This window comes from Mytilus edulis, chromosome 14, assembly GCF_963676685.1.
Source record: "Mytilus edulis chromosome 14, xbMytEdul2.2, whole genome shotgun sequence".
Taxonomy (NCBI): domain Eukaryota; kingdom Metazoa; phylum Mollusca; class Bivalvia; order Mytilida; family Mytilidae; genus Mytilus; species Mytilus edulis.
The window spans coordinates 41,404,489-41,692,846 of NC_092357.1; the positions used below are offsets into that span (position 1 = coordinate 41,404,489).

A 288,358-nucleotide genomic window follows, 5' to 3' on the forward strand; every position below is an offset into this window, starting at 1 on the left:
CCATATCTCAAAAACGATTTATGATTATTGCTTAAAACTTTACACACTTCTTTGTTATATAAATATTAAGATCTGTATACTTTTTGGTGAGGATTCAAAATTTCATTTTTGAGTTATTGAGTATTTTGTAAAAAAGGGGTAGGGGGTTTTTACATGTCGTGCCGTATCTCAAAAACGATTTATGATTATTGCTTAAAACGTTACACACTTCTTAGTTATATTAATCTAAAGATCTGTATACTTTTTGGTGATGATTCAAAATTTAATTTTTGAGGTTTTGAGTATTTTGTAAAAAAGGGGGAGGGGTTTTTTACATGTCGCGCCGTATCTCAAAAACAATTTATGATTATTGCTTGAAACTGTACACACTTCTTTGTTATATTAATCTTAAGATCTGTATACTTTTTGGTTTGATTCAAAATTTTATTTTAGTGATATTTGAAAGAAGAAAAAACAGGGTTGGGGGGGGGGGGGGGTTTCACATGTCCCGCCGTGTCTCAAAAACAATAAATGGTTATTGCTTAAAACTTTCTCAGAAACTATTTATGATTATTGCATACAACTTCCATACAAGACGTCGGGCGTATCATGCGCTCATGGCGCAGCTGTTTATTTTTAAATGATCTCGCATTTTTATAGACATCTACAGAACTATCATGGTAATTTGCCATATGCGGTCCTAAAGCTTTTTGCCACTTAATTTGTTCAAAGTTTACACAGCTTATTGTGCTTCTTTTGCATTTTGCATATCATTATAGTATTGTTCTCAAGTTAAAATACAAAAAATGTAAAATGAGTTATCTAGATTTTGGAATATAGAATGTCAAATTCCAGATCGATAACACGAGCTCATCACTTTATATCTCAATCTAGAATTTCTACAAACTCGACTACTGCAGTACTGAATTGTGTATCAAACGGTTCAGACACACATAATATCATAAACTATAAATTAAAAACTGATTTTTTTCCCCCATGTTAGGATTATGATATTTCTTACTTTTTTGTTATTTTTAAGTGCAATAAAAGTCTATTTGGTGTTTAATTGAAATATATATCACATTTCATTTTAATGATATGGAATGGTTGAATTTTTCAGGTGTGTTTGTATATTAGACGAGTACATGGTCCGAGACCAGAATTATTTCGTAGTGCATTTCTTTCAGACAATAAATGAAAATGAAAAAAATCCACATGCGCTTTCTCAATAATTTTTTTACAGTGTGTTGTACTACTTTTAGGACAAGTTCTATCAAAATTATAGAAAACTTCATCGGCTCTAACTCAAAATATGGATAATTGTAAGTTAAGGGGGTCTTGAAATCTTTTGACAGTTCTGAAGTGCTAATTTTCAACTTTTTTCAACTGGACCAAATCACTACTTTACTTTAAAATTCTTGACCCAACTGTTTGACAGTGTCATTTCATTCCCCGACTTGCTTTAATATGGAGAAATTTCATTTGGAAGGGATATTACAAAAATTGTCGACACTAGGGACTATATTTTTGGACAACGAAAATCAAGGGACGACAATTATGGTATCGGACCTAATAGGATAGACAAAAATTACCAATCTTAATAAATCTTGGTATGACCAAAGCTTAATAAATTATTAGACTGCTTCCAAAGTTTCATGGCAATAAATAAAGGCAACAGTAGTATACCGCTGTTCAAAACTCGATCGTAAATCAATGGAAAAAAACAAAATCGGGGTACCAAACTAAAACTGAGGAAAACACATTAAGTGTAAGGGGAGAACAACGGCACAACATTAAAATGTAACAAACACAGAAACGACCTAATAAAATAATTTAGGGTCAATACATGATAAGATATGTATTACAGACAATATGAGTAATTTTATATTCAACTTTGCGTGTTACATTTTGACGTTAAAATTGAAACATTTCAACTATCAACATTTGGGGCTTTAAAAATTAAAATATTGCAAAAAAAAACCTTTTTAAATGCCTTAATATATAATATATCATATCATGTATTAAAAGTAGTAGAGTACACATTTGATTTATCAGATTCGGCATAATTATTCAAAAGTCAAATTTATATGACCCTGTGCCTACAAATTGTTGTTTTCCAATGAAGGGGTGCCTTACATGAAGATATAATATTTTCAAGCAATTTTAAATTTGTGAAGCTTTTTGGTTATAAATAATCCTTACATATGTATTTAATGTACTTAAAATGGAAAGAAAAGAGACAAATAACATATCATATTAGTTTAAAAGGGTAAAAGACCAAGTTAGAGTGAAAATAATTTAGGGTCGATTTAGTCCGTACCACATATTTACATTTAAAAATGCATATTAAAGCTATAGGAAATAAACATTTGTCTTTTTTATCATTTCTATACTCAAGTGACATGATACAATAAATCTGAGCATAAAAAGACTCTTGCATGCAACATTTTTTGCAGACAGTATGGTCTGATACAAAGATTTTTCACAGAATAGACATAATTGCTAGTTTATCAAGCACAATGACGATCACTAAGAGTGTCATTTCATCCCCGACTTGCTATTTGAGGCATTAAACATTGAGAAATAAATTTGGCAAGGGAATAAAAAAAAATTGGCAAGTAACAAACTATCAACACTTAGGACTATATTCTTGGACAACAAACATCAAGGGACGACAATTATGTCTAGTACCACATGTTTATAGTCAAACTTTGACAATGACGGAAATGTGCGATTGGTTTTGTAGCGTGTTTTCATATAAAACTCATTTTAAATCTGTACATAATTTGCTGAATTATTGGAAACACTAAGGTGTTACTACCCTCATAGATAGATTATTATAGCTGTATTTGACATAACATTTAGGAAATTTCCAGTTTTAAGGATCTACACCTTATTTGATTTGGACTTCACACTGTATTACTTCGAGAGCAACTGATGTGTATATTGTACCTTATTTACCTATCGTACAAAATGTTCAGCCCTGTATCTATGTTGAATTTGACATATATACAAATGATCATGTTAAAGGGGCACTAGCTGTCAAATTCATTGTAACCGATTTGACTCAAATTCTCATAATTGGTTTATAACAAGGTAAAACATTTATCCAAACTATCAAAAGTCTAAAATAAACAGTTTACAGAGCATGGGGTAGATAATATATAGGTTCGTTTCGTGTGTATTGTAGTCCAGACGCCATCTAATTAACTATCGATTTGACCTCAGATGACCATATAAGCGATGTAAACAAAAATAGAGATACCAATAGATTAAACCAACACGTGCAAGTGGATTTTTATAGGTCTGTTTGATTTTATTTTATGATTAAAAATAGATGTTTCTCATTGTTTTTAACCATATACGAACGATTTTATGTCATCGAATTAGTAATCAAATGATGAACCGTAGTTTCACTTTCATTGTTGACATTCTTTTCCTTTAAATAACCAGTACACGTACAATGCATGCGTTGTCAATCTCTAGCTAGGGGTTAACTTGAAGTTCACATGAATACTGGTTAGAATGATGATGACGTTTTCACTTGCAAGTGAATCAGTCAAAAATTATGTTTAATCGCTTATTTTAACAAAATTAAAGGAAATTGATTGCTAAAAGCAAATTATTATTTGATTATTCCAATTTGATTAATGATTGATCTAAAAAAAATCATACTTTATTTTTTTACATATTTCGTAGCTAGTGCTCCTTTAAGGCCTGAGATGTTCGGCGTTGTGTTATACATACATTTAAACAATCGTATACGTGAGGGGGGATTTAAATATCATATAAATTCAAGTCATTTCCCGCAGTTTTGTTTAGTCTAAATATCTGATTTTTATCAAAAATGAAGAGTTCTAAATTAAAATGAAGCACTATTAAATTCTTCAATTCTATAAATCTTTTGAAATGAAAGTAAATTATTCATTGAACTGTATTGAGAATGGAAAACAAATATTTTATTTTATAATAGGAAATTATTTACCTTTCGATGTCAGCACTTGGGAAAACCTCATTTATCTTTTAAGCATGTGCTTATATACCTATGTAATTGCATCATACTTCTGAAATTTACCTTTAAATAATAATTATATATAGATTTTCGTCATATTTCTATCATAGATAAATAGAGTTTGTACATTTTCTTGATAATTCATTTTTCATTTTTATTATCAGCTATATAAGTTTGTTGAACTCGTGAACAATCAAATAGCAAACATATCCTTATTTGGAATCAAAATCATTAATCCATTTTTTTTTATGAATGAACTACACATCCCTTTAACAAATCGCACGTGGTAAATGATCACTCGACCAGAAATTTAATGTAATTGAAATTAACATAACAAAAGACTTGAAGTTGATGTACGATAAAATTGAAACTGCTTAATAAATACAGGTAGCCTTTGTGAGAAATAAATAAAGATAAAAAAACATACTTTATTCAAATAATTATATATGGTGAGAGGTATAGATATATAGATCGATAATGATTGCAGGTACATGTACATTTGTACAAGGAAAGATAATATTTATAAAGATTGATGTTAATAATTTATAGTGGGAGTTTTTTTCTCATTTGCTTTTTCCCCGACAAATGAGACTGTAAAAATTGGGGCCCCCTTAGTTGCTTCCCTGGGCAACTGAGGGTTGATGTAACAGGTGATTGTTAATAAAATATGTTTAATATTAAAAAAAAAAAAAAATAGCAAATATATAAAACAAACATTTGAATAATGTGTGTCCTGATTGGAGTTTTGCACTTTGTTTATCTGAGTCTCCGTGGCAATAGCTAATTAACATAAATGGGCGGAGCATAACCCAATATGGGCGATAGGTAAATTACAGTTGAAATAAAGCAAATAATCAAACTTTCACTGGTGATAAACTGATCATGGTAACTGCAGTTACAACGATCCAAATAAAGCGGAGGTCGAAAAAGGTAAAATCGTTTTCTGCCAGTTTCTTCGTATCAACATGTATTTTCGAGGAATACTGAGCTGCAAAGTTGATTTGTATGGTTCTGTAGTGTGTATGTTCTAAGTCACATTTATGGGCTCTTTACCAAATTGTATATGATAGCCATAAAGAATTGTTAGAAGATAATCGTAACACCGAGAGAAGATAATCGTAACATGGGAACAAAAATGGGAAAGTCATTCGTAACTGTAGAATATTTCACTGATACTAGTATGCTAATGAGTTTTACTGTGTAACATCTGCTAACGGAATATTTGATAAAATAAATTTTGTTTGACTTTCACTCGAAATTGTGGATATGTTGTCATAATTCATGCATTTCTCCCTGGATTTTGCACTTCAATTTTTTAAAGTAGCATCTTATGTATCACCAGCTTTTTTTTTTATTCTATATTATCCATTGATTCTCCTTCTTATTTCTACCGCCCGTCCTACCCATGGTGAATGGGAATTAAAATATGTCACTCTTGCTTGATTTAATATAAATGCATTCTTTGGTTCAACAATTTCGATAACATTAAAATTTCAAAAAAAAGATCGTTTCATATATGAAATTTAAAACTATAATTGCAATCCATGTTTAATATTTTTATTTTTATTTTCGAATAGTTTCACACAATTATTCTCTTAAAAAATCAGCACTGTTTACCACAAATTATCTGTATTAGGTAACAACCAAAACTGTTATTCTTGATAATACAACAATGTAATCGATATTATTTATTTGTAGTTTTCATTGTTGAGTACCTACATGAACTGCACAACTGACATATAAAGATTAAGCTGTACATAAACTATATGTCATTATCAAAATATACCGTTTTGTCAGTTTTATCTTTTTCACAAATGGAGTACAATCTTTAAATTCTTAGATCTTTAATACTATCATGTCAACTATTTGAAGTTTTATCTGTTGAAAGCTTTGATAAGTACAATTACAGTACGCCTGGGATATTATCATTGGGTGTCCGGGATCATGGCCGTTTAAAACATAGATTAAAAATCCAATATTAGTCAAGCATTATAAAGAAAATATAAATGATTGAAATACAATGTGTATTCGAATGATCGAAATTTTCAATACCGCAATACATGTCTTTACATACACACATGATACAGGAGAAAAACTGAGCACTTTTCTTTAAACAGTGTCTGAAAGCATTGACTAACATCTTTGTGTTCACGAATTCTAGGACTATATATTGGTCACCTCTATGTATCAAACTACCTTAGATAACTTTTTACAAAATGAAACATACCATAATTATTGAATATCAAATAAAATTTCAAAATCAAAAATAATATCATAGATCGATCTTATTCGGCGTGTTTGCAAAAGTGTTATGATTATATGGTTACACCTTGTGTTAATACTGTTTATTAATGGTATTATTGAAATTAACATTGCATTATTTGTCACTAACTGGTTAAAACAAAGATATAAAACTATCAACACAAATAACACAAGCAATTAATCCAACACCTTCGAGCAAACCAATCTATTATTATACCAGTAACGCAAAAAGGTACTTCTTATTGCTCTCTAAAACTAAAAAAGTATTATAAATGGAACAGATGTACACCCTATGTGTTCTTGTCATAAAATCTATGCAATTCAATTATAAAAATACATAATCATGTAAAACGTACTGATATGCCTTCCAAAATAAATAAACAAAATATTGTAAAGCATACGTGACAATTACAGTTCAGGGTTCATATATGAATCGCGAAACATGTTTTCATCCTGGTATAAATGTTACATATGACATGAGACGTTAAAACGAGGCGATCTAACCATCCACCAATATTTAAAACAAAGTTCAAACAATTATTATTTTTTCACCATTTTTGGCGTCATCGATTCGTTGACTTTGTTTGCCTCAGTGGTACCTGAATACTGTATAAATATTTATTTTCGTGGGGTTAAAATTTCCTGGTTTTGTATCCAAAAGTAAGTTCGTGGGGATAAATTTTTGTGGTTTTTAAGTATAGAAAACAATTATATAGATCTCACTCTATATTTGACGATACCCAATAAAACTGATCTTAATTTTCACCGTTTGGACAAATAAATAATTGCATGTCATGGTAAAGTGAGCACTAATCAAGTGTTCTGACCTACACACGCTAACTGGCTTTTACACGCTACGACTTGTGGGCTATAACATACGCATTATACTCTTAAATGACACTGATTGACAGTTCTTGATCATTATTCATTACTGTACAAACAAAATATTAGTATTTTTAGCTAACTACAAGAAAACCTTTAAATATCGTTTTCTAATCAATTAGCCTAATAATTTCATTGTATGCATTTGTGTTCATCATTGATATAATGTCAACTATAATAAGAATTTGTCAAATCATAAAATAATGTAAATCTACAGTTATATTTTCGTTGAGGCTTTTATTTTGTGGATAATTCTTATCCACGAAATGAACGAAATAAAATCCCCAACGAAAATTTCTGCTTTACAGTAATTGCCGTTTAAATTGGAGAAGTTTGTTCCTTATTGATTCTTTGCACTCAGAATTGCTTTCCCTGTGACTATTGCCAGCATATTCTCCTCGCCTAAACACTGACTTAGTGTTTTAAAGCCTTGTATGTATTTAGAATAAAACCGTTTTTAAACGTTTCAGTTATTTTTGTCGAGAATAAATTGATATCTGTCTAAGGAATGTCTGTATACTAAAATCGGAGCCTCTTATTCATTATTTTAGAATGATTAGTCATAATCATTTGTCCATTTTTCATGTAGCAATCTGTAATAATTTGTATAAAGGTCATTCATTGTGATAGAGGTCTTGGGTTATCTATGGTGGTAGGAAGATACACCAAATATCACTAGAATAGACTTTATGTTAAATTGTACATTCCTTTAGTGTTCTTTTTTATTTGGGTCAGTTGAAATTATCTCATCAAAAATTGTTTGTGTTTTGAACATGTTGAACCGATCAAATTTCAATAGATTCAACTTCAAACTACTCTTTCACATTTCTGAGATTATTTATTGCAAGTGTTAAATTTAACGTTCTTCACTTAACCCATGTAAATTTGTTATGCAAATACAATGACCACTTGTTAATACTCTGTTTTTGTGTGTATGGCGACCATTTAAATAGTTTAAGGAGACTGTTTAGAATCATACAAAATCAGCTTTAGCATGGACTTTTACTTAATAAGACCCATCTCTGTCGTATCTTATGTTTCCATGTTAGTAACTACTCGTTTTTCGACTGTATTTCAAATTCGGTTGGTGGTTTAGAGCAAATATCGGCGATCACTATGGAAGATAACGTGAATGCATTTTATTGAATTAGAAATTTATTGATATGACAGACATTTAAATTTAAAATCGAATTTAAGAGGCGTATAAGCTTTTTCTTTGCTTGTTTAATCTGCTTTCAGAACGATTTAAACAACCTTTTTGTCTACTACAGTATCAAAATCTTCACCAACCGCAGCCAACATTCTTCTGATTTTTGTCACACTGGCATGTGTCATTGAACGAATTCGATAATCATTCAATACAAGTGTTTTTAATTTGTGAATGATTCGAGCATTTTTTCAACTTGAATTAACAGTTTTAAACTGTTGTTGTGGTACACCATTTACAAACAAAAAAACATAAGCAAGTTATTTGCTAGCTTAATACGACCTCACTTTGAGTAAAAAGTAGAATAATGCAGAATTATTATAGTTTAAACGTCATTAATTGAAGTAAACTCACTTATCAAACATTGTATTTATGCACAAACACAGTCGGAATATATTTAAATTAAATCATAGTACGTATTACCATATAATCTACCGGTAATTCGGAGTTGATTTAAACTTTCTTAGGACTTGTTGTGTATCTCTGAATTACGTCTTGGCCAAAGAGGAAAGTCAGATTGAATGAACAAAAAAACATTTTTTTCAAATATGGTGCGTCAGAAAAGTTTTTCAGAATTCAGTGCATTTAAAATACTTTAACAAAAAGCCATATCGTCTTTGTTCGCTATTTGAATCATTGTAAGATGTTCGTGTCTGTTTGACAGTGTTCAGTTAACCTTGATCTTATTTGTATAGTTATAGACAATAATAAGTTTTTGTGATTACACATGTATGTTTGTTTCTCACTTACTATAATGAAAAGGTATATTCAGTGTCAATAAATGAAATATGTATTTGTTTATCCGACAAGGTTAGTCATTGATTATCGATAATGATATGTTACAGTATTTACAAACATATAAATATAAACATATATAATATAAAATGCACTCATAATCAGTAAAGTTGGCGAGTTTTATCTCTGCACACCTGTTCACTTAAAATAGTAAATCAAGTTAAACATTGTCGTCTTGCTTCAAATGTGATTGTTGGTATCTTAACGTCAAGTGGCATCTTTTTCATGCATGTTCAGGACGTGCATCTTCAGTCTGAACCTAGCTTTAATGATGTTCGATAATCTTGTTATTGATTTTTCGTCAGATATTCAGAATCCTCTGTTTTCATCCTGGTAGAGCGATAAAACATTTTGCTCGTAATGCCCACTTTTGTTTCAAGTGAGACAAACAGAGAGAGAATCATTTCCCACCATATTAGCCAAAGATTATATCTGAAAAACAAAGACAAGGACCTTAAGCTTCATGTTTGTTTTTCTTATTCAAGTTTCGTTATTCATATACTATCACTTTAGAACAGTTTTTAAAAGCTGTTTTTTCGAAACAGAGCAGCGAACATCCTTACACGGTGGTTCTTTAAGAAATTTCCTATTAAAAGTAGATCTTTGATTGTTTTCGATAAATCAAACTGCTCTAGATTTGGGACGGTTAGAAAAGAAATAACCTATGGCATATGCACTATGTAGTTAATAGTGGAATTATTTATGACTGTCATACAAGTGAGACTTTATGCTAATTATAAAATCAGGTTTGACCTTAATTTCCTAAATAAGGAAATGCCTTTACCAAGTCAGGGGTATGACACATGTTTTCCATTCGAGATTTTGATTTTGCCATTTGATAAAGGACATTCCATTTTAGATTTTCTTGGAATTCGGTAATTGTCCTTGTTGTTTATCGTCAACAACTTTAATAAATGATTTGGTTTTATGTGTCGTAGGTTGTTTTTAATTGACATATACCCAATATCTTCTTTCATTCATATTTTCATAGCTGTCTCCACCACAAACAATAAATCGAAAGGAAATCGAAAGATAGAAAATACTTTCAGAACTAATTATGACCTAAAAGTAAATTGCGCCATAACTTGTAAGGGGCGGCTATAACCGAGGGAGTTGCGTCAAATTGATTATTGCTGTTGATGATTAATTGTTGATTCCGTAACGTACAATGACAAATATTTCTTGCATGTATAGGGCGAGAAAAAAATTTATCACTTTCTTCTTCAGAATTAGTTTTTAGTAATTTCAAGGCATTTTCGGTTGCAAGTGAGTTTCCCTGTTTACGACAATATAGAAATGTAAGAAAATAGAATAAATTATGCGATTGAAGTCCTCCAACAAATCCTATAATAGGAATTTCTTCAGAAAGAAATGGGTAATTCTCCCGTTTGAGACCTTTATAGTCCATATAAAAATCTCTCGAACTTTCATATCTCATCCTTTTTATAAATGAACCACTATATATCATTTTCTTTAATTTCGATATGTCTCTGAACGTTTGAATATTTCCATCTTTTTGTGCGCAGCCTTTTTTAAAAGAACAGATACTCGAAGATAACTGTAATACACACAGCATTTGATGATACTTTTGTGTGGAGTAAAGAAATGCTGCAAGTAGTAGCCATCCAGATTCGGCATCGAAAAAAGTATTTATCAAAATGCGAGATAAACATCGTTTGTAACAAATATATGCTCGTTTGTTTTCACGATTTGCAATATAAAGAGTCGCTAATTCATTCCTATTCGATTTCAGAAACATTCAAGTAAATATTTTTCTTGCAGAATTTGGTAGTTGCTTATGTATCATTCTATAAATAATACATGCCGATTTACTGTCGTCTTTGTTTTCAGTCATTGCATCCAACATACTACCGGAAGTTTGAAGTGACAACACTTCTTCGTCAAATTCACTCAGACAATAGGGTTTTCTTTCAATTCCGCTAAGGAGGTTACGAAAATTGCGTAATGACGGAACTGAAAACATTATATTCCAATTTTCACGCATATTCATTTTGTCTAAGGTTGACGAAAGATGTTTGAGATCGTCTTTAGAGAGTTTCCCATCAATCATGTTAGGTTCAGGTATAAAATAGTTTGGAAAGTATCCACACACAATCCAATAATGGAGACGATCAATGCATAAAAGAAAACAATGCAAGAGATTTTGTGGGATCCAGTACAAGTTTTCTAATATTAAAGTGGTATATCCTTTTCTCAATTAAAAGGATACAATTATGACCTTTGTAAAAGAGGGACGAAAGATACCAAAGGGACAGTCAAACTCATCAATCTAAAACAATCTGACAAGGCTAAAAATGAAAAAGACAAACAGACAAACAATAGCACACACGACACATCATAGAAAACTAAAGATTAAACAACACAAACCCCACCAAAAACTCAGGTGCACCGAAAGGGTACGCAGATCCTGCTCCACATGTGACACCCGTCGTGTTGCTTATGTCATAAAAAAATCCGGTAAATAGTATAATTTGGTAGGTCACATTCATGAAATATATGGAATGCTCCCGATGACATTATAATTACATTGACTGGTCCCAAGTGCTCTCCCTAGTATTTGTATTAATATACTTATGAATCGTACTTTAATAATTAAATATTCAATAAAAAAAAGCGTCGAAAATATACCAGAAGGACAGTCAAACTCAGATTAAAAACAAACCAACAACGCCATGGCTGAAAACAAAAAAAGACAAACAGACAAACAAAAGAAGACACACCACAGAAAAATAAAGACTAAGATACATGAACCGCACCATAAACTGGGGGCGATTTCAAGTGCTCTGGAATGGTAATCAGATCCTGCTCCATATGTTGCAACGGCACCCGTCGTGTTGCTTATGTTATTACAAATTCGGTAAATATACCAAATCGGTAGGTAACATTCGTGAAATATGCTCATTTCAGTTCATTGATTATCTTTTTTTACATGGTATATGTTTTTTATCTATGGCCTATTGAATATTAACACATACATATTTTTGTATATAAAGTGATTGCCCTTATTGTAACTAATCATGTTGGTATGTTGTTTTCATATGCATTTTACTCTGAATTTGATTTTTGTAAACACCAGTTATCCAGTGATTTTTAAAATAGTAGTCATAATTCCTTATTTAATAATTAAATGTAACGAGGCTTCTTTTTGATTGTTTAGTGTTTGTAAAATAATCAAAGTGTCTGTTTTCACTCATACAAATATAGTTTAAAAAAAACAGCTCACATGAAACCATCCGTTATCGATTTGAAATATTTCAATTTGTAATACATATGAACACAATATAAGATTAATTTCAATGTAATTGATTAAAAATGTGTTGTATCCGTCAGCATCACCCTGCGTGACAAATGTGGAGAAATTATAGACTTTATAAACTGAGTTGATGTGCAGAAATCAAGTATTTTCATAGATTTGTTTCTGTGGTAAAAAATAAACAGTTAGTTTCGTTCTAAATGAGTTGATTAGACATTCACAGTTAACAAATGACTTGTTTGTGTCGTATTTGTACTACCACGGCTGGTAATCTACACACACAGAACAATTGGTTCTTCAATTTTCTAATTCAATTGATCAAAATATTGAAAGTCCGACATGATTGCACGTCCCCTCACGCATTCACGATGTCCTCAATCAGAACTGGTCTCCTCACGCATGAAAGAATGACAATTTGTAGATTTTAGATTTATTAAGACGTCTATCAACTTTGGAAAGCGTACTCGCTGCCCAAAAACGATTGTCATACCCATTGACCTAAACAAAAACTATATTTGAAAAAGTAGGTCTGTTAATAGAACCATTACAAAATTTAAATGTCACTTTTTGGGTCAATTTCTCGTGGGGCAACTGATTTTGTAGAAGTTTAACTCCATGTGCAATAGAACATGAAACATGTATCTCTTCGTTAAAGTATTCACCGCAGCATAGCATTCTCCGATTGTCAATATTCTGATCTGTTGAATTAGAAAACTGCGATTTAGAAATGTACATACCTTTTGAAGCAGTGAAGCACCACCAAAAAATCCTTTCACGGTTTTCATTGCAGAAAAAAGTAAAATCACAAAAATACTGAACTTAGAGGAAGATCAATTGGGAAAGTCCATAATCACATGGCAAAATCAAATAACAAAACGCATAAAAAACGAATGGACAAAAACTGTCATATTCCTGACTTGGTACAGGCATTTTCAAATGTAGAAAATGGTGGATTAAACCTGGTTTTATAGCGCTAACCCTCTCACTTTAATGACAGTCTCATCAATTTCCGATATTTTTACATTGATGCGTTAAATAAACAGACACAATAAATATAATAGTCAAAATATGGGTACATCAGTCATCATCGTTTAACAATTTTAAAAGGAACAATTTAACAGAACACAAAAACATCTACTATCTACGAAACTATTGTTCAGCGCTAGCGTGTGTAGTTTACCAGACGTGACTTACGCATTTAAAAAGGAACTGTGTTTTGTTCGCATCTTGTTGATTGAGATAAAAGACTATGAACCGTTTATCATTAGCACATGTCTCTATCCTACCTGCTGTATGCTGTATGTATAAAAGTATGCCCTAGGGTTCTCATCGAGAGGTATCATTATCATTTTAAAAAAACAAATGAAAGGTGTCATCTCCGCAGTATCCGAAATTCAGGTTTTTTAGAATAAAAAAAAAGACAGACGGCCTGTAGTTGTGTAGTAAGAAATTATGGGAAGTTTATGAAGATATGCCTAAAGACAAAGAAGACGTTTTATTGCTTGACACAGATCATGCTTTACCAGGTTTTGCATTATTGAAGAAATCAGATAGTTTATCTTTACCAAATTCTGCAATAATAACCGCTGACGGGAATCTTATTTAAAATAATGATTTCTTGCTGCTTACTCTAAGCGATTTAGCCCAAGTTGATGGTTTTCGGGAAAATCATGGTCCAAGTATTTCTAGTTGGATTCCGGTCGATATAGATTATATGCAATGTTTAAAGTGTCACACATGGCCAACGACAGCAAAGCGATGGTTATCAAGGTTAAGATTTTTTGGATGGCCGTCACCGGCTATCATTTTATAAATAGTTTCTCAAGATTGTTTATTAGTACCCGTTGGAAGCAAGTCATCATGCACTGAAGGCAATCCTTTTGAATGGCGATTTGCTTTTCTCTTTCAGAAAAATTGTTGGTTCATTCATGTCATCATACTCAATTACTCTGTTATGCATTGATGAAAATTTGGCTAAAGGAAATATTGAATAATGAAAACATGCAAAACAATAAATTATGCTCCTATTTCATGAAAACCGTGCTGTTTTGGATATTAGAAGAAGGTGAAAATTTGAACTGGAATCCTCGAAATCTTTTGCACTGTTTTCTGTTATGCATTGATCGTCTTCATTATTGGATTGTATGTTGTTATTTTCCAACTTCATACCTGAGCATAACATGATTGATGGGGACCTCTCTCATGCCGATCTTGCATATCTTTCGTCAATTTTAGACAAAATGAACATGCGTAAAAATTGGAAAATGATGTTTTCAGTTCCGTCATTACGAAATTTTCGTAACTTTCCAATAAGCATTAAAAGAAAGCCCTATCGTTTAAGTGAATTTGACGAAGTATTGTTGTCGCTTAAAACAGCGAGCCGTGTGGTATCGGCTTCATTTGAACGTGAGAAAAACAGCAGCATAATCTGCATGTATAGTTTATAGGATGATACACAATCATCTATTAAATTCTGCAAGGAAAATTCTTGTTTTAATGTTTTTGATTGAGAATAAGATTATGTTAGCTTCTCTTCAAATTGAAAATTGTAAAAACAAACGAGGCTATCTTAGTTACAAAGGATGTCTATCTTGCACTTTAATGAATACATTTAACGATGCCGAGTGTGGGGTTACTTCTGGCAGAATTGTTTCATTCCACACAGAAGTATCGGGAAATGACCAGTATATTACGATTGTCATCGATAATCTTTACTTTGAAGAATCGCATCGTTCAAAATGATGTTAAAATTCAATCATTCAGAGACGTATCGAAATTAAAGAGAATTGTATATACATTGTAGTAGGTCATTTATAAAAAGGATGAGATACGAAATGTTAAGAGTATTTCATATAGATTGTAGCGATTTCAAGACTGAAAATTATCCATTTCTAACTGAAGAAATTCCTAAATATGGAATTGCTGGAGGACTACATTTGCAAAGTTTGCTTTTTTTCCTTAGATTTTTATATAGTCGGTGTCAAGGAAACTGAAATGAAGCCCAATCTGCCTTAAATATACTAAAAACCATCGTTACTGATGAAAGCGATAAATCAACAAATATACTATATTGTTTCGTCTTATGTACTTATATTAAAAGCGTTTTAACTTTCGAATGATATAGTAGGATATGTAACTTGTGGTTTTAGAATTTTAAAAAGAAATTAAAAAGTCTGACATATTTGAAGCAATTATGAAAGATAATGGGAATAAAGAAATAGCAAATATTTTATTTGAACTTGTGTAAAAATAAAATGACTTTCAGTACTAGTATATCAAATAGACTAAAATGTTAAACAGGCAAATGGTTTCAGTATGTTTTCATCCTAAAGTCTTCTCCAAAAAGCGTTTGAACTTTCTAATGATGAAGAAGGGTATATAACTTGCGTTCTTAGATTGTTGAAAGAATTAAAAAGTCGGAAGTATTTGATCAGCTGATGGAATGTACACAAGAAGACGATGAAATGAAAAGAATGTTTGAACTAATATTGAACATATTTTCTCCTTCAGGACGTGATAAAATATGTTCATATTTATGTTTCCTTAACTATTGGCATTAAAAAATAGACAGATCTGTATTCTGTTTTGGATGATTAATTGAAAATGTTCAATTGATTAAAAAATGTTTACAATTTTTTTAACGTTTTTTTATTAAGGTGCAGTATACATGGTATACGTAATAAGTAAATATTTTTGATTTTTTTTTTAATTTGTCCGCATTTAGAACTGCAACATATAAATCTGAGTCTTGAAAAAAATAATACAGAAACCCCTAATGGCATATGTAACATGCATATCAGGACAGGAACATGTTGATGAGATATAAAACCTAAAACAGACCGACATGAAGAGACGAAATCTTTCACAAAGTAATAGCCTACAAGAAGACATTTCATCATATCCAGACACATTATACGTGCACTGACCTCTATCCGACCACGATTTGCTCTTTATTCTTAATGACTTATGCTCAACAGAGAAGCATAGATACCTAAGTATCTAGGTGATAGAACCTAAGGCAGCCTGCATTAAATTTTGGCGCGTTATCCTGAATTTTGAATTTTTAAATTATGAGGACTGACCAAAACTTACTTTTAACCATCCAAAAGAAAAAAGAGCACACATTTCGAATGATAACCGAATTATATATTACATTTAATATATTCAAGTGAACTTGAAATTAAAGATGCTACCGACACATGCGACACAGATAAATCTGCTTCATATTTAGACCTTTTTCTCGAAATGACTACTGATGGTAGGTTGAATACCAAAATTTATGACAAACGCGATGAATTTAATTTCCCTATAGTCAACTTTCTATTTCTGTGTAGCGTCATCCCAGCGGCCGTATTAATTAATACCTGCGTGTACATGTATAGAAGTTTAACTCGTTTTTTTAAGAATGTTGGTTTTTTTCGTTCAAAGAAAGAAATATTCATCACGCTCATCATGCTCATTATGTTGATCATGAATGTGCAGGAATAGTTCCAACTACATGTCAAGCAGCCAACAAACAATCATTGTCTCATAATGAAATGAAATATCACTAAAACTTTATGGGCCATTTGTTTGAATACAAACAAATGTTTTAATCTGATTCAATTATGTCGTTTACCTAACTAATAGTTATCGTAGGTACTAGGCTTATAATTTTATATGCCAGACGCGCGTTTCGTCTACGTACGACTCATCAGTGACGCACGGAACAAAATAGTTAGAAATTCAGATTAAACTAACATAATTTCACTTGTTAAACCCTTGAAACTTTTTCATTCAACCTTGACCTTAAAGGAGAGTATCAAATACAGATAAGAATGATAAGCATGTTTTATTTAAGGAATGACTGTTAATGTTATTTCGAATAAACTATAAAAATATTACTGTCATTCCTCACAATTTAGTTCTAAATTCAATTTGAATCCGGCGTAAATCATGACAAAGTTATGTCTATGAGATTGTAAACAAAACACGGTCAGCCAATCAGAAGACGCGTTACATCCAAAATTGAATTATCAGATGATAAATGAAGAGTGGAATGGTCGTTATGATACGTAGATATATAAATAGATTTAAATGAAAATTCACACAGAGAAAGTTTACTCGAAGATAACAACAAAAATTAATTAAACAACAATGAAACAATACAGTCTAATATGTAACAGGATCAAATATATCAAACTATATGTATTAATGTATCTATTGTTTTCCTCGTTTTTCTATGAAGAAATCTGTACATGAATTCATTACTACTTAAATCGCACAATTTAAAAAAAAATCATACAACTCGCTTCACTTGTAAAACCTGAAAAACTCTTATTCAAGAAGTATATGAAAACAAAACTTTTTGCTCGCTCTTCCAGTATTTTCTTGGTAGTTTTCCGGAAACTAGACATCCAATTGGTGGTATGTAATGATTTGAAGGGGTTAAACAAAAAGAAGTGTGAAACAGTTAGGGACAATCGTCAAAAAATCATACAATATATCTGTCATTTTTCATGAGAATACATGACATCATACAAATGAAACTCTCAAGCTGAAGATTATTGCGTTATGTGACCGCTCGGATAATATCGCATTGAAATAAAAAAAAAGAAGTATGGTAGATGTTGTTTCATTTTATACTACTGGTATATAACAACATTCGCACATGCATGGATTTCAGCAAGTCAACATGGTGGCTCACATATAAATATAAATTGGACAATAAATAGTAGCCAACGAAAAAAATTATAGGGTTAAAAATTATAAGGATTGGACACATCTTTGTCAAATTCAAAGTTATTCTAAAAAGGATTTATGCAAGCATAAGTTTATATGAAATTTGCAGCTTTTATATTACAGGAGGTAAAATAGAACTTCAGTCATACAAACGGCTGAGAAATATATCCCCAAACATTTCACCAGCCAAGAAGTCCACACTTTTATGTTGAAATGAAACATGCAAATTAGAATTAAAATGTACATTTATTGTAAATTTACTGTATATGAAATGTAAATTTAACCGAAAACTGATTATTTCTACCTCAAGTTATAAATTACCATAGTCGTATTTGGCACAACGTTTAGGAATTTGCAGTATAAAAGACCTCTAAAGTTTCCTGCTTGGTTTGGCTTATCAATTATTTTAATTCGAGCGGCACTTAAGAGTCTTTTGAAGACAAAACGATTGTCTGTAGTACTTGATAATAAAGCTCACAAATTTGATTTTTTAACTGTCAAATCATTTCAAGGAGTGTTTATTAGATTTTTGCACATACTAAAGAATGGCGATGACCTTGTTCTTGATGAACTATTTTCATTGTGATGTTTTGCGTTCGTTTAATCAGTTAATGACAAATAAATCTTGATTCAATTATGCCAATCATGAAACAGTATTGACACATTGTGAAAAAAAAAATGTAATCATTACTCTCGACTTTTTTGGTGGGGTTCGTGTTGCTTAGTCTTTAGTTTTCTATTTTTTGTCTTGTGTACTATTATTTGTCTGTTTGTCTTTTTATTTTTTAGCCATGGCGATGTCAGTTTAATTTCAATCCATGAGTTTGACTGTCCCTTTGGTATCTTTCGTCTCTCTTTCATTATTAAATATCAAACACCCTTGATTTTCATAATTATTAAGATTGTCATACTATACTCTTTTTGAAACATTCATATGGGACCAAAGTATAGTTTCGGTATTTATGAACTATTTTTACTCACAAACTACACGCTCGGTTTAAAGCAATAAGTTCTTGGTGTTTTCCTGTCTTAAGGATGTTTGCTCCTCTTGTTTTTGAATTTTTGCCAGATATTTGGAATTATCTGATTTTATTCACGTATTGCCTTTTAAAATAAATTGCCGATGCCATATTGTTCTTTCCGTTATTTTATTAGATATAGTTTTAAAAGCCATATTTTAAAATCTTATACAATCCTTGTTATTTTGTCATAATTTAAAAAAAACGAAAAGTCTAGTGTTATAAGTATAAAAAATCTAGGGAGATCGAATCATTTTCCGGAAAATTTTTGATGGCTTATATCTTGACAACAAGCGCAATAATCCATAATGTTGTTTTGTGGTTCCTTTGTTTATATACTTTCATTTTATAATACTCTTTTAAAAGCTTCATATTTTAAAACAGAGTAACAAACATCCTTAAGAATGATGCGTTGCAGTTATACCTTCGGTTATTGAAAAAAAAACTTTACAGTTTCGATCATTTATATTTGATTTTAATTGTTCTATAAAGTATTATAGAAACGGTGATAATTTAGGACACATTATAATGATATCATACGCGTTATGTAAACTTTAATCTTACTGAACCAAAGGTTGCAACAGATAATATTTTAAATAGATGATAAAACCATACAAAATATGTGACGTTTTAAAATTTGGTCAGCCATTTAAGAAAAATACAAAATTAAAAATACGGAATGGTTGTGCAGATCAGGTTGGTAATTCACTATATAACATGAATTTTTGTACAGTTTATTTTTCTAATACCAATGATTTTTAGTGAAAATGATCGATTCTTTATGATAATAATATTGAAATGAGTTAGACATAAAATTATACTAATATTTGCATACAACAAATCTGTTGAAATGTGTATGCATAGCAAACAAGATTCTTTAAGCACTTCAAGAACTCTTAAATATAGGCGAAAGATCCTAAAGGAACATTCTATCTTATAATTCGAACATTCTGACAACGCCATGGCTAAAAAGAAAAATTCACATATTTCAGTTTCCAAAACACAACATAGAAAACTAAAATAATAATATCTTCATCGGGACCAACTTGACTTAATTTCTCCTTTCCTCATTTACGTGTTATACGATACGTCGATACGGACACGCCAACAAATACGTGAATAGTGCAAATGCTCTAGTAGAAGTTAGACATTTAAAGACGTATCGTATCCGTATCTGATACGTTGACGTATCTGAACTTATCTATGCCTATGGATTATATTGTTTAATTGATAATTTACGTGTTTAAATAGAAATCGAGAAAAAGGGAAAAGAGAAGAAAAAAATAAGGAAATGGAGATGAACATTTTGGTCTCGTTTTTTTAAATTATGATATCTTTAATTTAATTGTTTTTATAATGTCGGATCATTGTTTTATTGATGTATTCTGTATGTTTACATTCTTGCTTCTTTTATGTCAAAATCCTGACTTAATTACATTTATTGCCCTGAAAGTGATGTCTCTACGATATATATTTACAGTAATTTTAATGCAATTATGAAAACATTATCATGGACGACAACAGAAGCTTATATTTACACACACTTATCAATCACGTGGTTTTCATGTCAATCTATACACTTGTATATTTGAACACTCGAAATTTGAATCATTAGAACTACCCAGGTGTGAAGTTGAATTATAAAACAAATAAAGTTATCCGTTAACAATATTTATACATGTACTTTAAATTTGTTGATAAACATGATAAAAGGGGATTAAATTATTCACACCAAATGAGTCGGATTGATTATTTGATATTAATAAAAATAAATTTATAGATTAGCAGGCACTTTTTTCGAATGTTAAAAAAGAAAGAGGCCAAATATTTTCTTCACCATCCCCCTATTTGTCCCCCTCTTTTCCCTTTTTTCGATTGTTTTCCCTCGATTTTTTACTCAATCATTACCTATGTCTGTATTATTATTTAAGAATTATGTACCCTTTTATATTTCAGTGCTAAACATAAGGGAATCTAATAGAAAATTCGAAGCCTTTTCCATTGTACCCTTATATTTGACAATTCGGTGCGTGAAAGATGGATGTGTATTGCATGCACTGCTATCAATGATTTTCTTAAAACAATTTTATCAATTCAGATATTGATTAAAACAAATAAAAATATGGACCAATTCAATTATGTCGTCTAGGGTGCGCTTGATTTAAAGGACTCAACATGAGATTGTAAAATGTAAGGATTGTTAAGGACATTTGGTAATCATTAAAAACGCTAACACATCACGGACAAAGAAGTGAGTAATCCATGTTTAAATTTTCATAAGAAAAATCTCTGTTTTAAAGTCTATGGATTTTCTGCAAAAACTTTGGCTTTATTTGCCACAAAGTCCCGATTTGCTATTAAATACAATAAATCAATAAAACAATGCATAATATTGCTTTTCCCTTGGTATATGTACAAAATGACATATCTCTAATATTCAAAACCTTTGCTGTTTTGATGTTATTGAACTTCGAAAATTTCGTAATACGCATGGCGACAGAAGTGGTCATCAACCTTTAAATTCACACATGAGGAGTGATGATGGTTTAGATATCGAATGTTTAGATATAAACAAGTTTACATAAATTGAAAACTAGCATGTAAAACAAGGAATGTATCAAAGGCCTAACGATATCAAACATAGAAAAACATATGTGTCGGTTAGTGTATAGAATGGTATATACTATGAAATTTGAAGCGAGGGGCTTGCCCCGATCTCTTAATTTCATAGTATATACCTTTCCATACACTATCCAATTTAGCACATATTTACAACTCGAGTAATCCTGTAATTAGTCTATTGATGTTTTTTTGCTGACTACTTGTATCACAGGTGTTTGTAAAACGGAGCTCATTAACGTAGTTTTGTTAATCTACTCACTAGTATCATTGTAAAATATGTGATTTCAAAGGCCCTTGACTCTAGAATGAAAAGATGGTAGCTGCTTGTGTAAGTATGGTTATTGATATAAAGCGGTGTTTTACTATACATAAGCTTTACATTCTTGGAAACATTTTTCAATTTCTCAATAAAACTAAACCTATAATAAATTTGAAACATATAGATAGTTTACAGTGGTGAACCCAAAAGGGGGAGGGGGGGGGGAGGTTGTTTTTGTGACGATTTATCTTTTGAATGGGGACATATATTGGGTTTGAACCCCTTTCAAAAAGGGGTTGCTCTGTCCCTGATGTTTACCCATAGATAGCGGATATTTATTAAAAAGCCAATACCAATAGATCAAAGATACTAGGGCTGATGTATTTTTTTTTTTTATAAACACATGTTTTGATAAATCTTTAAGTTTTTACTTTGAATAGCAAACACTAAAAGATTTATCAGAACTTGTGTTTATATATATTTATATATGTGGCACATTCTCTTCAAACATCAGATTTTTTTTTTAATTTCACGTCGTCCTGAACATGCATGCAATATTTGCCACTGGACTTAAAGCAACCAATAATCAATCAATTCATGACGAAATATATCAAATTGCCTCAATTTCCCTTCTCAAGGTTTCATAGAACACACTTTTTTGTGTACAAATAATTGCATGTATGATAAATGATTACAATTTTAAGATGGGGTAGTACTCTACTCAAGATATAAAGAACCATATTTGTAACTCTTTATTTAATTGAAAGAAATTGCAATCATCAAAAACATTTTTAAATCCAAAGATTAAATAGTAGGTTATTTATAAATCAATGTGAAAACTAATTACAAACTATTTTATTTTATTTGGAAAACAGCATTTTTTACAAAATAGCCAGTGGCAATTTGTGTTTAAATAGCTTGATTACGATACAATGAAGTCTTACCCTTGTTGTCATTCATGCGTAGTAACTTAGTACATGGAAAAAAGTATGTACTATGAAAATTACAGGGCAAATTCAAGAAATTTGATTGGACAAGAAGTTGTAAGTATGTGATAAATACATGTATTATCTAAACACGTAAATAATCAATTAAACAATAACACATCTATACGTTCAGATACGCCTTTAAATGTCCCACTTGCATGAATAAAAAAAAAGTTAAAAAGGTCAAATACAGTACGAAGTTGAGAAGCATTGAGGACCCAACTCAACTTCGTATGGTTTTGACAAAGAATCTAAGGTAATATATTCCAATTTTTTAGGCATACATTTTAATTTCTAAACATATGATGCACATACGTTAACCTCAATCAATTTGAGTCGTTTTTACATTTGAAAGGTTTATACAAAGATGCAGAATCAACTCGAAATGGAGGCAGTGTCAGTTAGACTATACAATTACATGTGTGAAGAAATAGTTGGTACAGAAAACATAGTCAGATATAGACGATTGTATTACAAACTCCATGATGACATTTTTAATGACAACCGGTTTGAATTTATAAGCAGCGGAAGCAAGGCTGAAGGTTTAGACTTTCCAGAGAGCGATTTTGATTTTATGTTACTCTTGAAGTCATGGGAAGTTTATGAAGATAAAACTTACGACAAAGATGACATTTTAATACTTGACACAGACAATGCGTCACCAGGTTTTGCACTATTGAAGAAATTAGATAGTTCATCCTTTCCATTTTTTTCAACACTGACTGCTAATGGGAATCTTATTTCCAACAAGGAATTTTTTAACACTGGTTGGAGCTATGATGTAAACGATGTCAACATTTTCGAAATTCATGGACCATGTACTTCAGATCCGGTTCTTTTCAATCATGACGTGGCGAATTGTTTAAAATGTCATTCATGGCCAACGATAGCAAAGCGATGGTTATTAAGGTTTAGACCCTCTGGATGGCCATCACAGAAAATCATTTCCGAAATAATTTCTCAAGGATGTTTATTAGTACCGGTTGGTAGCAAGTCATCTTTCAGCGAAGGTCATCCTTTTGAGTGGCGATTTTCTTTTTCTCTTTCCGAAAAACTTTTGGTTCATTCATTCAATCACACGCAATTGCTCTGCTATGCTTTATTGAAAATTTGGTTGAAGGAAATATTAAATAGTGACAATAGTCTTAACAATAAATTATGCTCCTATTTTATGAAAACTGTGCTTTTTTGGATACTAGAAGAAGATGACAACTTGAACTGGGAACCCCAAAATCTTTTGCACTGTTTTCTTTTATGCATTCACCGTCTCCGTTATTGGATAGCATGTGGTTATTTCCCGAACTACTTCATACCAGAACATAACATGATTGATGGGAAACTCTCTCATGATGTTCTTTAATATCTCTCATTAACTTTAGACACTATGGATTTGGGTAAAAATTGGAACATAATGTTGTCAGTTCCGTCATTACGCAATTTTCGTAATCTGCCAATAAGCGTTCGAAGAAAGCCCCAAAGTTTGAGTGAAGTTGACAAAGCAGTTTTGCCGCTTCACACTTTCGGTGGTTTAATCTTGAATATATATATATATATGGAATGATTTGAAAGAACACAATTTATCTGCATTTATAATTTATCGGATAATACACAAGCATCTACCTAATACAGCAAGAAAAATTCTAACTTTAATGTTTCTGAAAGAGAATAGGCATATTTACCCCGATTTTGTTTTTTGTCCATGGATTTATGAGTTTTGAACAGCGGTATACTACTGTTGCCTTTATTTAGCGTCTTTTGATATTGTAAATTGTTCAAACAAACGAGTCTATCTTGGTTACAAAGAATGTCTAGCTCGAATTTTGATAAATATATTTTACGATGCAGTGTTAGGATGGTTATTTCTTGCAGCTTTTTTTTACTCTTCACGGAAGTATGAAGAAATGTCATGCATATTGGAATTTTCAACAAACATCCGTTTTTTTAAAAATCGCTTCGTACATGACGAGGTAAACATAACAACGTTCAGAGACATATCAAAATTAAAGAAAATGGTTTATAGTAGGTCATTCATTAAAAGACACAAATACGAAATTTCACGAGTTTTGTATACAGAATTTACTGGTAACAATTTTGAAAAATGTCAATTTCTATCTAGCGATATTTCTGAAATTGGAACTGTAGAGGGGCAGAACTCGGAATGCTTGTTCTTTTTTCTTAAATTTTTATATGTATATAAACATGGGAACTCACTTGATACCGAATCTGCCTTGCAACTACTCAAAACTATTGTTGTAGAAAAAAATGAAAAAACAACAAATGTTTTATATTTACTTTCAGACTATTCGTTTATCATTAAAGCCTTTGAACTATTGGAAGATGAAGAAGGATTGCAAACTTTAAAGTTAAGCTTTTTAAAAGCATTTAAAAAGTCGGATCAAATGATGAAACTTGCACAAAAAAGCGAGGAAATGAGAATGGGAATTGAACTTTTGTAAAATCATTTTAGACTTAGGTTACATCCAATAGACAAATAAGCTAAGTGACGCAACGTACACAAATTATTACATTTGATATCGTTAACTGGTAACCGTTTTATTGTTGACGATTTTTATATAACGTCTCACATCAAAAGATAACTATCCATTTTATGTTTGAATATTACTTCAAACTGTTCAATTGATAAAATAAAATAATGAATATGTATTTAAAGATGTAGACGAAACGCGCGTCTGGCGTACTAAATTATGATCCTGGTACCTTTGATAACCATATTCTTACGAAAAAGGACTTATTCTTTATTTTGATCATTTTTGCATGCATTTGGAACTTCTTGGGCTGCCTCTTAGTACTGAAAGAATAATGATATACACACTTTTTATGACATTTAAAATATGCATAGCGGGATGAGAACGTGAACCCTGAACTGAATCGATATACTTAGATGGAATTCTTAACATACGCACAGCAACAACCAACAAGAAATATGTCACCCTTTACAGACACATTCTACTGGCTCTGAGCCAATCAGGTTTTGCTCTTATTTCTAAAGGTCTTATCCTTAGCGGGGAAGCAGTAAATACCATATTTTGTCTTTTGTTTCACATGGCGGAAAAAAAATACCAACGACCTGCCGCACATGAGTCGGGAACTTTATCAGGAGTTTGTGACACTAGAATTCTGATGACAGACCAAAAACGAAAAAAAGTGCACACAACAAAAATATGATCCAACAGGAAACTTTATAATCAGTGATAGAATGTTAATAACTACAAGAATTCGCTCTCCTCCAGATATAGCCTTTTTGCGCTAAGGCGGAGTAAAGCAAATACTAATGAACTATAATCAATCCATCAATAACTACAAAACTATGAATTGAATTATCAGAGTAATTTCTGCTGCAATACATATGGCAGCCATCACCAATTATAAAATAAATAAAATATTGTGCCCTTAGAGGTAACGAAAATTAGTACTAGTGAGCTGAAGATGAAAAGCTAATATTTCAAGTCTTTGTTTAACTCACAGTGTCAAATGGAGTTAAGTGTTGTTGAATCCTACTTGAATGTAAATATTACCAAAGTCAAAGTAATTTACTTAAAACAATGTACAGTTTTACATTTGCAGTTAATAAAAAAAAATGTAGATTTTATGTAATATGTTTTGTCGAAATCAAAATAAATTGTTATTTGAAGGACAATACTTGACATTATCTCTTTCTTTTTTTATATTTTTATAGCAATAATAATAATGCCAACAGAATTGAAAGAGAAATACAAACAAAGCGTTTATTGAAGTTGCAGTTGTCTGTAGAAGGACCATTCCTGTGATTCTACAAATATATCATTTATACCGCCAATAAGAAACTTCAGAATTTAAGAAATAATTTATGCAAGCTAAACTTTATTGTAGTTTTAACATGGGTAGCAATTATTTTCATGATTATTTTTGTCCGAGCGATAGTGAGGGCTAAAGCAACACGAGTATAATGCCTACCCATGTTAAAACTACAATAAAGTAGAGCTTGCATCAATTACTAGTATTTCGATTCTAATTAGGACAATTAAGATAATTTCTATGTCCGATATGTATAAGTTTTAAGTGTTTCTGTAGGCTCTTCGTGAACATCACTTTTTTTGTTTATAAACAAGCAAACGACTGTCAATGTAATTTTCAGAGGGAGCAGTTTTGAATAACCAGCATGAACCGTCGTCGTATCTAGGTCAAATATGTCATTTTCGGAATGCAACACATTACAGTCATAATAAATGAATTAGTAACAATATTTGCTTCATTTAAGAGTTTGGGAAGTGTTTTGAATTAAAGAAATATATTAAATGCATGCCAATTTGATCAAATTCATTATTCTGCAGTAGTCAATATACGCATGTGCTAACAAATTTTATTGGATTTAGAGCATGGGTTTATTCACAAAGCGAGAGAAGCACGTCATATTAAAATTGGTCATTAATAGCTCTGAATGCATTGCATATTTTTTAACTTTCTTTTGACTGAATGTGTTTTTGGACATAAGAAGAAAAGATGATAGGGGGTATGTCAATCAGACAGTACCCGTACGGCAAAATATTCAAAAGTATTGAACTATAAACTGTGTGTATGCCATACGTCATTCATTGAGTCCTTCCAAATCTAGAAAATAATATCAACAGTACCAGTTAAGTGGACCAAATGCCGTTTGAAAATGAATGTCTCTTTGTCTATGCTTGACGTCAAACTATTTGAAAATTCAAATTGTTTTTAAGATGATCTGTTAAATTAACAGGACAAAATGTTAAGCCAAAGCAAGACAAGGAATCAAAGCTTTGAATGAGGAAGATAAATTTCATTATCCATGCAGGTTAATTTGTGAAAAATAATAATCTTGAGCAATCAAATATCTACCATAAACACCTAATCGTATAACGGATACGAATGACGATCAACATTACAATGTTTTCTCTTGATTTGCAACAAGTTAATTGAACAAGAATACACAATCATATGTTGAAATGTAAAAGTATTCTCTACTCTAGATAGCAAATGAACTATTAACAGATAATATATAAAACAAATTTATGACGACATACTACATACAATTAATATATGTCTTTAATGTATATGGAAAAGAGACATTCTAACTACAACTTAAAAATAAACAATTAAATATGGGTCAAGATCGGATGAACTTAGAAAGATGCACAGTTAAACATTTTGATAATTATATACGCTGATTAAAGTTGGTCATATATAAAATTGAGAATAGAAATGGAGAATTTGTCAAAGAGACGTCAACTCGACCAAGAGCAGACAACAGCGAAAGGCCACCAATGGTTCATCGATGCAGCGAGTTAATCCCACACCCGGAGGTAACTCAAAAACCATCCCAATATCTGAAAGCGTTTAGAAAAAAAACTCCGTACAATGGTTTGTTAAGGAATGACGGATTGACAGAATGACGGACAAGGGTAAACTATACTTCTTTGTGGTGCCATAAAAACACACAGTAAACACAAAAGTAAAACTCAGTTTAAATGAAGTCCGCATTATCTGAAAAACACATATATAAACACTAAAACACATTGTTCACCAATGAACCATGGAAATGGGGTAAGTAAGATTCACGCATAGTATCCGACAAACAGACCTATGAACCAAACAATGTAGACGAAATTCAAATGAGCGCTTTTTCAAACGGATAAAAACTATTACACCTGTACATTTGTTATGTCCATGCAATTTCTTATATCACTCTAAATACTGTACTCTGAAAAACGTTCTTAATTGCGATAATCAATGAACAATGGAAGTGAGGTCAAAACAGATGGACAGTGTAAGAAACATGTCCACCAAACAAATATGGTTAGATACATGCAAACAAAGATTATATTTTATTCATTATATCATTATAACAAGCTTTATAAGAAACAGAACCACTGTTAAAGGGTCATTGAACCATAAAATTGAGTTTAAGAAAAACTGCTATAAACCATAGAGACATTCAAGACCAAGTATTTGTATATCATATATGGATTGTCTAGCTTTTCTACGTCTGAAATGTGAAGTTGTTAACATTTTTTTGTGGAACTCAGCGAATGTATTTTCACTGGTTAGTGTGAGTGAATTTCATAGACATATATATGTCAATTACATAGATAATATGGAAGCTAGGATCTTAACCAAATTTCATAATTCCAATTACCGCTCAATGTAAAAACACAAGTGATTTATGACTGAGTTCTGTTGTGTGTATACTATAATGCAAACTGTTATAGGAAACAGTACCAAAACCACTTAAAATTTTGCACTCACAAGCAATGCATTATTATGCAGTGTACTAAATAATTTAAAAGTCTGTTCAAGAGTTAAAAAAAATTTATTCAAAAAGAGGTTGTTTTTTTTTAAGATATATACTTTCCTTTCTAACAGGTATCTATAGAACATCAAAACTTTTATTAGTTTTCGTGGCCCTTTGGGAGGAGAATTGCAGCTGAGTAAAGGACCATATTTTTGAAAATGAAGCACATATAATATTTTAACAGTCAGGTTTATATAAGTTTGGCAAAATGGAACATAGAAATTTTACGAAGAGAAACAACAATTTCTGTGCTCATTGTTTCTTTTGTCAAACAAGTTGTCTATAACAGTATTGAGAGTTGATATTTGTAAAGATAAAGAAGATGTCAATGATACCAAAGGCACACACTCATATGTTGAAGAGAAGCTGACAATGCCATGGCAAAATATGAAAGACAAAAAAATCCACATAAAATAAAAGTACTAAGAAACACTAACCCCATCACAAATTAGGGGTTAATCTCATGTTCTCTGGAAGAGTAAATAAATTCGGCTCCACAAGTGCCACCAATTGTAATGGTCATGGAAAATTTAAATTTGGTGAAACATGTGAAAAGTCTCATTCTGTGTTATCACAACCGAGGGGAATAGGACTATGTGAACAACAGTTGGAACATACATGTTTTCAAAATCACCATCAAACCAACAAAATTATTCTGTAATATCTATGGGCTGATATATAACAAAGTAAATATATTAATAATTTATTTATAAACTAAAATAGTTTTCTGGACATAAACCTCCATAAATTTATCACAACCACAAAATACTGTGTCCAACATCAACAGTATATACATACATGTATATAAAATAAATAAACATAATTTTATATTCTTGTAAAAAAAAAGTTTGTGAAATAATAGAATCTATATTTGTGATATTTTAAATTAATGTACAGACCAACTTTGACATTTTTATCAGTAATGTGCCAGCTCCGACATCAATAAGCATAGCTAACTGAAAAAATGACATCAGTTTAACAGTTAAATCTCAGCTCAACTGAGACCATATGGACAGTCCATGCTAGTTATAAGAAATAATCAGATTGAAAGTAAATTAAAGCTGACTTCAGGGAAAAGAAAATACATATTTTTTAGAATTTTTCATTAGTTCAGATACAAGTTTCTTTTTTCAAATCAATTCTAAATCATGTTCACACAGAAAATTGAATAAAACAAGATAATCTTCAAAAATTAAAATGTTTTCTAAAATGCAAAAAATAAATAAAAGCAGCATATCTTTGAAATCTATGTCATTTTTGGGACTTTGAATTAATCTTGTGAAATGACTTTTCCCATAGCACTGTATTCCTTTCATGAAAATCTTGATTAATAAAAAAAATAAATATTAAACATGCTCTTCCTTATTCTTCCTTCCGGATAGGAAATCAGCCAGAAATAAAAATTCTATAAATACCAGCCTGATGATTTAATAAGCTAGACACGTATATACAATAAATTTGGTTAAGAATAAAATTCTTATGGAAAATTTCTAAAACAACAGCACAAAGTATAGTTGTAAAATGAGTTAACCTATAAGCCATTAAAAATATGACCTTAAATGAAATAAAACAGTTACCTAATACAAACAGATTATCTTCCTTTCAGAAATCAAGAACATTACAACATCAATTTATACTATCATTTAAACTCAAGGCTTTCATTATTTGTTTTTAAATATTAACAGAAATATTTATTCAATGTTGCTAAACTTTGTGCAACTAAATTCTATTGACAAGAATGAATGTGATTTTTCTTATGTCACACATCAATACAAAATTTATATAAATACTGCAAAGCTGTGTCAGAACCGTGTATTTCAAAACAAAGTTACGCTTTTCCTACACTTTTTTCTGGCAGAAACTCCATTTTGAGATTAACTTTGTACAATAAATTTACAATAATTCTTCTCCTTACATAAAACTTTGCAGTCATGTAAAACATTCATACATGTCTACATTTTAAAAATTTGCACATTTTTTTTAACATTTTGACATCTTTTCTCTCTTTTAGCAATGTTGGTGAAATCACTAGAAAGTATACATATAATGATATTTAAAATATGCAAATGATTGTTTTCAGCAGACGACACTATCAGTCAATCATCCAATCAAAAAGTCTGTTACATATTGTTCACTGACTAATTTGTAACATGTTTGGAGGACGATTCCTGATTGATATTGTGGGTGTTCCTGGTGACCGTCTGTAAGATGGTTGTGGCTGCATCATGGCTGCTTCATATGTTTTCTGTAAAAATAAAAGGACATTTAATTTTATTAATTTGGTCAGGTTGAAATTTGAATTATAACAAAAGTTTTTTTAAAACAATCTTTTGTTGAATTCACAAAAATCTATCCGAACAAATTAGCAACACAGAACCCAAAAAACAACCACTTACAGATTTGCTTTAACTGATATCAACATAAACTTTTAAACAAGAATAACTGTTAACAAGACACCATGTCTGTTCTCAATATTACATTTCCAGGGTTCAGTAATATCAAACCTAACTTGACAAGTATTTTAAGCAGTTCACTTCATAATGTGTACTAAGATCCAAGTTGATGTGACTCAAATCTAGATTAAAAAAAAACAACTTTACTTAACTTATCAGAAAACAGATGGATTGATTGATGGATGGACTAATAGACAGCTTCTCTATTTTCTTAGACTGGGTATAAATACCAATCCTTCTGTAGATTTTAACCTGATACAGATTGGATAAATGGATGGACTGACTCACCAACCACAAAAAAAGAAAACATATAGCTCTTCTACTGTGTAAGGCTTGGTATAAAAATTCAAACCATTTTCTGAACTTTTAATCTCATATGGAAAGTATGGAAATACTTACAAACCAGGGGAAAAAATAGCCAATCTACTATCTTAGGGAGATTATAAAAATACCTACCCTTCTCTGTGTTCTGTGTTGAGCATTAAAGAAGGCAGCTGAATCAGGATTGTTCATCAACAGTTCCATCTGTAATCTATCAAACTTTTCTTGTTCATCTTCAGGCTGTAACATAAAAACAAACACAAATTAATACTCAAGCAATGTTTTCCCTATTTTAAGTGGATAAAAGAAATTTCGTGGGTGCCAATTTTCATTAGATAGTTTCGTTTCGATCTAGAGGAAAACTTGCAATTCCGTTGATATTTAGTTTCCTGGTTCTGCTAAAGTCTGCATTCATTCCTATAGAAAATTTGTAATTTGTTAAACATTTTAACTTATGAATCCCCTGTACCAATGAAATCCAAAAAATTAAAGGGAGGTAACAATTGCAACTTACCACTGTATTTGGATTAAAGGGAGGTAACACACCAGGTCTGATACCATGGCCAGCAGCCATACTTGTTGTTGTGGTGCCATCTTCAGTCTGGCTCAAAAAGCTTTCTGAATACCATTTGTCGAATTCTACAGTTGGAGGAAATAAAAAATAACATGTGTTACTATGAAATGCTGCATTAAAAAAAAATGTGATTTTTTTTTGGATTTTTTTCTATTTTAAACACATAACAAAATTTGTTTTATCAACAGATTGTTTTTATGCATTTTCTTGAAATGAAGTTGCTAAATTGTTGACTTGAAGGCAATAAATCTTAAAAGTAGTCAGACAAAGGAGTAGGTTCAGTAAGACCCATTTTTGGCCCCAAAATATAGCAGTTTTGAAAAGTGACGATTTTTGCGGATTTGATAGATTTTTCATATTTAAGCTTGAATCGGAGCGTTTTTAATGACGTAATCAGTTAAAATCTTTCCCATAAACTAATTGAATCAATTGAAATAGACACTTAAGTGTTTAAAAAGCGTCTAAAATTTTTCGTTAGATGAACTTGAAAATTGAGGCCGAAATCAGGCCTTACCGGACCTACTCCTTTAGTCATATTGACCTACTTAAGCTTGTAATAATTTTTTTAAGTAGAAAATGACAAAAATATGAAACTCCCAAATTCTAAATTGTACTTACCTTGTATAAGTTTTTGCCTACAGTTGTCGACCAGTCGTTGGCAGTACTGGACCTTTGCTTTAAGATTTTTCAGGTTGTCGTAATCTGTTTTATATTTAGATTTCAATTCTTTCAATCGCTTTACTTCCATGAATTCCTCTTCACTTATAATTATATCTCCCTCTTCATTATATTGTGTACCTATAAATTGAATTTTAGAAATAATATAACTATTGTGATTATTTTTTCAAAATTTGTATATGCTCCTAAATGACTTCTTACTATCTTAAAAGTAAAATAACAAAAATACTGAATGATTGAATTCAAAACAGAAAGTTCTAAGTCAAATGGCAATACCAAAAGTTCAGAAACATCAAATGACAGGATAACAACTTTCATTTTTCTGACTTGGTGCAGGCATTTTGTTAATATGTAGAAAATCATGGTTGGTTAAACCTGGTTTTATAGCTAGCTTAACCTTTCACTTGTGTGACAGTAACATAAATAATAAAGTATTGAGGACATTTATCAATGTGGTGACTTTTGAAATGTGTCAAATATTTCTACTTTTAGAACAAAAATGAAGTTATTTTTTATACATTAAGAACTTATATTTAGAGTCACCTGGAATTTTGACTCCTAGATATTTAAGTCATTAATGTGGTTGTTTATATAAATAATTGTATTTCCATGTCCAACCATAGAGTTTAACACACTCTGGTGGAAATCTAGTCAACCTAGTTTAAGACAAAGGGCATCAATTCAACTTAATAATATTTTAAGAAAAATAATAAAAATGAAAAGAAAAAACCTACCATTAGATTCTCTCTCCTCTTTTAATTTTTCTAATTTCATCCGGCATTGATCTATCTCTATTTTGTTGTGATTTATTCCTCGTGCTAGGTCTGTATATGTTTTCTTGTTTGATGCTAAAATGTCCTTATTTTCAACTAAGATTCTGTTCAACTCTGTTCCTTTCTCTGACTTGAATATGTCAAAAGCTGTAGTTCTACTTGGTGGTGTGCTGAAATAAAAATATGAAACATGTAAATTCAATCGTGTGACAACTTGGTGGTGTACTGCAAACTAAAATAGTTTCATGTTAGAAATTATCAATAAATGGAAATATTGTCACAGTATTGTTATTCATGCATTTGAATTGTTGTGATTAGCTGCCATCTTTCTATTTATTTACCCCTACTTCAAACTTGACCAATTAAAGGATTGAGTTGGATGTTATCTCACAAAGAAACAGTTTCCAGGAAAACAGATTACCTAGGCGCTATATTTTTTACTTAGACTGAGATGAAGAAAGCTTGAGTTAAAAACCGTATTTGACCTATAATGGTTTACTTGTACAAATTGTGACTTGGGTGGAGAGTTGTCTCATTGGCATTCAAACCACATCTTTTTATATCTATAAATCCTTTCTGCAGTTTTAGTGGAACAGTAGAATTTTTGATACACATAGATTTTGATTTGAAAAGATATCAATGTATATTCAAAATCAGTATTCTAACATTTAAAAATCTGAAGAATTCTGGAAACCTTTCCAAAAAATGTTGAGATTGGCTAGAAGCATATCAATGGTGAGGGAATAATAATCTATCTCATACCTAGCTCTGGCTGTTCTATCTGTTTTGGGACCTCCCAATGAACTGGCTGGTGTGGCAGCATCTTCCTCCCTGGTCCTGTCCACTGATGGGTGTGGTGACTTCACCTCCCTCTCTCCTTTAGCACTGTGTGAAGGACTACTAACACTCTTACCCCCTGTTGGACTGTAAACAAATGTTTTGAAATTGATTAAAGCTCATAGAAATGAAAATATGTATGTAATTTTTTGAATGATCAATTGTTTCAATATTTCCCTAAATTTGTGACTGTTTTTTTATGGTTCTTTTTGTCATTAATTGATTCTGGTATCAAACACACTCAGGATGATATTTGGAATTGAAACAAGAAATGAATGGAATGTGTCAGACAACATCATGACGATAGAGCAGAAAAGAGCCCAAGGCATATATTTGGTTTAAGGTGGTACCTAACACTTTAACTAAATTTAATCTGGCTCGTTTAATTTTCTTAACATTTTGACAAATTATTTACTTTGACCCTTTGACAATAAAGGGCTGCGCTTTAGCGCATGATACGCCTGTTGCTCTTTTAACTTGTCTTTTATGCTTTAAATGAATTTATATGATCAACTATAAATATATATACAAATCAAAAGGGATGTTACATTAATATATTCACCAAAGTTTCATAAAATCCCCCTTTTTTAAGTATAAAAATTCATTACTTAAGAAAACGTAAAATCTAAAATTAATAAAAATGGAAAGGGAGCTTACATCAATAGATATAAACAATTCACCAAAGTTTCATGGACATTGGTGAAAGCCTTTTTGAGTTATTGTCCAAAGTGTTGAAAATCTTCCTTTTATTTATGAATAAAGCCCCATAAATCCAAAACTTAAAATCTGAAATTTATAAAAATTGAAAGGGAGCTTACATCAATAGACATAAACAATTCACCAAAGTTTCATGGACATTGGTGAAAGCCTTTTTGAGTTATTGTCCGAAGTGTTGAAAATCCCCCTTTTTTTATGAATAAAGCCCCATAAATCCAAAACTTAAAATCTGAAATTTATAAAAATTGAAAGGGAGCTTACATCAATAGATATAAACAATTCACCAAAGTTTCATGGACATTGGTGAAAGCCTTTTTGAGTTATTGTCCGAAGTGTTGAAAATCCCCCTTTTTTTATGAATAAAGCCCCATAAATCCAAAACTTAAAATCTGAAATTTATAAAAATTGAAAGGGAGCTTACATCAATAGATATAAACAATTCACCAAAGTTTCATGGACATTGGTGAAAGCCTTTTTGAGTTATTGTCCGAAGTGTTGAAAATCCCCCTTTTTTTATGAATAAAGCCCCATAAATCCAAATCTTAAAATCTGAAATTTAAAAAAATTGAAAGGGAGCTTACATCAATAGATATAAACAATTCACCAAAGTTTCATGGACATTGGTGAAAGCCTTTTTGAGTTATTGTCCGAAGTGTTGAAAATCCCCCCTTTTTTATGAATAAAGCCCCATAAATCCAAAACTTAAAATCTGAAATTAAAAAAAAATGAAAGGGAGCTTACGTCAATAAATATAAACAATTCACCAAAGTTTCATGGAAATTGGTGAAAGCGTTTTTGAGTTATTGTCCGAAGTGTGGACGACGGGCGGACGGACGGTACGACAGACGGACGGACGGACGGACGGACAGACGGACGGACGGACAACGGTATACCATAATACGCCCCGTCTAAAAGACGACGGGCGTATAAAAATATGAAAATTTCAAAAAATTTTAACCAACCGTTTAATCAGAAAAATTACACTGGTTATATAGCAGTTTGACAAACACTTATTTTGATCATTGAGAAGCTTGATATTCCCTTATGAACACAACGTCATTAAAACATTCTGCTGATTTTACAGAGTCATCTCCCTGTAGTATTAGGTACCACCTTAAAGAATGTACAGATTTGTAATACATGCCACTTCTTTTGAGTTTAAATTAATAATTTGTCCTAGATTTTAAACGATCAGCAAAGCATGAAATACTTATGGTTTGAACTATTTCCCTAAATTGCAATAACTCATCTTGCACTTGTTTTTGTAAATAAATCACATCAACAATTGAACACACAAATTGCTAAATTCAAATAACTTTTTTGTATGATAACTATACAAACCTTTTTGTATCTTGTCTTGATAACTTTCCTTTCTTTGTCTCTTTTTCCTTTTCTTTCCTCTTGAGTTGAACGACAGACGATGGGTCTGCTTTAGCTGATTTAGGAGCCATTCCTACTCCAAAGCCTACACCGTCAGTCTCTCCTACCAGAAGACCATCATCTGTGACTGGCAGACCAGACTATAAAAATAAATAAGATATTATAGAGAACAGAATTTCAAATAATAGCTACAAAGTTGAAGGTTATTACCTAATTGCAATATTATTATAAGTTATTTGATAAATTCTTCACAAAATATAGTCTGTATCCACAATAATACAAATATTCCTCAATTCACAAAATTCAATACCTCAGAAAATAAAGAATTCACAGTAAATAGTTTATAAATGCAGGAGTAACAGTATGCTTATGAAGAGAAAAGAGCAAAGCACAATCATGCTGGCATCCTAATAAAATTTTCTTTCATCAAGATCTGATATAATTCATATTAATTTTGCTGTTTCAGATTCTAATGCATCCTGGTTTATACTGTTTTCGAGAATATACCAAAGCACTGTGATTGGCAAAAAACTTCATAAAAAATGGAAATTTGGGTTACGGACAATAAAATTGCCCATAGTTTTTTCGATTCTGAAATGTTAGGGTGTTCAACATCTTTGGAAATAAATTAGAAAACACACCTGTTGTGCTGCTGCAATAGCTGCTGGGTCTGTTCTGTCAATCAATGTAAATTTCTGTCGTAATCGTTCCTCAACATCTTTCTCCATTTGTCTGTAATAATATAAATTACAATGTTTGAGAAAAGCTTATAAACTAGAACTCTGATGTATTGAGAACACCAACGACAAGAACTAAAAGTATGTTATACATGTACATGTATGGAAGAAAAATGAGCTCTTAAACAAACATTTGTTAGAAATCAAAGATCTTATTTCCATATAAGGAAATCTCTTTCTTCCCTTGATTAAATACATAGAATAGCTATAATTCCCGTGCAGATCTCAATTTTCGCATTAAAGATTAATTTAGTTATTGTGAATGTCATCTCTAAAAACATATTTTTCGAAGTTTACAGCAAAATCTCCAAGAGAGTGCTTATGTACAAAGGTGATATGTATTTTTTTAATTTTTTTTTTAGTGTACTACATAACAGTAAAACATTTAATCACATAATGACTGCTTTTACAGTAATGTTTTTGTATCTGCAAAAGGTTGAATTTAAGCTAGGCTGTACCCGGTACATATTTTTCTTGAGACAGATTGAAATTAATTCCGTTTTTTTGTGTTACAACAAAATAAAACTGAAGCCAGTATATGTAATACATTTATTAAATGCAGTATCCATTTATCAAAATTATATTTTTAAAGTTGTAGAGTTGGGTGCTCATTTTCGCCACATCTTTCCATGTTTTCTACAGTTTATGTTCAGGTCTAAATGTTTTTGAAGTATACTGATATTTCTATATGAAGATAACTTCAAATGCAAAATATTCTTAAGCTTGAAAACCGGTTTGTTTTAAGAAAATCATCTGAAAAGTTAGATTAAAGGGTGTTTGAAATTTCCGGATGTTTTGTCAATGGGGGACACATATTCAACGTTTTTACACATCTATTTAAAACCAAATAACCGCAGCTTTTAACAATTTTTGTCAAATCAATTGCATTATAGATGAATAGCAGACATTTAAAAGGTATAAAGAATTCAAAATTAGGGCATTCAGTCAAATATTTACTTAGAAATACTTCTTTGAAAACGTGTTTTTTATTCAGGAAATTGTCCGAAAATCGTTGTCCATTTTTCTGTCATTTTTGGTAGGAGCCGCAATTTTGTCTCAGTTTAAAAAAATATTATATTTGTTATAAAAATATAATTTACGGGTACATTTCTTCCATTTCAGCCATCCTTTGAAGTTTTTACACCTCAAAATCCTTAAACGGCGAAATTGTGTCCCCGGCGAAAATGAGCACCCCACTCTATCAAACTAAGAATCTTTCTTAATTCAAATTCAAAATAACTTACACATAAATATCTTTGAACGAATCAAATACTCCTTGCACTTGTCTTACATTTATTATCTACAAAAGAAAATGAATTGGAAATTAAAATTTATGTATTCAAATTTAGACTTTCGACAATTTCATTATTACAAAAAAAATAATTAAACATTTACACAATAATTTAACAAATTTTCCACTAGAATAAAATAAATGTCACCTTCATAGTGACAGTCTTAACAGATGGTCTATAACTGTCACATATTCAAGAATCCTTATACCGTATACTACTGTAACAATGACAAAAGCCATTACAGTGTTGGATCTAAAATTAGAGGTGGTAAAGAAATGGGGCAAATAAAATTCTATATAAGTGAACACTTTAAATTTCAATTTCTCATTATATTCTTTTTCACTGAAACACATTGCATTCAACTTTTAATGACATTAACAAAATTTGTTTAATGCATCTCTGTCACTCCTATAAGGAATTTTTTGTTCTATTTGATTTTTTTTACTCTTCATTTTCCACACAAAATGTGTCTGCCTACCACAGCAATTTGTAACACGATCATCAAAACACTTATGTCTCTCTTGCCTTTGGCTTTGCTGATGTCTGCTTTATTTATGTTTTATAGAAATGTATTTGATCACAAACTGAACCTAAATGTTAACAAGACTGAACCCAAATATTGATAAGCCTTAACCTAAATATTGACAAACCAAAACAATATAGAAATGCTCTGTATTGTCTTTGTACTAATTTTCCAGTTTAAACATTGAAACTGTGTCACTATCTATTTTTAAAGACAACATAAATCATTTAAAGCATTAAAAGAAACAACTCACGTCTATTTCATCTAAATGTCCTTCCAAATATCTTCTAACTTGTTGTCTGATCTCATACCTTTGTTGTTCTGATAAAGTATCATAAGTAATGTGGCTTCTGTTTGTCTGAAAATAATAAAATAATTATCAGTGTGTACATTTTTCAAACAAGGTTATAAAAAAGATGAGTTTTAGTATAGTTGTAAATTCAGATCTTTTAGCACTGTTTAGATAATGGAATTCAGATCTTTTAGCACTGTTTAGATAGTGGGGAAAATAATCTAGGGAATACGTCTTTCAAAAATAAAAACTTCAATTTTTAATTTTGAAAGCACTATTTGTATGCAGTAAATAAGGAAATCTAAATATTCTTCTCACATATTTATGCATTTTAAAAAATCACAATAATAAAACACACCAAAATTTTTTAATTTACCAAATTCCATTAAATACTTCATTAAATTAAATGTCCATTATGTATAATTTTTTTTTTGTATCTGTCACTCAGATTATGTTCTTCAACTTTACCTTACACACTTAAATGTTTTTTCTGTCTCTAGCATTCAATAGTATTTTTCCAGCAAATATAAATAATAATCAAAATTTATTCTAAAATTTCATCTTGAAATATTATATAATTGGCATATTTTACAAAGTTACTGAAGATAATGCTATTCAATACACATCTTAATAGTAATAAAAGGTACCAGGATTATAATTTTGTACGCCAGTTGAAATAAAAAAAAAATTTTTTTTATCAAAGTTTCTATTTTAATTATAAAAATAACTTATGATTACATACTAAGATTCCCTCATTGCAAATTAAAAAAAATTAAAAAATTAAGTAAAAAAATTGGTAAAACAAAAAACATTAGTAAATCTTTTTTTGTTTTGTATTCAGGAAAATAGCCCAATCAAAATAATTCCGGTGACTGACTGAACAATAATCATGCAAAATGACATTTCAAAACATTTCTAATTCTTAATGTCAAATACAATAATGTGGTCATTATGTATGTCAAACTGGACACAAAACATGCTAATTGCAAATTAAAGGTGCATGACTGTTTTCGAAAACAGAAAATTGGAAAATGTGGCATGATTGTCAATGAGACATAGTTCAACAAATTCTAAAGACATGGATACTGATGATTATAAGCAATTGTAGGTCACACATTGGCCTTCGCCAATGAGAAAAATAATACCATAAGGTCCTAACTATGGAAAATGTGAAACAGTTCAAATGAAACAAGCAATGGCTTATTTTTGACAGAAAAAAATATAATTTTACTGACAACTGAATTAAGGTAGGTCTATTTTTCAACTATTCACAAGTAAAAATGTACCATCACAGAACAATTTTTTTATTATTACTCATTGCCCAATTTGAAAATAAATGGAGAATGTGTCAATGGGACACAGATGATGCTCCTGCTTGCATATAAAATGTCATAAAGGGACATAAGTCTAGAACTGTAAAAGTGGCACCTCTCAAATTCAAAATTGGTCTGAGGTTTGTGACAGCAGGAGCATAAAAATATTAATCAGAATTAGAACGTAGACTCTGAAGCTCATAACTTAAATGATGTTTCCTCTATCAGTAATATTAATACTACCCAATGCCAACTAAAAAATACCATCATGGGAGGTTTATTATCTAATGATGCCATGAATTCTGAACAAGCCAAGTAAGGGGCCGGGGACCAATGTCAAGTCAACAAGTGATCATATAAATTGTGATTCGGTTCAAGCATGGATGTATGAACAGTACAAGATATATATTTGCAGCATTTGCATGCATTGTTGTATTTTATTGACAACAAAAAATATACACATCTAAAAAAACATTTAAGTGATTTTCTTCAATAACATTGACATTTTCATGTGTAACATTTTTTAAATCACAGTGAACTCTTACTCTGTCATCATCTGCAAGTGTATTCTAAAAATCAAATTATCATTTAATATCTTATTTTCATTTATGTACCAAGTGTTTTTCTTATGTGAATATCTTCATATTAATTAATTACAACTTAGTTTTGGTGGCACATTAAAACCATACAGATCAAATAATTCTTAATGTTTTTTAGGTAATTTAACAGAACCTGTTCAAGAAGATCCAGAGGAAATCAAAACAAAATATCCAGAAAAAATCTTTAAAATCATAAGAAAAAAGTCAAGTATTAAAAGCACGGGACTTAATATGTAGTTCTAGCACACAAGAGTCTACTTACCAAAGTATCATGCATGGCTAACTCATGTTTTAAATGCTGGATTTCTTTTTCTAACCTTTTGCATTGTACCTGAAAACATATTTTTTGTAAATGTAAAGTTATTTTACATTGTATTACTACTCGTTGTATTACATGTGTTGAAATAGGGCAATATGATAAATTCTCATAAAAAATGAAACTACTCAATGGTGAGTTCAAATTTACATAAAAAATTCTCAAATTGACTTAAAAAATTAAAAAACAATAAAACATTCTGATAACTAAGTATTTTTATAACTGAGGAAAAGATTGCCTCAGCTGTACATGTATGTGTTTGAAAAAATCCTTTCAGAATTTTGGTTCTTAATGCTCTTCAACCTTATACTTTTTTTGGCCTTTTTAAACTTTTTGATTCTGTAGTAAAGGTCCGGAAAGTTATTGCCATAACAAGATAAGATACCGGAACTTTAGTTAGTATTTACTGCGCAACCTCGCAAAATTTATCCGGAGCTCAGACGACCCAGTTGTGGTGAACTCCAGCCCTGGGATTCCTGCCCTAACAGTGTATTCTACCAAAACGACATCTTATATTAAAAAGGTATATCAAATTATTGCACCTTTACAACAATTCGAGCATCTCTAATGAGTGTTTTGTAGACAATTATGCATACATGTGTCTGGCATAACAAATTTTAATCTTGGTATCAATGATGAGTGTATCTTGTTAGAAGAAAAATGGAGAAGAGCAATATGACAAGAAATATAAGAACATTATTTGGATGGAAAGTTGTCTCATTGGCACTCATACCACATCTTCCTATATCTAATTACCGGTACATTTTAAAGATAAATCTGTTCCTTCTATACAAAAATATTAGTTTATGTGTAAACTCCCTTAAAATGAATATACACCAAAGTCGATGCCAAAATATTTTATCTAAAGTATAAAAAATTCCTTTAAAAATCCACTTACCACAGGATCTATAATTTCATTCATAGATGGTTCACTAGCAACACACATCATTCTGGTTGCAAAACGCAATGTTGATACCTGAAAAATGATTAAATATTAACTTTTGTTTAATTTTCCGTTACTAGATTTAGTGGCCATCCTGTTTGTAGCTGTTCTGTGCGTTTTTTTTATTATGTGATTTAATTTAACTTTAAGTTATGTATGTCTATTATTTTGGTTGTCCTGTCCAGTATTTAGTGTACTCTTAAATCCTTTCAAAGTTTTATTCTTTGAAGAAGACAATTTTAACTATAAATTATATTGTTTTCAAATTGAAAGAATATCTAAACTACACCACCTGACACTTGTTTTTAGCATGTGTAATGTGTAGAAACTTGATAAATTAAAAGAAGTTTTGTATGACCATTTCAAATAAAAATCCATAAATGATGATGCATGATGAAAGTCTTCAGGCCCTCACAATATAAAAAAGTTGATCATGGGAAAGGATGTAATTTTCAGGTTATAATCAAGAGGATTCATAAAAGATAAATGTATTGTTTAGTTTCCTTTAGCAAGCAACTTACTGATTCTTCTAACTGTTGTTTTTCTCCCCATATGTTAGCTATCAGGAGTGTATTACAATTTCCACCAATAGAATCTTTGAGACAATGTGTTAGTTTGGACTGACGGAACGGAATATGCTCTCTACGCCTATCTGCCAATGCTACAATGACTTGTTCCAAAAATGTCAATGATTTATTAATGTACATTGCCTCTTGTTGTGTTTTTCCATCAGACTGAAAAATAACAATTACTTATTAAACATGTAAAAATATAATATTGAAAAAATTGAAGAAAACTTACTCTTTCATTCATTTTATAAATATTTAAAACTTTTCATTTTTTATTCCTTCAAATTCTGTATATACAGGTCCTTCTGTTTGCAACTATTTCAAGAGCAAATATACATTAAACTATTTCAAATGTCACTCCTGGTAAATAAAATTAAACCTATAGTATGAAGCAATTTTATAATAGAATTTAATTTTTCATTTTTCATTTTTTAATTTTATACGTCAGTACTGATTTTATCAGCTGGAATATCAGACTGACTGTTCCAGAATCCTTGCTGATAAAGTATTTAAAAATGGCATTTTCTATATACATGTCTCAGACCACAGTTTTATACAATAAATTTCAAAAAATTATAATTAAATGCTTAGCATACATTTCTAATAAATCACAAAATTAATTTTGATATAATCAATATTAAAGGGAGATAATTCAACAAACCTTAGTTTTACTCAATCTTTCAGATCCAGCCAAATCAACAAAATTCAATTTAGAAACTGTATATCTAGCATTGGACTGCACTCTTGATCTTGTCTGTAAATAAAAGTTAAACATTCATAAAATAAAAACGATTCCAAATTTCTGCTATATAAGCAAACTACAATGATAAGAAAAGTATGTCTGAATGTTGAATATTTATTTCTGTATTCTTAAATTTTATATAGGCATTTTATTTTTACCCATATTCTTTGTTTTAGCATATTATTCTCCATTTTTTATAAACAAATCCAGTCCCTCAAAAAAGCAGCTCATCAAAGACAGTAATGTAATAAAAGGCATCAAGTTCATTCATTTCTTACAGGGGCGGATCCAGTCATTTTAAAAAGGGGGGTTCCTAACCCAGGACAAAGGGGGGTTCCAACTACATGTCCCCTTTCAAAGGCATTGATCGTCGAAAAAAAGGGGGGGTTCCAACCCCCGGAACCCCCCCTCTGGATCCGCGCCTGTGTTATACCTTTATGTTAAAAATAATCAAATTATATCCAATAGAGTCAGTCATATAGATATCATATATAAAGCCTGTATAAAAACAGATATATAGATATTGAATTTTTACACCTTAGTCTAAGACATTAGATCTAGATAGTGTATTAATGCAACATCAACAATGTTCAGCTCAGCTTAGAAAATGGAACAAGACATTTATGTGCACAAAGTTTTTCAGAATTGTTTCACCTAAAGAGTTATTTGTTTCTTTCCTATTGTAAAACTGAAACAAAATGCTAGTAATGTTATGGATATGCAGGCTAAACTATGTGGGCTAGACCATGTGATTAGATTCACAAAATTTTACGACTAAAGTTGATTTTGGCATACTGATACGTTTATAGCTCAACAGTTCTATGATATTTTAATATTTAGGACAGTCTGTAATCATAAAAAGTAGTTAGCTACATAGTAGCCTTCAAAGATTAATATATAGGCGTATCATGCGCTTAGCAGTTGCTATATATTATGGTATACAATTGTCCGTCGTAATGAAGTTCTGGAATAACACAACTATCATACTTCTTATCTAAACACTTTATGAAGTATCAATTTTACAGGACGCTTACAATTTTTTCTTTATCACTTTAATATAATTGATAGTAAAGTTGACAGATTTCTAAGATAATTACTTAATGATGCTTAAAATAGGTTTTTTATGATCATTATTGATGTTTGATTTAATTTAAAATAAAATTTGTAAACCAAGCCAAAAGAAGGGGACATCACTCTAAACACATAATTTTATTTCTTTCAACTGTTTCTGCATAAAAGATAAATCAGAATTTATACTTTTCATGCATTTTTACAAATTTCAAATGATTTACACCAGAAAAACATGAAAAACGAGAAAGATTTCTGAAATAATTTTAACATGATGAGTTCTTAGTAAAGCTGAATGCTACAATATCCCAAATTTAGATTACAAATTATATTATAAAAAGGACCTGAAATAATTTTCTGCTACTAGGATTTCGACAAACAGCTCAGAATGAAGCATATCAAGACTTTGTTCAAACGTAACCTGGAGATCCCCTCCTATCAAAAGTAGCTGCATCATGACATTGAAAAGACAACAACATTTTTTTGGGGATGTAAAAAAAAGGGGGGATTTTGAAACAAATCTAGCTTACCTCAATATACAGAGTAAATATACAGTGAGACCTAGAGGACTGTGCATTCAGTGAATGGGCTGCTATAGCTCTGTTAGTTTCTCCCTGAAAACATAGTAAGTTAAATTATTTCTGCTCCTCTAGCAATACTAAATGTAGATAAATTAACTCATAAAAAATCCAAATATTGAAAAGAACATAACAAGTAAACTACACATTAATTCATGAATGTGCATGAGTTTCAATATTTGGATTCTTTCACTAGTTAATACTTTTTATCACATTGACCATAGAATTTTTAATAGAAATTTATAAAAAAAGTATAAAATATATTGCATTTAGGAACTACATCTTTTTTTAAACTTTATCCTATATTTCGTTCACACACATAGTTATATGACATCTGAGAAGTCAAATTATTAGATTTATTTCACATGAGAAATTATAGTTTTTATTCACACTAGTAAATCATCCTATCCATTAATTTCAACTCAATTTCATATCAAAAATCATTTTTTATAAACTCATGGTAATATACATGCAGTCATACTGAATGTAAATAAAAGATATACTTTTTTCTAAGATGCTCAACAAATAATTAAGTATTAACGTACAAACAAATCATCTACCAAATATGGATAGAAATGAAAGTATATTTTTTAGGATAGATATTAACCTCAAACAAGTAATTGAGAGCCTCTTCTTCATTCTGTGTGAGATGACAAGACAATCCTTTAACATAGACTCCATATTGATTCTCAGCTACTGACATTGACCCACCATTTTCCTGATTAATGGCTTCTGGCAGTGTTGCTAACAAATCTACCATAGACTCATTGTAGATTTCCAAGTAGGAAACTCTGTAAAAACAAAAAGCAAAAATCTTAAAAAGTGAATGTGGTGGTTAAAATATGAGCTGCTATTAAGTTACTAGGTAACATTTACATATCTATGGTTGGTTTACATTTATAGTTTAACAATATTCTTTTTCAGTTCCCCTTATAAACCATTGGACCACTGTAGATATTTTACAAAGCTTTTTTCATCTTGGTGTAGTACAACAAAGAAGCTAGGCAAAAATCATCAACATACTAACAATTTTACGGATGAACATCAAATTTTTATATGTATTCCATTAGAGCATTATCAGTATTCTTATATCAAAATACACATAGGTTTTTTTTCATCTTTGTGTATACAACGAAAAAAGTACGGCAAAAATATTCAAGTTTCAACATACTAGAAATTTTACAGTAGGACATCACATTTTGTGAGTATTCAATATGAAAATGTTGAAAGGAGATCTTCTTATATCAAGATACCCATATACATACATTCAATAACTAATATTACAAACACTTTTATACTGAAACAATATTAACCATATACAGTGAAACCTGTTTAAACCGAACCTCATCGGGACTTAGGATTTTGTTCGGTTTTGGCCGATGTTCATTTTCATCAGGTTCACAACGCACATAATTTGATATGACGTTGCTTACAAACATGTTTGGTTTATCCAGGTTTTTCGGTTTATACAGGATTCGGTTTAGTCAGGTTTCACTGTATATTAATAATATGGCAATGGATGTTCTGTCTTATTGTCATTTACTCTAATCTGAAATAGTTCTTTATGATAGCTATGGTTTTGGTTTGAAACCTCATATTTTTTCTTCCTGGTGATAAAATTTCGAAAAGAATTAACCATCTTGATAAAATTTGGTTAAAGATATAAAGCTCAGCTCTAAATATTATGTTTTTATGAGAGCGTACCTGACAGTGATAGAATATTCAGGTCTTTCCTCTATTTCCCTGAACAGCTGTGATATGGACCTAGGCAGAATTCCTCTCTGTTTATAGCTTTCAGTAGCACCAGTTATTGTGAATGTTTTTCCAGCTCCTGTCTGTCCATAACACATCATTGTTCCTGAAAAATTAAATATATTTTTTCTTTTTAAGTAGGTTGTGTGCACTGGAATATCTTATCTTTTATTTTGCATTACAGTTATAATTGTGCACTCAATGATACTTATATAGTTATTAGAAGAACAGCAATAATAATAATCCTGTTTAGTGTTACTTGTATACATTTTAATTTATGATGTACATTGTACAAAGATTTGTATTTCCCTTAATTTCAGGAAATTAATATTTATCTTCCCCCAAATCACATCTTTTGTTAAATAAGTGCTTTAAAAAAACTCAAATAAATTGACTTAAAGTTTCAGAGTAAAAGTAAAGAATGGTACTAAGGGATGTGGGATCAAATGATTAGGAGTCAATTTCACAAAAATAGCTTTTTTTGTGAAACCTGCTCCACCAGTTAGAATAAGAAAACCTTCAGAATCTAGATTTATGTAAATGTTCTATCAAATTTCTTTCAGTCCAATTAAGCCACTTTTAAACTGTTTCAAATATTCATTCAAATTAGAAGAGCATCAGATTCAATAAAATTTAAAATACTTACCATTGTAACCATCCAGAGCAGAAGTTACAATATCTGCAGCCACTGTGTCAAAGACATGGTCCTGGCTAGCATTATGAAAGATACCATCCAGTCTAAAGGACCAGTCTAGAATCTGGTTATTGACAACTCCCTTCGCAGACTCTTTCTTCTGGTGTACATTTACACTCTGTTAAACAGAAATTTATTTTGAAATCAACAAGAAGATATGAAAATAAATTTTAGTAAAAACAGACATTGATTTACAAAAATCGAACCAGTGTTGATAGTTATATTATGTCGATTAAAATTTTGTAAGGGTTCCATGGAACCCAGTGTCTCGCCTACTTTTGCTGTTAATCACAGGCTCAACAAAAATGAGGAAAAAAATCAATAAAATTATTCCTGTTGATACTATCTTTTGATCGTAAAAAGCTTCTGTCCAAGTTTGGTAAAAATCCAAGATAGTTTATGAATCTAATAAATGTTTTAAAAACCTTAACTGCAGACTGTATGAAATGTTAACTGGAAGAAAAACTAAGTCCATTTATAAACTTGTAAAATACAGATACACAGGTACCAAATTTTAACAAAATTTCCTTCTAGATACTAACTTGTTTTCCTTCTAGATACCAAGTTTGGTACAAATCCAAAATGGTATAGAAAAGTTATTAAATTTTTTTTAAACTTTAACCACAGAGTGAATGTGTTGTTTCCTGGCAGAAAATCTAAATCAAATTTAAAAGTAAAAACACTGATAAAATTGAAATTTATTTTTACAAAATTTACTTCTAGATACTTTCTTATGATCATAAACAAGCTTCTGTCCACGTTTGTTAGAAATCCAGTATAGTTTAAGAAAGTTATTAAAATTTTAAAAACCTTAACCACAGAGTGAATATTTGTGGACGCCGTCGACGGAATGTAGGATCGCTATGTCTCGCTTTTTCTACTAAAGTCGAAGGCTCAACAAAAATGTGGCCAAAATAATGACAGAAAGAATATGCAGTAAATAAGAAAATTTATCATTTATATATTTTGCAGAAAAGCTTTTTTTTGACATTTTTGTAAGAATTGTGTAACTTTATGTTTATTTTTTTTTAAACCTAAGAAAACTGATATATCATTGCCCATGTAAACTTTAACCCAGCTTTTAATAATTCACAAAAAAATTACCATTTAACCAAATTCATGTTGATCTGTACATGTATAGGATTGATTCTAAAGAGTTTTAAGACTAATTTAGACATCAGTTTTTCAAGACTGGTCTATCTTACCTTTCCATCAGGGACTAGTTCTATATGTTCTGTATCAAAATTAGCGGTTGGTCTTACTCTACACCATACTTTAACACGTTGGTTCTTACTCGGTTTCTTTTCCGGTCTGCTGTAGGTGCTCAAACCTGAGGTCCCTCGACTATACATCCTGTCAACTTATCTAGAAAAAGAGTTTATTTGCAATGTATATAAACTTTTAGCCATACATTGTAATTATTTAAAAGACTTTTTAAGCAATACACAACAAAGGTCAAGATCAAATGGATTAATTGTTAAATGCCACTCTCTCCAATATTGACTTTTTCACTGTTTATTGTGACTGTCACTTTTTGGAGGAAGTCAGCTAGAGAGAGTGCTCTCTAAGACTTGATGGAAGACCAGGACCTTCAAAAGTCAGTTCTACAATATTTTCCATATCATGGCTTTTAAAGCCTGTTATGAGGTCACACTTAAAAATATTTTGGTTTGCCCAAACTCAAACCAAACATTGAGACAGTGGGTAGGTAGGAAGGTATATTTTTTTTTTGGCAAAGAGAAATTAAAGTATCAGATGTCTATTAGTCTTCATGCCTATTTGAATGAAAAAAAATATTACCACCAGGTCAATAAAGATTTTGAGTAGGCAGCTACTTTCTGGGTAGGTAGGGTTAGGGCAAACAAACCCATTCTTTTTATGGCCTGAACTTATAGCTTTTTTACAGAACAAACACAAGTTTCATTGCTAGCATCCTCTTTTTACCTAGGCTTTCTTTGTGTCTGATATAGCCAGGGTTTCCGCTGGCTGTCGCCATTTTCGCAATTTGCCAAACGGGCACCTATTTTTCTTTTGAAGAAATTTACCCAAAGAACTGTACATCTTTCTTGTATAATATATGGTCAAAACATGTCCAAGAATTTTGTTATATTATGGGACTGATATCTTCATTATTATCAAAAGTAGGTGGCCCCTCTATTAGAAAAGTTGTTCAAAATACATATATAAAGAATTTTCACCCTTTTAAAAAAAGTTCCGTTTTTTTAATAGTAAATCATACTAAATGTTAGAAAGTTAATTCATTACAATTTAACTGTAAACAATGTAGACTCAAAGATAAGTTTGAGAGAATAATCATAGACAACGATGGGGCAAACTCATCTTTTTTAGGGGGGAATTAAACGAAAAATATAATGTTACTTGGCGAAAAAATTAACAAAGTGGTAAAAAATATATTGGTTTGGCGTCAAAGAGGTGGCGAAAAAAATAATTGACCCAGGGGAAACACTGGATATAGCCAAGATGAGGGCCCTCATGGGGTTTTTGATTAAGTGATTACTTGGCCGTTTTTTTAATGATTATTTGATTATTAAGCCAAATATTTCATGATTATTTGATTACCTAGGACTGTATTTTTAGTTTATGATTATTTGATTACTAAAGATAAGCAAATATTTAATGATTATGTGATTATATTGGCAAAAAAATGGTGATTATGTGATTACTAGAACCCCCCCATGAGGGGCCTCCAAGATCAACCATCACCATGTGTCTTCACAACTTCAAGTTTTTATTGAAGTAATCAAGACATGAATTTTTTATTCAAGTAATCAAGACATGAATGTGTGGCGGACAACCAATTAAGAACTATAACCTAACACATTTATTTCTCATCTCAGTTTCCATTACCCTTCTTATGACAAAAACAAATGAAATGGAAAAGAAACAGAAGTAGTGACTTCTGAGTTTTGCTAATTTTCATAAATTACACACATGAACTTATCAAAATTTCCTCCCCCTTTTTTAACTGGTTACTTATCTTCAAATTCAGGGACATTAGTCCCTGAATTGGGTGATTTTTTTGTGTAATCAAAAGTTTGTTAATATATTCGGCTGAAGAGACTTACCTGTTATTTCATAAATGTAGTTTTAACGGTGATTATAAATTTGCCCCACACTTTGTTGACAGGTTGTTAGGAACTTAGCGCATGCGCAGAAAGGAAGCTCTCGCGGGTCTCACTAATTAGCGACAACAAGCGTCAAGAAGCGACAACAAGCGTCAACAAGCGACAAGAAGCGACAACAAGAATTATTTTAGCGACAACAAGAGACAAGAAGACTATTTAGCGACAAGAAAACATTTTTTTTTTTATTAGATATAAAGAAATTTGTATTTAATGGGTTTTTTTTTTTAAATATACGAGCAGATATGTCTAATTAAAATGTTTTATTATATTGGTAGATGAAGAAATTTAACATTGTGAAGAAGAAAGAGATTGAGCTTCTTTTTTTTATTTTCAAATATGAAGAATATGTATAAGATAATGCACGGGGGGGGGGGGGGGGGGGTAACTTCCTATTATTGGGTATACGGGGATGTGCCAAAAATATGAGTCATAATTTTGCGAGATTTTATATAAAAATGACCCTCCTTTTTAATGACATCCTGCATTTACGTTTGATAATTGTATATTGATTTGGGGTATGATCTACATATCATATATAAATATGCTATTGATATGTGCACCAAACGATGTCAATTCATATATAAAAACTTAAGGGTAGCTGGTATATTTATGAATTATGAGTGATGATGAGTTAGTGCTTATATAAGCATGGGTCATATTTTAAAGATTGTATATATATATAAGTATATGCCATTCTTTCTTAAATATTTATATAACTATAGGTACTGAATTTCAGTGAATGTTATATTAAAATGGGTACGTTTTTTGAGACAAAAATGGCACACCCCTACCAAAAAAATATCGAAGTTACCCCCCCCCCCCGTGAGATAATGTATGTATCTGTTTTCATCAAAGTCAAAGTATGAATAAACGAATGGCGATATATATGGAGCGGGCATAATGGAATATAATATTTTGATTCTAACAGTATAATTCATTATAATATGTAGAGACAACAACATCTAGGTTACCGCAAGGTGATAGTTTTATTGAGTCGACATGTTTCGCCGCTAATGCGGCATCATCAGGACAATATTACAGAGTTTACATGTTCATAAAGTGTATATAATGCGGTTGTATTAATTATGACGTAAAAGAATAAAAGTGAAAGTGAAAATGTAAAACAGTGTTCATGATGTAGCAAGAATAAAAGTTAAAAATAGAAATAAAAACAAATGTTTATCTTGACTGGTATGTTCCGTAGTCACTGTGATTGAGGTTCATATATAAATAGAAAGTGAAAGTGAAATTAAAATAAGAATCTAGTATAGTTAAAAGTGAAAGTTAGTCAATAAAGTTATTAAAAAGTGAAAGTTAGTCAATAAAGTTATTAACGATGTGGTTAGCTGCTATTCTTGCACGTCTGTGTAGAGGTCCTCATAGTGGTTTATAAAATGTCAGTTCATTTCCAAATAGGACAACACCCCATTGGCCATCCCGTACCAATTCAACTGGATCGCTCCGAGGGAGGTACTGCTTCCATTGAGGTAGTAAAGGGTGAAGTGTATGATTGCCGCAATTTTGGGAATTGTAAATCTTGGTAGATATGTTCATAAAAATTAACTTTGATAATAAAATGTCCGTGGATCAGGCTTTTCTTTGTAAATTAGGTTTGTGGTTTATGTGGTTCATCCTGGTTCTGGTTCCTTCCCTTTTTCTTTAAGTAAAATGCCTGGTATTCCGAATTACTTTGACTTTGTGTACTTAGGTATGCTGCGGATGAATTTAATGTTCAATTTCCGTAAGGTTCTAAAGTGGGCTAAGTTTTTCTCTTGGATGGTTATCGTAGTAGGAGCGGGTGCGGTTGCGGGTGCGGTTGTATTATCTTCCATATCTTCGTCGCGGGTTTTTCTTTTCTTCGAGGTATGGGCTGTTTCTTCAGTGAGGTTGGTGGTAGAATGGAACTGGTCGGTAGACATGAGGCTGACGGTTGTAACTACAACGCAGGACGGCTAAGGTGGATCGTGTGCGGATGCAGGGGTTCACAGAAAAATAAATAATTTGTGACGAGTGAACCAACACCTTATAATTCATTGTTTTAAAAAACAAATTATAAGATAAATAATATGTTCTAAACAAAGGAAAAGCAAGGATTTGTATAGTACTATACAAATCCTTGGGAAAAGTAATCTCATAATACAATAATTAAACGTAATACTGGCTGTTATTCATAATAGATGATAAAATATTATGTAAATAATGTCATTTTTTTCTATCAATTTTAATTTTCTTGTCGCTAAAATTATTTTCTTTTGCATATTCTTTTAATATTTATTGCAATAATTTATTTTAATTAAAAAAAATGTTTTGTTGTCGCTAAATAGTTTCTTGTCGCTTGTTGTCGCTAAAATAATTCTTGTTGTCGCTTCTTGTCGCTTGTTGACGCTTGTTGTCGCTAAAATTGTTGTTGTCGCTAATTAGTGAGACCGGCTCTCGCAATTTCTCGCGTGAGTTCAAACCAAAACAACAAATGGTTGATGTCCCTTGAATTTCAGATCCTGAAGGTATTACATGTACAAATTCATCCAAAAGAGATATGTTTATGCTATGACAGTAGAGCAATAGATAGATATGTTTGTTTTCTAAAAAGAATTTCCAATATGAAAATCATGACAGTTATGGAAATTTTCGAAGTTCACGCACTGCTTACTGACTTTATTTATAATTTAGTCTTTGAAACGATTGAACAAGTTCATGTGTTCATGTTGATATTTGTTTTCAGTTTGGGCTTTTCTTATGCGTTAGTTGTAACCAAGATCCTTTCTTTTTTGAGATGTCTGGAAATTTATTATGAGGGTGGTAAAGGGTTATTTTCCTGCAACGATGTTTTGCCTATATGTTATGTGCAGCCGTGAAAAATGTTTGTTTTTCAAGTGTTTCGTGAAATTGGTAAAAAGATCAATGTACAAGAGATTTTGAATTATTCGTTCATTGTGAAATGGCAATTTTCTTTCACGTTTTTCTTTGCAGGTACAACCCTCTATTATCGTCGTGTCATATGTTTTCGTATGTCGTATGTTTTTGTATCATCAATATTTCATCGGTTTTGATTTCACACGCGTATGTTGTGGCGGGTTATTCAGTTTCTATATTTGGAACAACAACAACACTACAATTTGACATCTTTAAAACATATTCAAAGTCGTTTTAAAAGACGCTAGAACAAATTTAATAAAACTGACCAGATTAGCCATTTTTATTCAATGCCAAAAATATGGCACACTAGAATAGTTGTTTAGCAATATTCTGAGGAGCCTCAGGAGTTACATGAAGTATAGCTATATCGTCTGCCTGCCCGACATCGGATCTTCAAGACATGTGACTTTCATGTGTTTTTTTGGTCATTTTTATTACAAACAAGCGCGTTAAAATTATCATGGTTCGAGTTCTTATATAAAATGGCTGTTCAAAATCCATTTATTCAATATTTTATTGACAATTCTTTTTATACATCCTTGATACATGAAGATGAAAACAGTCTTAACTTTTTACATTAAGTAAACCCTAAATTTTAAAAACTGCATTTTGTTTTCAAAAAAAATAATGTCCTTTTTAGAAACCAAGTGTCAATCGGAAATAAATAAAAATGTAACAATTTCAGTATATGAAACACCAACCTAAAACTATTTACTATTTATTACTAGTACTGAAAAGTATTGAATAACCTTTATTATGATTCAAGCGATCACCAGAACCACGACTTTAGAAAATACTAATTTCTGGATTATATAGTCATTTCCTGTCCCTGAACTGATCCAATTTTTAATTCATACGAAAACATATGACGCCGTTATTTTGACAAACGAAAATCGCAAAGTAATCGGAAACGGCTAAAAATCGTAGAAAGCCTTCACAAAAAAAAATAGATACCTCAAATCATTCGATAGGACATGCTTATCAAATTTGAGTAAACACCTGAATAAAAACTCAACAGTGAAAACCGTAAGCAGTGAAAATTGTTATTAGTACGAAAACACATCACATGATAATATCTATTGAATTATGAGCAACACGACAGTCCCAACTATTTGAACAGGATATGTTTACACTTCCAGAAGTTGACACTTGATATCATCATTAGTTATGATGTAAAGATTGAATTAAATGGTGCTGACTAAAGGGGGTTCGCGGGTCTAAATCATTTATATCGGATTTCTCTATATTTTTCAATAAATGAACTTTATCTTATAGTTAATAGAAAAATAAAATTAAAAAATGTGGTCACCCTTCATTTGCGCTCACAATCTGCCTTCCAAAGAAGCATACATCTTTGTAGAAGCGTTTTTTTTTCTGTTGAACTGAGAAATAAAGGTAATATCGAAATAAAAAAAAAGTTTATTACAGAAATCGCTCAAATTTTACAATAATTAGGGTCCCGCCAAAGGCGGTCCCCTATAGTGATCAGTCTGTCCGTCCGTCCGTAACACTTTGTGTCCGCTCCATATCTAGAGAACCATTATGATTTCATACTTTATACTTTACATGTTTATTAACCACCACCAGAGGGCGTGTCATGATGTATGTGCAACTTCCTAGGTCAAAGGTCAAGGTAAAAAAACTTTGGTTTCAGTTGACAACCCTTTGTCCTGTGGTGAAGATCGTGTCCGCTCTATATCTTGAGAACCGTTATGATTTCAAAGTTTATACTTGACATGTACATGAACCAACACCAGAGGGTGTGTCATAATTTATGAACGACTGCCTAGGGCAAAGTTCAAGGTCAAAAACTTTTGTTTCAGTTGACAACCCCATGTCCTATGGTAAAGATTGTGTCCGCTCTATATCTTGAGAACCGTTATCATTTCAAAGTTTATACTTGACATGTATATAAACCAACACCAAAGGGTGTGTCATAATTTATGTGCAACTTCCTAGGTCAAAGGTCCATGTCAAAAACTTTGGTTTCAGTTGACAACCCCATGTCCTATGGTAAAGATCGTGTCCGCTCTATATCTTGAGAACCTTTATCATTTCAAAGTTTATGCTTGACATGTTTATAAACCAACACCAAAGGGTGTGTCATTATTTATTTACAACTTCATAGGTCAAAGGTCAAGGTCAAAAACTTTGATTTCAGTTGACAAACCCATGTCCTATGGTAAAGATACAATTTTTTAATGCACATTATTCACAGCGGCGCCCACAGAGATGGCTCCCATCTCAATGATATCTAGTTTAGTTTAAGTAGAGCATATATCGAAATTATATTAAAAAATAAAGGTCACCGATGAGTTAAAAGAGATATGGACCATAATTTGCTATTGGGCTCCGTTTCCTATAACTATAGAAAAGTGATAAAATGTGAATTACTGTAAGAAAAGTTGCAACTACATCTAAAGATGCTATTATTTTTATCAACATACAAGTGTATGCTACTCTTCCCTAGAAAAAAAATTAAAATATACGAATTTCAAAGATTCTACAACCGTATTTTTGTGTCGTTTCTCGCGTTATTTTTTGCTTCCGAAGAGCATAACGCTGACTGATTTATAGGTAATCGTCACCGGCAAATTCGTAACTTTTGCTTTCAAATAACAAAGAACATCGACCAATAAGAATAGTGAGAAGAAAATGCCGAGAACTATAAGTATTTATGTAGCAGATGTAAGAACAGTGGCGTGATTTTTGTGTCCGATTTCGTAACGCAATTTTTAGATGATGTAATCTGCTTTGTTGTAATAGAATTCTTAAAAACAATATGCAAATATGAACTCTCGCGAGATGTTCAAACAGGTAAATCCGAGATGATTTACATTCTTGTTTTGATCTTCGTAATAATTGAGTAAGAAAATTACGTTATCGTTATGCGTTACATTTCACACGAAACAGAAGTCCAGTTATTTATCAAAATTGTTTTTGTCCTTAAGTTCTAATCATTTCCAGTCATACGTGAAACATGTGACTAACATGTGATAACGCCATTCTGGCCGGATGTACGAAATACTAGGTCTAAACATTGTTTTTGTTTCCAACGGGATGTTAGCAAACTTAATCTGTAGACTTGTTTCGTCTTGTTTAAAAGAGGAAAATACAATTGTCAAAGAGATTGCGCCGATGGTCTGTTATTTTTCCTATGTGCATAATGTTACATACGATCCTGTGTGAAAATAAATGCCCAATGACTTGACAAAATCGATTTCATATTTGACAGACGTTAGAACACACTTCGTTTCCCGATAATGACGTGAAGAGTCCTTGGAAAAATCAATCGAAATTACGTCTCTTATCATTGTACCAATGCTCTTTGGATTGATTTAACTTCAGCAGTAAATATTACTGGATATTTTAGGTGAATAAATATAATTTAATAAAAAATACATGTTAATATACCGTTACACTTGGAATGTACAAAGTTGGAATCTTTGTCACAGTTTTTAATTAATATTTTTTATTCATGTTCTGCAAACACTTATCAGAAACGCAATAAACTTGTCAAAGGAGAAGTAAACTTTTACCATGCATGACTTGAAAGGAAGTACTTTATTGATTTTAGCCCACTAAAGTAGGTTAAAATGTGGAAACCATGTAGATGGTGGACAGGTCACAAGTATCACATTGTGCCTATTTTAAAGATTTTAATTCCAAGTTAAAAGTTTTTTTCTTTACTGGATTTAAAGAATGTTACATTGCCAATGATTTGGAATAAATTGTATATAACTGGAATATCAAAACCAAATATAAATACATTTTTTTGGCTTAAACATCAAGATACAACGATTATGGTATCTTGTATCAATGAAGAAAATATGGAAAATTCTGAATAAATTGTACTAATTGTTTTCAAAACAAGCACATATTTAGGAGTTTTATAATACTGTTACATTTAAGATGGATTTTAAGAAAAAGTATACTGTTCAGATTATTTTAAGCAGATTTTGCAATAAAATAAAACTAAAAAAATGCTTTCGGTTTCTTATGGTTTCCTGTCAGGTTTTAAAAAAACTTTAATATAACATTGAAAATAGATTTTAAATATTAACATGAAGCAAGTAACACTAGTAATGGTGTTTATTTATGCCTTTTGAATTATATTGTGCAAAATAAAGAAAATAAAGATTGGTTTCCTGTTTGGTTTCATGTCACGTAAACGGTGAATCAAAATGTATTAATTTTTTCTCGAAAAACTCAATTGTTCCATTCATACTATTCTAACACCAACACAACCCACAAAATAAAAGTTAAAATTTTAGAACTTATAAAAAAGGATACAAAAAGAAACCAAAGGCCGAATACCAAATTATGGTCCATATTTCAATTTTAAAGCCAAAAAATGGCATTTTTCCACCAAAGGGAGATAATTTGGAACTTTTTCAATGATGGGTCAACACGAATTAATTGTTTTGAATGTTATGTACCATATGATAAAGTAACAACTACAAAACATGCAAAAGGTAATAAATAAAATTTGTAATGAAAAACAAATGTTTAATTTTTTTCTGAAATTTTTATACCCTCGAGCCTCCTTAAGATGACAATACATTTGTAGCTTGTAATGACATAATATCAGTGAAACGAAAGAAATTTGATTAAATTCAACAAAAATAAGACACAATTTACGTTTTCCCAAGCATCTAAATCACCTCCAGTTATGCTCAGAATACAGGATTTTAAGTCTAAAATGCTCCCCCTAGCAAGTTCAGCCGGCTTTGCCGCCTTTAACCAGTGATAGTGAAATAAAGTGGGCTATTAACATGATTAACTTGTTGCCTGGGCTAACTGATTTTCAAGTCCAGTAGCCGAGCTACAAGTTAATTTTGACCCCTGGAGATACATGTAAACAAAATGTAGTGCAATGATCATTGCGAAATATTTATCAATGAAATATATGCTCATATGGTATGGGCTTTGCTCATTGTTGAAGGCCGTACAGTGACCTATAGTATGATAGTTGTTAATGTCTGTGTCATTTTGGTCTCTTGTGGACAGTTGTCTCATTGGCAATCATACCACATCTTCTTTTTTATATCAGACATTCAAGTTTCAAAATGATGTTACATATATATCTGTAACTTCTGTAAGGTGCAGGAATCTACATTTACATGTCATATCTGTTCTAAAAATATCAATGATGTCATTGTTAAGTAATCTTTCAAATTAGAGTTATCTTCCTTTCTCCAGAATTGTAGATGAATCACTTACTACCGATGCTTTACAAAGGGGGGAAAGGACCTTTATCAGGACTCCAGGATCGAGTGTTTTTAAGCTTGGGATATCGGGATTGACCCTTTTGGGATCTGGGAATTCTTTTTATGAATTTTCGGGATGTCAGGATTAAATTTATTTAAATTTGGGATCTCCTGATTTTGTATTTTAAAGCCCAGGATTTCGGGATCAGGACCCCTCCTACACCCCTCTTTATACAATGCATTGTTCAATTTTAATTCCCACTGGTTAATTCAAGCAATCTTTACCATCCAGTGCTTACCAGCACTTTAATGATATAAAAAATAATAATCTTTTGATATTCTTCTGATATAAATTTATTAAAAAAAAAACCAAGATCATCTTTACATTCATGAAATACTTGCCACTGGATGCAAAACAAACTGTAATCAATCAATAAAATAACCAGATGAATTTTTAAATTTCTTTTTAACTGGGAATATTTCAAGAGTTATTAGTTTATTTAAGGTTACTGTATAAATATATGAATCAGGATATAAATACCAATTTTACCTGTAGAAATACATGTAATACATTATCATTTCAATGTGATGAAGAAAATCAACAATCCAGGATAAAAATAATCATAATAAAATTTCAGTAAGATTTTTTTTTAAACTTTTATCATGTTTATCATGTTTATGTTACTATTATAATGTATTTGCAGTTATGAAGATATATTATTATAATTCTTACATGTATGTACAAATGTGTAATCATTTTACTTTGAATAATCATGATAATTTCATGGTTTATATAATTACAATTTAAATTTATTGATAACATCATCATATGGAAACATCTTACTGTTTTTATAAATATTTATATGTTCAGTACGTCAAGCTTAACCGTGTTAACATAAACATGGTATTATTGAGAATGGAAATGAGGAATGAGTCTGACAAATAACACTTTTTTGTTAATTTATATTATTACCATTATATAAACCATGACTCCCGGACCAGGAGGTGTCCTTCCGTTGGCTCCTAAACAAATATGTATACTAGTTCAGTGATAATGGACCTCATACTAAACTCCGAATTATACACAAGAAACTAAAATTAAAAATCTTTCAAGACTAACAAAGGCCACACTCAAATATATAGAATCTAAACCAAGCTTTATGCCACTGACTGGACTCTTAAAACTTAATGTTTCAAAATTTAGGTTATAGAATATGTAGAATAAGAAATTTGAGTTATTAAATTGCACGCCGGTTAATTGTTTAAGAAAATTTCTACAGATAACGTGTACACATCATTTGCACAAAATGTACCACTTGTACACTACACATGTTCCATTTGTTCTATTTATATTTTTTGCCCTTTTCTCATATGCAAGGAATACTTGAATCTGGACATTAAGCTAACAAAAATCAATCAACTATATATTTTGAAAAATAACACTATACGCAGATGCAGAGATGCCTCCCTCTGAAAATAGATGCCTCCCTCTGGAAACCACAAATAGATAAAAGTACAAAACTTATATGAATCACACTCATTCTAAACTGCATTTTAGTTAAGTTAGTTAATGGTTAATTCACATTCATTCAGATGATATTCTCGATTTTAATGGACTCTAGAATAACAAAGTCATGAAAGTGATGTTTAATTTAGTCTCTGTAAAAACATGCATGTATATGTATAAGGAAATGCGTAAAAGATTGATTAATTTACTCAACTGTAAAACATATTAACCTAGAATAAAAGTACAAATTTTACCTGTAAAGTTGCGCAATCATTTGCAGCAAAGAAAATCAATGAACCACAATGCTATTGTAAGTATCTCAATTTTATGTTGTTTACCGTTTTTGCATAAAATACATGTATGACTATTGCATTAAATAACTGGAGGCTATATATATTTAGTAATAAGTAGATATAGGAAAATGTTGTTTGAGTGCCAATGAGACAACTCTCCATCCAAGTAACAATTTATAAAAGTACACCATTAAAGGTCACGGTACGGCCTTCAACACAGGGCCTTGGCTCACACGGAACTCCAAGCTATAAATTTTTTCACATGTTAGAAAAAGTTAAACCCATAAGGGCAAACTGAGATTAGATTTTACATATTCATAATATTATTGCATTAAATCAAACCAAAAACATATTAAGACATGAGTTTTGTATGTGTATTAACAATGATTAATTAAGTGTGTTCTGTGCTGTACCTGTTTGATATGAAAAATAAGAAAATGTGGTTTGATTGTGCATGAGACAATTATCAACCATTCTGACCAGAAACCGAATGGGTGTGTGATGCCTTAATTAAAGTGACAGGGATTTTCATTATTTTTTTTGTCCCCTTTTATTATGTAAATCCAATTTGACCTTTTGGAAGCAGTCTGATTAAAACCAGCCCCTAATACCCGATTGTGTTTGTACAAAAGTACAAGTGGATATTAGGGGCTGGACTTAATCAGACTGCCAGGTTGGGAAGATGCATATACATCTATAGTGCTAGTAATAGTCTACATGCTAGTAATCCTTTGTTAATTTATAATATATCATTGTTATTTTTTTGGTTTTTTTTTTTTGTAACCTATTCGAACATTATACTTTGACTTTTTGAAACTTAGTTTCACTGTGCATAATGCTGTGTGTTTGTTTATAATACATTGGCTAAAGGACTTTTTTTGGGGGGGGGGGGGGGGGGGGGATGGTGTTGAAATTTTGCAAAACATGTTAAACCCCGCAACATTAATGTGCCTATCCTAGTTCAGGTGCCTCTGGCTTTCAATGTCAGTCTTGTACATTTTTTAAATTTTGGTTTAATTATATATTTCTGAGTTTAGTATGACGTCCATCATTTCCATTTTCATTTGATTTTAGCTAAACTTCTACACATTAAGATTGGCTTGATTTCAAATACTATTTGTCAGTATTATATCAATTAATGAACCCAGTGGACCAAAATTGAAACTTTTTAATCCCTAGGTTCTAAAATACTTACACTTCCTTGTATATATTAAACGTTACGTGTTATTTGAGAAAGAAATCGTAAGATCCTGTTGCACTGAATATATACATGATAACCATTATAATCTCATTATAGATGTGAAACTTAACTTTTACATCTTTTATAAATTAATGGCAGCATACATACATGACATATTCAAAAAGGTAAATTATTAATGTTTTTTATATTGAAGATCATGAAGATGTAATATACATACATGTATATTTGTGCTGACATGAATTGTCATTTAATGTGACATTGATATGGTTATATTTATAAATTTACTGTTTACAAAATTTTTGAATTTTTTTGAAATACAAAGGCTTTTCTTCCTCAGGCATAGATTACCTTAGCTGTATTTGGCAAAACTTTTAGGAAATTTGGTCCTCAATGCTCTTCAACTTCGTACTTTATTTAGCCTTTTTGGCTTTATTGGATTCGAGCGTCGCTGGTGAGTCTTTTGTAGATGAGGCGCGTGTCTGGCGTGTATACTAAATTTAGTCCTGGTATCTATGATGAGTTTGTATATAAGAAACGTACAACATTGTACAAGACGGATGTGTATATTAAGACTTTTAGATATTACATATTGAAATATATTTTTGATGACATTGCAAGTTGTAAAATGACATTTTAACTTATTTTATTTCAGATGATTGTAGGTCAGATTAAAGATAAATTGTTTCATCAAATCAGAAGTGATCAACTGCTTTAAACTGACATTCTAAGGAATACAAGGAATCATAAACAGTGATGTAATAAAGAGTGAAAAACCACCCTCATATACCCTACTGTGAATTTATTCAATAATGTTAAATTAACCTGAAAGTTGCATTGTTAATTTGTTATTTCTTCTTTTTCAGGCGGAAAATGATTATTGAAGAATTAAATGTGTAGTAAAGATTGTAAAGTTGTCTGAGGTAATTATAACTTTTTATATAAGAATTAGAAGATGTGGTATGATCATGATGATTGCCAGGGAGACAACACAGAAATTTACAACTATATCAAGTTCACTGTATGGTCGTTTGAGAAGTACCCATACTGCATAGTCAGGTTTATGGGGTCAGTATGATATAATTGATATATATTATTTATTCATTGTTTCTTATCAGTTAAAGTTTACTGTAAAAAATGTATAAACAACCAGACAACAGGTGTCAGATGGGGTATGATTGCCAATGAGACAACCATCAAAACGAATCACAATGTCTTGGATTTAGCAATTATGGGTCATTCTACAGCCTTCAACCATGAGAAAAAACCACACCATTTGATCATCTATAAAAGGACCTGACATGACAAACAGCCCACTCGACACTGTACAGAAAACTCAGAACTGAACAGTCTAAACACTACCACAAACAAGCTGTAAAGTCAGATGTTCTGGAAGTGTTGGCATTTCTGCTGCTTACCTATAGATATATAGTGACTCCATCATGGTACCTCATACTAAAATCCATTTATTTGATATGATTAGGGATAATGCATTATATACAAATTGCCAAATATCATATGAATATATTTTTGGAAATTAGTATGGCGTTCATTATCACTGAACTAGTATATATTTGTTTAGGGGCCAGCTGAAGGACGTCTCCGGGTGTGGGAATTTCTGGCTACATTGAAGACCTTCTGCTGCTGTTTTTTTTCTATGGTCAGGTTGTTGTCTCTTTGGCACATTCCCCATTTCCATTTTCAATTTTAATTATTTTGAAAAATAATTTTTTGCTCAAAAATTATATTTGGTTATCTCCCTTATACCATAATAAAGAATTTGTCATTTGATTTTTAATATTAAATTTTGATAATCCATGTCTAATAATTTAATATTGTTGTAAAATTATAAATAATGTTTTTTTAGTAAATCTCAGAGGTAACATAACGTTGTCAAAATAAATGTATGAAAATGGTAAATAGTTCAAACAGATTCCATGACTGCCTCTTTTCCATGTTTTCCATTAAACATGTTAAATGTATTGTCTATTCTGTTGAAATTTTTAGGAAAGTTAAGCTTTTAATTTTTAACCTGAGCAAACATGACAATTTTTTGACATCTGACTTTTGAATATGTTGAAAATTGGAATACCTTTTGTTAAAATAAATACAAAATTACATGACCACTTGCACATGTTGCATGAATTAAGTGTCCTGAGTAAGTATTATGCATCATATATATTGCTCTAAATTGTTCCATGTAAAATATTTGATATGTTCACTACTATAAAATTGTCATAAGATCCATGAACGAGAATGAATATTATTGTATAGCAATATTATATTTCCCATAGAAAGTAACCAAAAGTTAGCGTGCAATAAATTCCAATATTGCACTGGTGCAATAAATCTTCAAAGTTCATGACATCATCAATGACAAAATCTTAGTTTAAACCAATTTTTACTTTTAAATATTATATTACTATACAATAAAAGGGTTATTGCATGAATATCGGGGAATATTGTCCCTCATAGAACATATATTGCACTTGCAAGCTCGTGCAATATAAAATTCTGCTCGGGACAATATTCCCCAATATTCGTGCAATAACCCTATATTATTAGGTCTTTAAATAGTTAAATTGGCTCTCCTTGATCAAGTTGATAGGAAAACTTCTTGTAAATGAATAAAGCAAAGAAATATTATAGATCTTATATAACACCAATACCAACCAAATGTTCACTATTTTTGTTTTGGTGTTTTTTTTATGTTACAAAATATTGCTGGTATTTTGGTGTTGTATTTTTTTTAGCCATTGCACTGTCAGTTTTTGTCTGTATGAACATTATATATCCCTTTGGAATCTTTCTCTCTCCCTTCTTACATATTAAAATTGAAATGTCTGTGTACATGTTAAACTGGTTTTCCCCATAACATTTTGTTGGTGTGCCAAATGTACCAAGTCACTGGCTATTTGGACCATTTGTTGTTTCATTTTGTCTTTGAGCAGTTTAATTTTGATGGTTGGTTTAGTCTGATGTCTCAGTTCTCTAGCTAGTTTAGTTTGCCAATCAATTACATGTAATAAAACTTATACACAATGCTCATTACCACAGATGAAGTTCCAATGTCAATGAATCAGAATGTGTGAGGTGTCTCATTACTGTTCTTGAGTTATGTCCCTTTTATGATTTTATATGCAAGCAGTGGCATCATTTGCAGGGGCGGATACAGGATTTGACGTTAGGGGGGCGCAGAAAAAAAATCGCTGAGCGTAGCGATGCGAAAAATTTTTGAGGTTAAGTTATTGAAATATTCTTCTAGAGTGGGTGCAATGTAGATAGATATCTTGCCAAGACAAGTGTGGCGAGAAACATTTGTGGTAAAATGAGCGAGAAATTAAAGATTCAATCTAAAACCGCATAATTTAAATGACTACATTAACCATATTAACAAAAAATCTATTAGTTTCTGTTTATTGACTACCTCTATATATTTACCAGAAAACGGGACTGAACAAAAGTAGAATAGAAACAATTCTGAGTACACAAACTGATTCTCCATATAAAAAAGTGAGACGAAGCAAATGATGATAGCTCATCTGACCAATATAAGATATTGAAAACGAAAATTATTACAGGTACAATTTAATTGTCAATTCATAATACGTGTTTTTATTTTTGTTCTATTTTCGGAGGTCGTGCTGGACTTTTTACATACTGTAAAACAAAAACAAAAATGGCCGCTAACCACTAAAATCAAAATGACATCCTTAAAATATTCATTGTGCTTATTTTCGTGGGATCCCATGTAATACGGTAGTACCTACGGGTTTAGGCCTTGACCGTTAATGCATGCTTCGGCAAAATTTACATGTTGCAAGTGAGAATCATATATTGTCACAGAGATATTAAATAATGAGTCAAATTAACAAACTAACCTCTCGCTTGAACCATAATCTTTATCTTTCCTTAAGAAAGAGTCTAACTGAGACTGCTTTCTTGGTCGTGCCATGATGAAATAACCAACCGGTTACCCAAATAGCGGGTAGGGCACTTTCACCTTCTTCGTGGGAAAGTGATGTAGGGATGTTTTTGAACTTCGATTATCAAAGAAATTGTTTAATAAAACTGCAACTACAATGTCACAATTGTTTTATTCTAACTGCTAAAAGTCTATGATATTTGTCATCAAACGCAGTACCGCGTTTGACACCTTCCTTTGAAGTGTAACATGTTTATAGAACTTAAATAAACAAAAGGTCAGTTAATTGATTAGTAATCACGTTAAATGATTCTGTTAAATTACTGTTTTATATAGTAATACTTGTTTGAATGTTAAACAGATTGAATGCGACGACATTTGCTTTCGTCTGATACTTTATTACGTCCGGACAACCCATGCTTTGCAAATTTTAGGGGGGGCGCACGCCCGCCACGCCCCCGCCTAAATCCGCCCCTGATTTGTGTCCCATGGACTCAGTCTCTCTTTATATTTTTTTTCTGAAGTAGAGCACTTTAAATAGCTTTTTGATCCTAAAAGTTCAAAATTTTAGAAGAATATTATAGTATTTTATTTTATGTGGATAATACTGTTGAATAAATTACAGTGTAATGTTATAAATCATAATAATGTAATTCCATTTCTATTTAAAGTTTTCACAGGTTTACCGAATTCCATCATTTCCAAAACAGCAAAGTAATCCAGCACACCCTTCATGCGAAAACTTTGAATGAACATGAGGTCCCTGGTCTCCAGCTATAGATATTTTGCTATCTCCATTTCTGTTGAAATGAGGGAAGCGTACAGGTCGATTGAAATTCGGAACAGAATTGTATTTTTCTAAGTTTGAAGAACTGGTTGCAGGTCCTATACTTATGGGGATTTCCATTGTTAATTTTCCACTGCATAATTTGAATTTAATGCTTAGAAATATAGTGTATGTCACATGTAATGTTCGACATCCTGGAAGAATGCTGGGTAAAAATGACACCTGCGTAGGCATGTTTATGTTGTAACTCATTATTTTTTCTTTACTATGTCGTGACTTAACTCCTTGAGGATTTTTTTCCTTGACCGAGATAACAGTGTATGTTGCTCGATACTTATTGGCAAGAACAGTTACTTTTTGAACCAGTTCACAAGAAATACTTTTGATTTTACGGGCATATTTGTTTTGAGTCTCTAAATGTACAATGATGTTGTCGCCTGCTAAGTAGCATGTGCGATCTAGACTCATATCTATTATTGCAACTCCCGAACACGATAATTGAATGTCTTCTGTATGAATAATTGGCATGAGACCCATGGGTACAGAATGAATATCAAATGGTCTTCTTACTGTGAAATTTAGTCTCCTTGATAGGAGCACCTTTACTAGCGTATTTAAAGAATGATTGCTTCTTGCCGAAGCGGATCCTACTTCGTCACAAATTCGAACTTTCAACATATATGTTATCTCTGCACTAAATCCATTTCTATTGTCATCATATTGAACTGTTGAGGGTATTCCTGACGGAAGCAAAAAGCGAAAGCTTGATACATAATGTCCAGGGGTTATAAGTGAAGTCCATCTTCCATCTGGTGTCCCTACCATATATTTTCTTTTACACAGAAATTTGTCAACTTTTGTTTTTTTAATCTTTGTAATATTATTAATTGTAGTGATAGCACAGTGTCCGATAACTTGAAATTCAATGAATCTTATTTCTAAATTCCTTGTGACATCATAAACAACACGCCCCGAAATCTCCTCCCCGGGGGAATATCTATGATTGATATGTTTATCAACTTCTATTCCAAAATGGTGGACTAAATGTTCCTTACGATCAGTTCCACCACGTCTAAAAGCAAGTGTTCCTGGTCTAGGAGTATGACCATGCGGTAGATGCCCATTTGGAAGTGCACCATTCCAAGATTTATAAGCAGGTTGATTACGTCTTCCAGTCAATGTGCCCATAGAAGATGGCAGCCCCCTTATGGTGCCTTCATGTCCAGGATGGTAACTGGTAGTTGGCACACTTCCAACAAATGATGGTGCTCCTCTAGACCTTGTTGTACCATGCCCAGAAATCATAGATGGGGCACCTCTGAGGGAATTATGTGCTTTTGGTGAGGATTTGTTAGTGTTATCTTCAGGAACTGTAATGTATTTTGCAAACTTCCCTTTGGAGCCTCCATCTCTGTATTTAGCAGCTCTTGGACTTATCTGTTGGCCACCATTTGTGGTATTTTGGCGATAGCGAGTTTTTTCATCACTAGTGTCCAATCCAGTTAGGTCTAATTCTATCTTTTCAATGTCATCCGTCAGGTCCATTGTTTGTCCCACTGGACTTACACTCCCCTGGGTCTCTACAAGACTAGTATCCTTGTATTGGCTAGGTCCCATGTTTCTTTATGCAATTTGAAGTCCATCTGGAAAAAAACAGAAAGAACTTCATTTCTGAACACAAATTCTTAAACTTAAGATATTCTTCAACCAACTAAACCAAAAATGCACTTAAAATACCTAAATATTAAATTTTCTGTTAAATTTCCGTCTGTACTTATTTTGTGGGTGTTTGATTTCATGGTTTTGCCCAAGTCTGCATATTAATCCTATCCAAAATTTCTCTTTAAGTGAACATTTAAATTTGTGGTTGACAGCTAAACATACCCAAAAAAACTTAGAGAATTGGAATTCCTCAAATCATAATGAATTCACAGTACCTGAGTACGTACATTTGTACCCGGTAAACAGTTTATAGAAATTGAGCAAAAGGTCAAGTCTGCTCCTGACTTTTACTGGTTTCAATGTCAAACTGTCCTTCTGTTTATTATTATTTTTTATGCGGATAAAGTTAAAAACTACATTAAGATGACAGAAAAAAGGAATAAAAATCAAACAAACATGCCACCATTTCTCTCCCCTGTTATAATAGCTTATAATCCCCTCAAACTTTAATTTTTAGTGCGGTTTCCAAGTCATTAATTTTTACGGCCTATTTTTCCCAACAATAAGAAAAACATTTTATTTTTTAATTTCACATTCCAAGCCATTGTTAGCTTTGTTGAACTCGCTAATGTTCTTTCAATGGATAAATACGGTTAAATACGGTTGAGGCATTTATTTGTGAGAACCTAATTCCAGTAATTGTTATTTTAGCTCGTCAGAAACTTTATTTTACTATAAACAATATATAACATTTTGTGTTTCAAACTTCGAGTTTATCCATTTTTAATTACATTTTTTTATTAAAACTAAAATAAACATTTTGAGTAGATAGAACTGTTTAGTTTATCCTGTTCATCACTTCCATTCAAAAAATCTAATATATGTAAACAGGATTACTAAGGTAGCACAATTGTAGGTTTAAATTGCATTTTTTAGGCCAGGCAAAATGTGAATTTTGACTGCATTTTGGGTTTATTTTATTTATTATAGAAAAAAGAAAATATGGTATGATTGCCAATGAGACAACTTTCCACAAGAGATGTTAATAATTATAGGTCACTATACAGCCTTCAACAATGAGCAAAGCCCACACAGCATAGTCAGCTATAAAAGGCCATAAAATGACAAATGCACCACAATTCAAATAAGAAAACTTACTAAACTTAGCCTAATTTATGTACAAAATTGGTACACATGTTAAATATATTTTGACTGCAAAATAAATAATGAAATCATAACATTTTACATCCTTGAAGGCCAATAAACAGAATTGTATTATTGATGTATTATGGAAAAAATAAAGATAGCTTTATACGCTCACAGCTTTGAAGATACAAACACTTTAAAAAAACTAGAATTTTGTGGTTGGAAAATAAAACATGTTGGAGTTTTTTTCAGAATGAAAAGTATATATAATGAAATATAAGAAAAGTAACAAAAAATTCAAAATATTTTACCTGAAATTCATTTAACTTTAGAACTTTTTAGAAGTTTTAGAACTATTTTGATTGCTAGCAAAATATTTATAACAGACTTTAAAAAATACCAGCCATGTTACTGAAAATTAAATTTAAGTGTATATGTCCTTAAAATTTAACATGAAAACAGGAAATAAAATATACTTAACCTAAAAAATATAAAATATTTATTTTTCTAAATATCGTTCAACAATGGTATTAAAATATATCAATTTATTTCTACTCAAGTAGAACTAACATTAGTATTAGGTAAAATTAAAAGAAAGTCATGCATACCGTTAGAAGGTTGTATATATAATCTGCTTCAGTTAATTGAAAATATGTAAATATGTGTATGCACCTGTATGCAGGCATAGACTATGATGTCATGCATCACCTATTACAAGTCATTTTGTCCTTGACATAAAATGTTTTTTCTGTGAAAACATGTTTTTGCATTTTTAATGAAGTTTGAACAGCCATAGAGATACATTATTCATCTTTCAATAGCATTTGGCTGTGGGTTTTAACTGCTATGGGAAGAATTAATTTTTCATCTTTCATTGGTACATTTGGCGATGGGAGAATTCTTTATTCATCTTTAAATGGGTACTAGGATGTGGGAGAAATCACATGACAGCTAAGTCTCTGTGACGTTTGTTATTGTATTGATCAAGTAGAAATAAGAGAGAGTTAAAAGTACTCCAATAACTTAGATAATTTAACCCTGCTTCATATTGAGGGGTCTAATTGGGGTTCTTCGTTTCTAAATTCTTTAATTGTAAGGCCATTTGTCTCTTTTCTGTATTTCTTTTAGCCATTATTTCCCATTCTTACTTTTTAGCTCACCTGGCCCAAAGGGCCAAGTGAGCTTTTCTCATCACTTGGCGTCCGGCGTCCGTCGTCGTCCATCGTCGTCGTCGTCCGTCGTCGTCGTCGTCCTGCGTTAACTTTTACAAAAATCTTCTCCTCTGAAACTGCTGGGCCAAATTTAACCAAACTTGGCCACAATCATCATTGGGGTATCTAGTTTAAAAAATGTGTCCGGTGACCCGGCCAACCAACCAAGATGGCCGCCATGGCTAAAAATAGAACATAGGGGTAAAATGCAGTTTTTGGCTTATAACTCAAAAACCAAAGCATTTAGAGCAAATCTGACATGGGGGTAATATTGTTCAACAGGTCAAGATCTATCTGCCCTGAAATTTTCAGTTGAATCTAACATTTCGTTGTTGGGTTGCTGCCCCTGAAATGGTAATTTTAAGGAAATTTTGCTGTTTTTGGTTATTATCTTGAATATTATTATAGATAGAGATAAACTGTAAACAGCAATAATGTTCAGCAAAGTTAGATCTACAAATAAGTCAACATGATCAAAATGGTCAGTTGACCACTTTAGGAGTTATTGCCCTTTATAGTCAATTTTTAACCATTTTTCGTAAATCTTAGTAACCTTTTAGAAAAATCTTCTCCTCTGAAACTACTGGGCCAAATTTAACCAAACTTGGCCATAATCATCATTGGGGTATCTAGTTTAAAAAATGTGTCCGGTGACCCGACCAACCAACCAAGATGGCCGCCATGGCTAAAAATAGAACATAGGGGTAAAATGCAGTTTTTGGCTTATAACTCAAAAACCAAAGCATTTAGAGCAAATCTGACAGGGGTGAAATTGTTCATCAGGTCAACATCTATCTGCCCTGAAATTTTCAGATGAATCAGACATTCCGTTGTTGGGTTGCTACCCCTGAAATGGTAATTTTAAGGAAATTTTGCTGTTTTTGGTTATTATCTTGAATATTATTATAGATAGAGATAAACTGTAAACAGCAATAAATGTTCAGCAAAATAAGATCTACAAAAAAGTCATCATGACCAAAATGGTCAGTTGACCACTTTAGGAGTTATTGCCCTTTATAGTCAATTTTTAACCATTTTTCGTAAATCTTTGTAATCTTTTAGAAAAATCTTCTCCTCTGAAACTACTGAGCCAAATTTAACCAAACTTAGCCATAATCATCATTGGGGTATCTAGTTAAAAAAATGTGTCCGGTAACTCAGCTTACAAACCAAGATGGCAGCCATGGCTAAAAATAGAACATGGGGGTAAAATGCAGTTTTTGGCTTATAATTCAAAAACCAAAGCATTTAGAGCAAATCTGACAGGAAGTAAAATTGTTGATCAGGTCACTATCTATCTGCCCTGGAATTTTCAGATGAATCAGATAATTGGTTGTTAGGTTGCTGCCCCTGAATTGGTAATTTTGAGGAAATTTTGCTGTTTTTTTGTTATCTTGAATATTATAAAGATAGAGATAAACTGTAAACAGCAATAATGTACAGCAAAGTAAGAACTAAAAATAAGTCACTATGACCAAACTAGTCAATTGACCCCCTAAGGAGTTATTGCCCTTCATAGTCAATTTTTAACAATTTTCTTAAAATTTGAAGATTTTCAATAACATTTTCCACAGAAAGTACTGTTATAGATAGAGATAATTGTAAGCAGCAAGAATGTTAAGTAAAGTAAGATCTACAAACACATCACCATCACCAAAACACAATTTTGTCATGAATCCATCTGTGTCCATTGTTCAATATTCACATAGACCAAGGTGAGCGACACAGGCTCTTTAGAGCCTCTAGTTGCTATTTTTTTCTCCATTTCTTTAATATATATCTACTTTTTACAAACCAGACCCTTTATGTAGATTTGTCTTGCCAAAGTCACAACTAGGGTCATCAGTTGTTGTTTTTGTTTAAATCTTTGGTATCAGATATGATATCAATAAGACATCAACTCCACAACCAAATATACAATTTAAGGTTGCCTTATATAATGATACAAGAATATGTGGTATGAGTGTCAATGAGACTGCAACTCTCCATCCAAGTCCAATATGTAAAAATAAACCTTTATATGTCAAAGTAAAGTCTTTAACACGGAGCCTTGGCTCACACCAAACAGCAGGGTTTTTATAAACTGACAAACGCTCAACAATATGAAAATGTCTAAATTAACACAAATGTAGACATGGTAGACAAGTTGTTAACAAATTCATTGAGAAAATATATTCCATTAAAACCAAAAGAATAAAAAATGTAGATACCATTACCATGATTGCAGCAACAAGCGCTGAAGAATTTATGGACCTTTTGAACTGGAACATTCAATTCATAGAAAATCAAGCTTTAAATCCCATTTTGACATTAATTTAATTTTATAGAGGAAAAAGCTGTAAATTTTATCTAAAATTGCACCCATTTTATCTGAAATTTTACTTTTTCTGTTCCATCATCATGTCTTGAAGTTTACAAAGAAATCAAAATCGAGTTTTAAAAAAAAAAAGTTGGACATTTTAATTGTAAGTTTGAACTTGGCATCTACCTACCTACATATATTTTAATTGCTTAGGTAAGCAATTATTCCATGGCAGCATCACGATATGTCATTAATTATGAATGTGACTAAGTAATAATCGACCAATTTCTTTTAAATGATATTGTAACATATATCGTTTTCAATTCTTCCCATCTTTTTAACATGATTAACAGAACTAGTTATTTTCCCACGATAAATAATTTAAAAATTTCGACAGAATTACAGATTGGTTTTATGACAAAACGAAATCTACCTGATAATTATTGGTTTAATCTTGATCTTTGCCTTTTTGCAACATTTTACATTTGCCTTGTGTCATTAAATCCCATACTGTGGATTCATCATTCTTTTTGGGGTACTATAATTATCATATTTTCATGGATTGTGTGGGTATAGGTACATGTGGTACAACAAAATGATTTTCCATACTCAACAAATGACATGTTTTTTGAAGGATTTGGAACAGAATTTGTTAAAATTATAAAACCAAACAACCACCAATATATAATTTTTATCATTCCTTGAAAATAAGTACCCAGGAAAAGAAATGAATACCAAATATATTGAAAGACTAATTGTTGATCAGAAAATAGTGTCAAAGTTCTTTGGATCTTAAAGAATTATTTTCATATAAATGTACTTTTCAATGTATGACCATTGGTGAAAATATGTAAGCCCATGAATCTCTTGGTAATATGGGGACGAAGTCCCCAATTACGGTAGAAAAATCAATGAAAAAAAAAAAAAAAAAAAAATCTGGGAAAATTTCCCGAATTTTTCATTGTACTAATGAACTCAAAATCGTTAACGTTTTTTTTTCAGATCTAGTTCCTGTTCCGGTTTTCCCGCATTTGCGCAGAAATCTGTCTTGTTTGCATGAGACTTTGATTTTTTTTTTTTATATTTATCAGTCTAGTAAAACATAAGATTGGATCTCAATACAAATTCAATTTTAATAATTGTTTGATATGAAAAAAAACCGTTACGTTCCCTGATGAAAGCGTTTCTTTTGTTTACATCGAATATGACGTCATAACTTAAAGAACGTCACAGCTAATTCCCTAACAACAGAACCAAAATCGGGAACGTTACGTACGGTATTTCGGTTTCTTTTATCAACATGATTGAATTAAGAAAATAATACATACAGACTTCGTCCCCATTCACAGGTTATGCCTGCCTCATATTACGCTGGAGATGGGAAAGCCAAATATTCTCTTCTATATCAATTTAAGGGGGTAGACTTTGGTTCAGGGAGATAACTCTGGAAATCAGTTAAGCATTTGTTAAAGACAAGTTCATCAATGTATTTTAAGCATTTACCTGAAACAGATTGAAAATAATCTATGTAACCTGGAAGCTTAGAATATATTTTTGAAAATGGTTGACACAAACGTACTGATGATTTTAAGAGTTATTTCCCTTAAGTTAGGTCTACCTCCTTAAGTTATGGTAAAATCATTCAATTTAAAATCTGATCATTCTAATTATGGAATAAGATATTTCTTTGATTTTGCAGTGTGAAGATATGATTTAAAGAATAAGATGAAGAAATACAGAAAATTGGTGCCATAGTCAAGTTGAACAATTAACAGAAAATGTCTAGGTAAATTTACATGAAGTGAAATCCCCCAAAATTGAAGATTGAAATTATATAATAAACTCATCAGATGTATTTTCTCTGTTGTATTATACCAATTTATACTTTTGTATAGTAAAATGCTGTTTAAATGCATTTGAGAAATGACTATTTCATAGCATTTTGTTTCAACAAAGAATCAGTGTATAAAAAACACATTTCTGTCCCTATCCTTTACCCTCTTTTTCCAGGAGTCGCTGGATTTTCTGCATATCAACCCAATCAACACACAATTGTGGAATGTTACCTTAGTATTTATAGAAATCAAGTTCTCATCCTGAGCATGCATGAAATAGTTGCCACTGGAAGTAGGGCAAACATGAACTTATCAGTTGAGCTAATGAACATATAACTTTTTTTATAGGCCAGTTCACTTTCAAAATCATAGAAAGGTAAACCCTGCTTGCCACCCGAAATGGCCTTTTTTTAAGATCGTAACAACAGAACAGGGGTAAAATACATATTTCATTCTTTTTACTTTTGCATGCTGTAGATTCATTTATTTCAGAGGGTTCCAGTTTTTGTGGATTTAGGAAAATTGTATTTTCAAGGTTATTGATTTTGTGGATTTCAATAGCTTGTATACAAGCATGAAGAAAAATTCATATTTTGTGAAACGTTTAAATTTTGGGTTTCCCTATACTCATGAAAGCAACGAAAATTGGTACCCCATATGCATGAAATAATAAATCTACAATATTTTTCCTTTAATTTTATAAACACTTTTAAAGAAAGAAAGCCTATGAATGCATGCTGAGTTAACCCCAAAAGTTTTCTAAACTGAAATCCTTAAATTTATTAACTGAGTTTCAAAGAATATTTTAATAAGAATAATTCTTAAAGATGCATTTAACATGCTTAACATTGATCTCTCTGAATACAAATACTAGCTTAAAAAGAAGGATAAAAATGCAAAATGTCCGTAACAATCTATATTTTGATTAAAAAATGCAAATGACTGTGGCTTTCTTTTCAAAAATTTGTGAATTACTCAATTTTCAATTCAGTTTTATTCAAATCTTATCAAATATTCTTCCGTCTGCATGAATTTTAAAATCAATAATTCAGTAACCTTTTATCTCCCACTGTTAAAATTCTTTATGCTTCGCATATCATAAAACCAATGCAGTGAAATTTTCAATCGAAAATTTAGGAGAACAATTGAATGAGATAGATGTTTAATCCTTAAAAATTGGAAACTGAATTAAAATCTTTTTTTAAATCTATTTAGCATTAAATTGAATTTATATTTCTTTTTGTTATGAAATATTTATAGTATTAGTTTTCAAAATCAATATGTCTCATTATGTGTTACGGTACATGCACATTCAATAATTTTTTTCATAGAATGTATCATTAATATACAAATCTTTTTCAAATCTATTAAGCATGAAATTGAATTTCTATCTCCGTTTGTAATAAATTAATATTCAAACTCAATATGTGTAATGGTACAGAAAATTATATAGTACACATTCAATATTTTATTACCTGCGAAAGAATAAATATATTTTAATACAAAAATATACTATACATCAAGATTATCTAAAAAAATCAATGTTCATATATATGCATGTACTATAAAATATTTCATTTAATAGGATTGTCAGTTTTCCTATCGAAGGTCATGGTCTCAGGCACTCCAGCTTCCCCCACCAATAAAAACTGGCCACCTTGAAAAAGCCCAAAGGTGGCACAATCAAATGTAAAAAATTTCTCATGAGGTGATTGTCATTAGAACAATTGGTGATTGGCAGTCACTTTACTTTTTGAATTGATTGAATATTTGAACAAACAGTAGCACACTCTACCCCCTCTGTTGTCTTAAATTTGATAATGGTGTCACTGTGATGGATGGTTTAAGATTGTCAAGTCTCTAGAGACAATTGAAATGCATATTCAATTTAAGAACATGTATTTAACATGCATTTTTCCAGCTAGATTTTTATTGTGCTGGTTCACAAGGTTACAGCAAATACCATTTTTCAAGTCTTATAATTGTTTGACGTTGCTGGTGATTGAACTCCAGGACCTCCTGCATTCGAGGCTGAACTTGAAGAAATTAATATATAAATGCAATTATATCTTGTCAGCAATGAAAAGTATGGCAATAAAATAAACATAAAATACCAAAAAAAATATTTAAGAGTTAAGGATTGTTGCTACAACAATACATAAAAATATATAAATGCCTTGATGGTTAAAGAAGATGTGGTATGAGCACCAATGAAACAACTCTCTCATCTAAGTTACAATTTGTAAAACAAAAACCTTTATAGGTCAGAGTACAGTCTTCAACAAGAAGCCTTGGGTCACACCAAACAACAAGCTATGAAAGGCCCAAAAATGACTAGTGTAAAACCATTCAAACAGGAAAACCAACGGTCTAATCTATATAAAAAACGAGAAAAGTCTTTAACAGAAAATTTGATAATTTTAGAAAATCAGTCTTAAAATATATAAAAATTTAAAATAAAAATGTTAAGAATTTACTTACATGTAGACATATATAAATTTCTCATTTTGACACTTATCCAGATTTTTATATTATAGCCAATACCTAATCCAACAAGATCATGTAGTAGTATATATAGCGCTCTTTTGAAATTGTGTTTAAAATCATTCAAGCCAAGTTCTCAAATGAAATGTCGCCACGATTCAGTAGTTTTAAAAGAACAATTAGCATAACAGGTAAAATAAATAAACATCGCTATCTTCAGATCAGAGTTAGAGGGGTACAAATATATTTGTTTGTAAATAGCTATTTGTTTCTTTAATTGAAAAAAAAATTGTAGATAATATGTTAAAGGGGGTATTGGAAAACTTCTTATTTTTATGTGAATTTTTGAATTAATAAACTTGTTTTTTTGTTTCTTTTTTCATCCATTATAAGAAGTTAGTGTTTAACATGACCAATTTCGAAGAAATGGAGGGTGCTACGTTATACTCATAGACTCTGTTCTGAAAAAATTTTCTAACAAAAAAAAGTTTTTTGAGTGAGTTGGTTCTGGGAGGGGGGGGGGGGGTAATTGATTTATAATAAAATGTCTCCGGTTTATTGGTGCTTAAAGTTTAAGGTTTTGAATTACTAGCTGAAATAATTTGTATAATTTATAAGATATATATTAAAAAAATTAAACATTTCTAAAGATGACAATTAAGTGTACGTTCTTTTGTAGTACAATTATTATTTTTTGGTTATAAGACAAAAGCTAGAAAATATAGAAAAACTAGAAAGTGATATTACATTTTACACTTACCTAAACAAATTTATTGCTTTAAATATTCCTTCAAAACAAAGAACAAAAGTTCACCACACCACAGTACACAAATATCTAACAAAGCAGATTGTCTAGTTCCTTCTATTGTTTGTGTGTATTAAGGGGTGTATTTGTTGAAATGTTTTGATAGAACGGTATTTAAAGGTCTTGCATGTCTATTGTTAGATAAACCGATTTGTAGGTCGATGGTCCATTTCTTAAAAAGGTGTTATCGAAAAAAGAAGTTATTGTTTGTTATATGTAGGTCAATGTATTTCTTTTATTCCTAATTAATGTAAATAAATATTGATGAAGTGAATTAGAGGCTATAAGTAGCTGCACATTTCCGAAGATATATTTTTTGTCTATCTGTATAATTTATAAAAACATTATAGTTACAGGTGTATTTAAAGGTTTAAAAGAATTAAGGAGGATAAAGATAATCTTTGAGTTTAAAGTTGGTCCATTATTATGAGTAGTGAACATATCAGTATACTGCTTACAATCAATGGGAACATTTATTGTTGCAAGATTTTCAGATGCATTGAAAATGTCATGTGATGGTACTTTTTCAACCTCCATATTGAAAACAACAGCTATCTCTGAAATCTACTATAAGAGACATGTATCACCTTTTAAATATTCAGTCAGACTTTGATGTAATTAACATAGTTAACAAGCCTTTACCATGTTTACATACCATTTACACCATCTTATCAAGATGGGCCCTCAGGGGCCAGTCTCTGATCAATCTATTGATACCTTTATTATAAAACAATCCAATATAGACCTATGGTATATTTATGACTTGAGGTCTTTTTTATGTAATGGCTCAGATTTTAAACACAGATATTGGTAATAATGTAGGTTCTACGTACACTTCTTTGAACTTATAAGTACACTCATGTAAATTTATCTTTTTTTAAGGGTACCAATGTTTTTGAATTGAGGAAAATTTTTATATTCATGGATATTTTTGGCAAAGTGCAGTCTGATTAAAATCAAATGTCTCAGCGCTTAAGTTTTCTGATATGCAATGTCACATATCTGAAAACATGAGTGCTGAGAGGTTTGATTTTAATCAGATTGCAGGGCGAAGTGTGCATACTTAACTCATTTAAAATGTTTCAGTTTACATTTCCTCATTTATATATGGAGAGAGATTCCATTAACTATTAAACTAACTGTTGAAGTAGAAATTGAATTATGCTCCTCTTTAAAGTACAAATCTCAAAAATATTTACAAAATGTTATTGACTAAGTATTACTGTGAAAGGAAATACATATTAAAAGTTGAATACTATTTGCCATCCTTCACACACGATTTGTATTCAGAACATTTTCTCACAAATGAATAAAGTCAATAGAATCTAGTATTAACCAATTATACTGTCTGTGTCAATACTGTTTACAGTAAAACCTGCATTTAAATGTTGTCATTAATTCTAGAGACAAATATTAAAACAGAGATGTTAGACACACATTAGACCAGAAGCCAGAAGGTCTCTGAGGGGGTCAATTTGGGTCATGACACTCTGACTTTAATAGTTATAAAACTTCCATTTGAATGTCAGATTCTTAACTTTTATTAGTCGTTAATGGGCATGGTTTTCTTGCTGTGTTGAAGACCCATTGGTGGCCATGGACTGTTTTCTGCTCTTTGATTGGGTTGTTGTCTCTTTAACACATTCCCCATTAATTTCCATTTTCAATTTTATTTAATAGATATGTTTGCAAGTTAGGGAGGGTCATCTGAAAGCTCATGGCCAGTGGCGGATCCAGAACTTTTCTAAGGGGGGCCCGCTGACTGACCTAAGGGGGGCCCACTCCAGTCATGCTTCTGTGATTCCCTTTATAATCAACCAAATTTTTCCCACGAAAGTAGGGGCCCGGGCCACTCAGGCCCCCCCTAGATCCGCCTATGATGGCTACTAGTGAGCATATCATCAATAAGAATTGCTCTGGGCAACAAACATAAAGTTCCTGGAAAGATTTCTAAAATTCAACATATGGTCTTCAAAAATATGGTCCTTATGTATAATAGACATAATGTTGGGTATAGAGGTCAATGAAAGAGCACTGGAAAAAAATGATAACAAAAAAATCCCAAAATCCAACAATGATCTTAATCAATAGTCCCATCATGTGACTCACATATCATATAAACATTTATTCGTCAAACAAACAAAAATATTGCAAAATGCTGACTTCAATTCTCTAGACATAAATAAAAAGCAGATGTTGGCTATATGCACTAAAATCAATGATACAATATAGAAAAACACCAAAAAACATCTATATTTATAATAGGCCATTCTTCATTTATATGAGGATGGGTTGACATGCACACAGAGTATATCTGTGTTATTTTAGATTAACCACATATAAGTAGAATATACACATATTTCTAGAAGAAATGAGCAACAAATGATGTGTCAAATGAAATGAAATATTGGAAAATGTTGACTCTGAACCTTTCTTCATATTAATAAAAAAGCAGCCAATTATCAGGAGCTAATAGATCCTTTCAAACCATATATGACTCTATGGGTAGATTTAGTTGATAGAAGACTGCATTTAATGGTTTAGAATAACCATTTTATACAGGACATTAATATATAATTTTCAAAATTAAAGAAACCAAAAAACACACTAAATTGCTTTATATTATAAGATTTATTTAATCTTACACAATAGAAAAGGCTTTATTTGTTACAAAATGTGTCCCCAGGAGAGAAATAAAAACACTGCAAGTACTGTTAAATAAATATTAATATCACGTTTCATTTGCTTCATTTAAATCAAATTTAAATAGAAGTGCCAATCAAATTAGAGTGTAAATAAATATCCAATTTCTTATGTACATCGACATGCTTAAATTTGCATTTATAGAATAAACACAATTTTGTCTGCATTGGCTTCCCATATACTATCAATAAAAATTACTAATGGTATGAATTAACCAATTGACCAACTTTTCATTGTTTAAATTTGTTGATATTGCAAGCTAAGTAGTCTTTCCAAGAAAGATCAAAATTTAGAAATTTATAGATAGCTAGACATATTTTTATAGACATATGTGTTGCATTCTTGATGTCTTATGGTTATTTTTGTTGTTGGGTTGCTGTTACTACAGTCTGAATACCCAATAATTCTTTGTATTTAAAAGTTTTTAAAAATACCTTTCAGGGCCTTAAAATTTGATAGCTGACTATATGCAGTATGGACTTTGCTTTTGTTGAAGGCTATACAGTGACCTATAGCTGTTTATTTTTGTGTCATTGTGGTCTCTTGTGAGGAGTTGTCTCATTGACAATCATACATATCCTTTTTTATATTGGTGTGTACATTTCTTAAACAATTCACAATTTAGGTGTCCTATTGTCAAATGCTATTTTTACACATTATTAAAAATGTTTCCATTTCATTTATTATGAAATGAATGAGTCTAAACAAAAAGAAATATGTGACTTATTGTTTCAAAGAAGATCAATTTAATGAATAAGAAATGTTATACATTGTTTCATGTCTACGTTTTATTGATTTTTAAAACATTTTAAAATCAGATAATGGTAAAATAATGACAGTGCATTATTATATTGACTTTTACTCACTGTAGGCAGTAAACGATTAAAGAAAATTCACCTTGCTGACTATGAAAGCTATCTTGAAAATAATTGTGTAGGCTGTTATAAAAAAAATCATGTAAATTGCAGAAAAACACAATTATTTCACTTCAGATCAACTATCAATTCTTGTCTCGTAGCCTCAAGTTATCAGATGTTAGACCTATTTTACTTATAGGACCAATTTGCTTAGGACCTCTGAAAAAGCAGTGGCGGAACTTTTCATAAAAAGGGGGGCTGATCTGACTGACCTAAAGGTCAAGTCATGGTGGCCTTCAGCTGTTGTCTGCTCTATGGTCGGGTTGTTGTCGCTTTGACACATTCCCCATTTCCTTTCTCAATTTTATTCAGTGATTCCCTATATATATATAATCAACCAAATCCCCCCCCCCCCCCCCCTTCTGGTTCTGCTTATGAAAAGGTTGAACTTTTCTTATGAGGAGGTCAGAGGACTCTATGTCTGTGTTGTCATACACTTTACTCAGTACATTGTATTTATAATTGAACTTCATAAACAAAACTTGTGCCTGAAACACCAAATCCAGAATTTTGAAAGGTAACAGATATTGAGTCTTGAGTATGATAATCATGCTTAAAATCTTTGTGGCTGTGAGGCATGATGATTCTGATCTTTCTCTCAAATTCAACCTTTGCAAGCAAGTAAGGGTTCAAAAAGGCCTTTTGCTCAACTGGTTTGTTATAGTTATAATCAAACATTTATTGAAACCCTTGCTGCTGTACTGAAGATCTTACAAAAAGAATCTGTCTAATTTGAGCTTGAACTCGGACCAGTGTCTGCAGTACCCTTTTGATTATGACACTCTCTGTCTTTCAGGTAATTTTTGTCATATAATTGGTCAAGATAATGCCCCCAACCTATAAGAATGGTTATATAATATCAATAAAAGAAAGGTCTCTTCCAATTTAAAAGCTTTTAAAAATTTTATAAATAAGTTTATATATATATATGTGTGGTATGTTTTTATTTTAAATTGTTTTTTGGTATTCAAATAAGGCCTTCCCAATATTTCAGTTTGAAACTTCTTTATGTAGATAATAGCATACAGACTTACAAAATCTAGCAATTTACTCAAGAAAAGTTATTTAATGGTGATTATTCACGAATAAAAATAAAGACTACAAAATTGCTGGTTTCCAGGAAAATTAACATTTTTAATTTTAGAAAATTACATGCTCTGATGTGAACCACCCCCAATTAAGCAATGAAACTTACATAACTGTATACATTTTATTATAAATAAATCTATAATGTCCCAAGCAGAAAATTATAGTAATTTTCTCGTGATGCAACACTGCTAATTATCTACTTACCGAAATTATTTCACACATTTGAAATTGTTCGCCTATATCTCATGTCTGAAAGCAATAGTGTCAAATATCTACAATTAGATTCTTCTATTAAAATTTCACGTTTATATTATTATCAAGGTTGACTGATTTTAATTCAGGTAATCGTATTAAAGGTCTATCGGATCAGAAGTAGAATATATGAAAACATGTTTATATAGATTATAAATATATTAAAATATTTATTTATGAAGTGCAGAACTATCAGACAATAATCAAATTATCAATTGGAATAAGGCCATGTTATATATACCGGTATGTTGAATGGCTGATCAAAGGTCAGGTAGATATAATCAGGACTGTGTGAGGTATATAAACATGATAATATTATAAGAAGATGTGGTATAATTGCCAATAAGACAACTCTCCACAAGAGACCAAATGACTATAGGTCATTGTACAGCCTTCAACAATGAATACCGCATAGTCATAAAGTTGGGAAAGGAAATGGGGAATGTGTCAAAGCGACAACAACCCAACCATAGAGCAGACAACAGCCAAAGGCCACCAATGGGTCTTCAATATAGCGAGAAACTTGCGCACCTTGTGGCGTCTTTCAGCTGGCCCCTTAAAAAATATGTATACTAGTTCAGTGATAATGGACGTCATACTAAACTCCGAATTATACACAAGAAACTGAAATTAAAAATCATACAAGACTAACAATTCAATTTGGATTCTATTGGCTTGTACCGTACATACCTGAAAGCAATTTTACAAGCGTTGGTTGGAGGTCTTTTGGTCAAGCCTGAAGATTGTGTTTAACACCCTTTCAAGGCGAACAATGCGTTGAGGCATCCCCGTAGCCAGGCCGAACAATGTGTTGAGGCATCCCCGTAGCCAGGCCGAACAATGCTTTTAGGCATTGACAATCATGTGATAATAATATTTTTTGTCTTTTAACTCATTTCACTAAATTTTAGCAGCAGACACCTTACAATGTTGTGTATTTAACATGATTGTTATGCATCATACCAGCAGACACTTATTTTATGTATTGAAACATAAATTAGATACAAATCTTATGAAATTTTTTAAGGTTTAGATTTGGTTTCACCAAGCATTAGGCTCATAACCTTCTGCACTAAGAAACCGGATGACACAATAGCTATTATAAGACCATAAGAACATGCATTGATTGTCATTATAGTGAAAAGTTCTTAGTTTCCTTTACTTTTATTGTCAAAAGTACATCAGCAGGCCCGTAGCCAGGAATTTCCAAAGGGGGGTTCGTTGGACTAACAAACTCGACTTTAACAGTCACAATTCGAACAGAACATCGACTTTAACAGTGCTTATTTGTTTTCAAGAGGGGGTTCGTCCGAACCCCCCGAAACCCCCCCTTGCTACGGGTATGCATCAGTCAGGCATTTATAACTTGTTACAAATTTTTTTTTTACAGCAAGAAAGAAGAAAAAGATGGCTGCTGTTTTCTGTGGCAGGGTTTCTATGGTAGTGTTGATGTTGTGAACTTTCCCATCTTTAAGGAAAAGGAGGTAAAACAGGTAGCGTTAGGTGGGGACCACTGCCTCTTTTTGACCAAGGATGGTGGTGTCTATGCTTGCGGCCAGAACAATTACGGACAGCTGGGAATTGGTAACTTAGAGACTAAAGAAACTCATGATCCAGTGTTGGTTGAGAGTCTTACAGGTAGTTTTAGTGTGCATTTATATGCAGAATTTTTAGATCACAAATTTTTATATATGTTTTTGTTCTCTTTTTGTAAGAAAACTTAAATGCAATAATTATAAAGATAAGAAGATTTAGTGTGGTTGCCACTGAGACAACTTTCCACCAGAGACTAAATGACATAAAAGTTAGCAGCTAATAGGTCATTGTACAGCCTTCAACAATTAGCAAAACTAATCTCATTAAGCAATTATAAAAATGTAATAAAATATCATTAATTAAAACTGTCTTTTGTGTCTTTCAAATACAACAAGTGAAATTTTATCACAATTTGTTGATTTTTGACAGTATTTTTTATTAGCCCACCTTAAATGACCAAAAGGATCAAGTGTGCTTTTCTCACAAAAATGAAAACAGAAAAATTATTAGCGATACAAGATCAACAAAACAGAGATATCAGTCTTGAATTGTATTCTTGTTTTTAATGTTTGAGGGCTGTAATTGTTTAAAATTAACATAGGTTTAAGTTACTGATGTACAATTATATACAAATACAAAGCTATTATTAACCCACTGTAGAACATAAAAATATCAACCTTGTGATTATGCTTAAAATTTATAAAAATTAGGAAATATTTGGTACATTTATGTAGGAATTCCAAGATTGTTTCATAAAATTTTATATTGCAGATAAAGAAATTGATTATATTGCTTGCGGATCCAACCATTCTGCTGCTGTTACCAAATATGGTGATGTCTTCTGCTGGGGAGTATCAAGTGAAGGACAATGTGGGGTACCAGAAGGGAGTGAGAAATTACATGAAGGGACTGTTCCTTTACCTCAACTTATTGAAATTGTTAAAACTTGTAATGAAGTTTGTGAACATGGAAATACGGGTCCACATGAAAAAATTGCAATTCAGAAAATAGCATGTGGGAAAAATCATACGGTAGCTCTGTCTGTTGATAATGAATTGTGGGTATGGGGGAGTGGCATAGCACTAGGAGTAAATACAGTCACAAAATCTGTTACCCCAATACAGATTGAGGCATTTAATGGAAGAAATGTCTTGGATATTGTTTGTGGGGAAATGTATACAATGGCCTTGGTCGAAAGAAGTCTTCTTGATATTTCACCAAGAAAACGGCCATCTAATATTGAAAAAACTACACATAAACTTTTTCCGTCTACTTGTTCTAAATGTAATGAGGAAATCTACAGTTACATGGAAACTTCTGATACCTGTATAATTACAGAGGATCATGTTTGTAAAGATACTGTAAAAACTAGTGTTTCGGACCAATCACAGGCCATAATAAATCTTGAAGAATTGGTAGATACCAGCCAATCACAACAAAGCTTACAAACTGTTATTTCAAAAGAAAATAAAATAACAACAGAAGAGGGCAGTACTGTAACATCAGGTACGTCAATAGAAAATGTAACAGGAGATGATAAACTTTTAAAGGTAGAAAATCCTGGTAGTGAATCAAAATCTAAGGGAGATAACACTGCGACTCAACCAAATATACAGCGCTCTATTTCAGATGAAAATGTGTGGCAAAGACAAAAACCTGAAATAGAAAGGTCATTGTCATCCAAAAGTGATCACAGGGTTTCTAGTTCAAAAAGTTTTCTTGATGGAAAAAATGCAAGACAATTTTTAGCAAAACAGCTTGATGATGAAGACTTAGCTTTAAAGTTTGATTCTAATGGCGCTGTTTCTGATGGTAGTGCTGCAAAGGGAGCTGTAACTGACATTTGGTCAACAGTTCAAACAGGTATGCAGTCTGCTTATGCTATTCCGCAGCAAATGACTGGCATGCTAAGTGGCTTTAAGACATCATTAATGGACAGAATGTCTGCATCTGCACCAGAAGAAAAGGAAAAAGAAGATACAAATTCTAGCATGGATTCTAATATTCATCTCGTAGGGTTTGACACATCAGATGAAGATGTTTTCCACGCAACACAAATTGTGGAAAGCCAATTGGGGAAAGATTTTAGAAAGTCAAGTACGTCAAAATCTCCAGATCCTAAAACACCTAAAAAATCAGACTGTTCTTTTGGCGAAACAACATTTATAGAAGGCATAAAGACAGAGATGCTTTTCTTAGATGATAGTAAAACTGATGAGTTAGACCAAAGCAAAACTGTAGATCCAGGGGAAGTAACTCCTAAACGTGGAAGTCAGTCAGCTGAGACAACAACAAAAAGATCATCCATGAGGACCATTTTAGCCAAGCAAGAAGAATTGGAAAGAAAAGTGTCAACAAGATCATCAAGTAAGATTAACATCAATTTATTGCAATGCATCTTGTTTACTGTGGATTAATTTATTGTCATATGTACCAATTTTTTGTAGATTGAGAAAAGCTCTTTTTTCATGGAATTTCCAAAGTAAAGTCAGTATACAAACTTATAGATTGTGTAGAAACAGTGTTCTTTGTTGAATATTGCCTTCAACAATGATAACTATATATGTTGTATCGATTTCAAAAATGAGCGAAACCTATACTGCATAACACACTATAAAAGGCCTAGCTGACAAACGTAAAACAATTCAAATTAGGAAACTATTGGCCTGATTTATGAAATAAACAAAAAACAAAAACAAATGTTTATATCAACAAATGACAAACACTGAATTGCAGGCTTCTGACTTGAGCCAGCCACTTTACAGCATGTGGTGCTGCATGGTTGTACATGTCAGCTGGCACCAAATCCTCCCCTTAATTTCAGACAAAGCCTAAATGTTGTAGTTATCTGTTCAAAGCAAGAATTACAGTGACTGGTTTTGATCTTTTCTTCAGCGTTCTTTGTTTTCATTTACAAATGTTTTATGATATCAAATCTAATATACATAATCTATATAATGCTTGTTTATTTCAGCCACAGAAGATGAAATGAAGAGGCCCTCTATTATCATAGATACAGAGGTGTGGTCATGGGGTAAAAATAGCAAAGGTCAATTGGGTGTTGGTGATATGGGTGACAGGCCGAATCCAACCATTGTGAAAGCCTTGTCTAACAAGCGTATAACCAAGATATGTTGTGGCACAACTCATGGGATGGCATTAACAGCTAATTCACAGGTATTTACTATAATTCACAGGTATAAACTTTAATTCACAGTATAAATTGTAATTCATAGGTAAATTGGTATAATCTGACATCTGATAAATTCTTATGCAATAATCATGATAATCAATTTAATTGATGTTCTGGATTTCAAAGTCTATTTGAAAATAAATGAAATACTTTAGTTCATGTGTCAAACTATAAATAAGTGAGTTTATATATCAATCCCCAAATTTTTTTAAAAGTTTCTAATCCTGTTTTTTCATCAACTGGTATCTATATTTTGTTTCTATTTACAGGTATACAGTTGGGGCAGCAATGCATCAGGACAGCTAGGGAGAAAGGAGGAGGCAGCATTACCTGGTTTAATAAAGGTATGGCATATCAGAAGAAGTTATTCTTAGAATATACATGTATTTAATTCGTTGTATTTGTAAATATTGTTAATATTGTACCGGGGCCTCTACATTACAAAGAAGGTCTTCGTGGCTGAATGATCTATATAGTCAATCTACAGTGATCGCTAGCCTGTCAACATCATGGTTGTTAATTTGACTCCAATCTTAAATGACTAGGACATTTTACCTGTCAGAGGTTAGTGGTGTCACGGAATAGAAGTTCCTTCATAACATAAGTTCCAAAAAGAAAATATATTCTGGAATATTATTTCCACAGGAATAAATATTACAGTCCATGTTCCTAACGGAATAAATGGTATAGAATATTTGTTCCAACAGGAATAAATATTATGACAATGTTTATAACAAAGTTTCCATTGGAACTTCTGTTAGGCGGAACAAATATACGTTGACAGTGGTTCTCTCTGGGTACTCTGACTTTTCCACTACTATAACTGGATGCAATGATCTAACCAAGTGTGTTGAAAGTTTTAAACTCTAATAAACAATCTAACTATCTACATTAAAAAGTACTTGCAATGATTTTGTCCTTAGAATTTGATTGATAATGACTTTTTCTTTCACTGAATAGATATAGGAAGATGTGGTGTGAGTGCCAATGAGACAACTCTTGATCCAAATAACAATTGAAAAAAAAAATTAAAAAAAATTCATTTATAGACTAAAAGGGTTAACTATAGAATTTAACATATATGTTATTACTAAAATAAATTAAATAGCAGGCTACAGTTTATATACATCCTAACAAATCCAATACAAAGCAATATGACAAATATATGTGTACAAACAGTTTCGATTCTAAGGGAAATAACTCAAATTACATTGCATCAAAAAACTTTTCACAAAACCTATATTCCACAATGGTCCTAACTATACTAATTATTGATAAATAAATATGTTATGTCAAAATTAGACGTTTGCTGAGTAATTCTAGGTGTGACATCATGAATATTCGGAAAATTGATATTGTAAACGACTTATTTCTATTTCTCTACAGATGGTGTCAGGATGTTTCATATGGGATATTGCTGCAGGAAGTTGTTTCTCTATATTCCTAATCGACAGAGCTGGATTCCAACCAGAAGTCTTTTTTGTTGGAAAACATCCAACGTAAGTATAGGATAAAGAGTGATCCAGAAAAGTGACCATCTCTGAGAGTTTGTAGTCATAAAACAGTATAGTGCAACCCTTTCCTCCGTTGAATTTTTTTTTTGCATACTTGATTCGCATAGGATTTTTCAATAAAATCCTGAAAATATGCTTTAAAGTATTAATGCATTGCAAAAAACAAATATTTCATCAAATCAATTTAAGTCAGATATTTCTATGATATTCCTTATCATATTGGATACAAATTTTATTAAGTCTACTGCAGACACTTTGTAGTTAAAGCTTTTCAACAGAGGTACTACACAGCCGTCAAAAGGCGTCATTATGGAGTAAAGGGGGTGGCGTCAAAAGGCGTCACTATGGAGGAAAGGGTTAAAGAGGTGCAAAAGAGAGGAGAAAGATACTAAAAGAATAATCAAACCCATCAGTCTAAAAAAAACAATGCCATGGCAAAAAACGAAAAAATGAACAAAACAATAATATACAAAACAAAACAATAAAAAACTAAAGACTGAATATCACAACCCAACAAAACACCTAGGATTATCTCAGGTTTTCTTAAAGGGTAAACTATTAACTTCTGTTTTTAAAAGAATATACTTGTTCTTAACTTTGGACAGGCACATAAAAAATGTGTCAGGCTTAAGGAGGTAGACCTAGGTTAAGGGAGATAACTCTTTAAATCAGTCAAGCGTTTGTAAAAGTCAAGTTCACCAATGTATTTTAAGCATTTACCTGAAACAGATTGAAAATAATCTATGTAACCTAGAAGCTTAGAATATGTTTTTGAAAATGGTTGACACAAATGTACTGATGATTTTAAGAGTTATTTCCCTTAACCTAGGTCTACCACCTTAAATATGATTGAAGGTGCCAACCATTGCAGTATTTTCAAATTTCATTAGAAAATTTCAATTTATTTTTCAGGAAAGATTTGTATGTTCCTAACCATGAAACGAATAGACTGACTTCATTGAATTTTCTGAAACAGGTAATTTATACTTTCAAATGATATTGGGATACATATATATTTTGCATTGGTAGTCCCAGTATAGAAATAGGGGGATGTGGTATGAATTCCTATGATAAAATTGAGAATGGAAGAAAATTCTCATCCAAATTTCAACTGATCTGAACATAAGCAATTATAGGCAACTGTCCAGCCTTCAACAATGAGGTAAATTGAGTTTACTCATGTAGTAAAGTTGACAATGAACAGTGTAAAAGGCCCCAATATAAAAAATATAAACAATTCAATTGAAAGAAATAACTTACTGTTTTATAAAAAAAATCAAAAATTGCAAAATATTAATAGAACTCATTGGATAAAATAAAAGACCTGAGAATATATATAGATAATGGTATGCAAAAATTTACACTTTTGTTGTGCAATTATTTTTTCTCTTTCCAGGCTGGGTGGATAAGATCTATAGTGGCAGGGGGAGATAATAGCTGTTGTACATCCTGTTATAGTTTCTCTGGGTACTTTATGACTTTGTTTGAAGTTGCCGCTACTGAAAGAAAATTTTACTTCTACCTACACAAAGTGATGAAGCTGTTGCTGGATCCATTACAAAAGTCTGGTAAGTTTGGTCTAATGGTATAACATAAATATGAGGCAGACTGGCATATCATTTTAGCATTGGTCAAATTGCCCCCTTCTCATATCAAGGAGGATATAAAATTGAGAATGGAAATGGGGAATGTGCCAAAGAGACAACAACTCGACCTTAGAAAAAAACAACAGCAGAAGGTCACCATCAGGTCTTCAATGTAGCGAGAAATTCCGACACCCGGAGGCGTCCTTCAGCTGGCCCCTAAACAAATATATACTAGTTCAGTGATATTGAACGCCATACTAATTTCCAAATTGTACACAAGAAACTAAAATAAAAATAAAACAAGACTAACAAAGGCCAGAGGCTCCTGACTTGGGACAGGCGCAAAAATGCGGCGGGTTAAACATGTTTGTGAGATTTAACCCTCCCCCTATACCTATAGCCAATGTAGAAAAGTAAACGCAAAACAATACGCACATTAAAATTCAGTTCAAGAGAAGTCAGAGTCTGATGTCAGAAGATGTAACCAAAGAAAATAAACAAAATGACAATAATACATAAATAACAACAGACTACTAGCAGTTAACTGACATGCCAGCTCCAGACTTCAATTAAACTGACTGAAAGATTATGATTTCATCATATGAACATCAGGCACAATCCTTCCTGTTAGGGGTTAGTATCATACCATCATAGCATATATGAGAAGAACATAACCCGTGTCATGCCAACAACTGGTTTTTGAATAAATGTGTTTAGTTCCGATGCAAAGACCCTATAAGTGAATCAATATTAACGCCAAAATAAGAAATAAAGGATATGTATACTTCATGTTCTTTCTCAGATTGAATCCCAAATTTAAAAAAAAATAGCGATTTATATTTGATGGAACTTTGTTACTGTTTTAATATATATATGAAATTGGTGAGACCTTCTTAACAATTTTTGAAACGGTTAGAATATTTATATTTCATTGAAGCAATATCTAAAAATTTTGTAAATCATGTACATTTTTTGAAACTGTCAGTTATGTTAACTTTGTCAAAGGGAGATAATCCAAACATTTAAATTGAGAACCATATATGAAGTCAAGTATTTATAATTGTGAGTAGATATGAAATTTTGTTTTAAACTTGAAGACAACATATCGGCAATACAGACATAATCACTTATTTTTCATCAAATAATAATATGTAAAATGCAAAGAATGGACTGAAAAATTAATTTTAATGCTCAATTTTTATTTTGGCAGCTTTTTATACCAGTCTTGATGTATATCCCTACAAATCAACACTTCAGAACTTGATGACAGCTTTCCAAAGAATATTTACAAAGGTAAACACAATCTTATGGTTTTATTTGATGTGACATGTTGTTGGGTAATTTGCTTGCTAAAAAAGGGAGATGTGGTATGATTGCCATGGAGACAGTTATTCACCAAAATTCAAGTGAATTGGATGTAAGCAATTATATGCCACTGTAAGTCCCTCAAGTGGGTCTCATTGGGGTCTAAGCGCGCCGTGGGATTGCTGATTTTTTGTAAGCGTGACACGTGAAAGTCAAATTATTTTGCTCTGAAAAAGGCAATTGAAGTCTAATGAGACATGGGAAATTACAAAAAAATTAGCATTGCTTACGTACATAGTGTAAGCGGGATACGGGAATCTGACAAAACAGTAAGCGGGATACGGGAATCTGACAAAACAGTAAGCGGGATACGGGAATCTGACAAAACAGTAAGCGGGATCCGGGATCAGAACCCCCCAATGAGACACACACCCCCCTCAACAATGAGAAAAACCCATACCATATAGTTTCCATAAAAGACATGAAATTTTTTTTAATGTTAGCACAATAAAGACTACAGTTTCTGCTATAATGATACAACATTTTAAATCAACTTACTCTTTTAATTCAGGGTTCCCACCTTACCTTGAAATAAGCTTCGAAGTCAGTTATTCTAAGGCTTGAAACACCTTCGAAATTGGAAGAAACTCTTGAATTTGTTATGTTTGACCCTGTGTTATAAAATTCAAGTTTTCAGCCTTTATAATTATGCACCAGATTCTAAATTACTCATTTAGTGAAAAGTTTGTAAGAGGTGTGATATTTTTGCCGTTGAATAAACCATGAATAATCTTAAGCATAGTTCATTGTATAAGTTCTTGACTTATTGGTCAGTTTAAGGTGAACCAATTGACTATTAGAGTTTCCAATTTTCCTGCAGATCGTTGGTTGTCCTCTGTGCTTCCTCCTTTGCTAAATTTGGTCACCATGATGTAACAAAAAGGGCAGAAAGTTGTGTGAAACACAAAATTAATCAATTAATAATTAATTTCAGATTTGTGAGAGTATGATAGAGATGACAGTTATGATCAGTAAAGGAGAAGATCTCTTACAGGCTTCTTTCTTCACTAATTACAGTGCTTAAAGTGGCATTAAACACCAGAAACTAATTAATCAATTAATAATTAATTTCAGATTTGTGAGAGTATGATAGAGATGACAGTTATGATCAGTAAAGGAGAAGATCTCTTACAGGCATTTTTCTTCATTAATTACAGTGCTGAAAGTGGCATTAAACACCAGAAACTAATTAATCAATTATTAATTTCAGATCTGTGAGAGTATGATAGAGATGACGGGAATGATAAGTAAAGGAGAAGATCTCCTACAGGCATTTTTCTTCATTAATTACAGTGCTTAAAGTGACATTAAACACCAATAATTAATCGATAATTAATTTCAGATTTGTGAGAGTATGATAGAGATGACAGGAATGATCAGTAAAGGAAAAGATCTCTTACAGGCATTTTTCTTCATTAATTACAGTGCTTAAAGTGGCATTAAACACCAATTATTAATCAATTAATAATTAATTTCAGATCTGTGAGAGTATGATAGAAATGACAGGAATGATCAGTAAAGGAGAAGATCTCCTACAGACTTCTTTCTTCACTAACTACAGTAGATATACCGTGGAATATAAACGTTACTATGTGGCCCTCAGTGATATGTTAGCTGTGGCAGGCTTTGAATACATTTGTAAAACAGGCAGGTTTGTAGCATTTCAGATTTTACCATTTGGATGTTGTTAGAAATAAGCTTAATGTTAGCAACTGAGAAAGCAATGATCTGCCAAATTTGTACTTGCCATTAGCAACTTGCTGGATGCCACTAGTGGAGCAGGAACTGTTAACCTTTTATCTTGAGAACACCAGTTTTGGGTGTAGTAGCTGTTGCCAAATCTTTTGTTTAGTATATTGTGTTTTGTTGACTGCTGATTGACTTTTGACCATAACTATTGTTACCTGTTTGATTAAATAATGGTTTTTGATCAATCATTTGCTATTTTATTGTATGTGCCAATAATTGTGTCTCTTGAATCCATTCATAATTTCTCTATAGTCCAATATATCAACATATAAAACCTAATCTGAATTTTCTATATTTCAGCTCATTTTTCGACAGTGATATTGTATCTAAATCTTTAAAGGAGTTACTTCCATCTGACACAAGGATAGAAAGACCAAATTACCATTTCTTACTGATACAGATACTGGAATCTCCTTTAACTCACATGAAGGAGTATTCCATCCTGGCAGAAAAATTATCATCTCATTTTCAACAGGTATTCTTTTTCAGGGTTTTAGCCGCCCTCGTGTAAAAATGCTCCAGGTTTTTAGTAAAAATAAGTTAAACATCAATTTGGTTCCTTCAAAATAACACTTTTCCTTAAGACTAGTGTAACTAAAATTATAAATATAAACAACATCTTTTCTGGCATTCACAGGATTCTAAGTACTGAATCAAAATTTTTTTTTTACCTTGCTGACTTGAAATACAATTGTGCATTAAAAATATATATAATTTTGTCAATTAAAAAAGAATCTTTCAGTTTTTGGTGTGAGGTTGTCTTACAAAGAACATATTAATGTAATGAATATTTCATGTTGAAATTGTAAGTCATGTCTTATCTGTTGGAATTTTTCCTGTTTTGACATGAGATTTAGAGATTTTAAAATGTATGTTTATGTTTTTCTTCCACATAGGACTCTGAAGAGTTTAACATGCTACACAGGGTGTCCCTTAATTGGAGCAGCATACGACATATGTCTACTACAGATATTGATATTGCAGAAACAACAAGGGCGTTCTGGGGAGGCAATAGTCTACAAAAACTTGCTGTAAGTTGTACATATTTAATAGTGTTTTATACCTAAGTTACTAGTAAATGGTAAAAACAGGTGTAGACCGTGAAGTAACCACTCTGTTTGTCAATCTATGAGTCCAAAATACCTTGAAAATGAAGCTTTCTTGGCTTGTATGAAAAGGGAGGTATATTATTGTTTTTGGTTGCAACTTGAAGATGTTGATTTATTGCATGTAGCAAATTTTACCACTGCTGTGCAGCCTGTTCCCATTAGCCAGTAATTTCAATATTTTAAATACTCATTGTATTATGAAAAAAATTGTGAAATTTTCTCAAATTCAATTAAAAGGGATTATCAGTAAAGCTTCCGTATAGATGTTTCCTCAATTAAATGCATGCAGCAAAACGGTTTCAGCCATAGTATTGTTTTTATTTTTGTTCATATTCTGAAAGTCAATTGGAAGCTCTATAGGCACTTACTGGTTACATTTATGTTTATTTCTACCTCTGCTGAACCATAAAACATAGGTTCAGCAGATATAGAAATAAGATCTGCTGAGATTTTTTTTAGTAGAATTCTTTCATAAAAAGAATCACCTTATTGAAGAAAATTGAATAAGTGAGCTCAGGACACCTTCTTAACCTGTCTGATTTTTGCGAACCAAGAAGATGTAAAATGATTTATTAAATGGTTTTTAAGTTTAAAAGAGAGTCGAAATATAACAAAGCAAAATTCAAAATTATTTGTCAAAAACGAATAAACAACGCCATGGGAAAAAACTGAAAAACAACCAAAAGACAAACAAATAAAATTGAGAATTAGGAATGTGTCAAAGCAACAACAACCCTACCAAATAGCAGAAAACAGCAGCAGGCCACCAATGGGTCTTCAAGACAGCAAGAAATCCTGCACCTGGAAGTGGGCTTCATCTTGCCCTCTAAAAAATATATACTATCATCAGCTAAAATGGATGTCACACTAAACTCTGATCCATATTATGTACCAAAATTTTTAAAAATTAAAGACTTTATGTTTTCTTTTCTTTGACGTCTGCTTTTAGGATGCAGTGAAGATTCCAAGTAGACGGTTGGTCAAGGACAGTAAGAAGAGTCCACTTGTGTTACAGGGAGGGGGAAGGTTCTCCTCACATCTTTTCCTCTTGTTTAATGACATGTTTATACATGTACAGGTGAGATTGATTTTCCATTTTGTTTTATAAGGCCACACCATAATATTGTTTGAGTGTTGTTCATTCTACTTCAATCTTTTCTAGATTTTTTAATCAGCAAATTCCAAATGTTATAATAAGAAATAAGGGAAAAATGAGAGAGAGAAAAAATCTATGCACAATTTTTTTTTTTTTTTAACTTTGAGCAGAACGAAGCATTATTCATCATGAGTTCTGCAAATTTATGATACGCTCTTTCAGAATATATGTGTTATTGTAATTTTGTAATAGAAAATTGCAAATTATGATCATGTCCTTTTTCTTTGAAAGAAGTTTCATTTTCCCTGAAATACAGACCCAGTGCTTCCTACTTTTCATTCCATGGAAAATTTAATGTACGATATGTTTTTAGCAGATTTGTTTACATATATTTTACAGGTTTTTAAAATATCCCATGATTTGGTATGATATATTATTTGTAAGCATGAAAATTAAAAATATCTAAATATATTTTGTACAGAATGTACTTTGTAGTATAACTGTACATTTTTTCATTGGTAAATTGCTGTCAATTTTTTTATTTATATATTTTAAAAATGAAAAGAATTTAGCATATTTGATTGTGACTTTTGACAGAGCTACCACCACCTGCTTGAAGATTTGCAGGTAATCAGCATTGAAACACTTGGTGCTTTAGTCTGAGGCTTGGTGCCTGGTTAGTCGAATGGCTTAAAAGAGATAGATAGAAACTTTAATAGGAAAAATGATTAGCAAATCAAACTCTAAGGCTAATAGTCGAAATCATCAGTTGATTCCCTTTTTTCAGTTTTGCTCTTTAATGACAATTTTTACCTTATTTTTAGCATTTTTGCCTATTTTGAAAACTACAATTGATAGATAGACACTTTAAATACCAAAAATGATTAGTAAGACAAGATTTACAAATAAATAAACTTGGCTCAAATCATTAGTCCTTATTGAAGTTCTTGCTTCTCAATGACAATTACAGCATTTTCTTCTGTTATCTTTGTCAACAATAGGTTTCAACGGAGATTTTTTGTTATTAATTCTACTCTCAACAAAGTCGGAGAGTGTCAATTATTTAAGATGCACATGATCTAGGTGAAAGTCTAGTTTTTTATAAGCTTTCATTTATAAAGTTCAGTGATATATAAAATATTCTGTGAAAAATGAGGAGCAAAAGTTAGAAAAAGTTTATAGTCACATTTACAGCATTTTGCATTTGCATTTAAAGAACTGATCCTCATGAAAATATTATTCCAATGTAACATTTTTCCTGATAGAATATATGATTGTTTTATCCTTGACAATTTGATGTGCCTAATTAACTTAATAGCATTTCCAAATGTATATAAATACTGTTATTATTGTAGTGCAAATTCTATGTAACAAAAAATAATTTGTTTTGTTTTACTCACAGTAGATCTGTTTCAAGTAATATTGTCCATGAATTTACTTATAACTCAAGAGTAACTGTTCTTTATAGCATAAACATACAAATATAAACATAAAAATATCATACCTCTAATCACCTTGTCTGTTATGTTCGTTCGTCCGATTAAATATTTTTGTTACACAGTGAAGAAAACAAATTCATATCTCTCCTTGTTTTCAAAATTCCAATAGGGAACATGATTCATATTTGTCATTATCTCAACAGCTGTAATGTGTTAGTGCAGCAGTGATCGGGAAGGACGTGCGCCCTGCGCCTATAGCGCATATTGACAAGAAATGGTGCATACAGTGACAAATGCAAGCGCCAACAAGGCGCACGATATTTTTCACTTCGTTTCGAAACGTTTAGATATCGTCAAATGAATTTCCGATCGTGTTCCATGCCGCCATGTGTGTGTACACAACTGTGTAATGTTCCTCCAATAATAGGAGCACCTATATAATTTTGGGAAGTCTCGGGTGTTTCCCTATGATAATAGAACCATGCGATTTAACGTCTCGGGTGTTTTCCTATTGTAATAATAGAACCATGCGGTCTAACTGATAACCAGAAAAACGTAATTAACCATCATTCATGATATATTTTTTTTATAAACAACTTTAAATTTGTGAAATTTGGCTAGTACAGACGAGATTTAACTCTAATAATAATCTTATTTAGTTTAGCTCGCTATTATTTCGATTGAAGAACCCAAAGACTTTTTAGGAATATAGTTTTTGTCTCCATAAAAGATGCTTAACTGTCCTTGTTATTTTTTGGTCTTTGGCTGGTTTTGACATTTTGTAAACACAACTTCAGCGATTTGTTGTTTTGTTCTTTGAATTAATGATACTCTATACTGTTATTCTTGTCACTGTGATGAAGTAATAATAATACAAGAAGTGCAGAGGAAATGCCTGAAATGTCCTCTGATACGGAACGTCTGGAATAAGTATGGTATCGACGAAGACCCAAATTTAATGTACAAAAAAAAACATGAACATGAACAAGGCAACAGTACCAGTTTTAACATTGTAAATAAAAGTTAACTTAAATATTGTTGGGGTTGGAAGAAGTTATTGTATATTCATTGAAATTGAAATTACAAAATCACAGGAACAATATCCATGATTTTATTTAAAATCATAAAGGTAAGTACCAACACCTCTGATACTTTTTTTTTTACAGAAGTCAATTCAGATGGCCCACTCATTTGACAACATGGCCCATTATTTTTTAAAATGGCCCATTGAATTTATTTTTGAGGGGCCCTGGGCCCATAGTGAAAAAAACCTTCCAGATCACTGTGCACTATCAAATTTTCAAATCTTTTCGACACCAACTTTTGCCATGTACAAAATGTACTTATTATGGGTTTGTTGAAAATGTTAACACATCCAAGTAACAAAATATCCCAAACATATTTTTAATTCTAATTTCTTGTTATTTATCCCTACAGATGCATTACTTTAAGGTGGTACCTAACACTACAGGGATATAACTCTGTAAAATCAGATAAACGTTTTAATTACGTTGTGTTGTAAGGGAATATTAAGCTTCTCAATGATCAAAATCAGTGTTTGTCAAACTGCTATATAACCAGTGTAATTTTTCTGATAAAACAGTTGGTTAAATATTTTTGAAATTTTGATATTTTTGTAAAAGGGTCATAGTAAATACTTTGTCAAAATTTTAAGAAAATTAAACGAGCCAAATTAATTTCAGTTAAAGTGTTGGGTACCACCTTAATTTTCATGTCTTCTTTAAGGTCTTGAAAAAATACTTTCAATGTTACATTTATAGCATTTTAAGTACTTAATAAATACTTTTCAGGGTTATAATTTTCAAGTTTTTCAACTAGAAACTGCCTGGATTGAGGCTCCAACAGGAGGAAAATTAGAGTAAGAATTATAATTATTGCTCTGCTAACTTAAGGCAAAGTTATGTTGTAATGGTACAGACAGTCATATTGTTCAATATACCTCCTGCTTTCAAAGCTGACTGTATACCATATAGCGGGGTTTTTTCTCAAGTGAAAAATTTTGTGATTATCATTGAACACAGTATGCAAAATATTTTGGCGGATTAAAAACTTTTATCAATACCGTTGCATGTGCACTTTTAAATTGGCAGAATTTATTTTGGTGGTTTCTTTCTATCCAAGAAAATAAGCGAAAATTTACACCCCACGCGAAAAATAACCAGCTATACAGTATAATGATAGTTAAGTCCATCCTTTGTTCATTATTTCCAAAATTGCTCGTGTATATGATGAAAGCGAAGTCAAGCATTTGTTCATTAATCCCTCTATTGTTTCCCTTTCTGTTCTTGAAAAAAATCAAGCATAATTTTAGAATAACAGTGATTTTCTAAAACATCAAAGATAAGCACACATAATTGAATAATAGTTTAATATTAGGCCCTTAAAGTTCTAATTTTTAGGAGATCAATTTACATGTGAAATATATAATTAGATGTTGGAATTACAAAACAAATAATAAGATTAAATACAATCCATTTTCTGCATGAAATAATGAATTATTCCATGAAAAATACTATAAATGCAAAAATTAAACATTTATAATATGAAGTTTTTCATCTTTTTTTTTTTATTATTTCAGAAATATGATTGTTTTGACATTCCCAGAAGATAAAATGGTTTTAACAGCATCTAATGCTGGAGAAAGGGTAAAGTAATGACAAATTATTTATAAAGTGTAAACTTCTTTTAGAATCACATTCTCTTGGCAATTCTATCTATACCTTCATTTTGATTTGATCATTTTTAGGTAAAAATTGCATGAAATGCAATCAAAACCTTATGGGACTGACTTAATATCTAAATCTTCCAAGACTTATCACTACCCTTTTTGATACACAAAATATAGTGCATTGATCATAACATTCCTTACATCCTGTCTATGAACATTTCCAAAACATTATTGATGTAATCTATGCTCCAATATTTAAGGCACAAAATGATGTTATACTTGTCAAGCAAATTACATAACTTTTGCAAAGATGCAGGAATCTAATATATGTTCTAAAAGTATAAATGATGTCATTGTTAAATTTCATCTTTAAAATTGGAGTTATCTTTCTTTGTCTAGAATTGCTGTTAATCAACTACAACCAGTGCTTTATACTTTGCAACATTTAATTTTACTTCCCACTAATATAGTGAAGCAATCTTTACCGTTCAGTGCTTACAAGCACTTTGATTACATGAGTTATTATACTTTTGACAATTTTTTAAAGGGTATTTTTACAACAAAACTAAAACAAGTAACATTTGGTCACAGAACAACTTTAACAAGAATAAAACCCAAACTGTACAGTAAGCTATTAAATGCCCCAACATGATGAAAAGTGAAATAGTTCAAATAAAAAAACCATCTGCCTGATTTATGACAAAAATTTAACAAAAACTAAATATGACTGAGTAAATTCTCCTGAATCGGAACATGCACAGAATGATGGTCAAATACATGTTCTAAAATAAGGACCAAAAAACAAAACATGATTTTCATCTTCATGGGTAGGACTGTTACTTGAGAGGGGATAGGACCATTATTGGGACTCCGGGATAGGGTGTTTTTAAGCTCGGGATTTCGGCATTAACCCTTTCTGAATCCAGCAATTCTTTTTTTCGAAATTTCAGGATGTCTGGATTTAGATTTATTTGAATTTGGGACCTCAGAATTTGCTGTTTTTTAAGCCTGGGATTTAGGGATCAGGACCCCTCCTACCCCCCTCTTACTTGAATGCCAAGGGAGACAACCAGACAATAAAATCCATCTTATATTTCTACTCCAGGCAGAATGGCTGATGACGTTGAACTCAGCAGTAAATAAAGTGTTATCATCACAGAAGACTGTTGGTCGTCGTGGGAGTACGGAACGTTTGACACCACCTGATATCAGACAAGCCTCTTTCACGTTTACAAAACATCCAGTGTACAAAGACGCCACCTATGTAGGATATTGGATGAATGGAAAAATACATGGCTTGTATGTAGATCTATGTTTGCTAAATTGATTTCCTTTGATTGGGTGATGCATCAATATCTACCCAAATGTTGCACTTTTTGTCACAAGTCAACAAGTGGCACTGGTGTAAAAAATTTGTTTTAAATAGTTTGTGATACTGTAAACCAATTTATTTTTGGGGAGACTTTATTTCAGGTTTAGTCCTAACTGGCTTATTTTGCCACAATTTAATTTTATGATTTTCAAATTTGTTTGATGTAATCTTATAAGAAAAGATCCAACTTTTACAGATTCATGACGATTTATATTTGGTTATTTTCAGGAAAATCAGGAAAAAATAAATCGATTGTGAAAATTAGTTGGTTTACAGTAGGTTAAAGAGGAACCACTAATTTCAAGTCAGTTATATTTGGTTATGCAGTAGTATTATTGATTACTATTATTAGCATTGACAAATCTCATTTTCTTGGAGACTGTTTGGCACTGCTCCCTTAGTTGTTAAATATTAACTTTGACACTTTTGCATAGTTTTCATAGAAAAACTTTTTATGAATATTTAGATAACATTTTATCCAAGACTACTCCAAAAAAGATTTATTGCTTCAAGATGTATTATACAAAAATATAAATGTGTGTAAAATAACTTTTTGAATTATACCTGAGCATTGGGTCTATTTTTCTCATTTTTATTTGGCAAAAAAAACCCATATACATGTAACTATGTGAAATGGCCATATAGGGTTTGCGACATCACAAGTGACCTTTTTACACTTAAGTGCCAAGGTGTATCAATATGTTAATATAGCATTAAAAGAGCATAATTTTGAATGGCTTGAACATGTTGAAAAGTACTATTTTTTTAAAATTTCAAAACCAAAATAATGGCTTGAATAATACTGTTTTTTATAATTTCAGAACCCAAATAATGGCTCTATGCTAGAACCTGCCTTTCTTTTTAAGACATTTTGATAATAAAAAAAAGTAATTATAATTTCAGAGGAGAAATGAAATGGAGTGATGGCAGAAGATATAATGGAAATTTTAAAGATGGACATTTGCACGGGTATGTTTTACCATGTTGATTTATGTTACTACTGGAAATTTTACTTATACCCCACACAACAAAGAGCTGTGGTGTAGTGGTGAGGGCATTGGATCACCATTCCTGGTAGAATATTTTATTTACTGAATTTTCAGCTCTCCCTTAAACACCATTTGTGAGTATGGTCTTGAGAAATGATGATAGTTTGTCGGAAGGGGACAATAAATGGCTAACCCATATTTAGAGAGAGCCATATCTCTTGTATGAAAGACACCCTTATAGATTTTGAAAAAAATGCAGGCCAATGCCGCTACAAGTCAGCACTCGTACTTGCAAAGTGGAAAGGGATTAATATAACATGCAATAACCTGTTTCCCAATTCACTATAAATGAATATGTTTAAACTTAAACAAAGTTGTTTAGTGACACTTTAGGGTGTGTGTGAAGTTAAGGATTAGCATCCTTCCAAAGTTTTTTTAATTTATTATAAAAATAAATGCTGTTTGTCTTAAGAAATATTTAAATGAAGGAAAAAAAGCTATTGCATGAAGCGTGGAAGGGATTCTTTCTTAAAATGAGAAAGTCGCTTATTTCTTTTTTGTCGAGCCTGCAACTTTTGTTGCAGAAAGCTCGACATAGGGATAGTGATCCGGCGGCGGCGTTAGCTAACTTCTTAAAAGCTTTATATTTTAGAAGGTGGAAGACCTGGATGCTGCATACTTTGTATATAGATGCCTCATGTTACGAAGTTTCCGTCAGTCACATGTCCAATGTCCTTGACCTCATTTTCATGGTTCAGTGACCACTTGAAAAAAAAGTTCAAATTTTTTGTAATGTTGAATTCTCTCTTATTTTAAGTAATAAGATAACTATATTTCATATGTGCGTACCTTGCAAGGTCCTCATGTCTGTCAGACCGTTTTCACTTGACCTCGACCTCATTTCATGGATCAGTGAACAAGGTTAAGTTTTGGTGGTCAAGTCCATATCTCAGATACTATAAGCAATAGGGCTAGTATATTCGGTGTATGGAAGGACTGTAAGGTGTACATGTCCAACTGGCAGGTGTCATCTGACCTTGACCTCATTTTTTGGTTCAGTGGTTATAGTTAAATTTATGTGTTTTGGTCTCTTTTTCTCATACTATATGCAATAGGTTTACTATATTTGTTATATGGAATGATTGTAAGGTGTACACCTCTAGCGGGCAGATGTCATGTGACCTTGACCTCATTTTCATGGTTCAGTGGTCAATGTTAAGTTTTTGAGTTTTGGTCTTTTTATCTAATACTATATGCTATAGGTCAACTATATTTGGTGTATGGAAATTTTTTATGATCTTTATGTCAGTCGCACAGGTTTTATTTGACCGTGACCTGATTTTCACGGTTTTTGTGTTTTGGTCTATTTTTCTTAAACTATAAGTAATAGGTCAACTATATATGTTGTATAGAAGCATTGTTAGCTGTACATGTCTGCCTGGCATGGTTCATCTGACCTTGACCTCATTTTCAAGGTTCATTGGTCTTTGATTAGTTATCTTGGTTAATGTTAAGTTGATGTGACAGTTGTTATGAAGCTTTATACTTAGGACTATCAACATTATTTCAATGATTAGTATAGAAGGCGAGACATTTCAGTGTGTGCACTCTTGTATATAATCAGCATGAAATTTTATATTTACTGATTTTCAAAATATATTGAAAAAAAGATATTTCATTCACATATTTAATCTGAGAGCAAAACTTTCAACAAAAATCTTAGAAATTATCACTTTGAATTTTCTTCTTGTAGAAGTTATTGCCCATTACAAATTTAGGTTTTTGGAAACTAAAGGTAAATAAACAGAACCTGATAAGGCAAAAAAAAAATCCATTACAACAAAACTTAGAAATAAACAATAATTTTGATTGCAGACATGGGAAGCTAACTATAAAACAAGATGATGGTTCAGAAAGGTCACAGGAAGGCTATTGGAAAGAAGGTCAGCTACATGGTATGGGAAAGGTCAAGTAAGTATTAAGATAATACCAATATTTCTGAAAAGCTATATACTGTTAACCAACTGATATTTGTGAGTTATTTATTTTCACAACTCTTGCAATTAGAAAAATAATGCTGATATGGATCGTAGTGAATATCTAAAACTTGGATCTTTCTTTATCTTTATATTTCATTATGCAAATTTGAAAATCGCGACATTGGCTTATAAGGGCTAAACTTTGGCAAAATGCAAAATAAAGAATTCACAATAACATGTTGGTTTACAGTAGTTATTAATTATGCCCCACCTACGATAGTAGAGGGGCATTATGTTTTCTGGTCTGTGCGTCCGTCCGTCTGTCTGTTCGTTCGTTCGTCCGTCCGTCCGTCCCGCTTCAGGTTAAAGTTTTTGGTCAAGGTAGTTTTTGATGAAGCTGAAGTCCAATCAACTTGAAACTTAGTACACATGTTCCTTATGATATGATCTTTCTAATTTTAAAGCCAAATTAAAATTTGACCCCAATTTCACGGTCAACTAAACATAGAAAATGAAAGTGCGAGTTTCAGGTTAAAGTTTTTGGTCAAGGTAGTTTTTGATGAAGTTGAAGTCAAATCAACTTGAAACTTAGTACACATGTTCCCTGTGGTATGATCTTTCTAATTTTAATGCCAAATTAAATTTTTTACCCAATTTCACGGTCCATTGAACATGGAAAATTATAGTGGGAGTGGGGCATCCGTGTACTTTGGACACATTCTTGTTTTATGATGTTTTTAGTTCCCGAAGCCCACAACTTAATCAAGGTGTATTTTGTCAAACTATTTGATGTTTTTTCGACTGACCTGGTTCAATTTGGATTTTTGTCGAGCCTTTGTCTTTAGTCAAAAAGCGAGACTGAGCGATCCTCCATTCCGTTGGTGGCGGCGGCATCAACAAGTATTCACTCTGTGGTTAAAGTTTTTGAAATTTTAATAATTTTCTTAAACTATACTGGATTTCTACCAAACTTGGACAGTACCTTGTTTATGATCATAAAATAGTATCCAGAAGCAAATTTTGTTAAAAAAATAGATCTGTTTTTTGCGTATTTAACTTTTAAATAGACTTAGTTTTTCTGCGATGAAACATTACATTCACTCTGTGGTTAAAGTTTTAAAAATTATAATAGCTTTCTTAAACTATCCTGGGTTTGTACCAAACTTGGACAGAAGCATGTTTATGACCATCAGATAGTATCCAGAAGTAAATTTTGTAAAAAAATAAATCCATTTTTTCCGTATTTTACTTTTTAATGGACTTAGATTTTCTTCCAGTTAACATTACATACGGTCTGCAGTTAAAAGTTTTTAAAACATTTATTAGATTCATAAACTATCCTGGATTTTTACCAAACTTGGACAGAAGCTTCTTACAATAAAAAAATAGTATCAATAGGAATATTTTATTGATTTTTTTCCTCATTTTTGTTGAGCCTAGGATACAGCAAAAGTAGGCGAGACACTGGGTTCCGCGGAACCCTTACAATTTTTTTTTCTTAAAACTCTCCTGATTTGTGGATATCCAAACCAACTCATCATCTTGACAATTAAAATCATTTTAAACAGGATTATTACATTTGTGTATTTATAAGCTTCAATTGATGACATAAAACATAGATTTTAAGATTGTTTAAATAGAAATCTAATTAGAATGTGAAAAATTTATGACCAATAGATAAACTTTTTTGAAAAATTTGCATCCAGTGCATATATTTGACTTATTTAAAAATGAATTATTCCAGTATCTATTCTGTGCATACCTTCTTATATGATTGTTAAAAGGATACCTGAAAAAAGAAATAAAATCACCAAAATTTCCTATTCAAATAGCAAAATCAAAAGATCAAACCAGTAAATAACAACTGTCAAATTCCCCACTTGGTACAGGCATTTTTATATGTAGAAAATGGTGGATTAAACCTGGTTTTATAGCTAACTAAACATCTCTATGACAAATGGTTAAAATTTCATTGTTTTGACAACGAAGTGTGAACAAAACAAACAGATATAATAGGTAAAATTTTTAAAAAAATGATATAATGTTTTTGATATTGTATAGATATTCAAATGGTGATGTATATGATGGTCATTTCAAAGAAGGCCAGAGACATGGACATGGTTTATACCACTATGGAGGTCCAAGTCCAAGGTCCACCAGTATATACATTGGAGAATGGGCTGAGGACAATAGACAAGGCTATGGAGTATTGGAAGACATCATGAAAGGTAAAATCAACACTTTACAGGAGGCAAATTACTTAATATTTTGCTTATTCATGATAAGTTGGAAATTGGATTTCTCTTATTCTGTGACAGAATAACACTTTCTGGACCCATTTTTGTCGAGCCTTCAACTTTAGTCGAAAAAGCGCGACATAGCGATTCTACATTCCGGCGGCGTCCACAAATATTTACTCTGTGGTTAAAGTTTTTGAAATTTTAATAACTTTCTTGAACTATCCTGGATTTCTGCCAAACTCGGACAGAAGCTTGTTTATGTTCATATGATAGTATCCAGAAGTAAATTTTGTGAAAATAAAATTCCATTTTTTCAATATTTTACTTATAAATGGACTTAGTTTTTCTGCCAGGAAACATTGCATTCACTCTGTGGTTAAAGTTTTTTAAATTTTAATAACTTTCTTAAACTATCCTGGATTTGTACCAAACCTGGACAGAAGCTTGTTTATGATCATAAGATAGTATCCAGAAGTAAATTTTGTAAAAAAAAAAATCCCATTTTTCCAATATTTTACTTATAAATGGACTTAGTTTTCCCTCCAGTTAACATTACATAAAGTCTGCAGTTAAAGTTTTTACAACATTTTATTAAGATCCTTAAACTATCCTGGATTTTTATCCAACTTGGACTGAAGCTTCTGACAATAAAAAGATAGTATCGAGAGGAACATTTTTATTGATTTCTTTTATCATTTTTGTTGAGTGTGTGATTAACAGCAAAGGTAGGCGAGACACTGGGTTTCGTGGAACCCTCACAAATTATTTTTTTAAATATTTAATCAACATGTGCTTGCCAATGATATCAGAAGATGATTAAATGAGTTTATGGGTAGTAACCTTTATCAGCTCATGGAATGCAGCATAATGATCTATTAGGTGTTAATGAAATTGTCAACCTTGTGAAATATGGAAGACGCTCGAAGGGATTTTCATTTATGAAAAATGAAAATTTATTTGATTATCATTAGAGAAACAGATTCTTACATTGTTACTGGTGAATTATCAGATTTATTCAATCTCAATAGTTAAATTATAAATTTTAACTATCTTGATTGGATAAAAAAACAAAATTCTATTGGTACCAGTGAAAGAATCTATATTTATTTCAACGTCTGTTGGGTCATTAGTTCAATGGTTGATTAGTCTATTAATTCAATTATATGTTATTTTAAAATAAGTTTTTATTAAGGTTTATTAAAAGTCCATGTCATAGAGCAATGATATTTTATATCAGGATACATCTCTGATAATGGGGGGGCCTCTGTAGCCACATGTAAAGTAGCATCTATGTATCACTAGCCGCCAACACTGAGGTTGTGATTATAAACCCTACACAAACCAGGTGTGTTTGACCTCAATTTCCTAGTATTGCCATTATTTATGCAGAGAATCAGTAGTTTTCTCAAAGATGCCGCGACCTTCAAAAATTGACCAATACAAAAACGCTGCCAGTGCTGAAAGTGACAAACAACACAAAAAAAATAATCAATCTGATCATTTTGAAGGACAAAATATAAAAAAAAAGGTGCCTTTCTGTTTTGCATTAAAAAAAAAATTATGAAGGCACTATTCCATTACAATTTATATGGGAGGGTAGGAAGGGACTTTCACAATACAACCAAGAACCATTTTTTAGATAATTTTCCATAATGGTTATATACCTATTCTGAAAAAAGACCCATGACCCACATTCAATAATTAAACTTCTCTTCCTACCCTCCCACATACATTTAAATAGAATAGTCCTAAATTAGAAAAATGGAAATAAAAATCAGTCTGACATAGTTTTATCAGTGTTTATAGTATCTCCAAATGTCTTTCAATTATACCAATATTTTTATACATACAGGTGAAAAATATATGGGCATGTGGAATGAAGATAAGAAGCATGGTAAAAGTATTGTAGTAACTTTGGATGGAATGTATTTTGAAGGGAATTTTGACAGGGACAGCCTTATGGTAGGTATGTTAGTAGATATAAGAAGATGTGGTATGAGTGCCAATGAGACAACTCTCCATCCAAGTCACAATTTTTAAAAGTAAACCTTTATAGGTCAAATATAACCTTTAACATGGATCCTATCAAAACAAAAATATATGTTTTGAAAAAAAATCTGTTTAATTGGTTTACATGGTTGGCAGTTATTGACAAGGGGAACCAAACATATGATTTTGAAACATTTTAGAGTTATTTTCCCAGTGCATGTAGTTTAACAGTTTGTTTGTATTGTTTGCTTAGTCAAGCATTATACTTAACTTCCAAAAACATATAAGTATAAATTAAAATGTATACGAGCTGAAGCTCAACTTGTTATTGATATCTATATGTCAATTTTAATTACTATTCTCAAAAAAACAAAAAAGACAGTCAATCCTAACAAACCTTTTAACTACATGCATTAGGAAAATAGCTCCAAATCAAACTGTTTCTCACCATCAAACGACAACCACTGAACATCAGGTTCCAGACTTAGGTAGGACAAGTGCAAATAGTTTGATTCTTTTTGTATGCAATCTTTACAAAAAAAAACAAATTACTCTTTCATATATCAGTGCACTCATTATTTTGAAGAATAAGAACAGGCCTTTAAATTTTAAATTTACAAAGTTGATTTTATGCATTACTTTTTATATGAGCTCAAATATTTAGAAATCTTTTACTTGTAACAAGTTCCTCAAGGTGTAATACCACCAAATCATGGTACCTCACATCCGGTTGTATATGAAAGTAGGTCTAAAAAAATATTCCCTTGAATTTGACAGTTGTAGGTAATTAATCCTACATTTTATTGCAGTAAAAAAATTTCTGTGTCATAAACATATGTCTTGGGTATTTCAAAACACCGTTATTTTTTATTTGGGATTTCTATAGAAAATTTTGTAATCTTGAGGTTACATGGTGACCAAACCTTGTATACAGATAAAATAAGGGGAGACATTTGATTGGTTAACTTCCAATGATGGTTATTTTCTTATATGCAATGAAATGTTATGTGATTTTTTTTCTATAGCACTTGACAGGATAAAACTTTACTCATGCCAAGTATTTCTTTATTTGAAACAAAGATAAATTCTGCACATTTTTTTGAAAAGTGCAAATTTAACAAAGACTAATACATTTGTGTAATAGGGAAAAATCAATGGTGATATTACACCTAATAGTAGTAATATTCGTGGAAGGTTAACCTTTCACATACCATGTTCACCGGACTACTTTCAGTAATAATATTAACAACATGGCAGATTTCACATACAAAACATTCAAACATTATTCAAAATTAATGGTTGTAACAAAATAGCTAAAGGTAATTAGTATTTACACATTTTTTTCAGTGTTTATTGATGTGTAAACTTGAAAAATTCACGAACTCCACGTAATTTTGATCCAAAATGTTCTGTTTACAGGGCTTTGGATTGATGTTAACCTATGACAACAGTTGTTATGAAGGAGAATTCTATGGTATAACACAGCTCCAGGGAAAGGTAGATAACTCCAAAATTACCTTTTTTAACTCTTAATGAAATAAAAAAAAATTGACATGGCAACTAAAATTGTATGAAGACAAGTTTCAAAATAGATATCCTACAGTTAGTTCTGACTAACTTTTATTCAAACTGACCTAGCGGTTTTAGTGGTGATTGTTTTTGAAAAGAGTTATTATATCTTGTTCTGATTGAATCAGAGAGAAAATTTTGAATGTGATTTGTTTTTCAAATTCAAGCATATGTAAATAAGATTTTTTGGCAAAATTAGATTTTGTATATAAAAAACCTCGACAGATACATGATGTATATTAATCCCTCTTTTCTCTTAATAATAGTAGTTTTTGAAAAGATTACCAAAAAATGTATTTGAGATCTATGGTTTAAACAAATATAAATATTTTAAAGGGAAAACTGATAATGCCGACAGGAGATTCAATAGAAGGGATTTTCTCTGGCTCTTGGAATGAAGGATTAAAAATAAATGGCATGTTCAAAAAGTCAGATGGACAACAGGAAACAAAGAAGGCAAAACTTAAAGTACAAATTCCATCAAGGTAAATTATATTAGCTAAAGTCATTGTCTCTTAAAATGTGATTTTATTGTAGGTTAATTTTTGTTCAAGAGAAAGTTATTAGCTCACCTGGCCCGAAGGGCCAAGTGAGCTTTTCCCATCACTTTGCGTCCGGCGTCCGGCGTCGTTAACTTTTACAAAAATCTTCTCCTCTGAAACTGCTGGGCCAAATTAAACCAAACTTGGCCACAATCATCATTGGGGTATCTAGTTTAAAAAATGTGTGGCGTGACCCCGCCAACCAACCAAGATGGCCGCCATGGCTAAAAATAGAACATAGGGGTAAAATGCAGTTTTTGGCTTATAAATCAAAAACCAAAGCATTTAGAGCAAATCTGACATCGGGTAAAATTGTTTATCAGGTCAAGATCTATCTGCCCTGAAATTTTCAGATAAATCAGACAACCTGTTGTTGGGTTGCTGCCCCAAAATTGGTCATTTTAAGGAAATTTCACCGTTTTTGGTTATTATCTTGAATATAATTATAGATAGAGATAAACTGTAAATAGCAATAATGTTCAGCAAAGTAAGATCTACAAAAAAGTCAACATTACCAAAATGGTCAGTTGACCCCTTAAGGAGTTATTGCCCTTTATAGTCATTTTTTGTCAATTTTTCGTGAAGTTTTGTTATCTTGTACAAAAATCTTCTCCTCTGAAACTACTGAGACAAATTTAACCAAACTTGTCCACAATCATCATTAGGGTATTTAGTTTAAAAAATGTGTGGCGTGACCCGGCCAACCAACCAAGATGGCCGCCACAGCTAAAAATAGAACATAGGGGTAAAATGCAGTTTTTGGCTTATGACTCAAAAACCAAAGCATTTAGAGCTAATCTGATAGGAATAAAATTGATTATCAGGTCAAGATCTATCTGCCCTGAAATTTTCAGATGAATCGGACAACCTGTTGTTGGGTTGCTGCCCCTGAATTGGTAATTTTAAGGAAATTTTGCTGTTTTTGGTTATTATCTTGAATATTATTATAGATAGAGATAAACTGTAAACAGCAATAATGTTGAGCAAAGTAAGATTTACAAATAAGTCAACATGATTGAAATGGTCAGTTAACCCCTTTAGGAGTTATTGCCCTTTATAGTCAATTTTTAACCATTTTTCGTAAATCTTAGTAATCTTATTACAAAAATCTTTTCCTCTGAAACTACTGGGCCAAATTAAACCAAACTTGGCCACAATCATCATTGGGGTATATAGTTAAAAAATTTGTGGCGTGACCAGGCCAACCAACCAAGATGGCCACCACGGCTAAAAATAGAACATAGGGGTAAAATTCAGTTTTTGGCTTATAACTCAAAAACCAAAGTATTTAAAGTAAATCTGACATGAAGTAAAATTGTAAATCAGGTCAAGATCTATCTGCCCTGAAATTTTCAGATGAATCGGACAACCAGTTGTTGGGTTGCTGCTCCTGAATTGGTAATTTTAAGGAAATTTTGCTGTTTTTGGTTATTATCTTGAATATTATTACAGATAGAGATAAACTGTAAAAAGCAATAAATGTCAGCAAAGTAAGATCTACAAATAAGTCAACATGACCGAAATGGTCAGTTGACCCCTTTAGGAGTTATTGCCCTTTATAGTCAATTTTTAACCATTTTTCGTAAATCTTAGTTATCTTTTACAAAAATCTTCTCCTCTGAAACTACTGGGCCAAGTTCATTATAAATAGAGATAATTGTAAGCAGTAAGAATGTTCAGTAAAGTAAGATGTACAAACACATCACCATCACCAAAACACAATTTTGTCATGAATCCATCTGCGTCCTTTGTTTAATATTCACATAGACCAAGGTGAGCGACACAGGCTCTTTAGAGCCTCTAGTTTGGGTTTTGAACAATTTCTTATAGTCTTGGATGCAGAATTTGTGAGAGTGCAAACTACATTGAATTAATATTAAGGAAAGGAAAGGAGATGTGGTAAGATTGACATGAGACAACTTCCATGAAAGTTCAAATTACCTTCAAGCTATAAAAAATCATTAGATATAGGAAGATGTGGTGTGAGTGCCAATGAGACAACCCTCCATCTAAATAAAAGTTTATAAAAGTAAACCAGTATAGGTCAATGTACGGCCTTCAACACGGAGCATTGGCTCACACCGAACAATAAGCTATAAAGGGCCCCAAAATTACTGGTGTTAAACCATTCAAATGGGAAAACCAACAGTCTAATCTATATAAAAAACAAGAAAAAAGAAACACTTATAAATTACATAAACAAACGACAACTACTGTACATCAGATTCCTGACTTAGGACAGGTGCAGACATTTCCGCAATTAAGATTTGTAAGATAATTTTTGTATAGGTCACTTCCAAAAATGTTTTAACTCTATTTATATCTGTCACTCAAGACTTTCAATGAAACTAGTATTTTGATAGCCATAAGAGACTTATCTTTTACCCAGAAGTATCGATATGAAATGGACAACAGAAAGGCATTTAGTGTTTCAGGAGATTAGTCTTAATGTTTCATGGGTTAAATAAGGGACGACATCAAAAGTTCAACGTAGGATAAAAAAACTTAATTCACATAGTTTTTTCATTGACCCCCCCTCCCCCCTCTTAACTTAATTTGGGAAAAATTGATTGACCAATAGGGATATATGTAAAAATCGATTTTACATATACAAGACTTGCAGAAGTTTAACCCCCCACCCCAAACTATTTGATTTAAGTTTTTTATCCTACATCGATCTTTTGATGTCGTGCCTAACCAGATGTCTATGAAAATTATTGAAGCTAGTAAAATCTGTATGATTGGACACCTTTAAAAATGATTTTTAGAAAAATTACATGTACAAGTAACATTAAAATTAACATAGTTTTCAACATAACTACTTTAGAAAATTTTGAGTTACTTGTTTCAGTAAGACCCCTGACTGTATATGAATTTGCATCTATTTCAGCCATTATGGAAAGATGTCTGTTCCAGCTGACAAAAAATGGGAAGGAATGTTCGTGCAATGTCGCACCGTGTTAGGGGTCAAAGGTCAAGCTAAGCCAAACACTAACAAAGCATGGGAAGGCGTGGCTGTGATGGTGTCAAAAGGTCGACAAGTTTTACATGAGATGAAGACAAGGTATGCCACTTTAGGTTTTAAATTAGTCTTTTATGCCCCTCCTTAAAAAGAAGAAGAACATTATGTGTTTAGTCTGTCTGTCCTTTATCAGGCTTAAGTTTTTGGTTATTGTCTTTTATTATGAAGCTGTAGTCATATCAACTTGAAAATAAGTACTTATGTATATTATGATGAGAAACATTAAAATTGTATGCCAAATTGCAGTTTTGACACCGATAACAGGGTTCACTAAACATAGAAATAAGATTGTTAGATTGTAACACTAGTATATAAGGAGAATCAAACTTTTAATAATAAGGAGGAAATGCAATTGTAGTTTAAAAATATTGAGTTGACATATAAAGGTGATATTAGTCTTTGTACAAAAATGTAGTGTAAGTATGGCTGATATTAGTATTTGTACAAAGATTTAGTGTGTCACAGTTTTGGACAAATTGTATGCTCTTTAAATGAATATTTCTAAACTGTTTCAATTAAAAACTTTCAAATACAACCAAATCTATCTGAATAATAGGACATATTGATGAACAAATATTGTCATGCAACCACTGTTCAATCCTACAAATATGTGTCGGGAATTTCTCGCTACATTGAAGACCCATTGGTGGCCTTCGGCTGTTGTCTGCTCTATGGTCAGGTTGTTGTCGCTTTGACACATTCCCCATTTCCATTTTCAATTTTATTCCTTATATATTATTTCTGTATTAGGCAAGCACCTGCTAAATGCACACAGGGAACAAATACATTATTTTTAAATGACCCTCAGCGCTTTTATAAATGACCACATGTCACTTCAGAGAGGGTGATAAAGGGTTATTTTGTGCAACATGTTTTGCAATTTTTATTTCACGTGCAGTTGTGAAAAAGGTTCGTTAATCATCGTGTTTCTTAAAATCGGTAAGAAGATCAAATTATTAATTATTCGCTCATCGTGTAATAGAAAACTTTATTTCATGTTCTTCCGTGCAGATACCCTCCCTTTACGCCCCTCTTTTGAGAATCACTTTGAAATGTTTCCATTTATAATTTTTTACCAATTTTAAATCTTTGTGTATAATTTGCATATTTACCAATTAATCTTTTCTATTTAGAAATTTGTCCAGTAAATGGAAAAAATTCCAGGGATCGTTTGTTGAAGAAATAGAAAAGATTCCACCACATGATAAAGGGATGTTGACCACAGAATATTATAATGATATTAAGAGATATTTGGACAGGGTAAGGAATTGTACCTTGGTGTATCACAAGGTTTAAATCTGGCCCATGTTGTGCACAACCTCGGTCAGACAAGCACTATTAAGTATATAGTATCAAACATCTTTCATATGCTTTGTTTATATGGTGAACAAATGGTCCTATTTATTTTTTTCAAGGCCTTTTATCAGAAAACATAATACATTTTTGTGGTTATTTGATTTTATTATTTTGTCAATGTCTGATTACAACATAATACAAAATGTATCATTTGTTGAACATTTGATTCTGTGTCTACCTGAAAACTGTTTCCCTGCTGTAAACTTCGAGATGGTCTGATGATACTTTTATTTATTTCCAGGCATTTGAGATTTCATTTCACCCTCTTGGTAAGCTGATGGATGGACTTGTGGATGTCTTTAGGGCAGCTTATGTTGGTGTCGGAGCACATCCACGACTTCTCAATCATGCTGTAGCAGAAGTTAATTCTTATGTGAAGAGGATTTACCTCACCGTTAGGTTGGTTGACAAACCCATACTCCCATGGCCAGGGCAAGGCAAAAAATACTATAAAAGACTTAAAAGTCAAGATTCACAAACCTGTAGCGTGAAAAAAAGCATGGGGACCCATACTTTTCATTATATATTTGAGAAGGTCATGATTTAAACTACCTTTTGAAAAGTTATTAAGAATAATAATAGATTTTAATTTAGACCCCTTTCACTCTTAAGATTATAAAATACCCTTAAAAAAGGCATCATGATTGGTATTTGTATGATTTAATTTCTTTTTCTTGATTATTCTTTCGTTTCTTTTCAGAATATTATTCCCAGATTTACCTCAGAATGGAGGCCCTCTACAAATCCGATCAGAGAAATATGTTGATATTGACAGTGATGACGAGACAGACGGAGTTATTGCCCTTCAGTCTACAAAAAGTGAAAAGTAGGTTAACGTGATTATGGCTGTCATAAACTGATATTTAAAATTAATGTGTATAATTTATGTGACATAGTTCCAAACCAGTTTACCAATATTATGACATTTTTAAAGACTTACCCATTTGTTGTTTTCACATCAAGCAGGACACATTCACATATTAAACATATCCCATTGAATTAAATTAAATGAAATATTTCAAATTTTATACTAAAGAAATCATACTTCAATCCATTATTCAGTTAATGTGTTATTAAATGCTTAAAAAGTATGATAGGCAATTGCTTTAATTTTTAGTCACGAAAACTGATATAATTTGTTTTTTGCTGAATTTGTGTTTTCATGTGTTTTCATTGCCAAAATTTGTATATTAATGATCACAATGTCCTATCATAATTGGTTATTGTTGTACTTGTTGGTCTTATATGACCTTTTGACATTGTTTTAAATTCATTGCACTAATGTGACCTTTTAACCTTTTATTTTACAGACAGGTTGTGTCTGCAGGAGGTTTATTACATCCTATTTTACTGCCAAAGATTTATCCCCCTTTGTTTGACCTTTATGCCCTACACAATGACAAAGTGGATGAGAAATATTGGGAAAGAGTGCAGAAATTAAATAAACAAGGAGATGTGGCTTTGATGGCTTATCTTGGAGTTGATCAGTAAGTTTTTATCTTTTGTAAATTAAAGTGACCATTGAAAAATAATTTCTTATCTGTGTCAATGAATATGTAACATAATTAACCAGGCTCAGAAGATTTTTTTAATCCAAATTAGTGCTGTTTGTTGTGTCAGGTATCAGTTTTTGGGTCGTTTTTTTGGGGGGGAGGAGAGGAGAAAGGACTGTTTCTGATGTAAAGAATTAATTGTTTCAGGTTTCAGGTTAGCATCCATACTGTATGATTGGGAAATGAAAATAAACTGTGGCAAGTAGGATGGATTTAAAATGGAAAAGTATTACTCTTTTGCTTTCACATAGTCTAAGCTGTAAATCGAGTTAAATATGTCAGTTATATTTTGTTAAATTGTAATAGTATCATGACTTACCTCCCTTTAAAAAAATTCATTTTATTTCTTCAGGAAGTTTTGGTTGTTAGATGAAAGTTTTTTCAGCAAGAGAAGTTCCTCATTGTCAAACATAAGGGACCATTGTTATGTTATTGCAATAGAAAGACTTCAACAAATCAGGTCAGTATGTCAGATGTAAGTTGGGTTTGACAGAGTAGAGAATGTTGGGCCAAAGGACAGAAAAAAGGCAGAAAATATGAAGAATACAAAAATTGCCTAAAAAGATAAACAATACAAAAATTAAGAAACCCCATCCAGATACTTGTCTATTTGTTTACAATGGAAATTTCATTGGAAAATAATGTGAACAGGTTTCTTTTCATAGTTCAAGTTTTTATGTCATAATTGAATTAATAACAATAAAGAACAGAGATAAAACATAAAATGATTATGGAGACAATCAAATGGCAAGTAAAACGTTTCTAAGAATAATTTAATGCTACACAATTCTTTTTGATTTGAATGAATATCATGAACTTGTTCAATATCACTTGATCCAGGAATTCTAAATGTTTTATCATATATTTCAGTACTGCATTTAGTCCAAAAGAAAAGTTACAAGTAATAAGAGACTCTTTTACAGAAATAACTGAGGTATGTCGTTCAGTAAACTGAAAATAAAAAAAATATATGAACATTTCTAGGGGGTCTCATTGGGGGGTTCCGATCCTGGATCCCGCTTACTGTTTTGTCAGATTCCCGTATCCCTCTTAAACTATGTACATAAGAAATTCTCATTTTTTTGTCATTTCCCGGGTCCCGCTAGACCTCATTTCCCGTTTTCACGCTACAACAATTTGACTTTCACGTGTCCCGCTTACAACAAATCAGCAATCGCTTACTGTTTTGTCAGATTCCCGTATCCCGCTTACACTATGTACGTAAGAAATTCTCATTTTTTTGTCATTTCTCGGGTCCCACTAGACCTCATTTCCCATTTTCACGCCACAACAATTTGACTTTCACGTGTCCCACTTATAACAAATCGGCAATCCCGCGTCACGCTTAGACCACAATAAGACCCACTTTCTAATCACAATTGTTGGACAAATAACAAAATTAATTGCGATTACAGGAAATGGTATATACAAATAGTGTTTTAAAGATTAAAATGCCAGTTTTACTTTTGGAAAACCTAACTCTTTGCAATTTTCATAAAATGATTTTTTGCGGTCCCGCAAACTGACCTGGTACACTAAAATACAACACATGCTAGAATAGAAAATTTTAAACAGATGTAACTGTAAAAAAGAAGCATTAACTTCTTAAAAATATATTTCAAAGCTAAAATCCAGGAACCATAAGTTGATTAAATGTTTGAATTTGTTTTGATTAAAAAATTTCTATAAGTTGTATATTTATGATAGAGAGCATGTGAACAACACAGTTGTTATCTACCTATCAATCCTTAACAAGCATATATGTGGTATACAGTGTAATTATTAACCATTCAATGTTCCTGGTTTATACATTTATAGTTGTTAGTGAACATGATAAGCTTAAGGGATCTATGAACATGATAAGCTTAAGGGATCTATGAATAGAACATGATAAACTTAAGGGATCTATGAATAGAACATGATAAGCTTAAGGGATCTATGAATAGAACATGATAAGCTTAAGGGATCTATGAATAGAACATGATAAGCTTAAGGGATCTATGAATAGAACATGATAAACTTAAGGGATCTATGAATAGAACATGATAAGCTTAAGGGATCTATGAATAGAACATGATAAGCTTAAGGGATCTATGAATAGAACATGATAAGCTTAAGGGATCTATGAATAGAACATGATAAGCTTAAGGGATCTATGAACATGATAAGCTTAAGGGATCTATGAATAGAACATGATAAACTTAAGGGATCTATGAATAGAACATGATAAGCTTAAGGGATCTATGAATAGAACATGATAAGCTTAAGGGATCTATGAATAGAACATGATAAACTTAAGGGATCTATGAATAGAACATGATAAGCTTAAGGGATCTATGAATAGAACATGATAAGCTTAAGGGATCTATGAATAGAACATGATAAGCTTAAGGGATCTATGAATAGAACATGATAAGCTTAAGGGATCTATGAATAGAACATGATAAGCTTAAGGGATCTATGAATAGAACATGATATCACGTAGGATTTGTGACAAGGAGACAGTAACACAACGGAGCAGGAATCTTATTATGTCACATAAAGTGATCATTTGTCTACAATGATGAACTCATGTCTATACTTTATACAGCTCCTCATGTATATGGTACTTTTTTTCAGACAAAATATGAAAAATTCAATAGAGTTATGTTGGTTTTATGTATGTTTTGTAACCACAAAATTCATAAAGCCAAATATGGACACTAAAATCTATACTTTAATCAGGTTGTTATGTATTTTTAGACTGTTCAGACAACTTTAGGGGAAGAGCACATATGGTGTATGGATGAACTTTTTCCAATCTTCCAGTATGTGGTTGTGAGGTCTAAAATCAGGCATCTTGGAGCTGAAGTACATTTTATTGATGATTTGATGGAAAGATATTTAGAGAATGGAGAACTTGGAATAATGTTCACAACTCTTTATGTAAGTTTGCCTTGTCAGTCAATTGATGTATTGATTTTTTTTTTTAATCTTGGAAATTAACTCCTCATAAATTCCTGGAATGAAATGTTTGGTTTTTGCCAGATGTGCATTTCATCTACAAAAAAACTCGTCAGTGACGCTTGAATAAAAAAAGTTTAAAAGGCCAAATAAAGTATGCAGTTAAGGAGCATTGAGGACCAAAAATTCCTAAAAGTTTTGCCAAAAACAGGTAAGGTAATCTATTCCTGAGGTAGAAAAACCTTAGTATTTTAAATGTTCAAAGTGTGTGTGTTTTTTTTTTATAATTTTATAAGGCCATCAATGAAAGAAGTCTGTTGTGTTTTTTGTGCATGAAAACTGAAGTTGCTTACTCAATATGTTTACATGTTTACATATCGCATAGATGTGTATCTACCAATAGTGAATAATTCTTATACGATCAACATATTTGGGAATATGTTGATATAAAATTGAGAATGGAAATGGGGAATGTGTCAAAGAGACAACAACCCAACCATAAAGCAGACAACAGCAGAAGGTCACCAACAGGTCTTCAATGCAGTGAGAAACACCCGAGTGTGAAAACATGTTTTCCCTATTTCCAATTTTAAAGAATTATAAGGATTAAACGCCTTTTTATAGGAATTTATTGGTGTATAAACTGGACCAAGTCACTCACAAACATATCATAAAAGTCCTTGTTTGTGAGTGAATTGGTCGAGTTTATACACCAATAAATTCCTTTAAAAAAACGTTTAATCCTATAATATTATTCAGAAAGACAAAAATGAGACACAAATAAAATCTGTTATATAACATAAATGACAAGTATTCTGAGGTTAGATACATTCCTTTGGTAAATTTCTTCTCAACTGAAGCGCAGTCTTTTCAGTATCTTCTTTGAACAGTAGTATTAGACAGTCAGGGGAGTTACTTGTACAAGTGATTTTTTAAAATCACTTATTTGAGTGATTTTTTATTTTTGCTTAGAAACATAGCTATAGGTATAAAAACTTGAAAATTTGAACTTCCCCCAATTTGTAGCTCGTTGTAATTTTGAGAGATTGTTCCTAAACTACATGGTTTTCCAAAGATATGGTAGGAAACACTGTAAACATTGACAAAATAAAGGAATTTGCAAAAATTACTTGAAAATGACTAAAAATAGCCTTGAAATATTTATAGTCTGGGGATTTTATAAGATTTTTGCTGGTACTGTGAATATTTTTCCAATAAACTTCAACATTTAAACTACATTTTGACGTTGAAAAAAATATGTACTCTCGATAGAAATATAAGTACTTGCGTGGTTTGAAAATTGGACCTTCTGAAGATTTTAAATCACTTCAATGAGTGATATTTTTATTCAGATACAAAAGATCATTTCAGCAAGTGATTTTTGGGGAAAGAAATTAACTTAAAGGGGAATAACTCCGGACGACTTAAAAAGTTTGAAACAAAATCATGTAAATCAGAATTGTCAGAAATTTTTGGCACAATAATAAAAATATGAAATCATTGTGTGCCTTCTTGATTTATTATAATTTCATAATTTCTTCACACTGCAAACAAAAATATTAAATATTTATTTGATAAATTCAGACTTAATAAAGCAGATCTTTATGAACAAACTCCATAACAACTTACATGCCAAGATAATGTTCTTTTATCAAAGATGGTAAACAAATAATTTACATGTTTTTCTGTGTATACTGTCCACATTCAACTTTCTATATATACTGGCAACTTGGTTCTGTTTGGTTAATACAGGATAAAAACAAATGTTTATTTATATTTTGTGAGATTGTTCATTTGTGTTTTGAATGTCTCAAATGACGATAGGTGGATCCAGGGGAGGGCCTGATTTGCAAATGATTTGTGGGAAAAATTTGGTGATTATATAGGGGATCACTGACGCATGACTGGAGCCCCCCCCCCCCCCTTTTATGAAAGTTCTGGATCCTCCACTGATGACTGTGCTGTGGCAACCTCTGGGGATGGGACCCCCCCTTTTTGGCCAATCAATGCATTTGAATGGGGACATAGTTGGATCCCCAATTTAAAATGGCTAGATCCACCCCTGCTAGATACTCTAGTTGGTCTAATAGGAGGTACACTTCTTTGTTGTTGACGATCTTGTACATCAATGGGAGTCTGCATTTTTGTTTTAATTGATCTAACATCCTGATTTATGCATGTTATATCAAATTATTAAAAATCATTGTGCAGCAAGATCATTTGTACCATCACAGAAATCACTCTGTACAGTGATTTAAAATCATTTGTACAAGTGATTAACACTATTATTTATCCTGGTCTTATGGGTTTTCTTACTATTTTTAATGAATGTATTTTGACATCACAATTTCCATAGCAAAAGCATGCATTGTACGAATTCATAAGTAAGAAAACTGTTAATATATGATCTGACCATAACTATTACTGAAAATCACTGTGCAGTGATTTGAAATCAGCTGTACAAGTGATTTATATTAATTCATGTAAATCACTCAGTGCAATGATTTAAAATCATTTGTACAAGTGATTTATATTTTTTTATGCAATGATTTGAAATAATTTATACAAGTGATTTTCATTATTATTTATACTGGTCTCATGCATGGGTTTTCCTAACTATAAAAAATGCATTGTGATGTCAAACTTTTATTGAAAAAGCATGCATAGCAGTATAAAAACATAGGATTTGACCATAATGAAGGTCTCATACTGTGCAATGATTAAACCATTATGATTACAAGTGATTTTTATTATTCTAAACCCTAGTAGCTATAGCGTTGAATCTTGCTTTAAAAACTTGGAGGGGGGGTAAACTGTTTTACCTCTGTCTGTCCATCCGTCAGTCCGTCTGTTCCTCCATTCGTCTTTGCATCCGTTCATCCCACTTCAGGTTAAAGTTTTTGGTCAAGGTAGTTTTTGATGAAGCTGAAGTCTAATCAACTTAAAACTTAGTACACATGTTCCTTACCATTTATAGCACACAAGGTATTTATAGCCAATTGACCTTGTCAGTGATAATGGTGATATATACCAACAAATCCAAACACTTTTACAGTGATGATAATGACTTCTTCTTTCCCTGAATTCATAATGATGAATTTGGAAAACACATCACTGGGTACAATGTATACAAGTAGCTGACTTCTATAAATCCTAACACCAAATTTTGAAATCCTTGGCAAGTAGTTCCTGACAAAAATGCAATGCATTTATTCATGGTACAGACAGACGGATTAATGCACAGACCAAAAAACATAATGCCCCTCTACTATCGTAAGTGGGGCATAAAAAATATAGATTTGATCCGATTTCCTTCGTAAATGATCTTGTGCTGGACAGCAGGACCCCTTGCTGAACCAGATTACAACAAAAAAGTTATCTGAATTTGAATTTGTTGAAATAGTTATATTCTGACAAAAAGATTGAAATGATCTAGATCTGCAAAATTTGACAACCTGCAATGGAGTTGAATCAATGATTAGTCCTGGTCATTAAATAAAAAGATTAATATTCTGATATTGGATGTCTAACAATGGAGGGGTTTCCAATCAGAAATCACTTCTTAACCAGTGTTCTATTGAAATCACTCTGAAGGAACAGTAAATTAAAGTCACTCGATTCATCCCCCCTTTTTAGGTGACTGAAGTTTTGATCCATCAACAAACATGGCTACCAATTCATTAAAGAACATTTAAATGGTTTAAATGATATTTTTAAGCCACTCATTATAAATATATATAGAAAAGCAAAAATAATCATTGAAGAAAGATTTAAGCAAAAAATAACAAGATTCAGCAGTCAAGAACCTCTTTTTTACCAAGATTCAATTATTGTAATCCACACATTTTGTTTCAGCCCTCTGAAATTATACGATTTACAAACATTTGAAATGATTGATAAATATAAAGTTATTTTTTTTAAATTTGAATTAAAATCTGTTTTTCACCATCTAGAAAGTAATTGAAAATACTGCTGGTATCAGAAATGAACACCAATTTTAATTCACTCTGTGCAGTGATTTTAAATCATTTGCTTAAGTGATTTTAAATCATTTGCACAAGTGATTTTAAATCATTTGCAAAAGTGATTTTAAATCATTTCCACAAGTGATTTACGTTCTAATTGAATGAAAAAACTCTGTGCTGTGATTTAAAATCATGTGTACCAGTGATATACATTATTTCAAAATGTATGTGATGAAAGACACCCTTTGAAGTGTTTTATTTTCAGAGTGATCAATACTATGAATGATTATATTCCATATGATAAATTTACTTCACTAGAAATTATAATTATGACCTGCAAAATCTTATTTATCACTGCTCAGGTCTTTAGTTTTCTACAAACATGACAAATGTATGTTAAAATGTTTGTGTTTGTTTTTGGTCAAAGCATTTGAAGTTTATTAATAATTATTGTTCTTACTGTTCCTTTTTATGCCCATTTGTAGTGTAGGGCCATTAAATTTCACCCTTGTCCATGCTGTCTGTTCGTCCAAAAATTGGTTTCTGTTCTCTGACTTAAATTTGCCTCAACCAAATGTTATCAACATATAGACAATGCTTATATTACCGCCAAACTCAGCAATAATTGTTTTTTTATATTTTAAGTTTTGGTGGTTTGAAACCTCTGCTTTATGAAAAACATGTAATTCATGTACTACTGCTAATGCTATTTTTTGCTCAGAAAATAAATTTTACTCAGGGCTTACAAGTTAGTTTTTTTATTTATTTTTACCTTTTTTATAGTTATTTTAATGTCAAGAAGACCCCTGTTGTGATGTTGTCCTCTGAAAGAGAGGGATAATCCTGGTTTCTTATTAAAGATTTTCCAAACAATAATAATCACTTGAATGAGTGATTTTAAAAAATATTTCTAATCACTGGTAGAAGTGATTTTTAAAAAGTAATGAAAGGGAATTAACTCTTATTATGTTGAAAATATCACTTGAGAAAGTGATTTTAAAAATCACTTGTACAAGTAACTCCCCTGACTGTTAGACATACAAACAAACATGTTACTAACAGTCAATTTTTTTATCTCATTTTCAGGCTTGTTATTACCAAATCCAGAATGAGAAAATACCAACACACTAATAAAAGTCAGTAGAAGTGACATAATAGAAAAATCAAGAAATATGAAAATGGCAACAAATTTTAGATATTCATATATCAAGCTGTATTATTTGTGCTTATTATCTTGCCATTGTGTGAATTATTTATTGTTAAGTGACAAAAGAAAAACAAGATATTATTGATTTGTTTACCTCTGAAGAATGTCCTTTCCATGAGCATCTAATGTTAGAATGTGATTTTTAACTAAAATTTTATGTAAGAATGTTTGCATCTCATGTTTTTATGGCCTATAGACCATGTGAGCTATGAATATAACCATAGTTTAACATAAGCTATTGTTGTTAGATTTGTTTATGTTCAAAACCTTGTCATGTAACACCATTTGAACCATAAAAAATGAAATTTACAGAGATTTAAACTTGGGGCATCTATTATGTGTATTTATTTTTACCAACCAACCAACATGTTTATCATGGTTGAAGGCATGTAATCCTTTAATATTCTGTTTTTGAGCTAAACAGTCTTTTTTTTTCTTACTCCTTATAATATGAGCTTAGCCAAATAACAGAAAATACCAATTTTAAAGTCTTTGGTTTCAACTTGCCCAGAATAGAACAATCTCAGAGAACCTCAGGCAACAGAGGATAGACTAGAAAAGAACCCAGAACCTCAGAAACTATAGGAGAGCAAGCTACTTTTAGAGCATTTAGTATAGATGTTGGCCATGTGACAAATAAACAATACATTTTATACTGGAGTTATTGTCTTGTAATGATAAATATTTCAATTTTCTTTGCTTTTGTCAGGCGCGGATCCAGAAGGGGGGTTCCGGGGGTTGGAACCCCCCCTTTTTTTGGACGATCAATGCATTTGAATGGGGACATGTAGTTGGAACCCCCCTTTGTCCTGGGTTAGGAACACCCCCCCCTTTTTTTAAATGGCTGGATCTGCCCCTGTTTTGTGTTATGTTAAATTTATTGCAAGCAAAGTAATATCATTAATAATTGTATGTTAAAACAGTGAAAACAAAGAAAATAACTTATCAAATGATATTTCAAAAGTCTGATATTATAATAGCTGTATTGTAGCTTCTGTCAGGCTGTAATAATTTGTGGACATTCTTTTGTAATTTATCAAATTTATACACATTAAAAATAGTCGTATGGTGGTAGTAAATAAGAATAATTTTTATCAATTTTTTGTGCATCACTTGACATCAGTCATCACCAAAAGTATATATGGATTAAATCAGAGATAATGTTTATGATAGTGTTAGGACATATATTATACACCAAGTTTAATACTGTTTATATTTTTGTGATTTTATGTGGTTCAAGACATGTAAATGCAATTGCTCTCATTTCTGAAATTCTTGCAAAATAGAAAAGTAGAATAAAGTTTAGTTTAATTAAAATAATATATTTTTCATCAGCAATTTTTACTGAAACAAAAGTTTGAATTTTATTCAACAAAACTTGCTTTATGTTAAAAATGTATGACGTTTAAAAACAATTTTAAGATTTGCCCACAGTAGAAGTTTAAACCAAGTATTATTACTTCGATTATTTTTTAATTTCTTTTCCTAATTTAATGTACATGTAGCATCATATGCAGAAATTGTTAGTGTTTATGCAAATTTTGATAGTTGTTAATAAAAATGAACTCATTTTGTTAGGTATCATAATAGATGCATATTGTATATTTATTTATTTATAAATTGTTTTTTTTTGTCTTAAAGACAATTTTCTGTGATCATTACTTTAGCTGTATAAAGTTATTAATTGTAAAAGCATGTGTATATTAATGTCATATATAAATACATGTACAATATATATTGCTTATGATTATATAATAAATGGCTTATGAAATTTTAACACTTTATAATCTAGTCAATTTAGTGAACAACCTGCAACTAATTGCAACACAAGGTTTTTCTCTGAAAAACAAGTCTGTTACTATCTATGAACAACATACTGAAACAATACAAACATATATTTTGCAGAAAGTGGTTTAATGAGGGGGGGGGGGGGGGGGGGGGGGGCAAGGGGTTTAACTGTTATGCTGTAATGGGGCAATTTAATTCTTTGTTATCTGTTATTTTGAAAATATATTTGCTGTTAGCTGTTATTGTCTGATTCTTTGTTAGCTGTTATTGGGCTTTTAGTTTTTTTGTTATCTGTTATTGTGATAATGTATTTGCTGTTAACTGTTATTGAAAATTGGAATGTTAGCATTTTTTTTGACAGTCAATATTCGGTATAAATTGAAGATCATTGGCCATTGGGGTCTACCACTACTAATATGTTTGTCCCGTATTCAGAGAAGGATTCCATTAACATATACCCATCACAGAAGTGAGGTCCAGGACAATTCAAGTATATCTTATGATTATCCTTTGTAATAAATTCCATTTTTTTATGAATGTGTATTTAGAATTATCTTAATTTTTTGTATGAGAATAATGTTCCTTGTTTTCCGTACGATCATATTAAATTAAAACAATTGTTAATATGACAAAAAGGAAAACATAATGGCCAGGAATATCTAACAAGGATCTCAATTAAGGACTAGGTCCTAACAACCACTTAACCTTTTATATAATATGGTAAATAGACTCAGCTCCGTGATTGTTTTCAAAGCAGAACCAAATGCATTGTACAATGAAAGTTCCAACCATGAACTTTGGTCAGAAGCTGCACATAACTCATTACAAACAAAGATTTATTTCGTTTCAAGCCATTGTTTCCCTACTAAACTATGTATTCTACTTACTAGTACACTTGGTACAATCAAAAACCTCAGCTGATAAAAAATTGTTCAAATAAGGCCTTTGAAAATAGTGGAATAAATTGCTTTTAGAGTGTCAAAATTCGTTCGAAGTACTTGATAAATTTGCATGCTTATAATTGGTGCTTTTGATTTTTCTACCCTATATACCACTTTGCCTCATAGTTTTATTAAGAAAAATTCACTCGCCTCATTAAATGGTCATTTAGAAAAAGTCAGAATATTCAAACTCTTTTAGGTCACTTTTTTTATTAGCAACAAAGGGAGCTTCAGTCAATATATATAAACAATACACCAACGTTTCATGAGAACTGCTGACAACATTTTTGTGTTAATGTCTGAAAACTGGAAAATCACCCCTTTTTAATTAATAAAACCCGTTAACTCGGAAACGTAAAATCTAAAATTTATAAAAATTAAAAGTTACCTCATGTTAATAGATATAAACAATTCATTAAAATTCCTTGCTTTGTGAAAGCATTTTTGAGATATTATCAGAAAACTGAAAAAAACACCAATTTTATTGAATAAAAACCCATTACCCAGAAACTTAAAATCTAAAATTTATAAAAAAAAAAAAACCAAGAAGGGAGCTCACGTCAATAGATATAAACAATTTCCCAAAGTTTAATGCAAATGGTTAAAGAGTTTTTGAGTTAATACCCGACATGTTGACAACAGACGGACAACAGTATACCATAATACGTTCCGTAAACGAGTGTATAAAAAATATTAAAATATATTGAGTAGTAATTTAAACACATTCTAGATACATAAATTAATACTAAAAACATAGTCATTAAAAAATGGAATGCATTACAAAGGATTATATCCGTAATAAGAAATACTGATTTGTCAAAGACCGAATTATTTTAATATTTCATTTACTGTTATCTGTTTTTGTCCATTTTAATTCCTTGTTATCTGTTATGAGCCAAATCAATTTGCTGTTTTGCTGTTATTGGGACCCCCCTTGCCCCCCCTTTAATTCATGAAATATTTTGTAGTAAAAGTAAGGTAATATGAATTGCTTCCCCTTATTTGCCGCAGTTGAAAAAAAAAATTATATACACAAAATGTTCTGTATTTTTTAAAACAGTTTAAGAAATACAATACAATGCATAATTATCTGAATTCAGAAGAATAATATTACAAATGCATCACTTTCCTGTCTCAAAATTTGTAAATTTAAATAAAGATATAGACCGAGATTGTGGTCTGCTATTTTACAATTATTCAAAGATCTAATTCTCTACAATTGTGATCTTATAACAAAAAACTTTTGTGAGTTAGATTAACCAACATAGTCACAATCTAACTAGGTTTTTGAAATCTAACCTTGTGTTCAAGTTAAATTTAGTTAGGGGAGGTGTTCCCGAAGAGACATGTTTTTGGCCATTAAAAAAATAAAATCTTTTGCAAGACTTAAATTTTGAAATTCAGTTTTTAATTTATTTTTTTACCGCAACTTTTAAAAGAAAACATTTTTTTCATTTTTCTTCTTGAACAAACATGTTAAAATTTAGAATCGAACAATGTTTTTCAGGGAAAAAAAAGAATGATGAGTGTTAAATGATTGTATGTTAAATTTTTATTCACAAATGAAAATTCCAGGCTCCTGAAGCAAATAACTACTCATGTAATTAGCGACGATCTCAGTACTTACACACCATATAAATAAAGCTTTGGCTGTAAAACTAAACCCACAAGGGTTCAAGTTCCATACCAGGAAACTGGCCTCCCAAAACATCAATATAATATATAATAATAACACTGAACCCACTTTTCACTGGTTTCTAATCGGATGTGTACTGATTTATATTTTAGTCGGTGCCAAGAGTATTTATTCATCAACTGTAATTAGCTTTGAACTAGCTATTGGAACTCAGTGTCATTTTGTTAATTGGTTCAATATATACTCTGTGCTGACCTTTTTTGAGTTGAGCCTTTTCCAACTGAGTTTTACAATTTGCACTTATGTTGTTTGCTTTTTATACGACCGCAAAAATTGAAAATTGTTTTGTCGTATATTGGTATCACGTTGGTTGTCGTCGTTGTCGGTGTCCGAAGACTTTTGGTTTTGCACTAAAACTTTAGTATAAGCGAATAGAAATGTATGAAATTTAAACAGAAGGTTTATGACCATAAAAGGAAGGTTGGGATTGATTTTGGAAATTTGGGCCCAACAGTTTGGGAATTAGGGGCCAAAAAGGGCCCAAATAAGCATTTTCTTGGTTTTCGCACTATAACTTTAGTTTAAGTAAATAGAAATCTATGAAATTTTGACACAAGGTTTATGACCACTAAAGGAAGGTTGGGATCCATTTTGGGAGTTGTGTTCCCAGTAGTTTAGGAATAAGGGGCCAAAAAGGGCCCAAATAAGCATTATTCTTGGTTTTCGCACAATAACTTTAGTATAAGTATATATAAATCAATTGAATTAAAACACAAGGTTTATGAACACAAAAGAAAGATTGGGATTGATTTTGGGAGTTGATGTCCCAACAGTTTAGGAATTAGGGCCAAAAAGGGGCCCAAATAAGCATTTTTCTTGGTTTTTGCACCATAACTTAAGTATAAGTAAATAGAAATCTATGAAATTTAAACACAAGGTTTATGACCATAAAAGGAAGGTTGGGATTGATTTTGGGAGTTTTGGTCCCAACAATTTAGGGAGAAGGGGCCCAAAGGGTCCAAAATTAAACAAAAATTGAATAATTGGGGTTCTTTGATATGCCGAATCTAACTGTATGTAGATTCTTTATTTTTGGTCCCATTTTCAAATTGGTCTACATTAAGGTCCAAAGGGTCCAAAATTAAACAAAGTTTGATTTTAACCAAAATTGAATTCTTGGGGTTTTTTGATATGCTGAATCTAAACATGTACTTAGATTTTTGTCGAGCCTGCAACTTTTGTTGCAGAAAGCTCGACATAGGGATAGTGATTCGGCGGCAGCTACGTCGGCGGTGTCGGCGTTAGCTAACTTCTTAAAAGATTTATATTTTAAAAGGTGAAAGACCTGGATGCTTCATACTTTGTATATAGATGCCTCATGTTACGAAGTTTCCGTCAGTCACATATCCAATGTCCTTGACCTTATTTTCATGGTTCAGTGACCAGTTGAAAAAAAAGTTGAATTCTTGGGGTTTTTTGATATGCTGAATCTAAACATGTACTTAGATTTTTGTCAAGCCTGCAACTTTTGTTGCAGAAAGCTCGACATAGGGATAGGGATCCGGCGGCAGCGTTAGCTAACTTCTTAAAAGGTTTATATTTTAGAAGGTGAAAGACCTGGATGCTTCATACTTTGTATATAGATGCCTCATGTTAAGAAGTTTCTGTCAGTCACCTTCCTATGTCCTTGACCTCATTTTCATGGATCAGTGACCACTTGAAAAAAAAGTTCAGAATTTTTGTAATGTTGAATTCTCTCTTATTATAAGTAATAGGATAACTGTATTTGGTATGTGCGTACCTTGCAAGGTCCTCATGCCCGTCAGACAGTTTTCACTTGACCTCGACCTCATTTCATGGATCAGTGAACAAGGTTAAGTTTTGGTGGTCAAGTCCATATCTCAGATACTATAAGCAATAGGGCTAGTATATTTGGTGCATGGAAGGACTGGAAGGGGTACATGTCCAACTGGCAGGTGTCATCTGACCTTGACCTCATTTGCATGGTTCAGTGGTTATAGTTAAGTTTTTGTGTTTTGGTCTGTTTTTCTCATACTTTATGCAATAGGTCTACTATATTTGTTGTATGGAATGATTGTAAGGTGTACATGTCTAGCGAGCAGATGTCATCTGACCTTGACCTCATTTTCATGGTTCAGTGGTCAAAGTTAAGTTTTTAAGTTTTGGTCTTTTTATAAAATATTATATGCCAAAGGTCAACTATATTTGGTGTATGGAAATATATTATGATCTATATGTCAGTCCTGCAGGTTTTATTTGACCATGACCTCAATTGCACGGTTCATTGCACAGTGTTAAGTTTTTGTGTTTTGGTCTATTTTTCTTAAACTATAAGTAATAGGTCAACTATATTTGTTGTACGGAAGCTTTGTTAGCTGTACAGTTTTGCCTGGCATGGTTCATCTGACCTTGACCTCATTTTCATGGTTCATTGGTCTTTGTTTAGCTATCTTGGTTAATGTTAAGTTTATGTGATCGTTGTAATAAAGCTTTATACTTAGGACTATCAACATAATATCAATGATTAGTAAAGAAGGCGAGACATTTCAGTGTGTGCACTCTTGTTTATTATGGGCCCAGTTTTCAAGTTGGTCCAAATCGTGGTCCAAAATTAAACTTTGTTTGATTTCAACAAAAGTTGAATCCTTGGGGTTCTTTGATATGCTAAATCTAAACATGTATTTATAATTTTTATTATTGGCCCAGTTTTCAAGTTGGTCCAAATCGTGGTCCAAAATTAAACTTTGTTTGATATCAACAAAAATTGAATCCTTAGGGTTCTTTGATATGCTGAATCTAAACCTGTATTTAGATTTTTGGTTATAGGCCCAGTTTTCAAGTTGGTCCAAATTGCGGTCCAAAATTAAAATTTGTTCGATTTTTCGATGATCAGTGTTAATATTTAAGTCTGCTGATTATATTAAGTTTACGGGATACTTGTATCAAATATTACCGACTTTCCCCATAAATTCAAATCGTCAAACTAAAGAAAAATTTGTGAGAAATTTTAGCTCATGCACTCTTCTTGAAAAAAATCCTGTTTGTTTTTGCTGCATTTTCTTAATTATCATGTTTCACAATTTAAAAAAAACAGAGGTCATCCATTATGAGGTCACATTTGTTGCATAGAAAGAATTGCCCTATAACGAAGGTGTGCTCTCCTGGAAGGGTTAATTCAAGAGGTTTTCATTGACATTATGTCAATTGGATTTTTGTCTTGTGGGTGTTTACCCTATACTTAGCTGCATTTAATACATACTTGTACTGTGTATAGACTATGTGTGCTGATGTGACAAACATGGATAAACACATCAGTTGTTTGTTATGCTTAACCTGAGAAATAAATACATTGAGCCTACACTTCATTTTATAACAGTAAATATATATCAAGCAAAGCTTACACTGATTAAGCAGTTAATTATTCCAAATTTACTTCATTATTCTTGTCAACAATATATGTGGAATCTTTGTGACATCATTTATGTATCATATCGGATATGTTCCTTACAATCCCCTTCCTTTTCATGAATGTGACCTACCGAATTAGGCTATTTACCGGATTTGTTATCACATAAGCAACACGACGGGTGCCACATGTGGAGCAGGATCTGCTTACCCTTCCGGAGCACCTGGGATCACCCCCTAGGTTTGGTGGGGTTCGTGTTGTTTATTCTTTGTTTTCTGTGTTGTGTCATGTGTATTATTGTTTGTCTGTTTATCTTTTTTCATTTTAAGCCATGGTGTTGTCAGTTTGTTTTCAATTTATGAGTTTGACTGTCCCTCTGGTGTCTTTCGTCCCTCTTTTAGACAGCATGCGATACAAGTTACATTCAATCATTGAGAAAATGAAAAATAACAAGGTAGACAGGTTTTCCCTTTTTTAACACCCATATATTTGATTCAAAAAAGTAAGAACACTTGTAATCATCTCTGAAACAAGATTTTCATTCTTGTACACATTTTGTATCAAAAAACGAATTTTACCTATTATGTTTTGCAATTACAAAACTCGTCCAATCTTTGTTGTAATCTGATTACAATCACAGCATATTTTTTTCCATGTAGATAAATAAAGATCTATATGACCATTTGAATTACGAAAATCATTAATACTGCAAAAGCCTTTTCTTCAAGCAGTCTTCATTTAACAAACCCAAACTATAGAATTAAAAAGTAAAATAACAAAAACACTGAAGTCAGAGGAAAATCAAATCGGAAAGTCCCTAATCACATGGCAAAATCAAATGACAAAACACATAAAAAAACGAATTGACAAGAACTGCAATATTCCTGACTTGGTACTGGCATTTTCAAATGTAGAAAATTGTGGAGTAAACCTGGTTTTATAGCGCAAAACCTCTCACTTTGTTGACAGTCTCATCAAATTCTGTTATATTTACAAATATGCGTGAACTAAACAGACATAATAAATAAAATAGTCAAAATATTGGGACAGTTATTCAGTATAACATAAGCAATGTCAACCCATCTTGATTAAGTACTACCTTTGTAATTGTTAACATCAGCAGAACCACTTGTGATGTTTCATAAATATTGAAAAATATGACATTGATACCAGGGGTCTGATATCAACAGAACTTCCAAATGCAGTATTGATTATTTTTAATAGCAAAGTTTTAAACTAGTCAGCTAGAAATTCAAACGTTTAAGCAATTTCTCTTTCACAAATTATCTGATTAGTAAAAGTATAAAAAGGGTATTGCCATAAAAACTGAACTCCATTGTATATGTTAGCGACAATAAGTGAAATGAGGCATTAAGCTTAAATCCTAGGCAATAAGCTAACGCCTAGGCAGTAAGTCTATTGCCTAAATGATTTTAGGCATTAGTCTTAAATCATAGGATTTAAGCTTAAATCCTGAAAAATGTGTGCCGGCATTAAGCTTAATGCCTAAAATATAAATGCTAGTAAATAATAGAAATTTTAATTCTGATAAAAATATAAGTGTTACATAATAACATTATGAGAACTGGGGCCTGTTTATCAAACTGTCCTAAGATCGGTTCTATAAGATATTCCTAGGACAGAAATTATGGCAAAATTAGGACCGACTTACGACATGTCTCAGCTTGCACATCGAAGCTATCTGAGGATAATTTTAGCTAGGATGTCCTAACTGTTGTCCTAAGTATTGGCGTAAAAGAAAATAGCAAATGAATAAAATGAAATATTGTTTATAATAATTTAACCAACAACTTTAATTTTAAAACCGTTTAGTTATTAGAAGATAATTATTAGTTTATTAAATTTAAGGGTAATAAATAATTTTGATATTATAATTGACATGAAAACTCTTTGAAACAAATCATAAGTCAAAAGATATTACTACATTTTATATTAGAATTGAACAAACTAATTGTAAATAGTTAAAATCAAATATATAATCGTGCATCTTTCATATACATACTGAGTACTTGAAAATATTTTATTTTATTACTGCAATTAACATATGTTTGAATATAAACAAATGTAAAACAAATCTGATTTTACCGATGCAAAACCACAGGGCCCAGTTTCATCATAAATATAAAAAAGAAGATGTGGTATGAATGCCAATGAGACAACTGTCAAAAGAGACCGGAAATAAAATCACTAATACAATATGTTATTTATATTAAAACGCATCAAATAATAATTTTAAAATATGAAAACTTGATAGAAATTTGTGTTAAAATCATTTTTTTTTACAAGTTGTGGAACTGTTGACAAAGAAAATTTACTTATTCAATAACAAAAAAATTGGAAAATGGTGTGAGCAAAAAAAAAATATATCTTAATTTTGTCTACTTTTGACCCGTTCAAACCAGCTCGACTAGTTTTAAATGTGTACAAATTTTCAAATAAATATTATAATTATTCTATAGAATCTCCCCCTTTTTTAATTGGATACAATCACTATTTTTAATTTTTTTTAATATTTTGTAATACCAGAAAAACATGAAAAAAGTATGAGTTAATTCTGTTTTTTAACTGTTAAAATTACGAAATAAACTTACTTCAGATATCAGATTTCAGGAAATAAGCTTAATGCCTGAAAATTTCAGGCAATAACTTAATGCCTAGGCGGTCGCTTATTGCCTAGGATTTAAGCTTAATGCCTAATTTCACTTATTGCCGCTAACATATACGAAACTCATAAAACTAGACGAAATCAAATGCTCGACTATGTTAACCAACGGAAACAGAAAAAAAAACTGTCATATTACTGACGTTGTACAGGCATTTTGGGGAACAAATGTATCAATTGATCAAGAAGCAAAATTTGTGTAAACATACATAGCTTTACTACACAACTGAATTTAAACAATCCCAACAAGCTATCATACACATAAATTTTACAAAAAAGTTCTGAAGTTGATAGTAAAATATAGTAAAACAATAATGGCATACATACTTTTCCAAGTACATGTATCTACCACACTGAGTCTACATTATCCAAAGCTAAGAAGCGGTAAAAAAAACCCACATGAAATGTTAATTATTGTTCAAACCTGGCACCTCTATCACAACATTTCTTCAGATAAGATTAATTTTACGAAACATTTTTATTTGTTTATATACATTTTTTTATATTCATTAGTTTGATATTGCAAAGTCTGTTTATAATCTTATTCTTACATAATAATTCATCTTAATTAAAGCATACTCCAGAATAATAATTTCTGTCTACGGATATGTTTGTCATCAACATAAAAATCACTTGTGAAACACTTTTCAAATGAAATGATGATTCAATAACTGATGAATACACATTTAGTGTAAACTGATCAAACATGGAGACATGGACAATACAGAATAATCTGAAAAAGTCATGGAATACTTTGATATTTTGTATCATAGACATTCAATGAATTTCCCCAAATTGGACCGCAGGAAAATACTTATTTACAAAATCATAGAGAACAAGTTATATTTTCAAATTCAATGCACTTGGTACAATTTACTACAGTCCAGACTTTAGTGAAATATGAAAATATCTACAACTTTTTTTTGTTAAGTTCATTAATTTATTATTTCTGAATCCGGTATATTTCCTTCTAAGTCCTAAGAAAGATTAAGAATAAGTTATTTATTGATTATCACAAAAATTATAGATGAACAGATTTATGTCTCGTAGTACTAATGTCACTTTTTCGTCCTTCACATTCTTTTGAAGAAAGCATGGACAATTATAATGCCTACATATTTTGCATTACGATTAATATTCAAATGAATATGTTATCTATACTATATGTAAACGACATAACTTGAAGATGAAATCTTATTTCCATCGTACAAACATTACGGAATATAGAATTATTTTTAAAAACACAAAACCTTGTTACTGGTAAATTGATTTAGTTTCTAGCCTAGTATACATGTCGGTAATAGAAAAAGGAAAAGAATAACTTACCTGTTGAGGTAACATTTGATAAACAAAATAATTTACATACCAAAATACTCAACAGTAAAATACTTGGGATGGCAACGAGTACTCGAGTACTCGGGTACTCGCTCGGAAGGCCGAGTACTCGAGTACAATTAAAGTACTCGGATACTCGTTTGCCTTTTATAAATGTTGAGATATATCTCCCACACATTTCCACTCACTTTAGTTCCGTTGAAATACCCCCTTAGTAATACTATTTAAGGTTCATCATAACAAATGGACAAATATGGCCGTATTTTCACCTCAAAAACCACTCTGTGTACAGACTTACCTGTGCTGTTTGGAAAGTTTTAATACCTAGCATCCACTAGATATATAAAAGTTAAATGCATTTTGTGTTTAAAAAAGATAAAATCTTTCTTGGTTTTTGATGGGCATTTTTTTTTCCTTTCTGCAGAATGTGCAAAAATAAACAAACACCTGAATTACTTTGATACTGTCCACTCACAGCTGACTCAAATAAACTTTTTAACTCACCTATAGTTGTGAAGATACCTCTTGTCCATGTCAATTATGGACAATCAAAACAATACAAACCGGTTTTTTACCTGAGGGTGCATCTCATAGTTGTACCACAACTTAGTTAATTTTCACACTTTCTGCATGAAGGGAAAAAATGCCCATCAAAATCCAAAAGAGATTTTATCTTTCTGAAACACAAAATGAATTTAACTTTATTATATCTAGTGGATGCCAGGCATTAAAACTTTTCCAAGTTCGCAGGTAAGTCTGTACTCAGAGTAATTTTTGGCATGTAAATACAGCCATATTTGTCCGTTTGTTATGATGAACCTTAAGGATTATGTACCCTTGTTTTGATTCAAAGCTAAACATATGGAAATTTTATAGAAAATCCACAGCCTTTATCGTTGTACTCTCATATTTGGCAATTTGATGACTTATAGATATAGGATTATTGCATGCAGTGCTAGCATTGATTTCCCTAAAACAAGTTTATTAATGTAAATATTGGCTTAAACAAATAAAAATATGGACCAAATCAAGTACACCTTTTATGGTGCGCTCGACTTTAGTGACTCAGCACGAGGTATTTTTGAATTTACAGGTTGGTTAGAACTTTTTGTAAAAAATAAACACTAGCACATCATAGAAAAGCAACTGAGAAATCTATGTTTCAAATATTATAACATACTTCTCTGTATTAAAGCTGTGGATTTTCTATAAAATCTTGGTTTATTTGCCACAAAGTACTCTTTTTCTATTAAATGCAATAAAACAGTAAATAATAATGCTTTGCATCAAGTTTTCCCTGGGTATATGTACAGAACGGTCTATCTCTATTTTTCATTATACCTGTAGTTTTGATACAATTGAAGTTTGAAAAGTTTGTACAAAAATGGCTACAGAGGGGGTCATAAACCTTACGATCCATTAAAAACGTAAATACGTGTATCCTGAGACAACTATTTTTTATAACTATACCTGTAACGTACGTTCCTTCCGTAACAAACATAAAAACGCCAGATCATATTTCTGAACAAAAACAAAATCCAAATTCCCTGGCGTATACCCTATAGCTACGCAACTGATTAGAGACTTTTTTAAACGGTGTTTGTACACGGATCAACACTTTCATGGATAATAACTCATCACAAGTCGTCAACTTACATTCGATTGTTAATCAAGACTTATATGTAAACGTGATCGGTATGATATGTACATTTAATAAATACATTGATTCTCATTGTATAGCCTTGTTGTGTTTGACCACCAGACAATACTTTATCTGACCCTAATGAATTATCAACATCTCATAATTTATGACCACCAAGAAATGGTCACCATTTTTTCTTTGTCATTACAGATAGTGGACATGTATAAGAGTATGTCCTGAGTTGTCAATTGACTTCGAAGGCGTAAATCTCGCAGATGTACATGTAAAAGTACTTGTACTCCATTTGTATTATCCTGTGTCCAAAGAAAAACACAAAAATATGTCCACGGAAATTTCATAATTCTTAGAGGACACAAACCTCCGTCACAGTTCACGAAAAAACTTGCAAAAAGTTAAGGTAAGAATAGACTTTTTTTAAATACAAGTAATTTTAATTTTTAAGCAAAACATTTTTGTTACTGAAATACTGTGATTTAATCCAAATTCCCGGTGCACTGTCATTTTCATAATATTCTTGTATTTAAAATCAATTCATGGGCTCCGTTTTATTTTCATGTTTCCAGGTCCATATTCATTCATAAGATAAATTGAATTTTGTAATGAAAATGTCTAGTCCAATTCTACTACAAATAAAACCAGATGAACCATTTAAGCAAATACACTGAGGACACGCCAGTCCATCCTCTGCGCTAATTAGTACTTTACTCTCCTTTCCATCCTTTGAAATAACTATTAGTCTTACAGATTTCTCATCTGCTACAATAATGTTACCATACGTATCTGTACAAAGTCCCTTTGGTCCTGAAAAATCCTGTTGATATTGCCAGATCTGCGTACCAGTTCCGTCAATGCAGCTTACGGCCTTGCCTTGCAGATCACTATATATAGCTCTGTCATTCCAGTTAACAAGATAATACAGGCTTGATTCTGACTGAACTTCAATTGACTTTTGTGTAGTCCCTTCTAAATCTATAGTACGGATTTCATTATTAAACAAAGCTACAACAAGAGCATTATTGGATAAAAATAAACTCCAGCATGATTTGTCTAACTTGATGTCTTTGGTTATAGTTTCATTCTCCATATTGAAAATCGTTATGGAATGCCGACGAGGATAAGTTATAGCAATAGTGTCCTGTTTAATCTGTGTGACACTCCAAGCTCCACGAGATAGTGGCAACTTTTTCAGGAGTTTTCCATCCGAAGTAAGTATATAAACATCACCCCAGGCTTCAACTGCTATAACTCGTCCATCCGTCAGACAAATCATGTCACTAATTCCATCAATACTGTTTAAGTTGATAGGTGTTTCAAGATTCATTGTAATGTTGTTTATGTTTGATTGTTCTACTTGTGCTTCCCTGCTCACACTTACTTCCTTTCTCAATGTAATTTCATTTTCATCGACCTTCACTTCTCCTAAGGAAGTTAAAGATTGCACTTTGCTTTGTATCTGTTCTATTTCATCATTTTGCTTTAGCTTGATGTCAACCTCTGTAACCGTTTCTTTCTGTTCAGCATATAGTTGATGTACTTGTTGTTCAATCTGATGTACTCCTAGAAAGGATTGAAGTTTTGAAGTATGTTCTTGAATTTTACGTAAATCATCTTGCATTTCCTTTAACCTTTTCTTTTGTTCTTCAATTTCCTTGATGAAATCTGTTAATTTTGATTTTTCCTGCCCCCATATGGTATCCGCTTCTTTGCATAATTTCTTTTCAAGGTTGTCCAAATGTTTATTGATCTCCACCCTTATTTCACTGATTGATTCTTTAATGCTTTGGTATTGTTTTTCTCCTTTTTGTATGTTTTCAAATTTGTTATTAGCCAATTTATTCAAGAAATGCAAGATTAAGTTTATTTCTTTTCCTACAGATTCTTTTGACTTTTCAATGTTAGTCTTCTCCACTACACTTAATAAACTTGTTATTCCGATACATTTCGAATGACTCTGAGAAATGCATTCCTCACAGCAAGGCATTAAATGACTTGGGCAGTACTTCCTGAGCTGTTGACCATGTGTGTCACATTTTATTTTATTTGAGCCAAAGGGAGGTTGTTGAGTCGGTCCGCGTGACACATTTTTACTAGTTGCCATGACCTAAACAAGTACATAAATTGAAAATTGGCTTTAGTTGTAGTTTATCCGACAAGGAGTTCATTTGGTGTTTTTTGCAAGATCAAATCGGTCTCAATTTTTATTGACCATGTATCGTTTTGGAGACAAGAGGGACTTTCTTGGATACAATCTTATCGATGAATTTTGATGTGTTTTATCATTTGATTTTGCTAATTGATTAAGGACTTTCCGTTTGGAATTTTCCTCGGAGGTCAGTATTTTTATGATTTTAATCTTTTTTCATTGAAGAGCGATAGCTGAGAATTTTCTCAAAGTTGAAAGACTATTTTCGTGTTTTATAAACATTACTTTTACAGTTTACATGTAATTTTGTCATTTTAGCTGCATTTTTAAATTGCCATTAAGCGAGACGTTTGTTTTTGATGCATTTTAGTGTTTCTGTTGTTCCACTGTTTCCCTCGGTTTTAGTTTGTTACCCGGATTTTTTCTCCCTCAATCGATTTTTGACCTTTGAACCCAAAATACTACTGTTGTCTTAAATAGTCTGTTTTTGACGGTATTTAATTGACGTGGCTTTGTACCTATAATACATCCCCTCATTGTGTTATTTTTCTATTATAATTTTTGTCATTCAGTTTTGCTTATATGTTTTTTCTTTATGCCTTTTGTGTTTCTTTGTTACATATGACGTGGCTCTGTAGTTCCCGTTAATGTGATATTGTGACATGGTAAATGATTGTTTACATATTTGTACAAAGTTAAAAAGAAATTAGGCTATTAGTTTACTCGTTTTAATTGTTTGTCATTTTTGAGTTATTTTAAGCTGACTATGCGGTATTGGTTCTAATTGTTCAAAGCTATACGGTGACCTAAAGTCGTTAATTTCCGTGTTATTCGTGTCTCTGATGGAGAACTGTCCTATAGGAAATCATACCACATCTCCTTATGTTTATTATGATAGTTATTATATCACTATTTTTACCGAACAATGTCAGTGATAATGCATATTATCGCTATTCTCAGTTGGAAAGCAAGTCCTTGGAAACGTCCGTTGTCGTCAAGCTTTATCAGCAACAATAGCAGGGGGAATTAATTAGGTGGCGCTACAGTCGTCCGTAACGTCAAAAAGTCCGCCAATTCAATCGGCTAAAAGATTGACGTTTAAAGTATTTTTTGCAACTTGTCATGCTTTTATTACAATTAAATTTTAAAATTTGTAGGTTTTGTGACCAATATATTTTCCTTACGACATACAAACATTACAAAAAAAAACTTGTTATTGCTATTCCTTTATCCTGTCCGTTCTAAAAAAAAAATAGCCATCTTTTTTGTTCGCCAAAAAAATCGATTTTTCCTAATTTGACGTTTGCGTATCCAAATACAGAAAAGAACAGTTATAATCTTAAATGAAACCGGGAAACCTATTTCAAATCTATACACTGTTTTGAAGCCATCATTTTTTACTTTTATACATCACTTTTAGTGACCACCAGCCATGTCAATTTTTATCTGGTTTTAGCTACGTTTCTACTTCAAAACAGTAAAGTTTAGCTTCTTTTCATTGTATCTGTTTCAAAGTGCTCTAAAATATTGATTTTATTAAAGACATGAATGAAATTTTGATTAAAAGTTGTGGATTTTCACAATTCCATACGATACTTGTATTTTAAAGTAAATAAAACCCCTTTTGATCCCCTACACAAGTTGACGGTGACATTGTTTTCTTTTTTCAACATACGTCATGTAACGTTTATAACAAAATATGTGTCAGGGTCATGTGCATAGTAAAAATTTACACATTGGAAAAGTGAAACAACAAACAAAGATCTTCTTTATTGCGTTTAAAGCTAAACTTCTTGGAAAATTCTGACAGATCTGACAAATTATTGATAGCCTACTCTATGGATGGACAAAAGCACAAAAATAGCAATAGAAAATGCATTGCATAGAAAATTCTGTAGGAAAAAAACATATGAAAAAAGAAAATGAAGGTCAGTTAATAAAATCTTGCTTATATTATTATCTCTTTACTTAGTAAGCTATATTTCCATTCTCAATTTTATAGTAATAAGAGCAAAAACAAGGTTATCAAGCCAAGTCAGCCAAACAAGAAGTTTATTCATAGAGATGTGTTCTTACAAAATTGAATTTATTCAAATGGCAAATTCTTGTCAAATTTAAGCATCTTTGATCATTATTGAAGTAAAATGCACAAAATTTGTCCCACCAGTTTCATTTCATTTCCTTTTACTAGTATTCAGGTAAAGTATATACACAATACTTTGTTTATAAATATGTAATTATTTAAAGAAGCTGATACAGCAACCTGTTTAAGAGAAGAAGCCCCATTTTTTCCAAAAAGTTTACTTTCATAATCTATAAAATACCCTGAGAAATAAGACAAAGGGCTACTGTGCAAGCTAAACTTATAGTTTAATTTTACAATAATAATGATTCTGAAATTCTAAATTGTGTCACTTTCACTTATAATTTAAAGCATATTTTTTTACAGAATTTCTGTCAATATTTTTGGTATAATACTTATAAATCCCTTATTTGTATTTTACTGTTCAACTAAGAAACATAGGCTTGAGTTTAAAGGCTCTCTTAATTTGAAGAAATTTGTTGTGACTCTTAGTCACACTTTATAGAATATAAAATATATATGATCAGTACTATTTATTTAATAATAATATCAATTTTCAGAAAGATTATTGAAATTGTATAAACTATGTTTTAATGCATTGAATATAATCAGAAGTGTTTAAAAAAATTCTGCTAGGAATGATCCCACATATAAAAATTACATGTAGTATATTTCATGCGCCAGATCTTATTTCTTTCAATATAGCTAGGTTTTTAATTTTACATGTAGATGTCATTATCCACATTTCTGAATTGTTTTTTTTTACTGCAGTAATAGTTTGTCTTTTAATATTTACATTTAGTCCTTCTCTGAAAAATAGGGGGAAGTATCTCTTCTTTATATTATCATAACATAGTTATAAATCGAGTTTCGTTTATTTTCTTTCTGATTTTTGTGAAGTAAACTCCTTTTTTAATTTTTATGCATTTTGCTGGGTTTTTATTTTTGACTGGTGATATTAAGGGGAGATAACCACTTGCACAAATCGGAATAAAAACCACCGCTTCGGTTTGAAATCAATTTGACGTTTGCGTATCCAACATTCTATTGCCGAGATATTCATATCGAGTGTTTGTCTTAATGAGATGCTTTATTAAATTTAAATTCAGCCCATCATTTTTAGTTTCCTCGTAAATATTTAGATTTTTCGTTTAGGAGACTTGACAATTTTCACCCAAACTCCAAGTTTGCAGATAAAATAAAGAATAAAGGACTTTGATTTGATGTGTGAGCTTTGACGAGAATAAACTATGGATACTCAAGATTAGTTAGGTCAATAAGTTTTTATTACGACAATAGTATTCAGTGAGTTAAAATGAGGTTTGTCTCATCCGTTTTTTTACTGAATTTTCACGGTCACGTGACTCTATTGTTGCTGATAAACTTGGGGTCAAACCGTGACCTGCTTTCCAACTGTTCTAACAATTTTTTACTTTGATCTTACTGACTGATAATTTCCTTTCTTAAAGAAATCGAGCGATATTAAAAACTATCGCTAGTAAATAATGGGACACGCGGCGTTGCTAATGAAATTGACATAAAATTGACAACGTCGTCATAGGTAAAATTGCGATAAACAGATTATCATTGGTCATCTTCAACTATAATCTATAATTACATCATTGTGTAACCCCCCGCTCGTTTGAGAAGTATCAGTCGAGCATTTTGATAATGATAAAGTTATTATGTGAAGAACCACACTGATTCTACCAGAAAATGAACTGAAGATGAAATTATCAAAATGCTGGACTTTTTGATTGACAATATATTTGTTGAGTTTGTATGATATATATTTCCATAGACAGTCGGTATTCCTATGGATACTAATTGTGCACGACTACCTTTTTATTACGATTTGTTTTTGTTTTCGATTTGTGTTTTACTCGTATGAAGCAGAATTCATTTTAAACCTTCTAAAAGACAAAAAGAAAAAGCACTTTGCGATGTTGTTTAATTTTACTTTCAGATATATTGATGATGTCCTATCGCTGAATAACCCATATTTTAGCCAGAAGTTACATCTCATATATCCCACTGAACTTGAAATTAAGGATACTACTGATACTAGAAGGAATGCTCCATACCTGAATCTCTTTCTCTATATTGACACATATGGATGACTTCTCACAAAAATCTATTACAAACGGGACGATTTCAACTTCCCAATTATCAATTTCCCATTTTTCATCAGTAACATACCCTCTGCCTCGTCGTAAAGTGTTTACATATCTCAATTGATACGTTATGCTCGTGCATGTTCATACTATAGGACTTCATATACAGGAGTGTGCTCCTTACGCAGAAACTGCTCCAACAAAGGTATGAGGAGGACGGATTAAAAATGACACTGCGTAGATTCTATTGACCAACACGAATTGGTTGATTCATACGATGTGTCGGTGTCTAAACTAACTAAGGACATATTTTCTACGTCTTAGAATGTGGTTTAGTATTTACTTCGTCTATCTTTTAAGTACTGGACGTGACCTATCCCCGAATATGACTGTTCTGCTGAGTGTGAATTCGTATTAGTATGATACGTGTCCCGATATTTGTTTATCCATTGTTCATGTATTTAGTTACGAAGTTTTATTAGTAGTTCTGATAGGATTTTGTTTTGTGTCTTATCGCTTGTAGTTGTGATTCTATTTTTTTTGTCTATTCGTATGTAAAAGTAAAGATAATCAATCATCCAGTTCATTAATTGTAGGATTTTAATTTAAAGCAACTATGTGCACAGGATTTATTTGTTTCACTAAGTTTGATTTGGAAGAAAGGTTACCATAGTTAGTTGCACTATTACTAACACAATTATATATTAACATTCTTGTAATCGTTATAAAATACATGAAATAATATAATTAGAAACCTATTCTTGATTTATATAATTTTTTTAGAAATTTACCCGTTACTTTTTGTAGCGTTGACCCTTTCGTGTTAGAGACACACACTTCGTAATTCTATTAAGCTGTTTATCATGTTTATGTGCACTGTCCTGATTAACTTTATTTATTCGTTGTTATTCTGTAGTTAACATGCCGAACAATAAACAGATAACAATTTTTCCATTTCCAGAATAATCAGATAACAATTTCCCCATTTTACCTCGTCAATATAAAATGGAGGAGCCAAATCTATTAACATATATATACCTCAAACAGAAAGACAGATCAGCAGTATGTCTAGGTAAAATTATGTTCCATTACGTATTACTAATATCTTGGTCGACCATTTTGAATAAGATAATGTTTTTACCTTATATAGGTTAACATAAATATCAAAATGACATGTGTGCATTGTAATATGATATTCATAGATAATAAATTTTTATTGTGTACACAGTGATTTAAATTTATGAACAACAGATCTCTACACAATATTCAAAATATTAGTTTAAATGCTCTATTTATATTGATAGAAAAAGAAAGGATATGGGGTAATCTATCCATGACAAAAATAGAGTTAATTTTTGTAAGACCAGCTTCTGACGTGTTGTTTTCAATTTTTTACATCACTGGGTCGAATCCCGAACCGATACCTCTGCTGGTGGACTATCAGTCCCCGAGGGTATCATCAGCTCAGTAGTCAGTACTTTGGCACTGACATGATTTAACAAACTTTATTCAATTTGCCCGTTTAGAAATTTTTAAATTATGAATTAACTAAGGGTTCTACTCCCTCAGGCAAAGTTGGCTTTAGACGAATTTGGCTATTTATTTTAGGTATTTTTGGCACATAGCTCTTCAACAGTTTCGTTACTTTTACATCTTCGGATTTCAAATGTTTGGCTTTGAGCTTTACTGATGAAGGTAAATCCAGAAAAGCGCTTCGGACGCAAGAAATTATTAAACGTGTGGTTTTCAATACTTTACATCACTGGGTCAATACATCTGCTGGTGGATTATCAGTCCCAGAAGGTTTCACCAGCTCAGTAGTCAGTATAATGGTACTGCCATAACAAACTTTACTAAATTTGCCCGTTGATAAATTTTTAAATTATCAAGAAACTAAGGTTTCAACTCCTTCAGGCAAAGTTGGCTTTAGATGAATTTGGCTATTTATTTTAGGTATTTTTGACATATAGCTCTTCAACGGTTTCGGTACTATACATTTTCGGATTTCAAATGTTTGGCTTTGGGCGTTCCTGATAAAGGTAAATCCAGGAAAGCGCTTCGGACGCAAGAAATTATCAAACGTGTTGTTTTCAATTTTTTATATGTAAGAAGTGACAAAAAAGACTAGGTTTATAATACATAAGACAAACAATTAAAGGAGTAGCTAAGGGCCGATTTTGGCCTCAAATTTCAGGTTCATCGAATGAAAGATTTTGGACACTTTTTAAAACACTTAAGTGTCTATCTTAATGGATTCAATTAGTTAATGTAAAAGATTTTAACTGATTTAGACATTAAAAACGCTCCGATTCAAGCTTATAAATGACAAATCTCTCAAATATGCCAAAAATGTCACTTTTCAGATGTTTTTTTGTCAAAAATGAAAGTGGCCGCATCCGTGTTCATCCTCAACCTTTATTTATGTTATGTACTATCATCAAATACAACTTACATTTCAATATTATGAATGAACACGCATGTGGCCATTTTTATTTTAGACGGTAACCTTCTAAAATTTAACTGAAATGCTCAAATTGTGAAGATTTCAGTAATTAAGCATGACTTAATAATGCTAGTACCCGATATATGTGCATTGTATCGTCAAAAACAGCCCATATTTATGTAGCAGAAGCATTCTACTTTCCAGGAAATAGCTAAAAAATTACATACTTTTGTAAAACTGCTTTATTTTGGGGCCAAAAAGGGGTCTTACCGAACCTACTCCTTTTGTTAGCAGTTATTTACCTCTTTGCCATAATTTCCCAGAATATACAGGTAATAATTTCACAATTTATATACTGTAGATCATTCTTCAATAAAAAAAAAGTTTGACATTGACGTCCTGCATTTGTGTACCTCAACTATTGTATTTTAATTTATATTGTATGTTTCTCTGTAAACTTGTATCTATATTTTAGAGAATAAAGTATCTATCATTAGTTTTACATTATCAATCTAAAAGCAGAAGTAAAATCTATTAAAATGTATATACCTCAATCAGAAAGCAACATCAGCTGTATGAATGGCAAAGTATACCTCCAATTGTCCTCACAATTTATTAAAATCTCTGTCGACCATTTTGCATAAGATAATGATTTTACCTGATATATGTTAGCTCAAATATCAAAATTGTATTTGTGAATTGTAATATGATATCCATTGATAATGAATTGTTTTAGGTACAAAGAGATTTAAATTTATCTACATCTACAAAAGTCTACATTTGTGTAACTGTCAACAAATATTTTGTTGAATGCAGTATCTATATTGAATTCATTTCGTCAAACAAGCTCTTGACTTGGAATACAAAGGCATAAAATAGTGGGCTTAACTATCCCCGGGAGCGCAGAGTCCTATCTTACTGCCCTTAACCTGGGACAGTGGTATACTAGCAAAACATAATAAGAGCAAAAAATAAATGCAACAGTAGTATACCGCTGTTCCAAATTCATAAATCGATTTAGCAAAAAACAAACAAATAAAAACATCTCATCACAGTCTCTTGAGGCTGCATTTGGAGAGAAATCTAAAGCTTGGTCGATACATATCTTGTTTTGGTGCGTTAGATTACAGTAACTTGTGTTTACCCCAATACCACCTTGTATTCAAAAATAATGTACATCTCCATCTACTAATTTGTTTGTGTATATCTGTAGAGGACAAATGTGGTCAGTTTAACCCTTGTTCGTCTGTACGTCCGTGCATGTGTACGACCCAGAATTGGTTTCCGTCTTTAGTTTGCCACAACCAAATGTTATGAAACTTACACCCAATGCTGATAAACAGAACACACAGATCAATTTTGAATTTAAAGCGTCACTTGTACCGTTCTATATTTATACCCATTTACAAATGGAAAAATTGCTAATTGTTTCGTTCTATTTTCTTCCTTTAGTTTACCTCAACAAAAATGTTATGAAATTTATACACAATACTTATTTCATAAAATGCAGATCAAGTGTGAATTTTGGGTGCGTTATTTTTACTGTTCTAGAGTTATGCCCTTTAACAAATGGAAAAAAATTGTTAGATGTTTCCTTTCCTATTTTTAACGTAAGTTTGCCTCAACTGAATGTTATGAAACGTATATACAATGCTTATTACCACAAAACTCAGATGAAATACAAATTTGGGTTGTATAACTTATACAGTTCTTGAGTTATGTCCCTTTATAACATTATATGCAAGCGGGGCATCATCTGTGTCCCATATGGACAAATTCCACATTTAATTTTGAATGCTATATATTTGTTGGTGCCTTTATACGCAGGTTTTCCAAATAAATTCAATCTGAACGTTCTCTGTATTTAGAAAGAATCCATTGATCTGTTGTTATCGTTTCTTAATTTTGCAGAAAATATTTTAGACGCCCCCTATCCGAACCTTTGGACACACTCATCATACATCAACCTACCTTTACTTTTTACAAACGTAAATGTAGGAATTGCTAAATCAAAATCACTCCAAAACACCCTTGATTCATAGATTTTAACTTGATAATTATAGTTGACTTTAACAATATCGCTATTTTTCTAGCGTCCTTTGACTTATACTTCATTTGCTTCAAATTACTTAATTTTCAGTTCTTTTTCTTTGTGTCTGGTTATACAGATACAAAGTGAATGACTATGGGTAAATCTTGTATGTATCTGTCTGCATCTGTATATGAGTACGTTGAGGATACCAATAAACTAAAATGGTGAAGTAAAATCTAATAAAATAAATATACCTCAACCAGAAGTACGGATCAGCAGTATGTCTAGGTGAAATTATGTTCCTTTACTTATTACTAATATCTTGGTCGACCATTTTGAATAAGATAATGGTTTTACCTTATGTAGGTTAACATCAATATCAAAATGACATATGTGCATTAGAATATGATATATCCATTGATAATAATCCTTTATTGTGTACACAGTGATTTAAATTTATGAACAACAGATCTCTACACTTGTGTAAATATTCAAAATATTAGTTTAAATGATCTCTATTTATATTGATAGAAAAAAAAACAAAGAATATGGGGTAATCTATCCATGACTAAATTAGAGTTCATTTTTGTAAGACCAGCTTCTGGCTTGCTTAAAATGTAATGGGTTTAAACATGCTTGTGAGAGTACAACCCTTACTCAACCTTGGACAGTGGTGTAAAAGCAAACAAAAAAATAAAAAACACTCATCATAGTGTCTTTAGTCTAAAATTTTAGAGCTTGATCGCTACATATTTTTTCATGTTTAAATGTGTTGGTTTGCAGTAACTTGTGCATACCCCCACACCACCTTTTTTATTTAGAAATAAAGTATATCTTCATCTACAAATCTGTGTGTTTATCTGTAGAGGACCAATCTGTGTTCGTGTCGTTGAGCTGCTTTCTTAGTTATATTATTAAACCCAGATACTTTTAAAACTAAGGATTTTCTTATCCCAGGCATAAATTACCTTAGCCGTATTTGGCCCAACTATTTGGAATTTTGGATCCTCAATGCTCTCCAACTTTGTACTTGTTTGGCTTTATAAATATTTTGATATGAGTGTCACTGATGAGTCTTATGTAGACAAAACGCGCGTCTGGCGTACTAAATTATAATCCTGGTACTTTTGATAATTATTAGAAACATTTATACAATTTCACAATAGTGTATTGATGAAAATAGAGTGTATTGGACAAACGCCTATTGTTTGGTGTATTCGTGTATACATAAGGGAAGTATACTTTTGAAACCGTGTAACGAAAGGGTATGCTCAGAGCCTCAGATTAATCGCATGTAGTCATTGGTAAAGCAAGTGGGCAAATATATATATATATAAATTAACATTAAGTCTGTTTTAAGGCCAAATTGGGACTTTTATTAGAAATGGTGTTGTCAGTTTGATTTCGATCAATGACTTTGAATGTCCCTCTGATATCTTAACGCCAGTTGATGGATGCTATAACATCTCTTCCCCTATAGGCCTACATTTATGTCTTCTGCCTGTCGGACATTACCAGAGAAAACAAATAAACTTTTTGACAATCTTACCTATAAAGACCAAACTGCACTAAACAAATAATCAAGATCCATCAATAATATCTTTATTAAACATGCAGTGCCGTGAACATCGTGTATAAATCTGATTATATTCAAAAGGCTGACGGTGACGACGATGCGAGGTTCTACCGACATATTGACTCTGATCCACAACATCGTGTGGCAGAGAAAAAACTGGTAGTTTTATGTTTGATGAAAAAAGTCTCGAATGTTTGAACCTGAAATTTCAAAACAAGGCAGATTTTGATCTTTAACTTCGTCAATAGGTTGAAGGTCTCACATCAAAGACACAACCGATTGATCACAAAAACAATGCAGGCCTTGAATCCTTTTCTTTCCGACACTACACTAATTTATATGGACGTCCTCTCCTTCTACACGAATATTCCACATGCAGATGGCATTGATACGTGTAAAGAAGATTGGGACTCCCAATCAGGACAATATCCACCTATTTAATGCCTGGTCAAAATGATCAGGCTTGTACCTAAGAACAACACTTTCAACTTTGATTGAGATCAAAATCTACAAATTAATGGAACTGATACGGATAACAAAATGGTTTCATGATATGCCGACATATTTATGGGCAAAGTAGAAAAACAACTCCTTGAATCTTCAATCGTAAAATTGCTTTCCTTTGTTTAGATTTTTAGATGATGTGGATATGAAATGAAATAAAAGTGACAAGGGTTTAGAGACATTCATCACTCATGCCAACAATACTGTCGAGAATACCGCGGGAGTCAAGACGTCGCAATTTACCGTTATGTATCTAGGGTTGACGTCAGTGTGCGACGTCGCCTTAGCAGGGGTTAGAATGAAGTAAACGTCAAACTGTATGGTTGTATTGTTTTCTGTATACGATATTAGAAGTTAGCCTCGACATTTATGGTGCCGTGACCAAAAGGGAAAATGGATACAAAGCTGAAAGCCATTCGTTCCGGACATAAAGGAGCAATTACAAGACTTTGGAAGAATTTTGGAGACATACGAGACACTTCCGAAATAGAAATTGAGGACATCACAGCTATTTTAGATTCCGTGTTACAGAAAAAGGATATTCTTAAAGATCTGAATGATAAAATTGTGGACGCAAGCTCGGATGAAGACGTGGTGGATGAAATTCAACAAACAGATGAGTACATGTTCGATTTAGATTCAAAAATTCGTCAAATTAGAAAACTCATTAATCCCTCCCAGTCGAAAAGTCATAATTTACCCGTCAATACTACCGTTTTTCAAGCTAGTAACGTTACTGCCTCTGATACACCCATGCATACCTTGATTCCACCTCCAGCAAATAGTATACCCGCAAGCGACTCATCTCAATTGAACCCGCACGCCAATTGTTTCACGTCGACATCTCATGTACAATCGAATGCAGCCTCGTTTTATACAAGTAACGAATTGACAACATCATGGGAATGGAAGTATTGCCCTACAAGCGATAACCCAGCTGATCTAGTAACACGAGGGATAACGGCCGAACAATACACAAACAGCAAATTATGGATTAAAGGTCCGCATTGGTTAACAGACAGTTCAACATACCCAAAATCAACATCAATCGATACGTCTTTATCAGTTTTGTTAACAGAAAATGAAAGTACATGTATTAGCCAATCAAAGGACGATTCAGTTTGTCAATTTGGAATTAACTTTATTATTGATATTGAACGTTATTCGTCGTACCAGAAACTGTTACGTATCACGTCATATGTACTACGGTTTATAGAAAACTGTAGAATTGAAAAGAGTTTAAGGACACTAGAACATTTAAAACCAAGTGAATTATCCAAATCTGTTGAGTTGTGGATTCGAAATTGTCAGGAAACGGCTTTTGCTACGGAATATAACGCATTGAAGTATAACAGTAAATCACGGAACAGTTTACCGAGAATCAGACAATTAAGATTATTTCTTGACGACAGGAACATCATCAGATGTGGAGGAAGAATCCAGAATGCGCCCTTATCGGATTCCACTAAATTTCCGTATATCTTACCTAACGATCATACAATTTCTAAACTTATTGTATTAAATGCCCATGAAAGAATTTGTCATTCCGGAGTAAATGCCACAATCGTACATCTGAGACAAAGTTTTTGGATACCCGCTATCCGACAGTTTGTTCGAAAAACACTCAGGAAATGTGTTACTTGTAGGAAGGTTGTTGGACAACCATATGCAGCACCGGATCCGCCGCCATTGCCTAAAATTCGACTACAAGAAGCTGACCCTTTTACAGCTACAGGGATAGATTTCACAGGCGCATTACAAGTAAAAGATAACGAAAATGTCATAAAGAAAGTCTACATATGTTTATTCACTTGTGCCTCTACTAGAGCGATACACCTTGAAGTCGTTACAAATTTGTCAGAAGAAACATTTTTACAAGCTTTTCGGCGCTTTTCAAGCAGAAAATCTTTACCAAAAGTAGTTATGACAGACAATGGTTCTACTTTTGTATCCGCGTCAGAAGACATCAAACAACTTTGTAATTCAAAAAAGTTAAAAGAGACATTATCAGCACAAGGAATCGACTGGTTTTTCATCCCTAAACGTGCTCCATGGTTTGGTGGATGGTGGGAGCGTCTTATTGGAATGACGAAAACGAATCTGAAAAAAGTACTAGGAAAATCACTTGTAAATTTAGAGACTCTTCAGACAATCGTTACAGAGATAGAATCCGTCTTAAATGATCGACCCTTAACATATGTGTCTTCAGACCCGGAGGATCTTCAACCACTTACGCCAGCTCATCTTCTTTATGGACGTAGGATAAATACATTACCGTACATGGATACTCGTGAAATTGACATGTTTAATGAGACATTTATGAACAAAACAAAGTTTATCAAACGTGTTCAAAGACAATCATTACTCTTACAACAATTCTGGAACAGATGGAAAACAGAGTATTTGACGTCATTGCGTGAATTCCACAAGAAAACGGGAAACAATTCCACTATAATCAGAATAGGCGATATTGTTCAGATTCATGATGAAAACAGAAGAATAATGTGGAAAACCGGGATTGTGGAAAACCTAACCAAAGGAAATGATGGACTAGTTCGTTCCGCTATTATTCGAACCAAAAATGGAACCACATCACGTCCGATCGTCAAGTTGTATCCCCTTGAACTTTGTACAGACATCGAAACATCAAAGGACGAAGAAGCTCGACAGAAGAAAGAACCAAGTGCGACCACAAGCCGGATATTGCCAAACCGAGAAGCAGCCACAAGAGCCAGGGAAAATATTAAAAAATGGACTAAATAATGCGTAACCTATTAACTGTTCAGATTTATTATGGACTTTTACGAATATACTTGATTTAATTGGCTAAGTGCAAAACCAATTATTTGACCATGTGAACAGGTGCGCGAAAAATATAGACACTGTTAATTATCGAAATAGACTCATTGTGAACCGAAAGATAACTAGTTTGGAAGCTAGTGACTGTGCTAAAGTTTTAAGTTTAAGTTTGAATTTAATTAAGAGACAGTAATTTTAATTTTGTTTTTCTTGATTGTAATTTAATTTTGATATTTACTTTTCGCCGCCCGGAGAATGTCGAGAATACCGCGGGAGTCAAGACGTCGCAATTTACCGTTATGTATCTAGGGTTGACGTCAGTGTGCGACGTCGCCTTAGCAGGGGTTAGAATGAAGTAAACGTCAAACTGTATGGTTGTATTGTTTTCTGTATACGATATTAGAAGTTAGCCTCGACAAATACATGACAAAGTATCAAATTTACTAATGAAACGTTAAACAAATATCCTTCCTCGATACTTCAATCTCCCTAACACATGGCATTATGTCCAAAGTCCTATATTCTAAACCTACTGATAATCACCAATACCTGTCTTCTAAAAGTTGCCATCGTGCTCATTGTACTAAAAGTTCCTGGTCATGAGCATCCCGTACAGTCAGGCACTCTGAGTAGAGCGAATAAGTTCCAACACAGAAACAATTAAACAAAACTACTGAGTCAACTCAAATCCCACTTGAAGAGACGCGGTTATAAACACAGAATGGTCAAAAATGTTTTCAGAAAACGGAAACTATCACAAGGAGTAAACTTTTCAAATAAGGCCTTTGAAAATAATAGAGAAATAAAATACTTTTTCATGCTTAGATTGGTGATGTTTAATCCGTTCAAAGTTTTGATTTTTCTACCATGTATACCATTTTGCCTCACATTCTGATAAAAACAATCCCACAACTAATTAAAGAGGGTAATTAAACCTTGCAACTGAACTGCGAGAATAAAAAGGTCACAAGGCTATGCTACATTAGTATGCTATACTATACAACAACTTATCAACTAAACTAGAATATATTTTCCAGTACAGCTGTATAAAGTTGTGTGACAATTTGTTTTGAATTCAAAAGATGACGTATATATCCTAGCTCCAACCTATAATTTGAAAACAAGTATATGAGATGCAAAAAAAATAAAGTATATTCTGACATTAAAATTTAATTGACATGTTAAAACAGATGACCACAATCATTCAAATATCAACCTAAGACATTAACTATTGTCCAAATTATCAGTGTCATACTATTAGCCAAGAGTGTCGAACCAATAGGGCTTTAAACTATCATGATGTCGTACCAAACGGGTTTCAGACTAATCGGTGTTGTAATATAGGTGCTACACCAACATTGTATATGAGCATTGAAAAATTAAAAAAAAAGACTAGGTTTATAATACATAACACAAACAATTAAATTTTGTTAGCAGTTATTTACCCCTTTGGCATAATTTTCCAGAATATACAGATAATAATTTCACAATGTATATACTGTAGATCATTCTTCAATAAAAAAAAAGTTTGACATTAACGTCCTGTATTTTTTTACCTCAACTATTGTTTTTTAATTTAAATTGTATGTTTCTCTGTAAAAAGTAAAATCACAGAAATACTGAACTCAGAGGAAAATCAAATCGGAAAGTCCCTTATCACATGGCAAAATCAAATTACAAATCACATCAAAAACGAATGGACAAGTACAAGTACTGTCATTTTCCTGACTTGGTACAGGCATGTAAACTTTTATCTAGATTTTAGTGAATAAAGTATCTATCATTAGTTTTACATTATCAATCTAAAAGAAGGAGTCAAATCTTTTAAAATGTATATACCTTAAACAGAAAGCTACATCAGCTGTATGAATGGCAAAGTCTACCTCCAATTTTCCTCACGTTTTAATAAAATCTGTGTCGACCATTTTGCATAAGATAATGATTTTACCTGATATATGTTAGCACAAATCTCTAAATTGTATTTGTGAATTGTAATATGATATCCATTGATAATAAATTGTTTTACGTACAAGGGGATTTAAATTTATCTACATCTACAAAAGTCTACATTTGTATGACTATCAAAACATATTTTGTTGAATGCAATATCTATATGGAGTTCATTTCGTTAAACAAGCTCTTAACTTGGAAAACGAATGCATAATTGGTGGGTTCAATATCCTAGGGAGAGCACAATCCTGCATTAATGTCCTTAACCTGGGACAGTGGTGTAATAGCAAAAAAAATAATAAAAACAAATAAAATGATCTCATCACAGTCTCTTGAGGTTTCAATTGGGGGCTTTAAAGCTTGGTCGCTACATACCTTGTTTTTGGTGTGTTATAAAAAAAGAAGATGTGGTATGATTGCCAATGAGACAACTTTCCACAAAAGACCAAAATGACACAGACATTAACAACTATAGGTCACCGTACGACCTTCAACAATGAGCAAAGCCCATACCGCATAGTCAGCTATAAAAGGCCCCGATAAGACACTGTAAAACAATTCAAACGAGAAAACCAACGGCCTTATTTATGTAAAAAAAATGAACGAAAAACAAATATGTAGACTGTTACTTGTGTTAACCCCTACGTATATATACACCACCTTTTATTTAAAAATAAACTGCATCCTCCTCTACAAATCTGTGCGTCTATCTGTGGAGGACTAATATGTTTTCGTGTCGTTGTGTTGTTTTCTAAATGATTTATCCCAGATACTTTTATTCATATTTATACCGTTTGATGAAACTTGACGCCTGATGTTTGGTTTATTTATGTATGTATGTACTATGTTTACATCAGGAAAGTATACTCGAAAAATGCATTTATAGGAAACAGTATGGTTTTATAAGTCACTCTTTTGGCATCCTGAATTTGAAAATATCTGTTAAATATATCTGTGGTTTTTTTTTATATACTATAATTTTTTTGAACCCTCTCTGTATTTTTGTAAGAATCCATTGACCTGTTGTTATCGTTTCCAAATTTTTCAGAAATAATTTTAGGCGCCCCCTATCGAATTCTTTGTACACACTCATTATACATTAACCTACCTTCATGTCAACTATTGTTCTTTCTATGGATTTTTATGTACCTCAAGTAATCTGGCTAGTCTTGTTTGTCTTTTTCTTAATTTACGATTTAACCGGACCCTTTTCACCTTCTTGATTGTCTCTTTGCATCTGTGCATGTCACACTATTTGATGTTTTAGAAATATCCATAATTACCCAAATACCATTGCCGAAAAAGTAATATCACAAAAATACTGAACACCGAGGAGAATTCAAACCGAAAAGTCCCAAATCAATTGGCAAAATCCGAAGCTCAAATACATTGAACAAATGATTAACAACTGTCATATTCGTGATTTGGTACAGGCATTTTCTTACGTTGAAAATGGTGGATTAAACCTGGTTTTATAGCTATCTAAACCTCTCACTTGTATGACAGTCGCATAAAATTCCATTATATTGAAAACGATGTGTGAACAAAACAAACAGACATAATAGGTTAAAATGTAAACACTTGGGGTACAGCAGTCAACATTGTGTTATAATCTTTATCACTATAAAAACCAACAAATACGCAGCAAAGTAACACAAAAAGGCATATAGACAGAGCACATTAGTAAAAATGAAAGACGACCTACAATAATTCACCATACCACCATTACACAATGATGGGATGTATAAGTGCAGTGCCACGTTAAATAGATATTACAAAAACAGACTAAACAGTAAAAGAAATATTCAGAAAGACAAATTAAGGAATACTATAACACGTTATTAAGATGATAAACAACGTCAGTACCCAGAATCTATACGTCAAGACCATCGTGTATTAATTGTGAAGATGGCACGGAATATTTATCAACAAGGTCTTGGGACCTTCCGATGAATTTTTTTTTTCAGAAAAAAAGGAAGGGCCATTCTATGACATACCCCTGTTTCTTCAACTTACTACTCAGACATTGGTAAAGTTTTACAAAATCTGAGTAGCAGATACAAGCTCGTGAATACCAAATAAGTTGAGAAGTAGATATCCCATATGCAGGTAAAGTTGGTACATTGCTACTAAGGTAAAGGGAAATTGATCATTTCAAAATTAATTGTCTCGTTTGTCATAGATTCTGATACTGAGATGACCGCTTGTGCCAAATCAATCGAAGTATCAGTCTAGAAAGGTGGCGGAGGAAGCTGTATCTGTTGTTTCTTTCATTTCTAATTCTGGGGGATATATTAATGGAAACCAATAAAATCATATGAAAATAAAAGGAGGTCAGCAAGGAGAGGGACAAAGTTCGATCTCATGGGAATACCGACAATTTGTTGAAAAAGTCTACTTCTTAATTCAACAAATATATTGTCAAAAAGAAATTCCAGCATACTGATTACTTGTTCCTCTAGATCTGTCACGGTAGTATGTTTTGCCTTTTTCTTCACTATTAACCAAATATGCCGTATGGTATCCCAAAGTAAGAAATTTATAGTGCGTGCTACCATTTTTATGCTTAAAAGCATTGTGCCGGGAATATTTCTTTCAGATGATTTTTCAATTTCTCCGGGGGAATGGTAGTATACTGGGTTGAAAGATCAAAAGATTTGACAGAACTTATTTCAGAAATAGATCGACCTCTTCACTTGACAAAGGTAAATAATGTGTGTTATCTTTGTTGATATCGCACAAACTGACAAGATCTGAACACATAGTGCTGCTCTCTGACGTCTGATCAAATGTAAAATTGCATCAGTCCTTCTTGTTTGATCAAACGAACTAGTAGACATGGTGAACGAATATTTCACAACTTGACATGGTGTCAACGGCTCTACTGAACATCGCTACTCTTTATAAAACACCAATACTGTGCGCATAGTCTTTAAGAACGTTAATCGACGAGCATATCCGGTTCTACTGAATTTACGTAAATCGATATGTCCGACCTTGATATGTGGCAAAATCTGTGTACATAGATCGAAACTCTAGGAGCTTTCAAATTCTCGTCTAGATGAGAAATTACGGAATTGATCTGAACCGTCATGTCTGTATTTTTTTCAGATCTAAGCATACATTGTGTGCATATATTCAAAACATAATTATCATTCTCTAGAATTGGCTAACCATTGCATCGTGTGAAATAAAGTTTCAAACTTCTATCAAAATTATCTTGCATATTTTCATCGTGCCATGCTTGTAAAACCATTGATTTAGAAGGTCTTAGTTTGTCTGTACGTACGACCTGACCATTCTGTCTTTTATTAAGTAATGTGATATACATCTGACGTGGATCGGTACCTATACATCCCGTCAACATGGTCAATTGGTTTGTATAATCTTTCAATTTTACTGATGTGTTTTGTATATGCGATTTTTGTGTTCTTTTGTTCTTATAAAGTGACTCTGTACTTTAAAAGATCCTGTCATTATGTTATTGTTCTATTATATGTCATTATGTTATTGTTCTATTATATGTCTGTCATTATGTTATTGTTCTATTATAGGTCATTATGTTATTGTTCTATTATATGTCTGTCATTATGTTATTGTTCTATTATATGTCATTATGTTATTGTTCTATTATATGTCATTATGTTATTGTTCTATTGTATGTCATTATGTTATTGTTCTATTATATGTCATTATGTTATTGTTCTATTATATGTCTGTCATTATGTTATTGTTCTATTCTATGTCATTATGTTATTGTTCTATTATATGTCATTATGTTATTGTTCTATTATATGTCATTTTGTTATTATTCTAATATAAATTTGATAATACTTTGAACAACAAACGACAAAATTATTTTTACAGTTTCTGACACCAACTACGCGAAACAATGAATGTAGTTTTTTTTAATTTGATAGATTTTTTTTTGTGTTGTATGTGTTAATGTTTGTTTGTATTTAGATTGTTACACAGTGATGACTGCTGTAACCATATTTTGACTATTTTACCGATAATGTCTATTTTGTTCACGCATCGTTGTAAATATAACGCTGTGTATGATTTGACGCGACTGTCGTACAAGTGAGAGGTTTAGCGCTATAAAACCAGGTTCAATCCACCATTTTCTACATTAGAAAATGCCTGTACCAGTTCAGGAATATGACAGTTGTCCATTCGTTTGATGTGTTTTATCATTTGATTTGGCCATTTGATTAGGGACTTTCCGTTTTTTTGAATTTTCATCAGAGTTCAGTATTTTTGTGATTTCACTTTTGACTACGTTATAAGTTTCAAATTACGAGCTTAATTACTTAATTTTATTTCTTTTTCTTTGTGTCTGGTAATTAAGATTCAAAGTAAACGACTAGAGATAAATCAGATGGGTATTTTTTTTCACCGAAAAACGAAAAAAAAAAAACAACTTTGTGGGTTTTAGTTTGTTTTTTTTCTTTAATCAACGCTTTACACATATCTTTTATAAGATATCTTATTAATTAATAACATGGTGAAAAATTATCATTGTGGATTTAAGAGTTGATGGGCATGCTTTGATTGTCAATATGATACAATTCATAAAATTGCATAACTCAAACTTCTTAATGATAATAGTTAACATTTTCCTCATTAACTCCTGGAAAAGACAGATGTGAAAAACTTGCAGTTTTCCTAGATAGAATTAATAAATGAATTAAGCTTAAAGAATAATTAAAAAATTTACCAACAAAATGAAATGTCATTGACTAACCGGTTCGGAATAGAAATTGGGATATACTATATGTGTATACATATTACGTATAATAGGGCCATATGCCACCCTTCAATCACCATTGTATTTAAATTAATGAATTCTAATTATATTTTTTATAAATTAAAATCAATGAGAAACTCTTATTAAAACAAAAAGAAATTCGCTATGAAAAAGAGATTTCACTCCACAGTTATCTTTTTTTAATCATTTTTTTTAAAACTTTTTATTTCTTTAAAGGCCTCACATGAGGCATAATAGTATAATAAATTTAACAACAAATATAATTAATGCATGAACAAACATATATACATATGAAGTTGATGTAATTGCAGCTGGAAGTTGAACATTACAAATAAGATTATATATGATTATTTGAATACAGACATAACAATTTTGCAAAATTTTGGCAGGCCTATAAGTGTATATCTATCATGACTATTCATTAACTCATACTGGCTAATAATGTTAATGTTGCTTTAGATATGAAGAGGTACACATTTCTGTCTTTCAGCACTAAAAAAGTTACAATTAAATATGTAATGAAGCTCATCACCTAGTTGTTCCTTATCATATAGATCACAAATTCTTTCAGATCTATCAATAGAAAAAAATCTACCAGCCTCAATTGGCAACTTGTGACTTTCACATCTAAATTTAATAATATTATACATCAAATCAGTTGGGAGAACAGAGAGATATTTCTCAAAACCAAATTCAGTCTTATAAATTCTATAATTGATACACTTAGGTGAGTTAAAAATTTGTGCTATCCAATTTTCAACAAATTTTTCATGAAGAAAATGTTTAACTTGTCAGTATTGACAGAATAACATTTCTTTCTACAGTTTGGTTATATTCCAACAATGATTATAATCACATTCGAGTAAAATTTCTTTGATACGTACATGATAACCATTTAGAAAAATTATTTAGAGTGATACACATCACCTTCGTCGAGTCTATATAACATATATCATATAACGGGCTAGATATTTTCTCTTTTTTACCATTTAAAATACGTTGCCAAAATCCAACCATTCTGGTTTTAATACAAATAGACATAGGTACTCTACCAAGCTCTCCATAAACAATAAAGTTGCAGTACATTTTTTAATCTTCAAAATATACTTGCAAAATTCTGTATGCAAAAATTCAATAATATCATTATCTTCGTAATCACACACTTCGACACCATATAACAATATAGGTGCAACCATTGCATCAAATAATTGTAACAGAATATCAATTGGTAAACAAAGATTTCTCGCTTTACGCAATACATAAACATGGCCTTCCTAGCCTGATGGACAAGTCGAGCTTCTATACTATTAAACGAGAAGACCTCATTTCATGTGTCGCTTCTCTTCCTTCCACGGTCACGAGTTGGTTGACCGTTATGGAATAACGTTTCACAAATGATATCGGATATGTTCCTTACGTCGTAACTACAATCCCCTTCCCTTTCATGAATGTGACCTACCGAATTAGACTATTTACCGGATTTGTAATCACATATTATAAGCAACACGACGGGTGCCACATGTGGAGCAGGATCTGCTTACCCTTCCGGAGCACCTGAGATCACCCCTAGTTTTTGGTGGGGTTCGTGTTGTTTATTCTTTAGTTTTCTATGTTGTGTCATTTGTACTATTGTTTTTCTGTTTGTCTTTTTTATTTTTAGCCATGGCGTTGTCAGTTTGTTTTAGATTTATGAGTTTGACTGTCCCTTTGGTATCTTTCGTCCCTCTTCTCTTCCTTCCACAATAAATTAATCATCCTGTCTCTGTGTCCTATAGGTACCATGTATAGTCGCATTTGTCATCCATTCTTATGATTATTCAGTTTGGGTTATTTTGGGAGAAAAACGAAAAAAATGCGTCCGGATATTTTTCCGTCATTGGACGAAATTTTAAGTCAAACTAGACTTCCGGTTTGCGTTTTTCTGTACTTTGAACATACAAAGACTATGAATAAAGTGTATTTGCTATCTGCTATCATTTTCAAGTTAAGTAAACTATCCACGGCGGTCACGGAGTTTATTAAATAGAGAGGGTCTATATTATAATATGTCAATGACCGCCGTGGATCGATTAGAAAACTGGGAATTGATAGTAAAAAGCAAATACACTTTATTTATAGTAATGAATGATCATTAGATACAGATAAACGCTAACATCATTGAAATTGATAGTAAAAAAATGGGAATTTGGGAGGGAAAAATGAGGAGCCGGGCTGGAAAAAACAATTGCCATGTTCCAAAGTACCTATGACTTTTGATACCTTTTCTGAAATTCTCCAGTCATAAAATCTGTTACAAAAATTCATTGAGTCACTAAGTATATTAAATAGAGAGGGTCTATAGAATACATGTATATCAATGACCGCCGTGGATTCATTAGTAAACTGAGAATTGATAGTAAAAAGCAAACACACTTTATTTATAGTAATGAATGTATATACTAAACGTATACTATGTTCATATTGAAATAAATAAAAACCAAAAAATTGGGAATTTTGGGTAAAAGGATGAGGAATTGAAAGAAAAACAATCGACTGTCTTCAAGTACCTATAACTTTGGATACCTTTCCTGAAATTCTTCAGTCATTAAATCTTTTTAAAAAATATCGTCCAACAACACTTTACATACTTTCAACCACGCTCTGAATGCACGCGATTTCGCGGGTGTGTTCTAGCATTTATCATCCTTGGTCACTGATGTATATATATGTTACAGTAAATAGGTGAAATTAGGAATTACATGTAATTACTAAAATTTAGGAATTACAGGTAATTCCCGATGCACTTAGTTAATACAAGTAATTCCTTAAACGGCCCAGTTATTACCAGTAATTACTAAATTTAAAATGAATATTTACACCTATTTACTGACTGCTAACACAACCATAACTTTTGATCACCTGACCATAATACAACATTGTTTTAGCTGTGTAATACTAACTAGAAGATCAGTTAGTACTCTTAAAATTTTGAATGGTTGATATGTATAAAAAATATCTTGAATAAATATGGACTTTCAAATATTTGGTTAAATCAGAGTAACTTTAGTTTTAATCCAAAATGGTTTAAGTTGAGCATTATAATACAGATAATTTTTTACTAACTTCAGCAGACATGGAAATCAGAAATGGAAAATTCTCCCAAAGCATTATGTCTTAACTTTTTAAAGAACTCTTTGAATTTGAAGAATATTTAGACTTATTACCTTATAAAGATAAGATAACGTTATGTAGGTTAAGAACTGGAATGAACTGTTATGTGCATTAGCTTCGAGATATATAAAAAAAATATCTTTTTTTTGTTGTTAAATCATTTATAAAAATGATATTGTAAAATTATAATTCACTGTTAGCAGCCATTCTGGTTTTATTTTGTTAAATTAGCTGAGAAACAAGGTTGATGAGTTGTGCACTTGCAAGTGAATATTTGGACCTCATTGAATACGTATTCATGTGACCTTCAAATCAACCCCTAGCTGGAGATGGGTTATCGATGTATTAAGCTATTAAAATTGTAAGGGTTTTTGCAGAACAAATAGTCTCGGTTACTTTTGCTGTTAATCGCAGGCTCAACAAAAATGAGGAAAAAATATTAAAATTTTCCTCTAGATACTATCTGTTGACTAGTACTGTAAGAAGCTTCAGTCAAAATTGGGTAAAAATCCAGGATGGTTTATAAAATCTAATGTTTTAAAAACTTTAACTACAGACTGTATGTAATGTTAACTGGGACAAAACTAGTCCATTTATAAGTAATATACAAAAAAAAAAAGGATTTTTTTTTCAAACTTTACTTTTGGATATTATTTTATGATCATAAACATTTAGCTTCTGTCCAAGTTTGGTAGAAATCCAGGATATTTGGAGAAAGTTTTTTTTTAAGTTTTGAACCACAGTGCATGATGGAGATTTTAGTTTGATTTTGGATAGATATCATTGTCTTGCATACATATATTTACGGAGTTTCAAAACCTATAAAACAACCATTTTCCAGTTTCAATTCACAAACACTAAAGAGTATGCACTTTGGATGTGCATTATATTCCTACATCCTTAAGTTAGCGCCGTTAAAATCCCTACCCCTTTACTTTCTTATTTGGTATCTTGAATTATGTTTTTAATTTTAAAACAAAAACATCAAGTTAGTAAATAGCTGTAAAAATGACAAAAAAAATCAGTGATTACCAGTAATCACTGAAACAATTAGTAAATACATGTAATTACTAAATTGGCTAGTAATTACAGGTATTTACTGAAGTGTTTAGTAATTACATGTAATTCCTAATTTCACCTATTTACTGTAACATATATAATATATCAGGGACCGTTCATAGTAATTATAGTGTATATGTATGTTCATAGTATACAGAAAAACAGAAGGAATAAAAATCGGTATTTGGAAAAAAGGGTCTCACTAATTAGCGACAACAAGCTTCAAGAAGCGACAACAAGCGTCAACAAGCGACAATTTGAATTATTTTAGCGACAACAAGCGACAAGAAGACTATTTAGCGACAAGAAAACATTTTTTTTTATTAGATATAAAGAAATTTGTATTTTATGTTTTTTTTTTAAATGTACGAACAGATATGTCTAATTAAAATGTTTTATTATATAGATAGACGAAGAAATGAAACATTTGTGAGGAAGAAAGAGATTGTGAAGTTTATATTAGTATATTGGTAGATGAAGAAATTTAACATTTGTGAAGAAGAAAGAGATTGAGCTTCTTTTTTTTAATTTTTAAATATGAAGAATATGTATAAGATAATGTATGTATCTGTTTTCATCAAAGTCAAAGTATGAATAAACGAATGGAGATATATATGGAGCGGGCATAATGGAATATAATATTTTGATTCATTTGCTTAATACTATGCTCTAAGTGTACTCTTGTTATGTCAATTTGTGTCAATATTTTCAGGACAATGATGCACAAATAATTCATTTTGCGAGCTTAATATATATTGCACGAAAAGAGTTTCAAAAAACAAATAATAAGATAAATAATATGTTCTAAAACACAAGAAAAGTAATCTCATAATACAATAATTAAACGTAATACTGGCTGTTATTCATAATAGATGATAAAATATTATGTAAATAATGTTTCATTTTTTTCTATCAATTTTAACTTTCTTGTCGCTAAAATTATTTTCTTTTGCATATTCTTTTAATATTTATTGCAATAATTAACTTTAATTAAAAAAAAATGTTTTCTTGTCGCTAAATAGTTTCTTGTCGCTTGTTGTCGCTAAAATAATTCTTGTTGACGCTTGTTGTCGCTAAAATTCTTGTTGTCGCTAATTAGTGAGACCGGGAAAAAAAGGCCAGGAGGGCAAAAAAGTGCCAAGTCCACAAGTACCTTTGACATTTGATACAGTCATCTCCTGAAATTCTCCAGATATTTTTTTTAAAGTTTACATACGCTTTATTTCCCCGCGATTTCGCGGGTGTGTTCCAGTTATTTATAAGATAACGTGTGTGGAGATTGGCAAATAGACTGGTTCTCTGTCCTTTATCTGTTTGGCAACAAAGGTATCTGTGATACCCGTATGTTGCAAGGGAGAGGACCAGCCTAATTGGCAAACTACTATAATTATCTCCCTTGTCACAATCAGTGAAGCCGCAAGTGCTTTTGCACTTTGATTTATGTAAAATGTACTTCGGTCATTATTGCGTTTGAAATCTACGTTAAACGTACGAATGTTTCAAACTTTAATTTGATATAAAAAATATTCTTGTCGACAAATGGCTGAGCAGCAACGACCTACGACAACACACGAAATAACTTACTATTTGAACATCGAAAATGCAAAAATTATTGCCCTCTTTATGGTCACAGGGTTTTTGATGTACCATGGAGTAATTCACCTAAAATACAGTAAGTTTACGCTTATACTTAGGATTTAAAACTGTGTGTTTCCAAACTTACTACTCTAGACTAATTTTCCAAATATTTTCGACCTGTACATTGCGGTCCGCGCATGTTTTAAAGAGCTTTCGCTGCACTGTGGCATATTCCTAAGACCAATAAAATACTTGTGGTAGTCTGTCCCGAAACTCGGACCATGAGACTGTTGTTGAAAGACTTCAGATCCAGTTTTTTTTCTGTGACATTATTTCCCACTTCTGTGTGGATGGGAACGTAACAGAATCCTTTGAAGTTCCTTTCTGCTATAAATTTGTATGACTCGTTGGTCTGTGCCCAAATGTTTCAGGCTTGCTGAGGAGTAATCATTTTAAACTTCTCCGTTTTAGTCACACACACTACTGAATCCTCCAAATGGTTCCATGCTTGTATTGCGTATATGAACTTTAAATAAAGCTTTATGTCTAATGTTCCATTCTACTGCAGTACAACAACAAATGGAAGTTTTTAACGACCTTGACTGGCTATACAGCCCTTGCACGGTCAGTAAAGCAATACTTGAACTTGTCTGTCTTACTATTTGGAACTATGACTGCTTGTTTGCACATTTTAGTTAGTGGACTTCTATAATCTTCCTAGTGATAAAGTTATTAAATATTAATTTAATTTGTTGCTCTGATTTGTTGTTTTGGTCTATCATGGGTATGGAGTTTATAAAGGTCAACTGGAGGGAGCACTGGTGTCTTCCCCTCAACCTCTTTGAAAAAGAAAATCAGCAGTTGACGTCTTGATTGTAATGACGGAAGTACATTTTTCATCTTTTGATTTGTAGTCTTAAGAATGTTTAGTGATAAATCTAACCCCTCTCTGTTGTATGGATTTCAATTTATCCATTTTTTATCAACATTGTTGTTGTTGTCATATATCAGTCAGAGCTCTGACATAAACAAGTCAGAATAAAATGACTTCTTCAAGTCAGAAAATGTTTTGAAATTCTGACCTGTACGGGTCAATTTTTGTTTTGCGTAGTTTTCCATCGAGTCCGTCAAACCAGAAGATATTTTGAATTTGCCGCCGATCTAAGACACATACGATCACTTGGTTTTTTGCGAGAGATCACGTGTTTGAGAGTCGTTGTTTTGGGAGTTTCTCGAACGAGAAGTTATTGAAAATATAGTGATTATTTACGTTTTTTTAGTGCAAATCTAGGTCAATGTGGTCATTTTCAGAAGGTAATACATATTACCTCCGTATTTTCTTGGCCATTTTAATATTTTTTGCGTGTGAAGAAGGTCTTTGCAAGTGATTTTGTTGCTGTTTCATGAAGGCGCGTGACCTGTAAATACGGACGCGTGGCCTTTGAGATGACCGGGTGTCTGACAATTCTGACTTGTTCAGGTCAGAAAATGTTGTTATGATAATGAACTGTTATTTTCGGGAGACAACTCGTGTTGTCTTAAACAGTATTAACATTAATAACCAGTCACTGCAATTTTAAAAGTAAAATTATTGCTTCGAGCTGAACATCATCACGTGATTTTTCTATTTTTAAACTCAATCATGAATTGACTTTTTAACCTTTCCGAGTTTGCGGCTTATAAATATATTTGTTTTTTCGTTTCTCCCAATGAGAAAAACGATCTTTTGAATATTGATATTAATGAAAATGAAATGAAATCGGAATAATTTTAATAAAGGTAAAGGGAAGGGAGGGTTTAACTAAAGAACCGAAATATTTTTTTATTTTTATTTTAAAAATGATTTTAACTCGAGAACATTATAAAGAGATTCACAAAACGGGTTTTTCAATTATGAACATGGAATATGATATTAAAAACAAATCAAATGAAATATAGGGTAAGGCTCCAGGGATCACCCTACCCCTGTCATTTGACAATGTTGAACAGTCGATATCCTTGCTCCCTTAACTCAATTTTTTCTCGCTGTAAAGTATAATGAAATATACCAGGCTACAGTGGCGGATCCAGAGGGGGGTTCTGGGGGTTGGAACCCCCCCTTTTTTTTGGCCGATCAATGCATTTGAATGGGGACATATAGTTGGAACCCCCCCTTTATCCTGGGTTGGGAACCCCCCCTTTTTAAAATGGCTGGATCCGCCCCTGGGCTAGTCTCTATGGGTCGCCCCACCCCTTGTTATTTGAGAATGATCTTATATCTTGAAAATGGTCGAGATCCCCACCTGTAAACCATATATATTCCTTTTTATAATGTCAAATTGATTTGAATGAAATATACCGGGCTAGTCTCTGGGTTTACCCCCTCCCCTGCCATTTGCGAATGTTCTTATATTTTGTAAACGGTCGAGATCCCCACCCCTAAACTATATATATTCTTGTATGGGAAAATAAAACAAACCCAATGTAATATAGGGGAAGTCCCTTGGGGGGGGGTTCACCCCTTACTGTGTGAAAACATGTAAATGGTCAAGATCCGCACCCCTGAACCAAATATATATTAGTGTAAGGGACAACAAGACAAATCAAATGAAATAAAGATAAAGTCCCTTGGGGTCACCCCACCCCCTCATGTTTGAAAACTTGTAAACGGTTGAGATCCCCACCCCTTAAGCCTATATATTATTATATGGGACAATACAACGAATCAAATGAAATAAAGGGAAAGTCCATGGGGGTCATCCCCATCCCCCTTCTTGAAATGGTTTGGATCACCACCCCTAAACCATATAATATTCCTGTTCGTCATTTCAAGAAGATTTGAATGACATACAGGGTCAATCCCTAATTATATGGCATATATGTTTTCCTATGAAGTTACACATCTATAATTCTTACCCCAGATGCTTAGCCACATAAAGCATTAACCTTTTATTTGAAATATAGATAGTCTTTGTTTCTACAGAAGTGAGAAGAACATTGGAAGTCAGTATGTTCTGACCTATAAAAGTCTGAATGTTCTGACTTATGAAAGTCTGAATGTTCTGACTTATTATGAAAGTCTGAATGTTCTGACTTTAATTTAATAAGGCCAGAAAGACTCAGAATGATCTGAATAATGACTTGTTTTTAATGTTAGAGTATTTAAGAATATGAATGCTCTTGTCATGCTAGTACCATAAGAAACCCTGACAAGATTTTGTTCCCAAAAAAATATATATTAAGAATAACAAGTGTACAATTGAACATAAATTACAAAGTTATAAATGTTGCTAAAAAAATATATTTAAAAAACACCCAATAGATAGTTGTAGTGAAAATATTATGTATTTATATGTACCACTTCTTGAAGGACAACAAAGTCACCAAACTTAGTCTGATTTTCTAAGTATGTTCTTCTCAAATTTTTTTTACAGAACATGATTTGACCTGTTTAAGTCAGTTTACAGAAAAAAAATCCGATCAAACTAGGTTTCTTCATCTTAGCCCCACCCTTTTTCTCCTTATCTGAATCGACTACTGTTGGGATAATTAATTTTTTTTTAAGAAACAATTCAGTCAAATGGTTTTTAGAATAATGTTTTTTACAACCAAAAGTTCTATATGTTAACTTTACAGAAAAAAAGTCATGAAAATACAGAAATAAAATAAATTTTTAAGATACAAATTTGATGAAATTTGTTAAAAAAAATACATTTGAATATAAAATATACCAAATACATTTTTTTTATAGTCCTCAATATTATGACTTGAGGGGACCATATTTCATCAGTCTTTTATCTGGTTTGTCATACATTTTAAAATCAATATGAAAATCCTAGACTTAAAAGTTGACATAAGTACTCTTTGAAGTCAGAACATGATTTGACCTGTTAAAGTCAGTTTACAGAGAAAATTAAATCCAATCAAAACTAGGTCTTCTTCTTCTAAGCCCCTCCCCCTTTTTCTCCTTATCTGAATCTGCTACTGTTGGGATAATTAATTTTTTTTTAAGAAACAATTCAGTCAAATGGTTTTTAGAATAATGTTTTTTACAACCAAAAGTTTTATATGTTAACTTTACAGAAAAAAAGTCATGAAAATACAGAAATAAAATAAATTTTTAAGATATAAATTTGATGAAATTTGTTAAAAAAATACATTTGAATATAAAATATACCAAATACATTTTTTTTATAGTCCTCAATATTGTGACTTGAGGGGACCATATTTCATCAGTCTTTTATCTGGTTTGTCATACATTTTAAAATCAATATGAAAATCCTAGACTTAAAAGTTGACATAAGTTTAGTTTTGACTGACTCTTTGAAGTCAGAACATGATTTGACCTGTTAAAGTCAGTTTACAGAGAAAATTAAATCCAATCAAAACTAGGTCTTCTTCTTCTAAGCCCCCCCTTTTTTCCCCTTTTATCTGAATCTGCTACTGTTGAGTTAATTAATTGATAAGTTTATTAGAATCAATTCAGTCAAATGGTTTAAAATAATATATTTAACAACCAAAAGTTCCATGTGTTAACTTAACAGAAAAGAAAGGTCATGAAAATACAGAAATATAATAAAATTTAAAGATGATTTGATGAAATTTGTAAACAAAATACATTTGAATATAAAATATTAGTTCTCATCATTGTGACTTTATTATTGGGTGTCTTTTATCTGATTTTCCCATACGTTCTTAAATGCATATATTTATGACAATGCCAGACTTAACAGTTGTAATAATAAGTTAAAGTGAAGTTTTTGACTGACTCTTTGAAGTCAGAACATAATTTGACCAGTTTAAAACAAAATACATTTAAATATTGAATAATCAATATGCAAAATAAACTTTTTTATAGTCCTCATTAATTATTGGGCTGTATGGGGACCTTATTTCCTCTGTCTTTTATCTGGCTTTTCCGTACATTTTTAAATTAATATGAAAAAACTAGACTTAAAAGTTGAAATAAGTTTAGATGGGACTGACTTTTTGAAGTCAGAACACGATTTGACCTGTTAAAGTCAGTTGACAAGAAAAAAATGTCCTATCAAAGCTAGGTGTTCTTCCTCTAATCCCCCTCCCCACTAAATATCAATCTGCTACTGTTGAGTTAATTAATTACTGATTTTTTTTAGAACCAATTCAGTCAAATGGTTATTAAAATATAAAAAAAATTTGCAACCACAAGTTCCATGTGTTAACTTAACAGAAAAGAAAAGTCATGAAAATACAGAAATAATACAATATTTTTTTTTAGATAATTTGATGAAAATCTCAAAAAAACAAAATGCATTTGAATATTCAATATATCAAATAAAAATGTTCCATATAATTTAAATCAATATGAAAATCCTGGACTTAAAAGTTGAAATAAGTTTAGTTTTGACAGACTCTTAAAAGTCAGAACATGATTTGACCTGTTAAAGTCAGTTTACAGAAAAAAAATCCAATCAAACTAGGTTTCTTCATCTTAGCCCCCCCCCCTTTTCCCCTTATTTGAATTTGCTACTGTTGAGTTAAAAAAAAAATTAAGAAACAATTCAGTCAAATGGTTTTTAGAATAATGTTTTTTACAACCAAAAGTTCTATTTGTTAACTTAACAGAAAAAAAGTCATGAAAATACGGAAATAGAATAAATTTTTAAGATATTAATTTGATGAAATTTGTTAACAAAATACATTTGAATATAAAATATACCAAATACATGTTTGTATAGTCCTCATTATTGTGACTTAAGGGGACCTTATTTCATCAGTCTTTTATCTGGTTTCCCATACATTTTAAAATCAATATGAAAATCCTAGACTTAAAAGTTGAAATAAGTTTAGTTTTGACTGACTCTTTGAAGTCAGAACATGATTTGACCTGTTAAAGTCAGTTTACAGAGAAAATTAAATCCAATCAAAACTAGGTCTTCTTCTTCTAAGCCCCCCCCCCCCCCCCCCCCCCCTCTCTTCCCCTTTTTCCCTTATCTGAATCTGCTACTGTTGAGTTACTTAATTGATAGGTTAATTAGAAACAATTCAGTCAAATGGTTTAAAATAATATATTTTAAAACCAAAAGTTCCACGTGTTAACTTAACAGAAAAGAAAGGTCATGAAAATACAAAAATATAATAAAATTTAAAGATGATTTGATGAAATTTATAAACAAAATTTATTTGAATATAAAATATACCAAACACATTTTTTTATAGTCCTCATTATTGTGACTTTATTATTGGGTGTCTTTTATCTGAATTTCCCATACATTCTTAAAGCATATGACAATGCCAGACTAAAAAGTTGTAATGATTAGCTAAAGTGAAGTTTTTGACTGACTCTTTGAAGTCAGAACATAATTTGACCGGTTTAAAACAAAATACATTTAAATATATTGAATATGCAAAATAAACTTTTTTATAGTCCTCATTATTGCGCCGTATGGGGACCTTATTTCCTTTGTCTTTTATCTGGCTTTTCCGTACATTTTTAAATCAATATGAAAAAACTAGACTTAAAAGTTGAAATAAGTTTAGTTGGGACTGACTCTTTGAAGTCAGAACACGATTTGACCTGTTAATAAGTCAGTTGACAGAGAAAAAAAAATGTCCAATCAAAACTAAGTCTTCTTCCTTTAAGCCCCCTCCATATCTGAATCTGCTACTGTTGAGTTAATTAATTCATAATTATTTTTAAGAAACAATTCAGTCAAATGGTTTTTAAAATAATGTTTTTTAAAACCGAAAGTTCCAAATGTTAATTTAACAGAAAAAAAGTCATGAAAATACAGAAATATAATAAAATTTTAAAATAATTTGGAGAAATTTGTTAACAAAATACATTTGAATATGAAATAATAGTATACCAAATACACTTTTTTATAGTCCATGTTTTTGTGACTTTATTATTGGGTGTCTTTTATCTGAGTTTCTTATACATTCTGAAATGCATATGACAATCCCAGACTTAAAGTTGCAATACTTGATTAAAGTATAGTTTTTTACTGACTCCTTGAAGTCAGAACATAATGTGACTTGTTCAAGTCAGTTTGCACAACACGATTTACCTCAATGAAATATTAAGATACAATGTATCAAAAATATACCAAATTATCTTTTATATATATAGTTCTTATAATTGTGACTTAATTTTTTGTGATTTTTTTTCCTACTTGTATCCATACATTCTAAGTTAACAATCACATCACAATCATGATAATGCACGACTTTTACAGAACTTTGCAAGCCATTTAGTTTTTGACAGACTCTTTTAAGTCAGAACATGATTTGACCTGTTTAAGTCAATTTGTCCGAACATGCCCATTTGACCTGTTTAAGTCAATTTGTCTGAACATGATTTGACCTGTTCAAGTCAGATTGCAGAACAAATTTTCCAATCAAAGCTAGGTGTACTTCCTTTAAGCCCTGCTTCTGAATCTGCCATTTGTGAATTTATTTGATAAATGTTTAGAAACAATTAAGTCAAATGGTTATTTATTTTAGGGGATCTTACATATATTTCTTATGTCTGACGTTCCCATACTTTCATTTAATATCATATGTCAGTGCCCCACTCTAAAAATTTCAATAAATTTAGTTTTGGGCTGACTGTTATAAGTCAAAACATGATTTGACCTGTTTAAAAGAAAATGCATTTAAATATTGAATATACCAAATATTTTTTTTTATAGTCCTCATTGTGACTTTAGGGGACCTTTAATATTTTCTCTGTCCTATATCTGTCTTTCCCATACATTTTTAAATCAATATGACAGTACAAGACATAAAGGTTGAAATAAGTTTAGTTTTGACTGACTCTTTCAAGTCAGAACATAGTGTGACTTGTTTGAGTCAGTTTGCTCAACAGTATTTACCTCAATGAAATATTAAAATAATAAATGTTTTGCTCTTGATAAATTTAGCTAAAAGTGGATGAAAATAGATCTCTTATTTTTTCCTTGGAAGATTTGAAGTATTGTCATGGTACTAGTAAATGTATCCAATATTGTATTTTGTAAATCTTTTGATATTGACAGAAAGTTGTATGATCCATTTTTCTGCTTTGGTTTTTGTTTGTATTAATTTTGAAATGATCGAATTTGATGAGATAAATATATTATGTTAAGATTCTGGAAAGAAGAAGGTATGACAAGCCCCACTTTTTAAACTCTTTGATTCGAAACTAGTAATCACTATATTTTATGGAGATTGATAACAAAGTGGTAGTAATGACTGCTTCAAGTCAGAACAAAAATGACCTCTCTAAGTCAAAATGTATTAAAAAGGGACATAAATCTTATTAGAATATGAAGATATTAAGTCACAATATTTTATGCAAAAGCTGACCTGTGGAAGTCATTTTATGATAAATTAAAGTCTGACATAAACTGACCTGTACAAGTCATATTCTGTTGAGTGCAAGAAGGGAGACAACACTTGCATCAAATTATATCTGACCTATGGAAGTCATTTTATTCTGACTTGTTTATGTCAGAGCTCTGACTGTATATGTAACCATTTAATCTTATGTAAAAATCATAGGTACTTGTGCATGTTGTGGGATGGGGGAAACATGACTATCTTTTTTTCACAGTCCACCGAGTGGGGCAACCATGTACTATGTCTATGGACACATTCTTGCATTTTGTTTCCTTATTCTTTTCAGAATGAATGTAACATGAAGATAAATATGTATCTTAGCTGAAACATCTATAAGACATTGTAAGACATATTGTGAGGGTACTAAATTTTTACTTTTATGACTGTTTTGTGAATGTTTTCAACCAGCATTACAAGGTACATGTAGCTTGCAGTTATGGCAAAGACTTTTGACCCTGTTTTCCATATACATTTTGTAACATGTTATTTTCAGTAAGTCTCAAACCTACTAGTCTGTTAGTAGCTGCAGGCGCTACATCATCTACATGTACAGGTGCAGGGTATTAATTTAGTGTTTCAATGATCATTCCACATCATATACATGATATATACAGTGCTCTAGCTAGAATTCAAAAGGGGCAGGGTGCCAGTGGAGGGCAGGGCACTTTTTTATGATAGAAGGCACTGCTCATTTTTTTTTGTCTACGTCCCTGCGTGTATCACGATTTCACATATTTTTTTTTCTGTATATATTGTTAATAAAGATGCATAAGTTGTTGTTTTGATTATTTATTCTATAAAATTTGCATAAGAAAAGTCATTCATACTACATGTTCATAAAACATGGCAATACACATTCATACTATTAACCAAAAGAGGCAAAATAAACTTACTTTTCTCCCCCACCCCCTCTCCTTCCAAAAGAAAGATCATAAACTAAACATCTCATAGTTGACCATACATGTACATGACAGAGTACTTTAAAAATTTCATCTAGAGCTTGACCCTCAACACCTGTTTTCATTGTTCATGTTCAGAAATATATTATTTAGTGTAGCTTCATCAAGTTGATTTGTGATGAGAGTTAAACTGCACACTTTCAGGTTAGAAAGTACATAGCTTGGACACCTGTTCAGAACTTTAAAAATTCTTTTTAAATTTCTATTTTGACAATGTATAAAACATGGATTGCCAAAAGTATGATTATCAAAAATAAATTGCAATATATTTTTTTTTGTATGTTCAAAGACAGTTAATATCCTTAAGGTAACATTCTTATATATAATTTTGTATTCAATTGGTTATTTTTTCCTATTTTTAGTGCTAGATAATATTTTAGGAGCACAATTTTGTAATAAGCTTTTTCAGGGGAAATAACTCCAAAATTAATTTCCATGTTTACGTCTGCTTGTCGCTCACAAGTTGAGATGAGCGATGTTTCTGTAAAGGCATAGTTTTATTTTGATAACTTCAATTCAATTCTAAATTCACGAAAGTCTTCATTCATACACTCTTCCATGGTGACTTGAGGATCGAAAAGAAAATGCCGACACATTCATCATATTTATGACAAAGGTACATTGTCTTAAAATTAAATTACCTAGTAATTAACACCTTTGAAGTCTTATCCACTATAATTGATTGTAATGACATGATTAACCTTGTTACCTGGGGGCAATCACCAGGTGTCAGATATGTAATTGAACTTCTGATAAGAAATCGATGAAACAAAAGGCAATTTTACCAAAACGGCACAAGGGTTTTTCGAAAAACGGCGTCAGGGCAGAAGGGCACGGCTTAGGGCACACAGGGCGCGGCTAAGGGCACCCAGGGCGCGGCGCCCTTCTATTTTGGGCTAACGAGACCACTGATATATGTTACAGGCATTTTGTAAAATGACTGATTTTTCAGGCAATTTATAAAATGCCTAACCTTCACAGGCATTATACAAAATGACTAAAAATACCTAGTCATTTTGTAAAATGACTGAAATTTTGAAGCAAAATTCAACAAATTGCCTGTTCAGTTTCAGGCAATTTGTGGAAGTATGTTATTATTGACAAAAACGGACATAAATTATACAATATCTTGCAAAGGAAATATCTAATGGTTCGGTAGAATAAATTTATTTTCCAAAAAACAGCTGGGAACGTTTTTGTATGTCATATGATGTGTATTTTTTAGTTAAACTACATAAAGTACATACTCACTCTGTATTACAGATACCAGTAGTAAATTTGTGATTATTTTGTGAAAATGGCAAAAGGACAAATTGTTCTGTCAACAGAAGAAAATTTTCAATAGAAGTTTTAGAAATTCTGGATTCCAAAAAGTAAATTAATGAAACATGTGAAGCAGAGAAAAAGATTTTTTTTAAATGACTGATTGTTTATTGTTTGCTTTCAGTCATGCATTTTTTAGACGTGAACAATTTGGTTATAATTTCATATGGGTTATTTCTGTAGGGGATTGATCCAGATAAAGGACAGACATTTCAACTGCCGCTTGTATTAATTGAATAATAATAATAGTCCATTTTTTTGGAATAATTCATTAAAATTTATTCTTGATTATTTATTCTTATTTTTTAATTCAGTAATAATTATCATAAATCAAACTGTTCTGATGTTCAAAGCTTTCAATTGTTTTTATTTTTAATTTTCAGTCATTTTGTAGAATGCCTAAAATTTTTACAAAATGACTAAATTAAGAAAATGCCTGTAACATATACATACATGAAAGGTAACACCTGGCCACCGAAAGCTTTATTATTGTAAAGCCGGTTGAGTGGTCTAGCGTGCTGGATACAGTGCAAGGGATTTGGTGTCACGATATCTCAGTAGCATGAGTTTGAATCCAGGCGAGGGAAGAAAAAATTTTTTTATTTACATCTTTTTACGATGAAAAGAAAAAAAGATAATTATAGTCTAGAGAGTTAAACCAAAACCATAAATTAAAAAAAAAGGAAACAACAAAAGAAAAAGGATTAAAAAAAAATATCAACTGAGATCAAAAGATTAAACATGTTATCATGGTTATACAACTAGATAACCAAACACTTCCAAGACTTATGACATTAAATGAGAGAAAGAAGTTAAAAAAAAAAAGAACTAGACAAATTCAAAAATACTGACAACATGGACAACATCAATGAGGGGCGTAAAGGGGGGTATCTGCACGGAAGAAAGCGAAATAAAATTGCCATTTCACGATGAACGAACAATTAAAAATTTCTTGCACGTTGATCTTTTTTTAACCGATTTCACGAAACACGGTGAATAACGAACCTTTTTCACGGCTGCACGTGAAATAAAAATGGCAAAACACGTTGCACGAAAATAACCCTTTACCACCCTCATCAATCAGAGTAACAACAACTACGTATACCATATTCCTGACTTGGTAAAGGTATTTCCCAAAGAAATTGATGGGTAAAACCTGTGTTTTAAATGCATTCAATTTTAGCCAAGGCTTGGATGGAGAGTTGTCTCATTGGCACTTATACCACATCTTCTTATATCTGTTGAATGATTGTGCATGCAATTTCTAATTATTGAGTAACAAAATGTAGGCAGTATATCATGTACATGTATATCAATCCATATTAATTTTATAAATTTTGTACATTGTTCAAATTGTGCTTTTTATTTTGAAGGTAATGATACTTGTAAATGGTTACTAAGTGATGGACGCTTCCCTGGTTACAACACATGGCAACCCTATGGGTGTATGATGCATAAATATACAAAGAGGTTGGTGTTGAATACAATTGGATATTTTTTTTAGATAGCTACATTATTTCACATACATGTATTTCATTTTATTTTGTATCTTAATTATAAAAATTGTATCTCAATTTCAAAAAGATTGTAAACAAAATTGAGAAAGGGAATGTGTCAAAGCTACAACAACCCAACAATAGAGCAGACAACAGCCAAAGGCCACCAATGGGTCTTCAATGTAGCGAGAGTTCCCGCACCCGTAGGTGTCCTTTAGCTGGCCCCTAAAAATATGTACATTTATACTAGAATAGTGATAATGGACGTCATACTAAACTCCGAATTATACACAAGAAACTAACATTAAAAAATATACAAGACTAACAAAGTCCAGAGGCTCCTGACTTGGGACAGGCGCAAAATTGCGGCGGGGTTAAACATGTTTATGAGATCTCAACCCTCCCCCTATATCTCTAGCCAATGTACAAAGTAAACGTAAAGCATTTTTTTCATTGAAATTTTGTACCTTCTGATTATTTGTACTGTAAACCAATTAGTTTAGGAGAGCAACTTTATTACTTTGATTAACACCAGTGGAAAAATCATGAAAAAAAGTGAACATAATTATCACATCACATCTTCCTATAGCTATACACTGGTAGACCTATTTGGCAAATGACCGCGATTTTTGGCAAATCTCCGCGGAACGGATAATAAATATAGGTTCATCGTAAATTTTCCGTTTTACAGTATATTTTGCGGTTCTCAGGAGATTTTCCGTGTCTCAGGGAATTATCCGCGTGTCTCAGGGAATTATCCGTTTGTCCGATTAAACTGGTGTGTATTGAGTCAGTGATAGAACCAGTGATGCGTGAGCGACGGTTATTAATAGATCGTTGTATAATCCGTTATCTGTGAGCAACGGTTATTAATTTATAATAGATCGTTGTGATTATATACACTGTTTGCAGTCAGATAAAAATAACCGTCTTATTACCCTTTTCAACGAGAAATAAAAAGCGGTGGTTTTGATATTAAAGTTACTTACAATTTAAATATCGAATTTAGTTCAATAAAGAATAATCTATTTAAATGTGACCAATGAACAGGAAAATGCACGTGGTAACTTTGCAATACTACACATATGTTCACCTTACAAAATTCTTCTTTATTGTCATGTTAAGATAAATCAGTTCCTGTAAAAACAGTAAAAACAAAATCTTAATTACTGCAGATGCCGTTATCCGACATAATGTCATACTGATTTGACACTTGTCTAGTGTGAGTAACACCTGCTGTGATATTTTTGCAATACAACATGGACAAGCGGAAGGTCGTAAATCAATCTGTTGATCCGAATTTAACTTTACCTGTACAGATATCTATTTATGGAGGATATCATAGATACATGTAATAAATTGTATTGTATTCAATGGAGATAATTTAAATACACAATATAATTTATTAAGAAATATTTGCAGGTATACATTGAACATGTTTATTCCGACCAAGAAGGTTTGATATTGAATGTGTTTTTTTTGGGTTTTTTTTTTTATCAAACTTCGATCTGATCAGTCTATTAGATTATCAACGAGTAATTCGTTTATAGTTACACATTGTTACTCTTCTAACTCTTCTGACATCTTTTTCTTTGTGCTATTAAAAAAAACTCACAATTTTCGATATCAGATCGACATTTATATATATATATGAATACTGGAAATCTTTTTTCCGTCCGACACCACGCTCCCCACAAGAGCCCCAAGATATAATCATACCTGTCAATCACTAGCCGCAAGTTGAACATTTTGGTCAGCCTTCCTCGTGCTTTCAATTATGACATCGTTGCGAATTATTTTTTTTAAATTGACATGTGAAAAGAATAAAGTGATGGGAAGTTTATTTTACGACCTATCAGAACTTCTTGTGATTCTAATAAGATTTTTCTTATACCGCATTTCTTTCTAACAAGAATTTTGTAAACGTTGTGTCGCGTGTGTTACTGTTTTCTAAACGCTACACGAGTAGAAACAAATACATCGTTTGATAAATCTTTCAATGACCCTGTTTGAATTTTCAATAATGCATGCACATGTTGTTGGTAATCAGACTTTTTTACAAACGTAGAAACAAATACTTCGTTTAATCAGGTGGAAGTTAGAAACAAATGCAGCGTTTGTACTAACAAACGACAAATTGCAGACGCATTTTTAGCGTTTGCATAGTTTGTCAAAGTTTATTTAAACTTTGCAAACGTATGTTTGAAAGAAATGATCAAAACATGTGCGAGCTTAGCCGTTTGCATCGTTTGTGTTATAAAGAAATGCATCCTTAATGAGTCCGAATCCGTAACCGTCAAAATAGCATGCTTTACAAAGAGATCAGCCAATTCAAACGTTTCTTTACACAAAGATGATTTTAAGTACGTCATACATTACATGTAAATTAAACATTTATTTAAGTAAATTTTTTTCGTATCTATCTTTTTCGTATCTATCAATTTGGTTACAGGGTTTATGCAAGTATAAGTTGTACCGTGTGGTGCGTTTTCAGATTCATTTCTCAACAACTTCCTGTGAACCGAAATATTTCGGCGGGGGGTATCAACGGCGGCAAGCTTACAGTTTAACTTGCTTAAATTTTATTTAAGTCAGTTTATTGAAAGAAAATTGAAAATGGAAATGGGGAATGTGTCAAAAAGATAGCAACCCGACCATAGAAAAAAACAGCAGCAGAAGGTCCAACAGGTCTTCAATGTAGCGAGAAACTCCCGCACCCGAAGGCGTCCTTCAGCTGGCCCCTAAACAAATATATACTAGTTCAGTGATAATGAACGCCATACTAATTTCCAAATTGTACACAAGAACTGACTGAAATTAAAATAATACAAGACTAACAAAGGCCAGAGGCTCCTGACTTGGGACAGGCGCAAAAATGCGGCGGGGTTAAACATGTTTATGAGATCTCAACCCCCCCCCCCCCCCCCTATACCTCTAGCCAATGTAGAACAGTAAACGCATATCAATACGCACATTTAAAATTCAGTTCTAAAGAAGTCCGAGTCTGATGTCAGAAGATTTAACCAGATAAAATAAACAAAATGACATTGTTTTTGCAGAAGATTAATCCAGACATTAACGTACTTTTTTGGCTTCCCGTTTGTTCCACTGTGTAGGATAACTTATTTACGCATTACATCATTAATAATTACCAATATTAAAATGCTGAAATGCAAGTTGTATACTTATTATTTTACTAATTTGCGTTTTGGTTCCGTTCAAATTTGCTGTTATAGCATGTATAGATTCCTTGATTTTCATAACTTATCTAGTTTCAGTTGTTAAATACTAGTCAGTAAAGAGCTAAATATTTTGCCTTCCAGCAGAGCCAACAATTAAGAATCAGACGTATACGTGATACATGAATCATATATATATATATATATGTAATATCAGTAATGGACTCCTAGACTTTTTCTCCTTTTATAGCCGACTATGCAGTATGGGCTGTGCTCATTGTTGAAGGCCGTACGGTGACCTACATGTATAGTTGTTAATTTCTGTGGCATATGGTCTCTTATCGAGAGTTTTCTCATTGGCAATCACATCACATTTTTTTTTAAACGGACTCATTTAGCATTTGTTATATTCTCAACTGTTGAGAAAAACTCCATGGATGACAAGTCAACTGGGGTTTTGAGTGGAACATTTTGATTGTGTATGTTTATTAGGGTTTGAATAGGATTTCTATAGAAGAAGAGAGAATATATATGGACAAAACGTGCACAACAAAGGGCCAAAAAAGTAAATAAAATAGACATCAAGAAAACAAAGAATATAGAATAATGGGGAAAAATATGAAGACTACAGAAAAATTACTTACAACTATAAGACAATATTCAAGACCCTCGTATGTGTTCAAATACAATCTGTATACACTATAGTATATATCTTGCTATAAAGTTCCGTTCTCAATGTTATTTGCTCGAGCATGGCTGTCTGATTCTATTTAATTTTTAAATTGATGTCCAGTGGCAAACATTTCTAGAGTCGTGTCATTCAGGAAGTAAATATAAGAAAAAATGAATCTGTTCATGCGCGGGTTGGTTAAAAATAGAGCTCCCTACATATATCTTGTTTAAAAAAATATTTATTTTACTCAGCTATCTCCAAGGCACTATCTTCTGCTGTTACATGAAATTGTGATACTGTGAAATTGACTGATTAGATTTTATTTTAGATTGCAAAAGTTTGAAGTAGTAGAGACCATTTCCGTGACCTGTGTTTGTTGCACTCTGTTGGTAAAATCTAGTAGGTTTTTTTTTTTAGCCTACTGAGATTTTGATAACTTATTTTCGAATGATGGAACCATATCAAAATAATCAATTGAACACGGGTTTGACAGTCAGTAAACTGTCACACAAGAAATAGATTGAATGTTGCATGTACACTAGTCCAATTTGTAATGTTGCCTTTACGTCCTTCCACATTTTTTTTTTCAAAATCCGGGATCCGCTTTCGAATATATTATGGGAGTCTGACAATGGAGCCAGAGATACATTTAACGACCTTGACTGGCTACACAACCCTTGCACGGTAGAGAAATACATCATACACAGATACACTGGCTGGTTAAAGGGACAATAAACCAGAAGTGTAAATTGCCCCAGGTATTTGAAGTATATGGTGTGTAATGTGTCAACAGCCACGTGTTAGTGAATTCAAAGATAATCAAAATGATCTAATTCACGTAGTAATCTACCCGAGAATCTACCATGCAGCTACGCATCATCGCACATCGCAAACAACTAGCTTTGCATTGTAAGATATTTAATTATAGAGGGCCCTCATGGGGTTTTTGATTATGTGATTACTTGGCCGTTTTTTTAATGATTATTTGATTATTAAGTCAAATATTTCATGATTATTTGATTACCTAGGACTGTATTTTTAGTTTATGATTATTTGATTACTAAAGATAAGCAAATATTTAATGATTATGTGATTATATTGGCAAAAAAATGGTGATTATGTGATTACTAGGACCCCCCCCATGAGGGGCCTCATTATACCCCCCGCTATGAAAAAAAGGGGGGTATACTGTTTTACCTCTGTCTGTCCTTCCGTCAGTCCGTCAGTCTGTCTGTCTGTCAGTCAGTCCGTCCGTCCGTCCGTCCGTTCCATGAATATATTTCGTCACATTTTTGTCAGGAACTGCACTACCAGGATTTCTGAAATTTGTTTTCATGCTTGATATAAGTCAGCTATACCGTGTGATGCGTTTTCAGATTCATCACTCAACAACTTCCTGTTTACCGAACACTTGTTTGATTTTACACATGATAGCCAAGTTGAAAATTTTTCGTCACATTTTTCTCAGGAACTACAATACATGGATTTTTGAAATTTGGTTTAAGGGTTAATATAAGTCAGCTTTACCGTGTGATGCGTTTTCAGATTCATCACTCGACAACTTCCTGTTTACCGAACACTTGCATATTTTTACACAATTAATATTATCCACTTGCGGCGGGGGTATCATCAGTGAGCAGTGCCCGTCCCTAGGATTTTCATGGCATTCCATCTATGCCATCGATTTTTCATGGAAAAAGGATGGAAACGATGTAAAATTTGATGAAATTCCATGAAATTTATGGCAAAAATTTTCCATGGCAAACATTGCCATGGTTTTCATATTTTGTATAAAAGAAATTCCATGGAAAGGATGAAAATCTATGGCAATCGATGGCAAAGTTTGGACTTTAACTTTTTGGGGGGATGGAAACGATGGCAAACTTGGACTTTGAAATTTTTAAGGAAGGCAAACGATGGAAAAGCAACACTTAGAAATTTTCTAAGATGAAAACGAAGGCAAATTGGACTTAGAATATTTTGATGATTTGAAACATAAAAAGTTACTGAAACATTATCAATACTCTTGTATGAGAATATTAGGAGGATTCCGCTTAAAAATAGCTGGATCCCCGAGATGGAATCCACCTAAAAATTAAGTTCCTTTAATTTTTTTTTCAAATGAAAAATATATCAATACTGATGAGAGTGTGCATGATAATTATTTGTGTCATAAAGCCAGTATTTGTACCACCCTGAAATCCAACATATATTTGAAGAGTCTTAAAGATTGCATATTCAAAATTCAATTAAATATAAAATGTGATAGCATTGTTAGGTAATTTATAACTTTATGTTATGTGTTGCTATTTATATACATTTAAACAAATAAAAAGTGACCAGAATATTATATATTTATTTCACTAACAGTAATTAAGGAAATAAGTTATTTTTTAATTTTCCAACATAGGAAATGCAGGTTAAATTAATTTATTTTCAAGTACAATTAATGATTAAGTGTATCTCTTTTAAATTAAATAATAATCATGATACAGTGTCGATAATACACAAATATTATTTCCATGCAGTCTCTTTCTTAACAATTAGTGATAGAAATGTTATGTAGGTTCCACATCTGTTTCCATTTGCCTCTGTGAAATGGACAGGAAATGATATGTACACATTCATTGACAAGAGTTGGGGCCCAAAGAAGGAGACCATATGGCTTTGTACATTTCTCTTAAATTTCTACAGTCTAAAATATAAAAATAATAGATAAAAATTGGTGAATATTTTTTATTTATTATTATATATATCTAATATTTAAGATTTAGGTAATTAATAGTATAATTAGGGAAACATTTCAAGGAATCAAACAACTCCCCAAACAACCCCAACACTGGTCAGATTCAAAATTTGAACTTGCAGACATTACAAGAAAAGATGTCTTATTTATCTTGACCAAAATATGAATTTTACCATGGATGTAGAGTTGTAGCCTAAAAAGAGCCAAAGTATTCTATTAACATTAAAAAGTGCAGATGTATTATTCTGATGACATAACTATTGGATTTGTGAAGATTGATGTTTTCATATATTTTGGATTAAATCTTCTGGTAAGTACAAATTATGAATAAGTATTTCAACCTTTTTGAATATTATGAAACTGCTATTTCCTTCAAATAAATTGTGACACATATAAGTACCATGTAGGATCAAGAGAATAACTATAAAAGACCATGCAATTTTTGCATAATTACATCATGTACATAATTACTGTGGTATTATGACAAGACTTATATCTTTAAGACAATCTATTTTATAGAATATTATTCGATAGTAGTTTTGGCAAAATTAGAGATCTGTAGTATGACTGTAATAATTATATACATGATATATATAGACATCTATTCTGAAAAATCAAAAAGTATTATCTTTTAAAATTAGTACAATATGTTCTGAATTATCATGATTATGGATCAAATTTAAGATTTTAAAAATGGCAAGACATACATGTAAATATGGGCCTATGATGTTAAAGTGAAATAAAAGACCAATAGAATAACCTATACGCTTCATACAGAATATGTAATAATTATTTTGTTTAATTGTAATATTTCTTATATTTTAATTGTAATATGTTCTATATTTCAGAACTGCATGGTGAAACAAAAGAAAATTGTTTTCTGATAGGACTGAAGAATGGACACATTCAACATGTTCAATCAGACTTGGAGTAAGTAGTTTTATATGAAAGAAATTCTTATGAATGCTTTTTAAGTAATTTTTGCACATATTGGACTTTCAAAACATTATTGAAAAAAATCAAAAGTTGTAAAACCATCTGTAATATTAATTTTTATATAAACATGATATACATATTTGAAAATTTGGGGCTACAGCCCACAGGTCTTATTTTATTGAAAAAATCCCCAAAACAGGTCATTATAATTATCTGCCCTTGATTTTACAAGGATTCTTTTCTAAAAATACAATTACTCTTTAAAACATGCTTAACATCTTATTTTTCATAGTTTAATTTTATAATTTCGCGTTTTAGATGTTTCTGTTGTATATTGAATGATATACATGATATATGGTAAAAATAGTAAATTCAATATAAAAAAGAAGTTGTGGTTTGATTGCCAATGAGACAACTATCAAACCAAAATGACACAGACATTAACAACTATAGTTCACCATACAGCCTTCAACAATGAGAAAAGCCCATCAAGTCAATATGTCAAAACGAAGGAAAACCCCACCTACTTGTTTTATTTCACTAGTATATATATGATATTTTTCAGAATAGATATTAATATATATGGTAACTTTTTTTTAGGCATCATACAAAAGAAATGGAAAGTTGTCCACTAGGTCATCAACCATCTGCCGAAGCCAAGAAAGGAACACAAGACAAGATAGACGTCAGATAGCAATAATGAGCTTTGAACATTTCCAAAATGTTTAACTTTACATTAAAACATAGTCTAATTTTAATAGTTTTTAATTTTTTTTATCTATTTTGCTAGCAATATATGGCAATGAAATTTTAACGGTGAAGCTTTATTTTGAAAGTAATGAGGTTAATTCAATCTGATGAGAACTCCTGCAGATATTTACTTTCCCAGTGTCCTATTTTGAAAAGGACAAAGGACAAGAATATGTTATTAAACTATACAGAACTATATAAGGTAATATTGCAGGTCTGCATGTCCATTTGTGAGTGAATACCAGGGAAATGCCATGGATGCCATACTTTCCATGGCAATCTGTAATTGTTGCCATCATTTTCATGGCAACCTGCCATAGATGCCATACTTTTCATAGAGGCCATGCCAACCTGCCATTGATGCCATACTTTCCATGGAAATCATGGCAATTTGCCATCGATGCCATGATTTCCATCCTTTTATGATTTAATGGCAACGATGGAAATACTGGGTATACAATCCCTGTCACTCTTTTTTTCGATGCCATGGAATTCATGAAAACCATGAAAAAGCTCGTTTCAATACTCCATCCTTTTCATGGCAACAATTTTGCCATGGAAATTCCATGGAATGCCATGAAAATCCTAGGGACGGGTAGCTCACAGTTTCTCTTGTTTTATATAAACCAACATCAAATGCAAAAGAAATATTAGAGATGGACATTTCTGATTAACTGGTGAATTAAAAATTCCATATATATATATATAGAAATCTCATTTATCTGGGTTTATTTTTTCAAGTTAGTCAGTATAATAGCTTAGTCGAAGTGTTTGGTCCGAGGTTTTGTCTAAAAATGATTAGCCGTGTAATTTTTTTTTTTTAAAACGAACGGCAAATTGTTATTGAAACATAAAAAAAATAAAAAAAAATAAAAGTTATTACCGGACCATTGGTGATCATAGGTTGATGAATAATCATTTAATTTGTAAAATGAAATATATTTATAGATATAGGAAGATGTTTTGACCATTTTGGCACACATGAATATTCAATTTATTAATCGATCGAGGGATACCAGCTATTTCTCCGCGCGTGGCCCTGATGAAGCTCAGAGCATTTCACACAGACGGGCTAAGAATGAAAAGTAGTGAAAATATATAATTTATTAGCTAGCACACCAGTGGCGGATCCAGAAAATTTCATATGCACTAAATGCATAAGAGGGGGCGGGGCGGCCGCTTCAGTTATTCCCTCTATAATCAACCAAATTTTTTTTCCAGCAAAGGAGGTTCTGACCACCTCTTAATCCACTTCTGCCTCACTATTCCATTAACACTTTAAAACTATATAGTATTTACACATTTACTATTCTTGCATTGTAAACTACAATTAAAATTAATTCGTACCCAGTCAATTGTTTTTTCATGCGCATCTTTTCCGTTTGACGATAGGGCCTAAAATGACTTTATAATTTTAGGTTTTATTATTTAGGAATGAAAGAACACTCTCATTTAGAGTCAAAAGTTTGTCTGACACTACGATAATCTTTCATTATTTAATAACAAAAAGAAAGTTCAATCAACATTATCTTATGATTAAAATGGTAATTAATTCTCGCTCATTGATTATCCACGTTTTAATTGACCACTTGACCATACAACAATACCCTAAAATTTCAGTACACAAGGACACCTGTGGTATAGCAAGGATTTGCATATAAACATGTATATAAAATTAAAGGGAAACTCCGCAAAAAAATTCAAAAATAGATATTATTATGTCCTGCATTCTGTATAAAAATGCTCAAATTCATAGGCATTAAAGTTTTATTCTGCTGGACAAGAGATCACCATCGATTTTAAATTTAAAATATCAATTCTCCGCGTGTCGCCATGTCTATGAACCACAAAGGACCAAAACCATAGTAGCCTAATGTAGTCGTAATCGCGTGTCGATATCGTGTCAATCGTACGGTTGTTTTATCCGACTAACTAACTTGATACGGAAAATGTTGTTTTTTTTTAAAGTAACCAAGGTCTGTCGTTAAAGTCCGTGAAAATTGTTTTCGAAAATCTAATTTGTTCATAATTCTTTCATGTAATAAACTTATTTAAATAAATTCGTACCTTCCCTTGTCTGACCACCAGCATGGCTAAAGGTATTACTCCCATATGTATTGTGAGGTGACACGTTCAGGTATTCAAGCGATTTCCTGTCGGACTTGCAAGTTCATGCATCGCTTCACTTCTAAGGGTATTGATAAGTGTATACGACCGATAACTTGAAACTTTCCATTTTGAACTATCAGGTGTATAGTATAAATCTCTGTCTTGCATGTCCGATATACTAGTCATTACTAAACGCATAAGCTTGTTTATAAATTACATTTCTGGTGTAACTTAATATTATTTATAAAAATCTAAATAATTCCAAAAAAAAAAATTTGATAAAATAAAAATCTGTTTTCACATTTTTTCCAAGGGTAAATTTGGGGAAATGTAAGTACTCGTTCTCAAAAGTGAAGGACAGTTTGAAACATACAAGAAATATTGATTTAAAAAAATATACGCACTTATCGACCATTCTTTTATACGCCTTGATAGATAGTTGCAATTCAAAATTATATACATTTTTATATTGAACACAAGAAAGAAACATACATTTTGTTTATTTGGGTTAAAAGTTTTGTAAATAAACTAGTCCTCGTATGACAACAGTATGTTATCATGGGATGTCGATGGACGACGAAGAAGAAGAGAACTTATTTGAATTAAATACAAGTCGATATTTAACTTGCTTTGGGTTCATCGAAGTTATGGACATAGTAAAATCACAGATTTCTATTTCAACAAGATTGTTCTCGAACAAAGGAAGGAGTTCGTCATCACAATTGTTGGCTATAATGTATAATGATGTGAACATGGTTCTGAAAGTACATTATGCCAAATTTCCTGTTCCGACATGCATGTTATATATGCCACTATACAAACACTAATTATCCCCAAGGGATGTGAATATTTTGCTGGAAAACTATTTAGTATCAAAGTTTCAAATTAATTTCGGGATTTATTTTCCTTCTTGGTATTCAATATTCAATAACAGAAAAAAGAATAAACTGCTTGTCCGCTAAATAGGGGTATTCTTGTTATAGTTATATTAAAAAATAGCGATATATGACATTAAATTGGTTCTGTCTTTTTTTTAAAGATCGTTAAAAAGATGTGTGTCTAAGGTGAACGACACAAGAACAGCAAGAACCCTGTAATACTAGTACAAGAGTATAGCATGTAAACATTCCTTCTCAATAATATGGTTGTATTGGAAATCTTTTCATACAGATTGACAACTCATGGTCCGATATGCATGTAATATTTGCCACATGACGCCCATAGTTCTTTCTACCATCATCATCTTATTCTTTGATATTGCTGTAAACATCGATGGTTCACACCCAAACAAAATGAGAGTAATGTACCTTCTGATAGCTTCTCTGTGTTATACACTTGTGAAACTTAATATATAGACGAAATTTCGGTATTGAAATGAATCTACATCTCACAAACAGGATTTTTAAATAACGATTTTGAGCAATCGTTGTAGGTTTATGAATATTCATATGGTGCTTTTCTTTAGCGCCAATTGGAAAAAACGTATCTTTAAATAAAGTTTGCATTATTAAACATATTCCTCAGAAATCAGTTATCATAAAACCATACGAGTTATGATAAACCTTGATAAAACACAGTTCTGTTATCATAAAACATAAAAGAATGCACTATGTAAACTGGAGTAAAATTATGAGACAGTTCTAAGCACTGTACATGTACTATAGTAAAGTTGTAAGTCTGTTCTGTCACAAAACTTGTAAGCGATGGTCCATGCAGTTATATTCATGTCTGGAAATGTCCCTGGCTGTTTATCCAAAAGATATAGTCTGGTTTTTTTTCTGTTTCCCATCGTTTTTTGAGAAATGCATTTAAGAGTGAATCGTTAACTGGGTAAAGACCAGTGGCAAATATCTCTGTGTACGTTCTGTCGATTTGGAAAGATATTTTCTAATTCATTTGAAAATATCTATATGTGTTTGCAATGTTCAATGCTTGGACTTTGAAAAAGCGCTAATAAAGCTAACTAAATATTATTTTGATAAAAGAGGTAATGCAACAAATTTAATTTTTCAAACAAATAATTCTGTAAACATCGTGTGTGAGGGTTTACACGGAGTTAAAAGAAAAGACAACAGGGCAAATCTGATAAAAAAAAATCCCGAAAATTCGTAGTAACAGGAAATTAAACTAAAGAACAGTAATTGAAACCCCCTCCTCAAACAAATGTACCTCATGACCTGTATTATGCTGAGGTACAATTTTTTTGGTGAAAAAAATATAGAATGCTGGAAGTGTTTCGATGTGCTATTGGAAAATCCTTTGAAAAAAATGGGTAGGGTTCACCAGGCCACGGCTTAGGTAGCACTTCACAGAAAATATAGTTACAATTGAGCCACAGAATGTTGAATAACCTTCCAACCCTGGCCTTCTAATACGTTAGGCCAACTGTTAGTGTCATACATGCAAAACTACAGACCTATCTACGGAGTGCTACCATACTCACATGCTCTCGATACTAGTATATGCTGAAGAAGTAATGAAATTAATAGAACCAGAGCCGGATTTAGTAGGGAATGGCGTTGATGGGAGTTTTTAACAGTCTTGATTTGATTGATTGATATACATGGAAGTTTTTAACGACACTGACTCAATGACTGGCTATACAACACATAGACGTTTTTGACGACATTGACTGCCTAAACAGCCCTTTGAGTTTCTCAGTCGGCTATAAAGGGGGAATGACACGGTGTCCGCCCCCTTTTGTTGAAAAATAAATATTGATTATATAGGGAATCACTTGAGAATGACTGGAGCTGGTCCTCTCATGACATTATCAGATAGTCTCCCCTTTCCTTATATATAAAAAAAATCTGGATCTGCCACTGAGAACAAGTTTAATAAATTAAAAAAAAAGAATGTGTCACTAGTATACACGGATGCCCAATCCGCACTATCATTTTCTATGTTTAACAGACCAGGGACTTTCTTTACTTAGTATAGAAAGTCCCTGAGTGGACTGAGGAAATGAGGTAATTCTAATTTGGAATTAAATTTAGAAAGATCATATCATTGTGAACATGTGTACTAAGTTTAAAATTGATTGGATATCAACTTCATCAAACACTACCTCGACCAAAAACTTCAACCTGAAGCGGGACAGACGGACGAACGAACAAACGAACAGACAGACCAGAAACAATGCTGAGAATGGAACATCCTAAGTATATATTTTTAATCTTTATTGCAAAATTACACCCATGGGGTCAAGCAATATAAACAAACATTTGTAAATACAATGTAATATAACGTAATCTTATACACTCCCACTCCTGAAACACAAACAAAATTAAAAGTCATCTGATTGCAATCTTATAACTGTTAATACTGATGAAGTCGCTTTATTATTGATTTATAAGATACAAATTGTGACCTTCGAAATTGTTTTATATTATTTTATTTGTATATTTTCCTATAGACTTTTAAGGTACCTCCGTTGTCCTTAAAAAAAAATCCCTTCCATAATATCCAAAACTTCTTCGTTGATTTGAAAAAAAAATGATTTTAGATTTTCGATTATCAATTGAAATGAACCTACTAGAGCCTCAACTTTCAAGCGCACAATAATGTCAATCATTACACATCACTTTAACCCTGAATTGACATTCCACAATCGGTCAGTAACATCACCTGTGTTTATAGTTACAGGGTATTTCCCGCCGTTGGAAAATCCCGTGCAGTCGACAGTCACACAATTGATTTCTAACATTCTCTATTGTGAGCGAGGTCAAGTTTTAGATCAAGTTATTTACATATATTTTTAACGTTAATTATTTAATTATTAAAAAAAACGTATCATCATTTCTTTTCTTTTCTTTTTTTTTTGCTAGTATAGTAAATAAATCTCAATCCCGGAATGTAGATACACTTAACATTAGACCTGGAAGTGCCTTCTTATAAATGGAGAAACTGTCTTTCCATTAAAATTTAAAAGAATATTATCGCTCAGGCATATTTTAAATTTTGTAATAAGATGATTGATTGTTGGTTGTTTAACTTCCAGTGGCAAATATTCCATAAATGTCAGGACGAACTTAGTTTTAAGATCGAACTTAAAAAAATAATTGAAAAACAGTAATGATGACAGAAGAACTTGTACGTGTGAAATAACCATCCAATCTTTTAAATATAACTTATTTATATTTCAAAAAGTAACAGATTAGTTTACAAGACGTGCATTGACGTACTTTCATATCTTTAAAATGGAACTTCTTTGTCTAAAAGACAACCCACGAGTTGTCGAAATCCAGTTGCATGCATACTATATACATACATATGCATATTATGCATCGACGATCGTTGTATTACTTTACATACTGCTATACCAATTGACCCCTGATATCAACTAAGGTTAGAACTTCCTCCAGGCCGTTCATTTTATTTTTGTTCCAATAAACGGTTCTTGAATCAATTATAATTTCTGAAGTATTTACGATGAAAGCATTATTCTCAAATCGTCTTACACAATGATAAAATTGTATTTATACCACAATTGAAAAGTAATTTAATAAAACAAATGACAGATGAACTGATTAATTATAAAGATGAATGCATGTCCATATGCTCATATACATACACATTCGGACTAAAATTCGCAACTTGTTATCTCATCGTAGCATATTGTTAATTTTGCTAATATATGCCTTCAACCCCAAGAGGTATAAATGTGCATTTCATTCTGAAAGATTAATGGATCAGCAGGTGATCAAGATCGTTTTAAAATTCCTATTTGCCAATGAAGTTTAAATGATCTGCGTCCTCAGACATACACATGTATTTTTCCATCATAAAAGTAAACCTTTAACTCCGAGAAATATATAATCTGTTTCTCTCAGAAACATTATATGATAAATTTTTGAAAATTCCTTATATCTCAATCGATTAATGATAGTTCTGTAAACTTCTACATATATCACAATCTGTACCTCAATACAACCGTCCCTCACACTTAACGGATTATACAACGATCAATTAATGATTGAACGGCGCTCACGCATAACGGATTATACAACCGACCTTTTAATAACCGTCGCTCACGCATCACTGGTTCTATCAATGACTCAATACACACCCGTTTTATCGGACAAACGGATAATTCCCTGAGACACGGAAAATCTCCGGAGAACCGCAAAATATTCTGTAAAACGGAAAATTTACGATGAACCTCTATTAATTATCCGTTCCGCGCAGATTGGCCAAAAAACACCGATTTTTTTACAAAAATCACGGTGATTTTCCAAATAGGTCTGCCAGTGTATACTATATCTATATTAAGTTGTTTGCATGTCAAACTTGCTTATGTATATATATTGTTCGAAAATGGCGAAAATAAAGTGAAGGCCAGCCTCAGTTGTGCTAGAAAGAAAAAATGGGCTAAATATCATTAAACATATCTGCAAAAATAAAACAATTTTATAGTGTTCATATACGTATATATGCCATTTTAATAAATGCATTCTGTGCATTGCTTCGTGTATAGAATAAAATTTAATTTCATTTTAGTGATGCTCGCATGTGTATGCATTATATATCCTACTGGGGGAAGAGAAACCATATAGCCTTCCTGGGAGACTCAAGGATAAGACAGCTTTACTATGAGTTTGTAAATCTACTTAGTAATGAACCAGTCAAAAACTATAAAGCCCATACTAATTTACACTTTAAGGATGATGAAATCAAAGTGTCTGCGGTAAGTAGTCCCCGAAGGGTATTATCCACCGAGTAGCCAGTATTTTGATATTTGCATGATTTGAGTTGGTCAGTATTGATTACAATATAAAAAAGAAGATTGCCAATGAGACAACTCTCCACAAGAGATCAAATGACACAGAAATTAACAGCTGTAGGTCACAATACAGTCTTCAACAATGAGCAAAGCTTATACAACATAGTCAGCTATAAAAGGCCTCAAAATCACAATTGTAAAACAATTCAAACAAGAAAACTAACAGCTTAACTAATCATGCTAATGTACAAAAGAATTAATGAAAAACAAAAATTTGACACAACAACGAAAGTCAATCACTGAATTACAGGCTTCTGTCTTGGGACAGGCACATACATACAGAATGTGGCTGAGTTAAACATGTTAGCAAGATCTCAACCCTCCCCTAAACTGAGACAATGGCGTAACAGTAAAACATAACAACAAACTATAAAAATCAGTTAAAAAAGGCTTAACTCGTCAGAAAAATACATATAACAAAAACAAAGAGTAGACGTGGCTGGGTATTTTCACGAGTAGATATATGAGCTGCAACAGATAGAAATAAACCTTATGCAAGTGTACGTATGTTAATATATGTATAATTACTGAATAAAAACTGAATTTTAATGTGCGTATTGTTATGCGTTTCCTTTATTGCATTGGCTAGAGGTATAGGGGGAGGGTTGAGATATCACAAACATGTTTAACCCCGCCACATTTTTGCGCCTGTCCCAAGTCAGGAGCCTCTGGCCTTTGTTAGTCTTGTATTATTTTAACTTTTAGTTTCTTGTGTACAATTTGGAGTTTAGTATGGTGTTCATTATCACTGAACTAGTATATACTTTTGTTTAGGGGCCAGCTAAAGGACGCCTCCGGGTGCTGGAATTTCTCGTTGCATTGAAGACCTGTTGGTGACCTTCTGCTGTTGTCTGCTCTATGGTCGGGTTGTTGTCTGTTTGGCACATTCCCCATTTCCATTCTCAAGACTTTGTTTAATTTTGGAACATTCAAAAACAATTCAAAGATGAATTTTGGTCAGATATATAGATTTCTCATATCAACACAGTAATATCATATCAATAGTTACATATACTGATTGTGCATAGCCATTTTTTTCAACCTGACAAAAGGTTAACAGATGTATTGATATTCATTCGCATAAGGTCGATTTTTATCCGTCACAGATCATATCTCTATTAGTAAAATTGAGAATGGAAATGGGGAATGTGTCAAAGAGACAACAACCCGCCCAAATAAAAAACAACAGCAGAGGGTCACCAACAGGTCTTCAATGTAGCGAGAAATTCCACCACCCGGAGGCGTCCTACAGCTGGCCCCTAAACAAATATATACTAGTTCAGTGATAATGAACGCCATACTAAATTCCAAATTGTACACAAGAAACTAAAAATTAAAATAATACAAGACTAACAAAGGCCAGAGGCTCCTGACTTGGGACAGGCGCAAAAATGCGGCGGGGTTAAACATGTTTGTGAGATCTCAACCCTCCCCCTATACCTCTAACCAATGTAGTAAAGTAAACGCATAACAATACGCACATTAAAATTCAGTTCAAGAGAAATCCGAGTCTAATGTCAGAAGATGTAACCAAAGAAAATAAACAAAATGACAATAATACATAAATAACAACAGACTACTTGCAGTTAACTGACATGCCAGCTCCAGACTTCAACTAAACTGACTGAAAGATTATGATTTCATCATATGAACATCAGGCACAATCCTTCCCGTTAGGGGTTTAGTATCATACCATCATAACATATATGAGAAGAACGTAACCCGTGTCATGCCAACAACTGTTTTTAGAATAAATGTGTTTAGTTCCGATGCAAAGACCTTATCAGTGACTCAATATTAACGCCAAAATATGCAATCTTTAATGACTTGACAACAGTATCGTAATTATATCCCTTCTTAATAAGTCTATTCAAAGGTTTTGTAAGTTTCTTAGGTGAATACTGACACCTTTGTGCTTTATAAAGAATATTACCATAAAAAATTGGATGTGAAATACCTGAACGTATTAGAAGTCTGCATGTTGAGCTATATTTACGAATGATGTCTTTATACCGATGATAAAATTTAGTAAATGTTTTGACTAGTTTGTGATATCGAAAACCCTGGTGTAATAATTTTTCAGTAATACATAAATTTCTCTCGTTAAAATCTAAAACATTGTTACATACACGAGCGAATTGTACAAGTTGAGATATATAAACACCGTAAGATGGTGACAAGGGAACGTCACCATCTAAAAACGGATAATTAACGATAGGAAATGAAAAATCATCCCTTTTATCATAAATTTTAGTATTCAGCTTTCCATTAGTGATATGGATATCACGATCGAGAAAAGGGCAGTGGTCATTGTTAGTATTAGCTTTATTTAAAGTAAGTTCAACAGGATAAATTTCATTAATATACATACTGAAGTCGTCATTATTGAGAGCCAAAATATCATCCAAATATCTAAAAGTATTATTAAATTTGTTTATCAGATGTTGTTTCGATGGGTCTTTGCTTATTTTTGTCATAAATTGTAACTCATAACAATACAAAAACAGGTCCGCAATAAGTGGTGCACAGTTAGTCCCCATTGGAATTCCGATAATCTGACGATATACGGAATCCCCAAAGCGAACAAAAATGTTATCTAGTAAAAATTCAAGGGCATATATAGTATCAAAGCATGTCCAATTAACATAGTTTTTTTGTTTATTGCTACTAAAAAATGACCTAAAAGAGTTTGAACATATATATTCACATTCTGATTTTTTGAATGCCCATTTAATTAGGTGTGTGAATTTTTTCTTAATGAGAATGTGAGGCAATGTGGTATACAGGGTAGAAAAATCAAAACTTTGAACAGATTCAAAATCACCAATATAAGCATGCAATTTATCAAGTACTTCCAACGAGTTCTTGACACTCCAAAAGTAATTTATTCCACTATTTTCAAAGGCCTTATTAGTGCCTACATTTAAACTTTTATTACTTACTTAGGTTTACTTAGGTTCTTTTATTATACAGGATCTAAAGTGCCTCTTCATCAGTCTCTATATCTAAATCTTCTCCACTTCCAGTTAATTATGTTTTTTTTTTAACATGAAAATTATATTTAATGATTGCCAATGAAACTATCCACCCAAGAACAAGTAATGTAATTTTTAGCAAACCCATATTGTATTTTTTCAGATAAAAACCACAGAAATTACAAAATGGCAAATTTGAAAGAAAGATTTTAAATTCAGTATATAATTAACAGTGACCAACATTGACTACTGGCAACTACTGAATTAAAGGCCTCTGAATAGTGGATTCATTATTATTCGTTGGATACTAATTTTCGTGGGTTTCGTGGGTACAGGTGAACCACGAATTCAAATGTTCAACGAATACAATATTTTCTGTAGGCTTTGTATACAGAGATTGGCAAAACCACGAAATCAAATACCACGAATATGCAAGTTTTCAGCAATCCACGAAAATTTATACCCATGAAAATAAATGAATCCACAGTAAGCACTATTAAAGTCAGACTGTGTTTATGTCTTCTGCTATATTCAGTTAAATATTTTTTAGTTGTAAGTTTTCTATTACAGGATTTTCTGTGGCATCCTATGGTCAATACATCCATGTTTTATGTTTACAAATCATGGTTAATGAATGAACCACTTAACAGACCAAATCAGATTATAACTGGTAGTGCTACGGTAAGTCTAATAGTTAAAAAAAAATGGTTCCTGGTATCTCAGAACACAGTTTCTCAGAACACAAGTCTTAATTCACACAACCACCACAGTGGTATCATGTAGCATGTCTGACTCAAGTGTTGGAGGTCATGGCTTTTATCCTTGAGAAGGTCAAAGCATTATTTTGCTGCTTTCCCATGATACTGAAAAACAACTTATTTTCGCGACTTTCGCGAGTAGAAAAATAAGGTGAATATAAATCGTTGCAAACATTATTAAACTCGTCAAGTAAATCATAAAATCGTGAAATTAAATAGCCGCGAATGGTATAGGAACAGTAAAACACGAAATAAAGTATCCACGAAAATAAGTTGGTTTACAGTATGCTTTTAACAGTAAAGAACAAAGACTTTCTGGCAAATGAAAGACCAACATTTTCAGTAGAAACACACTTTATGATGCAACAAAGAAATGATCAAATATACTGTCATGACTGTAAATTTAGAAATTATTGCGAGGTTTTTATTTTTGCGAAAAATGCGACAGAGTTGTAAACGCAATAATTTAAACTCGCATTTTGAAATATTTTATATGAATTAAACTGGATTTTTCTCAAAATCTTAAAAATTAAAATAGCATTTAAGTCTTAATTGACAAAATCGCAATAATAAATGCACACAATAATTTCTGAATTTACAGTACATGTAAAAATATGGTTTGTCTAATGTAAATCTCAGAGGCAAAATAATATATTTCTTATAAAGGATTAAAACCAATAAGATTCACAAGTCTTGATATGAATTTAATATGTTCATCTTTGTTATTTTTAAATCACATAGGCAATTAGTACTGGACTTTAAATTATATACATCCTGTAAAAAAATATATTGTTCTTGATACAATTACAATCTGAATTTAAAGAAACCCAAATTCTAATATGCCATTATGGACAAATTCTGAATTTCTGCTTTGCTCTATGAAGTAATGTTGTTTTTAATGTGCCAATCTGCTTCAGAATCAGACAGTGATGAAAACATGACAAACAAGAACCCACTCAAGTTCAAAATGTACAACATTTGTTTCCTTTTTTGTGTTCTGGTATTTTCGGATATAATTTGGTTGAAATTCACTGACAATTAACAGTTAAAGGGAGCTTACTCTGTAATCTGCTATCATTCTAACTAAAAATTATCTAAGAGATATCTCGAATTATAATAACACACTCAGAAACAAAAATACTATTTCTAAATCAGGATGAGGATAATTTCAAACTAGAATAGTTAGGTTTGTAGGTTACATTTGGCCAGTTTTGAAATTCTTCTGAATTGCCAGATTCCTACGTATACACGGACTGGTCACTTATTCTGTGAAAATCAGAATCTTAGAAATGAAATAGTTTTGTCTTTTTCAGTGGAGCATCAAGTTGAATAATGCAAGTGAGGATGCATTAAAAAATTTCCAAGGTAACCATTACTGTTATATTGTTGATTTTGATGCTGAGTACTATTTTTTCATGTTTAGTCTTATTTAGGGTTGGCATGTTCGACACATTTTTTTTACTGATATTAAAATTGAGAATGGAAAAGAGACAACAACCCGAACATAGAAGAAACAACAGCAGAAGGTCACCAACAGGTCTTCAATGTAGTGAGAAATTCCCACACCTGGAGGCGTCCTTCAGCTGGCCCCTTAACAATTATATACTAGTTCATTGATAATGAACGCCATACTAATTTCCAAATTGTACACAAGAAACTAAGATTAGAATAATACAAAACTAACATAGGCCAGAGGCTCCTGACTTGGGACAGGTGCAAAAATGAAGCGGGGTTAAACATGTTTATGAGATCTCAACCCTCCCCCTATACCTCTTTCTTCACTTATTGGTATAAAGATCTTAATTCAAGTTCGATATATTTGGGACATTTCATAAAAAATTGTGAAAATTAGTTTGTTCAGAGGATTCCAATCTGTGGAATGAATGTGTATGTGACAACTCCTTAATTAACCTTGAAACACTAATCAAGTTTGAATTTGGGTAGCATCACTTTTACCTTTCTAGAGTTATGTCCCTTTATAAATGGAAAAAATGCTGAATTTTTTGTTTTTGTGCCTCAACCAAATGTCATGAAACTTATACACATTGCTTATTACCACCTAACTTTGATCAATTTCAAATTTTGATCCTGAGTTATGTCCCTTTATAAATGGAAAGATGCTGAATTTTTTGTTTCTGTGCCTCAACCAAATGTCATGAAACTTATACACATTGCTTATCACCACCTAACTTTGTTCCTGAGTTATGTCCCTTTATAATGTTATATATTCAAGTGAGGATCATCTGTCTCCCATGGACACATTCCCCGAATATTTTGTTCAGCAGTAAAACTCTGTGCTAAATAAAATTGAGAAAGGAAATGGTGAATATGTCAAAGCGACAACCACCCGACCATAGAGCAAACAACAGCCGAAGGCAACCAATGGGTCTTCAATGTAGCGAGGATTCCCGCACCCGTAGGTGTCCTTCAGCTGGCCCCTAAAATATGCATAATAGTACAGTGATAATGGACGTTTGACATCCACACAGCTGTGCAAAATGTATCAATATAAATTCATGACTGGTCGGAATAGGGCATTAAATCTTTTGCCTTTTGTAGTTTAAAAATGTTAAAAAAAACTTGCAATAAAAAGAGTCTACCAAAACTATGCAAAGATGAAATATAAGTGCATTAGATAGTTTTTTTTCTGTTTTCAGTAAATCTAACTATGATACAACCATTATTTAAGAACTTGAAAGCTGACAAAAATACAGATATCATATGGATGTTGCAAGGTAGTACATGTACTTAAAAATGTATAGCTATGAACAGAAAAAGTTTATAGAGCCAGATGGACAGAAGGCTATTTATTTTGATATTTATTATTATTTTTATAAAGGATGGGTACAATATTTTAAACATTTTTTAAGTTAGGCAAATGTGACATAAAACTAGATGAAGGAGTGTTGTCCATTTAAGGTAGTTGGGGATTGAATTATGAAATATACTTTATTGCTTTTGAGTATATACTTATTTGTGGATAAATAAACTCATCATTGATATTACTCAATTTATTTCACTTGACTGGGCAGAGTTTAATCGATTCGCTCATAAAAAACCAGTCCATCTACAGATAGGTGTTTTAGGATAAGCTCATCAATGAAGTGTCCAGTCAATTTTTGTAAATTCCTTTGATGACACTGATTGGTGATTAGAATTCAATGATAATTATAACGGCAATCATCCTTATCACACATGTCTTCAAATAGACTGCCCCTATGCAAATTAAAACGTAAGCTCCGCCTGATCAGTTGAAATAACATAGGTAATACTAAGTTTCAAATTTTGTATTTACACCAGACGCAAAAGACTCATCAGTGACCCTCGATTTCAAAAAAGTAAAAAAGGTATACACATCAACAAATTTCTAGGATTTTGTACATATGAGAAGTCCAATAATGTAAGTATTGGTTGAAAAAACAAATTATAAGGTACCTTGATGGCAGCAAATGATGAAACAGTAACAACATTTGAAAGACCATTTAATTTAAATATTAAAATTTGATATTAGCAAATATAAATGTATCAGAAATTATTTCGGCTTTGAATTTATTAATGTTTTTCTTTTCCTTCTGTTATCAGACCCTGTTGATGAGAATAGACTAGGTCTAAACAGATCCATGATAACTAACAGACAAATAGACCAGTATAACAAAGTGGCTATAGATTTATTGTAAGTATTACTAAATGTATTGACTTTACAGTGTTTCACAATCTCTTTCTGATCAACAAGATATCTTGTTAAAAATTCAGTCAGTCAGACGGAAAGATGAAGATTTTTTTGAGGTTGAAAATATAGTAGAAAAGGTGCAATTTCTTTTTCAGTCAGACAAACCATAAAACAGTTTGGCACAGACTGAATTTATAGGTCTTACATTTATCGGTTTAAAACGGTTTGCCTTCAATTTGTTGTGTTTGTGTTGATTAAATTTACATGATTTACAGCACCAGAAAGTCATAGTTAATACTGGTATTGCCTAAAGGCATCCCTTTACATGAAGTGATGTATGCGTTACATCAATATGACAGTAACCTTATAATAAACTCAAATGAACATCAACAGGTCAAAGTATTGGGTTCAGCAATGTTCAGATGTGTTAAAAAATAATAAAACAAAGATAATATTTAAAAAAAGACTCCTGAACCATTCGCTGTATTAAACGATAAAAAAAATGATTTTTAAAACTTATTCTGTAGACCCTTGTTGAGATTTTACACAACCAAAAATTTGCCATTTTAAGATGGTACATAACACTACAGGGAGATAACTCTTTAAAAATCAGCTGAACATTTTTATCTCGTTCTATTAACAATGATTAAGGAAAATTTAAGCTTCTCAATAATCGAAATTAGTGTTTGTCAAACTTCTATATATGCAATGGGTTCGAATAAAGTGTGTGGTTCAATTTTTTTTTTTTTTAAATTATGCTTTTGTCAAAGGGTCAAAATAAATATTTAGCCTTAGCAAACAAATTTGAAAAATTACTAAAAAAGTTTTATTGTACTGAAGGATTTCAATGGATATTTTTCTTTTTTTAACAATAGAGATGAGAGCCAGGCTAAGGTATGGAGTTCCTCTAGACTTGTGGCCCAAGGAATCAGACAACCAGCAAAAAATATACCTGACGATGGGCTACATATATCTAAACCAGCACTACAACTGGTAAGTTATTTATATAGAGAGCTGTTGTGTAGTGGTTAGTGCATCGGACTACTAACACAAAGCTTCCTGGTTTGATTCCCATTCTGGGATGAAAATTCCAGGAACTGAATTTTCGGCTCTCCATTGACACCATTTGCGAGTATGGTCTTGAGGAAACGATGATAGTCTGTCAGAAAGGGACGATAAATGGCTGACCCGTGTTTAGAGAGAGCCATATCTCTTGCACGTAAAAGACACCCTTGAAGATTTCGAAAAAAGAGTAGGCTAATGCCGCTACAAGGCAGCGCTTGCACCCACAAAGTGGAAAGGGATTAATATAAGTTGCAAAACTTGTTTCCCAATCCACTATAAATGAATATGTTTAAAATAAGTTATTTATTAAAAGTATGAGGTCATGTGTGTTTCAGAAAGATTCAAATCCATGGCCCTTTTATATAATCAATAATTTAAACACTTGTGGTTCAGACAGCATGACTTACACAAAGAAAAAAATATAACTTGTTCAAAAATGTATGATACTATAAAATTATTTTCGCAGCATATTTGTATTAAAAATCATGCACATATGCGGAACATATCAGGTTGGGTAGTGGCCTTCCATTCAAAAGTCATTTATCCTAAAAATACATCTCATATTCAAAAAGACTAACACCACAATACATTCTGTTCCTTTAAATTTGCCATACATTGACGGCCAAAGGTCCTTTAATTGCTTATTAAAATTTTCTTGCAAGGCATAGATGTCTGCAGTTAAAAGTCTTTCATGTTTTCATTTTTAAATCTGACATGACACTTCAATAAATGTTCTTGTTTTGTTTTTCAGGATGTACAGATATTGTTAAATATGTATTGTAACGATCATATGAACTATAATGATGGGACATGTTGTCGTAGTCCAGAGGCAGCTACCACTGTACAGATTATTACATCAGCTTTCTTCCTGGTCTGGTGAGTGTCTTACTTGTCTGGTGAGTGTCTTCCTTGTCTGGTGAGTGTCTTTCTTGTCTGTTGAGTGTCTTCCTTGTCTGTTGAGTGTCTTCCTTGTCTGGTGAGTGTCTTCCTTGTCTGGTGAGTGTCTTCCTTGTCTGGCGAGTGTCTTCCTTGTCTGGTGAGTGTCTTCCTTGTCCTGTGAGTGTCTTCCTTGTTTGGTGAGTGTCTTTCTTGTCTTGTGAGTGTCTTCCCTGTCTGGTGAGTGTCTTCCTTGTCTGGTGTGTGTCTTCCCTGTCTGGTGAGTGTCTTCCCTGTCTGGTAATTGTCTTTCTGATCTGGTGAGTGTCTTCCTTGTCTGGTGAGTGTCTTCCTTGTCTGGTGAGTGTCTTCCCTGTCTGGTGAGTGTCTTCCTTGTCTGGTGTGTGTCTTCCCTGTCTGGTGAGTGTCTTCCCTGTCTGGTAATTGTCTTTCTGATCTGGTGAGTGTCTTCCTTGTCTGGTGAGTGTCTTCCCTGTCTGGTGAGTGTCTTCCCTGTCTGGTGAGTCTCTTTCTTGTCCGGTGAGTGTCTTCCCTGTCTGGTGAGTGTCTTCCTTGTCTGGTGAGTGTCTTCCCTGTCTGGTGAGTGTCTTCCTTGTCTGGTGAGTGTCTTCCTTGTCTGGTGAGTGTTGTGTGTTTCTGTGATATAGGTAGCCATGTGATCAGCAAAAGACTAGGATGTTGTTCAGAGACTATAAACCTGTCTTGCTAAATCTCAAATTAAGGATGATAGTCCAAAGATCAAATGCATTGATGAAACTTGACCATGGTAGAACAGATTATGGCTATTTTCAGAGGCAATGTCAATGACATTAGCTTACTGTGTCATTGGTTAAGAATTTCACTTCGTTTTGAGAAAAAACAAATTGAGTCCAGTAGATTAGGACTAAAAATTATATATAAAGATCAACGACAAAATTTATGAAAATAGCAATTAAGGATGTACTTAGTTGATGTTTTGGAATTTGTGTCAAATGTTCGGACTCCTTACAATACAAAATAAAATATTTTGCCCCATAAAACCCATTTATTTTTTCATATAAGACTTAATAGCTCATGAAAGGTCATTTACCAAAACTTTAAGAAAATTTTTGAGTTTCTTTTGTTTTGAGACCCAAATAATACCAATGCAAATATAAGGTAAAAGTCTGAGTCAGCTTTTCCCACCATATTTTAAATCTCAAATATATCAAAAAATTAGGTCCATGACCTATCAATATTTTTAGCTTGTCTTTATCCTTAATTGATGCTCTACCAGCTTATAGTATCAATTTTAATTACATAATTAAACGAAATTTTAATTGAAGTTTAATTAAAATTCCGTGAAACAATAGTGGTACATAGGTGTTACGTGAGATGAACAGCCTCGTCATGATGTCAGACTTCAGAGTAAATCGATGCAATATTAGGGTGGGAAGGGTGGGCACGTAACACCTATGTACCACTATTGTTTCACGGAATTTTAATTAAACTTCAATTAAAATTTCGTTTAATTATGTAATTCCATTTCACAAATATGGTACATAGCTGTCACGTGAGATGTTTAGAGATATTGCATCTATTTATCCGAAAATTACTAGAGATTATAATCAGTAATAAATCTAAAATAATAAAGTTCTCATACATTTATCTAATCAACATATTTACATTGCATTACTGAATATCGCATTACAGAAACTGGTGTCTATGGTTACAGGTTTATTATAGAATTTCCGAAAAGTGCATTGATTTGTCCACCCTGCGGTGCGTAAAATTGTCGAAAGTGGTAAACCTTTACTACAAGCTTTAGAAACAGACGCTGATCTCACACTGTGAGGTTTAAATGCGGAGCAATCTATACCAGCTGCTATCATAACTGTTTTCATCCATCTGGATATAGTGTCTTTGCTTACACCTTTATACGGTGCTACATAACTTACAAAAAATTTCTTTTCTTTCCCGCGAAATTTTTCAGTCATTTTTATATATAATTTTAAACAAGTTACAATACACAAATTTGTATTTACAAATCTATCTAAAACAATTTCATTTAAATGTTTTCCTGGTTTAGTTTGCTTCAAAATGTCACCTATTCTTATCTTAACAATATCATTCGAAAACTCTAAATTACGTATATCTAATAAATGAATAGACTGTAACCTTTGAGCTGTCAACAAAGACAATAAAGAAACACATTTCAAAGTAATTTGTTTTAACGTCAAACTGTTATTTTCTAACGTATCTAAATAATTAAGTAGATCGGACACGTTCCATGTAAAATTGTATCTTGGAAGTGAAGGTCTCAATTGGAATATTCCTCTCATAAATCGTTTGACCAAATTATGTTTGCCAATTGAATCGTGTCCATTAAGTGTCATAAATGAAGACAAAGCAGATCGCGCTGTATTAAGTCCACTATAACCTATCCCTGAATGGAAAAGTTTTGCTAAAAAATCTAAAACTAAATTTACAGTTGATGACATGGGATCAGCATGTTTTTCAATACAAAAACACACCCACTTTTTGATATAACTCCAATATTGTTGTTTTGTGGAGTCTCGCCATGAATGCATGATAATGTCGACAACTGATTTTGATAAACCTTGACTTTCAAATGATCCCCGGACAATTTGAACGCTGTCAGGTGAAGTTTGTTGAGGAGCGGATGAACTTTTGCTTTATTGAACGAAAGTGTCACAAGTGATTTCTTCACTGGTAAAATTCTGGGACAATCCACAAGCAACTGTAGAATTTTTGGAAACCAAGGTTGAGTTGGCCATAACGGGGCTATAACGATTGCATCTGCCTGATCCTGTACAATCTTCCTCAATACTGCTCCTAGTATGCTGAAAGGAGGGAAAATATAATTAAAGTTTGTTCCCCAATTAAAAGTAAATGCATCAACAAGTTTTGCATTTGGATCTGGTCTATAAGAACAGTATGGCGTAACTTTGTAATTTAACCGTGAAGCAAATAAATCAATATCAGGGCTTCCAAATAATTGTTCAATTTTTATATAAACTTCATTATCTAATTCCCATTCAGTGTCGTCATTGCTATTACGCGATTCATAGTCAGCTTCGCAATTTTCACTCCCCGGTAAATGTGCAGCAGTTAACCAGATGTTTCTATTTATACACCATAACAAAATCTCCCTTGTCAAGTCATTGAGATTTTCTTTCATACCGCCCATTTTATTTATATACGTCACAGCAGTTGTGTTATCTATCTGCGCGTGTATATGTACACATGACGCGTTGCTACAAAATGACTTCAGTGTTAAATACACAGCTAACAATTCTAGTTGATTAATGTGATAAGAATTTTCTTCAGCCGACCATCTACCGCCTGTAGATTGGCTCTCATAAACTCCGCCCCATCCCGTTAAAGACGCATCTGATCTAATTATAATTTCGGGATTTCCAATACACACATATTTCTTGCAAATCTCTATATTATCGATCCACCAATTTATATCTTGCTTACACATTTCATTGAGACCGAATTTTGCGTCATAATTGCCTCGTTGTTTCCGTAACTGTTCGTTTTTAGTTATATGCAGTCTTTTGTGAAATAATTTTGCATACCGAACGCCGTATTCGCTTGCTACCATTTTACCTATTAGTTCAGAAAATTCTCTGATAGGAACATATTCCTTGCGTAAAATTTGTTTACATAATTCCTTGAATTTTTGAGATTTTTCTTGAGTAAGACGCATTTCTCGTGAATTCAACACAAACCCAAGATGTTGAATTTCTTGTGTCGGAACGAAAACGGATTTATTTGGATGAATTGTAAGACCTAGTTTATCGAATAACGTAACTGTGTCATTAATGTTATTAATGCAATCCTCATAAGATTGTCCAATTAAAAGAGAATCATCGATATAGGCTGAATTGCAATGACCTTTCTTCCGTAATTCAGAAAACACACATTTCATTATCTTTGTAAAAACACGTGGGCAAGTACTTAGACCTTGAGCTAAACATGTAAATTGATATAATTCCCCATTCCATGTGAATCGGAGAAATTTTCGATCAGACTCTCTGACTGAAATACTAAAAAATGCATCCTTCAAGTCTATACTACCAAAATAACAATTACGGTTCATTAAATTAATTGCAGTGCCTAAACTATCCATCTTAAAATGATAATTCTCTATATATTCATTTAAAGATTTTAAATTTAAAATCACTCGATGTGTTCCATCTTTTTTAGGTCGTGTGAAAATATGTGTCACAAACTGGTTCTTGCATGGTATAGCTTTTTGGATAATGCCTTTCTTTAAAAAAGTGCTCACTTCTAAAGTTATGGAAGTTTTTTCATCTTCATTAAACGAAGGATTATTACAACTGTTACGACTGGGCGGTAAAGTGTGAAATTGTAACCGATAACCAGTCAACATTTCTAGAATTGATGTATCACTTGTTATTGATCTCCAACTTTCAAGATTGTTTTTTACTTTCCCAGCTCTAAAGTTTTCAGGAGTATTAACAAGATTTGAAAATTCACATTTTCTTTTGTTATCTAATTGTTTAATCTGACTAACCTGTGGACTTATCGATTGTTTGGTTTGTTGAACTGTCTCCCCCCTCTTCCTCGTTTGTTCGGGAAGGAGTTTCGCTGGTCTAAAAAACGACTTTTACCATTCCCAGTTTTATTGTTATTATACCCTTCAGAAGAATTACGATGATAGTTATATCCACTTGTTGATGGTTTCTCGGTAAATCCGGTATTAAATCCCGTTACAGATATTTTCTTTGATTTTTGAATATCTTCAATTTTCTTCTGCAAATCATCCCCAAACAATTTATCAGATACGGAATTGTTTGTATAAGTAAGTTTCTTAAACTTTCCAATCATAATTGGTTTGAAATTTTCTTTCCTATATTGGTTTAGTTGAGTATAAGAAGCCGCGAACATTCGGATGCCATCTGTCATTTTTCTAAGTTTTTTTTGTTGGCTCAAATGTATTCTTCTTTAAAGCAGCTTTCAAGATGTCATTTGTCGTTTCTATTGCCGGAATCATTCCCTTAATGACATACCCCATGATTTTTTGTAATTTTAGATCACGTGATCTTATTGCGTTGATCATAGAGTGTTTTTCTCCCCAAACTTCTTCATTTACTGAAGGGATCATAAGGTTTTGACAGTTTTCTGGTCTTTTGTACTTCGATTTAATTTCTTTGAATTTAGAATCTGGGATTTTAGATCTTAGAGAAGTATTGACTGATTTTGCTAAGCTTTCTTCAATAGCCGCACTAGTTTCCTCAGAATCATTATAAAATTCGCTCATTTCATCCATTAATTCATTGACCTCGTTAAGATCCTCGTCATCAGTGACGTTATCTGATTTATCAAGGTTGTCGGTCTCAGCATTTTCAAAACTACACATAAGTTTATCTAGGTCATCAACAGACTCTGTGTCATGCTGGGAATCATCTGCAACTTTTAAGTGTTTATTTGAAATGTTAGATTCCCCGTCATCACAATGGGATCTTTTTGTTCTACTTGCACTATCGTGTGGTGCTATTGTGTATTTATTTGCACTGTCCGACACATCATCGGATTTAGAACCTAAATGTTCTGTTAGTTTTTGCATGTATTTCATCTGCTTGTATTGTAAACGTATTAAAGTGTCAATCGACATCGATGACATATCGTCGTCATCATCAGATTCAGATTCATGGGTTTGAGAATCCCTAAAGTCTTTGGGTATTCTATTATCATCTACACCCTTTCCAGATTGCTGGCTAGTGTTAGGGTTATGGTCATCATCAGATAAGTCTAGTGTCCCACTTTTTGGATCATCATCAACCTGAGATGCCATTGTTCAACAAGTTATATAACTTGCACTTACGTGGTTACGTACTGAAAACCGTGATTTCACGTTAATTTAATTTCAGAAACGCCAAAACTTCGAAATTGATAAAAGTTTGGATAAGTTTAAATCCTGGCACTATATAAAATCCAAGAGTTCTAAAGACAAAATTTATCACATGTTAACAATATAATTGACGAGCATGTTCTGACATCATGACGAGGCTGTTCATCTCACGTGACAGCTATGTACCATATTTGTGAAATGGAATTTATTAATTTTGACCTAAGTACATCCTTAATATAGATACATGATCAGGCACATTGTTTTCTCTTCAGAATATCTGTGATATGAAATATTTTTACTTTTTTTTTGTCAGGAATAGTTAGGGAAGTGTTCGTCCTTCATACCTTTGACTACATTAAAAAAGAGACAGACTGACAACAGAAATGCCTACAGCCAAAACATGAAAGGTCATACTGTAAAAGCTAAAAATAACAACTAGAGCAAAACAAAATGCTTATTAAAATATAGCAGTATCTTAAATTTTGAAGAGCTTTCCTTGTCAATTGGGGATTTGATGGTTGCAATGACGTTATATTCTGTTACGTGTGTGCTGAATTTATTAGATTTGAACACAAATAAACAATTTTTACCTCTTATTTTCAGTATGTACTTTTAGATAAGTGTTTCATATTTTATTTTCAGTTTTGTTTCTGCTATTGCTTTATTTGTTTACAAGAGAAGACTTCCAAGAAATGGTATAAAGCCCAGAACTGGTAAGTTTATTATCAGTAAACACCATTTTGAATTCTTATTTTGATTCTGCGTTTTCCTAATAATGGTAAATTCAGAAATAAAAAAATAGGGAGATGATGTATATTTGCCAATGAGAACAATGAACATTTGAAAAGGATGTTATCAACTAAGGTAACTGTACAGCCTTTGACAATGAGTAAAGCTATAAAACTCACATCCTTTAGTGAACTTTGAAAAGGCCACTAAATGACAAAATCCAAATAATTCAAATAATGAAATATCTATCGCCTGTTTTTCTGATAGATTGAATTGAGAGCTGTTCCAAAAATAAATGTATGGGGGGAAGGAAGGCACTTTTTAATTGACCCCAACATGCATACATTTTAAATTGGATATTTCATTTAAATGTTTAAGCAATCTTTCTTAAATTACCACCCCCCATCAAATTTTAATAAAAGTGCCTTCCTGTCCCTCCATACAATTAATTCTGGAAAAGCCCTGAGTTACAAGTATTTAATTTTGTTGTCATCCTGAACATGCATGAAATATTTGCCAATGGACATAAAGCAACCAACAATCAGTCTTGAGTTACAAGCAAGTGTATGCTTGAAGACCTGTTGGTGACCTTCTGCTGTTGTCTGCTCTATGGTCGGGTTGTTGTCTTTTTGGCACATTCCCCATTTCCATTCTCAATTTTATTAGCAGGAAAATTTCTACATTATGTTCTTTCAAGTCGTAGTAAGAACTATTTATTAGTTTCTAGACCTCAGAGAAGAGTGACAACCAATAAAGAATTGGAAAAGATGGAATATGATGCATTTATTTATGACACAAAATATCTGGGGTTTTTTTTTTACAGAAAATGGCAACAAAAATGGAGCACCAAAAGAACCATATGAAGCTCTCTATGAAGTTACAGTATCACTGGCCAAACTTGGAATGATTATGGGATATGTGTATCTGTGTGATAGGTACGTATGAAGCTCTCTATGAAGTTACAGTATCACTGGCCAAACTTGGAATGATTATGGGATATGTGTATCTGTGTGATAGGTAGGTATGAAGCTCACTATGAAGTTACAGTATCACTGGCCAAACTTGGAATGATTATGGGATATGTGTATCTGTGTGATAGGTACGTATGAAGCTCACTATGAAGTTACAGTATCACTAGCCAAACTTGGAATGATTATGGGATATGTGTATCTGTGTGATAGGTACGTATGAAGCTCTCTATGAAGTTACAGTATCACTGGCCAAACTTGGAATGATTATGGGATATGTGTATCTGTGTGATAGGTAGGTATGAAGCTCACTATGAAGTTACAGTATCACTGGCCAAACTTGGAATGATTATGGGATATGTGTATCTGTGTGATAGGTACGTATGAAGCTCACTATGAAGTTACAGTATCACTGGCCAAACTTGGAATGATTATGGGATATGTGTATCTGTGTGATAGGTAGGTATGAAGCTCACTATGAAGTTACAGTATCACTGGCCAAACTTGGAATGATTATGGGATATGTGTATCTGTGTGATAGGTAGGTATGAAGCTCACTATGAAGTTACAGTATCACTGGCCAAACTTGGAATGATTATGGGATATGTGTATCTGTGTGATAGGTACGTATGAAGCTCACTATGAAGTTACAGTATCACTGGCCAAACTTGGAATGATTATGGGATATGTGTATCTGTGTGATAGGTAGGTATGAAGCTCACTATGAAGTTACAGTATCACTGGCCAAACTTGGAATGATTATGGGATATGTGTATCTGTGTGATAGGTACGTATGAAGCTCTCTATGAAGTTACAGTATCACTGGCCAAACTTGGAATGATTATGGGATATGTGTATCTGTGTGATAGGTACGTATGAAGCTCTCTATGAAGTTACAGTATCACTGGCCAAACTTGGAATGATTATGGGATATGTGTATCTGTGTGATAGGTACGTATGAAGCTCTCTATTAAGTTACAGTATCACTAGCCAAACTTGGAATGATTATGGGATATGTGTATCTGTGTGATAGGTACGTATGAAGCTCTCTATGAAGTTACAGTATCACTAGCCAAACTTGGAATGATTATGGGATATGTGTATCTGTGTGATAGGTAGGTATGAAGCTCACTATGAAGTTACAGTATCACTGGCCAAACTTGGAATGATTATGGGATATGTGTATCTGTGTGATAGGTACGTAAGAAGCTCTCTATGAAGTTACAGTATCACTGGCCAAACTTGGAATGATTATGGGATATGTGTATCTGTGTGATAGGTAGGTATGAAGCTCACTATGAAGTTACAGTATCACTGGCCAAACTTGGAATGATTATGGGATATGTGTATCTGTGTGATAGGTATGTATGAAGCTCACTATGAAGTTACAGTATCACTGGCCAAACTTGGAATGATTATGGGATATGTGTATCTGTGTGATAGGTACGTATGAAGCTCACTATGAAGTTACAGTATCACTGGCCAAACTTGGAATGATTATGGGATATGTGTATCTGTGTGATAGGTACGTATGAAGCTCTCTATGAAGTTACAGTATCACTGGCCAAACTTGGAATGATTATGGGATATGTGTATCTGTGTGATAGGTACGTATGATAGCTCTCTATGAAGTTACAGTATCTCTAGCCAAACTTGGAATGATTATGGGATATGTGTATCTGTGTGATAGGTACGTATGATAGCTCTCTATGAAGTTACAGTATCACTGGCCAAACTTGGAATGATTATGGGATATGTGTATCTGTGTGATAGGTACCTATGAAGCTCTCTATTAAGTTACAGTATCACTAGCCAAACTTGGAATGATTATGGGATATGTGTATCTGTGTGATAGGTACGTATGATAGCTCTCTATGAAGTTACAGTATCTCTAGCCAAACTTGGAATGATTATGGGATATGTGTATCTGTGTGATAGGTACGTATGATAGCTCTCTATGAAGTTACAGTATCTCTAGCCAAACTTGGAATGATTATGGGATATGTGTATCTGTGTGATAGGTACGTATGAAGCTCACTATGAAGTTACAGTATCACTGGCCAAACTTGGAATGATTATGGGATATGTGTATCTGTGTGATAGGTAGGTATGAAGCTCACTATGAAGTTACAGTATCACTGGCCAAACTTGGAATGATTATGGGATATGTGTATCTGTGTGATAGGTACGTATGAAGCTCTCTATGAAGTTACAGTATCACTAGCCAGACTTGGAATGATTATGGGATATGTGTATCTGTGTGATAGGTATGTATGAAGCTCACTATGAAGTTACAGTATCACTGGCCAAACTTGGAATGATTATGGGATATGTGTATCTGTGTGATAGGTACGTATGAAGCTCTCTATGAAGTTACAGTATCACTAGCCAGACTTGGAATGATTATGGGATATGTGTACCTGTGTGATAGGTACGTATGAAGCTCTCTATGAAGTTACAGTATCACTAGCCAAACTTGGAATGATTATGGGATATGTGTATCTGTGTGATAGGTATGTATGAAGCTCTCTATGAAGTTACAGTATCACTAGCCAGACTTGGAATGATTATGGGATATGTGTACCTGTGTGATAGGTACGTATGAAGCTCTCTATGAAGTTACAGTATCACTGGCCAAACTTGGAATGATTATGGGATATGTGTATCTGTGTGATAGGTAGGTATGAAGCTCACTATGAAGTTACAGTATCACTAGCCAAACTTTGAATGATTATGGGATATGTGTACCTGTGTGATAGGTACGTATGAAGCTCTCTATGAAGTTACAGTATCACTGGCCAAACTTGGAATGATTATGGGATATGTGTATCTGTGTGATAGGTACGTATGAAGCTCTCTATGAAGTTACAGTATCACTGGCCAAACTTGGAATGATTATGGGATATGTGTATCTGTGTGATAGGTATGTATGAAGCTCTCTATGAAGTTACAGTATCACTAGCCAAACTTGGAATGATTATGGGATATGTGTATCTGTGTGATAGGTACCTATGAAGCTCTCTATTAAGTTACAGTATCACTAGCCAAACTTGGAATGATTATGGGATATGTGTACCTGTGTGATAGGTACGTATGAAGCTCTCTATGAAGTTACAGTATCACTAGCCAAACTTGGAATGATTATGGGATATGTGTATCTGTGTGATAGGCAAGTATGACTAAATAATTACATTAGATGTATGTTTCATTATGATACATTGTTCTGATTGGCTAACTGCACATCACGTGTTATTCCTTAAGCAGTTGCAATACACAATAAAACATATCATTCATGATGACACGAGGTCCCATAATAAAGTGCACAGGTAAATTAAATGAAAACTTGATGTAAATCGTGTTTTAATGATCCTAGCTAAAAAATGCAATTATAAGTATTGAATGGTTCTTTTTGTAACTTCATAGGGTTGTAAAAGTGTTGACCGCTTCATACATAATGTACTTCGGTCAACGCTTTTACACCCCAATAAAGTTACAAAAAGAAGCATTCAATTCTTAAATAAGGGGAAGTAACTCAGATCAGAAATTATAACTCGGATATATCAGAAATTACAAAAAATGTTTGAATTTTAAATACTTACCACCACCACATGACGCATCCACTTAATAGATATATAATAGACATGCTTAGTTTAAAATGTCTTTGTTTCTTCAATTGAATATTTGTTACAACATGTTTGTTCCTACAATTTCAAATTGCCTACTTTGACTGATAATTAGGGTCATCCATTAGATATGTGATTCTCTCCAATTTTTTTTTTTTTGAATTTGCCAGCTTATTCCAACAGGCCTGATGAATTTAAACAAATTTGATTGTTAAATTTATGTATATAGATAGATCTATAAATTGTAATGTTTAATATATATTTACAGAACTAACTTCTTTATGAAGGAGAATAAGTACTACACACATGTGAACTTCTTCCTACCATTTGCTTATGTGATGATCCTTGGATTTTTCTTCACAGAGAGTACTGAACAGGTATATAGTTCTTTTAACATAGATATAAATGGCATAAATGTATAAGAGACAAACCCCTCTATACAGGTTCCACTGCATAGTTTTGAGTATGAGCATTGAACAGTGAGATTTAAGAGATGATAGTTAACAAGGGGAAAAAAAAAATTAAACAAGCAATATACAGATTGAAATTACAATTTATAGATTCAATCACTAAATATGTTTTTTTTTTACCAGGCACAATTCTAAGATGAAAAATAGCATTTTTAATTGACAATATTAGAACAGGAATCATATCATTTGCAGAAAGTGATGCACAAAAATAAGAAAAAAGTACCTAAATTGTAAAAACTATTTTTTGGGCCATAATTGATTGAATTTATTCATATCATTTGTTTATGTTTAGACTGTAGTTTTACATAGAGATCAGACAGATGAATGGAAAGGTTGGATGCAGCTTGTTATATTAATTTACCATTTAACTGGAGCCAGTAAGGTAAGCATTTGTAACTATATAACATTGGATTCATTTTGTCATAATTTTGTTTAAAAGAAAATGGTGTTTACACAACAATACAAGTAAGATAATTTATAGTCTAAATTAACATGTAATCAAAACACATTTATTTACAATATGTACATCATAAGTGTTGTTGGGTAACTTTCATATAATGATTGTATATAAATCAGTAAAACAAAACCAATAATGATAAGGATAAAGCAGTTTGACATTTTTAACTATTGTGTCTGTTTGTTTTGTTCAAGCATTGGTGACAATATAATGGAATGTGATACGACTGTCATACAAGTGAGAGGTTTAGCTAGCTATAAAACCAGGTTCAATCCACCATTTTCTACATTTGAAAATGCCTGTACCAAGTCAGGAATATGACAGTTCTTGTCCATTTGTTTTGTTATTTGATTTTGCCATGTGATTATGGACTTTCCAAATTGATTTTCCTCTGAGTTCAGTATTTTTGTGATTTTACTTTTTTCTTGAGTTGCATTTTATTATTACAATAACTTTTCATATACATGTAAATGAAGTAGGAAATACAATGAACTATATCTGTTTTGACAATTTGGTTGGAAAAAGTGAAATTATATAATGAGAAATCACAAAAGAAATATTTTAATTTCTAATCACAAGCTTATAAATATAAGATGTGGTGTGATTGCTTAGAAGACTAACCACAAAAGATGAAATTCCAAATAACAAAGATTGTTGTGTGGTCAAATTTTTTAACTTCTTGTGTAGCAACTGTATCAGGTTTGTTTTACTTGATTCTGTAATCTTCCCCTGCCATATCATTCACCAATTCATTATAACCTACAAATGTATATACACTGTACCTGAAAAAAACAATTTAATTTAATTTGTGGGTAAAAGGAAAATCTAATTTTAGTGTTCATCAACATATACATATATCATTGTATATTGCTGATAGGCTTGTATACAAACTTTTGCATAATAAGGAAATCTAATATCCAAAAAAACAAATTCTGAATTTGTCCACTGAAATTAGTACTCACAGAAGTTCTTGAATCTACAGGTAACGATTTTTTTTCAGGTTTTGCCAATCTACATGCAGATACGAGTACTTGTTTCCTCTTACTTATTTCTGACTGGCTTTGGCCATTTTTCATTCTTCTGGAAGAAAGGAGAATACAGTCTATACAGATGCAGTATGGTAGGTCTTTAAGGGTCAAAAGGGGTATAAATTTTCGTAGCAAATTTTAATATACTAACTTTTTAAAAATATATTTCCTTTGCTTATTAATGTTGGGGAAACAATTTCAAAATTAAAGGATTTGATATGCAAGAGGAGGTTAGAAGATGAGATCTGACCATTACTTGCAACAAAAAAACAAGTTTGATGGAAGTTTGCTTTTGACGCATGATGGGCATAATTTATAGATGACAGCATGTTTTTTGAAACTATGATACCATGCCATGTCCCATTGTACAACAGTTGTATGTGTGTACTTATAGTTGACTTATAAAGTTAATGATTTTCAAATTTTATACCCAACGAACTGATGAACATTGCAATAAAAGGATTTGTTTTATACACCTATTTTTGGAATTTGCTACCACTGGCATCAATATTGTACCTGTTGACCAGATAATGTTTACAAAACAATCTCTATTGGTTTTTAATAGTGAAATGTTTTCAACTTGATACCAAAAAATAACCAGAAAAATCTATTTTATTGTACTGTAAATTCAGAAATTATTTCATGCATTTATTATTGCAATTTTGTCAATTTAGACTTAAATGTGATTTAAATTTTTACAATTTTTGGAAAAATCCTGCTTGTTCCATATGAAATATTTAAAATGCGAGTTTAAATTGTTGCGTTTACAACTCTGTCGTAATTTTAGCAATTATAAAAACCTTGCTATAATTCTGAATTTACAGTATTTATATTAAATATGACCCTTGTCAACTTTTAAGGTTGTATAGAATTTTTTGTTTTCAACGGCATACAAATTCAAAATTGGTGCATGCTTTAGGGCTAACATTTGAATCCATTTGTGAAAGTTAACACTATATAGATACAGTTGTGAGCAATAAAGAGGGTTATTCCTATTATTTGGAAATTTGTATTGAGAGGCACTTAAATGGACTAGAATCCTTTAAGATGATTCAATAAAGGTTTTAGAGTCCAGTGGCAAATATTAAACTGATTTTAAAGATGAACAAATGATGATGTCAAATAAAAAATTTCATTATGCTCTTATATTTTGATACTTCATTTGTGCAATTGTGTGCAAGCAAACAAACATGCCTTCAATATCCCCTTTTCAACTTTGCTTGAAAAGCTTTGAAGTCAGTTATCAATATAACGATATGCATGAGAGCATGCTTAAATAAAAAAGTGTGCCATACTATTTAATTTTTAGTTCTTTGGGTTCTTGCAACATCAACAACTTTTTAATCTTTCATTTGTATAGAATTTTAAGATTAAAGCTGATGTTTTCAAATAAGACAGGTTTTTTTTTCATATTAAACATTTCATATCCACAAAGTTAATGGTGGAGGACCCAAAGAACAAAATAATCATTATTGATGTGAGATTTACCTTTAAATTATTGTTTAATAGTTATTAGTCCCCTACCGACAAAGCCAAAGAGGACTTCAGGTTTTTAATATATAAAATTTGTTCATCTAAAATAATAATAAATTTTCAGTTGGGAGGCTGTCTAAACTGGCAATCTCGACAGAACACATTTCGTATTATGCTGGAAGTAAGTGGGTTACTTCTTGACCGCTAGCTTTAGGACTATTCCATTTCAATGAATGTAACAGGGGTGGAAGGCATGTTTTCTAATCTGTCTCATATTGAGACATAAATGAAATTTAGCCTTTTCAATAAATTCGATCAAAATGTCAAAAAATTTTAAGAATTTAGCCGTTCACAATCATGTGTCTGAAATATTTGCCACTGGACTTTAATTTGACAACATACAAGCCAATCTATTTACATTCATTTTAATGGTACAGTCTGTTTATGTTTTATGTTCTGTGCACTTCAGCGAAAAATAAATATTGTCATGTGCGCTTGTTTTTCTTACTTGTTGATTTTTTTTGCATCCTTATACAAAATGTAGCAGTTTACTTTAACATTTAAACAAAGAAGCATTGAAATTTTCTCGGTTAGAATATATCGAAGTTTAGATTGACAATTTTACAAGTCCAAACAATATTATATGTGAAAGAGAGGTGAAAAATACTAAAGGATAATTCAAACATTTACACCAAATTCTCTGAAGATAGAAAAGGTATTATATTATAAGTGTTAAAGACCAGGCCTTGCGGTCATAAACCTTTCGAGCACGAGTTTTGTACTCAGACTCAAGAAACAACCAATCAAAATGCTGGATTTCATGTTTCGAGCATGATTTTTGCGCTCCGAACACTGAGCAAAGTTTTTTTACTTCAACCCCAGCTGAAGTGTGCAGAATTTGAACATAACATTGGGTTACTTGCTTTTTGTAATGATTTGAATTTGCATGAGATTCATTTACATTTAGATTATTGCTTTTGCTTAAGCATGTATAGTTTCATTCATTATCATGATTATTGCATGTATGAAGTACTAGTCTACTGTAGCTATATGGAAAGTCAGCTAGAGTTATTTCCCCTTATTTATGACTTCAGCTTCAGTTATTTCCCTTTATATATCATAATATGAATATCACAAGTATTTTATATTGTATATCAAACCTGCTATTGTTTAATTTGTATATTTTAAATTGATTTGTGGATTGTTGTTGTTTGTTATTAGCCTTGGCCTGCAGTTTAGATTTTATTGTTTCCATCCATATATAGTAGAAATTATCGCAGAGTTTACATTTTAGGTGGTCTTTCATGGACGGATGGAAATCTTAAAATCTGCTTTAGCTACAGTGTAGTAATTTTGTCTGGTTTAATGTCTGGTTTATTGTCTCATCTGTGATGTCAACTGAGTTCACAATTGTAAAAAAAAAAAAATTAAGAATTTGTTAGACAGTCTTTTTTTTGGTAAACCAAGTAATTTTCACAAGTGATTTATTTTTCATCCTGTTTAAACTGAAATCCTGACAAAATATACTTTCATGCTATGAACCTAACTCATATCAAAGTATATACATTGCTTAATATTATTTACAGTGCATATTGGAACCCTGTCAAATACCAAAGCTATTTGTGGTATTTCAATAAAAGTCTTTTTGATATCAAATCAGAAATTATGTTGCATCATGGGTAAAAAGATACAAGACAACAGAGCAAAATAGAATATAAAAATCATAGTGACTTCTGCAAAAAACTGTCTTTGAACCTTCTTATAGGATACTACATATGAGAATATATTGTAGTCTTAACTTTATGCAATATATATATATGCTTGAGATATATGACTAGGGAAAAAAGTTGGTCAACAATCAATTGCTGTAAAAGGGTTATTTTTGCAGATTAAATTTCATGATTTAAGAACTAAACCTTTTCGTGAGTTGTTTTTTTTTTCTTTCCTGCCTATGTTTCTGATGTGTATTAGAAATAAAAATTAACATTTGGGAACATTTTTCGAAATATTTCCTTTTTCAGGAATTAGGAATTGATAGCCCTTTGCAAAAATACCAAATTTGCAGTATATATTTAAATTTTTGTATAGTATATATTTTTGTATAGTATATATTTGCAGTATAGTATATATTTGCAGTATAGTATATATTTGCTTTGCTTCTACTGTGGATTCATTATTATTCGATGGATACCAATTTTTGTGGGTACAGGTGAACAACGAATGAAAAATTGATGAAGACTCTGAATGCTGTGAAAGGCAAAACCAGGTTTTCCTCAATCCTTTTAAATTGGTACCCACTACATAAATGAATCCATAGAATCTCAATTATTTGTATGTACTCTTGCTGTCATTCTATTTTTATATTTTAGGTGCTTTTCCGTTTAAACTTCCTGGTTATAGTGTTGTGTTTTGTTATGAACAGACCATACCAATTTTATTATTTTGTGCCACTGGTTTCCTACTGGTTTCTTGTTGTGTATGTCACCATGGCAATATGGCCCCATGTAACTGCAGCTTCAACTGAAGGTGAGGAATTATGAGATTGATATATTTTTGTTATTGATTCATTGATGAGTATGTATTGATTTTGAAATTTAAAACTCTTATCAGAAAATCCAATTCTTTCTACTGTTAATTCAGAAATTCTTGCATGCATTTATTATTGCAATTTTGTCATTTTAGACTTAAACATTATGTTAGTTTTTGCGATATTGAGAAAAATATAATAGACCACTTTCGAGTTCATCCGTCACCGGAAAAAACTCGTCAATTATACGCGCCTTTATGACGTCATTTACCAGATAGAGGGGGTCGCCTGTATCCCTGCACTATTTACATTCATCAAGCGTCTTGGTGATCGTCATTGTGCAGGACAAACTAGAAATAATGGTTGTTCTGTAGGTACTTAATGACAATTCCCTAATGACATCAATGCTGATTGTCAATTTTGATAATTCAATTTGTCGTATAATTCGTACAATATAGAATTATAGTTTTCCAACCACTCGCTCAACATTGGAATGGAAGTGAAGACGCCCCTAAACGCACAAATGACGTTCACTAAAACCAGAGTTTTTGACGGAAATGCATCGAACTCGAAAGTTGTCTATTTAATTCATATAAAAAAATTATTGCAATTAATTTATAACCCTGTCGCATTTTTCGCAATAATAAAACATTGCATAAAAACATCCAAATAATTTCTGACTTTACAGTATTTCCAATAACTTTTAGAACATTTTAAGTTGTTGTATTTATCATTACAATCATGCTTGTGTGCAGAAACTACAGCTTTTGAGTGCAGATTACAACTACTGTCATTCTGATTAAAATTCAAATAGTGTGTCCGTACTTACAGTGTTCTGACATTGCTGTTCAACTTCCGTAATGGAGACCAGGTTTTGAGGTGGGGCTTAAGCTTGTATAAATTATACCTCTAAATATTATTGGTTTTTGAGTATGTAGGCACCGCCTATCCATTGATTGCAGACGTCAATCTTAATTACAATTAATGCTTCAGCAAACATTTAAAGACACCAAGTAAGCCAACCAAACCTTTGAATTATAAGCGTCAGGAAAAAAGCTCGAACAAAGATCTTGCATTTCGATGACTACACATGTAATGAAAGGGATTTATTTGTATTAGATTTTTTAAAATTATACTACATGTACTATAAGATAATAAATATTTCTGTTTTGTTTTATTTTCAGCCGGAAAAGTACACTATTTCTACATGGTGGCCAAGTTTGTCATATTAATAACATTGATAGCTTTGTTTTACATGTCAGAGGTACGTTTGACTAGGTATATTAGAGTTATCTACCTTTAAAGGAGATACTTTTCCTTTTCATAAAACCATATGGAGTTTTTTGCGGTCATATATTGGTATCACATGGTCGTCAGCGTCGTCCGAATACAGGGTTTCCGGATGATTTCTTTAGTATAAGTCAATAGAAATCAATAAAATTTTAAGACAATGTTTATTATCGAAAAAGGAAGGTTGCGATTGATTTTGGGGGTTATGGTCCCATCGGTTTAGGATTTAGGGGCCCAAAGGGGCCCAAAACATACATTTATCTTGTTTCAGGACAATAAGTATTTCAATTACTCGAAATTGTACCACAATGTTCATACCATTAAGTAGAAGTTTTGGATTTACTTTAAGGGTTATGGGTCAAACAGTCTAGGAATTAAGGGCCAAAAAAGGGCTAAAAACAAGCATTTTTGAAGTTTCAGGACAATAACCTATGTTTAACTGTAGGGATCTCTCTGACATTATACCACAAGGTTCCATATACTGAGGGAAGGCTTAGTGTCAGTTTTGGGTTAATATCCCTGAAGATTCAGGAATAAGGGTCCAAAAAGGGCCAAAAAGAAGCATTTTTCAAGGTTACAGACTATAACTTGTGTTTAAGTGTATGGATCTCTGTAATTATACTACAAGGTTTCTTACTACAGAGGAAAGGCTGGAATTGAGTGTTGGGGTTCTTGCTCCATAGGGTTTCAATAAGTGAGGGGCCAAAAAAAGGGTACAAATTAGCATTTTTGTAGTTTTAAGTCAATAACTTGTGTTTAAGTGTATAAATCTCTCTGAAATTATACCACAAGTTTCCATACTACAAAGGGATGGTTATAGGGGGTAATGGATCAAATCATTAAGCAAGTAGGGGCAAAAAAAGGGGGGGGGAACAAGGGTTTTTCTGGTTTAAGGACAATTTAGACAATTTTTCTCATTTCAGATTTCAGAATTTTTTTTTGAGGGGATTTATAATCAACAGCATAGTGTATTGCTCAAAAGCAAAAAAAAAATTTTTTTTATGTTCATTAGACCACATTCATTCTGTGTTAGAAACCTTTGCTGTGTCAACTATTTAATCACTATCCAAATTCAGAGCTGTATCAAGCTTGAATGTTGTGTCCATACTTGCCCCAACTGTTCAGGGTTCGACCACTGTGATCTTATAAAGCTGCGCCCTGGGGAGCATCTGTTCTTTTTAAGTCACAAATAATTTTGTTTTATATTTAAAAAACAAACTTTTTGACTTAAAAATTCTATATGGGGTGAGAACGAAGCTCCAATCCCCAGTATTGAATTTACTGGCCTGATATGTATCATAAAAGGTCACTAAGCACACTATGTAACGAATTTATCTTATGGAATATCTTAACATGTGGTATTTATACTAGTAGCCAATCAACGTGATCAAGTCTTTATACTGTTAGTATTAAGAACCTACTTATATTGGTCTATACAAAAACAAATGCCAACGACAACAACTTGTTAGCTTTAAGGTGGTATGGGTGTCTTCCTCCATCTTGGATTGTAAAAAACAGAACCAAAGGTCCATATTTTCTATCAAGTTAGCAAAATGGGATGCAGGAATGCAGATATTTAATGTGATTTTCATTTAAAAGAACCAATTTATAAGAATATAACTTACAAATATAAATAATTTTGCAAATGTTGATTAGTTTTGGTTGTTTTTAATTTTTTTTAAATTGGCATTTCAATGGGAGGTAACTCTAAAACAGTGCATTTTCTGAAGGATTCTACATGAAATTTTCCTATTTTGTATTTTAGCCGGAAAAAACATATGGTGACCCTATCTTTTCTTTTGATATTCTCAAAGCATTGTCTGAAAGCTATCTTTTCCTTAAGTATTTAACAATTCTATCATTTTGTTTAGTTTCTAATCACAAAATGGTGTTTTTTCCTGTATATAAATCCATACAAAATGTGTTATTTTGTCACGTCCTGTAGCTTGAGAAAATGCACGGTGACCTATCATTTTTATTATATTTTTCAACATATATCAATAGATACTACGTTTTGGCAAAGTATGAACAAATTCTGTCTTTTTTATTTTAGACTCCAATACCACCTTAAATGTGTTTTATGAATTTATTTTTATCGTTCATCATCAATTCCAACGTCTGTATTTTTAAAGGGACCTAACACCACTACTAACTGTGTATTGACATAAGTCCCACCCCGCCTACTAATCTAATATGGAACATACACAGTCTCCACAAGGTTGCTTTTAACCAATCATACTCCTCGAAATGTATAGGAGGTAAGATAAATACATATACACATGTACATTTGTTTTTTACTTGCAGGTGTTTTTTGATAAAGTATTTCTACTGAGGCCAATCAAATCTTTGTTTGTATTACAAGATGATTCTATATCAGAGTGGAGATTTAGGTGGTCGTTAGACAGATATGTAAGTCACAACTAGTTCACATGAAGTGTAAAAGTTTTAAAACTGTTGTAAATAAAAAACTTTCATTAGACAGATAATAAGTTTATGACTAGTTCATTGAAAGGGTTATGTTTTTTTGTCACTTTTGTAAATTTTCAGACTTCTATTAGACAATTATGTAAGGTTAAAAACAGCATATTTCTAAACGTATTTGTGTGAAATGTTTTATAATGCCTAATTTATGGGCATTATGTTCTCTGGTCTGTGCCTCCTTTCGTCCGTCCGTTCAATTGTCCGTTTGTCCGTTGGTCCGTCTGTCCCACTTGAGGTTAAAGTTTTTGGTCGAGTAGTTTTTGATGAAGTTGAAGTCCAATTAACTTCAAACTTAGTACACATGTACCCTATGATATGATCTTTCTAATTTTAATCCCAAATTAGAGATTTTGTTCCCATTTTCACAGTCCATTGAACATAGAAAATGATAGTGCGGATGGGGCATGCATGTACTGGGGACACATTCTTGTTTTCAAATATACTTGTAAGATAAAACCATTTTGGTGAAAAGCTCAAATATGTTATCCTCTTCTATCAATACATCGGGACCCACTCGAAAAAAACGGTTTATAGATGAATGTTTTTTCTCTGTTTTTACGCCAGGAATTGAGATTTGATTTGCTTACTTGATGATTTTTTGTTACATTTCAGAGTGTTGTTTATGGAATGGTATTTGGATTTGTTTATGAGTTAGCTAAAAAATACAAGTTTATAGATGATAGCAACAATGAGAATTTATTTTCCAGAATCTTTTCATCGTTTGTAGTGTTCTTAGGCCTCCTAGGTCTTGGTGTGAGTATAAAATAAAAATTATTAAAAAAAAATGAAAACAAAATAGATAACTTAGATCTTTATATGGAACAATTGTAGACTGATCTGATAATTCAAAAAAGATAAAATTATTTTGATTAGAAAATTGAAAATGTAAGAAGAATTTGAATTGGAAAACAAAATTGATGAATTTGAAAACTTGAGAAGAAAATTGAGTTTTAAAAACAAAATTTAGGAAAATTAGGAAAACTTTCAAAAAAATACTGAAATGAAGACGGAGATGCATGAAATATTTGTCACTGGACATTGAGCAACCTACAATAACAACAGCAACCATACTTTATTATAAGAGCAGAGTTCCCGAAATCTTTTTTTCCCTGGTGGTCCTTGAAAGAAAATCTGCTGGTCCTCACTATTAATTCTATTGAAAAATACTAAAATTGTGTCAGTCCTATGCAACATTTTGGTGATAAAATACTGTGGACCACCACTTTTCGCGAACTCTGTAAGAGGGTAACACAGTTAGCGATATAACTAATCTTCCTGAGTCATTCATAGAAAAGCAAAAACAAAAATGCAATCATATCCATGGCACACAATCAATAAATCTGAAAATTGTTTTTCAGAGTTATGTTATCTTTACATTCCTGTGTAAGAACAAAGTCGAGTGTAACCAGTTCCATTCTTATCTCACCATTGTACCAGTAAGTATCTGTACTAGTTAATGAAGAGACTGATTTCATTGATCCTAAACTTCTCTCAAACCATATAAAGTAGGAAATATTTGTGATATGATGTATACATGTTCTTTTGTACTTCCTAAATTAGTCTTTGAAACAAATTGTTTATCATGTTTATACAGAAAACACCAATTTATAAGAAAATATCCAATTTTAAGAAACCGTTACTGATCCAAATTAATGCACTTTCCCCCATGCTCAGTCAACATACTGCTGACGAAAATTAACTCTTGATTCAACACTTGCCTTATTGTACTGTGATTTCGCGGGCATCTCCTAGTAGCTGTAATATTAAAGTACCTGCACATTTATTAATCATGCCAAAAAATTATTCATTGATCGAAAGGAAAGCTTACAAAATTTTAGAAAACTGCCCTATTTTATTCATTGCATTCATGTTGCTTGATTGAAGAGAATAATTGATTGATTGGTGTTTGCTTTATGCTATGTCAGCAGAAAAAGGCAATAAATAAACTCATCATAGATACCAGGACTAAATTTTGTATATACGCCAGAGGCGCGTTTCTTCTACAAAAGACTCATCAGTGATGCTCGAATACAAAAAATTTAAAAAGGCCAAATAAAGTACGAAGTTGAAGAGCATTGAGGACCAAAATTCCTAAAAGTTTTGCCAAAAGCCTTAGTATTTCAAAAACTCTATATTGCCTTTACCAAAAGAAATGAAAACACTGAACTGAATTGCAACACACAGTTGTTGATTACTTAAGGATACAAACATTTTATATTGAGGTGATAAATAATATAAAAAAGTTTGCAATTCTTTACCAACATGCTAACTACATTATGAAACAACCTTTACGATAATGATGTCAGATTGAATAAAACATTTGTCCAGTCTTTCTGAAAATTCTCTAGTTATTGTAAATGATTTGATTATTTTAATATTTTTTATAATATATGCAAAATATGGGCTTATTTTATTATTTTCTGGTTGGGTATCATAAAAAATGGGAAATATTGTAAACCTTACACTACTTTGTAATTTTTATTCTTAATAATAATAATTTGGATAATTCAACACATGTGTACATGTAGATCATCCATATAAAAGATGTTTATTTGTTTCAGATTATATCTTTTATATTAATACGCAATGTTCCTGGATGGTTGAGAACAAAGTACAGCTCATTTTTTGCCTGGTTTGGTAAAATATCACTAGAAGTAAGTATATATAACGGTGATCAACTACATGCAAGAAATACTTTTTAAGAAAAAAGCATTGATTTGGTTTGATGTTTAATGTCCAGTGGCAAATTAAATGCATATTCAGGATGAGAACATGTTTTGGGCCACCTACAATAGTAGAGGGGCAATGTGTTTTCTGGTTTGTGTGTCCGTTTGTTCTTTGTCTGTTCATCCATCCCACTTCAGGTAAAAGTTGGTCAAGGTAGTTTTTGATGAAGTTGAAATCCTCATTGACTTGAAACTTAGTATACATGTTCCCTATGATATGATCTTTCTAATTGAAATGACAAATTGAACCCAATTTCACAGTCCACTTATCAAAGAAAGTGATAGTGTGAGTGAGGCATCTGTGCATTATGGACACGTTTATGTAACATACCAGTTCACAAGGTAACAGTCTGTATAATGACATGCCAGCCTCATACCCGTAGCCAGGGTGAAATCAAATAAGCACTGTTAAAGTCAACGTCTTGTTCAAATTGTGACTGTTAAAGTCGAGTTCATGAGTCCAACAGAAATTGAAAGAACAGGAAAACAGTTTAATATTTGTTTAGGGGTCAACTGAAGGACTCCTCAGGGTGTGGGAGTTTCTTGCTGTATTGAAGACCCATCAGTGGTTTCGACTGTTCTCTGCTCTATGGTTTGGTTGTTGTTTCTTTGACACATTCCCCATTTCCATTCTCAATTTTAATGTTAAAATTAATACAATGCCAAGGAATTATAGGAAAATTGTTAAGGCAAAGAAGGAGAGTGGAGTTTCATCTAAATTCTGTCCTTTTTTTTAGCAACTGGATGAAGTGTTTCGGACAAAAGCAAGTAGAGTTTCTCCCTGCTTGATTAGGCCTAGCCTAGGAAAGAATAATTTGGATAAGAACTTCATAATATTGCCTTTTAAGTACATCATTTGAAATATGCATGAAATATTTGTCATTTGGACTTTACTCAATCAATGATTCTGTTCATTACTAAAAAGGGTGTGAAGGAAATTTTTTGCGTATTTCATAATTTTTTTTAACTATATTCTGTGTATTTTCAGTGGCGGATCCAGGGGGAGGGTTCCTGGGTTGGAACCCCCCCTTTTTTTGGACGACCAATGCATTTGAATGGGGACATATAGTTGGAACCCCCCTTTGTCCTGGGTTGGGAACCCCCCCCCCCCCCCCCTTTTTAAATGGCTGGATGCGCCCCTGATTTTGTATAATACATGGCTATATTTTGTGTATTTCTTATAACATTTGATTATTTTTTTCATTTCAGCTTTTTATATCTCAGTACCATATTTGGTTAGCAGCTGATACCCATGGAGTTTTGGTTCTCATACCAAGTTATCCTGTTCTAAATGTTATAATTACATCTTTTATATTTATATGTATTAGTCACGAAATCTCTAAAATAACAGGGGCATTAACAAAGCACGCCATTCCGTCAGAATGGAAGGCATTGTTACGTAATTTTATTATATTTTGTTTGATACTACTGCCAGTATGCATTTCTCATGGTGTGCTTTCTATTTAATTTTTTTTTCTTGTTATACTTTATTTACTGTAGATTCAGAAATTATTTTTGTTTTTTTTATTGATGCAAAAAAATGAAAAATCAGTTTTGCACTAATAAAAACTAACAGGAGTGAAAAGTAAAATCACAAAAATACTGAACTCTGAGGAAAATTCAAAATGGAAAGTCCCTAATCAAATGGCAAAATCAAATGACAATTTTCCTTCATAAAGTTTTTGCAATCACAATAATTAGATTTTGCATTTTCGCCAGTGGAAAATGTATGGGAGACTGTTAAATCATTTTTAAAAAATTTTTTTTTTGGAAGGGAGAGTAGGAGAGGTAAATGTAGGAGTTTTTTTCAAAAATTAAAAAAAAAAATTATCAGATTTTACCTTTCATAATCAAATTGTGAATCTTTAAAACCAATTATATATTTTCATAATGAACAAATGAGGGTCAAGTTGGGGATTACATACTGTTTATTCATAATTATTCGTTGAATACCAATTTTTGTGGATTTCGTGGGTACAAGTTAACCGTGAAATTAAATGTTCAACGAATGACATATTTTTTATGGGATAGTACATTTTTTACAGAGACCTCTATAAAACCATGAAAATGAATATCAACAGACATGTAAGTTTTCCTTATCTAATCCACGAAAATTGGTACCTAAGAAAATAAATAAATCCACAGTCATATGGATTAACAGGTGGGGAAGGGTTTAGGCAGAAACAATAGAGGGAAATGGACTTTTAATTTATGTATACAGAAAGGAAGTTTCCCTATTCTAGACCCTCACAAATTAGGTGCTTTATTAAGGTTTAGAACTTTTTATTTGATTATTGTTTTGCCTACTAGTATCTAGGAGGTCATGTAAATATGTTATTTATTATGAGGGATTAATTATAGTGTGTGATACATCGTGAGGGATTAATTATAATGTGTGTGCTACATTATATTCATGCAATTTTTATTTTTATATGTGTGTATTTATTGTATTAATTGTTTTTCTTTTTATTGACATGATTGTTCATGTTCATGTATTTAATACAGAGTATGAGGCTACACAAATTAAAAAGTAACGGAAAGTATGTTGTGAAACAGAATGCAGAAAAAAACTGTTTATGTATTTAATACAAAGATTGTGCAATTCAGAAGTCGCCTCATGTGCAAGTACACACGAAGAGAATTCAATTTTTGTTTCTTCATATTACGCATTTCAACAAGCTATTTCGCAATAAAACCAAAGTTGTGTCTTTGTCTGCAGAAAAATGCAAAAATGTGAAAGAATTCAGAAATTATGACGACGTTTTTATAAATGCTAAAAATGAGACTTGATGAGAATGTCAATAATGAAAAGCTGCATTCTGAATTTGGTACATAAATCTGTATGCAGATTATCCTAAAATTGCAAAAAATAATCTCACATTTTTGTCCATTCTTCAAAAATCATGATATTAAATGCACACAATTATATCTCAATTTTCAGTTGTTAAAGGGTAGAAATTGACAGAGTGTCATTGTAAAATATGATTTATTAGAGGAATACATGATTTCAAAAAATGGGCATTCTTATCATAATCTTTTACAAATCATCCAATTTTATGTTGAACATGAAGTCCAAGCTTTGTTTGTTGGAACTGCTAGTCAATGCAATTTAGTATGATGGGACATGGAGAAGGGTAGAAACCTACTAGCAATGAAGTGTCCTATTTTAATTATGATATAATTTTTGTAATGGTGTGTTATGTTATAATAAAGAATCAATAGTATAGTATAAATAGTCTGATATATTTATGTTATTAAGGAGATTTTTGCTACTCTGTTTCAAAATAAGAAGCTTTTCAAAAGACTGTTCTGAAATGATTGTATATAAATGAAGGAACTAAAAAATCAGATTTTTTTTTGGGTTCTTGCACTTGATTTCAAGATATAAGCCATTGAAAATTTGGCGTCAAATGATTCTCTCTAGATTGTTCATACTTTTGTCATTGGCTGCTTTTTGTTTCAAAAAAGATGAAAAAATAACAAGGATTTTTTGGATTTTCAAAAATGTGGCTTTTTAATCTTTACGCAAAAAATTATGAAAAAAAGATGGGTAAACAGGCAAATTTTTATAACGGCAATACATGGAGAAAATCAGAGAAGTCCAAAAATCTGGCAAAAATTCATGAATTCGAATTTCCATGAAAAGAATTTTTTTCTGTAATCCTCAAAATTGGTACCCATGGAAATTAATGAATCAATAGTGCATATAATGAGAATGTTTATTAACAGGTTATTATTAAATCTGCATTTAAGAATTAAATATTATAGCCTGTTTTCTTGTTTTAAAATGTTATTAAATGATTTACAATTTATAAAATTGTGTATTGCAAACTAGATTGTTGAAACTGATTATGATTGGAAATCCGTTCAGGGTAATAAACACAGAAATTACTGTTAATGTTTTGTTTGTACACTACATAAATTGTCTATATACATCACCTATACTTGCAGTTTGTACATTCCCATCTCAAAATACATTTGAATAATGCAATGATAGATTAAATGTGGAGCAGGATCTGCTTATCCATCTGGAGCACCTGAGACCACCCCCAGTTTTTGTTGGGGTTTATGTTGCTTAGTCTAGTTTTCTATGTTGTGTCTTCTGTACTGTTATTTGTCTTTTTATCTTTAACCATGTTGTTGTGAGTTTATTTTTAATCTATGAGTTTGACTTGTCCCTCTGGTATCTTTCTTCTCTTTTTCACAGAAAATTCTCTGTTGATTTAGAAAATATATTCTTCTTAAGTTGTTGAAATGAGTCAAAACAAAATAAAGATGTCCTGCAATGCATTTTATAAATTTATATATAAATTTTAAATTTTATAACTCAATTGAGCGAAAACAAATGTGGGTTATAAACTAAAACACAGTGAAACACATCAACTATAAAAGGAAATAAATGAAACAACAGAAACACTGAAGTGCAAGAAAAACAAACACCAACATGCATAGAAAAGACAAAATTGATAACAACTGCCACATTCCTGACTTGGTACATGACACTTTAAGAAAATATGGTGGGTTGAACCTGATGGCCAGCCGTAACCTTCTACTTACGGTATATAAACCAGGATAAACATTGGGAAGGACAATTATTTTTCATTCAAAGGAATACGGTTTTTGCCTCCACTTATTTTAGACACCAAAGCCATCTTACTTTGCTCTTGGGTGGCCGAATGGTTTAAGTAGTAACTACTGTAATCATAAATGAGTGAAAGTTGCCCCATTATTTTTTTTTATTGCCTGAAAAGTTGAAATTTTGAGGAAATGAGAGGTATAAATTGACCCAAAGAGACCTTATAAAGAAGACAAAGAGGTCCATTAGTGGTATTTATCTTCCTGAAATCATCTTGTGTATCATATTCAACTATTTGTAGGCAGATACGATAGATATTTCATAATATATTGGTCCACACTCTATTCTATCTTGATGCGGCTTGGTTTGGATTTGTCGGAGAAATTTTGCTCGAATCGCTGTAGATGTCATCTCTCATTATACTAGATTTTCTCAAACTATTGAACTGATTATGACAAAACTTGACAGAAATGCTTGAAATAACCAGTATTACAAAACAAAAAAGTCATATATAGGTTATTTAACAGTAATGTCTTCTGCAGGTGTAATACCACCAAATCATGGCACGTCACTTCCGGTTGTATACAAAAGTAGGTCGAAAAAAATATTCCCTTAAATTTGACAGTTGTAGGTTATTAATCCTACATTTTATTGCAGTAAAAACATTTCTGTGTCATAAACATATGTCTTGGGTATTTCAAAACACCATTATTTTTTATTTGGGATTTCTATAGAAAATTTTGTAATCTTGAGGTTACATGGTGACTAAACCTTGTACACAGATATAATAAGGGGAGATATTTGATTGGTTAACTTCCAATGATGGTTATTTTCTTATATGCAATGAAATGTTATGTGAATTTTTTTTCTATAGTACTGGACAGGACAAAACTTTACTCATGCCAAGTATTTATTTATTTGTCTCTTCAGTGATGGTATCATAAGAAAACATAAAGTTAGTTAATGTTAAAAATGTTAAACCTTGATAACATTTTCTGATAGAAGATAATTTGGAAAGTTTTTATCCTATGTTACATATATATCATCTTTCTGCATAAAATATTGTTAAAATCACTTTTTTTTAGAAAAGAAAATAAACAAGCTAAGCACTGTTGTCATGTTCGTACACAGTTCATCACATTGTCCAGTTGATATTTAACAGAGACAAACAATTGACAGATGATGTGATAAATGACACATATTTTGAATTTTCCTCTGAGTAAGGTATTTTCGTGATTTTACATTTACCGTTCAGAACTGAAGTGTCATCCTAGACTGTTAGTCTTCCGTCTCTCCTATTTTTTTTCTATCTGCACTCTTAACTAAAGGTTGCCTCATACACATTTTTCGAAACTCACATAAACTTAGAGACAGAGTTCGATTTTGGGCAGTTCTACAGTTATGCCCTTTATAACTTTTGAACATTTCACATTTTTAGCTCACCTGGCCTAAAAGGCCATGTGAGCTTTTCTCATCACTTGGCGTCCGTCGTCGTCGTCGTCGACGTCGTCGTCGTCGACGTCGTCGTCGTCGTCGTTAACAATTTTTCAAACATCTTCTCCTCTGAAACTACTGAATGGATTTGAATGAAACTTAACATGATTGTTCCTTAGTATATCCTGCACAAAATGTGCGCTTCGATTTTTGATCCGTCAAAAAACATGGCCGCCGTTACTTAAAATAGAATATAGGGGTCAAATGCAGTTTTTGGCTTATATCTCAAAAACGAAAGCATTAAGAGCAAATCTGACATGGAGTAAAAATGTTCATTAGGTCAATATCTATCAGCCCTGAAATTTTCAGATGAATCAAACATCCAATTGTTGGGTTGCTGCCACTTAATTGGTAATTTTAAGGAAATTTTGCAGTTTTTGGTCATTATCTTGAATATTATTATAGATAAAGATAAACTGTAAACAGCAAAAAAGATCAGCAAAGTAAGATCTACAAATAAGTTAATATGACCAAAATTGTCAATTGACCCCTTAAGGGGTTATTGTCCTTTAATGACAATTTTTCACAATTTGTTCATCATATTTGCTAACTTTAAAAAATCTTCTCCTCTGAAACTACTGAATGGATTTGAATGAAACTTAACATGATTGTTCCTTAGTATATCCTGCACAAAATGTGCGCTTCGATTTTTGATCCGTCAAAAAACATGGCCGCCGTTACTTAAAATAGAATATAGGGGTCAAATGCAGTTTTTGGCTTATATCTCAAAAACGAAAGCATTTAGAGCAAATCTGACATGGGGTAAAAATGTTCATTAGGTCAAGATCTATCAGCCCTGAAATTTTCAGATGAATCAAACAAACCATTGTTGGGTTGCTGCCACTTAATTGGTAATTTTAAGGAAATTTTGCAGTTTTTGGTCATTATCTTGAATATTATTATAGATAAAGATAAACTGTAAACAGCAAAAAAGATCAGCAAAGTAAGATCTACAAATAAGTTAATATGACCAAAATTGTCAATTGACCCCTTAAGGGGTTATTGTCCTTTAATGACAATTTTTCACAATTTGTTCATCATATTTGCTAACTTTAAAAAATCTTCTCCTCTGAAACTACTGAATGGATTTGGTTAAAACTTAGCATGGTTGTTCCTTAGATTATCCTGCACAAAATGTGTGCTTTGATTTTTGATCCGTCAAAAAACATGGCCGCCGTTACTTAAAATAGAACATAGGGGTCAAATGCAGTTTTTGGCTTATATCTCAAAAACGAAAGCATTAAGAGCAAATCTGACATGGAGTAAAAATGTTCATTAGGTCAATATCTATCAGCCCTGAAATTTTCAGATGAATCAAACATCCAATTGTTGGGTTGCTGCCACTTAATTGGTAATTTTAAGGAAATTTTGCAGTTTTTGGTCATTATCTTGAATATTATTATAGATAAAGATAAACTGTAAACAGCAAAAAAGATCAGCAAAGTAAGATCTACAAATAAGTTAATATGACCAAAATTGTCAATTGACCCCTTAAGGGGTTATTGTCCTTTAATGACAATTTTTCACAATTTGTTCATCATGTTGACTTACTTTAAAAATTCTTCTCTTATGAAACTGCTGTATCAATTTCAGCCAAACTTAGGCTAAATGAGTTTCAGAGTATCTAGTATAAATTTTATATTTCATTTCCTTGTATGTCAAGAAACATAGCTCCTATGGCTAAAATAGAACATAGGAGAAAATGATTTTTTTTTGCTTTTGAAGAAAATAGGACGATTCAAAGAACATTTAAATAAATTGAAAAGCCAAAATAATCATTGATGAGAGATTAAACCAAAAAAATTCAGGTGAGCGATTCAGGCTCTTGAGAGCCTCTTGTTCGTTTCTACACTCTAAATTAAGTTTTTCCTCCGCAACGTTTTAAGATACTCGTACACGATCTTAAACAAAACCACAAGAATTTGGAGAATGTGTCATTTACCATTCAAGGGTTGCCCCTTTCTTAAATAATTCCAACTCTTTAGAAAATATAGCACGATGGACACAAAAAGATGTATAGGTTATTTCTAGTGGCAGTCAATTTCTCGACCTTAAAAGAGGGACGAAAGATACCAAAGGGACAACTGAGTCTGCATGCATACCTTGCTGAAAATATTTTCCAGGTGCACAAGACAATAAGAATTTATTATAATTACAAATCAAGACAGAAAAGTATGTATCAAATAAAAGTTCTTATTTTATCTTTGTTGCAGCCCTGATGGTGCAATTCTAATACATTCCAATAGATTATCCTTTACCCAAATTTTCATGAGAAAGAAAGGTAAATACAGTTTCGTCATCATCCTGATTTTGATAGATTCCAAACGTAAAGTCATTTATCTAAGAAATGAAAAAAAGACATCTAATTTAAAACAATCGTAATGTAAGGGCAGAGCCCTTGTCAATCAGGTTATGTTTTTTTCTTTTTTTTCCTTCTCAATTTCTTTTTATATTCATTGTTATAATCTTTTTTTGATATTAAACTTTGTTATTTCTTTCAATAATACGGATGGGGTGAACATTTTAGTATCGGTCATTACATTTTTACGCTCAAGTCGAAGTGTAATTTCTTTTTTTTTGGGGGGGGGGGGAGTTTTAATTGCCCGAGGGTATCACCAGCCAAGTAATCAGCACTTCTGTGTTGACATGAATTATCATTGATATGGTCATATTTATAAATTAACTGTTAACAAAACTTTGGAATTTTTTTTTTTAACTTCTTAACTTTTTTTGATTTAAGCGTCACTGATGAGTCTTTTGTAAACGAAACGCGCGTCTGGCGTAAATACAAAATTTAATCCTTGTATCTATGATGAGTTTTCTTTTTCCTTATTCTTTTATTAAAAGTTATATCTTCTGTTGGATCGAATTTGAAATTTATCTTTCCAACAAAAAGAAATATGTAACATTTTTATGTCAGTCAAGAAATTGATCAGGACAAAGTCGATCTTTGTAAGTTCACGATTTCTTATTTATTTTTAGCTCACCTGGCCAAAAGGGCCAAGTGAGCTTTTCCCATCACTTGGCGTCCGTCGTCGTCGTCGTCCGGCGTCCGTCGTCGTTAACTTTTACAAAAATCTTCTCCTCTGAAACTACTGGGCCAAATTAAAGCAAACTTGGCCACAATCATCATTGGGGTATCTAGTTTTAAAAATGCGGTGACCCGGCCAACCAACCAAGATGGCCGCCATGGCTAAAAAAAAAAGAACATAGGGGGAAAATGTAGATTTTGGCTTATAACTCTAAAACCAAAGCATCTAGAGCAAATCTGACATGGGATAAATTGTTTGTCAGGTCAAATTCTATCTGCCCTGAAATTTTCAGACAAATCGGACAACCCGTTGTTGAGTTGCCGCCCCTGAATTAGTAATTTTAAGGAAATTTTGCAGTTTTTATACGACCGCAAAAATTTTAATTTTTCGTCGTATATTGCTATCACGTTGGCGTCGTCGTCGTCGTCTTGCGTCGTCGTCGTCGTCGTCCAAATACCTTTAGTTTTCGCACTCTAACTTTAGTAAAAGTGAATAGAAATCTATGTAAATTTTAACACAAGGTTTATAACCACAAATGGAAGGTTGGGATTGATTTTGGGAGTTTTGGTCCCAAAATTTTAGGAATTAGGGGCCAAAAAGGGCCCAAATAAGCATTTTCTTAGTTTTCGCACTATAACTTTAGTTTAAGTAAATAGAAATCTATGAAATGTTGACACAAGGTTTATGACCACAAAAGGAAGGTTGGGATTGATTGTGGGAGTTTTAGTTCAAACAGTTTAGGAATTAAGGGCCAAAAAGGGCCCAAATAAGCATTATTCTTGGTTTTCGCACAATAACTTTAGTATAAGTAAATAGAAATCAATAAAATTTAAACACAAGGTTTATGACAACAAAAGGAAGGTTGGGATTGATTTTTTGAGTTGAGATCTGAACCGTTTAGGAATAAGGGGCCAAAAAGGGGCCCAAGTAAGCATTATTCTTGGTTTTTGCACCATAACTTTAGTATAAGTAAAAAGAAATCTTTGAAATTTAAACACAAGGTTTATGACCATAAAAGGAAGGTTGGATTTGATTTTAAGAGTTTTGATCCCAACAGTTTAGGAATAAGGGGCCCAAAGGATTCAAAATTGAACTTTGTTTGGTTTCATTAAAAATTAAATAATTGGGGTTCTTTGATATGCCGGATCTAACTGTGTATGTAGATTCTTAATTTTTGGTCTCGTTTTCAAATTGGTCTACATTAAGGTCCAAAGGGTCCAAAATTAAACTTAGTTTGATTTTAACAAAAATTGAATCCTTGGGGTTCTTTGATATGCTGAATCTAAAAATGTATTTAGATTTTTTATTATTGGCCCAGTTTTAAAGTTGGTCCAAATCGGGGTCCAAAATTAAACTTTGTTTGATTTCATCAAAAATTGAATAATTGGGGTTCTTTGTTTGATATGCCAAATCTAACTGTGTATGTAGATTCTTAATTTTTAGTCCCGTTTTCAAATTGGTTTACATTAAATACCAAAGGGTCCAAAATTAAACTAAGTTTGATTTTAACAAAAATTGAATTCTTTGGCTTTTTTGATATGCTGAATTTATTCATGTACTTAGATTTTTGATTATGGGTCCAGTTTTCAAGTTGGTTCAAATCAGGATCAAAAATTATTATATTAAGTATTGTGCAATAGCAAGAAATTTTCAATTGCACAGTATTCAGCAATAGCAAGAAATCTTCAATTGCACAGTATTGTGCAATAGCAAGAAATTTTCATTTGCACAGTATTGCGCAATAGCAAGAAATCTTCAATTGCACAGTATTGTGCAATAGCCAATATTTTCAATTGCACAGTATTGCACAGAATAGCAAGAAATATCTAATTGCACAATATTGTGCAATAGCAAGAAATTTTTAATTGATTGGAGTTATCTTTCTTTGTCTAGAATAGTAGTTGAATCAACTTAAATAATTGTTTTATACAATACACACTGTATATTCACTGTTACTACCAACTGATAAATAAAAACAAACTTTACCATTCAGAGATAACAAGCACTTTTTGTTACATTTTAATATTTTATGATGTATTTAAATGAGTAGTTATTGTTGCAAACTCCATTAGAAATTTGAATTGAGATCAGTTTTGAAAAAGGGAAAGGGGGATGTGAAAAAAAAATGGTGGGGGGGGGGGGTTAAATTTTTCTCATTTCAGATTTCATAAATAAAAAGAAAATTTCTTCAAACATTTTTTTGAGAGGATTAATATTCAACAGCATAGTGATTGCTCAAAGGCAAAAAATATATTTTAAGTTCATTAGACCACATTAATTTTGTGTCCAAAACCTATGCTGTGTCAACCCTTTAATCACAATCCAAATTTAGAGATGAATCAAGCTTGCATGTTGTGTTCATACTTGCCCAAACCTTTCAGGGTTCAACCTCTGCGGTCGTATAAAGCTGCGCCCTGCGGAGCATCTGGTTGATTATTATCTTGAATATTGTTATAGATAGAGATAAACTGTAAACAGCAATAATGTTCAGCAAAGTAAGATCTACAAATAAGTCAACATGACCAAAATTGTCAGTCGACCCATTAAGGAGTTATTGCCCTTTATTGTCAATTTTGAACCATTTTTCTAAAATTTTAGTATTCTTTTAAAAAATCTTCTCCTCTGAAACAACTTGGCCAAATTTAACCAAACTTGGCCACAATCATCATTTGGGTACTTACTTTTTAAAATGTGTGGCGTGACCCTGCCAACCAACCAAGATGGCCGCCATGGCTAAAAATAGTACACAGGGGCGAAATGTAGATTTTTGGCTAAAATCGCTGAAACCAAAGCATTTAGAGCAAATCTGACAAGGGATAAATTGTTTATCAGGTCAGGATCTATCTGCCCTGAAATCTTCAGACAAATCGGACAACCCGTTGTTGAGTTGCTGCCCCAGAATTAGTAATTTTAAGGAAATTTTGCAGTTTTTGGTTATTATCTTTAATATTATAATAGATAGAGATAAACTGTAAACAGCAATAATGTTCTGCAAAGTAAGATCTACAAATAAGTCAACATGACCAAAATTTTTAGTTTACCCCTTAAGGAGTTATTGCCCTTTATAGTCATTATTTAACAATTTTCATAAATTTTTGTAAATTGTTAGAAAATATTTTCCACTGGCAAGTTCATTATAGATAGAGATAATTGTATCTTGAAGAATGTCCAGTAAAGTAAGATCTACAAACACATCATGATCACCAAAACACAATTTTGTCATGAATTTATCTGTGTCCATTGTATAATATGCACATAGACCAAGGTGAGCGACACAGGCTCTTGAGAGCCTCTAGTTTTCGTTTGTTTTTCTTATATTTTTCTTATAAGATATTTTAATCTACCTTGACAACAATCTTGAAGTAAATCCTCCAAAAAAGCATTCAATTTAAGCATTTTTCATATCGGTCAGACTTAAGTGATGCTATTGGCCAAGACACAAGTGTAGCACTTTCACCGAGGCTTTTCAAATTGAAATGTAATTTAATGTTATTTATAACATAATGAGGGTCAATTCCAGCAGTTGATAGTTACTTTTTTTCCAGTTTAGGAATTTTGATAGATTGGAAAGTTGGTATATAATATTGCAGGTAAACAAGACACAGAAAATCCGGCATGCTGTCCATTTGGCAACTAGTTGTACCATTAAATCGATCATCTTCATCATGGAACTAACACGGTTCAATCAACTATAAATATGAATTCTTACACCGTAGGCCAATATATATATATAGACGAGTTGTATATACATGGTGTACACAGCCATGTATCACCATCACTGCTGGTGATCCGATGGATAAATCTGTTGAAGAGTTGTCACTGGCTCAGACGTACTTCTAAATATAAATATTTTCTGTAACTGCATCTTACATTAATTTGCAGGATCCTTTACTATAGGTAATGTAGGTGATCTGTAAGAATAACATCTCCATGCCTTATATATCATGTACTGTAGTACGACGCTAGATTAAAACTGACGTGGAAAGGTAACACCCGGCCACCGAAAGTTTCATTTTTTTGAAGCCCAGGTGGTCGTGTGGTCTAGCGGGACGGCTACAGTGCAGGCGATTTGGTGTCACGATATCTCAGTAGCATGAGTTCGAATCCCGGCGAGGGAAGAACAAAAAATTTGCGAAAGCAAATTTAAAGATCTAACATTGTTCTTTAACCCTGCTGACTGCCATTGGCGATTGCCAAATAAAATTGATCACAAGATGTAACATAATGGATCTTAACATAAATTTAATACCCAACAGGAAACAATTAACCTGTGGCCACGATGTTATGCCACAAACATAAGGTGTCATTATTTTTTTAGTACACCAGATCCGGATTTCGACAATAAATGTCTCTTCAGTGATGTTTTGGGATCGAAACGGTATTTGGAAGGCCATATAAAATGTAACCACATTTTCAGATAGACTCTTTATAGGGAGAACCAAAAATTTGCGAAAGCAAATTTTAGATCATATATACAACTCGTCTAAACATCAACCCAACAATGTTAGATCTGTAAATTTGCTTTCTCAAATTTTTGGTTCTACCCTATATATACATTTGTTCATATATATTTTATTGAAAATAGCTTATTAGAATTACGTACGTTCATTGCAGCTGAACATTTTGGTCGTGGGTACACTATTTCAGTAGATATATTAACAGATAATGCGTTCGTATCGTTAATAGTTGTATATAACTCAGTATATGGTCCTGATGGATGAATTTGCAAAAAAAAAAATAAAAAAAAATAAGTAACAAGTATCACATCTTTGTATCACCATAAAATGTGTTAAATAACGAATAAACTGGCATATGAATTTGGAGTACCAAACGTTGACAGAACTTGAAAATATTGAAGCAATCTAAAACATCTATTGTTAAAAGTCCTTTAACCCATATATACAAAAAGATAACTATATTGCTAAAAAGCAAAATCACAAAAATACCAAACTCAGAGGTATTATATATATAATCGAACAGTTAATAAAACACATTCTATAGGTCGTCTGCTACCTGTAGCAAGCTTATTGCACAATAGCATACATATTCTTAAAATAAGCTCTCAAAAGCTGGTATATGTTCTTCAAATTATTGTGAAAGTAAATAGTTATCAAAAGTACCAGGATTATAATTTTATACGCCAGACGCGCGTTTCGTCTACATAAGACTCATCAGTGACGCTCAGATCGAAATAGTTAAAAAGCCAAATAAATACAAAGTTGAAGAGCATTGAGGATCCAAAATTCCAAAAAGTTGTGCCAAATACGGCTAAGGTAATCTACTCCTGGGGTAAGAAAATCCTTAGTTTTTCGAAAAATTCAAAGTTTTGTAAACAGAAAATTTATAAAAATGACCATATAATTGATATTCATGTCAACAATGTATTGACATCGAAAGAATAAGACTGAAAAATAAATGAAATTTTTTTAATTAAGATGGATAAAAACAAACAATGTAAAACTGTCTTTATTCATATAAAAGCTTTCGGAAAAAAATAATTTTACCTTGGGTTGTGCTGGACGTCATACCTATGCTATTGTGTAATTAAGTTTGCTATATGTAACCGACAACAGGCTTTCATTGTTTTAAACTTTTGATAAGACTATTATTTTCAAAGTTTATATAAACTGTTCAATAATAAAAACATGAATAAGTGATCTTTATCAAACGTTTCATGAAGATAATGTTTGTTTGTGGTTGGCCATATAAAAGTGGAAAAGAGTTGATTCTTTTGTCTTTTAAACTTCTGACAGAGATGAAACAGATCACTGTTTTTAAACTGAATGTAATTGTATAATTTGGTTTGTTACTTACATTCAAACTTGTCTTCCGTCAAATTAAGCATTTTCACAAAGGCTGACGATCCATAAATACACTCATAAGGATCATTAATGTCCATGACATCAAAATCATGTATTATTAAGACAAAAGTTTTATTTTCCTTATTAAATTTTTCAGAATATTTTGCATTATCGATAGAGAAACCATTCATTGTCAGTAAGTGAAAATCATTCCCTCCGAGCCATCTTCGAGATTGAATATTCTTGAAACTGTTCTGCGGGAATGTGCATTTTAATATAACATCTTTGCCAAAAATTGCTAGTACAGTTTCAAGTTTCCATACCATTGTAGCTAAAAGAAAACCAATATATTTATCTAAACCTGTGTAACCGTGAATATGATTTCGTTTGAGAGATTTAAAAAAGATAGGAAATAATCTAAATTTGCAATATCATTTTTGAATATGTTTAATTGAACATTTGGTACATCCGAAATGGCTTTCTGATTTTACCTAAAGTATGCACGCTAATTAATTCTTTCAAAGCCATGGTGTATGTATACTTGTGATACTCTATGAATAAAATAGCCAGCAAGAATATTGGTAGAAAAAATCATCTAAAATCAACGTTGCCTGTGGAAGTTTCAATCGTTATATCTCAAACATTCAAAAGTTTCTTGACAGACAATTGTTGAACAATCTGATATAATTCATGTCAGTGACAGTACGCACACTAACGATACCGTCGGAGACAAACAGCTTTACAGTATATGTAGCTATCAATCGCTCAAAAATTATTTTAACGCTTTTGATGTTTTTTTCAATTTGTGTTTTTTCTCTTCATCTTGTGTACACGAAACAGTCTAAAGTAATTATGTCATGTTTTTTTTCTTCAATCAATTAAGAGAGAACGCCTGTACAATCAACGACATTAAGTACATGTATACGTACAACATAAAAGTAGCTAAATATATTGTTATAATGTTTCATACAAAGAAATAATTTGGTTTCAATTTTTATGTTCGATCTGTATAATACATCTTGCTTAGTTTAACGTTTAAAGTTAAAGTTAACTTATCCATGCTATATTCATGAAAAATTACATCAATGTTTTTCATAGTAAACAAGTATTTTTGTTCTTCTGATGAGTTAAGCCTTTTTCAACTGATTTTTATAGTTCGATCTGTATAATGCATCTTGCTTAGTTTATTTAAAGTTATAAAGTCAACTTATCCATGCTATATTCATGAAAAATTACATCAATGTTTTTCATAGTAAACAAGTATTTTTGTTCTTCTGATGAGTTAAGCCTTTTTCAACTGATTTTTATAGTTCGTTCTAATGTTGTACTGATATAACACTGTCCCAGGTTAGGGGAGGGTTGGGATCCCGTTTATTTGTTTAACCCCGCCACATTATGTATATATATACCTGCCCCAAGTCAGGAGCCTGTAATTCAGTGGTTGTCGTTTGTTTATGTGTTACATATTTGTTTTTTGTTCACTTTTTTGTACATAAATAAGGCCGTTAGTTTTCTCGTTTGAATTGTTTTACATTGTCATTTCGGGGCCTTTTATAGCTGACTATGCGATATTGGCTTTGCTCATTGTTGAAAGCCTTACGGTGACATATAATTGTTAATGTCTGTGTCATTTTGGTCTCTTGTGGAGAGTTTTCTCACTGACAATCAAACCACATCTTTATATATATCATTTGAAAAAAGCAAATAATTCTTAAATTAGATTATTGTGAACTATTTTACATTCTTACTTTTTTACAAGTATTCGTTTGTTTTTTTGTGATTATTTTGTCTTAATAACTCATTAAGACATACCTTTTGCAAATGAGTAAAGCTGTGACAGACGTATCAAAAGAGGTGAAGAACATGATGCGTATCTTTTTGTCTGTTTCTGGCTATCTTGTTTATCACAATGTCCTCGTCTAAAATTAGTTCAACATCACTATTTCATTGCAATGAAGAGGAACTTTTTATTGTATAAGGAAAATAGAACTTTTTGTTCAGAAGTTAAAATCTAGTATTAAGTTACTTTAAACCACAGCCATGACTTACACCCGTAGGTGTTATACAAATATTTGAAAGGTTTCAAAGATATATGGACTAGGTAAAACTTTACTTTTCATTTCGTTTATATCTGTCATTGTTTTTGCATCAAGAGAGTCCTTTTCAAGAATTTCAAATACATCCTGCCCATATCAATTCTAAAATAAATATGAATATATGATATAATTGCATAAACTAACGGTCATGACGGTCCGGGATTTGAAAATTCTTGTAAACTGTATACAAAATATGCAAAAAAAAAATACTTATTACATGTTATTAGTAAAGGTTGTATATCATACACGTACAGGTGCTTTAAAACTTCGTTGCATTATTGGAATTTTGTCAAGTTGTATAACTAGAAATAATAACATGTAATTCTTAGATTTTTTTAAATGTTCTGTAACATATTTGTGAATAATTATGATAATTATTAACTTTCTTTGTCTTCAAAATTTGTTGAAAAAGTACAATGTTTAGTTTTTATATGAATTATGAATATGTTGTAGTATATAAATGAACATTTATCTTTTTTAAATTTTGGTATTTGAAGGGTTTTTGATGAGTGTCCTGAAAATGACGACTTATTAACCATGTCAAATATAAATGTTATTGTTGACTTTCCTTCAGATTAAAGATACATAACATTGACTGGTCAATCATGTCTGTTTCTGTTTTGTTTACACTCAAAGAACAATATCTACAATACATGTATATAGCAGCTCAATGCTACCTTATGCATTTTGTTCTTTAAATATAGGTAGAAAATAAATTCATATAAACTTAAAAAATAATAGGACTTTTGATTTTTAACACGATCATTGCATGAATACTGGATGGTCAAATCACGTTGAAACCTACGATATGAATAAACGGCGCTCGATAAGGCGAATATGGGTTTATAGCCATACCTGGTATTTTTGTTAGGTATTAAACATATAGATGAAAAGATACAGTTTGCATTATACTTAATCTGTTATATACATTTATATGTCGTACTCATCAATAATTTGAGAAAAAAAGTTCTTTCATTATTTGCATTTGAATTTGAAACATCTTTTTGTTTGTAAAGAACTAAATATTGTATATATTTGCTTTACATTACAAACATGACTAACACCCGTAGGTGTTGTACACGGATTTTGAAAAGTTTAAAAGATCTATGGGCTAGGTTTCACATAAAGTTTAATTTCGTTTATATCTGTCATTGTATTTGAATCAAGAGAGTCATATTCACGAATTTCTAGTACACACAACACTACTTTAGTAAAAAGGAATACATGAAATGATTACACAGACCAACGGTCCGGGATTTGAATAGAGCTTGAACATTTAACAAAAACTGCAGAAATAATACTTAATAGTGAAAATGGTACATTGTACATATAAAGTACTTTGAAATGTCAATTGAATTTTTTTGAATTTTGTCACGTTGTACAACTTGAAATTAATGCATGTAATTTGTAACTTTTTTAAATGTTCTAACATATTTGTGAATAATTATGATAATCATTAACTTTCTTTGTCTGCAAAATTTGCTAAAAAGTACAATGTCTATTTTTATATATGAATTATGAATATGTTGTAATATACAAATGAACATTTAACTTTATTAAATTTTGGTATTTGCAGGGTTTTCTATGAGTGTCATGCAAATGACAACTGATTAACCACGTCAAGTATAATTGTTAGTGTTGACCTCACATCAGCTTTCAGATACCTAACACTGACTGGTCAATTGTGTCTGTGTCCCTTTTTTCGTACACTCAAAGAACAATATCTACAATTCCAAATGCAAACAATACATGTATATAGCAGCCCAAAGCTACCTTATGCATTTTGATTCTTCAAATATAGCTAGAAAAGAAAACTCATATGAAATGAGATACTCTCCATCCACGTCACAATTTGTAAAAAATAAATGTCCTTTTCTTCTAACTTGTAACCGCACTCTCTTTTTTGGACAATAGTTGTGTTATACTAACTTACACGAACAATACAAAAATAATATAATCAACGGAACAGAAGAACGTCCCAAAGAAATCAAATTTTGCAAAAAAGCGTTGATCACCAAAAAAAATATTAAATAGAATTATTATATAAATGAACAAACTGAAACAGATTGTGTTGACGAAAACGTATGTCTATAATATAATTGATTTTATGCGTAATGTATATAATTATTCAAAATAGAAGGTGCGCATTAGACAGCAGTTGCGTGTTGCAATTTAAGATCAATTTCTTATCAAGTACTGTGATTTGCTTTCAGTTAAAGATTCTTGACCAAGGAAGACACAGGTTTGTACAATTTGGTCAAACTTTCAGTATTCTAAGTGTTCTTCATGAACATGAACATTTTGTGTTAGTTATTTTGTAAAGGGAAATAGTGTAAAATGTCATATATATCAAGTATTTTCGTTTGATATATGAACGAAGAAATTTTAGGGTTGCCTGCAATATTTAACAGAAGAAAATAAATAATGTATCGCTCCCATTTCAACACCTTCGTCTCGTTAATATCCAATATATTCATTTTTGTTTGAGCTAGTTATAGGATCGTGTGCATTAGTCCACGATTTCTTTTTTAGAGTGATAAAACTTGCGATTAGGTCAATTTACTGCTAATTCATTATTTTGATAGTTTTTTACATGACTTTCCATCTTCGGATGAATATAGTGCATTACATGCTTAATAAAAAACAAAGCACAATTTCCTTGAATTCAAAGTGTTTAATGTTGGCCTTGTCTAATTTTAGACAAATGGTCGAGATTTTTTAAAGAAAAATTTGAATGAGAAAAAGGTGTTCTTAATTTTAATAAAATCACTACCTCTACTTTATAACTGTAATGTAATGAAGGACAATACTATATAATCCCAATAAATCACTAAATCGTATACACATTTTATGTTCGGTATATTAACGTTCTACTACAACATTCTAGTGTTCAATTATATATTATTGGATCCGTTAAAAAACAGTCTTTAGAACTAAGAACAGGGGACTCATAATCGTTTTAACTTCATGCTTCTTTTAAATTTAGAATAAATAAAAATAAATCGAATATTCGATTCGTTTTACAGGACCTAGTTTCCTGTTATATTTATTGTTACTTTGATTTGTCCCGAAATATGCATGAACTATTTGCCACTGGACGTTAAACAATCGAACAATCAATCAAGCTTTCAGTAACTTCGAGTAATCAAAGATCTACGTGTAATGACCATAAACATGCATTCAAATTCCTTTGCCGGTAGGGAGTTTACTGTACAGGATATAAAGAAATATGAATTTTTTTAATTGTGTTCGAAAGTATGAACAGAACTTCTGCGTGAGGCATCGACTGTGTGTATATCATTAGTAAGTGTTTGTGTAGCCAGGGGCAAGATCGTCAATATACATGTACTTTCAATTGACGTATATCAATTATTATCAATCAGAAAGAAATAGATGTGAAAATACTATATAGTTTATGCTGCTTAATAAAGGCTTATATAGAAAAGAACATGTTGTATGATGACCAATGAGACAACTCTCCATAATTGTAAAAAAGAAGATGTGGTATAATTGCCAATGACACAACTCTCCATAATTGTAAAAAAGGAGATGTGGTATAATTGCCAATGAAACCAAATAACACAGAAAGTAACAACTATAGGTCACCGTATGGCTTTCAACAAGCCCATACTGCATAGTCAGCTACCCGCACCTGGCAACACATATTGTAAATATCCTTTTTTGCACTGGCTACATCTAAATTACAAAAACATTATTGTTACATTTGAGACTACTAGTAGTTACCGGAATAAATGGTTGGGTAGGGATCTGAATAATTACGAATGTAACAATATTATTTGAGTCTACGGCTAACATGTAACATTGCGTTATTGTTACATTAATTCACTTCAATGTACGCTAGATTTGTTAAATTAGTCTCCGATGTAATAATAATTTGTATACGACCGCAAAAAAATGTTGGTACACTACATGATAAAAGAATGAATTGAAGACTACATGACAAAATCATGAATGGAAGACTACATGACAAAAACATGAATGGAAGACTACATGACAACAGCATGAATGGGAGACTACATGACAAAAGCATGAATGGAAGACTACATGACAAAAGCATGAATTGGAGACTACATGACAAAAGCATTAATGGAAGACTACATGACAAAAGCATGAATGGAAGACTACATGACAACAGCATGAATGGAAGACTACATGACAACAGCATGAATGGAAGACTACATGACAAAAGCATGAATGGGAGACTACATGACAAAAACATGAATGGAAGACTACATGACAACAGCATGAATGGAAGACTATATGACAAAAGCATGAATGGAAGACTACATGACAAAAACATGAATGGAAGACTACATGACAACAGCATGAATAGAAGACTACATGACAAAAGCATGAATGGGAGACTACATGACAAAAACATGAATGGAAGACTACATGACAACAGCATGAATGGGAGACTACATGACAAAAACATGAATGGAAGACTACATGACAACAGCATGAATGGAAGACTACATGACAACAGCATGAATGGAAGACTACATGACAACAGCATGAATGGGAGACTACATGACAAAAGCATGAATGGGAGACTACATGACAAAAGCATGAATTGAAGACTACATGACAAAAGCATGAATGGAAGACTGCATGACAACATCATGAATGGAAGACTACATGACAAAAGCATGAATGGGAGACTACATGACAAAAGCATGAATGGAAGGCTACATGGCCTCAATAAAATAATATAGATTGCTATCTAAAAAGCGATATTTGTATTTCGTGATATTATTTCAAATTAATTTCTTTTAAACAAAACGCCATGCGTCAGATTCCGTTCAGGTGGTACCTTCATTTATAACGCCAAAGTTTGAATAGTTGACATTGCAATAACGTTTGTTACGTTGTTTGATTTGATTAGGTTTTACGGACATCCCATTTTGAGTTCGGAATCTTTGTTTATTTTCTTTTACTAAATAATGTAAATGCATGTTTGAACATATTCGTGTACGATGTTTTCCTTATGTCATTTATTCACGATTTTCTCTCTTGCAGATACGCTTATCAACTGTCAAGGCAATCATAATGACACCTATTTTAGCAGGCATTTTGTTAGTGTTGATGTGTCGTGCAAGTACTGGTTAGACTTTATCTTAATAACGATTTTAAGCTACCAAAATATGTATGTATTGATAGATGATAGTGTTTCAAGAAAATTATGATGATAAATCTGACTAAAAATCACATTATCATGACCTTAAAAAGCAGAATGTTGTTAATACTGTTATATCACTATCCAAGGTAAGGGGAGGGTTGGAATCCCGCTAACACGTTTCACTCCGCCACATTGTGTATGTCCAACGTCAGGAGCCTGCAATTCAGTGGTTGTTGTTTGTTTATGTGTTACATAATATTATTGAAAAATGAAAAATTAACGTAAATTGTATATTCAAACAAAGACCATATTCTCAAACTGTAGTGTATATGTCAGTATAACCAATCAATAAATATAGTACCACATGACGGATTTACTTATACTGTGGATTCATTTATTTTCGTGGGTACCAATTTTCGTGGATTGCAGAAAACTTGCCTTTTCGTGGTGATGTAATTTCGTGGTTTTGCCAAAGTGTGCATGCAACCTAGTAGAAAATTTCTTATTCGTCGAACATTTAAATTCGTGGTTCACCTGTACCCACGAAAACCACGAAAATTGGTATCCAACGAATAAAAATGAATCCACAGTATAATGATTACATAATTGTGTCGACTTAAAATGTTACTTTACATCTTTTAATTCAAATTACTGAAACGACACTAGAAATAGTAGTTTTTTTTATCTCATTAACTATAACGAAAATAATAAATGTCAGTATAACCAATCAATAAATATACAGTGAAATCCTGCATAAACCGAAAACTTTAATACACCAAACATGTTCGTAAGCACCGTCATATCAAATAGTATGCGTTGTTCACTTGATAAAACCGAATATCGGTCAAAACCGAACAAATGGATATACTAATCTAATGATAATGTTAATTTTAAATTTAAAGTTTAAGATATTACTTTCAAATTACTAACAGATACCAACTGGAATAAAACGTCTTTTATGTAAGTTACAATTTCGGGTCAGAATTTTATGTATAAAGTTTTACTATGCATTTATGAAAAAAGTCAAGAATACTAGTATTAACTTTTATTCTTATATCTAAGACAAAAACCGCGACAGATATATTTAAATCTTTATTATAAAGATTTACATTGACATCAATTGGAATCGATTGACAGAAGCGACTAACTAGACTTGCATCCAATACAAAATATGCTTTTGTACGAACAAAACACAGCAGTCAAAAATCAAGAATTCGGATTTTTTTTTACAGTGGACCTAGTAGAAAACTGACCGCAGGATAAAGTGTCATACAGATTCAGTAGAACCTTTTTTTATTCGGAGGAACTATTTAGGCGTTTGTGTATGTGTATACTATACATACATTTTTATTATATTTATTTTAAATATCATTTCAGCTCATTTTACAGTGACATTACCTATAGCTACAGTACCAAGGGATTTTGCACATAACTCAATAGTCAAATACAGTGTAAACGTTGATAATGAAGGTGAATATGCTGGCGGTATCTTTACAGTTCCAACAAATGGTGTTTACTCATTGTCTGTGTCCATGATGTCAGGCCTCTATCTAACCGCTCACTGTGTTATATATAGGAATAACGACAGGTTGGTGTGGCTATACTCTGGCAGAAATTATGATATGGCATCCCAAACTATCAACGTTCGACTGACAGCAAATGACCTAATTACTGTACGAATGGAAAGCGGAACGAGCCTGTTTAGTGCTTACAACACTTTCAGCGCAATTAGGATACTAGACTAATGATATACGTTTGGACCAAAAAGATAAGCAGTGAAAGCTATTGAATAAAATTTAGCATTTTGATTTTGTCATATTTGTATAGCAAGTAGTAAGAAAACAAACGCATTTTTAGTGTTTGTTTGCTTGTGTCTACTTTGTACACGAAACAAAAGGTTTTATTCGATGCATGTGTTTTCAGAAAAATGCAATGCGTTGTGTCATGACTGCACAATTGGATTTTGTTAGGATACCGGGTATACGTTATTAAGACAAACACATAACTTACATTATGTATGTATGTTCCTGTCCCATGTCAGGAGCCTGTAATTTAGTGGTTTTCGTTTGTTTATGTGCTATTACATATTTGTTTTTCGTTCTTTTTTTAAAACAAATAAGGCCGTTAGTTTTCTCGTCTTAACTTTTTAATATTGTCATTTCGGGGCCTTTCATAGCTGACTATGTGGTATGTGCTTTGATCATTGTTGAAGGCCTCACGGTTACCTACAGTTTTTAATTTCTGTGTCAATAAATCAGTTAAAATCTTCCACATAAACTAACTGAATCAATTGAAATAGACACTTAAGTGTTTAAAAAGTGTCAAAAATCTTTCTTAAGTTGAACCTTAAATTTGAGGCCAAAATCGGCTCTTGCGGACCTACTCCTTTTAATGACTTCGTTTCGTAGTGGACATTTTGTGAGGGACACACCTTCTGAAATTAAAAATCCTATATTGAAAGCTGTTTATTAAAATATGTTGGCTCTGAACATACTTTCGAATTATTAAAGAACTTATGTAAAGTAAAAATAACATTTATTTCTTCATTTTTTTACGATATTTTAGAGTATGAATGTTGAACAGGCGGTCTAGGGACATGCCATTTTGGTTGTTTTGGACCATTCAGAAGTCAATATCTTATCAATCCCTCTAGAAAATAAACTGTTTCTTTGCTTAAAAATGTTAAAATATAATTCAATGTACTGAATGCACAAAAAATTACTTGCAAAGATCAAACACATTTTTTTTAAAGTGGCATACTCAAAAATTTTCATATACATACCAAGGAACTTAATAAGCATTATAATTTATCTTACTAGTTTATCAACAATTAAGCTTTAGATTATTATCTGATATCTAATAAAGTACACACATATGACAAGAGTTAAATGGTTCGATGACGTAGTAACTGATCTACACTCTTCAGGTAATATCCAATCAAATTACGAATTCAAGTGACGAACGTTGTTACTTGTTGCGAGTGACGTGGTGGAATTGGAATATCCAATCAGAATCCAAGTCTTAGACTTGAACATAGACGTGGTATTTGTTGATATGTATTTAAAGTACACATTGTTTGCCGCAGAGTTTACATATACAATTTAGTTCAACACATATTACTGCATCTCTCAAATAGAGTAGAATAAGTAAATTACATACAAACAATCAAAATGGTTGTTTTACAAAAGAAATTTCAACAAATATATTACTATGAGAAATAGAAAAAAGATCTCTCAGAAAAAGGTAATAGAAACAAAAGATTAACAGAATACAAAAGTAAACTTCGTATACATAATAATAACAAAGGCCATTTTAAACGTACAAAAAAACTTTCATGAAAATGTGAAAAAAAATATCATTGAATAACTGTAGCATGTTAGTTTTTTCACTATGAAATACACATGTAAGTTCTACCAAAAGGATTGAAATTTATTCCCAGTTTTGATATAAAATACATTTAAAAAAAATAATGCGGACAGAAATCATCCGTTTAAGAATTAAATCGGGATTTAAACCCGCTTTAGCAAACAACACAATAGAGAATTATATCTTTGCCACAACGATGGAAATATGCAGACTAAAATTATACAAAAGCTTTATAATAAAATAAACATACATTTGATATGTAGACATATTTCAACCAAATATCATTTTGAATAATAAATAAACTCATCATAGATACCAGAACTAAATTTTGTATATACGCCAGATGCGCGTTTCGTCTACAAAAGACTCATCAGTGACGCTTGAATCCAAAAAAGTTCAAAAGGCCAAATAAAGTACGAGGTTGGAGAGCATTAAGGACCAAGATTCCTAAATTTTTTGCCAAATACAGCTAAGGTAATCTATGCCTGAGGTAGAAAAGCCTTAGATTTTCAAAAATTCAAAAACCATATCATTGATAAAATGGACTGCTGCAAGCCGTCAGCCCTTAACTAAGGCAATCGTTTTACACAAAATTAAAGCTTATTAATCATGTTAATAGAGCAATAAACTGAATGTAAACGATATGTGCCGCATTGACGATAAGAGGGGTAACAGAGGACCAATATGCCAAAATACGCCTGAGAAGTAAGAAATAGCCAATTTTTAAATAATGAAATGGATATTTCAAATAATGGAATGGACTGCTGTGGCCCTTTAGCCCTAATTATAGATACACCTTATATATGATGTTGTTTCACTAAATAATTCAAAATTTGGTGACTATGTCGAACGCATCTATCTCATTGAACTAGAAATAAAGGATACAAGAGATACAGTTAATTCAGCCTCATATCTTGACTTACGTCTAGAAATTGACAATGAAGGTCGATTGAAAACAAAACTTTACGACAAAAGAGATGATTTCAGCTTTCCAATTGTGAACTTTCCATTTCTAAGTAGCAACATTCCAGCAGCACCTGCATACATATATATACCTGTGTATATATCTCCCAATTGATACGATATCCCCATGCTTGCATTTCTTATAATTGTTTTCTTAATAGAGGGTTGCTGGTCACAATGAAGCTATTTAATCAAGAGTTTCAAATGGTGAAGTTGAAATCTTCTCTTCTTAAATTTTACGGACACCATCACGAGTTGGCTGACCGTTATGAATTAACCGTTTCACAAATGATATTGGATATGTTCCTTACGTTGTAACTACAATCCCCTTAATTTCCCTTTTAGGAATGTGACCTACCGAATTAGACTATTTATCAGATTTGTTATCTCATAAACAACACGACGGGTGCCACATGTGGAGCAGGATCTGCTTACCCTTCCTGAACTCCTGAGATCACCCCTATTTTTTGGTGGGGTTCGTGTTGTTTATTTTTTAGTTTTCCATGTTGTGTCATGTGTACTATAGTTTGTCTGTTTGTCCTTTTCATTTTTAGACTTGGCGTTGTCAGTTTATTTTCGATTTATGAGTTTGACTGTCCCTCTGGTATTTTTCGTCCTTCTTTTATGCTTCATTTGAAAGCTTATCAAAAGAGACACAAAATTTTTATATTATCTGCAATGCATATTAGAAGAGTAACGAAGGACCTAAATATCAAAATACGCTTGAACATTAAGAAATAGCTTATTTAAAATAATGAAATGAACTGCTGCCAGCCGCCAATCTTTAAATGAGGCAAAATTTATGCACCAAAATAAAGCTTATTGTTAGAGGAATAAACGGAGTAAAAACGACATGTGTCGCAATGACCATTACATGGGTTACGGAGGACCTAAATGCCAAAGTATGCGTAAAAATTATTAAGTAACCAATTTTGAATAATGAAATGGATACTTTGAATATAGAATAGACTGATTCGACCCTTTATTCCTTAATTATAGATAAAACTTATACCTCATTTGAAAGCTTATCAAAAGAGGAACAAAAGGTTTATAGTCGATATGTTCCGCAACGCAGTATCAAACTACGCTTGAACATTACGAAATAGCTTATTTTGAGTAATGGAATGGACTGCTGCAAACCGTTAATCCCTAATCAAGGCAAAATTAATACACCAAAATAAAGCTTGTTGGTAGAGGAATAAACAGAGTAAAATCAATATGTGTTTGTTATGCAGTCGTGGACAAACATGAAATCATTCGATCTGCCTGGAGCTATATTTGAATTTTTACTTCATAGAATTTTTCTGATACTTCACTGTCGTCACTTGTATTTTAAATTCCGTGGTTCACTTCAATTTATTTTTATTGATTTTAAATTTAAAAGAAGCATGAAGTTTAAACGATTATTATGAGTTCCCTGTTCTTAGTTCTAAAGACTGTTTTTTAAAGGATCCAATAATATATAATTGAACACTAGAATGTTGTAGTAGGATGTTAATATACCGAACAGAAAATTTGTATACGATTTAGTGATTTATTGGTATTATGTATTATTGTCCTTCATTGCATTACAGTTATAAAGAAGAGGTAGTGATTTTATTAAAATTAAGAACACCTTTTTCTCATTCAAATTGTCCTTAAAAAATCTCGACCATTTGTTTAAAAACAAGGCCAACATTGATTTTTAGGGTTGAATTCAAGGACATTGTGCTTCGTATTTTATTAAACATGCACTATATTCATCCGAAGATGGAAAGTCATGAGAAAATAAAAATTTAAAAAATTAAATAGCAGTAAATTGACCTAATCGCAAGTTTTATCACTCTAAGAAAAAGAAATCGTGGACTAATGCACACGATCCTATAACTAGCTCAAACAAAAATGAATATATTGGATAATAACGAGACGACGGTGTTGAAATGGGTGCGATACATTATTTATTTTCGTCGGTTAAATATTGCAGGCAACACTAAAATTTCTTCGTTCATATAGCAAACGAAAATACTTGATATATATGACATTTTACATTATTTCCCTTAACAAAATAACTAACACAAAATGTTCATGTACATGAAGAACACTAAGAATACTGAAAGTTTGACCAAATTGTACAAACCTGTGGCTTCCTTGGTCAAGAATCTGTAACTGAAAGCAAATCACAGTAAGTGATAAGAAATTGATCTTAAATTGCAACACGCAACTGCTGTCTAATTGCGCATCTTCGATTTTGAATAATTATATACATTACGCATTAACTCAATTATAGTATAGACATATGTTTTCGTCAACACAATCTGTTTCAGTTTGTTCATTTTATACAATATTTCTATTTAAAATTTATTTTGAAGATCAACGCTTTTTTAAAAATTTGATTTCTTTGGGCCGTTCTTCTGTTCCGATGCATTATATTGTCTATTATTGTTCGTGTAAGTTAGTATTACATAGCTATTGTCTAAAAAAAGAGAAGGCTTTTACAAAAGAATGCTTGGTACAGGCATTTTGAAAATGCCTGTACCAAGTCAGGAATATGACAGTTCTTGTCCATTCGTATTTGATGTGTTTTGTTATTTGATTTTGCTATGTGATCATGGACTTTCCGAATTGATTATCCTCTAAGTTCAGTATTTTTGTGATTTTACTTTTTACAGGTTAAAAGAACATGACATTTACTTTTTACTAATTGTGACGTGGTTGGAGAGTATCATTTTCATTTTGCTAGCTTTGACGGGTAAATGTTAACCATGAATATTAGTTTCTAACAAATGATGAACTTCTCAACAAAAAGACCTTCATTTCATCCTTAAAATATTGGTATCAAAATAAGATCCACAGTATTGTATAGATTTATAAAAGTGCGATGTTCCTTATTATACACCCAGAGTTCTTCTTCGTCGAAATGATCTCCCCATTACACCAACTAATCTTTATAATCGTAAACATTGAACCGTACTAGTGATGACGCGTTGTTAATTTACATAAATGAGTTCTAGAAAACCGATAAATTCATCCACATAGTATCATTTCAATCATTATATACCAGTTGTATTGTAAAAGACAAATGATTTTACTACCTATTGAGCTTGATTTAATGTACGTATATGCATTTGGTCAACATAAAACTACTATCTGATCAGTTGTTAGGGCAATTAAAGACTGTTTGAAATAATTAAAACAAAATCTAATTTAATATTTTGTGGAAGAGCAGACTACAAATGTTCAGATGTTCAAGATCAGTTACCCTAGATAACACACACAAAAAGACTTTTTTTTTAAGTTATGCAATTTAACGATCATTTGGAAAAAAATGTTGTTTAGCACTTTTAGAAAACATTTGTTATTCAACACATCTACTCTTTTTATGACTCATTAAAAGATATTTCACAAGACCCATTATTTCATTTTTGTACTGTAATAAGTTAATGTCTTTGTATGAATCTATAGCTTCAATATATACAAACCATAGTACTGAGTTTTTTGTGTTACGTTTTCAAGACTGAATGGTCAAATCAAACACGTCTGAACCTAAAAGGGTGTACTCGACTTCCCCTCTTTATGTTAAAATTTTTGCCTGCCTATTTTAGTGATTTCCCAACCCAGAAAAAACGGCACTGGGACAGAATTGCAAATTGATGCTTTGAAAAAGTAATGTATTCACAAAAACATGTTCACGTGAATTTGCACCTAACAAAATCGACTGGTTCTTTTTTCTCAAAAATTGTCTGTAACTTGATAGTGTGCATATATCCCAAAGCTCAATTCAGAAATATAAGTTTAAACACAGATATAATATCCATACAGTTCTAAATTAGGCACAATAATGAAAACAAATTGATGAATAGTATGTCCTTTTATGTCCTTTTATGCAGTAGACCCATTCACGAATCAAATCGTGACCTTCTGGTAATTTATGATTAAAGTTGATATCTTTAACCATTTTGTGCAAAAGGTGAACCTTGTCCTTAACCAAGTTCGAACGAGCCTGTTTAGTGCTTACAACACTTTCAGCGCAATTAGGATACTAGACTAATGATATACGTTTGGACCAAAAAGATAAGCAGTGAAAGCTATTGAATAAAATTTAGCATTTTGATTTTGTCATATTTGTATAGCAAGTAGTAAGAAAACAAACGCATTTTTAGTGTTTGTTTGCTTGTGTCTACTTTGTACACGAAACAAAAGGTTTTATTCGATGCATGTGTTTTCAGAAAAATGCAATGCGTTGTGTCATGACTGCACAATTGGATTTTGTTAGGATACCGGGTATACGTTATTAAGACAAACACATAACTTACATTATGTATGTATGTTCCTGTCCCATGTCAGTAGCCTGTAATTTAGTGGTTTTCGTTTGTTTATGTGCTATTACATATTTGTTTTTCGTTCTTTTTTTAAAACAAATAAGGCCGTTAGTTTTCTCGTCTTAACTTTTTAATATTGTCATTTCGGGGCCTTTCATAGCTGACTATGTGGTATGTGCTTTGATCATTGTTGAAGGCCTCACGGTTACCTACAGTTTTTAATTTCTGTGTCAATAAATCAGTTAAAATCTTCCACATAAACTAACTGAATCAATTGAAATAGACACTTAAGTGTTTAAAAAGTGTCCAAAATCTTTTGTAAGTTGAACCTTAAATTTGAGGCCAAAATCGGCTCTTGCGGACCTACTCCTTTTAATGACTTCGTTTCGTAGTGGACATTTTGTGAGGGACACACCTTCTGAAATTAAAAATCCTATATTGAAAGCTGTTTATTAAAATATGTTGGCTCTGAACATACTTTCGAATTATTAAAGAACTTATGTAAAGTAAAAATAACATTTATTTCTTCATTTTTTTACGATATTTTAGAGTATGAATGTTGAACAGGCGGTCTAGGGACATGCCATTTTGGTTGTTTTGGACCATTCAGAAGTCAATATCTTATCAATCCCTCTAGAAAATAAACTGTTTCTTTGCTTAAAAATGTTAAAATATAATTCAATGTACTGAATGCACAAAAAATTACTTGCAAAGATCAAACACATTTTTTTAAAGTGGCATACTCAAAAATTTTCATATACATACCAAGGAACTTAATAAGCATTATAATTTATCTTACTAGTTTATCAACAATTAAGCTTTAGATTATTATCTGATATCTAATAAAGTACACACATATGACAAGAGTTAAATGGTTCGATGACGTAGTAACTGATCTACACTCTTCAGGTAATATCCAATCAAATTACGAATTCAAGTGACGAACGTTGTTACTTGTTGCGAGTGACGTGGTGGAATTGGAATATCCAATCAGAATCCAAGTCTTAGACTTGAACATAGACGTGGTATTTGTTGATATGTATTTAAAGTACACATTGTTTGCCGCAGAGTTTACATATACAATTTAGTTCAACACATATTACTGCATCTCTCAAATAGAGTAGAATAAGTAAATTACATACAAACAATCAAAATGGTTGTTTTACAAAAGAAATTTCAACAAATATATTACTATGAGAAATAGAAAAAAGATCTCTCAGAAAAAGGTAATAGAAACAAAAGATTAACAGAATACAAAAGTAAACTTCGTATACATAATAATAACAAAGGCCATTTTAAACGTACAAAAAAACTTTCATGAAAATGTGAAAAAAAATATCATTGAATAACTGTAGCATGTTAGTTTTTTCACTATGAAATACACATGTAAGTTCTACCAAAAGGATTGAAATTTATTCCCAGTTTTGATATAAAATACATTTAAAAAAAATAATGCGGACAGAAATCATCCGTTTAAGAATTAAATCGGGATTTAAACCCGCTTTAGCAAACAACACAATAGAGAATTATATCTTTGCCACAACGATGGAAATATGCAGACTAAAATTATACAAAAGCTTTATAATAAAATAAACATACATTTGATATGTAGACATATTTCAACCAAATATCATTTTGAATAATAAATAAACTCATCATAGATACCAGAACTAAATTTTGTATATACGCCAGATGCGCGTTTCGTCTACAAAAGACTCATCAGTGACGCTTGAATCCAAAAAAGTTCAAAAGGCCAAATAAAGTACGAGGTTGGAGAGCATTAAGGACCAAGATTCCTAAATTTTTTGCCAAATACAGCTAAGGTAATCTATGCCTGAGGTAGAAAAGCCTTAGATTTTCAAAAATTCAAAAACCATATCATTGATAAAATGGACTGCTGCAAGCCGTCAGCCCTTAACTAAGGCAATCGTTTTACACAAAATTAAAGCTTATTAATCATGTTAATAGAGCAATAAACTGAATGTAAACGATATGTGCCGCATTGACGATAAGAGGGGTAACAGAGGACCAATATGCCAAAATACGCCTGAGAAGTAAGAAATAGCCAATTTTTAAATAATGAAATGGATATTTCAAATAATGGAATGGACTGCTGTGGCCCTTTAGCCCTAATTATAGATACACCTTATATATGATGTTGTTTCACTAAATAATTCAAAATTTGGTGACTATGTCGAACGCATCTATCTCATTGAACTAGAAATAAAGGATACAAGAGATACAGTTAATTCAGCCTCATATCTTGACTTACGTCTAGAAATTGACAATGAAGGTCGATTGAAAACAAAACTTTACGACAAAAGAGATGATTTCAGCTTTCCAATTGTGAACTTTCCATTTCTAAGTAGCAACATTCCAGCAGCACCTGCATACATATATATACCTGTGTATATATCTCCCAATTGATACGATATCCCCATGCTTGCATTTCTTATAATTGTTTTCTTAATAGAGGGTTGCTGGTCACAATGAAGCTATTTAATCAAGAGTTTCAAATGGTGAAGTTGAAATCTTTTCTTCTTAAATTTTACGGACACCATCACGAGTTGGCTGACCGTTATGAATTAACCGTTTCACAAATGATATTGGATATGTTCCTTACGTTGTAACTACAATCCCCTTAATTTCCCTTTTAGGAATGTGACCTACCGAATTAGACTATTTATCAGATTTGTTATCTCATAAACAACACGACGGGTGCCACATGTGGAGCAGGATCTGCTTACCCTTCCTGAACTCCTGAGATCACCCCTATTTTTTGGTGGGGTTCGTGTTGTTTATTTTTTAGTTTTCCATGTTGTGTCATGTGTACTATAGTTTGTCTGTTTGTCCTTTTCATTTTTAGACTTGGCGTTGTCAGTTTATTTTCGATTTATGAGTTTGACTGTCCCTCTGGTATTTTTCGTCCTTCTTTTATGCTTCATTTGAAAGCTTATCAAAAGAGACACAAAATTTTTATATTATCTGCAATGCATATTAGAAGAGTAACGAAGGACCTAAATATCAAAATACGCTTGAACATTAAGAAATAGCTTATTTAAAATAATGAAATGAACTGCTGCAAGCCGCCAATCTTTAAATGAGGCAAAATTTATGCACCAAAATAAAGCTTATTGTTAGAGGAATAAACGGAGTAAAAACGACATGTGTCGCAATGACCATTACATGGGTTACGGAGGACCTAAATGCCAAAGTATGCGTAAAAATTATTAAGTAACCAATTTTGAATAATGAAATGGATACTTTGAATATAGAATAGACTGATTCGACCCTTTATTCCTTAATTATAGATAAAACTTATACCTCATTTGAAAGCTTATCAAAAGAGGAACAAAAGGTTTATAGTCGATATGTTCCGCAACGCAGTATCAAACTACGCTTGAACATTACGAAATAGCTTATTTTGAGTAATGGAATGGACTGCTGCAAACCGTTAATCCCTAATCAAGGCAAAATTAATACACCAAAATAAAGCTTGTTGGTAGAGGAATAAACAGAGTAAAATCAATATGTGTTTGTTATGCAGTCGTGGACAAACATGAAATCATTCGATCTGCCTGGAGCTATATTTGAATTTTTACTTCATAGAATTTTTCTGATACTTCACTGTCGTCACTTGTATTTTAAATTCCGTGGTTCACTTCAATTTATTTTTATTGATTTTAAATTTAAAAGAAGCATGAAGTTTAAACGATTATTATGAGTCCCCTGTTCTTAGTTCTAAAGACTGTTTTTTAAAGGATCCAATAATATATAATTGAACACTAGAATGTTGTAGTAGGATGTTAATATACCGAACAGAAAATTTGTATACGATTTAGTGATTTATTGGTATTATGTATTATTGTCCTTCATTGCATTACAGTTATAAAGAAGAGGTAGTGATTTTATTAAAATTAAGAACACCTTTTTCTCATTCAAATTGTCCTTAAAAAATCTCGACCATTTGTTTAAAAACAAGGCCAACATTGATTTTTAGGGTTGAATTCAAGGACATTGTGCTTCGTATTTTATTAAACATGCACTATATTCATCCGAAGATGGAAAGTCATGAGAAAATAAAAATTTAAAAAATTAAATAGCAGTAAATTGACCTAATCGCAAGTTTTATCACTCTAAGAAAAAGAAATCGTGGACTAATGCACACGATCCTATAACTAGCTCAAACAAAAATGAATATATTGGATAATAACTAGACGACGGTGTTGAAATGGGTGCGATACATTATTTATTTTCGTCGGTTAAATATTGCAGGCAACACTAAAATTTCTTCGTTCATATAGCAAACGAAAATACTTGATATATATGACATTTTACTTTATTTCCCTTAACAAAATAACTAACACAAAATGTTCATGTACATGAAGAACACTAAGAATACTGAAAGTTTGACCAAATTGTACAAACCTGTGGCTTCCTTGGTCAAGAATCTGTAACTGAAAGCAAATCACAGTAAGTGATAAGAAATTGATCTTAAATTGCAACACGCAACTGCTGTCTAATTGCGCATCTTCGATTTTGAATAATTATATACATTACGCATTAACTCAATTATAGTATAGACATATGTTTTCGTCAACACAATCTGTTTCAGTTTGTTCATTTTATACAATATTTCTATTTAAAATTTATTTTGAAGATCAACGCTTTTTTAAAAATTTGATTTCTTTGGGCCGTTCTTCTGTTCCGATGCATTATATAGTCTATTATTGTTCGTGTAAGTTAGTATTACATAGCTATTGTCTAAAAAAAGAGAAGGCTTTTACAAAAGAATGCTTGGTACAGGCATTTTGAAAATGCCTGTACCAAGTCAGGAATATGACAGTTCTTGTCCATTCGTATTTGATGTGTTTTGTTATTTGATTTTGCTATGTGATCATGGACTTTCCGAATTGATTATCCTCTAAGTTCAGTATTTTTGTGATTTTACTTTTTACAGGTTAAAAGAACATGACATTTACTTTTTACTAATTGTGACGTGGTTGGAGAGTATCATTTTCATTTTGCTAGCTTTGACGGGTAAATGTTAACCATGAATATTAGTTTCTAACAAATGATGAACTTCTCAACAAAAAGACCTTCATTTCATCCTTAAAATATTGGTATCAAAATAAGATCCACAGTATTGTATAGATTTATAAAAGTGCGATGTTCCTTATTATACACCCAGAGTTCTTCTTCGTCGAAATGATCTCCCCATTACACCAACTAATCTTTATAATCGTAAACATTGAACCGTACTAGTGATGACGCGTTGTTAATTTACATAAATGAGTTCTAGAAAACCGATAAATTCATCCACATAGTATCATTTCAATCATTATATACCAGTTGTATTGTAAAAGACAAATGATTTTACTACCTATTGAGCTTGATTTAATGTACGTATATGCATTTGGTCAACATAAAACTACTATCTGATCAGTTGTTAGGGCAATTAAAGACTGTTTGAAATAATTAAAACAAAATCTAATTTAATATTTTGTGGAAGAGCAGACTACAAATGTTCAGATGTTCAAGATCAGTTACCCTAGATAACACACACAAAAAGACTTTTTTTTTAAGTTATGCAATTTAACGATCATTTGGAAAAAAATGTTGTTTAGCACTTTTAGAAAACATTTGTTATTCAACACATCTACTCTTTTTATGACTCATTAAAAGATATTTCACAAGACCCATTATTTCATTTTTGTACTGTAATAAGTTAATGTCTTTGTATGAATCTATAGCTTCAATATATACAAACCATAGTACTGAGTTTTTTGTGTTACGTTTTCAAGACTGAATGGTCAAATCAAACACGTCTGAACCTAAAAGGGTGTACTCGACTTCCCCTCTTTATGTTAAAATTTTTGCCTGCCTATTTTAGTGATTTCCCAACCCAGAAAAAACGGCACTGGGACAGAATTGCAAATTGATGCTTTGAAAAAGTAATGTATTCACAAAAACATGTTCACGTGAATTTGCACCTAACAAAATCGACTGGTTCTTTTTTCTCAAAAATTGTCTGTAACTTGATAGTGTGCATATATCCCAAAGCTCAATTCAGAAATATAAGTTTAAACACAGATATAATATCCATACAGTTCTAAATTAGGCACAATAATGAAAACAAATTGATGAATAGTATGTCCTTTTATGTCCTTTTATGCAGTAGACCCATTCACGAATCAAATCGTGACCTTCTGGTAATTTATGATTAAAGTTGATATCTTTAACCATTTTGTGCAAAAGGTGAACCTTGTCCTTAACCAAGTTCGCCTTTTTTACCCACTCTTACAAACCTGCTCATGCATTCTCTATTGTTAATTAGCGCAAAATAATAATCTAAGATACATTGGACGATCCCATTCCATTAAGAACCTCTTTTGTTTAAATAGTGTACCCTGAACTAATAAACCAAGTGTAGGTCTTTAAGTTGAGATTCAATTTATCAAAAGTCAATCAGGCATGACTTATCAGGCACATCCTCTCAGAATCAAGGGGTTCATAATAGGATCCTGGAAAAACAGCCATCCAAATATTTCATTTATTTATAGTGGTCGTTATTGATAGTATATGTTTAGCGTTCCTCCAATATTAAATCATAACAAAACCATTAACATTTGCTTCAGGTTGATCAACTTTTCATCTCGTCGTAAATATACATGACATAGCTGTCACTGGACATTAATGGAATTTTTTTTAATCAACAGTGTGTAGTGATAAGTGCCAAAACTCATACATTAAAGGAGGGTTGGAGGGTCCTGGTCTCCCGAAATAAAACAAAAGATCCTGCTCCCTCATGAAAGTGCACAACGACGATAGTCTTGTCTAGGTGACAACATTTGCAATGTTCTTTCATCTGATATACTACCTGTAATAAAATCAAAATGGCAACTGTTTATAAAGGATTCAACTTGATTCGACCGTTTCATTTATATTTTTGAGATTAGTTTTGTTATTTTAAAAACTCCTTTTTTCATCTACGTACGATTGTCCAAGCAAAAGTTGCAAAATTGTGTTAACATCAGCTCTACGAATTATTGGAAAATTTAGCCGACTATTATATACTTTAATCATTTAACTTGTGTGCGTGGATCGTATGTCCCAATCAGAAGGTTTTCAAATGGTTATTTGGGGTTTGGATAGCCTGAAAGTCTCAATACACCAGCCATCGGATATACGACGTTTCTTTTTGACCATACGGAGCTGCGTATTTATATATCTAAACAGTCAAATCGAACGCAGTCCTGTAGTAAAGATATACAGCTGGACGTGAAAGGTCCAGAGGTGTCAATATTCCTCTTACAAATCAATTCTCTAGTTTTGAATAACAGGAAACAACAACCTAACAACACAGACAAATCCAAATATAAAGACTAATATAGTCTTTTGTTAAAGAAAGATATGTGTATAGGATAATAAGATCAAACCGTTCTATGACTGAAAAAATACGAAGCTATAAATGTAACTCTATAATATCTACAAAGTAATCCCAAAAGGTACATTTGATTCAAAATTAATTACCGTTAAATATATCCGAACAAGGCACAAGTGTAAGGGTGAAAAATATCAAAACAAGACGCAAGTGTTAAGTGAAAAATATCAAAACAAGGCACAAGAGTGAGGGTAAAAAATATCACCTGTCTTTTTTTTTAATTTAATCGGTGTAAATAAAAAGAGATGTAATCTTAACCAGTAGAAGAAGGAAACTTCACTGTATAGTTTAAAGATAAAATACTGGTAAATTATTGTATTTCATATCGGATAATAATTAGGCGAGTGATATCAGAGCCAAATTTACATTTTTAATGCACCTACCTAACACACGGCTAAATTATATATCACTGGAAAGCTAAGAATGTGTACTTTCTAAATATTATGTCGTCAAAAGAAATTATGGTGCATTTTTTTTTTAATCGAGGTCAAAGGTCATGGGTGCAATTTCAATTCACGGATACTTCTAGTAGAAAAATCGAGTCAAAACAAATGCAAAAATGAAACAATTTTATAGGAATGCTGTATTACTGTTGGGAAATATATTTCTATCATAGTATTAATTAATTTTGGTTGATTTTAACGGTAACGCATGTTACGTAACGTTTTCTCTCGGAGTCTTTGAAAATTAACCATTAAGTCACAAATGGATCTGTAGTCGCCCTTGCATTATCTAAATCTGAAAATACCTCCATATCATTTGATTGCACGTATTTACAAACATATATCTGCAAATTTGATATAAATAGTCCGAAACAAAATACTTGAAGCAAGGGGGAAATATAACATATGACGTATTTTTAATTGTTTAGAAAGTCCCATGATGAGCTGTACATTAAAATTGAGGAAGCGTATGGTCTCCTGTTAGTTTGAAAGCCTACCAACCGCTTCAAGATCAGACAACCATAGGGCGGATTTTTTTTTATTATTGTAGTGCAATATGTTGAGCCTGGATCATACCGCAATTTCATTTACATCACTAAATCAGATATGATAAGAGTACTAACTAACATTACTTAAATGAGTAAAGTGCTACTAGTATATTTATATCAACAAATTGACAATTTTTAGTCGGCCGCCGTGTATCTTGAGATATCTTATTAATCTAACAACACTTGACAAATGAGTTTGTACTTTTTTAAATTACGCTAGTGATAACCTTCGGCTACTTTGGCACTACGTATTAATTTTTTATATCATGTTTTACCGCTTCAAACGGAGGACAAGGTTATCCTGATATTGAACCTTTTATTTGGCTTTCTTATGTTAAAATTCCGTTAGCGTATAACCTAAATGATCGAAACGTCGGACCAATGGGATATAGGACCATTTAGGTGTCGGAATATTGCAATATCGGATTATTATAGCTTCATTTTAACTTGTAATCTCATCATTCTTATCGATCAAACTATCCATACAAAGACAACTTCCTTGCCATGGGCATATACCAGTACAGCAGATGTTTTGCTCAAAGCGGACACAAGATCTACCATATACAGATTGAATTAAAAATTGGAAATGGACATGAGGGATTTGTCAAAGAGACACCAACCCGTTCAAAAAGCAGGCAACGGCCGAAGACCACCAATGGGTCATCAAAGCAGCAAGAAACTCCCAAACCCGGAGGCGTTCTTCAGCTGGCCCCTAAACAAAAATGTACTAGTTTGAGATGATAATGGACGTCACATTAAGCTTCGAAATATACTCAAGAAATTAAAACAAAAAATCATACAAAAATAAGAAAGGCCAGAGGCTCCTGACTTGGGACAGGCGCAAAATTGCGGCGGGGTTAAACATGTTTTTGCAATCTCAACCATCCCCCTGCGTGAACAGATCAAATATTGTAGAAAGTTGGATAACATCATACCGGACCGATGTTGCCTTTTAACCAACCAAAGTCATATGGAGAACTTTTATTGTTTCTGTAGTTAGGTCGACATTGTCTTGGATAAAATTTTGACCCCCAGAAGAAAAATAATGTCATGTAGAATGTATGCCCCATTTTCAATTTTTCTAATCTGTTGATCAGTCAAACTTGTTAATAGTTATCAAAGGTGTGTCCATAAATACGGTGCATTTGTAATGCTAAATCTAAATGAAAAAGAGTTAAAAAGAATAAGACAAAATTATAGAGCTACTGTATACAATATTGGATGTACCTTGGCCTTGTTAAGGCTGTATACATACATGTACATTGTAACTATAAATTGATCATATATTTTTAGTATTTGTTGAAGCTGATAATATGTTATGTAGTTTTCCCGGCGGCGATCCTCGGGCATAAATTAAGCCCGGTTAACTGATCAAGTAATTAAAGTTGTTAACCAGAATACTTCATTGTGTACTAGAGCACGTTATCTTTAATCGTCGAAGTGTTAGTAAAAGCTCTTTTTTGTTCAGAATAAAATAGCTCTTTTCTTTCCGACTTCAAATTTTGTAGCAAATATTTAGCGATGCAAGCTCGATGGTATAAAGATTTAATGTAAAATTATCATGAGTTTTTTGTAAATCATATCATTACGTCCACTTGTATTTCTGCCCATCTGATGAGTTAAGCCTTTTTCAACTGATTTTTATAGTTCGTTCTTATGTTGTACTGTTATACCACTGTCCCAGGTTAGGAGGGATCCGGCTAACATGTTTAACCCCGCAACATTATTTATGTATGTGCCTGTCCCAAGTCAGGAGCCTGTAATTCAGTGGTTGTCGTTTGTTTATGTGTTACATAGTTGTTTTTCGTTCATTTTTTTTACATAAATAAGGCCGTTAGTTTTCTCGTTTGAATTGTTTTACATTGTCTTATCGGGGCCTTTTATAGCTGACTATGCGGTATGGGCTTTGCTCATTGTTGAAGCCGGTACAGTGACCTATAGTTGTTAATGTTTGTGTCATTTTGGTCTTTTGTGGATAGTTGTCTCATTGTTAATCATACCACATCTTCTTTTTTATATATTGTAGGAGATATATGTATTAAAACTCAATAAAGCTTGAGTTTGCTACTCAGAGGATACCTTATGAAGTTGTGTAACTTGCTTATAGGCTTTATACATTTGCAAAATATACAAACAGACAGATCAGAATGAGTGGTAGATCTACTGCCCTCATTGATATATGAGAAGAGACTGGTCGGTAGAATTGGTACATGTAGTACAAAGTCTTTGTACAGATAAAACAGAAGATGATAGGTTGTGCTTACTTTTGAAATATTCATAGCAACTCTTATGATATTTTGTATTTTCAAATGGGATGTTTTCATTTTTTTCATATTCATCGACCAGTCTTATGTAAACTTCATCTTTTCGTTTTCCCACTGCTGCAATACAACTGTATCTTCATTTAAGTGTTTAACTACATAGTTTCTATGTAGTAAATACATGACAGACTATGCATCTGTGTCCATCAATGGATAGTTTTTGCTCTTTAGCATAGGAAGGGTTTCATTGTGAACTGGACTGTGAAAATTTGACACGACTCGGAAAGTTTTCTACAATTTTCCGATACGATTTCTTATTTAGAAATGGGTGAATTCTACAGAACTCAAAAACTATGTTTTACTTTGATTTGATCTTAATTTCGGACGATTTTTATCTATTTAAGCTACACTGAAGTTCAAGATAGAAATAGAACCGTTTAAATATGATTTATCGTACTCTAATAGCACTATTAAGGTTCATCATAACCTTTTGGCTAAAATGGCCGTATTTACACCCCAAAGTTTACTCTGAGTACAGACTAACCTATACAACTTCAACAGTTTTAAGGGATGGCAGGAACTAGATATATAAATTTTAAATGCATTTTGTGTTTCAGAAAATTATAAACTTTTCTAGATTTTGCTATCCATTTTTTTTCGTTCCTGCAGAAGGTGCAAAAATTAACTAAGTAGTGAAAACGATTGAGAAGCTCCCCTCATATAATCAATGTTGTGAGTAGTATTGATTTAAATGGACAATAGATGGACAATAGACACCTGTAAACAATAGGTGATTTAACAGGTTTAAACTGTGTAACTGAGTGGACCGTATCAAATGAAACTCGGGTGTTTGTTTATTTTGCTATCTTCTGCAGACTGGAAAAAAATGACCATCAAAATCCAGGTAGGTTTTTAATTTTCTGAAACGTAGACTTCATATAACTTTTATATATCTAGTTCCTGCCATGCCTTAAAACTTTCCTGGATGTACCAGTTTGTCTGTACTCATAGTAATTTTGGAGGTGTAAACACGGCCATATTTTTCAATTCCTTATGATGAACCTTAAGTACACGGAAATTGACATATATATTTAGTAATAAAACGATAACGAAATAGATAAGGGATTCCGGAAACTATAGTGATGTTACCCAACATCATAAAATTACAGAAATTCGTGATTTTAAGAAATGTTGAGATAAAGTCTTGATCTTGAATGAAAAAACGATAACAGATGAGTGATTTGGTGTGTTCTAAAACGGATAGAGTGCAAAAGCATTTGATAAAATATTTAATTGTAGATCCGAAAAGGTCAGGATTAAGAAAATGTTCGTACAAAATGTCAAATATTTAGAAGGAATGCAAAAGCATGCGGAGTTATAGTTGTACATATTGTTTTTCATTATTTTAAGAATCTAATTCACTTAATTATTCTGTCTAAAAAAAGAGATACGACTAATTTTATTTTGCTTGAAAAACATGTCGTAATTTTATAATTTTCAACTAATTTCTGAAATAAACGTCAATTTTACAAAAACTGCACCGTACGATTTTGTGACGACCGGGCAAAAATCAAAGTTAAATCATTGTTCTTTCATTTAAAAAAGAAATTAGCCGTGTGTTAGGTGGGTGCATTAAAGTCCTTAACTAGACATCTTTTTCAAATATTACACTCGCCTATAAATTAATGTGTTGATGCGTAAGTTTTAGAAATGTTTATTTCAAAACATGTATCGAATGTTTCATTGTTATGCAGTCGTGGACAAACATGACATCATTCGATCTGCCTGGAGCTATATTTGAATTTTTACTACACAGAATTTTTCTGATACATCACAGCTATCCACTTGTATTTTAAATTCCGTGGTTCACTTCAATTTTTTTTTATTGACTTCAAATTTAAAAGACGCATGAGGTTAAAACGATTAATTTATGTGTCCCTTGTACTAAGTTCTAAAGACTGTTTTTATAAAGGATCCAATAATATATAAATTAACACTGGGAATTTGTAGTAGAACGTATATACCGAACAGAAAATTTGTATACGATTTAGTGATTTATTGAGATAATATGTTATTGCCCTTCATTAAATGACAGTTATAAAGTAGAGGTATTGATTTATCAAAATTAATAACACCTTTGTCTCATTCAAATTTTCTTAAAAATATTGGGACCATTTGTCTAAAAACCCGGTCATTATTAAACACTGATTTTTTAGGGTTGAATACAAGGAAATTGTGCCTCTTTATTTTGATTAAACAAGCAATATATCCATACTAAGATGGTAAGTCATGTGAAAATCTATCAAAATAATGAAATGGCAGTAAATTGACCCGATTGCAAGTTGTATCATTCTAAAACAAAATCGTGGACTAATTTACACGTTTCTATTGCTAAATCAAACAAAAATGAATATATTGGATAATAACAAGGCGATAAAATGGGTGCGATACATGTTTTTTTCTTCGGTTAAATATTGCAGGCAACACTAAAATTTCTTCGTTCATATATCAAACGAAAATACTTGATATATATCAAAAGACATTTTACACTATTTCTCTTTACAAAATAACTAAAACAAAATGTTCATTTACATGAAGAACACTTAGAATACTGAAAGTTTGACCAAATTGTACAAACCTGTGTCTTCCTTGGTCAAGAAGTGAATCTGTAACTGAAAGCAAATCACAGTACTTGATAAGAAATTGATCTTAAATTGCAACACGCAACTGCTGTCTAATTGCGCACCTTCTAATTTGAATAATTATACATTACGCATTAAATCAATTACAGTATAGACATATGTTTTCGTCAACACAGTCTGTTTCAGTTTGTTCATTTATATAATATTTCTATATAATTATTTTTTTTGGTGATCAACGCTTTTTTGCAAAATTTGATTTCTTTGGGCCGTTCTTCTGTTCCGTTGATTATATTATTTAATATGTATTGTTCGTGTAAGTTAGTATTACACACCACTATTGTCCAAAAAAGAGAGTGCGTTTACAGGTTAGAAGAAAAGGACATTTATTTTTAACAAATTGTGACGTGGATGGAGAGTATCATTTTGATTTTGCTAGAATTTGACAGGTAATTGTTAACAATTAATATTAGTTTCTAATAAAGTACAGTCTTTCTATGTACTGGTTATCTGAAATCGATGATCATGATGATAATGAGATCAATGTGGATAACAAAGGAAAATAATAAAAGCTAGTAACATTATTATAAAACAAAACAAAACACTACACAGAAACACTACAGGAATAAAGGAGCCACCCAACCAGTAAACGACGAACTCCTCAACGAAAAAACCTTTTGTTCATCCTTATAAGATTTGTATCAAAGTTAGATCCACAGTATTGTATAGAGTAAGAGTGCGATGTTATTTATACAGCCAGAGTTCTTCTTCGTCAAAATGATATCCCCATTACACCAACTAATCTTTATAATCGTAAACATTGAACCGTACTAGTGATGACGCGTTGTTAATTTACATGATTGAGCTCTAGTAAACCGATAAATTCATCCACATTGTATCATTTGAATCATTATATACCAGTTGTATTGTAAAAGACAAATGATTTTACTACCTATTCAGCTTTATCTAATGTATGTATATGCATTTGGTCAACTAAAAACTACTATCTGATCAGTTGATAGAGGCGATTTAAGATCGTTTAAAATAATTAAAAACAAAATCTAATGTAATATTTTGTGGAGATGCAGATTACAACTGATAATCATAATCATAATCATAATCATAAAGCTTTATTTAGAGTCGGTATAAGCAAGCAATTATAAACATAAGCTCTGAAGAGCTTTTAAAACCGACATAACAACAAGTAAAACAAAACATACATATCGAGTCATGCACACAACATTAAACATATGAAGCAAGAGTTCATATCAGTATATAACCATGCAGCACAAAAGTTCTTTAAGCATCGTATAAGTTAAACACATACTGATAAATGCAATTATGAGATTAAAACAAAAGCACAAATAAAATGGTTTGCACATAGAAAGCACATTAAAAGCACATAAAGTTTCTAAAATTAGCACAAAGCAGCAGGAGCACTATAGTAAAGATAATAAAATAAATTTGCCATGCTGAAAATAAAGCAACAAACCGAAAAAAAATAATGAACATAGATTAAGTGGTTTTGCAGGCAAAGCATTGGCATGAGCTGCCAGACCAAGAATTTATCAAGTTCTTGAATTGATTTAAAGATGATTGCTTTCGAAGCTCATCTGGCAGCTCATTCCAAAGCCTAGCATCCGCATACCTGAAGGATTGTAGGCCATATGCAGTTGTTCTTACATGTGGTAGATCTGCTGTATTCTGGTATCTGACAGAGTAAGTGTTTAATGTTGAAGATCAGTTACCCTAGATAACACACACGAAAAGAATATATCCGAACACGGCACAAGTGTACGGGTAAAAAATATCCCCAGTCTTTTTTTGATTTCGATCTGTGTAAATAAAAAATGATGTAATCTAAACCATTAAAAGAATAACACTTCACTTTATAGTTTAAAGATACAATATTGGTAAATGATAGTATTTCATATTGATGCGTAAGTTTTATTTATGTTTATTTTAAAACATGTATCGAATATTCCATTGTTATGCAATCGTGAAATCATTCGATTTGCTTGGATCTATTTATAAAAAGCTAAGTCTCATGATATATGAGAAACGTTTTGGGGAATACCTTAAGTAGGTGTAGGATACCAAAGGGGAGAAATCAACTATAAACACAATCGTTAAAACACAAAAACAACAAAACAACAAATCGAAATGCAGAGAAAAGACAAGACATCAATATTAGTTCTCAATAACTTGTCTGGGAATGATACGCAATGCATTATACAGAAATTGAACTTTAACCATCAAATTCACCAAACCTATACATCATGAGACACTTTGATTTCGAAAAGGAAAAACAATGAAGCATTATTACACCTTAGAAAGCGTTGACATTCGAAGGTTCAATTTACAGTTGTGGTATCTTTTCGACATAGTAGCCAAAAAATACCCTTTCGTTTAAAAAAAAAAAGCAAATGCTATCAATTTCATACACTACGATAATATATACTTTAAAGATTTCGTAATTAATGCATAGATTTAGTTCAGCATGGGGAAAATGATGCAATAGCGCTTTTCTCCATTGGCTGGACAAAGATTACAGGGAAGTGCACAATTTAGTAAGATAGAAATTGAAAAAAAACCAAATCAATTGATTTGTGTATTGCAAGAGAAAATAATTAAATAATGTAACATTTATAATGCACATTGCGACAGGCGATTTACCAACCTGTAAAATGATAGGTCACTTTATTAACTAGAGATAGAGGATGATACAGATACAGTTAAGTAGGCCTCATATCTTCACTTACATTTAGAAATTGACAATGAGGGTCGGTTGAAAACAAAACTTTACGACAAAAGAGATGATTTCAGCTTTCCAATTGTGAACTTTTCATTTCTAAGTAGCAACATTCCAGCAGCACCTACATACGGGGTATATATCTCCCAATTGATACGATATTCCCGTGCTTGCATTTCCTATCATGATTTTTCTTGATAGAGTGTTGCTGCTCACAAGGAAGCTATCAAACCAAGAGTTCCAAATGGTGAAGTTAAAATCATCCCCTCGTAAATTTTACGGTCGCCATCACGAATTGGTTGAACGCTATGGAATAACTGTTCCAAAATTGATATCGGATATGTTCATTACATCGTAACTACAATCCCCTCCCCTTTCATGAATGTGACATGCCAATTAGACTATTTACCGAATTTGTTATCACATAAGCAACACGACGGGTGACACATGTGGAGAAGGATCTGTTTACACTTCTGGAGCACCTGAGATGACCCCTAGGTTTTTGTTGGGTTCGTGTTGCTTATTCTTTAGTTTTCTATGTTGTGTCATATGTACTATTGTTTGTCTGTTTGTCTTTTTTTCATTTTTAGCTATTGCGTTGTCAGTTTATTTTCGATTTATGAGTTTGACTGTCCATCTAGTTTCTTTTGTCCCTCTTTTATGTCGTTAAAACGATTAGTTAGCATATTCAGACAATTAATATAGACCCACTGATCACTTTTGTGTAGATAAACGCGCGTCTGTCTTACCAAGTTGTATAATTTCTTTATATCTTCTTTACAAACATGAAACAGATACCAAAAGTCAAAATTCAACTGAAAGATTTAACTTAATTCTTTAATAGATACAACTGTTTGATTAGTAAATTTGGCTGTACTTGTCAAAAAACACATAAAAACGGTATTTCATATCCTAAATTTTACGGTTATATTGCATTAAACAAAATTAAAGTCGCGGTTAAACATATAAACCGGATCCCAACCCTCCCCTAACCTGGGACAGTGTTATATCAGTACAACATAAGAACGAACTATCAAAATCAGTTGAAAAAGACTTAACTCATCAGAAGAACAAAAATACTGGTTTACTATGAAAAACATTGATGTAATTTTTCATGAATATAGCATGAATAAGTTGACTTTATAACTTTAAAATAAACTAAGCAAGATGCATTATACAGATCGAACTTAAAAAAATTGAAACCAAATTATTTCTTTGTATGAAACATTGTAACAATATATTTTCATATGGCCAACCACAAACAAACATTATCTTCATGAAACGTTTGATAAAGATCACGTATTCATGTTATTATTATTGAACAGTTTATATAAACTTTGAAAATAATAGTCTTATAAGAAGTTTAAAACAATGAAAGCCTGTTGTCGGTTACATATAGCAAACTTAATTACACAATAGCATAGGTATGACGTCCAGCACAACCCAAGGTAAAAAAAAATTTCCGAAAGCTTTAATATGAATAAAGATAGTTTTACATTTATATTTGTTTTTATCCATCTTAAATAAAATTTTTTCAATTATTTTTCAGTCTTATTCTTTCGATGTCAATACATTTACTTTCACAATAATTTGAAGAACATATACCAGCTTTTGCGAGCTTATTTTAAGAATGTGTATGCTATTTCTCCATTTCCATTCTCAATTTTATATTGTACAATAAGCTTGCTACAGGTAGCCGACGACCTACAGAATGTGTTTATGGACTTTTCGATTAGATTTTCCTCTGAGTTTGGTATTTTTGTGATTTTGCTTTTTAGCAATATAGTTATTTTTTTTGTATATATGGGTTAAAGGACTTTTAACAATGGATATTTTAGATTGATTCAATATTTTCAAGTTCTGTCAACGTTTGGTACTCCAAATTCATATGCCAGTTGATTTCGTTATTTGACACAAAGATGTGATACTTGATACTTATTTTTTTTTACACAATACTTAATTACACAATAGCATAGGTATGACTTAATTACACAATAGCATAGGTATGACGTCCAGCACAACCCAAGGTAAAAAAAAAATTCCGAAAGCTTTAACATGAATAAAGATAGTTTTACATTTATATTTGTTTTTATCCATCTTAAATAAATTTTTTTCAATTTTTTTTCAGTCTTATTCTTTCGATGTCAATACATTTACTTTCACAATAATTTGAAGAACATATACCAGCTTTTGCGAGCTTATTTTAAGAATGTGTATGCTATTTCCCCATTTCCATTCTCAATTTTATATTGTACAATAAGCTTGCTACAGGTAGCCGACGACCTACAGAATGTGTTTATGGACTTTTCGATTAGATTTTCCTCTGAGTTTGGTATTTTTGTGATTTTGCTTTTTAGCAGTATAGCAATATAGTTATTTTTTTGTATATATGGGTTAAAGGACTTTTAACAATGGATATTTTAGATTGATTCAATATTTTCAAGTTCTGTCAACGTTTGGTACTCCAAATTCATATGCCAGTTGATTTCGTTATTTGACACAAAGATGTGATACTTGTTACTTTTTTTTTTGTGCAGATCATCCATCAGGACCATATACTGAGTTATATACAACTATTAACGATACGAACGCATTATCTGTTAATATGTCTACTGAAATAGTGTACCCACGACCAAAATGTTCAGCTGCAATGAACGTACGTAATTCTAATAAGCTATTTCAACAAATAAACTCATCAGAGATACTAAGTTTCAAATTTTGTATTTACGCCAGACGCACGTCTGTCTACAAAAGACTCATCAGTGACCCTCGATTCCAAAAAAGTAAAACAGGTATACACATCAACAAATTTCATGGATTTTGTACATGTGAGAAGTCCAATAATGTAAGTATTGGCTGAAAAACAGATTATAAGGTACCTTGATGGCAGCAAATGATAAAACAGTAACAACATTTGAAAGACCATGTAACTTAAATCTTAAAATTTGATATTAGCAAATATAAATATATATGAAAGGAAGAATCCCCAGAGGGAAATGGACTTAATTTATGTATATAGAAAGGAAAATTCCCCAGAGTGAATTGGACTTTAATTTATGTATACAGAAAGGAAGATTCCCCAGAGGGAATTGGACTTAAATTTTTGTATACAGAAAGAAAGATTCCCCAAACTAGACCCTCACAAATTGGGTGCTTTATTAAGATTTAGAACAGTCTGTTTTCTATTATTGTTTTACCTACTGAATCTGATAGGTCATGTAAATATGTTATTTATTATGAGGGATACGTTATAGTGTATGATACAATGTGAGGGATTAATTTTAGTGGTGCTACATTATATTCATGTAATTTTTATATTTATATGTTTGTGTATTTATTGTATTAATTGTTTTTCTTTTTATTGCCATGATTGTTTATGTTTTTGATACAAAGTATTAGGCTAAACAAATTACATGTAATGAAAAATATGTGGTGAAATAGAAAAAATGATTATGTATTTTATACAGAGATTACGCAATTCAGAAGTTGCCTCATGTGCAAATACACACAAAGAGGATAAAAAAAAAAATAATTTCAAGTTACGAAATTTAAGCTATTACACAAAATAAACAAATAAAGTTGTGTCGTCTGCAGAAAGATGCAAATGTGAAAGAATTCAGTAATTATGGAGATGTTTTTTTATGAATATGAATAATGAGACTGGATGAGAATGTCAAAAATAAGAAATTTTATTCTGAATTTGGTACATAAATATGTATGCAGATTTGCCTGAAATTGCAATAATTAATCTAACATTTTTGTCCACACCTTTATAACCTTGTTAATAATTGGGCACAATCATATATGAATTTATTTACAGTATTTTAAAAAGGGTAGAAAGAAATTGGCAAGAGTTTTATAACAATGGATCATGCATGTTGTGTATGTATCATTGTAAACTAAAACAAAGGAATATATGATTTAATAGATGAATCATTTGAAATACAAAAATTTGGCATTCTTATCATTAACTTTTACAAATCATCCAATTTTACGTTGAACATGAAGTCCAAGCTTTGTAAGTTGGAACTGCTAGTCAATGCATTTTAGTATGATTGGACATGGAGAAGGGTAGAAACCTACTGACAATGAAGTGTCCTATTCTAATTATGATATAATATTTGAAATGGTGTGTTTTATAATAATGGATCAATGGTAAAGTATAAATATTCTGATATGCTGTGGATTCATTATTATTATTTGTCATATACCAATTTTCTTGGATTTCTAGGTTACCTACCTCGAATTAAAGTATAAAAAAAATGATTTTTTTTTCTCAATCCATGAAAATTGGTATCCAGGAAAAATAAATGAATCCACAGTATTTATGTTATTAAATCCCACCCACAGAGTGTGAGGTATACTGCAATCAGCATGTCAGTCCTTCATTAGTTCAGTCATCCATGACTTTCGTTACATACTACTCGGCCTATATTTTAAGAAATGGTGTAGTATTTTGGTAGTCACTTCCTGTTTGACAATACTTCAATTTTGTTATTTTCCCAACTAAGCTTCTACATTGAATAGATATAGGAAGATGTGGTGTGAGTGCCAATGAGACAACTCTCCATCCAAATAACAATTTAAAAAAGTAAACCATTATAGGTCAAGACTGATTTGAATTTTTGTCTTGAGTATTACTATGTAGAATTGTACAGGAAATTAAGGATACCACAACTGCAAGCCCTTCATCTAGCAATATTTAAAGGGGGGAATTTGATATTGAAGCAATATTGGTTGAACATTTTATAAACGGGCTGCGTTGGATAGAATTGTATAAGGTTGATTTCTATCCGACTTAACTCATTTGTGGAAAAATATTTTGTATTTGGATTATTTAAGGAATGACTGTAATATTTTTTCTGTCTATGAAGAAATAACATAAAAATTTTTGTGCACACTGAATAACGCGCGTAGCGGGTTTTTAACAGTGTGCACCACATTTTTAATGTTATTTCGAATAGACAGAAAAAATATTACAGTCACTTCTTATAATTTAATTCTAAATTCCATTTTAAACCGTAGAAACCCATGAAAAAACGTTGATGACGTCACGGTAACATGACTAAATTATGTATATGGGTTCATAAAAAAATAAAGTCAGCCAATCAGAAGACGTGTTACATCCAAAATTAAATTATTATTGCATATTTTATATAAACAATGGTTTGTACATATGGTAATTTTATACTAATACTGGGGAAAATAATTAAAGTATAAAAAAAAAAGTAAAACATATTCTAAGTATACTTTTTGTGGGAAAAATTCTTGTTATGCCCCACCTACGATAGTAGAGGGGCATTATGTTTTCTGGTCTGTGCGTCCGTTCGTCCGTCCGTCTGTTCGTTCGTCCGTCCGTCCGTCCCGCTTCAGGTTAAAGTTTTAGGTCAAGGTAGTTTTTGATGAAGTTGAAGTCCAATCAACTTGAAACTTAGAATACATGTGCCCTATGATATGATCTTTCTAATTTAAATGCCAAATTAGAGTTTTGACCCCAATTTTACGGTTCACTGAACATAGAAAATGATAGTGCAAATTTCAGGTTAAAGTTTTTGGTCAAGGTAGTTTTTGATAAAGTAGAAGTCCAATCAACTTGACACTTAGTATACATGTTCCCTTTGATAAGATCATTATAATTTTAATGCCAAATTAGAGAATTTATTCCAATTTCACGGTCCACTAAACATAGAAAATGATAGTGCGAGTGGGGCATCCGTGTACTGTGGACACATTCTTGTTTATATATATAAAGCACTTTGTGTTGGGGAAAAGAGCTCAACCAATGTGGATTATTATTATTTGTGGGATTTACATTTTTGTGGATATCCAGGGTATAGGTGAACCAGGAATTTTAAATGTTCAAAAAAGTACAAACTATTATTAAGCTTTTTTGCAGACTTTTGTAAAACCATTTATTCAAATATCCATGAAAATGCAATTTATCCCTAATCCTGGAAATTATTACCCATTGAATTAAATGAATCAACCATGCATATAATGAGAATGTTTATTTACCAGTTATTGTTAAATCTGCATTTATGAATTGAATATTATAGCCTGTTTTCTTGTTTTATAATGTTATAAATTATTCGCGGTTTATAAAATTTTGTTTTGCAAACTAGATTGTTGAAACTGATTATGATTGGAAATCTGTTCAGGGTAATAAAACAGAAATAAATTGTTATTAATTTTTTTGTACCATACTCAAAATGTCTATATACATCACATGTACTTGCAATTTTTTACATTCCATCTCTTAAAGAAGTTCGCAACTCAGTTTAAAAATAACAAGCTTTTCATACCACTAGTATATATTGAAAGGGTATTGATAAAGGAACCAAAAGAGCAAAATTAAAATATGTGCTTGTTTTAGAGATATTAGCCATTGAAAATTTTGGTGGGAAAATGTTCTCTCTTGATTTTTCATGGCTTTATCATTTACAACTTTAAGTGCTCAAAAGCTATTAGAAAATAACAAGGATTTTATAATACTTTTACAGATGGCTTATAATTATACATGTAAAAATTCCAAACATGACAAGCGAACTTCCTTAATACATTTGTATAATGCAATGACAGTTTACAGAAAAATCTCTGTTGATCTAGAAAATATATTCTTCTTAAGTTGTTGGTATGAGTCAAAACAAAACAAAGATTGCCTGGAATGCAGTTTATGAATTTCTAGTTGAATAGGTATAAATGGTTTAAGCGAAAACAAATTCAGGTCATAAACTAAAACAGGGGGAAACACATCAACTATAAGGGGAAAATAATGAAACAACAGAAACACTGAAGTGCAAGAAAAACAAACGCCAACATACATAGAAATGGACATAATTGATAACAACTTCCACATTCCTGACTTGGTACGTGACACTTTAAGAAAATATGGTGGATTGAACCTGGTTTTATGGCCAGCCCAGACCTTCCGCTTATATAAACCAGGATAAACACTGTGATGACAATTATTTTATATTCAAAGGAATAATGTTTTTGACTTCCCTTATTTTAGACACCAAAGCAAAACATAGCCATCTTACTTTGCTCTTTCTGAGTTGTCACCATTTAGATTTAGTACAAATGTATATGATGTTAGATCATTATGATTTCAATAAATTTGTCAAAATCTTTGGGGCTGTTCCATTAAACCCTACATGAGATTCAGAAAAGGCAACTTTAATTTTACCAATATTGGTTGGTATAACACTTGTTGTAAATGCATGGAGTTCTCTAAAATTGAATTTATGTGTGGTTTATACATTTTCAAAGTGACTTCCATGAGTACAATTTTTGTTTTATGCAGTCCATACATAATTTAATGAAACTATCACAGTGTTTTTATGCTCATAAGAAAGTATCAATGGAGAAAAATTAAAGGAGTAGGTCCGGTAAGGGCCGATTTTGGCCTCAAATTTCAGTTTCATCTGACAAAAGATTTTGGACACTTTTTTAACACTTAAGTGTCTATTTCAGTTGATTCAATAAGTATATGTGAAAGATTTAAACTGATTTACTCATTAATAACGCTGCTATTCCATGTTAAATATGAAAAATCTTTCAAATATGACGAAAAATGTCACTTTTCACATGTATTTTGTCAAAAATGAAAGTGGCCACATCCGTGTTCATCCTCAATCTTTATATATGTTATGTATTAACATCAAATACAACTTACATTTCAATATTGAGAATGAACACAAATGCGGCCACTTTCTATTGTTTGTCTGTTTGTCTTTTTCATTTTTAGCCATGGCGTTGTCAGTTTATTTTAGATTTATGAGTTTGACTGTCTCTTTGGTATCTTTCGTCCCTCTTTTAAGACGGAAACCATCTAAAATTTAACCAAAATGCTAAAATTGTGAAGATTTCAGTAATTTAGCATGACTTAATGATGATAGTACCCGATATATGTGCTGTGTATTGTCAAAAACAGCCCATATTTATGTAGCATTGGCATTCTACTTTCCAATCAATAACTAAAAGTTTACCTTTTAACAATTTTGTAAAACTGCAATATTTTGGGGCCAAAAAGGGGTCTTACTGGACCTACTTCTTTATTTCATTTTCAAAATTTGACTGAAAAATGGACTTTATTTTTTTTTTTGGCAGTTAACATTTTATATAAACAGTTTGTGTACCTGGGTACATATTTTCATGGGTACACTTAAAGTAAATAACTGTTAAACTTTGATAACATATATTGATAGATGTTATCCTGTGTTACATATATACATGATCTTTCTACACAAACTTTTTTTTATAGTCACGTTATTAGATTATTTTTTTTAAAAGAAATGAGTTAAGCGCTCCCTCTGTTGTCATTCTCATCCACGACCTTTCACATTGTCCAGTTGATTTTCAACAGAGACAATACACATGACAGATGATGTGATATATGATCATTTAAACGTTCAAAACTGGAGTGTTATCCTTGACTGTTCGTCTTCTGTTTGTCCCATTTTCGCTCTGCACTCTTATCTTGTGTTTGCCTCATGCACATTTTATGAAACTCATACACATACTCGAGACAGATTTCTATTTTTTAGCAGCTAGTATCTTACCATTTTCGAGTTATGCCCTTTACAACTTTTAACATTACACATTTTTTTCGTTTCTACACTCTAAATTAAGTTTTCCGCACAATGCTAAATAAAACATCAAGATTTTGGACAGTGAGTCATTTACCGTTCAAGAGTTGCCCCTTTATAAGTTGAAAAATTGCAACGCTTGAGAAAGTGTTGCACGATGGACGTCAAAAGGTATTAAGAATATTTCCAGTGGCAGTCAATTAACCGACCTTAAACTGTATCTCCATACTTTGCAGAAAATAGTTGCCAGGTCCAAATAGACAATAAGGATTTATTATAAATACTATCGAAGAGTTTAGACGGAAAAGATTCTATCAGTTTACTTGTCTGGGTCAAACCTTAGACACCGATCTCAACATATTACGATAATTAACAGCAACATTTGATGACCTAAAATCTTTCAAGTCAATCTAAATCACCAATTTGAAAACAACTAATTGTACCATTAAAAAGACAATCTTCTTCAATGAAATAACACAGTCTATTTGTCAATCAAAAGAATACATTAATTCATTTTACTAAATCCAATAGGTTCATATGAAGACTTATTGAACACTCATGAAACAAAACGACTGAAGTCGCCTTTATGATATACGTTAAGGTTATTGTGACTAAATAAGGACATAAAGGTCAAATTTTTAATTTTAGCCTTCATAATGATAATATGATGCCACTGGAATTCCTAAGAAAAATGACATTCTTCATAATATCATAGTACTCTAATTCTATATATCATTTTTTTATCATTAAAAGCTGTACTGTTACCTATAGATATATAGTAGCTCATATCTTCGTCATTTGAACTGTGTCGGAAGTTGCAACAACTCCTTATTTTCTAAAAACTTTTAATAAGTTGCATTTATTTTATAGTTAAATGATCTTAAATGTGAGCAAACAATAGAAAATGATAACTTAACCAGATCAATACAAATAATGTGTTTACTTTTAAGTTCAAATAGATAACAATCAAATTATAGATAACTTTCAGTATGCGTCACATTAAATGAACGAGAAAGTAATATACACCCTTAAACTAAAAAAATGGCGTCGATGTCGGTCAGTTTAAGAAAAGCACAAGTGCCTCTGTCTTGTCATTTTTGTAATGAACAAGCAGTACAATGGAAATGTGAAGAATGTGATGTATTCATGTGTACGTCGTGTAAGGAGAAAATCCACCAACGACTAAAATCTGCTCAGGATCATGAAATCGTCTCTATTTCCGATATTTCGAAGGAGAATTTTTCTCAAAGGGATGTTGCATCGGAGGTAATTTCTTCAGTTTTTAATACATACACAACGGCAGTACCTGTTATTACTTCTCTATCGTGCTCTGGTGATGAGGATGTATACTTCACCTGTAATAAACCACAAGAAAGGTCTCAATTGGTTAAGGGGAAGATGCTAAAATCATCCATCAGGACATTGGAAACATTAGAAAAAATAATATTTGACATTGCTGTAACTAAAGACGGTGAAACTTTTTTCAATGATATAGGTTATAAAGAAGTTCGTATTTTAACTCATGCAGGCGAGATTAAAACCGTTGTGGATACATCACCAATGATACCCCTGTCTCTGCATGTGAATAAAGACAATGAACTTATAGTTGGACTAAGAGAACATGGACCACCATTTCCAACAACTGACTTTTCTATTAGACAAGTTATGATAGTTGGTAAAGACTATAAAAGGAAAGTATCATTAGAAACCGACACAAAAGGAAAAAAACTGTTCAGCTATCCCGCACGTGTCAAAACAGATTCAACAAATGTATTGTATGTTTCTGATTGGTTTAATGCAGATCACAGCGGTAGGGTAGTGGCAGTAGAGGCAAACGGTCGTCTGAAGTTTACATACTATGGTAATCAAACTTGCAAAACATTTTGTCCTTTCGGAATCTCGATTACACCAAGTGATAACATTATACTTTCAGACAAAGATAGCAACGCATTGCATGTTTTAAATACCAAAGGAGAACTTCTTGGCCTGCATTTTATTGATAAAGATTGTAAAATTAAACGACCGCTCTCGTTGTGTATAGACAATGAAGGATATTTATTAATAGGAAATGCTCCGATACAAGACAAAAAAGACAGTAATGCAAACATTTATGTGACTAAGATAATAGAGCATTTTATGTGAACAAGCTGATACAGCATTTACTGTGAATATAATAGACTGATAGTCATAAATTTAACAATTTATATTTAGATTAGAAGTATCTCGCCATTAAATGCTTGTTGTGTGTCTTGTTATTGCACTTTGTCGTAAAATTAAATTGTGTGTGTGTTAATGTTTTTAACGTTTTTAAAAGCAAAAATTATCAAAAGATTTTTTTTTCTTCATTTGTTTAAGAAAATATTCCTTTTCAAAATAATTCATTACAAAAAAATCTGATAGATATCTTTCATTTTTTTTTACTTTAACTTGATTGTAAAACAATGGAAGCAAATTATCATAAGAAATATCTGCAATTGATTGATTATCGGCAAAATATGAATTCAAAGTCATATTACAATGCTGTTTAACTGACGACTGCTATTGTACTCGACATTTTATAGATGTTTGATATCTAATTGTAGAACACGAGTATATCTAATGTGTCATTTACCTCAGGTTCTACATGTCATTGAGTTAAACTTCTTTTTCATTGCCATAAAAAAACATTTGATATTTATCACATTACATAATTGTATTTAAAAATAGTGTCATGTATCCTTAACAAACACACACACACAAACAATCGAACAGTAACATTGGCCTATGAGATGTTTGCAAAATTTGCTATTGCTTTTTAATAACGCAATACAATTTAAAAAATCATGGTTTAGTAAGCCACACAGTAAAGGCACACAAGTGTTTGGTTGAACAGTTTTATTTTCATATTTACCTCTCCCTTTGCCTTTCTAGACCATGTTTGGTAAATTAAAACAAGACACTAACAACACGCTCAGTACAGCGACCAAAAGTATGACTGTAGTTTCAAAATGTGTTTGCTTCTGCAGGAAACTAGCTAAGATAGCTCCAGCTGCCAGTACTACTTTTTCCGCCTTCACTTATAATCACACATGGTTCCGTAAAATTTTACGTCGCAATTTAAAAAAGTTAACGGAGTAATTAAAAAGTGATTGTTGTCTGATGTCAGAAGGTTATTTGTTATTTTTTTGCTCATTCCAACGCGTTTAACTTCTTATTCAATGTGATTCAAAATCAGACTCGACTTCAATCAATTTCATTTCTATTCAAAGCTTCTAAATGTCTACTCTTAATCTTTGTCTGGTATTTGGAAGGAGAAGGTATGATACTGGCACACGTTTTGCAATCAATGGTAAAAGTATACTTTTCAAATAGAAAGATATTAAACTCATAACAAATAAAAACAGTGATATAAAATCAAAGTTTATACAAAACTTCAAAGGTGTTTGTATTCTGCTATCTCATATTGTATTTTCTTGTGGTCTCATATTGTAGTTTCTTGTAATGTTCTATTGTATTTTCTTGTAGACTCTTATTATATATTTCTTGTAGTCTCATAGTGGGAATATTATTTCTGTAGTTTCAGTAGGAGGTTGTGTAATCTTTTGTTTGTGTAACTGTTGAGGGATCCTGATATAGCAAATCGCAATTAAAGTCAGCATGGCAATTTGATAGCTAGCCCACATAAATGAGCAAAAAAGACCAAATAACTGCTCCAAAACTAAATGCAAATAAGGCAAATATAAGGGGTTTCTGTGTGTAAACCAAAACATAGTCTCAGCAAATCATACTGGCTTTAAAGAGAAAGACAGTTAGAATAAATAATAATATTTATTAAAAAATCATTTAATTTTGGCCCTTGAGAAACACTCAGCATACAAACGGAATTTTAAGTTCCTGCCTGAGCAAGTCAGCTTGCAACCTTCAGGGTAAGGAAGAACCTGCCTGCCCGACAATGCGCCAGCCGGGGAATGTGAAGCGAGGGTTCTCCACTTAGGTGATGAGACTAGGCGTCTCATCGGCAGCCAGGTAGTGCAAGGGTCTGCCTGGGGGATAGCCCATGTACTAGTGAAGTAGCAGGGGTCTATCAAACTGGCACTG

At 31.9% G+C, this 288,358-nt stretch overlaps 8 protein-coding genes and 2 long non-coding RNA genes across 22 annotated transcripts; 7 read left to right on the forward strand and 3 right to left on the reverse strand.

The window, feature by feature from the left end:
- Positions 1 to 30,021: 30,021 nt before the first annotated feature.
- Positions 30,022 to 51,666, reverse strand: LOC139503356 (kinesin-like protein KIF9). Its single transcript, XM_071293126.1, has 20 exons — positions 51,569 to 51,666; positions 49,688 to 49,847; positions 48,435 to 48,600; positions 47,741 to 47,894; positions 46,644 to 46,827; positions 45,989 to 46,072; positions 44,310 to 44,402; positions 43,601 to 43,813; positions 43,035 to 43,112; positions 42,083 to 42,151; positions 39,870 to 39,974; positions 39,046 to 39,101; positions 37,706 to 37,796; positions 37,026 to 37,204; positions 34,893 to 35,054; positions 34,092 to 34,300; positions 33,298 to 33,477; positions 32,620 to 32,744; positions 32,241 to 32,345; positions 30,022 to 31,576 (listed from the first exon to the last, which is right to left on the reverse strand). Exons 2-20 carry the CDS (start codon positions 49,832 to 49,834, stop codon positions 31,463 to 31,465), a joined length of 2,514 nt encoding a protein of 837 aa, XP_071149227.1. The 5' UTR covers positions 49,835 to 49,847; positions 51,569 to 51,666; the 3' UTR covers positions 30,022 to 31,462.
- A 2,391-nt stretch (positions 51,667 to 54,057) lies between these two features.
- On the forward strand, positions 54,058 to 126,385 carry LOC139502750 (alsin-like). 9 transcript variants are annotated; one of them, XM_071292320.1, is made up of 35 exons: positions 54,058 to 54,132; positions 63,619 to 63,675; positions 75,485 to 75,571; positions 75,969 to 76,055; positions 85,261 to 85,508; positions 86,178 to 87,773; positions 88,381 to 88,583; positions 88,869 to 88,943; positions 89,986 to 90,098; positions 91,026 to 91,089; positions 91,510 to 91,681; positions 92,910 to 92,992; positions 94,543 to 94,715; positions 95,114 to 95,288; positions 95,710 to 95,844; positions 96,872 to 97,000; positions 97,418 to 97,441; positions 100,269 to 100,336; positions 101,057 to 101,123; positions 102,252 to 102,445; positions 103,422 to 103,487; positions 105,383 to 105,478; positions 107,548 to 107,714; positions 109,579 to 109,688; positions 111,135 to 111,212; positions 111,621 to 111,769; positions 114,717 to 114,890; positions 115,982 to 116,108; positions 116,446 to 116,603; positions 116,905 to 117,030; positions 117,515 to 117,691; positions 118,110 to 118,217; positions 118,628 to 118,691; positions 120,500 to 120,682; positions 125,752 to 126,385. In XM_071292320.1, exons 3-35 carry the CDS (start codon positions 75,564 to 75,566, stop codon positions 125,794 to 125,796), a joined length of 5,442 nt encoding a protein of 1,813 aa, XP_071148421.1. In that variant the 5' UTR covers positions 54,058 to 54,132; positions 63,619 to 63,675; positions 75,485 to 75,563; the 3' UTR covers positions 125,797 to 126,385. The 9 variants fall into 9 exon arrangements, with proteins under 9 accessions (XP_071148421.1, XP_071148419.1, XP_071148422.1 ...); XM_071292318.1 differs by lacking the exon at positions 97,418 to 97,441 and adding an exon at positions 97,616 to 97,645; XM_071292319.1 differs by lacking the exons at positions 54,058 to 54,132; positions 97,418 to 97,441 and adding exons at positions 62,843 to 62,919; positions 97,616 to 97,645.
- On the reverse strand, positions 67,243 to 83,903 carry LOC139502751 (arrestin domain-containing protein 4-like). Of its 4 annotated transcripts, none has more exons than XM_071292329.1 (2): positions 83,823 to 83,903; positions 67,243 to 69,107 (listed from the first exon to the last, which is right to left on the reverse strand). In XM_071292329.1, exon 2 carries the CDS (start codon positions 69,079 to 69,081, stop codon positions 67,360 to 67,362), a length of 1,722 nt encoding a protein of 573 aa, XP_071148430.1. In that variant the 5' UTR covers positions 69,082 to 69,107; positions 83,823 to 83,903; the 3' UTR covers positions 67,243 to 67,359. The 4 variants fall into 4 exon arrangements, with proteins under 4 accessions (XP_071148430.1, XP_071148431.1, XP_071148432.1 ...); XM_071292330.1 differs by lacking the exon at positions 83,823 to 83,903 and adding an exon at positions 78,865 to 78,964; XM_071292331.1 differs by lacking the exon at positions 83,823 to 83,903 and adding an exon at positions 78,102 to 78,264.
- Positions 126,386 to 139,916: 13,531 nt separating the features above from the next.
- Positions 139,917 to 141,443, reverse strand: LOC139504206 (chromosome partition protein Smc-like). Its single transcript, XM_071294272.1, has one exon. The coding sequence runs from the start codon at positions 141,441 to 141,443 to the stop codon at positions 139,917 to 139,919; it is 1,527 nt and encodes a 508-aa protein (XP_071150373.1).
- Positions 141,444 to 152,633: 11,190 nt separating this feature from the next.
- On the forward strand, positions 152,634 to 155,003 carry LOC139504207 (uncharacterized). Its single transcript, XM_071294273.1, has one exon. The coding sequence runs from the start codon at positions 152,634 to 152,636 to the stop codon at positions 155,001 to 155,003; it is 2,370 nt and encodes a 789-aa protein (XP_071150374.1).
- Positions 155,004 to 167,478: 12,475 nt separating this feature from the next.
- Positions 167,479 to 232,738, forward strand: LOC139503157 (N-acetylneuraminate (7)9-O-acetyltransferase-like). Of its 2 annotated transcripts, XM_071292890.1 has the most exons (22): positions 167,479 to 167,641; positions 179,543 to 179,639; positions 195,558 to 195,744; positions 199,386 to 199,496; positions 200,887 to 200,938; positions 202,231 to 202,308; positions 203,156 to 203,246; positions 204,119 to 204,236; positions 205,060 to 205,184; positions 211,711 to 211,781; positions 212,621 to 212,732; positions 216,657 to 216,765; positions 217,151 to 217,240; positions 218,316 to 218,435; positions 219,941 to 219,997; positions 222,186 to 222,342; positions 223,528 to 223,607; positions 225,938 to 226,042; positions 226,727 to 226,867; positions 227,473 to 227,550; positions 228,676 to 228,768; positions 230,050 to 232,738. In XM_071292890.1, exons 1-22 carry the CDS (start codon positions 167,509 to 167,511, stop codon positions 230,305 to 230,307), a joined length of 2,463 nt encoding a protein of 820 aa, XP_071148991.1. In that variant the 5' UTR covers positions 167,479 to 167,508; the 3' UTR covers positions 230,308 to 232,738. The 2 variants fall into 2 exon arrangements, with proteins under 2 accessions (XP_071148991.1, XP_071148992.1); XM_071292891.1 differs by lacking the exon at positions 219,941 to 219,997.
- On the forward strand, positions 186,443 to 187,957 carry LOC139503158 (uncharacterized). The gene is made up of 3 exons (XR_011659042.1): positions 186,443 to 186,573; positions 187,112 to 187,193; positions 187,800 to 187,957. It is a non-coding gene; the product is annotated as an uncharacterized lncRNA (long non-coding RNA).
- A 17,069-nt stretch (positions 232,739 to 249,807) lies between the features above and the next one.
- LOC139504208 (clustered-asparagine-rich protein-like) lies at positions 249,808 to 250,437 on the forward strand. Its single transcript, XM_071294274.1, has one exon. It carries the CDS (start codon positions 249,808 to 249,810, stop codon positions 250,435 to 250,437), a length of 630 nt encoding a protein of 209 aa, XP_071150375.1.
- A 434-nt stretch (positions 250,438 to 250,871) lies between these two features.
- LOC139503159 (uncharacterized) lies at positions 250,872 to 252,787 on the forward strand. The gene is made up of 2 exons (XR_011659043.1): positions 250,872 to 250,964; positions 252,357 to 252,787. It is a non-coding gene; the product is annotated as an uncharacterized lncRNA (long non-coding RNA).
- A 32,535-nt stretch (positions 252,788 to 285,322) lies between these two features.
- Positions 285,323 to 286,463, forward strand: LOC139504209 (tripartite motif-containing protein 2-like). The gene has a single exon (XM_071294275.1). The coding sequence runs from the start codon at positions 285,323 to 285,325 to the stop codon at positions 286,421 to 286,423; it is 1,101 nt and encodes a 366-aa protein (XP_071150376.1). The 3' UTR covers positions 286,424 to 286,463.
- Positions 286,464 to 288,358: the final 1,895 nt, after the last annotated feature.

Coding starts and splice junctions, on each gene's coding strand:
- LOC139502750 (XM_071292318.1), top strand. Junction 103,488..105,382: donor AAAGATGGACATTTGCACGG/GTATGTTTTACC, acceptor TTTTGATTGCAG/ACATGGGAAGCTAACTATAA. Junction 107,715..109,578: donor ATTGGAAGACATCATGAAAG/GTAAAATCAACA, acceptor TTATACATACAG/GTGAAAAATATATGGGCATG.
- LOC139504208 (XM_071294274.1), top strand. CDS start 249,808: ATGAATGGAAGACTACATGACAAAAACATGAATGGAAGACTACATGAC.
- LOC139503356 (XM_071293126.1), bottom strand. CDS start 49,834: ATGTATAGTCGAGGGACCTCAGGTTTGAGCACCTACAGCAGACCGGAA. Junction 44,403..45,988: donor TATTTACTCTGTATATTGAG/GTAAGCTAGATT, acceptor TTTTATTTACAG/ACAAGATCAAGAGTGCAGTC. Junction 43,113..43,600: donor AACAACAGTTAGAAGAATCA/GTAAGTTGCTTG, acceptor ATCATTTTTCAG/GTATCAACATTGCGTTTTGC.
- LOC139503157 (XM_071292890.1), top strand. CDS start 167,509: ATGGCTGAGCAGCAACGACCTACGACAACACACGAAATAACTTACTAT. Junction 223,608..225,937: donor CTTTGTTTTACATGTCAGAG/GTACGTTTGACT, acceptor TTTTACTTGCAG/GTGTTTTTTGATAAAGTATT. Junction 226,868..227,472: donor TAGGCCTCCTAGGTCTTGGT/GTGAGTATAAAA, acceptor ATTGTTTTTCAG/AGTTATGTTATCTTTACATT.
- LOC139504206 (XM_071294272.1), bottom strand. CDS start 141,443: ATGGCAACTAGTAAAAATGTGTCACGCGGACCGACTCAACAACCTCCC.
- LOC139504207 (XM_071294273.1), top strand. CDS start 152,634: ATGGATACAAAGCTGAAAGCCATTCGTTCCGGACATAAAGGAGCAATT.
- LOC139504209 (XM_071294275.1), top strand. CDS start 285,323: ATGGCGTCGATGTCGGTCAGTTTAAGAAAAGCACAAGTGCCTCTGTCT.
- LOC139502751 (XM_071292329.1), bottom strand. CDS start 69,081: ATGGGACCTAGCCAATACAAGGATACTAGTCTTGTAGAGACCCAGGGG.